The sequence below is a fragment of the Pleurodeles waltl genome, chromosome 4_1 (assembly GCF_031143425.1).
Source record: "Pleurodeles waltl isolate 20211129_DDA chromosome 4_1, aPleWal1.hap1.20221129, whole genome shotgun sequence".
NCBI classification, from domain to species: domain Eukaryota; kingdom Metazoa; phylum Chordata; class Amphibia; order Caudata; family Salamandridae; genus Pleurodeles; species Pleurodeles waltl.
The window spans coordinates 947,562,418-947,850,775 of NC_090442.1; positions in this window are offsets into that span (position 1 = coordinate 947,562,418).

Sequence of the window (288,358 nt, forward strand, 5' to 3'; positions counted from 1 at the left end):
CTTGTGTGTGTATTTCAAATTGTCCAATGTGGTTGTGTTTTGTATATGTGTTTGTATTTTGAGCGCGGCAGTGTGTACCACCAATGGAATACCGCAGTTGAAAGACTGCTGTGTAGATTCGTGGGTCGTGATAGTGTGGGCGTATTCCTGTTGGGGTGATGGTGGAGGTTTTGTTATCGCCAGTTTATCACTGACCTTTGGTGTGGCGGACTTGTGTGGGTGTCTGGATTTTGGCGGATTCCGGCCTGTGGGTCGTAATAGCTGTAGCGGAATTCCGCCGCCGCAGTGGTGTGTTGGCAGTCTTCTGCACGGCGGTAAGCGGGATTTACCACCAATGTTGTTATGAAGGCCTAAGTCTTGATTCAGCTTCCACTTCCCGTTGATGTAGATTGATGTTCAGTGAGTCCAGCTTTTTTTGGCCTATAACGTTTGGGATTGGTGTGACTTCTTTGTCCTTGCATTGTATTAACTCCACATTTGAGCATGGTTTGTTTGGCCCCTTATGGTTTTGTAGAGTGGGGCCCCTCATTTGAGAGAATAATGGGAATGATTTACTTGCCTTTCGGATACATTTTTTGTTGTTAATGGGGTCATAGGGCAGTGACGTACCATTACTTATCTCCAGATTTAAAGATGGGCTTGACTTAATAGTGGGAGGGCCCGTAGAGACACCCCCTATTTTATTTCTTGCTTTTTGCAGTTTTTTCTTTTGTCTTTTTGTACGTGACTTTTCTAAGCATAGCAGATGCCCCACAGATTTCGGGGGAAGTGTATTTGTTTGAAACTCAGGCTGACATCTTTCCTCGTTCTCAGGAGATTTTGATGAGTGTGCATTTCCCTTTGGTGCTCCTTCCTGAGCGCATCCTTATTCTTCAGGGGATTCTATTTCCTTGTCAGTCATTTCCACAGGGCAGCCATAGGCTCCGTTGCCCATATTTCTATTGTTGTTGGCCTCCTCTTTTTGCCTTAGTGACTCTTCGGCTGAAATTTCACACCCTCTTTTCATATTAAGGTTTTCTTTGAGGTTAATTATCATTGAATTTAGTGCTTCTGGGAGTGAGGCCAGCTTGTTGATTATGGGCTCACAAGTTCAATCAGTTATTGTCATTTCTGCAGGGTTCTGAGCTCGCTTTATCAAATTGTTTAAGTTTGCCAGTTCGGTCCCTGATACTGATTTAGCCATAGCATTGAGTAAGCCCACCTGGACATCCACTTTAGAGGACTGATAGGACAGGGCATCCAGGGTTAGTTGCGAGGTTTTGAAGAAGATATCCCAAACAGCATTTTGATTCAGTTGTTTTTGTGTGTTTTGTGAAGGTGATATTTTTGTTTTTAATGTGGTAGAAGCGTTTGGGAATCTGTATTCAGGGGCAGAAGTATCCAGTTGAGTTCCTAAGATTGCAGCTTGCTCTTCATTTGGATTTTTCCCCATATCTTGGAGGAAGGGCCCGTTAGAGGTGTGTATGGTGGAACTCAGATCCACTTGTAGATGAGAAAGATTTAATTCTGGTGATACTGTGTTTTTATGGTCCTCCAAGGTGTGGATAGTTTCTGGAGGGTGATTCCCTTCCTCCACTTTACCCGCCTCTTGTGGCCTCAAGGCAGGTAGACTTATTGTGGAGTACTTGGCTTCTTTAATAATTAAGTTTACCTCAAAGGGAAGTTGAAAACCTGTTTGTGAAAAGTCAGTTAGATTTTCCAGAGATGGAAAGTTGGAAGTATTGGCGATGGCGATGATGATGGGAGGTTCAGTATTTCTAGGTCACTGATTGACCCCCAGGCATTTTCTTTATGATTGTCATCTGTTAATATTTTGGTGTTACCGAGGGCAGTTTTTTCAGACATCCCCTCCTCCTTAAGCTCGCTTTTGTCACCTTGCTCATATAACAAGCTGCTTTCACTTTTTATAGGGGAAATTGGACGAGGTAGAATCATGGAGCCATTAGGTAAGAAACAAATTGCATCCACAGGTTCCTTCAGGAAGTCAATTTTGTGGGGGGTGTTCGCCGTTTTTTTAAATCTTTGAAAGAAGGTGGTTATAGAGGAAATCAAGGGCTGATTTTTTGACTTCATATTTGCTTCACATTTTGACATTGAAGGTGGAGAGGCGTGTTTATTAAGCTTCTTACTTCTTTTTGCTTGAGGCTGAAAGGTCCTTTCTTTTCCTGATCGCATCTTCGCCATCTGTAAGTTTCCCTTACAATTTTCTTATTTACTTCTTTCTTGCCTGATGAAGGGCCGCCACACCTCAATTTGAGGGACACAAGCACACGTGGTTCCCTCGAATGTTGCCCTAATTGCTGCTGGTTCTTGTTGAGGTCGCTGAAGGTCTGGGCCTGCTGAGACAGCTGGGGTTTCCTCTGGGACTTCCAGAACCCTCTGACTGTGGATGCGCCACCTCAACTCTACTATTGAGGGGCACAAACACGCGCAGAGTTCCTCGATCTATTCCTGGATTCTGATGGGCCCAAATGGAGAACTGCTATCGATCTGAATGGCCCTTGAGCACTAGATGTTTTTCGAGAATTGTGTTGGTTTGTAGTTCATTTGTGGCTTGAAGTTTTGGTGTTTTAGCGGCTTTTTCTAGGTCATACTATGGCGAATATGGTGAGTGAAACAATTTTGCCGCCACAAGCCGCACCCAACCCTGGCTGGGCCACTTCTGTGGTGGCCAGGACTCACCCGACCTTTTCTTCACAACCCTGCCGCTTGCGTAGTGTGGTAGTATAATAGTTCAGGTAGGCTGTATGGTGGATTGTGTGGCAGTAAGGTGATGATTCAGGATTTTTTTGGCAGGGAACTAGGAAGGGGAGGGGGGGTCCAGAGCAGCACTAATGCTCATACCCAGATTTGCCATGAGGTACAAGTTACTGGTAACAGGAGTAGAGTGAAGGCAACAGCGTTGGTGCCTTATCAGTTTTTATTGCCCAGGTGGGTCACCTCGTGCATAAACCACTAAACAATTTAAGTGTAAGTTTTTTTTTTTTCCCTTTTTTCTTTTAAACCTTCAGGAACCACTACGCCCGCTTGCTAGTCTCATTCCTCTTTTTCCTGGCTCCTCGATTCCTCAGTGGTATATCCGCTACCAGCCGCCTTCTGGGTGCTTCCTGGTTGCACCACAACCCGTGGGACCCCCCCGGGCCACTGCCCTCCCCTTCTCACCAATTTCGCCAGTACTGTGCTTTCAGAATCAGGTGCAGTGTAGGTGTTTTGGTGCTGGGGGTTTGTTTTGACCCGCTTCTGCCTCTGCCCCATCCACTGGAGTTGCGCCATACAGCTGAGGTAGACATGAGAGACCGGGAGTGCAAGTGTGAGCTGAGGCTGCTCCTGCTCTCTCCACGGACATAAACACCGATGCGCGTTAGCTGCAGCAACACAAAGGAAGGACAAATCCGCCACAAAGCAAAGTGTAGTTGGCTTCTCCCTGATTGGCATATTTGATTTACATTTCAATCACCAGCAAAGTGCACTAGAGATGCCCAGGGCTTGTAAATCAAATGCTACTAGTGGGCCTGCAGCACTGGTGGTGCCACCCACATGAGTGGCCCTGTAAACATGGCTCCGACCTGCCACTGCAGTGCCTGTGTGTGCAGTTTTAAGCTGCCAATGCGACCTGGCCAGTGTACCCACTTGCCAGGCCTAAACCTTACCTTTTTCTACATGTAAGGTACCCCTAAGGTAGACCCTAGGTAGCCCCTTGGGCAGGGCTTAGTGTATGTTAATGGTGGGACATGTACTGGTGTGTTTTACATGTCCTAACAGTGAAATACTGCTAAACTCAGCTTTCACTGTTGCACGGCCTATCTCCCTCATAGGTTAACATTGGGGCTGCCCTTAAATGATATTTAAGCTCAGAGTCCCTTTGGGGGCAGGTGGAAATATGGAGTTTGATGTCTCTGAACTCACCATTTAAAAATACATCTTTTGATAAATTTGTTTTTTAAATTGTCAGTTTGAAAATACCACTTTTAGAAAGTTGGTGTTTTCTTGCTTAAACCATTCTGCGGCTCTGCTTGTTTGTGAATTCCCTGTCTGGGTCAGGCTGACAGTTGGGCTGGTGTGAATTCCCTCTAGAAGGTGAGACAAAGGGAGCTGGGGAGTAGCCTGCATATCCTGATGGGACATCTGAGTTAGCGTGAAGGGAGGAGTGGGCAGTTACACCTGGATGGGCTGTGCCTGCCCTCACACAATGCAGTCTCCAAACCCCTGGGGTGAGCCTGGAGTCTGGCCTGGGCAAGGCAGGATTTTGTGAGCAACAGAGACTTTCCTTTGAAGTTTGCTAACTTCAAAGGCAGAAAGGGGTATAAGTATTGGACCCAAAACCTCTGAAGATCCTATTTTGTCAAGGATTCAAGAGGAATCTCTGCCAAGGAAAAGAGCAGAAGAGCTGAGTAGAAGTGCTGTGCCTGCCTTTGACTCTGCTTTGTTGGGCTATCCTGCAGTTGATGCTTCTTCCTGAGAAAGGGGACATAGACTATACTTTGTTGTGCATTCATCTCCACGGGCTTGGGTTGACCTTGCCTGACTTGCTAGTCTAAGGGCCATCAAAGACTTCTCTCTGCCAGCACCTGGACTATCTAGTGAGACTCCTGCCTTGCCAAGTGGCACCCCATCAGATCCCTGGGTCTTGAAAGGTGAAGCTGGTGGAAAAGGACTGAAATCCACGCAAACACTGCTGTGCAGGGAAATTTTCAACGCACCCTCCGCAATGCGGCTAATAAAGGACGCACCGCCAGCTTTGCAGCTAAAATCGATGCTCCACCTACATTGCAGCTGGGAGATCACTGCAACGCCGCTGGAGAAATGACACACAACACCCGCTTACGAAGGCTGATAATGACTCAAACCCCAGGCAGCATGGTTTTATGACACTGTGCGACCGGATTTCAAAGCAACATTGCTGGGCGTCAAAATCAATGCAAAGCCTGCCCAGACCCGAGGTGCCCATCTGGGAATCGATTCATCGCTCTCATGCAGGAGAGAAGAAACGAGGCCTGCCGACCCGACCAGAGAAGGAACGACGCACAGTCTCTCTTGCAAGTGAGAAATCGACGCATCGCTGGGCTTTTTCGACACACGCTCGCCTCTGCGGCTTTATTTTTTACACAAACCAGGTACTTTTGTGTAACAACAGCATTGTCACTGTGTTCTAAGGATCAAGACTCTTATTCTTTTTAAATTCATAACTTGACTTATGTATGTTGATTTTTTGTCATTTTGGTCTTGTTTGATTTAGGTGAAAATTACCTATTTTTGTAAGATGGTGTGGTGTCCATTTGTTAGTTTTTTCACTGTATTACTGTGTGTGTTGGTACAAATACTTTACACATTGCTTCTGAGGTTAAGCCTTTCTGCTCGTGCCAAGCTGCCCATTTCTAACTCCTCGTTAGGGTCATTATTTAATGTTTGGGTCAGACCAGGCGTTAGGGTGCAGGTAGGCCCATTTCCATGGTGAAACACCATGGAATGGGCACAAAGATGCCCACCCCAAGCCCAAGGAACACCACCACCCACACCACAGGGACACTACAGAAGGGGGACCCCATCCCAGGTAAATTGAGGTAAGTTTATATAATTTTGTTTTTAATACTATCGGGGAGCCCTTACATGGTGCCCCCTGCCTGGCACAGGGTATGTTCTGCTTGCCCAGGGAACACTAGTCCCCTGTGGTAGGCATTGTGGTGGTGGTAATGACTTCTGTCTGCACTTAGACTGGAGTCATTTTTGACTGCTTGTGCATCATAAAATGACGCTCTGCTGGTTGGCAGCATATTTTTTGCCGCGAATCAGTCTAGCGTCATTTCTGATCCACTAGCGTCATTTTCCCTAATACCATGGCTGACCGGCTACCATCTTTTTTTAGGCACTAGCCATTTCTTAGAGCCATCTTGTACCATTTAGTAAATATGGTGCTAAGACAGCTCTAAGAAATGTCATTAGCCGGCATTAAGAAAAATGACGCAAAACTGCACTCGCTCAGTTTTGCGTCACTTTTCATAAATATGCCCCTATTGTGCTCCTAAATGAATAAAATAAAAGTATGCACAGCATCAATTTGCAGTTCAAACTCTTCTTTCTAAGCATGGAGGGTCAACCAGGCTGTTCTCTGGACCTCCCTGTACAGTGCTGTCATGGGAGGTGGGTCCAAGAATGTAGCTGAAAGAACAATACTAGAATGTCCTAGGCCCTAAGCCCCACAACAGTGGTCCTTCCAGTACTTGGGTTGAATCTCCTACCCTGGATGTAAACACCAAATGTGCTGCAGCCCATGGTGGTGTCTCTCTAAATTTGGACCCACGCTGTATTACAAAGCTGGGCTCAGGACACACATAATTATGAATGTACCTTTGGAGTGCCCACTCACAAATGATCTTTGATTCTTCAATGGTGAATAGGTCACACACTGAACTAGTCTCTCAGGTACCTTGGAATTTATAATAAAATGGAGCAGAGAAAAGGATTAGGGTTGTGTTAAGGTGTTGAGAAGAAGGCCCATATTAACCACAAAATGCCTGAATTACTCTTACTGTAATTCCTGTTTGGTATGATATGTTTGTGGAGTTCTCTACCCTGGGTCTCCACATGTGCAAGGAAACCCCATGCATACAGAGGAGATATTCTGCATGCAGGAGTGAGAGTCCAGCATGTAAAGAAAACTCACCTTAAGTAATAGAATCATGAAACTATTTACAGGTATTCTTTGTGCACTTTATGAATGCTTGAAAAGTAAGAATTTTACTTTGTTCAAAAATGTCTGAGAATGTGATAGTCTGTAGTTAAGTGTTGTTAATGAGAAGTGTTTGAATGTTATAGAAAATTAAGATAGAATTAATTTTTAGCTAGAGAATAGCATGTTTGTTGATATGATCTTAATTGAACAGATTGGTCTTAAGATGGAATACATTAACAGTGTGTTGGTACACCAGCAGTCATCACTGAGAAAATGATGTTCACCCACAGAAATGAAGCAACTCATTAGCATGGGGAGAAAAAACAATAATTAACAAGCCAATCTCACACACCTTATTACTCTGACCCGTATTATGGACCCAGCCACAGGTACATTGATGTAGGAGGATCATGATCTATATGTGAGCTCTATCACATCATGATGTTCTACAACACACAAAAGACTATCTTGTACACAGTGTCTGGGGAGAAGATTTGAATTATGACTTCCAGATCCCAAAAGTACATTCAATAATGTCGTGTAAAAATGTGCTGCCCTTTGTATGCCTATTGAAGGGTTGGATGTCAGTAGAGTGTAGGGATATAGGGAGGATTAGAATATCCGGCACCACCTGCAACAAAGGAATGTGAATTTTAAAAGGCGACCTATTTTCAATATGTAATACACAATTCTTACATAAAGCAGTGGGTGTCAGGGTAATGCACACATTGTTCTGTAGTGAATAATCAGTATGGCTAAGATACCATCCACTGATGCACATGTAGGCCCAGAGTGAAGTGTTGTTACTTACCAATGAGCCACATGTCATTGAATTCCCCAGCAATCAAGTGGCATTCAGCCCCTGAAAATATGCAGGACTCTCTCCTTATTTTTCATTGATATCGCTCCTACACAGTGGCAACAACTTACTAATAAATCTCTCATTGTCATCCCAGCAATCTGTCATTGTGGTTTTTGATCGTCCCTTCTCCATGATGTCACATTTTCACTAGGACACCACCATATTTGTTTACTTTGAGTCTATTCTTCTCTTCCTTATAAGACCTGGACTGTATGAATGTTGCTGCCACAGTGTCACCCTGTTTTCCAGCTCTGGAACTACCTTATAGTTTTGCACTGCTGCTATCATAAAAAGCATAAAAAGCAGGAACAAGACCTCAGATTAGCTCTTATTCTTAGAAGCCTTGGCAAGCATGAAAGGGAAACACATAGGGGGTCATTACAACATTGGCGGTAAAAGCTGCTTACCGCCGTGCAGAAGACCGCCAATACACCGCTGCGGAAATCCGCCACATGATGACCCACATCTCGGAATCTGACAAAAATCAGACACCCACACAAGTCCGCCACACCAAAGGTCAGTGATAAACTGGCGAAAATAAAACCTCCACCGTCACGCCAACAGAAACACGCCCATGCTATCACGACCCACGAATCTACGCAGAGGTCTTTCAACCGAGGTATTCCATTGGCGGTACACACCGCCGCGCTCAAAATACACACACATCTCCAAAACACCGCCACATTGGACAATTCGAATTACACACCAGATACTCTTACAAACACCACTCCCACACACCCAATACAATATAAAACACACACCCACATCACCCACAAACCACTACGACCAAAAATTATTGACGAAGGCCAGAGAGAGAGCATATAATAGACAACCCCACCACACAGAGGCACACAACACCATCACCCACACAACATCCACGCACAAAACACCACACACCACTACACATCACCACACTCATCACCACATACACCACCCCACACATCACCTACACCACCCCATGGCACGGCAAAGACACCCCAGGTTCTCCGAGGAGGAGCTCAGGGTCATGGTGGACGAAATCGTACCGGTAGACCCACAGCTATTTGGATCACAGGTGCAGCACACCTCCATAGCTAGGAAGCTGGAGCTATGGCGAAGAATAGTCGACAGTGTCAACGTAGTGGGACAGCACCCAAGAAATTGGGACGACATCAGGAAGAGGTGGAACGACCTACGGGGGAAGGTGCATTCCATGGTCTCCAGGCACAACATCGCGGTACAGGGGACTGGCAGCGGACCCCCACCTCTTCCCCCACAACTAACAACATGGGAGGAGCAGGTCTTGACCATTATGCATCCTGAGGGCCTCGGAGGACTCGGTGGAGGAATGGACACTGGTAAGTCAAATCTTAACTATCATATCACCCACCCTACCTGCATGCTATCACACACCCCCACCCTCACTCCCTCCCCTATCACTCCAACTCCTCACTAATGTACTAATCACACAAACCACCCATCCCAACACCAAGCCCTGCATGACACAACAAAGCATGGACACCCCTCAATAAAGAATGCCCACTGCACATACCCATAACACCCCTCCAACCATCATCACACAAGCTCCCACACAGGAATGCTAGCACTGGGGTACACGCTCACCCACCCATTGCACACCATGACACACACACATGCAATAATCATGCTTTTACACCCCTGCAGGACCACTACCTAACATCACCAGACAGGAGGGTCCGGACATCTCTACCCCATCCACAGAAGAGGCCCACAGTGATGACAGCAGCTCTGGCCAACTGGATCCGGATGACCAGCCCGGACCATTGTGAGCCTCGGGACAGTCGGTTCCCCTCGCACAGCCCAACACAGACCTTCCACCCTCTGGAAACACCAGCACAGCACCCATCCAGCGGGCCCATACCTCCGTCCCCAGGACACGTCAATCAGGTGTGTGTCCACCACTACAGGGAACCCAGGATAACCCACCACCACAACAACAGGGACCTTGGGACAGTGGTAGTGGGCACACGGTCCAGGGGACGGAGGCACAGGAACACAGGGGAACTGGGAGGGCTGCTGTGCGACAGGGGGCGGACAGGCCAAGGGAACCCACTCTCCACGAGGCCCTCTCCTCCATCATGGGAGCATACCACCACTCCCAGGAGACGATGGCTACGGTCCTGGCCAAGTTTCAGGAGACCCAGCGCCTGCAGGAGGAACAGTATTTGGGCTTCAGGCAGGAACTCAGAACCATCAGCTCCGCCCTGGGCACCATCGTAGGGGTGCTGAAGGACATACAGAACACCATGAGGGACACCGTGGCACTCCGAGTGGCCCCTGACACTAGCATGGACGATGAACTGCCCACCACCTCCGCCGGCGCTAGTGGACAGGACGCCCCGCCACAGGACCACCACACCAGCACCCCACCCCCTGCAGACAGAAAACCACCCTGCAAGCAGTCCCTGAGATCCAGGAACAGGACAGAGCACAATGGCAAGACCCCCGCCAAGAAATAAGACCACCCTGATTGTCATCCCACTGTCCCACTTTGTAACCATGTCCACATTGGAACTGCCCAAGCTCCACTTCCTATGCCCATATGGGCAGTGCACCTGTGAGACTAATAGACTGGACTCTGCCATGGACATTCCTCCACCATCACCCCTCACCATTTTACCACCCCCTCCAATAATTAGCACTTCAATAAACACCCTTGAAGCACAAAACAATCTGGAGTCAGTCTGTGATTTAGAAAATGTGTATTAGCCATGACAGTGACAAAATCCGTTCTCAATAGTAATGTCAACATACCTATGTCACACATCACAAGTCCATGAACGACGCAAGCAGATGACACACGTTGGTAACCACACCTGTGAAACCGTAATGGAAATGTACAACTCAGTTTCCATATACTGGTTGAAATTGACAGACAGGATAGAGGTAGAAGTGTGAAAGTACTTGTAGTAGTCAAGAAAGTGTTCTCACCTGTGTGTCACTGGAAATATTGCCGTATGACTGAGTCCCTGTTGTCAATGTCTTCTTCCCCTGCTTCCTCCTCATCACTGTCCACAGGCTCCACAACACCGTCATCTGGACCATCCTCCTGCAGAAAAGGCACCTGGCGTCGCAAAGCAAGATTGTGAAGCATACAGCAGGCGATGATGATCTGGCACACCTTCCTTGGTGAGTAGAATAGGGAACCACCTGTCATATGGAGGCACCTGAACCTGGCCTTCGATCACCCTCCTAGTCCGCCCATGGGCCTCATTGTAGCGTTCGTCTGCCCTGGTCCTGGGATTCCTCACTGGGGTCAATAGCCATGACAGGTTGGGGTAACCAGAGTCCCCTAATAGCCACACACATTGCCTCTGGAGTTGACCCATCACATAAGGGATGCTGCTATTACGCAGGATGTAGGCGTCATGCGCAGAGCCAGGGAACATAGCATTTACCTGGGAGATGTACTGGTCTGCCAAACATACAATCTGTACATTCATCGAATGATAACTCTTCCGGTTCCTGTACACCTGTTCACTCCTGTGGGGGGGGACCAAAGCTACGTGGGTCCCATCATGGCACCTATGATGTTGGGGATATGTCCAAGGGCATAGAAGTCACCTTTAACAGTAGCCAAATCCTCCACCTGAGGGAAAACGATGTAGCTCCGCATGTGTTTCAGCAGGGCAGACAACACTCTGGACAACACGTTGGAAAAGATAGGCTGGGACATCCCCATTTGAAATTACCCACTTGCAAGGAAATGGAGCACTGATAGCACCTGCACTTGAGGGGGGATTCCTGTGGGATGGCGGATTGCTGACATCAGGTCTGGCTCCAACTGGGTACACAGTTCATGGATTGCGGCATGGTCAAACCTGTAGGTGATGATTAAATGTTGCTCCTCCATTGTCAACAGGTCCACCAGTGGTCGGTACACCGGAGGATTCCGCCATCTCCTCACATGTCCCAGCTGACGGTGCCTAGGAAGGACAAAAGCGACCACAGAGTCAAGCTACTCAGTGGTATGTACTACACAGAACACGAAACATAATCCAAAAGGTTCTCTGTAAGTGTGTTGAGTCCAGGCCTAGCTATGTGTGACGCAGTTGAAAATGAAGCCATGTGGGCCCCTGAAATGGCGGCTGCCTGACCTCTACACTGGGACAATTGGATGTGAGGTAACTGCACTGGCGTTGTACACCGTCCCAGTAGGCGGTCGAAGACCGCGGCGCAATGCTGCATTGGTTAACATTGGACCCTATGGGTCCCAGGAGCCAATGACGAAGTGCGCCGGCCGTGATGATACGCACCGCCGCGGACGTCACCGCAGCGGACGTGACTGCCATTTTCTATCTGTTGAATCACTCGATACCTGATCTTCGACAGGAGAGGACCTATACTGCAAGTGCTGCTGTGACCTCGGTCTGGAAGAGACAATGGCACGTGCGTCTGGGGAAAGGGCCCCTGCCTTCACTGCACAGGAGTTGGAGAAGCTCGTGGACGGGGTCCTCCCCCAATACACGCTACTCTACAGTCCTCCAGACCAACAGGTGAGTACATAGGGTGCAAGTTGTATGGGCTATGCCTGGGTGGAGAGGGCTGGTTGTAAGAAGGAAGGGGGCAGAGTTCTGTGAGCATGAAGGACTGTGAATGCATGTGCCACATGGCAAGGGCAGGGATGTGGCCTACTCACTTCGACGGTGCAGTTCGTAATGACTTCTCTTCTTCCCCTGTACATGTCATGTAGGTCAGCGCCACCAGAAGAAGGATATTTGGCGTGCCATCGCCAAGGAAGGCCGGACCCTGGGGGTCCACCAGAGACGGAGCACCCACTGCCGGAAAAGATGGGAAGACATTCACCGCTGGAGCAAAAAGACGGCGGAGGCTCAGCTGGGATGGCCTCCCAACATGGGAAGGGTGCCCGCCGCACCATGACCCCCCTGATGTTCCGGATCCTGGCGGTGGCCTACCCTGAGTTGGATGGGCGCTTGAGGGCATGACAGCAGACACAAGGGGGTGAGTCAAACATCATTCTGCTGACATTGCGCGCAGGGATCTGGGTGGGGGAGGAGGGCTGTGGGTTTCCCTAGGCCAGGGTGAGTTCCGTAGGCTAGGCCCCTCCGTAATGAATGCCATGTGCCACTCCACCCCACCTCTGTAGAGTGCCAAGTACAGGTATACATGCCCCTGTGTCATCTATGTGTGCAGATGTCCATCATAACCATGTAGGCCATATCCCAGGAACTGCATCTGTAGAGCCCAACAGCGTGGCGTAGTGCAGGGGGCTGCTGTGTCTGTATTGTCTGCCAACGGTAGAGGTAAGCCATGCACTCAACCTGTCTTTCTTCTGTCGTCCCCCCCCCTTTTTGTGTTCTCCCTGTTCTTTTGTGCGTCAGCATCATCAGGCGGAGGTACAGTGGCACCGGAGCACGAGGGGGCTGCATCCCACATGGCCATGGAGGGCCACACCACGGACTCTGAATACACCAGTGGGACGGAGGGCGAGGGGAGCTTCACGTCGGTCACCGGATCAGCAACCAGCGACACAGACTCGTCCTCCGATGGGAGCTCACCTCTGCTGCCCTCAGTGAGGAGGCCATTGACCTCCTCAGGTCACTCACTGTTGGGCAGTCTACCATTGTGAATGCCATCCAGGGTGTATAAAGGGAGTTGCAACACACTAATGCATTCCTGGAGGGCATTCATTCTGGTCAGGCTGCCCATCATCGAACCCTGCAATCTCTGGCCTCAGCACTGATGGCAGCCGTTGTCCCTGTCTCTAGCCTCCCCCCTCCAACTTCCTCCACCCAGACCCATTCCCCTGTACCTCTGTCTATCCCAAGCACACCATCAGACCAGCCTGCACACACGTCAACACACAAGGGAAGCTCAGGCAAACATAGGCACCACACATCCCACAGGCACTCACACAAGCATCACCCACATACAGACACAGCAACATCCACTGCCTCCACTGTGTCCCCCTCCTCGTCATCTCCCTCCTCCCTCCCAGTCTCGTCTACACTCACACCTGCATGCACTACCACTACAGCCACTAGGACTCGCACCAGAACTCCCACCACCACACCCCGCTCACCTGCACTCACCACCCCCACTACCATTTACACGTCCCCTGTGTCCTCTCTCAGTGTGTCTGTGACACCCCCTCCCAAAGTACACAAACGCGGGCACACACACACCCAACATCCATCCACCTCACGACAGCCTCCAGAACATGCACCTGCACCCAAATCATCAAAAGTTACACCTCCTACAACCATCTCCTCTTCCTCCACTCCCAGACCCCCTCCAGCTACCCATCCCAGTGTTCGTCAGAAACTTTTCCTGAGCAACTTTGACCTCTTGACCACCACTCCCCCCCTCCAATTCATAGGTCCTGTACTAGCACCTCAGCCAAAAAAACTCCGGTACCAGTGGTGCCTGTTAGAGGTATGTGGAGTGCACCGGGCACCAGGGCAGCCAGTGTGACATGGAGCCAAAGCACAGCCAGTCCCCCCCCTGTGAAGCACCACAGGTTGAACAGTGCCCGACGGGATAGGGGGAAGACTCCAGCCGGCAAAGCCGCTCACAAGGGTCCCGGGGGGAGTGTCGACTCAGCTGTGACTCCTTCCAAGGTGGGGAAGGGGAAGAAGAAAGCGCCAAAGTCTGGGAAGAGCAGCACGGCGGAGAAGGCCGTCATCATCCCCGCTGCCCAAGAGGCCACCGCCAGCCCGATCGTCACTGGCCAGGACGCCACCGCCAGAGACAGTGCCCAGGAGGGCAGTCCTATCGTCAGTGGTCAGGAGACCACCGCCAGAGTCAGTGCCCAGGAGGGCAGTCCCATCGTCGCAGTCCCATCTTCAGTGGTCAGGAGACCACCGCCAGAGTCAGTGCCCAGGAGGGCAGTCCCATCATCAGTGGTCAGGAGACCACCGCCAGAGTCAGTGCCCAGGAGGGCAGTCCCATCGTCAGTGGTCAGGAGGCAGTCCCATCGTCAGTGGTCAGGAGACCACCGCCAGAGTCAGTGCCCAGGAGGGCAGTCCCATCGTCACTGGTCAGGAGACCACCGCCAGAGTCAGTGCCCAGGAGGGCTCCGGCAGCCACAGCCCCACTGGGCAATGAAGGACCGCTGCACAGGTCAGAGACAGCAAAGTCAAGCGCAGCTGAACAGGGCAAGCATTGTGAACAGGGCAAAGACTGCCATGGCAAGCTCCGCTGAACAAGGCAAAGACCGCCATGGTAAGCACCACTCAACAGATCAGAAACTGCAAAGTCAAGCACTGCTGAACAGGGCAAAGACTGCTGAACAGGTCAGAAACTGCAAAGTCAAGCACCGCTGAACAGGGCAAAAACCGCCATGGCAAGCACCGCTGAACAGGGCAAAGACCGCCATGGCACGCACCGCTGAACAGGTCAGAGACAGCAAAGTCAAGCACCGCTGAACAGGGCAAGCACCGCTGAACAGGGCAAAGACCACCATGGCAAGCACCGCTGAACAGGGCAAAGACCGCTGAACAGGGCAAAGATCGCCATGGCAAGCACCGCTGAACAGGGCAAGCACCGCCAAGTCAAGCACCGGTAGCCCATGTGCAGCAGGGGCAGTGACGGAACTGGGACCGTCACAGGGAGAGTGATGCACTCTGGGCACCAGTCCCCCTCCAGAACCAGTGGAGAACAGCATCCACTACCTCAGTCCTTAACAGGATGAAGCACTCTGGGCACCAGTCCCCCTCCAGAACCAGTGGAGACATGCATCCACTACCTCAGTCCTTAACATGATGAAGCACTCTGGGCATCAGTCCCCCTCCAGAACCAGTGGAGACATGCATCCACTACCTCAGTCCTTGACAGGATGAAGCACTCTGGGCACCAGTCCCCCTCCAGAACCAGTGGAGAACAGCATCCACTACCTCAGTCCTTCACAGGATGAAGCACTCTGGGCACCAGTCCCCCTCCAGAACCAGTGGAGACATGCATCCACTACCTCAGTCCTTGACAGGGTGAAGCACTCTGGGCACCAGTCCCCCTCCAGAACCAGTGGAGAACAGCATCCACTATCTCAGTCCTTAACAGGATGAAGCACTCTGGGCACGATGCCCCCTCCAGAACCAGTGGAGTTTCACATCCACTACCTCAGTCCATAACAGGATGAAGCAATCTGGGCACCAGTCCCCCTCCAGAACCAGTGGAGACATGCATCCACTACCTCAGTCCTTAACAGGATGAAGCACTCTGGGCACCATTCCCCCTCCAGAACCAGTGGAGACTGTCATCCACTTGAGAGACTGTGGCTTTGGACTCCCCCGAATGGTACAGTGGGCAAACCACCCACTGAAAAGACTTGTGAGACTGTGGCTTTGCACTCCCCAGGATGGTACAGTGGGCAAACCACCCACTGAAAAGACTTGTGAGACTGTGGCTTTGCACTCCCCAGGATAAAGCAGTGGGCAAACCACCCACTGAAAAGACTTGTGAGACTGTGGCTTTGCACTCCCCAGGATAAAACAGTGGGCAAACCACCCACTGAAAAGACTTGTGAGACTGTGGCTTTGCACTCCCCAGGATAAAGCAGTGGGCAAACCACCCACTGAAAAGACTTGTGAGACTGTGGCTTTGCACTCCCCAGGATGGTACAGTGGGCAAACAACCCACTGTAGAGACTTGAGAGACTGTGGCTTTGCACTCCCCAGGATACATCAATGGGCATGGAGCCCCGTCGTGGATCTGGCGTGGTGCTGTCATCCTGCTGAGGTGCCCCCACGTCCCTTCCCCCTGAGGTGTCTGTTTTATTTCGATCTGATGCCCCAGCAGTGTTCTCTCCATTTCTGGTCAGGTATCTGATGTGGGCCTCGCCCATGCATTTTGGGCCCAGTGGTCCACGGACATTGAATGGTGCATACCTGCACTACTAATTGTGATGTATATTTTGTTGAATATGTATATATATCTGTATATATTTCCTTACTGTATTTTGATATATTACAATGGTTGAACTCATTTCCTTTTGTCTTTGCATTCTTCCGGGGAGGTTGGGGGTTGTTACTGTGATGTTTGGATATGCATTGGTGTGTGTGTTGTAGTGGGTGAGGGTCGGGTTGGGGGTGGGGGTGTTGCGTGTGTGTGTCCCTGACTTTTGCCTCTCCCCTCCCCTATGTCGTAGGTGCAGTACTCACCGTTGTCTTTGGCGCCGGCGTTGCTGATGATCGTAGAGGAGCAGGAAGACTATCGCAGGGAGTATTTGGAGTTCCGGCTCCATGGTGCCCTCCTTCCTCGTGGAGTGTGTTAAGGTGAGCGTTTTCCCATTGAAATGGCTGTTTCCATCGTGTTTTTATCCACAGTGAATCTGCCCCAGAAAAGGTGGCGGATTGGTAGGTTGTGATACTGTGGGCGGTACTTTGTCTCCCGTCTGTCTGTTGGTGGTGACCGCCACGCTGCTTGTCTGTACCGCCATGGCAGTCGGAGTGTTAAAGTGGCTGTCTTTGTTGGCGGTTTCCGCCACGGTCATAATTCCCTTTTTTTTCCTGCCGCCCTGTTTGCGGTCTTACCGCTGCTTTAACAGCGTCCGCCAGGGTTGTAATGACCCCCATAATCTGTAGTTCCAGAGAAGGCAACTAAAATAAATCTAATAATCAGTAACCTCTGTGGAAATGGTCTCAACCTAATGAGACTGTGTGAGAACTGTAACACATGCATGCAGAAAAGTCTATGTTTATACTGCAGCTGGAGGCAAACTGATTTCAAGAAGAATGTGTCAGAAGCTTCAAACAGGGGACTGAGCTGTGAAACCTATAAAAACAATTAACTTAGAGAGAACATAGGAGCAGGAAAGACAATTTCCAAATCTTTGGAGTTCAGGTGATAGAAGAAGGAGATGACAGACACAGATGTTAAAAAAACATTCTATCTAATCTTATGGCAATTGACTTTTTCAAAGAGCACACAAAATGAGGCACAGATAGAAGACTATCACAGATCTCTCCAGACAAGTATTAATGTGCCTTCTGTGCCATCTGCAAGCTAGGCTATTTCTTCAGTGTGCTAAACAACATGGCACATATGTCTACTAGAGTGAAAAGCTTTTGTTCACTGCAGATCTTTCATACAACATTCATGCACTGGAGGAGAATGTTTTTGTCTCTTTGACTTCTTCTTATGCAGAAGGAGATCAGATATAGACAGTTGGATTCAACAACAATGTTGATAAAGATAGATGGAACAACAAGAGTGCAATGATTTGCAAGATCTAGAAGGTTTCTTGGCAACATTTGTCATTTCCCCGATGGACACAGCATCACCGTCCTATGAAAACAATGCTCCAGTTTTGTTCCCAATATCTAACACTTCAGCAAGTGCTCATGCTGCTTTCAAATAAATGACTGATTGAAACAAACAGCCCTCACCCTAAATAAATCACAAGGTAGGAAATCCTGAGATAGGATGATAAATCATGAACCCTTCTTCAAGCCTGGCCACCCTAGGATTGCCCCACAGATACAATACATTCATTTCCAATATTATTGGCTTAGTATCCTTGTAATTATATATTGGGATGTGTGTGAGGTAAACATTTTTAAATCAGTATTCGGTTGTGCATTTTATGTGTCTGAAGTGTGAAAACTATCCTTATTTTAGTATTTGTACATTAAAACGTTCTGAAAGTCATTTTTGCATGCTAAGTATTCATGGTAAACGTCGTGGCTAATCAAGGCTAGTCAATGAACAGAATTGATCATTTTAAATATGTGAACAATCATATTCAGATTAAAGTCGATCCTATTTTGGCAAATATTCAGTATGTGGGAGCACATTTAACATGTTATTATGGGGGTATTCAATTGGAATGAAATCTCAGTGGATGACTTCCCCATAAACAATAATTTGGAGTCAATCTCCCATGCTATAATTGCAGTTTTACTGGCTAGCTCTGGTTGTTTGTTGCCATATTGGATTAAGGTAACAAGTCCCTATAATTATGATAGTAATGCAAGAGTTTTTTAAAGGAGAAATATTTGAGCAAAAACAAGTTATATGTGTTTAGGGTATTTACTTGAGGATAATAGCCACAATACTTTCTGTGTACAATCATAATAAATCATTGTAAATTCAGATATGTAATGTTAATTCCAAGAGAAAGATATTTTCACACAGACATGAATATGTGCATGTTGTATTGAACACATAGAAACAACCCTTGATTCTTTGTATTTGCTTTGCTACAGTGGCACATTTTGTGCAAACATTTAAGAACATCCATGCAATGTTTTTTTTTTGTGCTATTTCAATACATTAAATTTTTTTGTAAAACACACTCGGATGTGATCTCAGTCTGTCCTAAGATCTGTCTTCTAAAACGGATTGTTTATAGTTAGCGATCTGAGATGGTTGCAATGGGGATTAGGTTATAGATTTAGTGAGATAGGCTCTTTTTGTGTTCAGGTATAAACTAACACCTTGTCAATGTTGGATTACTACTTTAGCCAATTGTGCATTTCAGCATCCTTACTGGGTCCAAGTTTGACAGTATCAATGTGCAGCATGAGTTCCTATTCTCATTTTCTATCCTAAATTCTTGAGTGCCTCCATGAAATAGTAGGGAGGAATGTTTGTGCCCGCAAAAATGCAAAAGCCCAGTTATTATCTTTCATTTGGCATATTGTTCTGTTAGTGGTAGTGTTGAATCATATTTGTTATGTTAACATTCTTGAACTCCCAACATAGAGCTTTTGCATGGGCATTGTATGATATAAATTACATAAGTGCTGTTGCAATGTATCCCTTTCTTGAAATTGATTTCATTTATTGAGTTGATTTTGAATGTTTAAAGTTTATTTTGACATATTTAGTATATGGAGCATGTTGACATATAGAAACTAGTTGGTTTATTTGGAAGGCTTGTTGTAGTTTTTCTTTGACCTGTAAGTCTTGCCTGACATAGGCCCGCATCACGACCCTGGTGGTGCGAAGACCACCAGGACAGCTATGGCAGTGTCACCGCCGACGGGCCAGTGGTGAGTACCACCAAATTAGGAGTTTGGCCAAAGCCAAACCGCTTAGCCTCCATCCATCCCACCACATTACTGCATTTCACCGGGCTGGAGGTGAGCAGCTTCAGCATGGCGGACAGTGTGATACCGCTAGTGGTATCACGAGGCGGGAGACCGCCAGCATTTTTCTGCTGATCGCACCTCCAAGCAAAGCTGGTGGTCCTGTACCCTGATGACAGGAATAAGCATTCCTATTGCCAGGATACACTTGCACACATATCCACTTACCCGAACACATGAACTCACAAACTCACACACACAAATGAACACACCCTATTCGCCCGGGCACTTGCGTCATACACCCCCATTCACACTAACATACCTACACAAACACCGCACTCATGCACACATTCACTCCCCACTATCCCCTCCCCAGCGCATAAATACATTCACTCCCCCCTCCCGCAGCACATACATACATTCAGTCACACATACAGACCTGCTGCCACATTGAGGTAACAAAAACATTTCCCAATGAAATGTCCCATACACACAATTCTCTCTAATTAATAATACATGATGACAATAACCACTGAGGGTCTTTTTCTCTTGTCAACATGGCCTATAATTCTTCTAGTATCAGGATATGCTTTTTGCACATATAGGACACAAAGTTTACCCTAGGATAAAAGGAGTACCCACTATATTTTAAACTCAGTCACATACTCAGAACAATTAATTTGAAAACTAGTCCTTTTCGTCAAAACCTTCTTTTACCAAGAGGCTCCTGAGTTCTCTAAGACCCACATCTTGAATGAATAATTGAATAACTAGTGACTTTCCTTAACTAATCTCTTTTATGTCTGGGAATTGCCTTATTTCTACCTTTATGAAATGCATAGACAGCACTCAGAAATGCCATTCATTTTAGATACACCTTTGAAGTTCTTAGAAACTATGTTGATTTATTTCACTCAAACATTCATCACTTAGGGGGTCATTCCAACCTTGGCGGTAAAAGGCGCTTACCGCCGTGCAGAAGACCACCAGAACACTGCCGCGGCCGCAGTAAACCGCCACGGTCATTCTGACGCACAACAGGCAAACCGCCAAAATACAGATATCCACAAAAGTCCGCCACACCAAAGGGCAGCGAGAAACTGGCGATGACCAAACCTCCACCATCACGCCAACAGAAATACGCCCATGCCATCACGACCCACGAATCCACGCGGCGGTCTTTCAACCGCGGTATTCTATTGCCGGTACACACCGCCGCGCTCAAAATACACACACTTCTACAAAACACAGCCACATTGGACAATTACAAATACACACACCTGATACACATACACACTCCACTCCCACACACCCATTACAATATAAAACACACACCCACATCACCCACAAACCTCCACTCCAACAGAATCGTGAACACGCACATAGAAAAGAGATCCGAGCACCCAGACGCCCATTTTACTCTCACCCAGCAATATTACCACGCACTTCACACAACACAACAATACACATCACCACACTTAGCACCACACAATCCACCCCACACATCACCCACACCACCCCATGGCACCGCAAAGACACCCCAAGTTTTCTGAGGATGAACTCAGGGTCTTGGTGGAGGAAATTGTACGGGTAGAGCCACAGCTCTTCGGGACACAGGAGCAGCACACCACCTTTGCCAGGAAGATGGAGCTATGGAGCAGAATAGTCGATAGGGTCAAAGCTGTGGGACAGCACCCAAGAAATAGGGACGACATCAGGAAGAGGTGGAACGACCTACGGGGGAAGGTGCGTTCAATGGTATCCAGGCACAACATCGCGGTGCAGCGGACTGGCGGCGGACCCCCACCTCCTCCACCAGAATTTACAACATGGGAGGAGCAGGTCTTGGCGCTCCTGCATCCTGAGGGCCTCGCAGGAGTATCTGGAGGAATGGACTCTGGTAAGTCTCATCTTCACTACTTCATCCCCCCCACCCCACCAGCATGCCAACTCATACCCTCACCCTCACCCCCATCACACCTACTCCTTGCAAATGTCTCACCATCACAACCCACCCATCCCAACCCCAAACCCAGCATGCAACCACAAAGCATGGACACCCATCACCAAAGCATGCCCACTGCACATACCCACCCCCCCCAAACCACCGTCACTACAGCCCCCACACGAGAATGCCAGCACTGGGGTACACGGGCACCCACCCATTGCACGCTATGGCACACACAGATGCAATAACCATACTTTTATGCCCCTGCAGGACCCGAACGCCACGTCACCGCGCAGGAGGGTCCACAAATGTCCACTCCACCCCCAGAAGAGGCCCACAGTGATGACAGCACCTCTGTCGACCTGGATCTAGATGACCAGCCGGGCCCATCGGGGACCTCGGGACAGTCGGTTCCCCTCACCCAGTCACAGGCCTCCACAGACCTTCCCCCCTCTGGAAACACCAGCACAGCACCCACCCAGCGGGCCCATACCTCTGTCCCCAGGACACGTCAATCAGTGGTGTGTCCACCACTACAGGGCACCCAGGCTAACCCACCACCCCAACAACAACAGGGACCTGGGGGCAGTGGTAGTGGGAACACGGTCCAGGGGACAGAGGCCCAGGGAAACAGGGGAACTGGGAGGGCTGCTGTGCGACGGGGGGGGACAGGCCCAGGGAACCCACTCTCCACGAGGCCCTCTCCTCCATCATGGGAGCCTACCATCATTCCCAGGAGACGATGGCGACGGTACTGGCCAGGTTTCAGGAGATCCAGCTCCTGCAGGAGGAACAGTATTTGGGCTTCAGGGAGGAACTACGAACCATCAGTTCCGCCCTGGGCACCATCGTAGGGGCTCTGAATCAGGTAGTCACCACATTGCGGGACGCTGTGGCACCACAAAGGGCCCCTCACACTAGCATGGACCAAGAACTGCCTACCACCTCTGCCGGCGCTAGTGGACAGGAGGCCCCGCCACAGGACCAACAGGCCTACAGCACCCCACCCCCTGCAGAAGGAGAACCACCCCGCAAGTGGGCCCTGAGATCCAGGAAGAAGACAGAGTAAGATGCCAAGACCCCCGCCAGGAAAGGATACCTCCCTGATTGTCATCCCACTGTCCCACATTGTCACCCTGTCCATCCTTAAACTGCCCCTGCTCGACTTTCTACAGGCATCTGGACAATGCACCTGTGATATAAGTAGTCTGGACTCTGCCATGGACATTCCTCCACCATCACCCCTCACCGATTTGCAACCACCCACCAATATAGAGCACTGTAATAAACACAGTTATTGCACAAAACAATCAGGAGTCTGGCTGTGATTTTGAACAAATGTATTAGACATGACCGTGCCAAAATGCTCATTTACATTGTGATGACAAAATACCACTGTCACACAGCTGTAGTCCATGGGGAAACAAAGCAGATGTCACGCAGTGGGGCCCACAGCTCTGAAATCGGAAGGGAAAGTCACAACTCAGTTACCACACACTGGGGGAAAAGGTCAGACAGTAGAGAGGTAGTAGTCTTTAAGTAAATGTAATGTGCCGGTGTGGATTCTTACCTGTGTGTCATTGAAAATACTGCTGTATCACTGTGTTCCTGTTCTCTATGTTGTCCTCTTCGGCTTCCTCGTCTTCACTCTCCACAGGCTCCACAGCTGCCACAACACCACCATCTGGACCATCCTCCTGCAGAAAAGGCACCTGGCGTCGCAAAGCCAGGTTGTGAAGCATACAGCAGGCCACGATGATCTGGCACACCTTCTTTGGTGAGTAGAATAGGGATCCACCTGTCATATGGAGGCACCTGAACGTGGCCTTCAGGAGGACAAAGGTTCGCTCGATCACCCTCCTAGTCCGCCCATGTGCCTCATTGTACTGTTCCTCTGCCCTTGTCCTGGAATTCCTCACTGGGGTCAGTAGCCATGACAGGTTGGGGTAACCAGAGTCACCAATTAGCCACACACGGTGCCTCTGAAGTTGACCCATCACGTAAGGGATGCTGCTATTCCGCATGATGTACGCGTCATTCACTGACCCAGGGAACTTGGCATTAACATGGGAGATGTACTGGTCAGCCAAACACACCATCTGTACATTCATCGAATGATAACTCTTCCTGTTCCTGTACACCTGTTCACTCCTGCTGGGGGGGACCAAAGCAACATGTGTCCCATCAATGGCACCTATGATGTTGGGGATATGTCCAAGGGCATAGAAATCACCCTTCACTGTAGGCAAATCCCCCACCTCAGGGAAAACGATGTAGCTCCGCATGTGTTTCAGCAGGGCAGACAACACTCTGGACAACACCTTGGAAAACATAGGCTGGGACATCCCTGATGCTATGGCCACAGTTGTTTGAAATGACCCACTTGCCAAGAAATGGAGTACTGACAGAACCTGCACTTGAGGGGGGATTCCTGTGGGTTGGCGAATTGGTGACATCAGGTCTGCCTCCAGCTGGGCACACAGTTCCTGAATAGTGGCTCGGTCAAGCCTGTATGTCAGTATGACATGTCTGTGCTCCATTGTCGACAGGTCCACCAGTGGTCTGTACACCGGAGGATGCCTCCATCTCCTCGCATGTCCCAGCGGACAGTGCCTATAAAAGACAACAGCGAACACAGAGTCAATCAACACACAGGTACGTAACCACAGCTTGCACAGAACACGATTCCCAGTGCATTGAATGGCTTGTATGAGTTTTGATGCAAGGCCTAGGTATGTGTGACGCAGTAGAAAGTAAGCCATGTAGGCCCTTGAAATGGCGGCCGCCTGACCTGTGAAGTGCGACAATGGGATGTGAGGTAAATACGCTGGCGTGGCACACAGTGGCGGTAGGCGGTCGAAGACCGCGGCGCAAAGCAGCATTGGTTAACATTGAACCCTATGGGTCTCAGGAGCCAATGACGATGTGCGCCAGCGGTCGCGGTATGCACCGCCGCGGTACGCACCGCCACGGGCGTGACCGCCATTTTCTATCTGCTTAATCACTCGATACCTGATCTTCGACAGGAGAGGACCTACACTGCAAGTGCTGCTGTGACCTCGGTCTGGAAGAGACAATGGCTCATGCGACTGGGGAAAGGGCCCCTGCCTTCACTGCTCAGGAATTGGAGAAACTTGTGGATGGGGTCCTCCCCCAGTATGCGCTACTCTACGGTCCTCCAGACCAACAGGTAAGTACACTGGGACCATGCTTTGTGGGCAATGCCTGTGTTGAGTGGGGTGGAAGAAAGATGGTGGGGAGGGGAGCGATTGAGGCATGCATCAAACGACGGATGAGAGCATGTGCCACATGGCAAGGGTGGGGATGGTGGGCCACTCAGATCGAGCATGCAGAAGGTGATGAATATTTTTCTCCCCCCGTACATGTCACATGGGTCAGCGCCCACCAGAAGATCGATATTTGGCGTGCCATTGCCAAGGACGTCCGGACCCTGGGGGTCCACCACAGACGGGGCACCCACTGCCGGAAGAGATGGGAGGACATCCGCCGCTGGAGCAGGAAGACGGCGGAGGCTCAGCTGGGGATGGCCTCCCAACGTGGGAGGGGTGCCAGTCGGACTTTGACCCCCCTGATGTCCCGGATCCTGGCGGTGGCCTACCCCGATTTGTTGGGCACGTGAGGACATCACAGCAGACACAAAGGGGTGAGTACACTCTAATCCTGGTGACTTTGCGCTCAGTGGAAGTGTCTGGGTGGGGGAGGAGGGCTGTGGGTATCCCTAGGCCAGGGCGATTTCTGTAGGCTAGGCCCCTCTGTAAGGCATGGCCCTGTGCCCCCGCCCCCACCTCTGTAGGGTGCCAAGTACAGCTATTCATGGCCCTGTGTCATCAATGTGTGCAGATGTCGCCCATAGGCTTGTAGGCCATGTCCCACGGATTGAGTAGTCGACCCCAAGTGCGCGGCGTAGTGCAGGGGGCTTCTGTGTCTGTCCTGTCCGCCAACGGTGTCGCCAATGCATGCACTCAACATGTCTTTATTCCCCCCCCCCTTTTTTGTGGTCTTCCTGTTCATGTGTGCATTAGCATCATCAGGCGGAGGAGTACGAGGGAGCTGCATCCCACATGGCCATGGAGGGCCGTGCAACGGACTCGGAATTCACCAGTGGGACGGAGGGCGAGGGGAGCTCCACAGCGGGGACTCGTGCAGATATCAGTGACAGCGACTCGTCCTCTGAAGGGAGCTCCCTTGTGGTGGCGGCAACATCTGCGCCCCGCAACAACAGGTACAGCCGCCACCCTGCGCACCAGCACCGCCCTCCCAGCAGCCCCTCAGCGTTTGCCCCGTGCCCGCTCACCCAGGAAGGTGGGTGTAGGAGGCTGGACTGGCTTGTAGTGAGTACCAAGGGGTACTTGCACCTTGCACCAGGCCCAGTTATCCCTTATTAGTGTATAGGGTGTCTAGCAGCTTAGGCTGATAGATAATGGTAGCTTAGCAAAGCAGCTCAGGCTGAACTAGGAGACGTGTGAAGCTACTACAGTACCACTTAGTGTCATATGCACAATATCATAAGAAAACACAATACACAGTTATACTAAAAATAAAGGTACTTTATTTTTATGACAATATGCCAAAGTATCTTAGAGTGTACCCTCAGTGAGAGGATAGGAAATATACACAAGATATATATACACAATAGCAAAAATATGCAGTATAGTCTTAGAAAACAGTGCAAACAATGTATAGTTACAATAGGATGCAATGGGGAAACATAGGGATAGGGGCAACACAAACCATATACTCTAGAAGTGGAATGCGAACCACGAATGGACCCCAAACCTATGTGACCTTGTAGAGGGTCGCTGGGACTATTAGAAAATAGTGAGAGTTAGAAAAATAACCCTCCCCAAGACCCTGAAAAGTGAGTGCAAAGTGCACCAAAGTTCCCCTAAGGACAAAATAGTCGTGTTAGAGGGAGAATGCAAGGAAAACACAAATCAGCAATGCAACAACGATGGATTCCTGTCTGAAGGTACCTGTGGAACAAGGGGACCAAGTCCAAAAGTCACAAGCAGCTCGGAGATGGGCAGATGCCCAAGAAATGCCAGCAGTTGGTGCAAAGAAGCTCTTACTAGGCTGAAGAACTGTGAATACTGCAGGAACGACAAGGGCTAGAGACTTCCCCTTTGGAGGATGGATCCACCACGCCTTGGAGAGTCGTGCAGAAGTGTTTTCCCGCTGGATGGACGCCAACAAGCCTTGCTACACGCAAATCGTGCGTTTGGCGTTTTTGGACGCTGCTGGGGCCCAGGAGGGACCAGGAGGTCGCAAGTTGGACCTGCTGAGAGAGGGGACGTCGAGCAAGACAAAGAGCCCTCACTGAAGCAGGTAGCACCCGGAGAAGTGCCAGAAACAGGCACTACGAGGATGCGTGAAACGGTGCTCGCCGAAGTTGCACAAAGGAGTCCCACGTCGCCGGAGACCAACTTAGAAAGTCGTGCAATGCAGGTTAGAGTGCCGTGGACCCAGGCTTGGCTGTGCACACAGGATTTCCGCCGGAAGTGCACAGGGGCCGGAGAAGCTTGCAAAGTCACGGTTCCCAGCAATGCAGCCCAGCGAGGTGAGGCAAGGACTTACCTCCACCAAACTTGGGCTGAAGAGTCACTGGACTGTGGGGGTCACTTGGACGGTGTCGCTGGATTCGAGGGACCTCGCTCGTCGTGCTGAGAGGAGACCCAAGGGACTGGAGATGCAGCTTTTTGGTGCCTGCGGTTGCAGGGGGAAGATTCCGTCAACCCACGGGAGATTTCTTCGGAGCTTCTGGTGCAGAGAGGAGGCAGACTACCCCCACAGCATGCACAAGCAGGAAAACAGTCGAGAAGGCGGCAGGATCAGCGTTACAGAGTTGCAGTAGTCGTCTTTGCTACTATGTTGCAGGTTTGCAGGCTTCCAGCACGGTCAGCGGTCGATTCCTTATCAGAAGGTGAAGAGGGAGATGCAGAGGAACTCGGCTGAGCTCATGCATTCGTTATCTAAAGTTTCCCCAGAGACAGAGACCCTAAATAGCCAGAAAAGAGGGTTTGGCTACCTAGGAGAGAGGAAAGGCTACTAACACCTGAAGGAGCCTATCACAAGGAGTCTCTGACGTCACCTGGTGGCACTGGCCACTCAGAGCAGTCCAGTGTGCCAGCAGCACCTCTGTTTCCAAGATGGCAGAGGTCTGGAGCACACTGGAGGAGCTCTGGACACCTCCCAGGGGAGGTGCAGGTCAGGGGAGTGGTCACTCCCCTTTCCTTTGTCCAGTTTCGCGCCAGAGCAGGGGCTAAGGGGTCCCTGAACCGGTGTAGACTGGCTTATGCAGAATTGGGCACATCTGTGCCCAACAAAGCATTTCCAGAGGCTGGGGGAGGCTACTCCTCCCCTGCCTTCACACCATTTTCCAAAGGGAGAGGGTGTCACACCCTCTCTCAGAGGAAGTTCTTTGTTCTGCCATCCTGGGCCAGGCCTGGCTGGACCCCAGGAGGGCAGCTGCCTGTCTGAGGGGTTGGCAGCAGCAGCAGCTGCAGAGAAACCCCAGGAAGGGCAGTCTGGCAGTACCAGGGTCTGTGCTACAGACCACTGGGATCATGGAATTGTACCAACAATGCCAGGATGTCATAGAGGGGGCAATTCCATGATCATAGACATGTTACATGGCCATATTCGGAGTTACCATGGTGAAGCTACATATAGGTAGTGACCTATATGTAGTGCACGCGTGTAATGGTGTCCCCGCACTCACAAAGTTCAGTGAATTGGCTCTGAACAATGTGGGGGCACCTTGGCTAGTGCCAGGGTGCCCTCACACTAAGTAACTTTGCACCTAACCTTTACCAGGTAAAGGTTAGACATATAGGTGACTTATAAGTTACTTAAGTGCAGTGTAAAATGGCTGTGAAATAACGTGGACGTTATTTCACTCAGGCTGCAGTGGCAGGCCTGTGTAAGAATTGTCAGAGCTCCCTATGGGTGGCAAAAGAAATGCTGCAGCCCATAGGGATCTCCTGGAACCCCAATACCCTGGGTACCTCAGTACCATATACTAGGGAATTATAAGGGTGTTCCAGTAAGCCAATCAAAATTGGTAAAAATGGTCACTAGCCTGTTAGTGACAATTTGAAAGTAATGAGAGAGCATAACCACTGAGGTTCTGGTTAGCAGAGCCTCAGTGAGACAGTTAGGCACCACACAGGGAACATATACATGCACACCTATGAGCACTGGGGCCCTGTGTGACAGGGTCCCAGTGACACATACATATAGGCCACAAACCTATGAGCACTGGGGTCCTGACCAGCAGGATCCCAGTGACACATAACAACCATACTGAAAACATGGTGTTTTCACTATGAGCACTGAGGCCTGGCTATCAGGATCCCAGTGAGACAGTGAAAACAGTGACAAACACCCTGACATACACTCACAAACAGGCCAAAAGTGGGGGTAACAAGGCTAGAAAGAGGCTACCTTCTCACACAACCCCCCCCAAACGAAGGACAATAAGGCTAACCTTGGCCAGTTGAGACTTTATTGTCTAAGTGGTGATAAGTAGAGATTAGCTCTGCAATAGACTGGTTACTCCCTTTATCATCCACTATATGGTTACTTCCCTGTGGGGATGTAAACCACCCTGTTTGAAGTTTTTTAGCTAAGCAACAATGTGAAGATGTATTTTCAGAGTTTCTATCAGTAAGTTTTAGGTTAGAGCAGTGGGAATTGTCCACTGAACCTATTTGTAGTGATGGAAATGCCAGACAGGGATGCTGTCTCAGAAAAGCCATAGCTGGGCAAAAACTTTGTCCATCTGGCTGGAAGAGAGAACAGGGATGCTGTTTCTCTTGAGTTGGAGCAGGGCAGGGATGCTGTCCTATGAGCTCCACACTAGGGCAGGGATGCTGTCCTAAGTGTTGTGAGGTAGTGCAGGGTTTCTGCACTAAAGTTTCTCTGGGAGGGTTGGAGGGATGCTCCATGTTAACTAAAATGGTGCTGTTTTTCTCACCAATGTTAGTTATCCCACAGAGAGGTACTTCCACCTCAGGGAGTCCAGCTTTGCCAGCTGATGATTCCCTTGGAACAGGTGCCACCCCAGGAGAGGTTTCTCCCACCACAGGAATAGTATCCTGAATGGTAGGGTGGTTAGGGGATACTGTGATACCCTTTTTACCTGTTGATGGAGAGGGATCCTGAGTTTTCAGGCCTTCTCTCCTTTGCTTTTTCATTTCACTTGAAATGAGAGGGAACAATTCCTCAGGGATGCCCAGCATGGCTGCATGGGCATAAAACTCTACATCAGCCCAACCTGAGGCCTCTAGGTCATTACCTAAGAGACAGTCTACAGGTAAGCTAGGTGATACCACCACCTGCTTAGGGCCAGTAACTCCACCCCAACTAAACTGAATTATAGCTAAGGGAAGAAACTTAGTGGAGTTATGGACATCAATAATCTTATACTGTTGTCCAATGATGTGTTGTTCAGGAGGCACTAGGTTTTCAGTCACCAAAGTGAAACTGGCACCTGTGTCCCTGTAGGCCAAGGCCTCAACACCATTTATTGAAACTGTCTGCCTGTACTTATCCATTGTAAGGGGACAAGCAGCCAGTGTGGCAAGGCCAATGCCACTAGGTGTGACAGAAACTGTCTTGGGACTGATTACATCAGTTTCCACTATGGACCCATAAGTGAACCCAACTACACCCTTTGCTTGACTGTTGCCAGCAGTCCCACCACTAGTACCACTACTGCTAGGGGCACTAGAGCTTGATGTATTAGTGGTGGTAGGCTCAGGGGGTTTACCTGGACAGGACTTATCCCCTGGCCTATGGCCTCTGTTTTTACACACAAAGCACCAAGGCTTTTTAATGTGTGCAGGTTGGGAAGAAGAGGAATAATTTGTTTTATCCCCACCCTCTGAAGAGTGTTTAAGATTTGAAGTGGGATCTTTGGTTTTACCCTTATCCCCATGCTTATCTTGAGATTTTTCACCATCTTTCTTCTTATTGCCATCTTTGTCACCCCCTGTATGAACTTTTCTGTTCACCCTTGTTCTGACCCATTTGTCTGCCTTCTTTCCCAATTCTTGGGGAGAGGTCAGATCAGAGTCTACCAGGTACTGGTGCAACAAATCAGACACACAATTATTAAGTATATGCTCTCTCAGGATTGTGTTATACAGGCTTTCATAATCAGTAACTTTACTGCCATGTAACCACCCCTCCAAGGCCTTCACTGCCTGGTCAATGAAATCAACCCAGTCTTGTGAAGACTCCTTTTTGGTCTCTCTGAACTTTATCCTGTACTGTTCAGTGGTTAAGCCATAACCATCCAGGAGTGCATTCTTAAGAACTTGGAAATTATTGGCATCATTTTCTTTCACTGTAAGGAGCCTATCCCTACCTTTTCCACTAAATGATAGCCATAGGATAGCAGCCCACTGCTTTTGAGGGACATCCTGTACAGCACAGGCCCTCTCAAGTGCAGCAAACCACTTGTTAATGTCATCCCCCTCCTTATAAGGGGGAACTATCTTGTGCAGATTCCTGGAATCATGCTCTTTTGCAGGATGACTATGGGGAATACTGCTGCTGCCACCATGGGTATCTAAACCCAACTTCTGTCTTTCCCTCTCTATTTCTAAAGACTGTCTATCCAAATCCAGCTGTTGCTTCTTGAGCTTCAGTCTGGTTTGTTCCACTCTCAATCTATTGAGCTCCCTTTCTAACAATCTGTCATCAGGGTGGGTGGGAGGGACATTTCTAGATACAGAGGTATGATGGGAATGAACAGAAGGAGACCTGTCCCTTACCAAGGGCACCCTAACAGCTTGGCTACCAGCATAATGTGAGAGCACATCATCAGTATGATGTGATTCAACCTCTGTACCAACTATGCTAGACTGTCTAGTAATGGGCAGGCTGAGAAGTTTCTTTCCTGAACCTTTTCCTGGGGGAGTCCCTGGATCAGATTGAGAACCATTAGCTACTTTTTCTACAGATTGGGCACTTATGGCCTTATCCTGTACTCTAAGCATATTAATTAACAGTTCTAAGGAAGGATTCTTCCCTACAGTCAACCCTCTCTCTATGCAGAGACTCCTTGCTCCTTTCCAGCTAAGGTGATCATATGCAAGTTTGGACAGTTCAACTTTTTGGCCTGTGCCAGACATTTTTAGAGAGAGTTAAAGTGATAGATAAAGAGAAAAAAGTTTTCAGAACTTTTTGGAAAGACAGAAAAAAAACTTTTTAAACTTTTAAGAACTTTTTGAAAGTTTAGAAGTACTTTTCAGCACTTAGAAAAGAGTGAAAAGAGGAAATGCAAAACTTTTTGGCTATGTGTATATACACTGACCTTGTTTTGTATATTTTTCTCTTATGAAAAGTACAATGACAAGAGTGGTAAGTAGTCTCAAAGCACTTATCCCACCACTGCACAACCAATGTAGGAGGCTGGACTGGCTTGTAGTGAGTACCAAGGGGTACTTGCACCTTGCACCAGGCCCAGTTATCCCTTATTAGTGTATAGGGTGTCTAGCAGCTTAGGCTGATAGATAATGGTAGCTTAGCAAAGCAGCTCAGGCTGAACTAGGAGACGTGTGAAGCTACTACAGTACCACTTAGTGTCATATGCACAATATCATAAGAAAACACAATACACAGTTATACTAAAAATAAAGGTACTTTATTTTTATGACAATATGCCAAAGTATCTTAGAGTGTACCCTCAGTGAGAGGATAGGAAATATACACAAGATATATATACACAATAGCAAAAATATGCAGTATAGTCTTAGAAAACAGTGCAAACAATGTATAGTTACAATAGGATGCAATGGGGAAACATAGGGATAGGGGCAACACAAACCATATACTCTAGAAGTGGAATGCGAACCACGAATGGACCCCAAACCTATGTGACCTTGTAGAGGGTCGCTGGGACTATTAGAAAATAGTGAGAGTTAGAAAAATAACCCTCCCCAAGACCCTGAAAAGTGAGTGCAAAGTGCACCAAAGTTCCCCTAAGGACAAAATAGTCGTGTTAGAGGGAGAATGCAAGGAAAACACAAATCAGCAATGCAACAACGATGGATTCCTGTCTGAAGGTACCTGTGGAACAAGGGGACCAAGTCCAAAAGTCACAAGCAGCTCGGAGATGGGCAGATGCCCAAGAAATGCCAGCGGTTGGTGCAAAGAAGCTCTTACTAGGCGGAAGAACTGTGAATACTGCAGGAACGACAAGGGCTAGAGACTTCCCCTTTGGAGGATGGATCCCCCACGCCTTGGAGAGTCGTGCAGAAGTGTTTTCCCGCTGGATGGACGCCAACAAGCCTTGCTACACGCAAATCGTGCGTTTGGCGTTTTTGGACGCTGCTGGGGCCCAGGAGGGACCAGGAGGTAGCACCCGGAGAAGTGCCAGAAACAGGCACTACGAGGATGCGTGAAACGGTGCTCGCCGAAGTTGCACAAAGGAGTCCCACGTCGCCGGAGACCAACTTAGAAAGTCGTGCAATGCAGGTTAGAGTGCCGTGGACCCAGGCTTGGCTGTGCACACAGGATTTCCGCCGGAAGTGCACAGGGGCCGGAGAAGCTTGCAAAGTCGCGGTTCCCAGCAATGCAGCCCAGCGAGGTGAGGCAAGGACTTACCTCCACCAAACTTGGGCTGAAGAGTCACTGGACTGTGGGGGTCACTTGGACGGTGTCGCTGGATTCGAGGGACCTCGCTCGTCGTGCTGAGAGGAGACCCAAGGGACCGGAGATGCAGCTTTTTGGTGCCTGCGGTTGCAGGGGGAAGATTCCGTCGACCCACGGGAGATTTCTTCGGAGCTTCTGGTGCAGAGAGGAGGCAGACTACCCCCACAGCATGCACAAGCAGGAAAACAGTCGAGAAGGCGGCAGGATCAGCGTTACAGAGTTGCAGTAGTCGTCTTTGCTACTATGTTGCAGGTTTGCAGGCTTCCGGCGCGGTCAGCGGTCGATTCCTTATCAGAAGGTGAAGAGGGAGATGCAGAGGAACTCGGCTGAGCTCATGCATTCGTTATCTAAAGTTTCCCCAGAGACAGAGACCCTAAATAGCCAGAAAAGAGGGTTTGGCTACCTAGGAGAGAGGAAAGGCTACTAACACCTGAAGGAGCCTATCACAAGAAGTCTCTGACGTCACCTGGTGGCACTGGCCACTCAGAGCAGTCCAGTGTGCCAGCAGCACCTCTGTTTCCAAGATGGCAGAGGTCTGGAGCACACTGGAGGAGCTCTGGACACCTCCCAGGGGAGGTGCAGGTCAGGGGAGTGGTCACTCCCCTTTCCTTTGTCCAGTTTCGCGCCAGAGCAGGGGCTAAGGGGTCCCTGAACCGGTGTAGACTGGCTTATGCAGAATTGGGCACATCTGTGCCCAACAAAGCATTTCCAGAGGCTGGGGGAGGCTACTCCTCCCCTGCCTTCACACCATTTTCCAAAGGGAGAGGGTGTCACACCCTCTCTCAGAGGAAGTTCTTTGTTCTGCCATCCTGGGCCAGGCCTGGCTGGACCCCAGGAGGGCAGCTGCCTGTCTGAGGGGTTGGCAGCAGCAGCAGCTGCAGAGAAACCCCAGGAAGGGCAGTCTGGCAGTACCAGGGTCTGTGCTACAGACCACTGGGATCATGGAATTGTACCAACAATGCCAGGATGTCATAGAGGGGGCAATTCCATGATCATAGACATGTTACATGGCCATATTCGGAGTTACCATGGTGAAGCTACATATAGGTAGTGACCTATATGTAGTGCACGCGTGTAATGGTGTCCCCGCACTCACAAAGTTCAGTGAATTGGCTCTGAACAATGTGGGGGCACCTTGGCTAGTGCCAGGGTGCCCTCACACTAAGTAACTTTGCACCTAACCTTTACCAGGTAAAGGTTAGACATATAGGTGACTTATAAGTTACTTAAGTGCAGTGTAAAATGGCTGTGAAATAACGTGGACGTTATTTCACTCAGGCTGCAGTGGCAGGCCTGTGTAAGAATTGTCAGAGCTCCCTATGGGTGGCAAAAGAAATGCTGCAGCCCATAGGGATCTCCTGGAACCCCAATACCCTGGGTACCTCAGTACCATATACAAGGGAATTATAAGGGTGTTCCAGTAAGCCAATCAAAATTGGTAAAAATGGTCACTAGCCTGTTAGTGACAATTTGAAAGTAATGAGAGAGCATAACCACTGAGGTTCTGGTTAGCAGAGCCTCAGTGAGACAGTTAGGCACCACACAGGGAACATATACATGCACACCTATGAGCACTGGGGCCCTGTGTGACAGGGTCCCAGTGACACATACATATAGGCCACAAACCTATGAGCACTGGGGTCCTGACCAGCAGGATCCCAGTGACACATAACAACCATACTGAAAACATGGTGTTTTCACTATGAGCACTGAGGCCTGGCTATCAGGATCCCAGTGAGACAGTGAAAACAGTGACAAACACCCTGACATACACTCACAAACAGGCCAAAAGTGGGGGTAACAAGGCTAGAAAGAGGCTACCTTCTCACAGTGGGCATCTCCTTCGCCCCAGGCACCTCAGGCCCTGCCCCAGTCACCCCTGCTGATCTCAGTGAGGAGGTCATTGACCTCCTGAGGACGCTCACTGTTGGGCAGTCTACCATTTTGAATGCCATCCAGGGTGTCGAAAGAGAGGTGCACCAGAGTAATGCGTACCTGGAGGGCATTCATTCTGGTCAGGCTGCCCTTCAGCGATCGTTCAACACTCTGGCCTCAGCAGTGATGGCAGCCATTGTCCCTGTCTCTAGCCTCCCCCCTCCAACTTCCTCCACCCATAACCTATCACCTGTACCTCTGCCTATCCCAGACACACCATCAGACCAGCCTACACACACCTCAACACCCAAGGGAAGCTCAGCCAGACATAAGCACCACACATCACACAGGCATTCACACAAGCAACATCCACATACAGATATAACAACACCCACTGCCTCCACTGTGTCCCCCTCCTCCTTGTCTCCCTCCTCCCTCCCTGTCACGTCTCCACTCACACCTGCATGCACAACATCTTCAGCCATTACCTCCATCACCAGCACACACACCAGAACCGCCGCACACGTGCAGTCACCACCCCCACTGCCATTTACACGTCCCCTGTGTCCTCTTCCAGTGTGTCTGTCACCCCCTCTTCCAAGATACACAAACGCAGGCAGCCACCCACCCAACAGCCATCCACCTCACGACAGCCTCCAGCCCAAGCACCTGCACCCAAAGACACCAGACTTAAAACTCCTACAACCACAACCTCTTCCTCCACTCCCATACCCACTACACCTACCCGTCTCACTGTTCCTAAAATGTTTTTCCTGTCCAAACTTAACCTATTTCCAACAACTCCCCCACCCCGTCCATGTCATAGGACTCCAGTCAGCACCTCAGCCACCACAAAACCGGGACCTGTCATGACAGTCTGCCATGGACTGTGGAGTCCCCCACCCTAAAGGGCAGCCAGTTCAGTACGGAGCCAAAGCACGGCCAGCCCACCCCCGTAGAAACATCCGAAGATGGGCAGTGGCCGGCGCAAGAGGGTTAAAACACCAGGGACTAAAATCCCTACCATGGCTCCGGCAGGAAGCGTTGGGCCAGCTGGCACACCGCCCAAAGTGGTGAAGGGCCACAGGCGATCAGGGAAGGCTGGGAAGGGCAGCACGCCCGACAAGACCGCCATCAGCCCAGCTGGCCAGGAGGGCCCCGCCAGCCCCATCCCAGGTGGGCAGGAGGACACCAACAGGCCCGGTACTGCTGCCCAGGAGGGCCCGCCAGCCCCATCCTAGGTGGGCAGGAGGACACCTACAGGCCCGGTACTGCAGCCCAGGAGGGCCCCGCCAGCCACACGACAGATGGGCAGGAAGGCCCCGCCAGCCACAGCTCAGGTGGCAAATGACCTCCACGCCATGGCCAGAGCTGCTGAACTGGGCCCTTCATCTCAAGTACCGCTGAACTGGGCACCGCCGTCTCAAGAACCGCTGAACTGGGCCCTTCATCTCAAGCACCCCTGAACTGGGCCCTTCATCTCAAGTACCGCTGAACTGGGCACCGCCGTCTCAAGCACCGCTCAACTGGGCACCGCCGTCTCAAGCACCGCTGAACTGGGCCCTTCATCTCAAGCACTGCTGAACTGGGCACCGCCGTCTCAAGCACCGCTGAACTGGGCACCGCCGTCTCAAGCACCGCTGAACTGGGCCCTTCATCTCAAGTACCGCTGAACTGGGCACCGCCGTCTCAAGCACCGCTGAACTGGGCCCTTCATCTCAAGCACCGCTGAACTGGGCACCGCCGTCTCAAGCACCGCTGAACTGGGCACCGCCGTCTCAAGCTCCGCTGAACTGGGCACCGCTGTCTCAAGCACCGCTGAACTGGGCCCTTCATCTCAAGTACCGCTGAACTGGGCACCGCCGTCTCAAGCACCGCTGAACTGGGCCCTTCATCTCAAGCACCGCTGAACTGGGCACCGCCGTCTCAAGCAGCGCTGAACTGGGCCCTTCATCTCAAGTACCGCTGAACTGGGCACCGTTAAAGGTAAAGAAAAAGGCAGAGAGCAATCTAGTGGGTCGGGAAATGACGTGGTGAAGTAAGTGGGGCTGGAGCAAGGAATGGGGTAGTTTTTAGTAGGTGGATTAAGGGCTTTCATGGTAGTTTTTTAGGGGCGGAGGTGGGAGGTTGGGGAAGTTTATTTGTTAGAGCTTAAGGAGGGTAGGGGGTTGTGGGAGTTTATTTTGAAGGGGTTGGTAGTTTATTTTTTAGGGGCAGGGATGGTTGTGCAGAGAAGTTTTTTTTTTAGGAGCGGGGAAGGTTTAAGCAAGGGCAGGAGGAGAGGAGAAAGGATCGGGAAAGGACGCAGTGAGGCAGGGTTTGGAAAGGTAGATTTTTAGGGGTTGGGTGGCTTAAGTGCTTAGTGTGGGTGGGGGCTTGGGGTAATTTATTTTTTAGGGGTAGGGGTGGAGGTTGGGGAAGTTTATTTTTTAGGACTTCTGGTGAGTGAGGGTCGGGTAGTTTATTTTTTAGGGGTGGGTAGAGGAAATTATAGTTCATTTCTTTGGGATGGGGAAGGTTTAAGGAAGGCCGGGAGGAGAGGAGAGGAGGAAGGATCATGAGAGGATGCGGTGAGGTAAGTGGGACTGGGGCAATTTTGGGGAGTAGTTTTAGCTGTCAGGTGGATTTAGGGCTTAGGGTGGGTGGGGGGTTCAGGGTAGTTTATTTTCTAGGGCTTAGGGTGAGTGGGGGGTCAGAGTACTTTACTTATTAGAGGATGGGGGAATGTTTTATGCTTGGGTGGGTGGGGGTGTAGGGAAAGTTTATTTTTTAGGGGTGGGTTGGGGGAGTTGGGGTAGTTTCGTTTTTAGGGGCAGGGGTGATGGGGCAATAGTGTAATTTTTATGACGCTATAAATGTACTCTGCAAGAGTAGCGCCAAAATATTGGCGCTACCCCTGCAGAGTACGTAGGTGCCCATTCTAAAGAATGGAAGCCTCCTTTTAATGCCTGCTCATAGATTTCCTTGCACCATTTTACTGGTTCCACTCACGGGGGAATGCCCCCTTTGCATGCATTATTCCTGGCGCAGGCATAGTGTAGCGCAAAGGGATACAGAGTGGCGCAATGCATGCATTGTGCCACTTTGTAAATACGGCGCAGGGATTTTGGCCAGGATGGGACACATTAATGTAAAAATAAATGACATTAATGTGGTGCAAGGTGGAGCTGGGGCCTATAAATATGCCCATAAAATTCTCCTTTTTCTATAAATAATGTATAAGGGTAGACTTTCCAAGTTCCGAGGCACTACTTTATTCCCATATCTTTAACCAACAGTGATGTCAGGACCTGGCCACTACATCACTCAACAAGGTTGAAAAGTGTCATTTGCTCACTTGTGCTCAAGAACCATGTCGAGTTCATAACATGACATTCCTCACACAATAATATGTACCTATTGAATTTGGCGTACCAGACAAGATGAGATGAAAAGGAGGCCCTCTCCCATGAGTTCAAAAAGGAGTTTGAAAGGGTGAAGTCAGGTTTTGTCTTCAAAGTGGTCGTGAGAAGAGGCATAGGACCTACCTTTATGACCATGACACAATGACTATACTGCAACCCGGTGGCCATTGCAAAATGTTTTTTTCTGAGACATTTGTCAAGAATAAAGGGACCAGACAGGGATGCCCCTGGTCTCCTCTACTGTTTGTACTTGCTCGAAAAACACTAGTCATAGCCATCAATCATTCACAAGATATTGTAGGTATTGATACTCGAGTAGCTAAAAGAAAGATTAAGCTACACGCTGCTACCCTCATGAAGGTTCTAGCACATTTTTCTATATTTAAAGGCTACAAAATCATCGGGACCACAATGTAGACCTTACCTGTGACATTGCTAACAACAGCTCGCTCCATGGACGGCCTCCGATTCCAGTGGGCGCAGATCAAAACTAAACATCTGGGCATTCTGGTGAGCAATAACTTACAAGCAATGTCCAGAGATAATATGGTAGTTTAATTGAGCAAATTGAGAAGCAATCTGGAAAAAGCTGCAGCACTTTATGTGGGGGTGAATTTAGACAAGTAAAATGGTGGTTACTCCACATTGTAATTATGTTTTCGGCTTGCTGCCAATCCCAGTGCCCACAGTGCAACGTTGGTGCATTTATCATCAAATTCAAGATTATGTAGGCCAGAGAGCATCGCCGAAGCTGGGCCGGGCAAAACCGCAGACAGACACAAAATGCAGTGGTTTGCACCACACTATCACATTAAATGTACCACATGGATGAACGTCAGTCACAGCTGACCTACCATTTTCTCTAGAATTGGAAGCCCCTGAGTGGGTTATGCTATAGAACCCCCAACAAGGAAGGCTAAACATGTGAACAGTCATTTAAAGAATGAACTTCACTAAAGAGGCTAGAGAAAATCAAGCATTGGCAAGATCCCTAAAGAAGGGTATATCTAGACAGAAAATTATAAAATACATGCCTTCATACATCGTCAAGCACATCTTTGGAACAATACAGCAATTCAATTAGCTGGGGAGGTAATTTACTGACCAAAATGGGTGTGCAGTGGCATCCTCTCACTTGGCCATATTCTTTCAGATGAGGCCTTTAAAGCTTTTGTGGATTTATGTGCAGAATTCCATTTAGGCTTGAATCAGTTTTCGCATTATCTGCAACTGAAAATTTACCACACTAGTAGGCTGAGTAATGGCTCACATGCAGTGCATAAATCTACTTTGCATAACTACATATAAATCGGGAAAAATACAGGAAATTAGTTTTAGGCTTACATTAAGATTTAATAGACATGCTGTATTCCAAATCACCCCAGAAACACCTTAGAAACAAATGGCATCCCCAACTTCGAAAGTCTTACACTAATACGGAGTGGTATTAGGCACTACATGAACATAACGCTTGTGAGGCTCAGTTCAAATGTAGCTTTTTTTAAATATCAGGATTAGACCTGGTCTCCATATAAGCTTCACAGGGTGAAAACCATATCCAATGCAAAGTGTTGGGTATGTGACTAACCTAGAGAAGATAGGGTACGTATTCTGTGATGTTCAAAGTTGCAAATGTATTGGAACTCTGTCTGGCATGACTGCAGAGTTTGAGTGACTTTAGAAATGGTACGGAAGGTGCTGCTGGAATCACTAGCTGTTGGACCGTGTATCCTTGCCGTGGTCTACCTTAACTGTTTACCTCTACTTCCCAGGTTGATGCTGTGTGCTGGACTCTGTTTTTGCTGTTTTTTGTTACTCTGGGTACTTGAACACTGCTGACTAGTCCAAGTTCTCCCTATTGGAAATTGTATGTGTAATTGGCTTTCCCTTAATTGGCATATTTGATTTACTAGTAACTCCCTAGTAAAGTGCACTAGAGGTGTCTAGGGCCTGCAAATCAAATACTACTAGTGGGGCTGCAGCACTGATTGTGCCACCCACATGATTAGGTCTGAAAACATGGTTCAGACCTGCCACTGCTGTGTCTGTGTGTGCAGTTTTTAAACTGCCATTTCGACCTGACAAGTGTACACATTTGCCAGGCTCAAACCTTGTTTTTTTACATGTGAGGCACCCCTAAGGTTGGCCTAGGTAGCCCCATGGGCATAGTGCAGTGTATGTTAATGGTAGGACATGTGCTGGTGTGTTTTTACATGTCCCAACAGTGAAATACTGCCAAATCCGTTTTTCACTGTTGCAAGGCCTATCTCTCTCATAGGTTAACATGGGGACTGCCTTTAAATATCCTTAAAGTGCACTTTCCCTTTGAGAGCTGATAGAAATGTGAAGTTTGGGGTCTCCATACTCACAATTTAAAAAAAACATCTTTAGTGAAGTTGTTTTTTAGCATTTTCTTGCTTAAACCATTCTGTGACTCTGCCTGTTCATGGATTCCTTGTCTGGGTCAGACTGACATTTGGGTTGTTTGTGCATCTCCACTAGTCAGTGACACAAAGGGTGCGGGGTGTAACCTATATATCCTGATGGGCTAGCTGGGCTGGGCTGGAGGGAGGAGTGGTCACTTACACCTGAGAGCTTTGTGCCTGCCCTTACACAAAACAGTCTTAAACCCCCTTGTGTGTGCTGGGGCCAGTCCTGGGCAAGACAGGAACTTGTGAACAACAAAGACTTTCCTTTGAAGTTTGACTACTTCAAAAGAAGAAAGGTGTATAAGTAGTGGACCCAAACCCCCAGATTTTCAGATTACTTCTGGACTCAAGAGGAACCTCTACAAAGGAGAAGGGCTGAAGATCTGGAGGAGGAACACCGACCATTTGCCTGTGACTGTGCTTTGCAGGGTTGGTCTGCAGTTGCTGCTTTTGCCCTGAAGATGACAAAGCCTAGAATTTGTGGTATATTCCTTCTTGTGAAGTTTCTCAAAGGCCTCAAAGGGCTTGGACTGAGCTTGCTCCCTGTTCTGAAGTCTCAGGACCATCAAAGTCTTCCTCTACCAGCACCTTGACTCTCTGCTGAGACTCCTGTTAAGTGGTACCTAATCCAGCCCCTTGGCCCTTGACAGGAGAAGCTGGTAAAAAAACAAGAAGAACCAAGTGCACAGACTTTGGCCAACTCCCGACTGACACAGCTGCCGGATTCTGCACAGCCGTCTACAACCAAAGCCGTAGTTCTTGCTGGAGTGTGATGACCCTGCAGGCCCCACAACCTTGCTAATGTCCACAACTCCATGAAGTCCTGAAGTGCCGGGTCACCAACTTCCATGACCGCTGGATATCGACCCCGGAGGAAGTGCGTGGATCCAACATTCTCATCTATGCCACCTCACATCCACAGCAAGGACCTGACGCCTTGCACCGACACCTCCGCTCCTTTGTTCCGTAGCACCGGAACTGATGCCACACTGGATCCAGCGACACCTCGATCCCTGACTCTGAGCACCGACTTGTTTCCTCATTTTCACAAGGTACTGTACCTGGGGTCCGTGCAACTCCGTGACCGGCACCCTTAGGCCCATATTTATACTTTTTGACGTACAACTGCGCCAACGCAGTTGTGCGTCAAAAATTTTACCGCCGACTAACGCCATTCCAACGCGCCATACGGGCGCCTTATTTATGGAATGATGTTAGCCGGCGCTGCGGACTGGTGTGCGTAAAAAAAAATTACTCACACCAGGCAGGGCCGGCGTATGGGAAAATGGGGTTTGTGCGTCAATAAATGGGTCAGGTCAGGTCTGAGGCAAAATTCAGGCCTCAAACCGGATTTGCGCCATTTTTTTTTACGCCCAACCTCCATTGACATGACTCCTGTCTTAGCAAAGACAGGTGTCATGCCCCCTTGCCCAATGGCCATGCCCAGGGGACTTATGTCCCCTGGGCATGGTCATTGGGCATAGTGGCATGTAGGGGGGCCCAAATCAGGCTCCCCTATGCCACAAAACAAATCTGAAAAAAATACTTACCCGAACTTACCTTTACTTCCCTGGGATGGGTCCCTCCATCCTTTGGTGTCCTCCTGGGGTGGGCAAGGGTGGCAGGGGGTGTCCCTGGGGGCAGGGGAGGGCACCTCTGGGCTCCTTCCGAGCCCACAGGTCCCTTAACGCCTGCCCTGACCCAGGCGTTAAAAAACGGCACCCATCAGGCTGTGCGTCGTTTTTTTAAGGCCCACCCCCTCCTGTGCGTCAAAATGACGTCAGAGTATAAATATGGGGCACAGGCCTTAAAGTCATTTTTTGGAAGGGAACGCCTACGCATATAATTAACGCAAGGCTGGTTCCCCCTTCCAAAAAATGACGCACATGGTGGAATTTTGACGCCTGCGGGGTCGGACGTCAAAGTATAAAATATCAAAGTATAAATATGGGGCAGGGTTTGCGCCGATTGTGCACATTCGGCGCAAACAGAGTATAAATATGCCCCTTAGTGTCAGATTGTTGGGAACTAATCCGTCACTACACAGTGATATCACCAAAGCATTTGTGTTTCTAAGTGCTATATTGAAGTTTAAATCATAACTTGACTTGGTATGGTGAATTTTTTGTTTTCGTCTTGTTTGACTCAGATAAATATTGGGTATTTTTCTAACCTGGTGCTGAGTCCTTTTGTGGTGTTTTCACTGTGTTACTGCGTGTGTTTGGTACAAATGCTTTACACACTGCTTTTGAGATATGCTTGACTGCTTGTGCCAAGCTACTAAGGGGGTGAGCAGGGTTGGTTTTAGGGGTGTAACTCCTGTACCCTGACTAGAGTGAGGGCCCCTGCTTGGACAGAGTGCATACTGACTGCCAACCAGAGACCCCATTTCTAACACTAACAATTAAAAAAATGGCTGCACTCAACACTAATGGTTGATAAATGCTGTATACTGAGATACTAGAAGATGGGCTTATCAGACATGACAGGATGTCTTGTATCCATCATAGTAATGGCTTCATATGAACATATGAATTATAAATGGAACAAGCAGCTCCAAGTTTTTGAGGAGGTATGAGGGGTGTACATGAAATTCACAGCACTGTGAATGCCATACAGATAGGCATTTGTCTGCTGCACCCCTGATGCTAGCCCCTCGATGGCATTGAAAATGTTTTTCTGCCCTACAGAGATAGTTCTCAGGAGGTCAATAGCCTCCTCTGTGAGGGCAGCAGGGTTGACTGGGGAAGGGGAGGAGGTGCCTGGGGCGACGGAGACACCCACCTTTCTGGGTGAGCAGGCTCGGGAAAATAAGTGGGGAGCAGAAGTGAGGGCGGTGATGGAATGGGGGGCCGGAAGATGTCACTGTACTGGTGTGGCCACTAGGGTCTGCCACCCCCGGGAGACCCCATCGGAGGAGGTCTCAGAGTCACTAACTCCTGTTGTAGTTGCCTCCCCCGTGAAACTCCCCTCGCCCTCCCACCCACTGGTCCCCTGGGAGTTGGATGTCTCTGCCTCTGAGGATCTGTGGGCCGCTGCTTCCCCACTTGCCCGTGCCTCAGCTCCCTCGCCAGATGTTGCTGCTGTACCAAACAAACACAAGAGAACAGGGATGGGGAGACAAAACAGGAGAGACACTTGTAAATAGTTGAATGGAGGTAGATAATGGCCAGACATATACCCACCAAGAAGACACCCCCAACAGGCAGCCCCGTTCAATATGCCCATTGCCATGCCCCTGACTACTGACCAGAATGCTGCTCTGCACCCATCCCCTGGACTACCTAAGGAGGCTACATGTGGGAGACCTGACAAAGACACCCCTACACCCTTTTGGGACCATAAAGTTGATGGACACCAGTCAGAGTGCCTGCCTCTAAGCAGCATGAATCCTAATGCACACACAGACATCCTTCCAGACTGAAGTTTGTAAAATGAGTACTCACCCCCTTGTGACTTCTGTGCAGCCTTCAAGCGCCCATCCAGGTCTGGGTACACCACCGCCAAGATACGCCGCATGGAGGGGGGTCAGTGCCCGAAGTGCACCCCTTCCATGTTGGTAGGACTTGCACAGTTGGGCTTCACAGATTTTATGCGCCCAGCACCGCAGGTCCTCCCACCTCTTTCTGCAGTGTGTGCTCCACAGGTTGTAGACCCCCAGGGTCCGCACCCCCTTGGCGATGGCATGCCAAAGTGCCCTCTTCTGGTGGGCGCTGACCTAAAAGGGTGACACAGATATGGAACACAGAGGTCATGCATTTGCAAGAAAGGTACAGCTTGCTAATTGTCTACTATGGGACGGACAGTACTCTCAGACTTACAGGCCATACGCACGCAGCATGCCATGCACCACGGCCCATGCAGGCGCAGAGGTGCACACATATGTCCATTCAACACCATCCATTACACCCAAACAGTGCCCCCCAAACGATGACTCACCTGTACCTCTGGCCGTCCGTGCAGTTTTGCGTAAACTGTAAACTTTGCACTTGTATAACGCACTACTCACCCGTTAGGGTCTCAAGGCGCTGTACTCATACTGCTATGGAACCCCTCCTGGCTTTTCCCTGTGAGGTGCCCACTCTTGGGCACCCCCAGGGTGAAGCCAGGCATCCAAGCGCTGTTGGGGCCGTTGTGGAGATTAAGCAAGCTATTGCCCAGAGTTGCAGAGTGGGACCCATTAATTAGATTAGGCACCGAGGCGAGAATTATCTGGTCCAAGGGAATTGAGCCCAAGACCTGCCGAAGCAGGACTTGAGCCCTGGTCTTGAGCCAGATCTCTGCTTCAGGGTCTGCCACTAACCTCTCCAGTTCCTCCTTGGTGAAGGCCGAGGCCCTTTCCCATGCAACATGAGCCACATCCATTGCGAGAGGCAGGACACAGCAGTACACACAGTGGAGCACCTGTCCGCACGAGAACAGGGAGTCAAGTGAATAATCGACTACGAAATCACGTACGTTCCACTGCAGTGTGCACGGTCACTGCCGGCGGCGATCATGATACGCCAGGATTCCCCATTGGCATCCATGTTAACCAATGACAGTGCGAACGGCGGTAAACACCGCCTTACGCTGTGACATCAACCGCTAGCAGTATGAGGTCACTTCCACAACAAAAGGGCTGGATTACAGTGGGAAGACATTTTGGGCCTCATTCCGACCCTGGCGGTCATGGACCGCCAGGGCCGGGGACGGAGGAAGCACCGCCAACAGGCTGGCGGTGCTTCTGGGGCAATTCTGACCGCGGCGGTAAAGCCGCGGTCAGAAAAGGGGAACCAGCGGTTTCCCGCCGGTTTTCCCCTGCCCCAGGGAATCCTCCACGGCGGCGCTGCAAGCAGCGCCGCCATGGGGATTCCGACCCCCTTCCCGCCAGCCTGTTCCTGGTGGTTTACACTGCCAGGAAGAGGCTGGCGGGAACGGGTGTCGTGGGGCCCCTGGGGGCCCCTGCAGTGCCCACGCCACTGGCATGGGCACTGCAGGGGCCCCCTAACAGGGCCCCATTCAGATTTTCAGTGTCTGCAAAGCAGACACTGAAAATCGCGACAGGTGCCACTGCACCCGTCGCACACCAGCAACTCCGCCGGCTCCATTCGGAGCCGGCTTCATCGTTGCTGGGGCTTTCCCGCTGGGCGGGCATGCAGCCTTTTGGCGGTCGCCCGCCCGCTCAGCGGGAAAGTCAGAATGACCGCCGCGGAATGACCCCCTTTAACAGTAACTACGCATCTATAAATAAAACTTTGCACAATGCAGGCCCTACTACCACATGAAGCACCTTAGCATGTATCCATTCTGTAATATACCACACATGAAATACTCTGTTCCCTCATTGTGTTGTACATGTATATCTGTCAGGAAGCAGTTAATGTTGAGTCACTACAATGAACTATGCAGTGCACAAATGATGAAATGTGTGCCTATGTATGTGTCTTCATCACACCTTTTTGAAACCCCTCGTAGGTACCGACCCTTGTGGCGAGGAAGGGCACCATCGGTGTACAGACCACTTGTGGATATGAGGATACATGGTGGAGCGTCAGATCATAATCAATTACAGACTCACATGTGCAACAATTCAGGAACTTTGTGCTTCTGGATCCTGCACTAACTCTGGGAAATCGTAATCAGCATGCCATCCTTACTGAAGTGCAGGTGCTCTTCGCACTCCATTTCCTAGCCACGGGCTCATTTCAAGTGACAGTGGGCATGGGTGCTGGAATTTCACAGCCAATGTTCAGCATGGTACTGACAAGATTTCTGAATGCATTTGTATGACACCTGCAGTCTTATGTGAGGTTTCCCCAAAGTACTGACCTCCCTTCCATCAAGTCGGAATTCTATGCCTTTGCCAACATACCCTAAATTATAGGTGCCATCGTTGGTACCCACATACCGATCATCCCCCCAAGAGTGAGTGAACAGGTGTACAGAAACAGAAAGAACTTTCACTCCATGAACATCCAATTGGTATGTACTGCAGACTAGTACATCTCACATGTGAATGCCATGTTCCCAGGTTCAGTCCATGATTCCTTTGTGCTGAGGAACAGTAGTGTGCCACAGAGGATGGAACAACTCCAAGAGGACAGAGGGTGGATCATAGGTAAGTGTGCCTGTCACTAACTGACACATAGCAGACAGCCAGGCTGTCTGACTAAAGGGCATAACAATGACGACTCTGTATTGCACCTTTTTCTAGGTGATTCTGGCTAACCAAACTTGCGTTGGATCCTGACACCAGTGAGGAATCCCAGGACGGATGCAGAGAGGAATTACAATGAAGCCCATGGACGTACTAGGAGGGTGATAGAGCGAACTATAGGTCTCCTGAAGGCTAGATTTCGTTGCCTAGATATCTCTGGGGGTTCCCTGGCCTATGGGCCTGAAAAGATGTGTAGAATAGTGGTGGCCTGATGCATGCTGCACAACGTGGCTGTGAGACATTCTTGTCAACACCAGAGCAGTACGCGCTCTATTGGCGACAAAAATGCAAAAACCCAGCACTCTCAAAACAACGTAATTTATGCATTGTGCTGATATGTTGTGGTTTAACCTTTTGCATTGCAGAGTTCAATCCTGAGTGTGTTAGGGTGTGCCCCCTTTCCATGGTCTTCCAGAGACTTTCCCTGCAACATACCAGGGCGTGGTTCTGGGCTGAGCCAAGACTCTATAAAAGAGAGTCAGCCCAAATCCCAGTGCTCACTATTCAGAGGTACCGGTGCAGAGCAGCAGCTTCTTCCTGAGCTCCTGTCCGGCGGCCTATTTGGATCTTCCAGTCTTCTGCCCTCATCCTTCATTGGTGGTCATTGTTCCAGGCGGTAAGACGGTGGTTGGACATTTTCCAACACCGTTATTGAGAATTTTCATATTCTTTGTTTTAATTCTTAAATGAATAACAGATTACTTGCGCGCTGCCATTTTGTGACATTTATATGGTGGTTTGCAGATAAGCAGGACGCGCGATTTATTCCATAAAGGTTTGACTTCGTTATTCATTACGCGCTGCCATTTCTTGACATTTACGTGGTGGCTTAAGAATCAGCAAGACGCACAATTCGTTTTATGGTGTTTGGACATTGTTGTCCATTGCGCGCTGATATTTCTTGACATTTACATGATGTTTTACGAGTTGGCAAGACGCGCAACTCGTTTCATGAGCATTTAACTTTGTTGTTCATTGCGCGCTACCATTTCTTGACATTTACATGGTGGCTTAAGAATCGGCAAAAGAAGCGCGATTTGTTTCATTGTACTTTGATCTTGTTACTTATTGTGAGCTGTTAATCCTTGACATTTATATCGTGTTTTACGAATCGGCAAGACGCGCGATTCGATTAATGAGGATTTGACTTTGATATTCATTGCATGTTACCATTTCTTGGTATTTTACATGGTAACACTCGAATTGGCAAGACGCACGATTCTCTCCTCGAGTTGAATTCATGTTGTTTATTGTATGCCACTATTCTAAGATATTTAATATGTAATATTAGAGTTGACAAGTTGTGTGATTAGTTTCCTGAATCCTTATTGTGTTATTCATGGTGCACAATCCTTTTATGGTGTTTACTATATATATATATATATATATATATATATATATATATATATATATATCTGCAATATTCGCAATTTGTGTTGAAACATTTTAAGAGTACACAGAAGGCCATAGTTTCTAAATGCAATATCGTATGGTCCTAGTATACATTCTCAAAACAGGGTTTATATGACTGGTTTAAAATTTAGTCAGAATGTTTTTTCTGATTCTCATGTGAAGGAAAGTACTTGAATAAGAAAGTTTTCAGTTAATTCATCTTGATTCCCCTACAGGTATCCGGCCATCTTGAAACTTAGTAATTTTAAACTTAACTCTTAGATTGTTCATGTTTTCAGAGTGACTAGGTTTAGAATCATAGTTTAGTATTGATTTTAGGCGATATCATTTTCATATTGTGTGTTCTAACCTTTTTCTTCCTAAAGGTCTCCTTCCCAGCTGTTCCCTTCCTAATCCCCTCTTCCCCTCTTGAACTCTCTCAGTCTCTGTGATTTATCTATCAGAGTCTTGGAGCTGTTCAGTTGTGGACGTGTTGGGAACGTGCACAGACCCTGAGGATCTGGTGACTCTGACAATTCTATCCCCCTCTTAGAGGTGGAGGGTGCTGTATGTCCTGAACAGCTACCTCTGAGAGGTGAGGAGAGTGATGGTGATGATAAGGAAGGGGAAGATGTCAATTCCAGGACCCAACTGATACAACTCTACTTCCAGTGACTATGTGGCACTTGGGCCTGACATTGGGGTTTGTGACACATACTGGCAGTGTGCTCAGTCATATGGGGGATTGATAATGGTAGGTGAAACATGGTCCACTTCTGCATTGTACAGATCAACATTTTCTGCATTTAAGTATTGCCAACATTTAGGCACACAGGACTCCCTTCATGCACAGATTTGACAATAAAGTAGTTATCAGCCAGTTGCATCCATACTTCACTTTGTTCACAATTTAACACAGGGGACAGTGTTACAGGTGTGATATATGTTTTATTGGTTGATGTGAGGGAATAGTGCTATTTACAGTGATGGCAAGTTGTAAGGGGTGGGTGTCCTCAAGAACCACATGGTGGCAGCCTTGTTGGTACTAATGATGGGTCCATCTTTTCATACATTAGTTCATATTGCCTCTTAGCAATGTGTGGTGGCTGATCTAGTGGGATGGTTGCTGTGCAGATTTTTGCTGACTTACTTCTTGAAGGGGGCTTTGTTCTTTGCTGGGGTTCCAGTGCCATATCTTGGCCTGAGGGCCTGTTTGGGCACCTGCTGTTGATCTTCAGGGGATGACATGGTAGGCCCTTGGGTTTCCTGTGAGGGTAGTTCCTGGGATGTTTCTGCTGATGGTGGATTCTCATGGTGGGGGTCCGGTGCTGTAATTGGGGCCTCTTGTCCTGTGTGGGTGTCAGACTGGTTTTGGACCAGCTACAGCAGTGCTCCTGCTATGGTGGCCATTGTGGTGTTGTGCTGTTTGCACTGCTCCATGGCCTGTTGGTGGTGTTCCTGATGCATCCTCTGACTGTGCTCCAGGGTGAACACAACCTGTGCCAACCTGTCATGGGTATGCTGGTAGGCCCCCAATACCCCTGATATAATGTCCTGGGCTGCTGCATCCATCCTGTGGCCTCCCCCCTGTCCCCCTGCCACCCTTGTACTTGCCCTAGCTCCCTGTGCCTGTGTCACCTGCTCAGGTCTGGCAGTACCACTTGTACTGGGGCCCTTACCTTCCTGCAGGTTGGGAGTGGGAGACTGTGGCCTCTGTACCTGTGTTCCACCAGTCTGTGGCCTGGATAAACTGGTGTGGGGATGCTTGCCCTGGGCTGCTGGTCTTGACTGGGTGGCAGGGGTGACAGTGGTTTTCTGGGTGGGGCTGCTGCATGGTGAGAGTCAAGGACTGTGTGAGGGGCCTCCCTGCTCATCAGTGTCCAGGGATCCTTCACCAGAGTCCTGTGAGGTGCTGCTGTCTCCCTGGGGGGCAGTGGCACTCCTTGTCCCATGGCACTCCTTGTTGCATAGGTGGTGGTGCCTGTTGGGGGACATAGACATGTCTGTTACAGCTGCATGAACGTTTGAGGTGAACAGGACTGGGATATTTTGTGCTGGGGTTACTTTCAGTGGCCTTACAGGGGGCCTTTGTGAGGTTGACACTGCATTTAGCGTTGACTGTTGGGTTGCTTTGTGGTTGGGGGTGTTGTTCTATTGTGGGTACTTGCAGGGGTAGGTGACTGTACACAGGGGGATGGATGTGGGTTTGTGGTCATGCAGGGGGTGGTGGTTTTAGTGGCTGATGCCTGGGTGGGGTGTTGGTCCTGGTGGGTGGGATGGGTGGTGCATGCATTACAGGTATGGTGTATACGGGGTATATGTTGATGACTTACCCAAGTGCATTCCTCCAGTGAGTCGGTCAGGGTGCAGGATGGGCAGTACCTTTTCCTCTCAGTCTGTGTAATCTGGTGGTGGTCCTCCCCCAGTCTTCTGCACTGCGATGTGGTGCCTTGATGCCATGCCCCTGACCTTCCCCCGCAGGTCATTCCATCTCTTCTGGATGTCGTCCCTGGTGCGTGGATGGTGTCCCACTGCATTGACCCTGTTTACAATGGTCTGCCATAGCTCCAGCTTCCTTGCAATGGGTGTGTGCTGCACCTCGGCCCCAAATATTTGTGGCTCCACCTTCAGGATCTCGTCCACCATGGTCCTTAACTCCCTTGCGGTGAAGCGTGGATGTTTGGGGGGTGACATGGTGAGTGTGGTGAATGGTGTCGGGCTGGGAACGTGGTGAGGGTGCTCTTCTGTGGGTCGTGTGCGTCTCCTGTATGCTGGCATTCGATGTCTGCCTCTGGTGCTCTCCGTCTTCTTGTCCTGGTTTCCTTGCAAAGGATTGTGGAGTATGTCTGGGGGTGTTTTATGGGGTTATGGATCTGTGTCAGGTGTGTGGGTTACACGCTTAATCAATGTGTGCACTTCTTGCTGTTTAGTCCACTTGCCGCCCATGGCGGTCGGAGCCGCCAATGGTCGTTCACCCTCCACTGTCCACCGAGGTGATTTGTGCATCATTATTTGGAAGGTGGGATGTGGGTGTGATTGGTGGTGGCAGGGTGGTACAAAATTGGGTTTTTAATATGTAGGATGTGAGCGTCTCCTTACTTGGAACCAATCACCCTATTGTAACAGTTGACTTTCTCAGGGTAGCAAAGCAGAGCAGTCCAAGGCCTGCTCTGGGGAGGTGGGGTAGGTTAGCGATAACAATAGCAATATTCAATAAATGATTGTACAGTGAGTGCTTTTTGTTTGAAAGTACACTCATTACACGCACACTACTAAATACTTTGCATTAATTTCCATATATATATATATATATATATATATATATATATATATATGTATGTATGTACATATATATTATATATGTATGTGTATATATAAGTATAGATGTGTGAATGTATATATATATATAGCTTAATCTATCTATCTATCTATCTATCTATCTATCTATCTATCTATCTATCTAAATGTGTATATATATATATATATATATATATATATATATATATACATATATTACATATATATATGTATATATATATATACATACACATCTACACTATGGTGCACGCAGTGGTGCCCCTATTCCTTAAATACAGTGCATCCTTGTGTTTCAAAAGTGGTACAGCGCTGTGTAGCAAATTTGCTGCTGCATCGAGGTGCGCCACTTTTGAAAAAATCAGGGCCTCATTGTGCAACATGCCCTATGAAACTTGCACAGGTGGCCCAAAAACAACACTTACACACCTCCATGCACCATTGTGAATGGGCACAAAAGTGAACATATACAACATATGGGGCATGTCTGTGGTCATCATTTGTGCTGCTGTAGAAGTAGCTACCATTTCACCATGTAACAAGGTTGCAGGTGTTGTGGGAATGGTTGGCATTGTGCATAAAGGCCTAGCTTCACACGTAAGAACAGGCACAAGTGGCATCAATGTTGCACTTCGGGCACAATGTCACTAGCCTGTAATGCAACAGTACCATCATACAAATAGTTGCCAAAGTGGATACAAGCTGCCCATTCCCCTCATTCCACATTAACAAACTCTCAAAAGGCATGCATTGATCCACAATGTACATCCTGACACCAACAAATCCCTATGGCAGATATGCTGTAGACAAAGAAATGTCCCTAATGTAGAAAGGGATGAGCTAATGGGGCTGACAATCCATAAAGCTTGCATTGTGACACCCAATTAGCACATGTGTGGGGCCTGTTAAAGGCAGATGACAAAGTTACACAAGCAATGTAACCAATGGACCCCCCTGTGCTATGCTGCACTAGTGCCATCATTCATGGTGCCAATGCAGTAAAGCACCAAAATAATGACAACACTCATTACACTACTGTGGGAATGTCCACCATGGTGAATAGGAATGTAAATGATGTGCTACCATGGTGTCAGTGTCTGGGGTAAGGGACCTGCAAGAAAGATGGTGGTGTGGGATCAATGCACAAAATACTTTGAAAGGTTGCCCCATGTGTGATACACAATTAATACATGATAAACAACTAGAACATAGGGGCTGTAACATGTCACTGAGCTACCAGTAGCGAGTAAATGATGAGCCATGTCAACAGCCACTACAGTCATAGATTGATGTTTCAATATCCCATTGCTGAAGATGATGCCTTACCTCCTGCCGACCTCCCTGTCTTGGATTATACAGATGACATGGTTGACCAGCTGCTGACCATCAGTAAAGAGTCTCTCCAGGATGCCTAGGTTCCTCCCAGACACCACCTCCAGTTGCAGTGAGGACACACAGATTTGCGGAGTCTCAACATGAAACATCCAACTACCAATACACAGCAGCAACCAGTCCTGCCACAGCCCTGGACTCTGAGGACCCATACATCAGCTTTCATAGGACAGTAGTAGGAATTCAGCGGCAGGTGTCCAAACAGGTGTGGGTGGGAATGGAGACCATTGCAGGCACCTAGAGGGAGTGCAGCGGTGTCTTAGTTTAAAAAAGGACAACTAGGTTGAGTTGCCATCAGAGACACCCACTCCCCGCTTCGTGGATTCCAGCAGTCCCTAGCTGACATAGCTGCTGTCATGAGCCAGAGGCTTCAACAATTGCCCTCCCAAAGTGGTAGCAGCATGATAGATAACAGGCTTGGGGCTATACAAGATGCCCTGGAGTCCATACAGCGGGAAGTGTCCTCCCTTAGGGAAAAATGGCTAAATACCACTGTGACGTAACTGAGGTGTTGAGAAATTAGCAGTTCCTTCTTGCTGCAGTGATGCCTTATGAGTACCCACAAATGGCAGCTGCTGGGACCTTTGATTCCACATCTCTATCCCCTGATGTGTGTGTGGCCCCCTCAACTTCAACATCAGCACCACCTCTGGCACAGGAGGCACCACACACATCAGAGGATGAAGATATAGAAGGAACAACGTTCACACGTGAAACCACCCGGTAGCTTCAGTCTGTGCCACATGGACAGTATCTCCTAAGCTCTGTGCTTAAGATCATGCCAGTGTTTTGAGAGCTGGCAATGTTCCCTCTTCACTCAACCATTGTTGACTTATCTGCCATAGAGTGTCATTACCTCAATTTGTACCTATTGTCGATTTGGGCACCTCCTCACTAATGCATACTTCTCCTACCCACGTCTCATGACATGTCCCTCACCCTAGGAATCTGAATGTACATCAATAGGCTCAGGATCTCTCATGGGGTGAGTGAGCTGGACATTGTACTGCATTGGAGAATAAACTTGCACATGTAAATTAATCTCCACATTCACATAAAACATGCCATCTTTTACTGTGATCCATCAGCTCATCTAAATATATACATTGTGTAAAGCTATGTCAATGAGAACAGAACATAATTTAATGTGTGGCTTACTGTCAGACACAAAGCCACACACTAGGACTCTAAAATGAAAAAGGTAACTTACAGTGTTGTGGACTACAAACAACTTACATAGCCTAAAAAACATGTATTGAACGGATATTCATGCAAGTTGACATGCCATGTGTTAGAAATGGGGTATTTGGTTGGCAGTCAGGTTACCCCCTGTCCAAGCAAGGACCCTCACTCTAGTCAGTGTAAGTCACACTCAATCCAAATTATCCTGTGCCCATCCTCTGGTAGCTTGGCACTGAGCAGTCAGGCTTAACTTAGAAGGCAATGTGTAAAGTAGTTGTGCAAAAAAATCATACAATAACACGATATAGCACCACAAAAATACACCACACAGTGTTTAGAAAAATATATAATATTTATCTGGATATTTTCAGGTCAAAACGATCAAAGATGCTACAGGTAAGTGTAGAGATATCACTGAAGAGTGATATTAAGGGGGTCATTACAACATTGGTGGTAAAAGGCGCTTACCGCCGTGCAGAAGACCGCCAATACACCGCAGCGGAATTCCACCACAGCTATTATGACACACATCTCGAAATTCAGACACCCACACAAGTCCGCTACACCAAAGGTCAGTGATAAACTGGCGATAACAAAACCTCCACCTCCACCTCCACGCCAACAGAAACACTCCCATGCTATTACGACCCACGAATCCACGCGGCGGTCTTTCAACCGCGGTATCCCATTGGCGGTACACACCGTTGCGCTCAAAATACACACACATCTCGCAAAATAAAACACACACCCACATCACCCACAAACCCCTGCGACCAAAAATGTATCACGAAGGCCAGAGACACAGCACAGATCAGACAATCCCACCACACAGAGGCACACAACACCATCACCAACACAACATCCACGCACAAAACACCACACACCACGACACATCACCACACACATCAACACTCACACCACCCCACACATCACACACACCACCCCATGGCACGCCAAAGACACCCCCGCTTTTCCGAGGAGGCGCTCAGGGTCATGGTGGAGGAAATTGTCCGGGGAGAGCCACAGCTATTTGGCTCACAGGTACAGCACACATCAATAGCCAGGAAGATGGAGCTATGGCGAAGAATAGTGGACAGGGTCAACGTTGTGGGACAGCACCCAAGAAATAGGGAGGACATCAGGAAGAGGTGGAACGACCTACGGGGGAAGGTGCGTTCAACGGTCTCCAGGCACAACATCGCAGTTCAGCGGACTGGCGGCGGACCCCCACCTCCTCCCCCACAACTAACAACATGGGAGGAGCAAGTCTTGACCATCATGCATCCAGAGGGCCTCGGAAGAGTCGGTGGAGGATGGGACACTGGTAAGTCAAATCTTAACTAACATATCCCCCACCCTGCATGCTATCACAAACCCCCACCCTTACACCCTCCCCTATCACCCCAAATCCTCACTAATGTACTAATAACACAAACTACACTTCCCAACACCAAGCCCTGCATGACACAACGAAGCATGGACACCTATCACCTAAGCATGCCCACTGCACACACCCAGAACAACCCCCTAACCATCATCACACAAGCCCCCACACAGGAATGCTAGCACTGGGGTACACGGTCACCCACCCATTGAACACCATGACACACACACATGCAATAATCATGCTCTTATGCCCCTGCAGGAACACGAAGGACCGTCACCACACCAGAGCGTCCAGACAACACCACTCCACCCCCAGAAGAGGCCCACAGTGACGATAGCAGATCTGCCCTACTGGAGCCTGATGACCAGGCCGGACCATCGTGGGCCTCAGGACAGTCGGTTCCCCTCGCACAGGCACAGCCCAACACTGACCTTCCATCCTCTGGTAACACCAGCACAGCACCTACCCAGCGGGCCCAAACCTCCCTACCCAGGACAGGTCAATCAGCGGTGTGTCCACCACTACAGGGAACCCAGGCTAACCCATCACCCCGACAACAAAAGGGACCTGGGGGCAGTGGTAGTGGGCACACGGTCCAGGGGACGGAGGCACAGGAACACAGGGGAACTGGGAGGGCTGCTGTGCGACAGGGGGCAGACAGGCCAAGGGAACCCACTCTCCACGAGGCCCTCTCCTCCATCATGGGAGCATACCACCACTCCCAGGAGACGATGGCCACGGTCCTGGTCAAGTTTCAGGAGACCCAGCGCCTCCAGGCAGACCAGTATTTGGGGTTCAGGGAGGAGCTCAGGACCATCAGCTCCACCCTGGGCACCATCGTAAGGGTGCTGAAGGACATACAGCAGACCCTGAGGGACACCGTGGTACTCCAAGGGGCCCCTGACACTAGCCAGGACGATGAACTGCCCACCACCTCCGCCGGCGCTAGTGGACAGGACGCCCCGCCACAGGACCACCACACCAGCACCCCACCCCCTGCAGACGGACAACCACCCTGCAAGCGGTCCCTGAGATCCAGGAACAGGACAGAGCAAGATGGCAAGACCCCCGCCAGGAAATGAGACCACCCTGATTGTCCCCCCACTGCCCCACTTTGTTACCCTGTCCATACTTGAACTGCCCCAGCTCCTCTTCCTATGCCCAGATGGGCAGTGCACCTGTGAGACTAATAGACTGGACTCTGCCAAGGACATTCCTCCGCCATCATACATCACCATGTAACAACCCCCTCCCAATTCTGAGCACTGCAATAAACACCCTTGAAATACAAAACAATCTGGAGTCAGTCTATGATTTGTTAAAATGTAATATCAATGACAGTGTGAAAACGCGTTGTGAGATGTAAAAGCAACATACCAATGTCACACATCAAAAGTCCTTGAAGGATGCAAGTAGATGACACACGTTGGTAACCACACCTGTGAAACCGTAATGTAAAGAAACAACTCAATTACCAAATAATCCCAAGTAATTACACACAGGATAGAGGAAGACGTGTGACAGTGAATGTAATGTAAAATCTGAAAATGTTCTCACCTGTGTGTCACTGGAAATATTGCTGTATGACTGACTCCCTGTTGTCGTTGTCTTGTTCCTCAGCTTCCTCCTCATCACTGTCCCCAGGCTCCACAGGCTCCACAGCTGCCGCAACACCGTCATCTGGACCATCCTCCTGCAGAAAAGGCACCTGGCGTCGTAAAGCCAAATTATGAAGCATCGAGCAGGCGATGATGATCTGGCACACCTTCTTCGGTGAGTAGAATAGGGAACCACCTGCCAAATGGAGGCACCTGAACCTGGCCTTGAGGAGGCCGAAGGTGCGTTCGATCACCCTCCTAGTCCGCCCATGGGCCTCATTGTAGCGTTCCTCTGCCATGGTCCTGGGATTCCTTACTGGGGTCAGTAGCCAGGAAAGATTGGGGTAACCAGAGTCCCCTAATAGCCATACACGGTGTCTCTGGAGTTGACCCATCATATCAGGGATGCTGCTATTCCGCAGGATGTACGCGTCATGCACAGAGCCATGGAACATAGCATTAACCTGGGAGATGTACTGGTCTGCCAAACATACCATCTGTACATTCATAGAATGATAACTCTTCCTGTTTCTGTACACCTGTTCACTCCTGTGGGGGGGGACCAGAGCTACATGGGTCCCATCAATGGCACCTATGACGTTGGGGATATGTCCAAGGGCATAGAAGTCACCTTTAACTGTAGGCAAATCCTCTACCTCAGGGAAAATGATGTATCTCCTTACGTGTTTCAGCAGGGCAGACAACACTCTGGACAAGACGTTGGAAAACATAGGCTGGGACATCCCTGATGCCATGGCCACTGTTGTCTGAAAAGAGCCCCTTGCAAGGAAATGGAGCACTGACAGCACCTGCACGTCAGGGGGAATTCCAGTGGGATGGCGGATTGGTGACATCAGGTCTGGCTCCAACTGGGTACATAGTTCCTGGATTGTGGCACGGTCAAACCTGTAGGTGACGATGACATGTCGCTCTTCCATTGTCAACAGGTCCACCAGCGGTCGGTACACCAGAGGATTCCGCCATCTTCTCCCATGTCCCAGCTGACGGCGCCTATGAAGGACAAGAGAGACGATAAAGTCAATTTTCATCCAGGTATGTACCCACAGTTACACAGAACACAACACCACACACAAAACCCTTCCTGTATCTGTGTTGAGTGTAGGCCTAGCTATGTGTGACGCAGAATCAAATGAAGCCATGTGGGCCCCTGAAATGGCAGCTGCCTGACCTCTGCACTTGGACAATGGGATTGTGGGGTAACTGCGCTGGCGTTGCACACCGTCGCAGTAGGCGGTTGTAGACCGCGGCGCAATGCTGCATTGGTTCACATAGGACCCTATGTGTCCCAGGAGCCAATGAACAGGTGGGCCTGCGGTGATGATACGCACCACCGCGGACGTCACCGCCGCGGACGTCACTGCCATTTTCTATCTGTTCAATCACTAGATACCTGACCTTCGACAGGAGAGGACCTACACTGCAAGTGCTGCTGTGACCTCGGTCTGGAAGCGACGATGGCTGCTGCGTCTGGGGAAAGGGCCCCTGCCTTCACTGCTCAGGAGTTGGAGAAACTGGTACACGGGGTCCTCCCCCAGTACACGCTACTCTACGGTCCTCCAGACCAACAGGTTAGTACACAGGGTGCACGTTGTATGGGCTAGGCCTGGGTGGAGAGGGCTGGATGGAAGAGGAAAGGGGGCAGAGTTCAGGGAACATTAATGCATGTCAATGAATGGGCCACATGGCTAGAGTAGGGAGGGGGGCCACTCACATCGACGGTGCAGTTGGTAATGACTTCTCTTCTTCCCTTGTGCATGTCATGTAGGTCAGCGCCCACCAGAAGAGGGACATTTGGTGTGCCATCGCCAAGGACGTCCGGACCCTGGGGGCCCACCAGAGACGGAGCACCCACTGCCGTAAAAGATGGGAGGACATTCGCCGCTGCAGCAAGAAGACGGCGGAGGCTCAGCTGGGGATGGCCTCCCAATGTGGGACGGGTGCCCGTAGCACTATGACCCCCCTGATGTTCCGGATCCTGGCGGTGGCCTACCCGGAGTTGGATGGGCGCTTGAGGACATCACAGCAGACACAAGGGGGTGAGTACAACCTCATTCTGCGGACTTTGCACGCAGTAGAGGTGTCTGGGTGGGGGAGGAGGGCTGTGGGCGTACCTAGGCCAGCCACAAATGCGTAGACTAGGCCCCTCTGTAATGCAGCCCATGTGGCACTCTACCCCACCTCAGTACAGTGCCAAGTACAGGTATAGTTGCCCCTGTGGCATCCATGTGTGCAGATGTCCACCATAGCGATGTAGGCCATATCCCAGGAATTGCATATGCAGAGGCCAGGAGCACGGCGTAATGGAGGGGGCTGCTGTGTCTGTCTTGTCCGCCAACGGTAGCGGTATGCCATGCACTCAACCTATTCTTCTTCTGTCTCCCCCCCCCTTTTTGTGCTCTCCCTGTTCTTTTGTGCATCAGCATCATCAGGCGGAGGTACAGTGGCACCGGAGCACGAGGGAGCTGCATCGCACATGGCCATGGAGGGCCACACCACGGACTCAGAATGCACCAGTGGGACGGAGGGCGAGGGGAGCTTCACGTCGGCCACCGGATCACCAAGCAGCGAGACACGGGCTCGTCCGCCGATGGGGGCTCCCTTGTGGTGGCGGCACCATCTGTTCGCCCCACTTCTACAGGTACAGCCGCCACCTCCCCTACCAGCACCGCCCTCCCACCAGCCCCTCAGCGTTCGCCCCATGCCCGCTCACCCAGGAGGGTGGGCATCACCTTCGCCCCAGGCACCTCAGGCCTTGCCCCAGTCACCCCTGCTGCCCTCAGTGAGGAGGCCATTGATCTCCTCAGGTCACTCACTGTTGGGCAGTCTACCATTGTGAATGCCATCCAGGGTGTAGAACGAGAGTTGCAACACTGTAATGCATTCCTGGAGGGCATTCATTCTGGTCAGGCTGTCCTTCAGCGAACCCTGCAATCTCTGGCCTCAGCACTGATGGCAGCCATTGTCCCTGTGTCTAGCGTCCCCACTCCAACCACCTCCACCCAGACCCAATCCCCTGTACCCCAGCCCATCCCAAGCACACCTACAGACCAGCATGCACACAAGTCAGCACACACAAGTAGCTCAAGCAAACATAGGCACCACACAACCCACAGGCCCTCAGGCAAGCATCACACACATACAGACACAGCAACATCCACTGCCTCCACTGTGTCCCCCTCCTCCTCTTCTCCCTCCTCCCTCCCAGTCTCGTCTACACACACACCTGCATGCACCACATCTACAGGCACCAGGAATCGCACCAAGACACCCAACACCACAAGCCGCTCACCTGCACTCACCACCTCCACTGCCATTTACACGTCCCCTGTGTCCTCTCCCAGTGTGTCTGTGACGCCCCCTTCCAAAGTACACAAACGCGGGCACCCACACACCCAATATCCATCCACCTCACAACAGCCTCCAGTACCTGCACCTGCACCCAAAACACCTAAAGTGACACCTCCTACAACCACCTCCTCTTCCTCCACTCCCAGACCCCCTCCAACTACCCATTGCAGTGTTCGTCAGAAACTGTCCCTGTGTAAAGTTGACCTTTTTGACCCCACCCCCCCTCCAATTCATCAGTCCCGTCGTAGCACCTCAGCCAAAAAGCCTCCAATACCAGTGGTGCCTGTTCAAGGTATGTGGAGTGCACCGGCCACCAGGGCAGGCAGTATGACCCGGAGCCAAGGCACTGGCAACCCACCCCCTGTAAAGGCTCTGAAACTGGAAAGTGGACGACGGGACCGTGTGAAGACTCCTGGTGGGAAAACAACTCACAGAGGTCCAAGGGGATTGGAGAGTCAGCTGTGACTCCACCAAAGGTGGGGAAGGGCCAAAGGAAGTCTGCCCATCCTGTTATGAGTCTCACGGCGGAGAAGGGCGGCATCATTCCCGGCGGTCGAGACGCCACCGCCAGCACCGTCGTCACTGGTCAGGAGACCACCGCCGGAGTCAGTGCCCAGGAGAGCCCAAGTATCGTCACTGGTCAGGAGACCACCGCCCAAGTCATTGCCCAGGAGGGCCCAAGTATAGTCACTGGTCAGGAGACTACCGCCACCGCCGGAGTCAGTGCCCAGGAGGGCCCAAGTATCGTCACTGGTCAGGAGACCACCACCGGAGTCAGTGCCCAGGAGGGCCCAAGTATTGTCACTGGTCAGGAGACCACCGCCCAAGTCATTGCCCAGGAGGGCCCAAGTATCGTCACTGGTCAGGGGACCACCGCCGGAGTCATTGCCCAGGAGGGCCCAAGTATTGTCACTGGTCAGGAGACAACCGCCGGAGTCATTGCCCAGGAGGGCCCAAGTATCGTCACTGGTCAGGAGACAACCGCCGGAGTCAGTGCCCAGGAGGGCTCAAGTATCGTCACTGGTCAGGAGACAACCGCCGGAGTCAGTACCCAGGAGGGCTCAAGTATCGTCACTGGTCAGGAGACAACCGCCGGAGTCAGTGCCCAGGAGGGACCCGGCTGCCACAGCCCCAGTGCGCTATGAGGGAACATCATGCCACACACCAATGCCCAGTCTGGGTATCATCATGCCACACACCAATGCCCAGTCCATGGAACGTCATGCCACACACCAATGCCCAGTCTAGGGATCATCATGCCACACATCAATGCCCGTTCCAGAGACCGCCATGGCAAAGCACCGCTGAACAGTCCAGAGACCGCCATGGCAAAGCACCGCTGAACAGTCCAGAGACCGCCATGGCAAAGCACCGCTAAACAGTCCAGAACCACCATGGCAAAGCACCGCTGAACAGTCCAGAGACCGCCATGGCAAAGCACAGCTGAACAGTCCAGAGACCGCGATGGCAAAGCACCGCTGAACAGTCCAGAGACCGCCATGGCAAAGCACCGCTGAACAGTCCAGAGACCGCCATGGCAAAGCACCGCTGAACAGTCCAGAGACCACCAGGGCAAAGCACCGCTGAACAGTGCAGTACCGCCATGGCAAAGCACCGCTGAACAGTCCAGAGACCGCCATGGCAAAGCACCGCTGAACAGGGCAAGCACCGCCATGGCAAAGCACCGCTGAACAGGGCAAGCACCGGGTAAGAATGTAAAGACCGCCACATTAAGCATCCTTATCCCATGTGCATCTGGGACAGTGACGGGACAGGAACTTTCACGGGGAGACTGATCCAGTCTGGCAACCAGTCCCCCTCCAGAGCCACTGGCGGATGTTATCTACTTGAGAGACTGTGGCTTTGCACTCCCCAAGATATGGCAGTGGGCAACCCACCCACTGTAGAGACTTGAGAGACTGTGGCTTTGCACTCCTCAGGATGGTACAGTGGGCAACCCACCCAGTGTAGAGACTTGAGAGACTGTGGCTTTGCACTCCCCAGGATACATCAATGGGCATGGAGCCCCGTCGTGGATCTGGCTTTGCAGTCATCCGGCTGAGGTGCCCCCCCTTCCCTTCCCCCTGAGGTGCCTGTAGTATTTCTATCTGATGCCCCAGTAGTGTTCTCTCCGATTGAGGACAGGTATCTTTTGTGGGCCTTGCCCATGCTTTTTTGGACTAGTGGTGCACGGACATTGCTATGTGCATATCTGCACTACTTCTCGTAATGTATATATTTCTGGCTGATTTTCTTATATATCTGTATATTTTTGACAGACATGTATATTGATACATTACAATGTTTGAACAGATTTAGCTTTGTCTTTGCACTCTTCCTGTGGGATTGTGGGTTGTTACTGTGATTTTTTTGGATGCATTAGTGTATATGTGAGGGTGGGGGTGGGAGTGTTTCGTGGGTGTCCCCCTAACTTTTGCCTCCCCCCTCCCCCATGTCGTAGGTGCTGTACTCACCGTTGTCTTTGGCCGCGCCGTTGTTGGTCTTCGTAGATCAGTAGGAATACAAGGGGCGGAAGAATGTGTAATTCAGGCTCCATGGAGTCCTCGTTCCTCGTGGGATGTGTTGAGGTGAGCGTTTTCCCATTGCAATAACTGTTTCCGCTGTGTTTTTATCCACGGTGAATCCGCCCCGGAAAAGGTGGCGGATTGGCGGGTTGTGATACTATGAGCGGTACATTGTCTTCCGCTTGTCTGTTGGCGGTGACCGCTGCGCTGCTTGTCTGTACCGCTGTGGCGGGCGGTGTGTTAAAGTGGCTGTCTTTGTTGGCGGTTTCCGCCAGGGTCATAATTCCCTTTTTTTGTCCGCCGGCCTGTTTGCGGTATTGCCGCACCTTTAACACCGTCCGCCAGGGTTGTAATGACCACCTAAGTGTCTTAAGTCTTTTTAAAGCAAACAAAGTCTCTTTTAAGCACAAAGTACCTGGTTTGCGTGAAAAATATTTCACAATGGGCCACAAAGGAGGAGAAGTGTGGAAACAAAAGAGGTGTGCATCGATTTCTCGGGCCGCACACGGTGTGCGTCGTTTAGTTTCCATACAGGGATGGCTGTGCGTCGATTTCCGGTGCTCGGTCGTGGATCCTCTTCAGGTTGCAGGGTTTTCAGATGCCCCGGGGTCTGTGCATGGAATCCTGGGCTTGTGAAGCGAAGTCACAAGCGCTGGGTCATTCTTGTTTGGCGTGCAGTGAATTTCTCACCGTGGGGCAGGCTGTGCATCGGTTTTAGCAAGTTGTGCATCAAATTTTCTCCCCACAAGGAGTCCAGTTGCAAGAGAGAAGTATTTTTGGTCCTGAGACTTCAGGAAACAGGAGGCAAGCTCTATCCAAGCCCTTGGAGAGCACTTCTTCACCACAGCCAGGGAGCAGCAAGGCAGCAGGGCAACAGCAAGGCAGCAGTCCTTCACAGAAAGCAGTCAGGTGAGTCCTTTGGTCAGCCAGGCAATTCTTCTTGGCAGGATGCAGGTTCTGGTTACAAGTTTGTTCTCCAGGAAGTGTCTGGGTTGGAAGGGGCAGAGGCCCTGTTTATATACCCAAATGTGCCTTTGAAGTGGGGGAGACTTCAAAGAGTGGCTTAGAAGTGCACCAGGTCCCCATTCAGTTCAATCCAGTCTGCCAGGGTCCCAGTACGGGGTGTGGCAGTCCTTTGTGTGAGAGCAGGTCCTCCACCCTCCCAGCCCAGGAAGACCCATTCAATATGCAGATGTATGCAAGTGAGGGTGAGTATCCTGTATTTGGGGTGTGTCTGAGTGAATGCACAATGAGCTGTCAACTAAACCCAGCCAGACGTGGATTGTAAGGCACAGAAAGATTTAAGTGCAGAGAAATGCTCACTCTCTAAAAGTGGCATTTCTAAAATAGTAATATTAAATCCAACTTCACCGGTCAGCAGGATTTGATATCACCATTCTGGCCATACTAAATATGACCTTCCTACTCCTTTCAGATCAGCATCTACCACTCAAACAATATATGAGGACAGCCCCAATATTAGCCAATGAAGGGAGCAGGCCTCACAGCAGTGTAAAAACAAATTGGGGAGTTTTACACTACCAGGACATGTAAACTACATAGGTACATGTCCTGCCTTTTGCCTACACAGCACCCTGCCCTATGGGTTATCTAGGGCTTTCCTTAGGGGTGTCGTATATGTAGGAAAAGGGGAGTTTTAGGTTTGGCAAGTATTTTTAAATGCCAAGTCGAATTGGCAGTGAAACTGCACACAAAGGCCTTGCAATGGCAGGCCTGAGACAAGATTAAGGGGCTACTTAAGTGGGTGGAACAACCAGTGCTGCAGGCCCACTAGTAGCATTTAATCTACAGGCCCTGGGCACTTATAGTGCACAGTACTAGGGACTTACACGTAAATTAAATAGTCCAATTGGGTATGATCCGATGTTACCATGTTTAAAGGAAGAGAGCATATGCACTTTCGCACTGGTTAGCAGTGGTAAAGTGTGCAGAGTATAAAAACCAGCAAAAACAGTGTCCAAAAAGTGGAGGGAGGCAGGCTAAAAGTTAGGGGTGACCACCTTAAGGCTGTAAGGTCTAACATGTGTCCCCCCAGCTGAAAGTGGGGAGAGCTACCCAACCTCCTGGGAGCTCTCATCGTTAAGGTGGAAGTATCTGGAGAAACCATCAGTGTTGGCGTGGTCAGTCCCTTGGTGATGCTCCACCGTAAACTCCATCACCTGTAGGGAAATGGACCACCTCAAAAGTTTTGGATTCTCACCCCTCATCTGCATGAGCCATCTGAGGGGCCTGTGGTCTGTCTGAACCCAGAAGTGAGTCCCAAACAGGTAGGGGCTTAACTTCTCCAGTTCCCAGACCACAGCAAATGCTTCTCTCTCAATAGCACTCCACCTCTGTTCCTGTGGTAATAGCCTTCTACTAATAAAGGCTACTGGTTGGTCTGAGCCCTCCTCATTTAGCTGTGCTAGAACAGCCCCCATGCCATGCTCTGAAGTGTCTGTCTGCACAATAAATTCCTGGGAGTAGTCAGGGGCCTTAAGCACAGGGGCAGTGCACATGGCTTTCTTCAGAGAATCAAAGGCTTTCTTACAAGCCTCTGTCCAATTCACCAACCTAGTTTGTTTCTTGGAAGTGAGTTCTGTCAAGGGTGACACAATGGTACCATAGCCCTTGACGAATCTGAGGTAGTATCCAGTGAGGCCTAAAAAGGCTCTCACTTCAGTCTGTGTTCTAGGTGGTTACCAGGCCTTGAAAGTTTCAATCTTGGCCTGGTGTGGCTACTAGGTGTCCCAAGTACACCACAGAACCCTTCCCAATCTGGCACTTACTAGCCTTGATGGTCAGACCCTCCTGTTGCAGAGCCTGAAGAAACTCCTTGAGGTAGAGCCGGTGTTCCTCCCAGCTGGAACTGTGGACAGCTATGTCATCCAGGTAGGCTGCACAGTAGGCATCCTTGCCATCTAGGACCCCATTAACCAACTATTGGAAGGTAGCGGGGGCATTTTTCAACCCAAATGGCATCACCTGAAACTGGTAATGGCCATCATGTGTAGGAAATGCTGATCTCTCGGGGGATGGGGTGAGCATCAGTCCGTGTGACTGAGTTGAGACCCCGGTAGTCCACACAGAACCCGAGTTATGGCTTCACACTGGGGGCAGCAGCCTTAGGAACCAGCACCACAGGGCTGGCCCAGGGACTACTGCATTTCTCAATAATCCCTAAAGTCAACATCTGGGAGACCTCCTCCTTGATGCTGGCCTTCACCTATCTGATAACCTGTAAATTTTGTTCTTCACAGGGGGACTGTCACCCGTGTCAATATCAGGAACACATACGTGGGTCAGTCCAGGAGTAAGGGCGAACAGGGAGGAGAACTACTCTAACAGCTCATAACAGTCTCCTCTTTGGTTTAGAGTCAGGGAGTCAGAGAGAATGACACCCTTCACTGACACATCACTTTCTTTGGCAGCGAGGAGGTCGGGGAAAGGTTCACTCTCCTCTTCCATGCCCTTATTCGTGACCAGGAGCATACTGATCTCAGACCTCTCAAAGTGAGGTTTGGGCCGGTTGTGATGGAGGACCCTTAGGGGGTACCCAGGGGTCTTGAGGTCAACTAGGTAAGTGGCATCGCCTTGACGCTCCTTGATCTCAAAGGGGTCAGACCAGCGGTCCAGAAGAGCCCTGGGCTCTACTGGCTCCATCACCCAAATTTGTCTTCAGATGAGAACTCAACCAGAGTGGTCTTCCGGTCATACCACTCCTTCATCACCTCTTAACTGGCCTCGAGGGTACTCTTAGCCTGCTTCCAGAAGCGTTGGGTTTGGTTGCAGGGGGCCAGCATGTAGCTGACCACATCCTGGGGAGGTGTCTTGGGAGCTGTCTCCCAGCCCTCTTTAACAATGCTTAGAGGTCCCCTGACAGGGTGACCATAAAAAAGGTCAAAGGGGCTGAACCCCACCCCGTTCTAGGGCACCTCTCTGTAAGCAAACAACAGGCATGGTAAGAGGATGGCCCACTCACGCCTCATGGCTTCAGTCAGGACATTAATCATACCCTTCAGGGTCTTGTTGAATCTCTCAACAAGCCCATTGGATTGAGGATGATAAGGGACGGAAACCGGTAGGTCATCCCACACTCATCCCACATGGACTTCATGTACGCAGATATGAAATTTGTGCCCCTGTCAGACACAACCTCCTTAGGGAATCCCACACTGGTAAATATTCCCAACAGGGCTCTGATCACTACCGGTGCAGTCACTGTTCTCAGAGGGATTGCCTCCGGATAGCGGGTGGCATGGTCCACCAAAACCAGGATAAACCTGTTGCCCAAGGCAGTTTTGGGGTCCAAGGGACCAACACTGTCGATGCCCACCCTTTCAAAGGGGGTGGCAATGATGGGGAGTGTGAGCAGGGGAGCCTTAAGCTTTTTCCCTGTCTCCCACTAGCCTGGCAGGTGGGACAAGCTCTGCAGAAATTAGCTGAGGCTAACCTCATTCTGGGCCAATGGAGCTGGGTGACAAGCCTGTTAAAGGTCTTGTCTTGGCCTAGATGTCCTGCCAGGGGAATGTCGTGACCATACCCAGTAGGAAGGCCCGGTAACACTCGGGTACCACCAGCACATGTGCAGCCCCAGGACCTGGAACCTTAGGCTCAATATAAAGGAGATCATTCTCCCAGTAAATATGGTGAGTCCCAGAGGCGTCACCTGCTGCTTGGGCTGTGGCCTGTCTCCTCAGACGCTCAAGGGTAGGGCATTCCTTCTGCACCTTGCAGAATTCTGCCCTGGTTGGCCCACCCTCTACTTGTCAGCCAGCAAGTTCTGGTAGGTTACCCAGGTGTGGCATGTGGGCGGGCTAGGGTCTACTTAAGGGACCCAGCCCAGCTCCACGTGCTCACTATTCAGAGGTCCCGGTGCAGAGCAGCAGCATTTTCCTGAACTCCTGTTCCTGAGGCCTACTTAGGAATTTACCTGGTCCTGTCCTCATTATTTCGCTGATCTTCAAGCAGGGCGGTAAGGCGGATGTCGGGGTAATCCCTCGACTCCGTTTCCAGAAACTTTGGAGTTTTGGCCTTGTGATTTACAGTGTGCGCGATAATTTCGAGGCGTTTGAATCTTGATGGTTGAATCGGCAACAGTGTGCGTGATTCATTCTTGGCAATTAACCCTTGCAGTTCGGATCGGAGGAGTGCACGATAATTTCGAGGCATTTCAATCTTGATGGTTGAATCGGCAACAGTTTGCGCAATTCATTCTTGGCATTTAACCTTTTGCAGTTTGGATTGGCAGAGTGCGCGATCCTTTTGATGCATTTGAATCTTGAAGTTTGAATCAGCAACAGTATGCACAATTCATTCTTGGCAATTAATCTCTGCATTTCAGATCAGCACAGCGTGCGATCATTCCAGTCTGGCATTAAGGTACGTAATAGTTTGTGGGCAATTGAATCTTGAAAATCAGATCAAACAGAGTGTGATCTTTCTAGAACAAAAAACAGTTTAGCCAGTTTGCCTATTCTACAGTATCATTCATGAATCCTATAGCAGTTAATTCTTTGGGAACAAATGTACTCATTGATTATTGTTATGACGTAATTGCTATTCTAAGGACTAACTTGAGAGAGTTCAATGTTCAGAGTATATGATTATAAAAAGGTCACTTATTGAAAAGTTCTTGATCTCTCATGTTATTAGAGCATAGATAATTAAAACAAATTTCATGAAGATTAATGTGAATAACCTTGATATTGTCTTCTTAACTCTTGCTTTCACAGGTCTCCTTCCCCGCTGTTCCCAACATAAAACCCCATCCCCACTTGGCCATTCTTTAACTCTGTGCTATGTTAGCCAGTAGAGTTTGGAGCTGCCAAGATGTGGACATATTGGGAACAGGCACAAACCCGAGGATCCGGTCTCGCTCACAACAGGCATGGCAGGACTCACAGCTACTTTCAGAGTACCAGAGACACCCCCACCACTCAAAGGGAACCAGAGCCACCGGTAGGTGACTCTCGCGATTGTCAGCGACTATGACCTGGTGGAAAGTATCTGGGACTATCTGCTCTGATGACACCAGCTGACTCTTGAAAGTAGTCATACTGGCTCCTGTGTCACGCAGAGCCTCCATCCTTTGCCCATCAATGGTGATCCACTGCCTATACTTTGAAGTATTTTCTGGCATGTAGGCTTTAGGCACCATCTCTATTTCTCCCAGGGACACTAGGGAAACCTCTGCTTGCTCCCCAAAGCTAACTGGACTGTCCCACCCGAGCGCTACACTAGCCAACCCAGGTGGCTGTCCAGTGGTGGAGTGTGCCCTCTTGAGGCACTGGGAGTCGCCCTTAGAGTGTCCATGCTGGTAGCACTCTATGTCGTGCTGCGACACGCGGCATGAGCCGAGCACTCGGCTCGGGCCGCGGCACCCGGCGGTGGTAAGCGCCGCGCCCCCAGCCTCTCCTGTGTAACACGAGGCCCCAAATTGGGCATGGGGCCTCGCTTCGCTTCTGGCGCCGCGCGCCCCCATTGATTATTAGCGTTTTCCCCACTTACCTTCCATTATGTTCCTTTTCTCTTGCTGTCGCCCTCTTTTTTTTCTCCCTTTTTTATGTTTTTCCTTTTTCCCATCATTCCCCTCTCTTCCCAGCATACCTTGGTTCCCTGCTCACTATGGTGCCTTGTCTATTGCCTTCTGTGTATTGTTCCCTATCCAATATGGTGTCCTTTTACTTCCTGACGGTCGTTTCCTGTTCTGTGGGTATTTAAGGGCTGTGATTATTTTTCTTATTGCGCTGCAACACTTCCTTTTGTATGGTGGTCTTCGCTCCTTCTCCTTTGCATCAGATATTGATTCTGCTTTTTGTTCCAGTTTTTTCCTGTTCCTTTTTGTTCTCGTGTTCTGAAATGATTGATCTTTTTTCTCTTATTTCAAGAGGTCCTTTTTGAGTTTTTTTCCCCTTTTTAGTTTTTTTTTCCCTCTGGCACTCCTTCTGAAGGACACGGACTGCCCTTGGCGTACCCATCGCCTGCAGCACTGTGGCTACCAGAAAGAGTCACCCCTATCTGGGCCAAGGCAGAACCTACAAGAACAAGAACCTTGTCACATGTTCAGCAGACTCCAGGCACAAGCAACAAATAAGTCATGACAGATTGCAGCTCCAAATAAACCTGACTTCTTCAAGCAGAAGGGATGATACAGTAGCAGCAGCTGCAGACTCTGACCAGTCCCTTCTGGCAACCATTCAGCAACAGGCCGAGGAACTGCAACAATTACGAAACAAGAATGCTGCCTTACGACAAGCTTTGGCCTTCTGCAGTACGGACGTTGCTACCGTTTCCACAGCAACACCTCTGTTTTTTGGGGAACCAACTAAGCTGCTAGAGTTGTTGGATGCGTTGACTGTTTACTTTGCTTTCAGACCCACACAATTTTCTCACGACAAGACAAAAGTGGGTTATCTCATCAGTGCCCTATCCGGTCCTGCCTTGGCCTAGGTGACTCCAATTGTAGCCTCCAATGACCCGGTGTTGTCTGATTATCCAGCCTTTGTGAATTGTTTCAAACAAATGTTTGGCCGCCCAGGATTAGAGGCCTCTGCTTCAGAAGCACTCTGTGATATCCAACAAGGCTCTCAAGATGTCCTTCAATACATAACACGCTTTAGACAACTGGCTGCCGAAACAACATGGATGGAGCGTACTTTGGTTACCCTTTTTCGTAGAGGGCTACGAGAGGAGATTAAAGACGAATTAGTGCACTCTACCCGAGTAGAAGATCTTCGTGGTCTGATGGATTTATCTCTTTCCATCGAATACCATCTCCAAGAATGACGTTTGGAGAAAAGATGAAATAGAGGACCTTCTCAGTCAAGCACCTCACCTGTCTTTGTGCACCGTCCGGAGGAACCTCGACCTCCCTTAAGAGAAATCGAGGGTGAACCTATGCAGGTGGATACCTCTTGTGGCCCACTTTCATTCAGTGAACGTGAAGAAAGACGGAAAAAAGGATTGTGTCTGTATTGTGGTGCTGCTGGTCATATGCTCGATACATGCCCAGTTCGTCCTCTAAAGCCATCGGGAAACACTACTTCCCGTCCTCTGTAAGAAGGGAGGGGATGGGATCATCTGCAATACCTTCCATCAGTTCTTTCAAGGGCAATGCCACCAATTTGTTCATGTTACCTGTGACCCTGCAGTTACCTGATTGTCATGAAGAAAAGACACTGGCCCTACTGGATTGTGCAACTAGTGGCATTTATATGATATGCCCTGGGCTACAACAAAATTAAAACCAACACGGCCTAAGGATGTCCCAGAACAGGTACACACTGTAGATGGGTCCTTAATATCCTCTGGTGCAGTTGATACTACTACCCCGATTCTAAGTCTACAATTTGGGAACCACCAGGAACAATTCTCCTTTGACTGAATATCTTCTCCCAATCATTCTATAATTCTAGGGATTACATGGTTCAAAAGACATAATCCTTATGTAAATTGGGAAACCAAGACTATTTCTTTGTCCACTCAGTTTTGTCACGAGCATTGTTATGCCTCAGACACTTACTGGTCACCCAAGAAAATGATACTCTCTGAATCTACTACAGGTTGTTTCATAAATACAGTCCAGGGAGTCCCTGACCACTATTTGGACTTTCAAGATGTATTCCAAAAACCATCCAGGCCCGTTTTGCCCCCACATCGAGATTATGATTGTGCAATCCCCCTGGATACCGGGGCGATTGTTCCCCTTTGGGAGAATGTATTCTCTCACTGAAGCTGAAAGAGAAGTTCTCAAACACTACCTCCAAGAAAATCTTCACAGTGGTCTTATTGTACCATCTTCATCCCCGACGGGGGCTCCCCTATTTTTTGTACCCAAGAAAACTAAAGATCTTTGCCCCTGTTTGGACTTTCGTGGTTTAAAGAAAATCACTATAAAGGATAGTTATTGATTACCTCTTATCAAAGATATTCTGGAAGCGGTCAGAGGGGCACAACGGTTTACCAAATTAGATCTTCGTGGGCCTACCACCTTTTGCGCATCAAGAAAGGAGATGAGTGGAAGACTGCTTTTCGAACTCCATTTGGGCATTATGAATACAGAGTTATGCCTTTTGGCCTAACTAATGCCCCCTCAATATTCCAAAGATTTATGGACTCTGTGTTCTCTGATTTGTTGAACCATACAGTTGTGATATACTTGGACAATATTCTTATATATTCTAGACGTCCTGAGCTTCATTCTACACACGTTAAACAAGTTCTACAAATACTCAGGCAACATCAACTCTACTGTAAACCAGAGAAATGTGAGTTTGATAAAACCGAAGTCAAAAATTTAGGCTATCACATCACTCCCACTGGAATATCTATGGATCCGGAAAAGGTTCAAGTCATCCTAGACTGGCCTTCCCCATCATCTATCAAGGAAACCCAATGTTTTCTAGGGCTGGCCAACTTCTATTGTCAATTTATCTTGGACTTTGCGGAACAGACCAGTCAAATTACTCAAACACTAAAAAAGGAGAATCTACAAAATGGATTTATCTGGACAGAAGCATCTGAAGCAGCTTTTCAAAACCTAAAAAAGGCCTTCACTCGAGCACCGATACTGAGACATCCAGACACCAACAAACAATTTGTTGTTGTTACTGACGCGTCCGAAAGAGCCAATCGGCGCAGTACTACTACAACAACAAGATGATGATGATTTAGAACATCCAGTTTTTTATCTGTCCCATGTTCTCTCTGTGTCTGAACAACATTATTTGGTACTGGAAAGGGAATTTATTAGCCCTTAAAGATGAATGCCAGGAGTGGAGACAATTCCTTATGGGTTCCACAGAACCTTTTGAAGTGAGAACGGACCATCAGAATCTGCAATGTTTACGTAACTTTCATTGCCAGAACAGTTGTCAGGCTCGTTGGGCCTTTTTCTTTAATCAGTACAACTTCTATGTCACCTATATTCCCGGATCCCAAAATATTCTGGCCGATGCCCTGTCTCGCCATTATCCTGATCTCTTCCCAGCATACCTTGGTTCCCTTCTCGATATGGTGCCTTGTCTACTGCCTTCTGTGTATTGTTCCCTATCCGATATGGTGTCCTTTTACTTCCTGACGGTTGTTTCCTGTTCTGTGGGTATTTAAGGGCTGTGATTCTTTTTCTTCTTGCACTGCAACACTTCCTTTTGGATAGTGGTCTTCGCTCCTTCTCCTTTGCATCAGATACTGATTCCGCTTTTTGTTCCAGTTTTTTCCTGTTCCTTTTTGGTCTCGTGTTCTGAAATTATTGATCTTTTTGCTCTTATTTCAGGAGGTCCTTTTTGAGTTTTTTTCCCCTTTTTAGTTTCTTTTTCCCTCTGGCACTCCTTCTGAAGGACACAGACTGCCCTTGGCATTCCCATCGCCTGCAGCACCGTGGCTACCAGAAAGAGTCGCCCCTATCGTGGCCAAGGCAAAACCTACAAGAACAAGAACCTCGTCCACGTTCAGCAGACTCCAGGCACAAGCAACGAGTAAGTCGTGACACTCTAAGCATTTGGGGATGAATTTCCCTAGTGTTTTATCAAAAACCTTAGCTTCTTTGTAAACCTAGAAGAGGAATGGTGTCTACCCCAACAGAAATTCTTTTGGGGGCCTTTTGAGAACTCCTTTTTTTAAAGTTTTTCTCCCCCTTCTTTCTTCTGTTGGAACCCTGACCACCTTTATGGGAGTCCCCCCAGATGTCTTTTTGGACACTCTGCTGCTAACCCAGAGGTCCACCTCCTCATCAAGCTTCCTGGGGCCAGTCAGCTTACTATCTACCAAGTGCTGGTGCAACTCTGTAAAATAAATATTGAGTAGATGCTCTCTCAGAATCAAGTCATATAACCCTTTATAATCATCTACTTTGCTGCCCCGCACCCATCCATTAAGTGCCTTCGTGAAAGATTCAAAGAAATCTACCCATGTTTGTGTGGACTGTTTGGTGCTGTCCCTGAACCTCTGATGGTATTTCTCAGGGGTCAGCCCAAACTTGGCAAGTAAAATGGCTTTCTGAAGTGGGTATGTGTTTTGATCCTTTGGGTCCAGTGTGAGAAGTGTGTCCCTCCTGAGTGCTGGCACATAACTCCACATAGCTGTACCCCATTACCCTTCAGGAACCTCATGAGCCCTTAGTGCAACTTCATAAGCAGCTAGCCATTTATCTATGTCATCTCCCACCACAAAACTGGGCACCACATTTTTGGGTATACAAACCTTCTTCTTTTCTCCAGCAGGTCCTGCCTGTATGCTGCCACCATTACTGCTGGACTCAGACTGTTTCGCCTTGATCTCCAGCTCCTTGAGACTCAGTTTATGAGCCAATCGTTTTTTCTCAGCCAAGGCTCTCTCAGCTGCAGCTTCAGCTCTTTCAGCTTCAATCTGTTTGGCTGCTCTTTCAGCCTCAGCTTGCTTGGCTTCTCTCTCTGCTCTCCTTTCCTTCTGTTTAGCTTCAACGTTTAGCCTTGCCATTTGCAACTGAAACTCTCTCTCTTCTCTCCTTTCCCCTGCGGTCAGGCCTTGTTCAGAGACACTGCTCCCTGGTTTGGTAGGGGGCACAGTTGCAGTGGTAACATCCACTGATGGCAAAAAAAACTATGGGGAGCCATCTTCTGGCTCCTCCTCCTTCGCATACTCCTCTGAATGGGCTTCTGCCCAGGCCCTTGGCGCCTTTTGAAATTCCTCCTTTCTGGAGGCACCTTGGGTGGGTACTCCAATATCCGTACAGAACCCTTTCAGCTGTTTGACAGTGTATCTCTCCAAAAGGGCCAGGTCAAAATCTCCTGCTTGAGACCCAGCCTGAGACATGTTGAGTGAGGATTTTGGTCAAAACATTAACAGGAAAAGCAAAATTGTGAAAAAAGAAAACAATCAGGTCGACCTTCAACTGTGGGTAGGTAGTGAAATACTTAGCTACTGTATGTCACTGCACAGATACAAGTCCTATCCTCATCACTGATCACCAATGTTAGAAATGGGGTCTTTGGTTGGCAGTCAGGTTACCCTCTGTCCAAGCAAGGACCCTTACTCTAGTCAGGGTAAGTCACACACAATCCAAATTATCCTGTGCCCACCCTCTGGTAGATTGGCACTGAGCAGTCAGGCTTAACTTAGAAGGCAATGTGTAAAGTATTTGTGCAATAAATCATACAATAACACAATATAGCACCACAAAATACACCACACGGTGTTTAGAAAAATATATAATATTTATCTGGATATTTTCAGGTCAAAACAATCAAAGATGCAATAAATAAATGTAGAGATATCACTGAAAAGTGATATAAAGGGGGTCATTAAAACCCTGTTTGGAGGAAGCACCGCCAACAGGCTGGCGGTGCTTCCAGGGGCATTACGACCGCGGCGGAAGCGCCGCGGTCGCACAGCCGGAACCAGTGTTTTCCCACCACATTGGTCCAGACGGTTTAAATCCCCCAGGGCAGCGCTGCCCAGGGGATTACTTGTGCCCCTCTTGCCAGCCTTTTCATGGCGGTAAGAACCACCATGAAAAGGCTGACGGAAAGGGGAGTCGTGGGGCAACTAGGGGCCCCTGCACTGCCCATGCCAGTTGCATGGGCAGTGCAGTGGCCCCCTGCCACGGCCCCATGGAGCTTTTCACTGTCTGCTATGCAGACAGCGAAAAGCGCGTTGGGTGCAACTGCACCCGTCGCACAGCCGCAACACCTCCGCCTCCATTTGGAGCCAGCTCCCGTGTTGCGGCAAAGGTTGTACTGAGGGCCAAAGTGTCCTAAGTCTTTTTAAAGCAAACAAAGTCTCTTTTAAGCACAAAGTACCTGGTTCGCATGAAAAAGTATCCACAATGGGCTGCAGAGGAGGAGAAGCGTGGAAACAAAGGAGGTGTGCATCGATTTCTCGGGCCACACACGGTGATGCATCGTTTAATTTCCACGCAGGAACGACTGTGCGTCAATTTCCAGCGCTCAGTCGGTGATCCTCTTCGGGTTGCGGGGTTTTCAGAAGCCCCGTGTCTGTGCGTGGAGTCCTGGGCTTGTCGAGAGAAGTCACAAGTGCTGAGTCGTTCCGGTTCGGAGTACAGTGAATTTCTCACCTCGGGAAGGCTGTGCATCAGACCACAAATAGTGGCTTAGAAGTGCACCAGGTCCCCTTTCAGCTTAATCCTGTCTGCCAGGGTCCAAGTAGGGGGTGTGGCAGTCCTTTGTGTGAGAGCAGGCCCTCCACCCTCCCAGCCTAGGAAGACCCATTCAAAATGCAGATGTATGCAAGTGAGGCTGAGTATCCTGTGTTTGGTGTGTGTCTAAGTGAATGCACAAGGGGCTGTCAACTAAACCCAGACAGGCATGGATTGTAAGGCACAGAAAGATTTAAGTGCAGAGAAATGCTCACTTTCTAAAAGTGACATTTCTAAAATAGTAATATTAAATCCAACTTCACCAGTCAGCAGGATTTTATATCACAATTCTGGCCATACATAATATGACCTTCCTACTCCGTTCAGATCATCATCTACCATTCAAACAATGTATGAGGTCAGCCCCAATGTTAGCCTATGAAGGGAGCAGGCCTCACAGCAGTGTAAAAATGAATTGGGTAGTTTTACACTACCAGGACATGCAAACTACATAGGTGCATGTCCTGCCGTTGCCTACACAGCACCCTGCCCTATGGGTTACCTAGGGCATACTGTAGGGGTGTCTTATATGTAGAAAAAGGGGAGTTTTAGGCTTGGCAAGTACTTTTAAATGCCAAGTCATATTGGCAGTAAAACTGCACACACAGGCCTTGCAATGGCAGCCTGAGACAAGGTTAAGGGGCTACTTAAGTGGGTGGCACAACCAGTGCTGCAGGCCCAATAGTAATCTACAGGGCCTGGGCACATATAGTGCACAGTACTAGGGACTTATAAATACATTAAATAGTCCAATTGGGTATGATCTGATGTTACAATGTTTAAAGGGAGAGAGGATATGCACTTTAGAACTGGTTAGCAGTGGTAAAGTGAGTCTAAAAACCAGCAAAAACAGTGTCCAAAAAGTGGACGGAGGCAGGCAAAAAGTTAGGGGTGACCACCCTAAGGCTGTCAGGTCTAACACCATGCATGGGTCACAACTCAGGTGTCTGGAATTTTCCCTGATGAAAGCACTAGTACAACAAATATGTGTGGAACAGAAAAGGCAACATTGATTAGTGACAGGCAGATGTCAGTGTGCCAGGATAAATACCACAAATAGGGTGAAGTAAAATGTGCTAGTCTTTATAAGAGTAATTGTGACAGACCTCAGCGATGACAGTTGATGTTCCAGTCTTACCTGTGAAAGATGTTGTATACATACACAATGTGATCATCAGGAACTGGGGATGACAAATGTTTTGAGTAGCTGTTGTCATATTGCAGTCAATCAGACAGCTCCTTCATCATAGGGGATACACATGTAAATCAATGCACACATTAGAACACCCAGACACTCAATCATCATGGAAACATAATTGTCTACAACTAAGAGGATTTATTTGTACTTAAAAACAGCACCTTATAAAAACCTAAACTAAACACTATTCTATATTAAGCTAACCTATACTAACGTATCTAAACTTATCCCTACAGCTATCTATCCTAACCTAAACTTATCTTATACATGTAATGCCACAAACTAAGCATTGTTACCCCACCCCCTTAAGAAACAAGATACGAGTAGGACAGCATAAACTAAAGCTACACATATACTAACTTAACCTATATCCTAAACAAATATGTCCCTCATTACAACCCTGGCGGTCGGTGATAAAGTGGCGGTAATACCTTCGGTAAAAAAAATGGAATTATGACCACGGCAGAAAACTGCCAACACAGACAGCCACTTTAACACACCAACCGCCACGGCGGTAGCAACAAGCACCGTGGCGGAAACAGCCAACAGCCCGGTGGAAGACAATGTTCCGCCCACTGTATTACGAGACACCAATCTGCCACCTTTGCCGGGGTGGTACCAATGCCATCAAAAGCACAGTGTAAACAGTAGACAGAAGGGAACCAACTCACCTCTGGAGACTCAAGGAAGAACCACGATGCCATGGAGCCTGAACTACAGGCGTTACCCATGCTGATCTACCTCCTCCTACACCAGGAATACCAATGGCGGCGAAGATGACCACAGTGAGTACCGCTCCTAGCACACAGGGGAAGGGGAGAAAAAAGAGAGTGACACACATATGCAACACGCAACACCACCACCCCCAACAACATACAAACAAACAGATGCAGTAACATCACATATCCACCCCATACCCCTCAGAAATAATGAAAGGACAAAATGCAGTGATTAAAGTGAGTGTAATAAGATAAAATTCTAGAAATATGGCCTCAAATTTCAAAACAGTATTTACAGATATACAAATGGAAGGACACTGCCCAATCCATAATGTCCGTTTGCCACAGGGCCATATCACATAGGCCGGGCCCCATTTGACTCCTGCCTCAATACGGAGAGAACACTGCTGGAGCATCAGCTCATAAATACACAGGCATCTCAGGGGGAAGAGGTAGGAGGGGACCTCAGCTGGAAGATGGTACAACTCCACTGCTGCTGGAGGGGGCAACATACCCATTACTCCTGGGGTGTGCAAAGCCACAGTCTCTCTAGTGGGTGGTTTGCCCACTGCTTGGTCCTGGGGAGTTCAAGGCCACAGTCTCTCTAGTGGGTGGTTTGCCCAATGCTTGGTCCTGGGGAGTGCAAAGCCACAGTCTCTCTAGTGGGTGGTTTGCCCACTGCTTGGTCCTCGGGAGTGCATAGCCACAGTCTCTCTAGTGGGTGGTTTGCTCACTGCTTGGTCCTGGGAATGCAAAGCCACAGTCTCTCTAGTGGATGCCTTCTTCCACTGGTTCTGGAGGGGGCTTTGTGCCCAGTGTGCTTCATCCTGGCAAGGAGGGGGTGAGTGAATGCCTTCTTCCACTGGTTCTGGAGGGAGCTTTGTGCCCAGTGTGCTTCATCCTGGCAAGGAGGGGGTGAGTGGATGCCTTCTTCCACTGGCTCTGAAGGGGGCTTTGTGCCCAGTGTGCTTCATCCTGGCAAGGGGGGGGGGGTGAGTGGATGCCTTCTCTGGCTGGTTCTGGAGGGGGCTTTGTGCCCAGTGTGCTTCATCCTGGCAAGGATGGGGTGAATGGATACCTTCTTCCACTGGTTCTGGAGGGGGCGTTATGCCCTGCGATGCAGCACTCGGGGAGTGCAAGGTCTCAGTCCCTCACCTGGGGGTCAGACCCATGAGATTTGCAGTGGGCAGGATGCATGACACTCCATGGAGGCAGGACCACAGTCCATCCGCTGGTGGCGACGGCTGGACAGTGGTGGTAGTGCCGGTGCTGGCGGCGGTGCTGTCAGTGGTGTGGGGAGGCTCCAGCCCTTCCTCTGCAGCCTCGGACAGCTGCCCACTGGGGCTGATGCTGCTGGTAGTGGTGCAGGTGGTGGTGCAGGTGGCGGTGCAGTTGGTGGTGCTGGCGGCGGTGCTGGCAGTGGTGGGGGAGGCCCAGCCCTTCCCCTGCTCCTCGGACGGCTGCCCACTGGGGCTGCTGCTGCTGGCAGTGGTGCTGGTGGCGATTGAAGTGGCCGGTCTGATGGCAGTGCAGGTGGTGGTGCTGGCAGTGGTGCTGGTGACGGTGCTGGCAGTGGTGGGGGGAGGCTCCAGCCCTTCCTCTGCAGCTTCAGACGGCTGAAGTGCTATGGCTGGTGTTGTGTGCTCAGCCTCAGCTCCATCACCAGGCCTCCTATCCATCCTGCCGACAGTGGCCAGGCCTTTTTCATTGCCCTTGGAAGCTGGTGGTCCCTTCTTGCCCTTGGTAGCTGGGGGTCCCTTCTTGCCATTGCCAGCTGGGGGTGCCTCCTTGCCCTTGGTAGCTGGTGGTGCCTCCTTTCCCTTGGTAATTGGTGGTCCCTTCTTGCCCTTGGCAGATGGTGGTGCCTCCTTGCCCTTGGTAGCTGGTGGACCCTTCTTGCCCTTGGCAGCTGGTGCAGGCACACTGGCAGTGTTGACGGGTGTCTCCTTGTAGCCTCTCACACCTGCAGTAGCTGCCAAAACCACAGTGGCTGTGGACTGGGTGGCCGAGGTGCTGGCCTGGGTTCTGCCCACCCTGTCTCGAAGTGAAGGACGGGGGGGAGGGGCAGGGAAGAGGTCAAGGGTGGAGAGGAAAAGCTTTTTAGGGGCACGGGGGCGGGAAAAGGGTGAAGGTTTGGGAGTGGAGGAAGAGGGAGTGGTGGTGGTTGGTGGTGTCTGTCTGCTGTGTTTGGGTGCAGGTGCATGGGCTGGATGCTGTTGTGAGGTGGATGGCTGTTGGGTGTCTGAGTGCTTGCGTTTGGGTACTTTGGGAAGAGGGGGCACAGACACAGTGGGAGAGGACACAGAGGACGTGTGCATGGATGTGGGGGAGGTGACTGCCATTGAGGGGCGTGTAGTGATAGGCGTGATGGTGATGGAGGCAGTGGGTGTGGATGTAGTGCATGCAGGTGTAATGTAGACGCTACTAGAAGGGAGATGGACAAAGAGGAGGAGGGGGACACAGTGGAGGCAGTGGATGTTGGTGTGTCTGCATCTGGATGGTGTTTGTGTGAGTGCCTGTGTGATGAAGTGCAGTACTTGTGTTTGTCTGAGCCACTCTTGTGTGTTGTCTTGGGTGCATGCTGGTCTTGTGGTGTGCTTGGGATAGGCTGGAGTTGAGGGAAATGGGACTGGATAGAGGAATTTGGAGGGGAGAGACTAGAGACAGGAACAATTGCTGCCATTAGGGAGGAGGCCAGAGCCTGGAATGATGTGTGTTGGGCCACCAAGCCAGAGTGAATGCCCTCCAGGAATGCATTTGTTTGTTGTAAATCCCCTGCCAGCCTCTTGATGGCATTCACTATGGTTGACTGCCCAACAGAGATTGATCGCAGGAGGTCAATAGACTCCTCACTCAGAGCAACAAGGCTGACTGGGGCAGGGCCTGAGGTGCCTGGGGCGAAGGAGATGCCCACCCTCCTGGGTGAGCGGGCACGGGAAAAAGGCTGAGGGGCTGCAGGGAGGGCGGTGCTGGTACGGGGTGGCAGCTGTACCTGTTGTTGGGGTGGCCACAGAGGTGTCCACCACCACCAGGGAGCTTCCATTGGAGGAGGTCTCACTGACAGAACTGTTCCCTCCAGACTGTGCTGTGGTGCTCCTTTCCTCCTCCATCCAACTGGTGCCCTCACCATCAGTGGATTAAGCCTTATGGGCGATGTGGGATGCAGCTCCCTCCGTCGCCTGTGCCTCTGCTCCTCCACCAGATGATGCTAATGCACAGAAGGACAGGGTGACAGAACAAAAAGGGGGGGAAGAGACAGAGGATCCACTTGGTTAATGCCAGCAACAACACCACTGTTGGGGTACACAACACACAGGGAACAGCCTTATGCATTCGGCAATGCATTATCAGTTACAATGCCAGTCACCAGGCCATGGAGAATAATGCCTAATGCCAATAGCAGCATACCTGAGACCCACAGAACCCTGCCCAGTAGTAGATGCCCACTAGCATGTTTGGGGCTGGAGTGCATCAGACCCTGCCCAACATGGAACCTACCCTGCAATGTTCGACCTGGCCTAGGGGCACCCACAGGCCCACATCCCCCACCCAGATAACAACCCAACACATGCAATTTGCTGAATTGGAAACTGTACTCACCCCCTTGTGGCTGCTGTAATGCCCTCAAGCGCCCATCCAACATCGGATAGGCCACAGCCAGTATGCAGAACATCAGGGCGGTCAGGGTTCGATGGGCACCCCTTCCTCACTGGGAGGCCATCCCTAGCTGGGCCTCCGCTGTCTTCCTTGCCCAGAGTCGCAGGTCCTCCCACTGTTTGCAGCAGTGGGTGCTCCGCCTGCTGTAGACCCCCAGGGCCCACACATCCTTGGTGATGGCATGCCATATACCCTTTTTCTGATGGGGGCTATCCTGCACGGAAATAAACATAGAAAAATGTATCAGCCATACTGTCTGGCCTGTTACACTCATATCTTTCCCCTCCCCTTACGCACATATATTGACCACCATACATGCAGCACTCTGCCCACGACCCCTCAACCACCCCCTTTACACGAGGCCTTCACACACAGCACTTCATGCATTCATGCCCCATGCATCGTGCTCACAGTGTACTCACCTGTTGGTCTGAAGGCCCTTAAAGCAATAGGTACTGGGGTAGGACCCCATCCACCAGCCTCTCCAACTCCTCTGAAGTGAAGGCTGGGGCCCTTTCCCCAGAGACTCGAGCCATGGTCACTTCCAGACACAGGTCTCAGCAGCACTTGTAATGTAGGTCCTGTCCTGTAGAAAGCCAGGTAGCAAGTGAGTGAACAGATAGAAAATGGCAGTCTTGTCTGCAGCGGTGCGTACTGTCACCACCGGTGTACATCAGCATTGCCTACTGCACCGTATACGGCCCAATGATAACCAATGAGGAGTTCACGGCGGTCCTCGACCACCTCCTGCAACGGCGCACTACGTCAGCAGAATTACCTCATTTCCACCTGTCCCTCCACGCATGACAGGTCTTCACCATTTCAGGGGGGAGGCAGGCCATGACACATAACAGCCTCACAGCAAACATAAGCGCATTTATGGACTACACGTAAACATACTGTTTCTGTCACAACATGCAATGCATTTTACTCTGAGGATTTGTTTGAATATGACCAGCTGCTCACTGTTTTGCCCCCTTGATTACAACCGCTGAGGATGATTTGGAGATGGAGACATACCTCCGTGTACAGACCCCTGGTGGACTTGGCAACAATGGAGGACAGGCACATTATCCTCACCTACAGACTTGACAGGGCCACAATCACAGAGCTGTGTGCACAATTGGAGCCAGAACTGATCTCAGCTATCCGTCAGCCCACTGGGATCGCCCCTCTTGTGCAAGTCCTATCAGTGCTACATTTCTTGGCAACTGGCTCCTTCCAAGTGATGGTGTCCATGGCAGCAGGAATGTCACAGCCAATGTTCTCAATAGTCCTGACCAGAGTGGTGTCTGCCCTGGTGAAACACATGCGCAGCTACATCATTTTCCCCCAGGTGGAGGATTTGGCCACAGTGAAGGCTGATTTCTATGCAATTGGACATATCCCCAACATCACTGGAGCAATTGATGGTACACATATTGCCTTTGTCTACCCACGGAGAAATTAACAGGTGTTCAGAAATTGAAAGAGCTTTCACTTGATGAATGTGCAGATAGTGTGCCTGGCAGACCAGTACATCTCCCATTTAAGTTCAAAGTATCCTGGCTCTGTACATGATGCCTATATCCTGAGGAATAGCAGCATCCCATATGTGATGGCTCCACTCCAGAGGCACCGGGTATGGCTAATATGTGAGCCCATGGTCCCCACCTAGTGTATGTTGGTATATGGGTATGGGGTTGGCCATAAGGGTGAGTGTGTGGCTAACAGGTATCCCTCAATATTTGCAGGTGACTGTGATTACCCCAACCTCTCATGGCTACTGACCCCAGTGAGGAATGCCAGGACAAGGGCAGAGGAACGTTTCCTTGAGGCACATGGGCGAACAAGGAGAATTATTGAGCGCACCTTTGGCCTCCTGAAGGCCAGGTTCAGGTGCCTCCATCTGACAGGTGGATCCCTGTGCTACTCACCAAAGAAGGTTGCCAGATTATCGTGGTATGTTGCATGTTGCAAGTCCTTGCCTTGAGAAGCCAAGTGCCTTTTCTGCAGGAGGATGAGGCTGGAGATGGCTTGTGGCAGCGATAAAACCTGTGGACAGTGAAGAAGAGGAGCCAGAGGATGAGGATGTTGACAACAGAACAACTATCATACAACAGTACTTCCAGTGACACACAGGTAAGACTCTGTAACTACACCTTCCATTGCTGTTTTGTGTGGTGAATGTTCTCTGGCAGGCTGCTGTTACCACTACTATGGCTATTTACTTTACCCTTTGATATGTCTATTCACAGATATTGGTGCCCTAATCTGGCTCCTGGTGTATTGACTGCAGCCCATTACAGGTCAAAGCTATGTATACATAACTGTACAGTCTAATGGCAATGTCTATAGATTGTTAAACAAATACATCCTTAAATCATTTGACATACTCCATACTTGTATTTTTTCAAAGGGTGTTTATTTCATTGCTGAGAAGTAAATGGGGATGTGCAATGGGCTTGGGTGCTGGTGGAGGAAAGTCTAGGATAGAGTCCAGTCTATTGGTATCACAGGTGCATTGTCCAACGGGGGCATAGGAAGGGGAGCAATGGCAGTTCAAGGTGGACAGGGTAACAGAGTCGGACACAAGGGTGACAATCAGGAGATTCTTATTTCCTGGTGGGGGTCTTGGCAATGGTTTCTGGCTTCTGCCTGGATCGCAGGGACCGTTTGCGTGGTGATTCTCCTTCTGCAGGGGGTTGGGTGCTGGTGGCCTGTTGTTCCTGTGACGGGGCCTCCTGTCCACTAGCGTTGGCAGAGGTGGAGGGCTGTTCATCGGTGTAGCTAGTGTCAGGGGCCCATTGGTATGCCACTGCCTCCCTCATGGTGTTGGCCATGTCTGCCAGCACCCCAGCAATGGTGACCAGGGTGGTGTTTATGTCCTTCAAGTCCTCCCTGATCCCCAGGTACTGTCCCTCCTGCAGCCGCTGGGTCTCCTGCAACTTGGCCAGTATCTGGCCCATCGTCTCCTGGGAATGGTGGTATGCTCCCAGGATCCCTGCAAGTGCCTCGTGGAGAGTCGTTTCCATGGGCATGTCCTCCCCCTGTGGCACAGCAGTCCTCCCAGCTTCCCTGTTGTCCTGTGCCTGTGTCCACTGAACCATGCACCCACTGCCACTGACCCCAGGTCTTTGATTATCCTGTGTTTGTGGGGTGTCCTGGGGTCCCTGTGGTGGTGGACACACTTCTGATTGACGTGTCCTGGGGACAGTGGTATGGGCCCGCTGGGTGGGTGCTGTGGTGGTGTTTCCTGAGGGGGAGGGTCGGTGGTGGTATGGGACTGTGGCTGGGTAACCGACTGTCCGTGGTCCCTGATGGGCCAGGTTGGTCATCCTGATCTAGGTGTGCAGAGCTGCTGTCATCACTGTGGGCCTCTTCTGGGGGGGGGGGGACTGGATGTTGCTGTACCTCCTCTCCGTGGACGTTGTGTGGGGGACCTGTGGGGATGTAAATGCAGTGTTATTGTTTTTGCGTGTGACATCTTGTGCATGGGTATGTTGCCCTCTATGGTTGATATTGCAAGGGCAGATTAGCTGGTGGAGTGATGGGGTGAGGGTAGGGGTGGGGGTTTGTGATGTTTCCTGATGTCTTCCCTTATTCTGGGGTGCTGTCCCACGGAATTGAACCTGTCCACGATCCTCCCCCATAGCTCCATCTTCCTTGCAATGGATGTCTGCTACACCTGTGATCCGAATAGCTGTGGTTCTACCCGGATGATTTCCTCCACCATGACCCTTAGCTCCTCCTCAGAGAACCTGGGGTGTTGTTGTGGTGCCATGGGTGTAGTGTGAGTGGTGTGTGTGAGGGTGTGTGGGGTGATGTGTTGGGGTGTGTGCTGTGAGGTGCATGGATGGTGCATGGGTGATGGTGTTCTGTGGCACTGGTTCTGTGGGTGCTCTTGGTGTGTCTGTCTCTCAGTTGTGAAAATATTTGAATCGTAAAGGGTTGTGGATAATGTTGGTTTGTGTTTTATAGTGGTGTGGTGTGTGTATGTGTGTCAGGTGTGTGTAGTTTGAATTGTCCAATGTAGTGTTGTTTTGCATGTGTGTGTGTATTTTGAGTGCTGTAGTATGTGCTGCCAATGGTTTACCGCGGTTGAATGTCCGCTGCGGTGATTTGTGGGTCATAATGCTGTGGGGGTAGTTCTGTTGGCGTAACGGTGTGGGTTTAGATACCACCAGTTTATCACTGAGCTTTGGGCTGGCAAACTTGTGTGTGTGTGAGTATAGTGACGGATTTCTATGTGTGGTTCAGAATACGGGTAGAGGTTTACCGCCGCGGTCACAGTATGTTGGCTTCAGCCAGCATGGCAGTAGGCGGCACTTACCGCCAATGTCATAATGAGGGCCTATATATTTTTTGTACATTTTTTTGTTATGGATTTTTTTTAACATAGATCCCCATACATATCCCCCTCCACTCCCCAAAACAAAAACTAAAACTAAAACTCACCCCGAACTATACTTACTCTATCCTACAACTTACCCAATCTATGCTGTCTAACCTATTACTATCCCCCTGAAACCCACTAAAACTAAATACAAAATAGAACAGAAGGGAAGGAACTGGGAGCCTGTGCATATCCTAGATTACAGCTTCTTCAGCTTCTTTTTACAGTACTTTAGGAGTTTGAAATTGCAAGCATTGTCCCGCTCCAGTCTCTCCACCCTGACCATAATAGCTGCCATGTTTCTCCTCTGCGCTTCAATGAGTGAAAACCTTTCAGCCTTTATAGTTGTGAATGTGAAAGTATTTCTGGAGATACGCAAATCATAATTTTCTTTGTTTTTTGGAAAGCATGATATGTGAAAAGCATATTTAATTCTTTAAGATTTTCTAAGTCATGATCAAAGATTTATGTTATGAATGCGTAGATGTTACAGGATTGATATTCTGAGTATAATCATAGTCCAAAGCTCTTGCCATCTCTTGGTTCTGAGGTCGTAGTTTATTCTTGTTCCATGATGATCAAAGTCTAAAGCTCTTGCCATCTCTTGGTTCACTGGCTTCTTCATAACTCTGTGCTGTAATAGCTTTCGGAGTTGGTGATGCTGGAAGGTGGGCCTTGTGTTCAGCAACGTGCCGATGCAGAGGAAAGGATACTGTGACAACACGTGATGTGACCAAGCTCACTCACAATTATCATGATGGGTAGATCATGTAGGTTAATCTGCACATATCTTGTTTGCTACAATCGTAGACATCTCCCACATGCATCTGGAGCAGAGCTGAAATCTCAATGTGTACGCAAATGACCTTTGCCCAGCACAATGATCCTCCTTGTACGGCTGCTGCCTTACTTCATTTCAGAAGAGGAGTGAGACACCGGGGGTGCAAGTGTTACCTTTATAAGCCCCCTAGAGACCTCAAAACATGTACATCATTTGTATCATGTCCTGAGTAAATTGAACTGTAATGTTACACAGTGCTGTAACATGTGCTGTAACAAATATGTTGGCAACAGGCATACTAATCAGATAAACAGCACCTCTGACACATATCTGGATTGACATCACTGTGTATGTGGCAATTCTTTCCTTTTGCTAACACTGACAATATCATAGCAGCACACGTTGGCACTTGTGCAGCAATCTACTTAATCTCAGTTGATGTCATTTTATTGGTCACACATGCCATTTTGCCATTGCATTGCACACATCATACCCTTTCACACAAAACCCTGGAATGACACATGTGACGCAGTAGGTGACATTTACTGGCTGCATTGGGGTCTTCAAACTGGGACACCTCTCCAGTTGGAGAGGGTGGAGGTCCACCTGCAAGACATGACAGGAACACATAGCTAGCTCAAAGCAAAGCATTTATGAGCATGGACAACTGTTACACATTCAACTTGTTTAGCTGAGTAAGCAAGTCAACTTTGTGTTAGGAATGAACACCTGCCAATCATTACATTTCTGTCTGTAAGACAAATGGCCAGATCTTAGAGGCCCTGCTCCCACCAGAGGGTCACATTCCATGGTGCTCCTATGGTGCTTTTCACTGCACCATAGGTATAAGGTGCTGTTATGCCACTTTTTGAAGCGTAAAGCCTTTGTGTACATATGGGGCAGCATGACACAGTATTCAACGTCAGAGGGGCATGCAATGGTTATTGCAGTGGCCATCCGATTGTAAAGCCCATACTTTTGATGCTGCCCCAGATTTACAAGACATTAGGGGTCATTATGAACCCGGCGGTCGCAGACCGCCCCGCCGGCAGTGGCTGTAGTACCGCCAACAGACTGGCAGTGAAAACCGCTATATTATGTCCGTGGCACATTCGCCACGGTCATACCACTGGTCCCGCCAGGCGGCAGCCTGGTGGTCGTAATCCGCCAGGGCAGCACTGCAAGCAGCGCTGCCCTGAGGTTTATGATTCCCATTCCGCCAGCCTGCCCATGGCAGTAAACACCGCCATGGAAAGGCTGGCGGTAAGGGGGCTTGGGGTGCCTCTGGGTGCCCCTGCACTGCCCATTCACTTGGCATGGCCAGTGCAGGGGCCCCCAGGTACAGCCCCATCGTGCATTTTACTGCCCGAATTATGGGCAGTGAAATGCGCGACTGGTGCTACTGCACCCGCTGCACATCAACATTGCCGCCGGCCCGTTTACAAGCTGGCTTCAATGTTGTTGTGACTTTTCCACTGGGCCAGCAGGCGGAAGTGCTGTTTCCGTCTGCTGGGCCAGCGGAAATGTCATAGTCAGGTGCCAAACATACCACCAGCATTGGCGGTATTTTGGTGCCCATGGCATCGGCGGTCTTTTACAAAGACCGCTGATGTCATAATGACCCCATTGTACTTACTGCCAGCGCTAAAAGAGCAACAACACCGCAGCGATACCTTCCTGCACATAGACACTATTCCCAACACAGACGCACTTGCACTGTGGTCCAAGAATGCCTGCGTTGGTGCTGGCTGCTGAGTTATGTGCCAGTGCTGGCTCAGATGTAGGCCTATCCCATACTGTGTTTCAAATCCAGTGCAGCGCAGTGCTGCTGATGTTGGCACAGCACTGTGCTGCACCTGTTTCTCACATATGTGGCTCACAGTTATCACACAAGAACATGCACAGATTTGGGTGGCAGACGTATGTACAGGTTTCAGATACATATTTTTAACAGTATGGAGGGATAAGATACTTTCCATTGGCTAAAGCTTTGACTCTTGTAGTTGATCTATGTCAAGAAGCAGACACCCACTCAGATGTTTGCCAGTTTTCAATCCCAGAGCACAACATATACTTCCATCATGTGTGCAATATGTAACATATGGCACACCATGGCGGATGTCAGGACACTGATGTTGGCAACCCTGTCAGTATGGTTGCACTTGGCATGTTTAGCAACATACATGAATATGCTACACATGCAAAATGGAAATTGGCTTTTTGGTGACTGTCAGGTAAGCAACCAGCCTTAGGCAGGAAAAAAGTAGCCTCCACTAAAGGAACAGTGTAACCAAATTTATGTTGAGGCTATATTTTTTGGTTGCCACCTACAGCAGGAATACAGCAGGAATATGGCAGGAATACACAGCTTGCATTCCTCAGGCCTGGTTCTGCTGTCATGTGGCACCAGCCTTTGATACTGGCACAATGTGTGCACTTGTCAAAAATGTACATATGGTTAGGTAGCAGTTGCCTCCATTGGTAATATAACCTTCAAAAAAATCATGAGGCAATCACTCCTTCTTACATTCGTGCAACGGTCATGTCACTCTGCACATACATGAATCGGGGCCCACACACACCCACGACTGACAATACTCTTGTGTCATGTTTCCCATCACTTTGACATTACTTACCCCATTTACACAGTTATAATGACATTGATGGACATGTAATTTTGTGCATGGGAAACATGCACCCGTGCACCACTGCACATGTGTGTCTGAGATTTGACACTTTATGATGTACATGTGATACACAATGTACACAAAGAGGAATGTGCAATTTGTCTGCAACCGGTGCATTAGCTCTGTTGAATGCCAATTAGTTTAGACACTAAACTTCCTGTCCTGACTCTTGACAAAACATGCTGCAGCAAACATTATGTCCTCCTGTCATGCACATGCAAATGAGGATGTAGCAATGCAAAAGGGGAACTTACCAACTGGTCCAACAATCCGAATCACCAGGTGATGTCAAGATCTCCCTCTCCTACAATTAGGTCTGTTCACTGGTGTTTCAGTTAGTGGTCTGTCTCCACAACACCAAAGATCCTCTGTAGGTGGTAAAGCACCTTTCCCCACCATGCTTCTGTGTCTCCGTTGGATATTCCTTGATGACCTGGCCACCAATATTCAACCTCATGGGGAGGTAATGCTTCACCAACCAGATGAACCCTCCCAGTTCATCTCCACTCATGTGTTGAGCTCTCCCCTTCTCAAACATATTGCACTTTCCCTTCACTGCAAATATGCTACCACCAACAATAATGTAACACTACCCCACCTAACCCCAAATACCCCAACAGACTACCCTTCCCCTGTTGTGTAGGCTCTCGTTATTCTAATGAGACTACTGGGTTTCGAGTGGCAGAAACGCGGTGTGGGAGACTAAGTCATATCCACTGCAGGTGATACCTGTCACTCCAATTTGGGTTTTGCTCCTGCTAACTAGCAATGCCTCATATCTACCCAAGGGCAGGGATGATTGGGCAGCTGAGCGCATGACATAACTGGTTTCTCAGGGAAGCTGTGGTCACTAAGGTCTCATTTGTTTCTCTCAGTTACATTAGCCTCATTTATACATAATGACAAACAGAGGCAGTATATGTTTCAATAAGATTTTAATGAAGTGACTGCATTTTAGATAACAAAGCGTGAGCTGCAATAACCAGGATGACGCAACATAATAGGATTAAAAATGTGACTAGGAGAGTAAAGCATAGAAATAACGCTACCATGTTGTCACTAAAGTCAATTGACCGATTCCTACCTAGGCTATAATAGAACACAGAGTGTTAAGCTCTAATTCTGCCCTTCAGGTTCTTCTGGGAAGACATTATCCCCCATACCTGAGCAAAGGCCTGAAGTTGGCATTAGCAGCTGTATCGAAGCATTCGGCAATCAGCATACAGTTGTGGTTCTCTGGCTGGAATCGCCCTCTAACGTATAAAGGACAGGAAAGTGCTTGTATAATAAAACAGCTGGTATTCTCTGAAACTGTCGCTACATAAGGATGTGTGTTTTCTACAAATGTCGGAGACTAAACTTATACCTTCGACAACCTATCTTTCTACAGCTTTGAAAGAAGCACAGAGTGAGCAAGAATGTCTTGTTTGAGAACATAGTGCTGGCCTAGGCAAAAACAGTTAGATAGAAGAAAATAAAACAAGACCATAAAAGTGACTACTTGTAAAATAATAAAGTGCAGCTGTATAAAACATTTCTAGATGAAAGTGCACAGCGGAGGCCTAGTATGCTAAAATAATAGGCATAAAGCTTATAGCTAAAATGGCTACGCAACACTCTCCCCTTGTTGGTTGAAGGTGGTTCAAAGCCTACTACTTAAACTCGATTTAAGATAAATATGTAAAAGTGTCAATAATGACAAGTTAAAAGGACACATGAGCATATAAAAGGACAATTTAAAACTATTAACATGTGGCACAAAAGGGACCAAATTTCAAGAGTCAAAGTTATTTTTTAAATTCCCAATCGATTCCGGGACAATAGAGGACAGGAAATCTTCCACTTTGGCAGGTGTTAAAGTTGGAAAAGCATCACCGAGAAGGACCAAAGAGTATTCGTGTTCCATAGCCTGAGCTTCAGCCAAGACGGCAGTCCGTGGTGTGTCCATAGATGAGTTAAGGGCCACATCCTCGAGGAAGGGCAAATCATAATTAGCTTCCCGTAACAAATGCGTAGAAAGACAAGCTTCCAGTGCATGTTCAAAAGTGCATCAGCGGCACCGAAACACGGGCTGCACGCAATGTAAAACCGGTATGAATGACAGTGACCAGTCACACTCCAATTGCTCCAGGAGTGTTGCTCCAAAATAGTGCATCATGCGTTCCTGACACAGCTGCGCTGATGGGAGCACTTTCATTCTTTCTGGTTGCAGAGGGACAGCCATTGCGCATGAAAAATAGCAACAGCAAAACCCCAACAATTATAGCCAACGTTATTGGAAATTCCCCAAAAATAAAATAAAACACAAAATTGAGTGAATGGCTGATGGTATCAAACCGAATATGGAGGAAGTGTGAATGAAACCAAAACCAACAGGCTTAAAATTGTGATTCCAGTAGTACTGGATGTGTTAAATATCCATCCCACGAGTTCACCAAAGTGTCTCGGTAACTTTGTACTTAAAAGGGACTGTATCTCTGCTGACGACCTTGCCACCTGAAGTGCATAGGTCTTGAGCGCAGAAGTAAGAGCCACATGTTTTTGAAACAATAAAGCCTTGAGTCTGCTCAACTTGTCAAAATTCACATTAGCAGTAACAATATGAGGCCAAATGTCAACTGCCTCTTTTACTTTTGTGGGAGCAAAAAGTACGTTCCCGCAGTATGTAATGATCTTAGAGACCGAAACAACATAAACTATTCCGGCTCGCATCCCTCAACAGTCTTTACCATTGAGGAGGACATAGCTGCTGTTTGAAAGCACCTGGAACGTAGGTCTCATTAAGTGGACTGGAACTCCCTTCAGATAACAAGCCAAGTTTGCTGCAGATGCGTTACACGCCCCATGCAAGGACAGCTGTTTACAAACCATCGAATGGCTGACTGAAGTCTCACATTTACTACCTCTAAGAAAGACTTCTTTCATGCCACTGAGATATTTGTAGGAGAAGGAAGCTCCCACACCTCATGAATGTAACTATTTTCCATTCTTTCATATCTGCCCACAAGAATGTGTTTTAAACAGGAGGTGAATTGTAGTGTGGAAATAGGCAGATTAATGACCCTGTGTATTAACCATTCAGCAGATAGTGTTTTAGCCACAGTAAAAGGCAACCTTTCTAATTTCTCGATGTTTAGCATAACATAACTCTCTTCTTTCTCAGCCATTAGTTGTTGTTTTCGCGTTAAATTAAAGGAAGAAAATATTTCCCTTGCGCTGACATGTTGCCAGGGAACGCGACCCACCTTTAGTGTTTGAAGTGTCCATCCCAACTGCATAATGGCCTTAGTTGACTCTATCTATGATCTAAGGAAGACATATCTGTTTGTTTAATGTCAATTGCAGCAGAAACAATATTGTTTAAAGTAAATATCCAGTGGGCCAGGGTATTAATCCTATTCTCCACAACAGCTAATGCCTTTTTCAAATTTTCCTGGTCTATTTGCATTAACTGGGCAGCAGCTTCTTGTTGGGAAAGTTTCCAAATTTCATCGCATATTTCATATAGGAAGTTTTTTCTACATTGTTTTCTGGGACCTAACAGGAAGTCCTGTAAGTTGGTGTTATTAGACAGGAGACTGAGGTGTTCTCTAACATCTAGGGAGGAAGTCTTTACCCATTGCTGGCATAGTTTCCCTACACTATATGTTGTTACTATACTTGCATGGTCGGATAGTGAGGGTCCAGCCTACTTAATCTAAAACCCCTGAGGAGTTAATAAAACATTTATGACACCCTTTGGCATCTATTAGCTACAATAACCACCCACCAAGATGTGTCAGTGAAACATTAAATGTACCATTCTGGACCCATTCATCGAGCTGATCTTCAGTTGCATTTATACATTTTTGCCATTTGTAAAATTTTGCAGGGGCAGGTATACTGGGTGTGTTCAATTCTTTAATCTTTGCTAAGCCTAAACAACTCGTTTGTTGTACAGTCTCATTTAAGAATATAATTTGAATAGGTATTAGGCATGCTCTAAATAAAGCTTCCTTCCCCCTTATTTGCCAATGTCTAGTTTCCCACACACTTTTTAAGTCAATCGACTTCAGCCAATATTCATAGCCTTCTATAGTCAACCGGGAAACAAAGGAATCTGAATATATACATTTCGTATTTGTCAACAATATGGGTATGTTTTCTGTAAGTGGCAATTTAAAATAATATGACTCCGAATTTTTTACATCATACCCAGAAAATGATGTAAACTTTTCAGCATAAATTTTAGTACTCCCTTGTGGGGGAGTCAGAGATTGTTCTCATTGGGTATAATTAAAAACAGTATTTGGGCTGCTTGCTCTGTGGATGAAATGGTGCCCATAATAATTGTAGCAAAACATATCACCATACTTCTCTTTAGATTGATAAACATCTTTGTTTTCAAATACAGTATAATACTGCAACTCAGTCATCATGGAATCAACTGTTTTCACATCCCAATTATCAGAAACAATGCCAGGTGTTATTACAGTATATGATTCATTGAAAGTTTGAATACATATGGTATTTGAATGACCTCCGTAGGGCTGTATATATCAAATATTACTTTATCACAAACAATCCCATCAGAAATTGGAATAGCGGAAATGTTCACAAAGGACAAGTCTCTGCGGACCTCGTGCGAAAAATAATGTGGTTTTAGGACCTCATCCACCAGTTTAACTGTTGATTTTTCAGGAATAAAATGGCCATATATTAACAAAAAGAAAGTGATGACAAACCCAATCCAAAGCAGGAAAGGTAATACAGTCAAGAAAAGCCACAGATGTCCATGTAAAAATGAAATAAGTTACTTTAAGCCAGTTTATCAGCTTACATGCTTTTGACAGTTTAAGAGTCAAAGAGGCGAATTAGTCTAAGACGTCATTATTGATGTTGGCAAAATATCCAGAAGCAGTTCATGCAAAAACTGGAGCCGAGTTAATTCGTGGAGTCGGTGTTTCCCATGGTGGCACAGAGTAAATAGCACCATCCGTCTGTGTCGAAGTGGTATCAAATCGACCAATTATTTCCGTATTATTAGTTGTGAGTGGAACCAATGCAAGATCATTTTCCACCCTCCCCAAGTTCGGAGAGGTATCAGTGTTGCTGCTTACAACTTGTAGAGGAACTTCTTGACCAGTAGTGAGAGGGATTCGGGAACTACTGGTTGTTCCTGTTGGGTACGGCTGTTCAGGATCGGCCACATGGTGTAGTTTGACATTGTCAAAAGAGACAAATCGATTTTTTTTGGCACCTGCCAACGGTGGTAGAATAACAGCTCTGGTACCGTGAATTCCCAAGACTGGGACTGGTGCACAATAAGAAGGACCACATTCCTTTTTCACAGCAACCTTTTCATGTACAAGATCCCCCACTCTAGGAATCCAGCTGGTAGACATTACAGGTACATCCTTAATTCCTGTTGAGACAGCACTGGCAGAAGAAATGTTGTCAAGGAACTGTTATAATTCCTGTAAAACAGTGACACGTTAATTTATGTCAAAAGATGTTTCTGTCACCTCCACGCCAGGACCATCAAGATCTGGAACGTACATTTGAGTCCCAAACAGGCACTCAAATGACGTACGACCCCTCAGGGACCTTCTAGGCAGATTATTAAGTGCTCTCTGGACTCCATACAGGTGATTAAGCCAACTACGACCCGTACCTAAGACTGTGGCTGTTAAGGATTGGTTTAAATCACAGTTTAATCGCTCTACGACACTATTTCCCTCTGGATGAAATGGAGATGAGTACTAGAGTTGGACCCCCAATTAAGCCATGGTGTCCCTGAAAGCCCCTGAGGCGAAAGCAAGGCCCTGGTCTGAGTGGAAAGCTGAAACTGCATATGCACAGATAATTATTTGCAAATCTTTAATAACAGTCCGCGCGTCAGCCGAGCATTGTGGCCACACCCATAGAAATCTGGAGCAGGAGCCAACAGCAACTAGAATGTATTTGTATGCACTATCCGGTGTTAGGGGATCGCAATGATTCAAGTACACACATTCTGAAGGTTTGTTGGAAATTAGGAGGGGGGTCTGCAGTGGAAACTTTAACTTGTTGGGAGATGTCGCAACAAAGGACATACTGCTTGGTCTCCTTGTAGAGGCCTGGCCACCAATAGCAGGCTTGTAAGATAGATATTGTAGCCGCCACACCAGCATGGGCAGATGCCACGCCTTCATGTGCTGCTTCAATCAATTCTGGTCTTATATCTTTGTTGGGAATATCTCGCACCCCTACGTCTGGTATTTTAACCTCAGGGTTCAGGCAGCCTCCGATTTGGAAGGAATATTTAGCAGGAAATGTTTTTGGATAGGGCGTACCATCAGCTGTAGCTTTCACGGCAGCCCATATGTCTTCATCTGGTTTCATACTTAAACGTGTTACTGTAGCAACAGCAGCTGTAGCTACTGCTGACTTTGTGGCTTCATCAGCCAGTGTATTTCCAGCCATGTGTATTCCAACACACTGGTGTCCAAGTGTATGTACAACATGGACATTCGGTAGCGTTTCCTTCAGATCCGCTACTTTCCCTCACAGAAGTCTGTGTTTAATGGTGTTGCCTTTGGAATCTCTGAACCCATTCTGCTTCCAGTAATGCAGGTATTTATTGAAGGACTAGACACAATAATACGAATCACAAACAATCAGCGTTGGCTGTGTAGGATCCGTATGTTCCAGTGCCATCACCAGAGCTTTTAGCTCTGCCAATTGTGCTGTGCAATCCCCTAAGGGTTGCGTAAATGTATGTAGGGGACAAAATGTATTGTCCTCCATATAGCCGCTTACGACTGCGCAAGCAGCAGAATATTGAAGCTTTGTGCCAATTGCAGGTTGTGCAGAGCCATCGGTGTACATGACTCCATGATATTGTTCAATAGGCAATGTGTTCGCTGGAACCGGGTATTCTAGTTCGTACTGCAAAAGTTCCTGAGTTTGTAACTTTTGGTCAAAAATGGAGTCTACATCAGTGGCTGTCAAAGACGTGGCCCATTGTATCCATAGTGGATGCAATGCTTTTGCGTCAGGAACGCTGGCTTTTGTGACAGCCTCTAGGGCTGGGATTGGGGAAATTACAATTATGCATTTGCCCTGGGTTAGAGGTATTTCTTTAATGACAGCCATCTGAACAGAAGTGAAACATTTTTCAGTGGGAGCAAGCGTTGTTCTACTGCTGTGATTTGTATGCAATCGCGACGGTCTCCCCCTCATTAAATGTCACATAGGTGAAACCGATGGCACCAGCAATAACTCTGATGAGCAAATGTGTTTTAATGTTCCTTGTGTGTAAATTTTGTGCTGCAAGCGTGTCTGTCTGCAGGTCTCGAAGAATGAGAGTGTGTTCGACTGTCCTAAATTTACTTGAAAAATCAGGATGTATTAAGTCGTATAATTGTTTTGTACGTATAGCATAATCTGGAATGTAAATTCTGCCAAAATTTAGGAAATTTGAGTTTTTTAATCGTATTTGGAGATTGTAATTGTGCACACTTTTCAAAAAATTGTGGCGGTAGGCTCTTTCCTTCACTCAATAGCTCATATACCAAAAACAGGACGCTAAGGAAGGCTAATTTTTTTTTTTTTTATTGAATTTGTAGCCAAATTCAGCAAATCGCACAACAATGCGGGCTGCCCATCTTAAATGTTGAAGTAATCCATCATCCGTAAAATAGATATCATCTAAGTAGGACAATGCTTCATGGTCAATGTCGTGCAAAATTGCAGTCACACGAGCTGAGAACAGTCCTGGGCTGTTCTTTTACCCCTGAGGTAAACAACAGAATTTGTCCTGAGAGTCTAGTGCACTGAAACTTGTTAAGTCTCTACTCTCAGGCTCTATATTCTGGCAGAAGAAACCGTTGTAAATGTCCAGTGTTGTTTTGTATTTTTTACGCACTATGTTGTTCAGCAATACTGTGGCATGTGAGTTTTGTATAGCATATGTGCGTGTATGACTGTTTAAATGACTGTAGTCTAAGGCTATTCTGTATGAATGGTCTGGTTTAGCGACTGGGAATAAAGGATTATTCATTGGGGAGACACAGGGTTCAATTACGCACTGGTACTCTAGTTGTGTGAGTATTTCTCTCACGGGTGCTTTTGCATCATGTTTTATTGTATATTGTGGTTGAGGTAGGGGTTGATTTTTAATAGGTATTACGTGTTAGGGGGATTCTTTATCCCATTCTACATGACTGCGATATAACGTGGGTGCCTGCGCCAGTTCCCAATTGATGGGGTAGGCTTCAGCGAGTTCCTCTGGAACAAGAGGTGAGAAAGAAGGTTTAATAACATCTTCCCCAAATGGGCAGGTACGAACAAATTCTGGAGGCCAATCTTGTTCGGTCAACAAAACATCATATATATTCACTACGCGATCCCAAAAGATTGCGTCTATTATGTGTTCAATGTCCCTTTCTAACTGTAGTGTTACTTTATACACCCTATCAGGTGTGGAGACACGCATGTCCGCAGTTTCTACTTGTAGAAAGTCATCAGTTGCTTTCACCTCCAGATGCTCTAGAAGACTCAGGCGAACTACTGTGACCTCTGGTGCACTGTCTAACTGCGCTAATGCCCACTTCCTGTTCTTCAAGAGGACCCTCTTCTTGAGTGGCATGTAGAACTGCGACTGCTGCCACTTTTTTCTTTTTTGAATTGGGGTTTTTGTTGAGGAGGTTTCTCTTCCTTTTTAACAGAAATCTCCGATGAGTGTTGTGATTCCTGTCTCGGTTTCACGTACTCTGTTCTTCGCTCTGATAGCCCACCTCCCTCACTGCGTTTTTCCGATGAGTCCTTAAGGGAACAAGATTGGCATATATCAGTATATTGATATCTATCCAGCATTTTTATATTATGTCTCTTTCTGAGATTATGGGGGTTATTCTAACTTTGGAGGAGTGTTAATCCGTCCCAAAAGTGACGGTAAAGTGACGGATATACCACCAGCTGTATTACGAGTTCCATAGGATATAATGGACTCGTAATACGGCTGGTGGTAAATCCGTCACTTTTCCGTCACTTTTGGGACGGATTAACACCTCCTCCAAAGTTAGAATAACCCCCTATGTCTCTTCTGTGAGGTTTTATTACGCGGAGATTCTCCCCTTTCTTTTTTAGGAGTTTGTTGTTTTTTATCCCAGCGTTTCTTGTTACCCTCAGGAGCTTGCTTGGAAAAATCTTTATTTGATTTACCTTGAAATTGTGATTTTGTTGGTCTGGCCCCTAGACTATCTCGACCAATACTAGAACAGGTCTCTGCGATAATCTTTGGCAGCTCACGTTCTTATTCCTGTTGAGGAACATCCCCGAGCCGCATGCGTACTGCTAGTGCGACTGCTTCCCCTTGAAGGTTACTTAAAATGATTGAGTGTACTGTGGCAAAATTGCCCATGAATTGCGTCCCCAAATCTAGGGCCGGGGCAGCCCTGTATTCATCTTGAATTTGTTTCAACACTTCCGTCAAGTTGGCAAGTGTCGGTGTACCGTTTGCGGTAGTGTAGAGCACGGCAAACACTGTGCCCCATGTATTACAGTTATCTACTGTGGAGACCATACCAAATGGCAAGCACATTGTTAAAATCAAATGTTTATCCTGAGGTCCCATATGGGTAAATATTGCTTCCAGAGCGTTTATTTTTTGAGCTAGCCAAAACAGAGTTTCCTCTTGTTTGGCGGGTACTTTACCCATGATTGAATGTACAGTTGCAGGGTTAATACCTGGCGTTAATGCATGTGTTTGCGCTGGAGCAGCATGTGCTGGATTTGTATTCAACGTTTGCATTAGAAACTGTACTAATCGTCTATATATTGCCGTCAGTTTAGTATATAAGCGATGGACTTCAGCTACTGCTAAGTTCGCTACCGCAGGGTGAGGTGTATAGGTGGCGTCATTACTTAGAGGTCCTAACCTAACTGGCAATATCATGTGGGATAGGGCGCCATCAAGCAAATTATTATGTTCTTGATAAGATAAAGGTATTTCTAAATATGCATATGCCCTATATTGTCCAGGTATGTTTGCAAGTTTATAGTGATGAAATGTATTCGTGTTCCCATCAACTGCTGGGAGTCTAACCCAAGTATAGAAAAGTTATGTTCTATAAACTGCATCAGCAGCAATAACAAATGTGGCTGGACCCCCCATAGGCCGTTTGCCAGTAAATGCGTAGTCAGGGGTTGTCTCATATTAACTGCAAATGGTACCTGCTGCGGATTCGCCATAGTAGATGGTAGATTTGTTCAGAGAAGGCACACCAAATAGGGATTTTCCTTTTGTAGTTCAACCTTGAACAACCTCCAGCTTCAGATAGGATAGGCTACTTAGCTGAGGTTGAAATCCTCAATACCACGGACATCTCCGAATATAGTACTGAGGTGTCATTATATAATGAGACAGAGATACTCAAGAAGCCCAAAAATTTGAGCCTGACCAAATGTTGGCAGTGCCATGTTGCGTAGGCTTTCATTATTCTAACGAGACAACTGGGTTTCGAGTGGCAGAATCGCCTGCGGTGTGGGAGACTGAGTCCGATCAACTGCAGGTGATACCTGTCACTCCAATTTGGGTTTTGCTCCGGCTAACTAGCAGTGCCTCATCTCTACCAAAGGGCAGGGATGATTGGGCAGCCGAATGCACAACATAACTGGTTTCTCAGGGAAGCCATGGTCACTCAGATCTCATCCGTTCTTCTCAGTTACATTAGCCTCATATATACATAATGACAAACAGAGGCAGTATATGTTTCAATAAGATTTTAATGAATAAGATAACAAAGCATGAGCTGCATTAACCAGGATGACACAACATAATAAGATTAAAATTATGACTAGGAGAGTAAAGCATAGAAATAACACTACCATGTTGTCACTAAAGTAAATTGACTAATTCCTACCTAGGCTATAATAGAGCACAGCGTGTTAAGCTCTAATTCTGCCCTTCAGGTTCCCTTGGGAAAACATCATTCCCGCACACCTGAGCAAAGGCCTGAAGTCTGTAGTAGCAGCTGTAGCGAAGCATTCGTCAATCAGCATACAGTCGTGGTTCTCTGGCTGGAATCTTCCTCTAACGTGTAAAGGACAGGGAAGTGTTTTTATAATAAAACAGCTGGTATTCTGAGAAACTGTCTCTACGTAAGGATGTGTATTTTTTACGGGTGTTGGAGACTAAACTTATACCACTTGTATCATCAACCTATCTTTCTACAGCCTTGAAAGAAGCACAGAGTGAGCAAGAATGTCTTGTTTGAGAACATAGGCCCTCATTACGAACATGGTGGTTTGTGCCAAACCGCCATATTGGGAACATGGTAAGGGCTGCCATCGGCAGCCCTCACCCACCGCCAGGCTCCCGCCGTCAGGCAGCCTGGCGGTGAGTTGAAACACTATCACGAGGGTAGCGGCGCTACCCTGCAGATAATGTTTCATGTCACTCCAGCCTTTTCTTTGCGGGATATCCCGCCAGGAAAAGGCTGGCGGAGGGGGTGCCCCGGGGCAGTGCAGGGGCCCAGTGCAGAGCCCTGTTGCGCAGGTCACCTGCCGCACAGAGGCATTGACGGTGGCAAAATGTTTCCGCCCGCCGGCCCACAGAAATGTTCATAATGTGGCCGGCGGGGTTCTGGGGTCGCTGGCGGTTAGTGTTTTGACTGCCAGCAGGAATACGGCGGTTGTGTACCGCCGTGTTCATAATGACCACCATAGTGCTGAGGTACTGGGTTTTTCAGAACCGGTACTGATCCGGTAACCCAGTGGTGCCAGGGTACACCCAAAGACCTCGGGTACTTTCCTGATTCAGACCACAGAAACTCAGAGTCTTCTAGGTGAAGTCAAAGATCGAATTTATTGGCTGCAACCAAGTAACAAGCGTCCTAGAAGTACAACAGCACGGTTTGTATGTTCTCAGGAGACTGTGTTTCAATGCAAAGTCAGGTTTCCTTATATACAGTTTTTTAAGCTTCAGGCAAACATTCTTGACATTTTGGTTGGTCATTCACATGTTTTCATTACAAAGGAAAAAACAGTGTCATGATGAAACCTCATATTTCATGTCATCCAACCCATAATAAATTACCCGGCAAGGCCTAGTATTTTACATCAGATAAGTGTGGACCCCCAATAAAAACGGGCACCTCCCCCTCGTAAAGTAAGAAGAAGAAAAGAGCAGGTGCAGGTGTGAGCAAGATTAAGCAGGGTGTGTGAGCGATAATAAGGGTTTTATGGCATGGTGTGCCTTGATGCTATCTGATTCGGCCACTGGGAGAGGGACTGACCAAACAGGTTTGGCCTGAGGCAATGGTTCCAGCTTGCCCAGGTCAGAGAAAAGTCAATCAAGGTGTACGTGTCCTTGGAATCAAATCTGACTGTATTATAAGCCTATGTGAGGGCAACTTTTAAAAATGGCTGCCGTGTATAAAATGGGAGCCACGAGTGCAGGACGAAAATGGCGATTTCGAGGTGAAAACGCTGCTGGAATTGAGCGAAAATGCTCATGCTTAGTGTACTAGTCATTATCGGTCTTTTGATACTAAAATCGAACTGCTGTGGCAAAGTAAATTACATGGGTCCAGAATTTTTAGAACCACAGTGCTGTTCTAGGCGAAAACAGTTAGATGGAAGAAAATAAAACAAGACCGTAAAAGTGACTACTTGTAAAATAATAAGGCGAAGCTGTATAAAACATGTCTAAGTGAAAGTGCACAATGGCAGGCCTAGTATGCTGAAATAACATGCATAAAGCTTATAGACAAAATGGCTACGCAACATTCCAAGGTAAACAGCAGACAAATCAAATACTATGACAGGACAATAACACTACATAAAACTTACAAAAATGACAAAGTTGACAGGACAGCAACAGGACACAGCAAAAAACTCTGAAAAAACACCACTTCTCAAACAGCACCAGCTTCACACAACCTCTCAAACAGCACCAGCTCCACACAACCTCTCACAATCACAGACAAAAGAATGTAAAGTAAAAGTGAAAGTGAAATCACTGTAACACGTTTGCAGAAAGGAAGTCCTGTTTCATCACTTCCTGGGCATGCACATCTGTTTTTCTGATATGCGTAGTTTTTATTGACGTGTGACAGTCATGCATGGTTTTATTTCCATGAAGGCTGACAAGGCCTGTTGACTTGCGATTGGTGTGCAGGGACCAGGTGCCATTTTCTTGATTTGCAATGTATGGAGAATTGCCGTTTGCGTCAAAATTCTTTAGATGCATGACGGAAATGCATGGATTTTGTAGGAGAGGCAGACAGTGCACCCAGATTCACATTGCTTGTTACAGGGGCTATACATCTATGTAGTCAGTATGTTATGACAATGTGTGTGAATGTGCATTCATATATGTAACGTAACATCGGAATGTGTCACAATATGTTTGCATATGTGTGTGATACTGATACCGTTTACAAATATGTTAGTAGACTTTTTCAACATACAAGTTACCACATGTGTATGGGGAGAGTGCATGTGTGATGTAACACATAGTTGTGGGTCTACAACATTGTCATGTCTGAATTCCAAATCTACATTTGACAGCGCTTTAGATATGATGGGCAATGTCCAATACATGTTCATGCATATGATACCCTTGACAAATCATGCACATAGGATGCTGTGGACTATGGCTTGGTTGATTTCACATACCCAGAGCAATGTGAGTGTTTGGATGTCCACACTGGGGTGTTTTGTACAGTTCAGCGTTCATGATGCAATGTTATATGTGTAACATATGGTCCCCAATGCATATATGATGCAGGAGATGGTGTACTGACATGTATAAATGACGGTCGGTATGTGACGTGTGTGTGGAAAGATATGTTTTGTGTAATATGTGTAATGAATGCCAAAGCTGTGTGTTCATGGGATATGACACCTCCCATATCTATTTTCCAGCATGGACATATGTTGGCCATTGTTTCAGGGCTGTGTATTCATATCTGTGCAACCTATGTTTCCCTATGTGGGAAGGTCATATAAGTTTATATATTATCATGTGATACATATACATTTTCATTAGTGGAAAGTTGACCTTTGTGCATACTCCAATATACAATACTAAGACTGAGCCATTGAAGTGGTACATGTGTGCAGAGAAGTCAGACATATGTGTGAAAGGCACACACTTGGTACAGCCAATCAACCAAAGCATGATTGTTTTGACTGTTATATACAATGGCATACAACTGTATTGCAGTGTTTCTGTCAGGCAATAATGGCGCTCTAGTCATCATTACTCCTGTGGCACTTTGTGTGCCCACACAGTACCATAGTTGCATGTATTGACGCAGGTTGACGGTGCTTCACTCATCTCAGTCCACTGTGCTGAGTCAATGTAGCATCAGCAGGGGAGTTGGGGGTGTAGGTCGGGGATCTATGTTCATAATTATTGCTCTTCAGCAGCACATTCCACAGTCCCCTGCAGTCAGACACCTGCACAAATGTGATCCCATGGCCTAGCATGTTTGGTTTCCTTTGGGGTACTTGATGTAAGGCTTGCCCTATCATGTACAGGGGACTGGATGCTTGTTCGTGTAGGAGATATCTCATCATTTGGCATGGTTTGACCCAAATTGTTATACTTTGTTTGGATTTTCTATATCATGCTTAGGGCAATTATATATTGTGTAACTTGCTTATGTTTTCTGAACCAGGGGACAGATAATGTCATCTGTCACTGCCTCATGTCACAATGTTATGTGATGGGCAAGTGCATAGTTGTTGTTGTTGTTGTCAACATGAATGGGTTATGTACTGACCTAGACATCCTCTGTGAATATATGTCTGGTGATCACATGGTCATATTGTTGTGTCGTACAGTCAGTATTGGTCTATGTATGTTCCTTCTCCAACATTAATAGCATATCTTGCTTGGAATGGATTTGGTCCTACATTGCAGGCATTCTTTAGGCTGCTTACCCTTTGTACACATCTTGTACTGTAACACAGTCCAATCATACATAGGCAGAATGCTACATGAGACTTGTGTACTTTGCAGATGAACACATCTTCTTCTACTGGCTAAGAGATAGTATTCCTCCCATTCCCAGGTTTTGATAGATTATATGACTTCCACACACCCATGACAGTACACCAGCTACAGCACTTGTGCATTGTCAGAGTGTCCTCCCCATGTTGTATATCCAAGTGTCAAGGGAGTCTCTCAGTTGTTCTATCACATCCTTTGGTGTACATGGGCATGCACTCACATCTGTATTCCACAGTCTATGTCACTTTCACCATGAGTGTATCTTGTTAGTATGTGGAATCCTCTCAGCTATGATTATGTGAACTGCCACATGCAACATTTCTATCTTCTTCTTCACCCATACTATTTTGGATGCATCTGTCACATGTTTGGACATTGCTCGACTTACATACATGCACATCCCAAACAGAATTGGCAGTGGGAGACCTGGACATTTTAGGGTTTTGGTCCCAGTATGTCATTTTCTCTTGGTCAGACATGTGAGTGTCACTGAGAGGTGTGTTTTCATATGTCATGTGTGATAGTGTCATAAAGACTTTACTGGGTTACCTTGCAGACACAAACCAACCATTGTATGTAACTGCTAACCCTTTCCTACCTAGGCCATACACCAGTACAGCAGTCTTCACATGTATTTCCAGATTAGCTGCAGGCATATGTCAAGACAACACAATTGTGTGACATGTGTCTAAGGATTTACATTGGAAGTGCTGCAGACTGTGCTTACATTCTAGCCACACATTCATGTGGTGGTGGATTTTCAATTTTAATGATCATTCCTGGCTATGGTGCATATGTGTGGAGAGTGGAGCAGCGCCCATTGCTGCTCTACTTGTCTTGCAGCCCTTAGCGCACTCCACAGCCAACATGTGCATGCTATGTTTGAGAGACAGCACATCATGCGACAGGGCTGGGGCCAATAGCGCTCACAGTACGTAATTCCATTGATATACTGTGCAGGGTTAGGGCCAAACTTTGGCCCTAACCCTAACCAGTACATAATGGTTCATTGATACCAATGGTGATCCCCCTTGTCACACCTTCTCAATGTAGGCATTGCTGCTACCTGTCTGAGATGTGACACAGTATAGTTACTTAGGGGCATATTTATACTCCGTTTGCGCCGAAATTGCGTCGTTTTTTTTGACGCAATTTCGACGCAAAACTAACGCCAACTAACGCCATATTTATACTATGGCGTTAGAGGCGAATAGCGCCAAAGTTCCCGGAATGTGCGTCATTTTTTAGCGTGAACCCCTTCCTTGCGTTAATGATATGCAAGGGAGGCGTTCCCGTCTAAAAAATGACTCCCAGGCCTTTACGTGGTATTTATACTCCCGGGCAAAAGAGACGCCCGGGAGTGGGCGTGGCTAAAAACGGCGCATTTGCGCCGCTTTTTAACGCCTGGGTCAGGCATGGCGTTAAGGGACAAGTGGGCTCAAAATGAGCCCACAGTGCCCTCCCCTGCCCCCAGGGACCCCCCCTGCCACCCTTGCCCACCCCAGGAGGACACCCAAGGCTGGAGGGACCCACCCCAGGGACATTCAGGTAAGTTCAGGTAAGTATTTTTTTTTTTTTTTTTAATAATTTTTTTTGGCATAGGGGGGCCTGATTTGTGCCCCCCTACATGCCACTATGCCCAATGACCATGCCCAGGGGACAGAAGTCCCCTGGGCATGGCCATTGGGCAAGGGGGCATGACTCCTATCTTTACAATGATAGGAGTCATGTTGATGGGGGATGGGCGTCGAAAATAAATGGCGCAAGTCGGGTTAAGACGATTTTTTCGACGTAACCTGACTTGCCCCATTTTAAGACGCCCATACGCCATTTTCCCCCTACGCCGGCGCTGTCTGGTCTACGTGGTTTTTTCCCACGCAAACCAGGCAGCGCCGGTCTGATTGCGCCGTCTAACGCCATTCCATAAATACGGCGCCCGCATGGCGCTTCAGAATGGCGTTAGACGGCGCAAAACTTTTTGACGCTAAACTGCGTTAGCGCAGTTTAGCGTCAAAAAGTATAAATATGGGCCTTAGTTTCAAGTACACCGTTTAGAAACACACACTACCACATGTATGCCTCCCTTGCATACATCTTGCCTGGTGTATGCATGATGTTGTGCAAGGGGTTGGAATTTGTGCATTACATATATTACACCACTTGGTATTTCTGTTGCATGGATCTAGGCCTTAGAGAGCCACAAGAGTGTGAGTAATGTGATGCTGATGTGCGGCATGGAGGTGCCAGATCCTCTTAAATCACAACCTATGTTTCAACATTCTTTGCAACTGTTGTGTTTTTTCCTGCTCTCAGTGGTATGGGTAACATATCAATGGTATTAGAAGCACATAATGAGTACGCCACGGAAAATCTGGTGCAAAGTTATTTTCATGGTGATATTTACAGGGTGAATTTAGCAGTACAGTGTCTAGGTGAAGAAGTTCAGTACAATTTGTTGTCTCCTGCAAACTCCTGCAACAGTGTTTTGTTGTTCATCCTCCAGCTGTGCTACACCTTTGTCATCCTCCTCCTCCTTGGAGACATCTTACCACGGGGTATTTGTCTGAATGCAAATGTTATGCAAGATGGCACATACAAGGATTATCTTACATACACGTGATGGTGAATACAACTGGCTTCCTCCTGTCAGAGCCAGGCACCTGAACCTTGACTTCAGGAGCCCAAATGTCCTCTCCACCACATTTGGTATCCTTATGTGGCCTTCATTGTATGCCCGCTCTTCCTCTGGTGTCGGGTTGCCAAAAGAGATCATCACCCAATGCTGGATGCCGTAACCTTGGTCGGCTGCAAAGGAATGTGAGAACATGTGTCAGTCATGCATGTTTGTGGGTTCCTATGTGCGAGGCAGATGTTAGTTTTATATGGAGTGGTGACTCAGACTTGCATCTGGTATTGTGAGTGTTCCTGTTTGGTCGGATGGTTGCATTTGTGTGTGGTGGTGGACATTACTATCATGGGCTGTGCCTCAGGGACCTGGTGATTGTCTAATTATTTCTGGACTAACGGTTCGACCAGGCCAAATATGTGTTCTGTTGAATGTTGTGCATGAAATGGTCAGGTATGTGACAGTACTCCTACAGAGTCCATCAAAGGCATTCATTATCTTGACACTATTGCACCTACTCTGCACCATGGTGCACCGTATATTATATACCGCACCCACATAGTGGCAGAAGGATGCAGCAAAGAGGCACAATTACAGTGGTGTTGCTGTCTGTGCTGTATCACTTTCCTGACATGTGGCCCTCAGTCTCATCACTCTAGACTTGCGGATGAGTGATATTCTAGGACTTTGAACCTATTTTGTCTGTTGTGTGCTATGACACAGGTGTTGTGCCCTGTGTATAACAGGTGAATCCCACCCCTTTTCCTTTTGAAAAGCTCCCTTGCACAAAGTGTTGTTGCCAATTGCTGGCTGGCATACGCATATGCATGTGGATCATGGGCATAGAGTGGCAAGGTTGTATGGTATGTACTGTGATGTATGCATGTCTTTTCAGACGCATGTGCGACAGGAGAGGGAATGATGTGTTTTTCTGTAATGCCCTGCATCGTATGACCAGTCCTGCTAAGTCCCATATCTGCTCATTCACATGCATCTCTGGCTTCTACCAGTATATTGTCAGCAGTCCAGCTGCCACAGTCCCCTGTAGGCACCCTGGTATCAAGTTAGAGAGTTGTGGAATTACCGTGTGTGATTGTAGGTGTGCTGTGAGGTGTCCATCCCTACACATGGTCTTTCATGGCTGGTGACGTTGTATTCCTGTGTGTGTGGCACAATGCATCAGACAGGTGAAGGTGACACAATGGGTACTTCTGGTATGGTTTGGTGATAAGTAGTTGGTGATGGCAACACTTGGATGGCATGTGATATTGGTGCCAGCGGTGGCTTCTACACCATGATAAAGGTGGGGTTGTGCCTATATGAGACTTACTTTACATTGACATGGCCAGTGCCATTCACATAGCTGAGCTATATCTTGTTAGGTGTTATGTGTGAGGGATCTGTATTTAGTTTTCAACCTGTGGACACTTGTAGTGGTTTGGGCCCAGCTTCTGTATACAAAGGGGACATAGGTCCACCTGTCTTTCATGTGGTGTGTCAGTCAGGATGTGCCTGTATTATGTGCGTATGGGTGTATGTGTGTGTGCTGTTCAATGAATGAAGAGTAGTGTGGCATGTAGCATATGTGTTGTTGTCTGTACATCTGTGTTCCCCTGTCCATGTGTGTTTAGTGTGGTGCATGTATTGTTTGTCCTACAAGTTTGGTGTGATGTTTGTCTAATAATTGGTATGGTGGCTTACCTACGAGTAGCTCATTGCCATATTGTCCATCCTGGAACTGCTCTTTGATGGTGGAGTGTCGGAATATGTAGGCATCATGGACACTGCCTGGATATTTGCCTGGGATGTTTGTGAAGAGCGTATGGTTGTCCACAATGGCCTACATATTTATGAAATGGGTGTGTTTGAAGTTCCTGTGGGGGTCTTCCATTGCAGTGGGTGGCACAAGTTGGACATGGGTGCAGTTCATTGTACCCAGCACATACGTCAACCCAGCAATTTGGTAGAAACCTTGCTTGGTCTCCTGCTGCAGTTGCTGGGTGTTGGTGAACCCGATGTGGTCGGTGTGAGGCAGATGATTTTGACCAGAGCCTTTGGAAGGTAGGTTGAGAAGGATGGCTGGGAGTTACCACCCTCTTGTGTCCTAGTTGTCTGGAACGATCCTGAAGCCAACATATGGAGGACAGCCAGGAGTTTGGTCATAGGTGGAAAAGTTGCTGGAACTTCGACCCTTGCAGTGGTGTCTGGCACAATATGGGGCAGCAGGCATACAAACAACTCCCACTTCAGATGGTAGAGTCTGATGACATCTTGTTTCCTGAGTGCAAGGATAGTTGTGCGCTGTCTAAATATCATCTCTCGTCGTCTGCACTGCCTTTGTGGCTGCTGTGGTGGTGTTTTGGGTTGCTGCGGTGGTGCTGGTGGGACCTTTTGTTGTCGCTGTTGTCTACAGAGTGTGCCGAGTTGGAGCAATAACATCCATGTTGTCATGGGATTGCCAATGCTCCTTCTGTGTGTTTTCCTTATGTAATAGTGTGTGGGCCTCATTTTAACGCATGGTCGGACCAAGCGTAAAATTTTGATGCTAATCGGACTTAGTGTCATTTTTTTGGACCAATACCTTATCATGCATCGTTTTTGCATTGCACAGCAAATAGGGTGCTAGAGAGCTACCGTCATTTTTTGGAAGGGAACGCCTACCCTTCATATCATTGTTTCAAAATGATGCAAGGTGGGGTGGCGCTCACAAAAAATACCTCTAACTCAGGCCTAGCAACAAAATATGAATATATGGTGCTCGGTTAGTGCCACTTTTGCATCAGAAATAATGCTGCAAAGGCAGCACTAAGTTTTCTTATATATGGGCCTATGTTTCTCAGTTAAATATCTTGCGAAAAATGTCCACAACTACCCAAATACATCTATATAAGTAAAACACTATGTAAAAATATGTTCCTATTTGAACTTACGGCTCTGCAGTTATAGTTCATAAAAATAAAATTATGATTTAATAAAATGACTGAAAAGGAGACAGACCCACCAGTGAAAAAAATGATTTTGCTTCTTGAACATATTAAAAGCAGAAATGGTTATGTCTTATTTGTGCCACTCGAAGTGAACTTTAAACCTACACTATTCTACTGCCTTCAATAGAATCAACAGTAATCGCCAATGGCAAAAGTTAAAGAACTGTGATTAGATTAGACATTTTCCCACTTCTTGATTGAACTACACAATGAGGCCTGCGTTTAAGTGAAATTAACAAATGGGACTGGTATAACTCCAGGAAATTCAGCATTTAAAATAAGGTTGCATTCTATTTTCGTAGGTTGCTGACCTGCTGAAATATGCAGGGCTTCCTACTGAAATTAGCAGAAAATAAGATCAGTCACTTGGCATATGCAGATGATGGTATTTTCCCAAATACCCTACGAGGTCTCAAATACTAGCTTAATCATCGTAATTCATATAACAAAAGCAACTGCTTAATGGTTAACTTAGCAAAGAACAAGGGGCCAGATGTAGGAAACTAGCAAATTGCGACTCGCAAATTGCAAGTCGCAATTTGCTATGCAGAAAGGTTCTGCGAGTCGCTATGGGGTCGCAAAGACCCACCTCATTAATATTAATGAGGTGGGTCGCAATTTGCGCCTCCATAGCGACTCTGGGCACTCACGGGGATGGAGACCTGCTGGGAACAGCAGACCTCCATGTCCGTGACTGCTTTTAAATAAAGCAGTTTTTTTTTTCCAAGTGTAGCCCGTTTTCCTTAAAGGAAAACGAGCTGCACTTAGAAAAAAAAAACTAAACCTTTAGTTTCGGATTTTTTCAGGGCAGGTAGTGGTCCCTTGGACCACTGCCTGCTCTGAAAAAATAATTTTGGGTCCAGTCACAAAGGGGAAGGGGTCCCATGGGGACCCCTTCCCGTTTGCGAGTGGGTTACCATCCACTTCAAGTGGATGGTAACTGCAACTCCATTTGCGACCGCGTACGCGGTCGCAAATGGAATTGCATACCACTGCGACTCGCAAATAGGAAGGGAACACCCCTTCCTATTTGCGACTCGGAAATGCATTTTGCGAGTCGGTTCCGACTCGCAAAATGCATTTCTGCATAGCAAACATGCATTTGCGAGTCGCAAACATGCATTTGCGAGTCGCAAACAGTTTGCTGCATCTGGCCCAAGATAACGTAATTTGGAAAATTTGTTAAAAGTACCAACTGGGGAATAGCTAATTTCAAAACAGAACAAGTAAAATTCTACCCTTATCTTGGAGTATTTATAGATAAACATTTGAAGTGGATGGAACACTTTAACCTTATAAAATTGAGAACTAAATGTAATGATGTTACTACTGTCCTAAAGATACAGAGGAGGTGTAGTCTGCCACGCGGTTACTGCTACTAACACAAGAGTGACAGTAGTGCTACTTTATGAATTTTCAATCTTCCAATCAAAAGCCATTTAGGAACAAGATTTAGGTGACACAATGTATATATTAGGGGTATGCATATTCGGTCGCAACGACGACGGTGCATACATACCGCCAATAGGAATTTCCGCCCACCTGATTAAGACACAAGCAGGCCTTCAGTTTGGCCTCAATGAAAGCTTCCCTGTCTCCACTGTGGCTAAACTTTTCCAATGACTAAGGGACACCAGAGCAATGACTAAGGGGGTCATTCTAACCCTGGGGGTCGGCGACCGCCAGGGCTAAAATGACAGAAGCACCGCCAACAGGCTGGCGGTGCTTCCTTGGCCATTCTGAACGCGGGAAAGCCAGAATGGCCGCTGCGGTCATTCGGCGGTTCCCGCTTGGCGGGCGGCGACCGCCGCCCGCCAATGTAGGAATGAGCCCCTAAATGTCCGTCCACCCAATTTGGATGGGCAGACATGTAGTCATTTTTTACTGGTTCTTACCTCAAGGTAAAACCTGGCAGTAAGGAACGGTAAAATCGTAATAATGTTTCCCCTGCCATGGAAATTATATTTATTATATTTATTATTTTCAAAAAAGAAAATCACATTTCAAGATTCTCTTTTTGAAAAGAAAAATGAAAATCTCTGTGCTGCAGGGCTGGGTCCTGCTAATTAATGCACCCCCTTTGCAAAGTGAAATGCTTTGACAGTAAGTGCCATCATGGAGGTTCCTGGCAATGCTTTTATAAATGACTGCTTGCCTGGTGGTCATTTATAAATCAGATGGGTGCTCTTTCCATTAGGGCAACAGAGTAATGCAACAGAGTAATGAACTCCACTGCCCTGGTGGACCCACGGGCCGAAACACCTCTATCTGAGATCAACAACTCCGCATTTTTGTACCAGTTTAGAACTGGGTTTGACATCACTATAGAACATTGAATAACATGGCTGCATACAATTATCTGCGTGGTTGCAAGATGGTAGCATGAAAACACTTTAAAAAAGTTTATCTGAAATACATCTCAGTAATCCAGACAATCGAACCTCAATAGAAAGAAAGACGTCTTCAATTATAACCAGGTATAGTTATTGCAAGATTCCGTGAGAAAACGAAACGAAAACAAATAATTGGAGGCAGAATAAGACACATTTCTGATTTAGCGATCTACAGCTATTCTCTGTCTGCATGAAAACATGACTACTGATTCACAAATTTTAAACTGTAAACAGACAGAATTTTTTAACTCAAATCTTGACTCAAGTGTAAAGACCATAGGTTTAATTTTGTATACTATACATACCAATCTTCCAGTCTGAGGGTAGTAAAACAATTGATGTATCTTCTTTGAAACAACTTGAGTGAAAGCTTGGACCACAGAATTTGAATTTTCCCTAAACTGTTTATCTACGACTGTGTTTTAGAGCGCCAAAGAAAAGAACTGTCAGAAACAATGGCCCTGATTTAAAATGGCCCAGTGCCTCCTTGTGCCACATTACCATCTTTTTTTTTTACGCTAATGTGATCCAACGAGGCCAAATGTGCAGCACCATATTTACAAATTGGTGCAATGTAAACATTGCGCCACTTTGTAGTCCCTTGTGTCACATTATGCCTGTGCCAGCGATAATGTATGCAAGGCGGGCAACCCCTCGTTAGGGTGGCCAAAAAAATGGGGCAAAGAAATCTAAAAGTTTTCTTAGCGCCATTTGTTTAGGCATTTTTAACGCCTGCACAGAACAGGCGTTAAAAGGAGGCACACCTTTGGTTACAATGGGCCCCTATGTACTGTTCAGGGTTAGAACTCTGAAAAATACTTCAAAAGCATTAAAAAATCTGGCACTATTGCCCCCTACCAGGCGCCATGGTGCACCGTATTTTAGATACAGGTACACACATGAGGGCAGTAGTGGGGCGCTAAGGGGCACAAGAAAAGTGCCGCTGCTCTGGTTGCAGCACCACTTTTCTTAAATCTTCCCCACAGTTTTATACTGCTTTCAGGGACAATCGCATGGTTTTATTGCATGCCTAATGAAATTCTTGGCCACTACTTATCTACTTTGAAAATAAGCCTTCCAGTGCTTTTTTTTTTTAACTTCTTCTAAGTAAACAACAGACTATACACTGATTGCTACACGTATTATGATTGATGTAATGTAAATTCTATTCAATAAGCACTTTTATAAATATAAAGTGAACTTTAGAAGACACTTTGCTATTGAAACGAGGGGCGTAATATAGGGCCCTGAAGCTCCATCGATGTAATGAGGTCCACTTCCTCCAGAGTCGCTGCTTTCAAACTAAATTCAATATCTGTGAGATTCTGTAGTCTTGGGGTCCACTCACCCGTTAGGCATCGGGCTTCATCAATTTGCCGACTCCACAGATTGAAACCCGCCCTAGACAAAAAATAGTTGAAAAAGTATACACATATTTTACATATTTTATATATTTTACATATTTTACAGACAAAATGGTGCCAAAAGACACATATCAAAATAAAAAAATTCGAACAAACGACCGTACGTTCACACCCAGCAGGGACACCGACTAGGACCGAGCATAGTTTTAATTACCTGAGCTTAGATGGTTCCCTATTATTGACCTTCACATAGTTTGCAGAGTTAGATGCTTTCACTTGCCCAAGCACAGATTTTCCGTGTACTTGAACTTTTATTTCAATAAAGCACAACCAAAATAAAATCGTGAAAACGTTGGGAATGCAATACTGAATGCATAGCAAGAGCCCGAGTTTTCACACAAAGGTCAAAGCCTTACAATTTTGTGAAACTTGAATGTATTTCATAATTTTGGGCAAAAATACAAGATGGGTGTAAGAAAAAAAAATGCAATTTTGCATCCTCGAAGTCTTAACCACACACTGCCGCGGTAGACATTATTTGCATTTACAATGAAACCCATACCTGGAAGACAAGTGAAACGGATAATTAAACAAATAAACGCAGCTTTCGGCCCACGGGACGTCTGTCTCTAATTAAAAAAACACGTGTAATCAGCTAGGTGCTTTAATTACCGTTTTGTTGCACGCCTCCCGATCCTAAATTAATGCCCCACTTCACTTCGGATTGTTTTGGATTATACCATTAGTTAAAACTAATTAGAAGAGGCCTTGATAGTCGGCAGTTTTTGACCTTCAACAACACTGTTCTCAAAAAATCTGGAAAGCACGATTCCGTCTTCCTACCTTTCTAAGAGCAAGACAATTTAGATTTTAACTCGACCAATGTAACGTGATATATATTTTGGACATAAGGGAGTGTCAGTGTGATGTAATACCACTCTTATCGACTTTCCATTGATTTGTGTAGTGCAAAAATTTATGCTCAAAAGTTCACAAATAATGTAAATCAAGAAGGAATGTTTTTGTGGTAATATTGCCCAGGGTCTGGATTTATACTGGTTGTTAATGGCCCTCAACTTGAGTTTTAGACTTGATCCACTATAACAAGAAAAAGGCCAGTTAATGACTGGTTGTAGGAGGCTGGACTGGCTTGTAGTGAGTACCAAGGGGTACTTGCACCTTGCACCAGGCCCAGTTATCCCTTATTAGTGTATAGGGTGTCTAGCAGCTTAGGCTGATAGATAATGGTAGCTTAGCAGAGCAGCTTAGGCTGAACTAGGAGACGTGTGAAGCTACTACAGTACCACTTAGTGTCATATGCACAATATCATAAGAAAACACAATACACAGTTATACTAAAAATAAAGGTACTTTATTTTTATGACAATATGCCAAAGTATCTTAGAGTGTACCCTCAGTGAGAGGATAGGAAATATACACAAGATATATATACACAATAGCAAGAATATGCAGTATAGTCTTAGAAAACAGTGCAAACAATGTATAGTTACAATAGGATGCAATGGGGAAACATAGAGATAGGGGCAACACAAACCATATACTCCAAAAGTGGAATGCGAACCACGAATGGACCCCAAACCTATGTGACTTTGTAGAGGACTATTAGAAAATAGTGAGAGTTAGAAAAATAACCCTCCCCAAGACCCTGAAAAGTGAGTGCAAAGTGCACTAAAGTTCCCCTAAGGACAAAATAGTCGTGTTAGAGGGAAAATGCAAGGAAAACACAAATCAGCAATGCAACAACGATGGATTCCTGACTGAGGGTACCTGTGGAACAAGGGGACCAAGTCCAAAAGTCACAAGCAACTCGGAGATGGGCAGATGCCCAAGAAATGCCAGCGGTTGGTGCAAAGAAGCTCTTACTAGGCTGAAGAAATGTGAATACTGCAGGAACGACAAGGGCTAGAGACTTCCCCTTTGGAGGATGGATCCCCCACGCCTTGGAGAGTCGTGCAGAAGTGTTTTCCCGCCGGATGGACGCCAACAAGCCTTGCTACACGCAAATCGTGCGTTTGGCGTTTTTGGACGCTGCTGGGGCCCAGGAGGGACCAGGAGGTCGCAAATTGGACCTGCAGAGAGAGGGGACGTCGAGCAAGACAAAGAGCTCTCACTGAAGCAGGTAGCACCCGGAGAAGTGCCAGAAACTAGCACTACGAGGATGCGTGAAACGGTGCTCGCCGAAGTTGCACAAAGGAGTCCCACGTCGCCGGAGACCAACTTAGAAAGTCGTGCAATGCAGGTTAGAGTGCCGTGGACCCAGGCTTGGCTGTGCACAAAGGATTTCCGCCGGAAGTGCACAGGGGCCGGAGTAGCTTGCAAAGTCGTGGTTCCCAGCAATGCAGCCCAGCGAGGTGAGGCAAGGACTTACCTCCACCAAACTTGGGCTGAAGAGTCACTGGACTGTGGGGGTCACTTGGACGGTGTCACTGGATTCGAGGGACCTCGCTCGTCGTGCTGAGAGGAGACCCAAGGGACCGGTAATGCAGCTTTTTGGTGCCTGCGGTTGCAGGGGGAAGATTCCGTCGACCCACGGGAGATTTCTTCGGAGCTTCTGGTGCAGAGAGGAGGCAGACTACCCCCACAGCATGCACAAGCAGGAAAACAGTCGAGAAGGCGGCAGGATCAGCGTTACAGAGTTGCAGTAGTCGTCTTTGCTACTATGTTGCAGGTTTGCAGGCTTCCAGCGCGGTCAGCGGTCGATTCCTTATCAGAAGGTGAAGAGGGAGATGCAGAGGAACTCGGCTGAGCTCATGCATTCGTTATCTAAAGTTTCCCCAGAGACAGAGACCCTAAATAGCCAGAAAAGAGGGTTTGGCTACCTAGGAGAGAGGAAAGGCTACTAACACCTGAAGGAGCCTATCACCAGGAGTCTCTGACATCACCTGGTGGCACTGGCCACTCAGAGCAGTCCAGTGTGCCAGCAGCACCTCTGTTTCCAAGATGGCAGAGGTCTGGAGCACACTGGAGGAGCTCTGGACACCTCCCAGGGGAGGTGCAGGTCAGGGGAGTGGTCACTCCCCTTTCCTTTGTCCAGTTTCGCGCCAGAGCAGGGGCTAAGGGGTCCCTGAACCGGTGTAGACTGGCTTATGCAGAATTGGGCACATCTGTGCCCAACAAAGCATTTCCAGAGGCTGGGGGAGGCTACTCCTCCCCTGCCTTCACACCATTTTCCAAAGGGAGAGGGTGTCACACCCTCTCTCAGAGGAAGTTCTTTGTTCTGCCATCCTGGGCCAGGCCTGGCTGGACCCCAGGAGGGCAGCTGCCTGTCTGAGGGGTTGGCAGCAGCAGCAGCTGCAGTGAAACCCCAGGAAGGGCAGTCTGGCAGTACCAGGGTCTGTGCTACAGACCACTGGGATCATGGAATTGTACCAACAATGCCAGGATGGCATAGAGGGGGCAATTCCATGATCATAGACATGTTACATGGCCATATTCGGAGTTACCATGGTGAAGCTACATATAGGTAGTGACCTATATGTAGTGCACGCGTGTAATGGTGTCCCCGCACTCACAAAGTTCAGTGAATTGGCTCTGAACAATGTGGGGGCACCTTGGCTAGTGCCAGGGTGCCCTCACACTAAGTAACTTTGCACCTAACCTTTACCAGGTAAAGGTTAGACATATAGGTGACTTATAAGTTACTTAAGTGCAGTGTAAAATGGCTGTGAAATAACGTGGATGTTATTTCACTCAGGCTGCAGTGGCAGGCCTGTGTAAGAATTGTCAGAGCTCCCTATGGGTGGCAAAAGAAATGCTGCAGCCCATAGGGATCTCCTGGAACCCCAATACCCTGGGTACCTCAGTACCATATACTAGGGAATTATAAGGGTGTTCCAGTAAGCCAATGTAAATTGGTAAAAGTGGTCACTAGCCTGTTAGTGACAATTTAGAAAGAAATGAGAGAGCATAACCACTGAGTTTCTGATTAGCAGAGCCTCAGTGAGACAGTTAGTCACTACACAGGTAACACATTCAGGCACACTTATAAGCACTGGGGCCCTGGGTTACCAGGGTCCCAGTGACACATACAACTAAAACAACATATATACAGTGAAAAATGGGGGTAACATGCCAGGCAAGATGGTACTTTCCTACACAACCCCCCCCCAAACGAAGGACAATAAGACTAGCCATTACCTGATGAGTCTTCATTGTCTAAGTGGAAATATCTGGAGAGTCCATCTGCATTGGAGTGGCTACTCCCAGGTCTATGTTCCACTGTATAGTCCATTCCCTGTAGGGATATGGACCACCTCAACAATTTAGGATTTTCACCTTTCATTTGTTTTAGCCAAAGTAGAGGTTTGTGGTCTGTCTGAACAATGAAGTGAGTGCCAAACAGGTATGGCCTCAACTTCTTCAGAGCCCAGACCACAGCAAAGGCCTCCCTCTCAATGGCAGACCAACGCTTTTCTCTAGGGGTCAACCTCCTACTAATAAAAGCAACAGGTTGATCCTGGCCCTCAGAATTAAGTTGTGATAGGACTGCCCCTACTCCTAATTCAGATGCATCAGTTTGGACATAGAATTTTTTAGAGTAACAAGGGCTTTTCAGGACAGGTGCAGAGCACATGGCCTGCTTCAGCTCCTCAAAAGCTTTCTGACAGCTTGCTGTCCATAATACCTTTTTAGGCATTTTCTTGGATGTGAGGTCATTAAGAGGGGCTGCAATGGAGCCATAGTTCTTAATGAACCTCCTGTAATACCCAGTGAGGCCTAGGAAGGCTCTCACCTGAGTCTGAGTGGTAGGGGGAACCCAATCAATAATAGTTTGGATTTTCCCCTGAAGTGGTGCAATCTGTTCCCCACCAACAAGGTGTCCCAGATAAACCACCTTACCCTGCCCTATCTGGCACTTTGAAGCCTTGATAGTGAGGCCTGCCTTTTGCAGGGCCTCCAAAACTTTCCAAAGGTGGACCAGGTGATCATCCCAGCTGGAGCTAAAGACAGCTATATCATCCAAATATGCTGCACTGAAAGCTTCCAGCCCTTGCAGGACTGTGTTCACCAACCTCTGAAAAGTGGCAGGTGCATTTTTCAAACCAAAAGGCATTACAGTAAACTGGTAATGTCCTCCAATGGTAGAAAATGCAGTCTTAGGTTTAGCATCTTCTGACAATTTGATCTGCCAATACCCTGCAGTCAAATCAAAAGTGCTTAGATACTTGGCAGATGCCAGTGTATCTATGAGCTCATCTGCCCTGGGTATAGGGTGAGCATCAGTTTTGGTTACCAAGTTGAGACCTCTATAGTCTACACAAAACCTCATTTCCTTCTTTCCATCTTTAGAATTGGGTTTTGGTACCAGTACCACAGGAGAAGCCCATGGACTGTCAGAGTGCTCAACCACTCCTAGTTCCAACATTTTCTGAACTTCTTGCTTTATGCAGTCCCTGACATGGTCAGGCTGCCTATAGATCTTACTTTTGACAGGTAAACTGTCTCCAGTATCTATAGTGTGCTCACACCAAGAAGTGGTGCCTGGCACAATGGAGAAGAGTTCTGAAAATTGTCCTAGGAGATTTATGCAATTATCTTTCTGCTCAGCAGTAAGACAATCAGCCAAAACTACACCTTCCACAAGAGCATCTTGTTCTGTGGAAGAGAAGAGATCAGGTAGAGGATCACTGTCTTCTTCCTGTCCCTCATCAGTTGCCATGAGCAGGGTGAGATCAGCCCTGTCATAGTAGGGTTTCAGGCGGTTGACATGGAGCACCCTAAGGGGACTCCTGGCAGTGCCTAAGTCAACCAAGTAGATGACTTCACCCTTCTTTTCAACAATTGTGTGGGGTCCACTCCATTTATCTTGGAGTGCTCTTGGGGCCACAGGCTCCAAGACCCACACTTTCTGCCCTGGTTGGTACTGAACCAAAACAGCCTTCTGATCATGCCATTGCTTCTGGAGCTCTTGGCTGGCCTGAAGGTTTTTACTGGCCTTTTTCATGTACTCAGCCATCCTTGATCTGAGGGCAAGTACATAATCCACAATATCCTGCTTAGGAGCTTTTAAAGGTTGTTCCCAACCCTCCTTTACAAGTGTGAGTGGACCCCTAACAGGGTGTCCAAAAAGAAGTTCAAATGGGCTGAAGCCCACTCCTTTCTGGGGTACCTCCCTGTAGGCAAAAAGGAGGCATGGTAGAAGGATATCCCATCTCCTGCGGAGTTTTTCAGGGAGTCCCATAATCATGCCTTTGAGAGTTTTATTAAATCTCTCCACCAGTCCATTTGTTTGTGGATGATAGGGTGTTGTGAACTTGTACGTTACACCACACTCCTTCCACATGGCCTTTAAGTATGCAGACATGAAATTGCTTCCTCTGTCTGATACTACTTCCTTTGGGAAGCCCACCCTGGAAAATATTCCCAGGAGGGCCTTTGCCACTGCAGGAGCTGTAGTGGTCCTTAAAGGAATAGCTTCAGGATATCTTGTGGCATGGTCCACTACCACCAAGATAAACCTATTGCCTGAAGCAGTAGGAGGGTCAAGGGGGCCAACTATGTCAACCCCTACCCTTTCAAAGGGAACCCCAACCACAGGCAGTGGGATAAGGGGTGCCTTTGGAGTGCCACCTGTCTTGCCACTGGCTTGACAGGTTTCACAGGACTTACAAAATTCCTTTGTGTCCTCAGACATCCTAGACCAATGAAACAATGGTACCAATCTGTCCCAAGTTTTCATTTGACCCAGGTGCCCAGCTAAGGGAATGTCATGTGCCAGTGTTAGGAGGAACTTTCTGTACTCCTGAGGAATCACTAATCTCCTGGTAGCTCCAGGTTTAGGATCCCTATGCTCAGTGTACAAGAGGTTGTCCTCCCAGTAAACTCTGTGAGAGTCACTGACATCCCCATTAGCCTGTTTGACAGCTTGCTGTCTGAGACCCTCTAATGTGGGACAGGTTTGCTGTGCCACACTCAGCTCCTCCCTGGCAGGCCCCCCTTCACCCAAAAGCTCAGCAGTATCTGCTTCCAGCTCCTCTGGTGTAGGTTCTGCACAGGGAGGGAATTCTTCTTCCTCAGAAGTAGAATCCACTGTAGAGGGAGGGATAGTAGGAAGTGGTTTGCTTCTACTAGCCCTAGCTTTAGGGAGCACTTGGTCCATTGTTCCAGGATCCAAGCTTCCCTGTCCTTTTTGCTTTTTGGCCTGAGCCCTTGTCAAAGCAAAAATATGCCCTGGGATGCCCAGCATTGCTGCATGGGCCTCCAACTCCACATCTGACCAAGCTGATGTCTCCAAATCATTCCCTAATAGACAGTCTACAGGTAAATCTGAAGCTACCACAACTTTCTTTGGACCAGTTACCCCCCCCCAGTTGAGATTTACAACAGCCATGGGGTGGCTTTGTGTTATGTTGTGAGCATCGGTTACTTGGTACTGGTGTCCAAGTATGTGTTGTTCAGGGTGCACCAGTTTCTCAATCACCATTGTGACACTGGCACCTGTGTCCCTGTAGGCCTGGACCTCAACACCATTTATTAGGGTTAGTTGCTTGTACTTCTCCAAGTTATGGGGGCAAGCAACCAAAGTGGCTAAATCAATAGCCCCTTCAGAGACTAAAGTAGCCTCTGTGGTCTCCCTAATCAGACCAACCCCAACTAAATTACCAAAAGTGAGCCCAGCTACTCCCTTGGATTGGCTATTAGTAGGTTTGCTCCCACCACCACTGCTATTAGTAGGGACACTAGGTGTAGCAGTAGGGGTTGTAGTGGTAGGAGCTGTGGTGCCTTTCTTTGGACAACTGGGATCTGTTGTCCAATGGCCTTTTATTTTACATAAATAGCACCATGGTTTCTTTTCCTTGTTCTGATTAAAGGAGGATTTGGGCCCTCCACCCCCACCAGAGTGTTTTTGTGGGCCTGATGAAGACTCATTTTTAGATTTGTCCCCACCCTTGTCAGAAGACTTACCATCCTTCTTTTTGTTGCCATCTTTGTCACCCCCTGTATGAACTTTTCTGTTCACTCTTGTTCTGACCCATTTGTCTGCCTTCTTTCCCAATTCTTGGGGAGAGGTCAGATCAGAGTCCACCAAGTACTGGTGCAACAAATCAGACACACAATTATTAAGAATATGCTCTCTCAGGATTAAGTTATACAGGCTGTCATAATCAGTAACTTTACTGCCATGTAACCACCCCTCCAAGGCCTTCACTGAATGGTCAATGAAATCAACCCAGTCTTGTGAAGACTCCTTTTTGGTCTCTCTGAACTTTATCCTGTACTGTTCAGTGGTTAAGCCATAACCATCCAGGAGTGCATTCTTAAGAACTTGGAAATTATTGGCATCATTTTCTTTCACTGTAAGGAGCCTATCCCTACCTTTTCCACTAAATGATAGCCATAGGATAGCAGCCCACTGCTTTTGAGGGACATCCTGTACAGCACAGGCCCTCTCAAGTGCAGCAAACCACTTGTTAATGTCATCCCCCTCCTTATAAGGGGGAACTATCTTGTGCAGATTCCTGGAATCATGCTCTTTTGCAGGATGACTATGGGGAATACTGCTGCTGCCACCATGGGTATCTAAACCCAACTTCTGTCTTTCCCTCTCTATTTCTAAAGACTGTCCATCCAAATCCAGCTGTTGCTTCTTGAGCTTCAGTCTGGTTTGTTCCACTCTCAATCTATTGAGCTCCCTTTCTAACAATCTGTCATCAGGGTGGGTGGGAGGGACATTTCTAGATACAGAGGTATGATGGGAATGAACAGAAGGAGACCTGTCCCTTACAGAGGGCACCCTAACAGCTTGGCTATCAGCATAATGTGAGAGCACATCATCAGTATGATGTGATTCAACCTCTGTACCAACTATGCTAGACTGTCTAGTAATGGGCAGGCTGAGGAGTTTCTTTCCTGAACCTTTTCCTGGGGGAGTCCCTGGATCAGATTGAGAACCATTAGCTACTTTTTCTACAGATTGGGCACTTATGGCCTTATCCTGTACTCTAAGCATATTAATTAACAGTTCTAAGGAAGGATTCTTCCCTACACTCAAACCTCTCTCTATGCAGAGACTCCTTGCTCCTTTCCAGCTAAGGTGATCATATGCAAGTTTGGACAGTTCAACATTTTTTCCTGTGCCAGACATTTTTTTAGAGAGAGTTAAAGTGATAGAAAAAGAGAAAAAAAGTTTTCAGAACTTTTTGGAAAGACAGAAAAAAACTTTTTAAACTTTTAAGAACTTTTTGAAAGTTTAGGAGTACTTTTCAGCACTTAGAAAAGAGTGAAAAGAGGAAATGCAAAACTTTTTGGCTATGTGTATATACACTGACCTTGTTTTGTATATTTTTCTCTTATGAAAAGTACAATGACAAGAGTGGTAAGTAGTCTCAAGCACTTATCCCACCACTGCACAACCAATGTAGGAGGCTGGACTGGCTTGTAGTGAGTACCAAGGGGTACTTGCACCTTGCACCAGGCCCAGTTATCCCTTATTAGTGTATAGGGTGTCTAGCAGCTTAGGCTGATAGATAATGGTAGCTTAGCAGAGCAGCTTAGGCTGAACTAGGAGACGTGTGAAGCTACTACAGTACCACTTAGTGTCATATGCACAATATCATAAGAAAACACAATACACAGTTATACTAAAAATAAAGGTACTTTATTTTTATGACAATATGCCAAAGTATCTTAGAGTGTACCCTCAGTGAGAGGATAGGAAATATACACAAGATATATATACACAATAGCAAGAATATGCAGTATAGTCTTAGAAAACAGTGCAAACAATGTATAGTTACAATAGGATGCAATGGGGAAACATAGAGATAGGGGCAACACAAACCATATACTCCAAAAGTGGAATGCGAACCACAAATGGACCCCAAACCTATGTGACTTTGTAGAGGGTCGCTGGGACTATTAGAAAATAGTGAGAGTTAGAAAAATAACCCTCCCCAAGACCCTGAAAAGTGAGTGCAAAGTGCACTAAAGTTCCCCTAAGGACAAAATAGTCGTGTTAGAGGGAAAATGCAAGGAAAACACAAATCAGCAATGCAACAACGATGGATTCCTGACTGAGGGTACCTGTGGAACAAGGGGACCAAGTCCAAAAGTCACAAGCAACTCGGAGATGGGCAGATGCCCAAGAAATGCCAGCGGTTGGTGCAAAGAAGCTCTTACTAGGCTGAAGAACTGTGAATACTGCAGGAACGACAAGGGCTAGAGACTTCCCCTTTGGAGGATAGATCCCCCACGCCTTGGAGAGTCGTGCAGAAGTGTTTTCCCGCCGGATGGACGCCAACAAGCCTTGCTACACGCAAATCGTGCGTTTGGCGTTTTTGGACGCTGCTGGGGCCCAGGAGGGACCAGGAGGTCGCAAATTGGACCTGCAGAGAGACGGGACGTCGAGCAAGACAAAGAGCCCTCACTGAAGCAGGTAGCACCCGGAGAAGTGCCAGAAACCGGCACTACGAGGATGCGTGAAACGGTGCTCGCCGAAGTTGCACAAAGGAGTCCCACGTCGCCGGAGACCAACTTAGAAAGTCGTGCAATGCAGGTTAGAGTGCCGTGGACCCAGGCTTGGCTGTGCACGAAGGATTTCCGCCGGAAGTGCACAGGGGCCGGAGTAGCTTGCAAAGTCGCGGTTCCCAGCAATGCAGCCCAGCGAGGTGAGGCAAGGACTTACCTCCACCAAACTTGGGCTGAAGAGTCACTGGACTGTGCGGGTCACTTGGACGGTGTCGCTGGATTCGAGGGACCTCGCTCGTCGTGCTGAGAGGAGACCCAAGGGACTGGTAATGCAGCTTTTTGGTGCCTGCGGTTGCAGGGGGAAGATTCCGTCGACCCACCGGAGATTTCTTCGGAGCTTCTGGTGCAGAGAGGAGGCAGACTACCCCCACAGCATGCACAAGCAGGAAAACAGTCGAGAAGGCGGCAGGATCAGCGTTACAGAGTTGCAGTAGTCGTCTTTGCTACTATGTTGCAGGTTTGCAGGCTTCCAGCGCGTTCAGCGGTCGATTCCTTATCAGAAGGTGAAGAGGGAGATGCAGAGGAACTCGGCTGAGCTCATGCATTCGTTATCTAAAGTTTCCCCAGAGACAGAGACCCTAAATAGCCAGAAAAGAGGGTTTGGCTACCTAGGAGAGAGGAAAGGCTACTAACACCTGAAGGAGCCTATCACCAGGAGTCTCTGACGTCACCTGGTGGCACTGGCCACTCAGAGCAGTCCAGTGTGCCAGCAGCACCTCTGTTTCCAAGATGGCAGAGGTCTGGAGCACACTGGAGGAGCTCTGGACACCTCCCAGGGGAGGTGCAGGTCAGGGGAGTGGTCACTCCCCTTTCCTTTGTCCAGTTTCGCGCCAGAGCAGGGGCTAAGGGGTCCCTGAACCGGTGTAGACTGGCTTATGCAGAATTGGGCACATCTGTGCCCAACAAAGCATTTCCAGAGGCTGGGGGAGGCTACTCCTCCCCTGCCTTCACACCATTTTCCAAAGGGAGAGGGTGTCACACCCTCTCTCAGAGGAAGTTCTTTGTTCTGCCATCCTGGGCCAGGCCTGGCTGGACCCCAGGAGGGCAGCTGCCTGTCTGAGGGGTTGGCAGCAGCAGCAGCTGCAGTGAAACCCCAGGAAGGGCAGTCTGGCAGTACCAGGGTCTGTGCTACAGACCACTGGGATCATGGAATTGTACCAACAATGCCAGGATGGCATAGAGGGGGCAATTCCATGATCATAGACATGTTACATGGCCATATTCGGAGTTACCATGGTAAAGCTACATATAGGTAGTGACCTATATGTAGTGCACGCGTGTAATGGTGTCCCCGCACTCACAAAGTTCAGTGAATTGGCTCTGAACAATGTTGGGGCACCTTGGCTAGTGCCAGGGTGCCCTCACACTAAGTAACTTTGCACCTAACCTTTACCAGGTAAAGGTTAGACATATAGGTGACTTATAAGTTACTTAAGTGCAGTGTAAAATGGCTGTGAAATAACGTGGACGTTATTTCACTCAGGCTGCAGTGGCAGGCCTGTGTAAGAATTGTCAGAGCTCCCTATGGGTGGCAAAAGAAATGCTGCAGCCCATAGGGATCTCCTGGAACCCCAATACCCTGGGTACCTCAGTACCATATACTAGGGAATTATAAGGGTGTTCCAGTAAGCCAATGTAAATTGGTAAAAGTGGTCACTAGCCTGTTAGTGACAATTTAGAAAGAAATGAGAGAGCATAACCACTGAGGTTCTGATTAGCAGAGCCTCAGTGAGACAGTTAGTCACTACACAGGTAACACATTCAGGCACACTTATGAGCACTGGGGCCCTGGGTTACCAGGGTCCCAGTGACACATACAACTAAAACAACATATATACAGTGAAAAATGGGGGTAACATGCCAGGCAAGATGGTACTTTCCTACACTGGTGTAGCCAAATGAGGGAGGTCTATAAGACTTTCAGAAGATACCACCCCTGTGCTGAGGGGGTCTCAAGGAGCTAGGGTGCCCCCCGTACCACGGGGGCTGTGGAGGCTATTGTTACGCCAGTCTATTGATTACCGGTGAACTGTAAGGTCATATGTTTCCATATGATACATCAGCGCATGCTGAAATTCAGTATGTGATCTCCTGGAGTGGAAGTTTACATAGATGAGTAGATGACACTCTGTTTTTCACATTATTACCCTATAGAAATAAAGTCATATATCCTTTCTGCTTCTCACATTATTACCCTACGTAAATGGAGTCCTACATCCGTTGTGAGATAAGCATGTTGATTTGTGGGGAGAAGTACGTTACAACTTTTCAAGGAAAGGCAAGTAATAGCACATCATTAATGCTTGCAAGAAAACCCTAGGACCCCATTTACGAGGCCCTAGCAGCACACTGCATCACCGGAGCATCATTTCTTTTATGTTCTGGTGGAGCAGTGCGCCAGCCCATATTTACAAGGTCACGCACAACCACCTTACGTGGCTTTTCATGGCCTTGTAAATATGGACCCCTTTCACGCATAACACTGCGTGAACAGGGCATTCCATGGCTGTTGCTTTAGGTGTTCCCACACAACACCCATGGCACCCAGAGGAATCTGACGCATTCCCAGATTTACAAGTCTGGGAATGCGTCAGATTCCTATGCCACCTCAGGGGTGGGGTAAGAATGACGCAATGGGGGAAAATATATCTTATTCCTCCCCGTTTTTTTCTCTTTAAATGTGTGCTGCCTTCTGCAGGACACTTTGAAGGAGGAAAACACCTCTTGTGATTGTTTTTGTTCAGGAAGGTGACCCTTTCTGTACAAAAACAATGATCCCTACAATGCAGTCATCCTTCCACCATGGTGCAAGGGTGCCTGCATTGGCGCATGGCAGCAATTTGTGCACCAGAGCAGGAGGAGAGGACAAAAATGCACTGTGTCTTGTAGATATGGCCCATTTCTGTCCTTTCCATGTGGTGCAGCAAGGCCCCAGGTCTTGAAATGAGGCCCTCAAGCCGTTCCAAATATGATTTCAATTTTTTCCAACGTCTGTCTTGGAAAAACTGATTCCTAGTAAACTGAAGACCATCAATATCAATGTCTTAACATTCACATTTAGGGTGGGATGAAAGAGACGGAAGTGTGGTCTTAAGGGTCCTTACAGTAAGGGAGATCAGTCAGCATTGTTCATTGTGACCCTCATAATCTTCAGCCAAACGGAAGTTGGTGGCAGTGCTTGTATGCTACATTGGGACCTCCTTTGAAATTTTCCATGTCAGTAGCTTGGCGCACCAGCACTAATTATTGCTTTTAACTGTAAAGCATGAATTTTCATGATGCTGTTCTCGGTTTGCCGCTCCATATGTGCATTGCCTAGGTACACTTTTTAAGGACAGCGCCTTTGAGTGCATAAATGCATGTAATGATCTGGAAGCTTCGCCTCCTGCGTTGCTGTGAATACCGTGGACAGTGGCAGTGCACTTCTCCGTCAGTACTGAAAGGTAATTGAAAGTAACAGCTAAAGTCCCGAAAGTGTCAGTTACTGTCCTGGACATCAGTGTTTACTCGCTTAGCTGGTAAATGTGGGAGGACATTTGGCTAATGGTGACAATAATTTTCTGTATTCCATATACATAGGAATAATTTGATTCACTCGGGGTTTTGACTCTCCATTCAGCAACAAATATTTGGCCTCTGATTTTGACAAACCAGAGGCAAAATGGTTGAAAAGTGAAAGCCAATTGCAGATGAAAATCGTGGTGATACAGATCCAATGTCACATTAGGACTACTGGTGACAACTCCCCATTGACAGCTGTTCACCTAAATGAGCAGCAAGATCACCGACTCCCATTTACAGTGTCTTTATAATATAGCAGTCTATTATTGACTTGGAGGATGTCAGGTGTTCTGTTGATGGTTTAAGTGGCACCGCCAGCTCTGTTCTACTCATGTAGGTCAGTGACAGTCGACTCATGTGAGGGTTTGGTAGACTGCGCCTTCTGGGATGACTTGTGAATTCTACATGCTGATAAATTCATTTGTCCAGTGAAGACGCTTAAATAATGCTTCCAGGGCCACTCTGATACAAAACAGAGTGAAAGACAACAGTAATGTCGTTCTACTTAGCCAATTTATTCACTCAAGTCGCCTCTACTCCTACAGCCAAGGCCACTGCAATTATGTGATTCGGCAGCCGTGGCATTTTCACATAATTATGGATTTACTTCATTTTCTATTTAATTAATCGTCTGCTGCATAATCTGCATATTTTAGCAAAAAAAACTGCTCCGTGCACAAACAGAACAAAAGTTACTCAAAACGTGGTGACGTGGTGTCGCTAGCAGGGGAAGGCCCTTGGCAAAGGTTAACTGGTCATCTTTCACTTGCTTTGTCCTGTATTTGGTTGTTAAACTGGTAATAATACATTGAAATCTTTACTCAGACCATATTAACATATGTAAAAAAATACAAAATAATGAAGTAATAGTATGAACAAATATGCCGCAGAATTTGGTGCTCCCCTGCAGCATAATGGCAGTGGCACTGACGAGTACCACAAGAGTAATATCGCGGTTTAGGAAACTTTGAAAAAGGACGAACAACCAGCATCACTTCTGGAAATCCCTCCACCAAAGTACAAAACAGTCACATGATTGACAGGATGAAAACTCCACCATTAATCTGAAAATATTTTATATATCTCAAGAGAACGCCTAGATGGAATTCAATGACTGCACTTCTGTCCTCTCATGCCTGAGTGCCTTTCAAGCACTGCCCTACTGTCCCGACTTACTCGGCTACAAGCGCTGCCCATAAACCCATAAGGTCTGGGAATGAATGCTACGACTAAACACTGTCACGCTTAGGTATTATTCAAACTGTACATACAGAGTATTCTTGGCTAATAACTAGCTGCATTTAAAGCTGTCATCAAAAACTCATACATCAGAGCACCATAATGCTTTTTAGTAATTCTTTATCATGTTTATTAAAAAAAGATAATTATACAGAACATTCGCTACCATATCAATCTCCATAAAAACGTGTGCAGTGACCCAAGTGAACAATGAACCACAAACAAAATGTAATAAAAAAAATTCATGTGTGTTTCTTGTGGTAAACAATGTTGAGTCCTTAGAGATAGCCCAGTAGCCCCATCAAGGCTGCAAGTTGTTCATGCTTGTTTATTATATATGTCAATTGCATTTTCACCTAGAAAGAATAGCCTGGTCTCAGGAAGACAGAAAGGATCGGGGGAACATCTGGAAACAAATGGATGAGGTGCTCTAAATGGCTAATAATGTGAAGTAGTTGTTAATATTACATTGCAGCTGAAGTGTAAAGACAGCCATAGTTTATATTATGAAATGAATAGCCCTGTGAGAGAAAAGAAATGATTGCATGCTCAGAGGCAAATGGCAAGCCTCTGAAAGTAATTTCACAAATAGAAGTCATATGTATATCCAAAATGTAACCAAAATACAACTTTTAACACAGGAGCCTTCTCTTACCCCTTGAGAAACCAGATTATGTATCCCCCCAGATTTTGGAGGGTGGGGGACACGGGGATGATGGTGGGGGGGACAAGGGGACACAATAATTTCCCCTCTCACAGCTATTATTCAGAGGGCCATTAGTTTACAAAAGCGCTACTTATGATAGCCCTGTACCGACCATCCTCCAATCTGATGGTAACAGAATGAAGGTGAGTCCGGAGGCCCCCTGCGCTCTCTGCCCTTTTGTTTGTCCTGTTCACAGCTGTGGGCATTAAGGGTGCTCATAAGAACAAAGGGCACGAGGAGGAGAAAAGAGTTTTGGATGATTACTGTCTGCATCACCTGCCGCCTTGAAGAGGAACACTGCAGGATGCCTTCAAGAGGAGCTGCAGGACAATGAGGAAGATCTAAAGAGTAAACAGAGTCCCACTCACACTGATGCACCCAGGCTAAAAAGGAGACTCTCTGAAACACATTATTTGTATTTGCCTAAGATCACACCAGTTGGTGAAACAGTGAAGTCGAGATTAAGGCCAGATTATACCTTTTCACACAACAATTTAGCTATTAGAAGGGTATATTTTTTCTAACATTTATGTTTAATGTTTTGTTTTCTAGGTATTGAAGGGCTTGATTACAACGTGGCTAACAGGGAGAAGCCATATTTCATTTTGGGCCGTTATGCCTAGCGTTATTATTTATGTTGTTGTTATCGTTACATACTTCAGCATATTGAAGTATATTATCTTTTCTCTATCTTTTCTTCACTCTACTCTGAAACAATCTACCCTATGCCACTGCACCCTACACCACTTTTCTCCACTCTGTGCTACTCTACGCCACTACAATCTATGCTGTACCACTCCACTCTACACCACGCCACTGCAATCTATGCTATTCTACTCTAACCATTGTACACTACACCCCTGCACTCTGCCAGTGCACTCCTCACCACTTTACTCAAAACCAATGCACTCTATGCCACTGCACTCTATGCCAATCTACTCTGCACCACAGCACTCTATTCCACTGCTTTCAATGCCACTGTACTCTGCGCCACAGCACTCTATGCCACTGCACTCTATGCCACTCTACAATACACCACTGTACTCTGCGACCCTCTAATCTGCAACATTGCACTTTCTGCCACTGAACTCCACGCCACTCTACTCTGCACCACTGCACTCAATGCTACTGTGCTCTGTCCCACTGCACTCTTTTCTGCATCACTGCACTCTAATCTACTCTACACCACTCCACTGTAGGGCACTTCACTCTACTTTGAAATCATCTCCTCTATGCCACTGGCATCTACGCAGCTCTACTCTATGCTATGCCAGTCTAATCTATCCTGCACCACGCCAATGTACCCTGCGCCGCTCCAATCTGCTCTGCTCTATGCTACTGCACTCTACATTACTACGCTCCACTCTGCAACAATCTACTCTTCACCACTATATTGTACTCTGCAGCAATCCACTCTATGTCACGGCACTCTATGCAACTCTATTCTACTCTGCACCACTGTACTCTAAGCCACTCTTCTCTACTCTGCATCACTCTACATCACTGCACTCTACACCATTGCATTCTATGCCAGTGGTTCCCAACCCGTGGTCCGGGGACCCCTGAGGGTCCGCGAAGCCTTCTCAGGGGGTCCGCGACCGCTTAGAAAATGAAAAAATATTAACAAATATTGATAAATTAGGTCCTCAGCTTCCAGTAATGACTCAGGCGGGGGTGATGATTCAGTGGGGGTCCCTGGGTTCCATTAATGTTAAAGTGGGGGTCGACAGAAATCAAAAGGTTGGGAACCACTGTTCTATGCCACTCTACTCTACACCACTGCACTCTGCCACTGAACTATACTCCTCTCTACTCTGCACCACAGCACTCTACTCTACACCGCTCAACTACATGCCACTCTACGGCACTCTACACCAGTGTACTATATGCCACTACACTATATGCCACTCTAATCTGCATCACTGCACTCCACCACTCCATTCTACCATGCAACGCATCACTCTATGACACAGCACTCTGAACCACTGCAATCTATGCTGTGCCATTCCACTCTGCTCCTCTCTACTCTTCACCACTCTACGCCACTGAACTGTACGCTAAACCAGTGCAGTATTTGCCAATGTACTCTACACCACTTTACTCAAAACCAATGCACTCTATACCACTACACTCTATACAATCTACTTTGCACCACTGTACTCTATGCCACTTCACTCTAGACCACCCAACTCCAATCTATGACACTTCACTCTGACATTACACTCCATGATACTAGACTCTGACACTCTATTCCATTAAACTCTAACACTTTCTTTTTTGTAACTCCCTACACAACTCCCTATACGCCACTCCATTCCACTTTACTCCACTCTATGCCACTCCACACCAGTCTATGCCACTTCAATCTACAATACTCTACTCAATGCCACTGCACAATCCTCTATGCCACTCCACTATACAACAATGTACTATGTTAACTGTTACACTCTAACCAACTTTCTCTATGCCACTTCACATTACTTTCCTTTATTCTACTCCAGTTCACTCTTCCTTATGCCGTTCCACTCTACGACTCCACTCTATGACACTCTATTACACTGTGACACTACTCCACTCTACTACTACTTTATGGCATTGGCGTTCGATTAGAGATTCAGATCTCCATTGATTGCCTTCTCACCCATATGAGACGTGAGTCAGATGTATCATCGCCGTTTTGGTTACAAGCACTCTGTAACCCTTTTAACTAAAGCTTAAGGAAGGCTTAGGATGATCCTGATTCTTGTCTAGGGGATCAAAATATGGTCAGCCAAAGTACCTTGACTTGAATTTGTGATATTGTACATAAGTTGGTATAAGCATAGGTACTTTGAGCTAATGACTTCTTGATTCACTATTTGAGTCATTCATGTAAAAGTCGGTGTAGAAAAGCTTGTAAATCATTATTGTGGATGCTAACCTTGTAGGAAAGTAGTCTCTTTCTAGCTTGGTTACCCCCACATTTGGCCTGTTTGCCAGTGTGTTTGAGTGTGTCTACTGGGATCCTGCTAATCAGGACCCCAGTAGTTATGCTCTCTCCCTTAAATTATGGTTGTTGCATACTGGTAACCCAGTATTTCACCCAAAATTGGCATACTGGTGGCACCTTAATAGTCCCTAGTATATGGTACTTAGGTACCCAGGGCATTGGGGTTCCAGGAGATCCCTATGGGCTGCAGCATTTCTTTTGCCACCTATAGAGAGCCCATGCAAAGGCTTCTGCAGGACTTCCATTGCAGCCTGCGTGAAAAGGTGCATGCACCCTTTCAATGCCAGTTACACTGCACCAGGTCAATTATAAGTCACCCCTATAGCAGGCCCTCCAGCCCTGAGGGCAGGGTGCAGAGTAACTGTGTGCGAGGGCACCCCTGCACTAGCTGAGGTGGCCCCACGACCTCCAGGACCATTTTCCCAGACTTCCTGAGTGTGGGGATGCCATTTTACACATGTACTTGAAATAGGTCACTACCTATTCCCAGCTACATAATGGTAACTCCAAACATAGGTATGTTTCGTATCAAACATGTTGGAATCATACCCCAAGGCTTTTGCAAGCATTGGTTGTATGATTTCATGCACTCTGGGTGCTCCTTAGAGGACCCCCAGTATTGCCATTCCAGCCTTTTGAGGTTTTCCAGGCAGGCCCAGCTGCTGCCACCTCTCAGACAGGCTTCTGCCCTCCTGTTGCTTGAGAGGCTCAAGCCCATGAAGGCAGAACAAAGGATTTCCTTTGGGAGAGGGGTGTTACACCCTCTCCCTTTGGAAACAGGAGTTACAGGCTTGGGAGGGGTAGCTTCCTTCCCCAGGCCATTGGAAATGCTTTGAAGGGCACATTTGGTGCCCTCCTTGCATAATCCAGTCTACACCAGTTCAGGTACCCCCAGTCCCTGCTCTGGCATGAAACTGGACAAAGGAAAGGGGAGTGACCACTCCCCTGTCCATTACCACCTCAGGTGTGGTGCTCAGTGCTCCTCCAGAGGGTCCCTGTGTTTTGCCGTCTTGGATTCCAAGTTGGCAGCGAACTCTGGGAGCATCTGAGTGGCCAGTGCCAGAAGGTGGTGTCAGACCCATCCCCTGATAGGTGCTTACCTGTTTAGCTGACCAATCCCCCTTTCAGGGCTATTTAGGGTCTCTCCTTTGGGAGGTTCTTCAGATTCGGATTGCAAGACTCCGGCAGGAATCCTCTGCACCCTTTACTTCACTTTCTCACTGAAGAAACTACATCTGGACCATCCGGGAACTCCACAAACTGCAACAACGAAGCAAAGACGACTTCTGCAACATTGCATCTTCAGCTCTTGCCAGCAAATGCAACTGTTTCCCAGTCGTGCATCCTCAGAGGACAGCCTGTCTTCAGCCTGCACCAGAAGAATGAACGAATCTCCCTTGGAGTGAAGGAGTCACTCCCCTGCTTCAGCAGGCACCTCTCTGCAATGACGACCATCTGCTTGGGTCCCCTCTCCTGTCGAGTTGCATGGATCCTACATCACGGGTGGTGGACTGAAGTGGTCCCGATGGTCCTGGCGTCCTACTGTCCAACTTTGGTGGAGGTAGGAGCTTGCCTTCACACACAAGACAGTAACCCTGTTCACCACGTGTTTTTCAGTTGCCAAGGCTTGTTGGCATCCTTCTATGAAATTCTTTGTGCACAATGTAACTCCGGCCCCCAGCACTCCTTCCTGCAATGCACAGCTTCCTGAGTGGTTCTCTGGCGGTGTGGGATCCTTTGGTTTTGTGCTGCGTGGGCCTCCTTTTGCAACTCCTTTGTCCCAGTGCTGGAGGACTCCTGTGTGCACTGGCTGGTCTTCTGTGGGCTCTCTGAGTTACTGAGAGCCCCCTCTGAGTCCTCCTCCTGGGTAGAGTCCACCAGGTCCCTCCTGGTCCCATGCAGTGCCATTTTCCGCTAACCGTGAGCTTTGCATGTGCCAAGGCTTGTTGGCGGAATCCAGCAACGCAAACCAGACTGCAATCATCCATCCGGTGTGGGATATCATCTGCACCAACTAGGAACCCACATCCATCTTCTTGGGTGCAGTACTGACTGTTGTTCTTCACCAGTGGTTCTTCTTTTGCACCTTGATTCGGGTTAGCAGGGGCTCCTGTCCTCCCTGGACTCTTCTGTGCTTCTTGGACCTAGTCCCATTCTTCCACAGGTCTTTAGGTCCAGGAATCCATCCTTGGTGTCCTGAAGTATCTTCTGGTTCTTGCATTATCTTCTTTCTCGTGTTCTTGTGTGTTCTAGGAAAGTTACTGTGATTTACTCCTGCCGTCCTGGGCTCTGAGGTGGGTTCTATTACTTACCTTTGGTGTTTTCTAATACTCCCAGCGCCCCTCTACACACCACACTTGCCTAGGTGGGAAACCGACATTTGCATTCTACTTTCTTAGTACATGGATTGTGTTTCCCCTGGGCCATTTCTAACCACTGTGATTTTCACTAATTGCACTGTTTTCTAACTGTTTTTATTGCTATTGCTGCATACTAGTGTATACAATTGGTGTATTACTTACCTCCTAAGGGAGTATAGTCTCTATGTTGTTTTTGGCATTTGTGTCACTAAAATAAAGTACCTTTTTTTTTGTAACACTGAGTATTTTCTTTCATGTGTGTGAGTGCTGTGTGACTACAGTGGTATTGCATGTCTCCTAGATAAGCCTTGGCTACAGCTACCTCTAGAGAGCCTGGCTTCTAGACACTGCCTACATTTCACTAATAAGGGATAACTGTACCTGGTATAAGGTGTAAGTACCATAGGTACCCAATACAAACCAGGCCAGCCTCCTCTGAACCACTGTACTATGTAGGTTACTTTTTACATTTTTCTTGTAATTGGTGACATTGGGTAATCCAGATAACTTGTGTAATGCCCGAATACCAGTTTTTCTCGATTTCCCCTGTTGATGTTTTCCCACTACATTTGATCTTTTATATTTTGATTGAATAAATGCATGAAACATTCCATTTGCATACTACTTTAATATCATTGTTTATGGGAGTGGTGTTGCGTTTTATTCAAGGGACCACTGTTCCTTTAAAGTTAGTTTACTGCTCCATTCTAGGATACTCTACTTACTCCATGACACTACGCCACACCAGTCGATGACACACCATTCTCCTTTATGCCATTAACTTTGAGCCATGCTGAATAGTAGTCTCACTAGTGTACAGCATGGCTAAAACACATTGGCAAAGGCAATAGAACTTGCATAGGCAAGATCTATTGGCTTTGCCAATGCTTGTTTATAAGGTATGAACTTCAATGTGACTTGCAATATCCTTATGTACGCAAGGGGTATTTTACCCCATATAATACATGGTGACACCCAGTGCTTGAAATGGAAAAAATAAAGTGCAGGTACTCTGTGCCAGAGTACCTGCTTGTTTCTGAGAAGTGCCGGTACTCTCCAATTAAAAGTATTACGTTTTTCTTGAGATGTGCCGGTACTCTCTCTCTCAAAATAAAAAAGTGCCGGTACTCAGTACCGGACAGTACCGGCCCATTTAAAGCACTGGTTACACCACCAACTTTCCCACAAACCACTTAAAACCTTAGTGCGTAGCTTCTGTCATTCGAAGCTATTAAAGTAGAGCAGAAGAAAAAAAAGCAACAGTCCATTTTTTGCTTTAAACAGCTGCATTAATTATGCTTTGTGACCTGATCTGCCTTTTACCTTGGCTACTAGCTCTGGCAGAAGGCATTGTAATGTCAGAACTTGACTGTAATAACCCTATCATAGTCATTTTCTGATGTCTTTCTTTATAATCAGTGAATGTCTTTTCTTTATACGCAGTGACGTGGTGCATCGCAAACAGCTGATTCTAAATAAGTTAGTGACTGCAGTTTATACAGAGATTAAAGAATCCATGTTTATATAGCCTGTAACTCCAAGAGCGTCTTCAGTTGAAATGCTTCTAGTTATGACTGATGTGGAGCTGAGCTGCCCAAGATCACACACAGGAGTAGAAGTGTTATTAGAACTATGGTTTCCGAGCACAGTTTACAACTCTTGTACCTAATCGCTTTTGATATCTCCAGTGCGGTTCCAATTGGCATGAGGCGGATGGCATGGTGGGTGTGGGGCGCAAAGGGTATGTTCTTCCTTTTTACCCTCCTACCTTTATTTGTCTGGTGCATGAAGATGCAAGGTTAATCAAAATGTTATTTTCACATTTGAGCTAATCACTTTGTGAATGTAAATAACAATTAAAGATACTTTCAGGCTGTGAAAACATGCCTTCCTTTCTCCCTATTTCACTTCCAATATATATGATTGTGTAAATTCATCGGAGCCTGCAGTTCGTAAACAACGAGAGATTTGTATAGGGTTGATTGAAAGTTCCCAAGCCTGTCCCTGTCCCCCCCAGAAATGTATTGTCTCCTACACCCCTGGGAAACCTTCACTGTCCAAATCAATTGAACGCACATTGATGTCAGGTGAAAGCGAGGCTTGGAATGTGCTGCGCGGTCCAGCTGCCCCTGATTGGTGGGAGCCCATAAGACACAAAGAAGACTTCTGAGCCAAGGGTGGAAATGGAGGAAGGCGAAAACAGTGTTACACAATCAATCATGAACAATGAAAAATTAAAACCATCATCTTAGATAAATAAATTAGAGAAGGCAACTCAAAGGACAAGTGCAGTCAGGGAAACAGATCAGAAACATCCAAGTGGAAAGAAAACCAATCAAGTCCATAGTACACTATCATAAATAATATACAGAGGCTTCAGTGTTAAATAAAGAGACTAGTCCACGCCATTCTCCATCAGTGTTCAAACCTTTGTTGGTAAAGTCACAGCGTATTATCCATCTGCATTCCAGTTCCTGCAGAATGAGGGTAATATTTCCTCTTCTCTGTGGTACCTGTGCCACCTCAAGTACTTGCCATCTTATGTCATTGGGTGAGTGGACAGGCTCAATGAAATGGGATACCAGAGGCGCTGAGGTCACGCCACATCAAGTCCTATTTTTATGGTGGCCAATGCAAATTGTAGTTTGCAACGTGATCTGATCTATGTAGATTAGCAGGCATGGACACCATGTACAATACACGATAGATGTGTTGCAATTTTAGAAATGTCTGAGCTCCACTTTGCTGCTGCATATAAATGTATTTTTATTGTTTGTGAATTGGCATACCAACAGTCTCAACATTTATAATGTCTCTTAATAGAAGGCAGCCCCCCAATGCCCTATACTGTTTTGCAGCAAGACTGATTGCCCTGTACAGAATGTAGTAAATAATATTTAATACATTTACCCCTTTTGTACCACAACAGTAGTAGTTCAAATGTGCAGTTTATGTTTTGTACAATGCGCTAATGTTTCTTAAAAAATGCTACAATCTTGTGGGGACTAAATATGGTGACACACACCAACTGTTGGTCATTCTTTTTAAGTTTTGTCTCCAATAACTCATCTCAATTGCAATATCAAGATCTTTTTAGCACAGTTCTGACAATGTTTCCGGGATAGCCTCTATCCTGTAGTCTCTTCTGGAGTATAAGCTCTTCCCTAAAGTATTCAAACTGATGCATACAATTATGACGTAAATTTAGGAATTTGCCATACGGGAGGCAAACTCTAAAAACCAGTGGATGAAAGCTATGGTATGCTAACAATGTTTTTATGTCAGTGGGTTTTCTGTATATCTGTATAAACATCTTACCAATTGCCCTTCCTCATTTCTAATCACAAAATTCAAAAAAGGGAATTAGTTGGTTGTCCCAGTGGCCATTGAACTGGAATTTAGAGTCTGTCTGTTTGAGGTATAGAATAAATTATTCAAGTCTTGACGCAGCGTGTTTCTCGACCATAAAACATGAATGATGTACCTTTTCCCGCATCTGATGGAAGGTTTAAAGGGATTAAAATTATCTAGTACAAACTGGTTTTCGAATGATTCAAGATAAATATTCACCAGATTTGGAGCAGAAACCGCTGCCATAGAAGTGCCACCCCACTGTTGGTAAAAATAAATATCATATTTAAAGTAATTAGAGGTCAAAGCAATGGTCAAAGCTTCCGTAAGCAATTCAGTTGTGACAGCAACTGATCTGAAACATGCTTTAAGAATCAACTTCATAATAAGGATACTTTCATGTTGTGGTATTTTGGTATATAGTGAAGTTATGTCAAGGGTCACCAATAATTTAGTGTGTGAGTCAAATGTCATGCTGTCTATCAAATCGATTATTTAAGAGACCTCGCTTGATGCAATTCAAGGACTGCACCATGGATGACAGTCATTCGTCTATTTGTCAATGCCATCCCTCTCAGGACTTCAATCAAGCGACAAAGAATCAGTATAATTAATCTCCAGTTCTAATATAACTTAGAAAGATCCAAAGGAACTTACACAAATAAATTGTACTGCAACAGCCCCGTTTACACTAGTTAAGGAAAAGATCCATATTTTCCTAGCATACGGAATAGAACTATTGAACAGCATAATCATCTCTCTCCCTTGCTGAGCAAAATGTCAAAGTTTCTAAACAGGAACAAAACTGTGAATGGAACAAATACGTCGATCCTGAAAGGTACTCAGGACAAAAACACCCTATTAATGATTTAGGAGATATCTCTATTGCATGTCATAGATAGGGTGGAATAACGTGTATAATGCAAAAAAAACAATCAGCATGCATAGCTGAGTTATATAATGCTGACTGGGAATGGCTTCGATGGTTTCTGTCCACAAGCAGCCAAAATAAGAGTTAAGTACTAAATTTGGGATCCACAATACAGATAGCATAAAAAATGACAAATGGTACAACAAGTCATTTCAGAGATCCCATCGTGACACATCTCAGTAAGTAATACAGCTAAACGGCAAGAACAGCAGGGTAACAGTAATGATAGGCAGCACAAGGGGTCCTCAAAGGAAGGAAGCAGCGGAGGGGAAGAAATGGAATGGAGAAGCTGTGGGCGATTGACTAGGACGTCCTGCAACTAGACAATAGCTACGGAGCGGTTGCCAAACGTTCTTAAGGTCGGAGTGGGGGTTGGAGTGTGGCATACAGTTCACTGGTGGTATCACAGAAGACCAGGCTGTCGAGCCAAGCCTTGGTGGTGGGATAATGTCTAGCGCCCCTGATAGAAATAGGGTTTTCTGGTTGGCAAGGGTATGCACGTAAGCCAGGTAGAAACCACCCATTCTAGTAAGGGCAATGGAGTTACAAGTCCAAGATAACCCCTGCTCAACCCCTTGGTAGCTTGGCACAAGCAGTCAGGTCTATGCTAGAGGCAATGTGTAAAGCGTTTGCACAACACACACAACACACGTGACCCACTATCCACACCACAAAGGAAGCACAACAAGTTATATAAAAATAAACTGTATTGTACACAACATAATTATTAGATCAAAAACAACATGTCAGTAATATCCTGCTACCCAAGCAGTTGTCAGAAATTTACACAATAGTTACTCTGCCGAACCAGCCGTAGTTACACAGGTTACTTATTATTCACATTCAGTAGTCAGGAGTCACATTACTAAACAAATGCACTTATCATAGAAATATCATAAATGGCCATATCAGGAATATTATAAAACATATGGCAAGTCATGAAAACATATCAGCTTAGCATGTGCATAAAAGGAAAATCAGCAAACATATATGGTACATCATCTGAGAACCAGGAAAACACATAAGTCTACAATGTCCATATCAGGAACGTTTAGAATGCAATGTTTCTGTATTGATCATGGCAAGGCACTTCCAGTGCCAGGAAGGAAACAAAGGGGGCCTCTGCGCTCCACTGCGCAAAGTGGGGGCCTTGCGATAATTTTGGGGGTTGGGGGTGGCACGCACCCCCCTCCTGCTTTTATAACAGGCCCCTCCTGGGGTCCGCAATTTCTGAGGGCTGCAATTGGTCCTCCAGAGGGGAGGGGCAATGCCAGCACAACACTATGGGACAATGGTAGGAGCCTCACCCGACTCTCGCGTGGGCCCCAAAACACCAAAGAAGGACCACGCGGTGTGGGGAGCCTCTGGCGAGGCTTCCACCCTGCCTGCGTCCTTCTGAAACAACTTGGGGCTCCAATGGGGCAGGTGGAGCCTCCAATGAGGCTTCCTTCCCCCCTGCCTCTACACAACAACAGCGAGGTGCTCCGGTGGGGCGGGGAGCCTCCAATGAGACTTCCTTCCCTGTCCGTCTCCATCAGCTTCAAAAAGGTCTGCCTGGGCCGCAGCAGTGAGCAGGCACCAAAGTAGGTGCCTGCTTGTGCCCCAGGGGCGCTCATCGGAGCGCGCTTCACCCCGGGGGCACGGTAGGAGCACGCTTGCTCCGGTTTGGATTTGAGTAGGGCCCTGGGGATCCCAGGGGCAGAGTGACTCTGGCACGCTCACAAAACAAAGCCTGGTCTCGGTGGTGAATCTCTTTTCTCACTGATGGACTTTTCCAAGCGCTGGGGATAATTTGACGAGCCTGGGTCGCGGCGGTGATTTCCACTGCAATGCGCTGTGAGGCCATCAAACAGTGCGCTCCCAGAGCACTGGGGAACATGAAGAGAAGCGCTCTCTTAAGCGCTTCAACAAAGGATGGCAGGGGTCAGGGGCAACAGCACCCAGCCCCCGGGGAACAACAGCAGAATGGAGCACAGGGCAGCAGGGCCCAGCATCAGGCCAGCACAAGGTGGATGCAGGCAGTAGACAGTTCCTCAAAGTGACCAAGCAGGTCACAGGTCAGCACAGCAGCAGCAGTCCATGGCGGTTCCTGGTGAGTCCTTCTAGCAGCATTCTGTGTCCAGTTCCAAAATGTCTCTGCCAAGGAAGACTATTCAGTATGCAGATGCACCTCTATGACACCTCCACCCTCCCTGTGTACAGGCTGTCTGAAAAGTATGCACAAAGCCCAACTGTCACTCTGCCCAGACGTGGATAGGAGTCAAGCTGCAAAACACCAGAGTCATAAGCACAGAGAAATGCTCATTTTCCAGAAGTGGCATTTCTGTAATAATAATAAAAAATCCACCTACACCAGTAAGTAGCATTTCTCCCTACCATTACAACCATACCAGACATGCCTACGTTACCCCCTCCATAAATCAGACAGTACCCTCTATACATAAGGGAGGTAATTTCCAATTGAATCCTATGAGAATGCAGCACTCACAGCAGTGAGAAACCAAAATAGGCTGTTTGTCACTACCAGAAAGGCCACGCTGCCGGCACATTTCCTGCCTTCTCCATACATAGCACCTTGCCCATAGGGGCTATCTAGGGCCTACATTAGGGGTGACTTACATGTAGTAAAAGGGGAGTTCTGGGCCTGGCAAGTCAATTCAGAGGCCAAGTCCCTTTGGCCGAAACTGCACATGCAGGCCCTGTGCTAGCAGGCCTGAGACAGGTTTCAAAGGCTACTTCAGTGGGTGACGAAAGCAGTGCTGCAAGCCCACTAGTAGCATTTAATTTACAGGCCCTGTGTATAGCGATACCACTGAACAAGGGACTTAAAGGTAAATTAAATATGCCAATTATGTATAAGCCAATCATACCAACTTTAGAAGGGAGAGCACCTGCACTTTAGCACTGAAGTGCTCAGAGTCCTAGGGCCAACAGCGAGAGGTCAGAAAAAATAGGAGAAAGGAGGCAAAACGTCAGGGGATGAACCTGCCAAAAGGGACAGGTCCAACATCCCCAGTGTAGGGCTATTTAACTTACAGCTGGCAGTAGTGCAAAGGCAGTGAAACAATGCACTGTCTTGGGAATGTCTTGCACATATCCCAGCAAGGCTACTACAGGATCAGGATAAGGGTTACTTTCATTTGGGACATGGGCGAGAAATGGCATGAAAATAGGAGGCAATGTGGGTGCATGTCCAGGAAAGGTGGGCAAAGTCAGCCTTCAAAGTCTGGCATCTGGATAAGTGGAGGATTTCATGGGATTAGGCACGCCAGGAAGATGGGTGTAGCATAAGCTCTAGGCAGAAGTTTGTAGTGCAGAAGTTTGTGGAGAGAATTGTGAGCAGTAGGCTGACCACATTTTGTCAGTGAGTGAGTACCCTAAATCAGCTTGCCAGAAGCAACCTGGCCTCCCAATTGCAGGAAGAAAGCAGAGCAGTACAAGTGTAATAGAGCTTGGAAACCAGTCATCGTCTGACTTTGTCAGCAACCAATGAGGTCAACAGAGAGAAGTCAGTTGGGGCTAAAGGATCGGAGGGTATGACAGCATGAGGTGCACTCTGGATGTGCCTCATCTCATAATAAAACAGTCCATCTGAGCAGCCACAGGGAGGTGGGCCTCATCAGTTATGTCTATCATGTGAGCGGTAGGGAATATGTCCCCAAAGGTATGAAGTTTATGTAATTTGAGAGTCTGTTGTATTAGTAATTCCCTAGTAATGGGCAGCCAGGAGTTAGATGTTAATGGTAATGATGGTAACAGTCATAATACCCCAACTGGTAGTGGAGATTGGATGGATGTCCGCCTGGTCAAGTGGGAGTTCAGTGAGGAGTAGGGAAGCAAGAGGAGTAGAGGGGTCCAGGTCGATCTCTGGCTTTGTGTACAGGATCAGGTGGGCATACTGGCATTTCGCTACCAAATAATATAATTACATGTGAGGGACGCCAAAACCACAACGTTCAAACAGCAACATCAATGCATCCCAACTAATGTGAGGGCGCCAACCGTCCCTGATACATTTATGGAGAAGACTGTGCAATGTGGAAAAGAACGAACTGGTAAGTGGGATTGGTATATTTGGAAATAAATATAGACAATGGGGAAGTATGATGATCTTTACTATGACAATGCGGCTGGCCATGGAGAGAGGGAGCTGGATCCAGTAAGCTATCTGTGAGATTGGTTTATCTATGGCTGGGCCATCATAATTGAGTCTGAATACTTGCTCTTTGCCCCGGTGGAGCATGACGCCCAAGTATCTGATGGATCCCGGTCACCAGTTCAAATTTCACAGTGGAAAGGGGTAGTGGAGTCAGTGAGAGGGAACAGGTGTGACTTGAGCTAATTAATATGGAGACAGGAAAAAGACCCAAAGAGGGTCATTTTGCAGATAATAGGTGGGACATTGGGAAGAAGGATGGCGTACAAAAAGCAGAATGTCATCAGCATATAAGGAGAGAAATAACAGACCAGCATTAAATTGCAGTCCGTGTTCCAAATGTTTTTCCCGGAGATGTCGGACCAGTGGGTCTATTGCAATGATGAAAAGAAGAGGGGATAGTGGAAAATCTTGTCTAGTACCCCCCTTTACTGCCAAAAGGGCTGTTAAGGAGCTGTTAGCTCTAATTTGAGCTGGGAGTATAATAACATGATCAATGAGATAAAGTTATGTGGCTTGCCCAGCTTACATAGTGCAGCATGCAAAAAAGACCATTCCGATGAATTGAAGACCTTCTTGGTATCAAGTAAGGCTACAGCCCAGGGGTGTCAGGAGAGATTTGGTTGAGGACTGAGAAGACAGTGCCTAGATTCAGTGGTGTGGAGCGGAAGGGGACAAAGCCCGACTGGACTGGCGGGATAATCTGCTCCATGAGGAAAGAAAGGTGAGATAATTTTGGCCAAAATCGTATTATCGAATTTTAGAAGTGATAGAGGCTGGTAGGAACCACAATGACAGAGATATTTACCAGGTTTGAGAAGTGGAGTAATGACCATTTTACAATGCTGAGGGAAGAGTCCTTGTCTCAAACGAACCTCCGTACATGGCCAGATGGTGAGAAGCAAGGAGGTGTTTGAAATGTTTGTAAAATATAGCAGTAAATCCGTCCAGTCTAGGGGCTTTAGGAACATCCAGTGGGTCAATGCCCTGAATGAACTCCTCACAGGTTATGGGTTGGGCGAGAAATTGTTGAGGAGCCCTAGTGAGCTATACCATGGCCACCTTCTCTAGATATGAGGATGTTAGTATAGTCGCCTGTTAGCCAAGTAGAGTATAACCAGCAGCGACTCCTCTGCTAAGGCGGAAGACCGTTGCCCCACTGCTTTGTGCACTGAAGAAAAAGGAAAAAATAAAAGGATAATAACACAACATTATTATCATTTTATTTGTCCCCAGGAGCCAGGTTAGGGTGGGGCAAGGATGGGCTGGGGTGCAGGAGGATGAATGGAGCACACAATAAGTGCGCATGACCATTTGGTCAGCCATGGTGGGCCAGCCAAACGGTTGTGCGCACTTAGCATTTATCCACCTGGCTGTATTGCACAGCTGGGTGGAGAAAATGCCCAGGCTCCCACTCCCTGTCTGAGCACCGAACCAGGCTGCTCAGACCAGTCATGACACTGCTCGGGCTCGGGGGTACAGCCATAACCTAGCCTGTGTAAGCCCAGGACGTTCACCCTCCTCATAATGACTGACTCTTCCATATTTCCCCAGAAAGTGGACTTTGTGCTCTGCCAAGTCGCAATATTCAGCGAGGAGAAGAGGTGCATTGTGTGGGTGGTGGGGTGCTGTGCTGTTGCATTGTGACTCTATCCAACTCTGCTAAGTCTGTGTACACACGGGACAGGCTAGTACAGATATTGCGCAACACCCCAGCTTGTTTGGATATGCACACACTCTGGATATATGCCTTAAATGCTTCCAACAGTGGAGCTTGGAATGAGACAGAGCCAGCATTGAGGGCAAAGTGTTCGGCTATGCATGTAGTGCTATAGTGAGGAATTGCCAGTGTTTTTCCAGGCCACCTCTGTCCGACATTCTAAATGACAAGGACACAGGGGCATGATTGGATAACTTGCGGACAAGATGGAAGATGTTGCTTAGCCAAGGGGATAATGTTGAGGAGATCAACCAATAGTCAATGCGGGACCATGTGTCTCGGGATGTGGAGTGGTGTGTGTAAGCCGGGGTAGAGGCATGTAGAAAGCCCCGGGGCCACAAAGAAGAAATATTCTTTATAGCTCACAAATAACTTGCAATGACCTAGGCTTGTTTGTAGGTGTCAGTGCAGTGGAATCCAGCTGTGGATCCAACAGTAGGTTACAATCGCCTCCAGACAGAATGCGATCATACTCCATTTGGCCCACAAGTGTCATGAGTGTGTGGAAAAATTCTGGTGTATCTACATTAGTAGCATATGTGTTTACCAACAGCACCCTATGACCAGCTAGAGTCCCTGTTATCAGAACGTATTTGCCATTGTTGTCCAGAAGGGAAGATGTGGGTTGAAATGGAAGACTTTTGTTTATTAAAATACTGACTCCTTGGGAATATGTACGGTAACAGGAAAAATAATGATGTGGTCCCCATGTGGAGGAAACCGTGTGGGATTCCCCTGGTGAAAAGTGGGTCTCTTGCAGGAGGGCTACCTTCACATTATGCAACACACCTTTACATTGTGTTTGGTACGTGTTTACCCTTGTGATGGTCATTAAGACCTCAGATGTTCCAAGAAAGAAATGGACACTATTGTCGTAGTTTGGACTCTTGCTCTGGGCAAGACTGCTGGTTCAAGGATGAGAGTACTTATGTTTGTAGGTGACTATGCCTATCCTACAACAAGTTGCAACTGTAGTCCCAACCCTTCTGGATCACTAGCAGTACCTCACCAATAACCCGAACAGTTAAAGGTGATTTGTGGCAGCCTTTCTGCATGGATATCTCATGGAGTGTCGTGGTTAAGTGGAGATTACCCCTTTCTCACAGATACATTATGTCTGAACCAAACACAGGCAATAACAAAGATGCAGTAGCGTTTCAATAGTTTTTATTTAATACAATCTGCAATCTGCGGTATATCACATGGGCTGCAATGATTAGGATAATGAACAGTGCAAGAAATAGAATTGTAAAGACAACAGTCATGATTAGGAAGATCCCCACCATCTTGCAACAACATGGAGAGACATAGGTGATTATTACAACCCTGGCAGACGATGTTAAAGTGGAGGTAAGACCGCCAACAGGCCGGCGGTAAAAAAATTGCAATTACGACCGTGGCGGAAACCGCCAACAAAGACAGCCACTTTAACACTCCGACAGCCATGGTGGTACAAACAAACAGTGCGGCGGTCACCGCCAACAGACAGGCTGGAGACAATGTACTGCCCACAGTATCACAACCCACCAATCCGCCACCTTTTCCAGGGCGGATTCACCGCGGATAAAAACACAGCGGAAACAGGAATTCCGAAGGGAAAACGCTCACCTCTACACACCCCACGAGGAACAAGGACACCATGGACCCGGAACTCCAAATTCTACCTGCGATAGTCTTCCTGCTCCTCTACCAGGAGCACGAACGCCAGCAGCGAAGACCACGGTGAGTACTGCACCTACGACACAGGGGAGGGGGGAGGGAAAAAACAGACACACACACACACGCAACATGCAACACCCCCACCCTCACCCACTACAACACACACACTAATGCATATTAATACATCACAGTTACACCCCCCAGCCCCCCTGGAAGAATGCAAAGACAATAGAAAATGAGTGTAACCATTGTAATATATGAAAAGCAAGTAGGCAAAAATATATACATACACCATTTACAAAATATATACCAAGCATAGTAGTCCAGGTAGTGCTCCAATTAAGTCCGTGGAACACTGGGCCCACACGGTATGGGCGAGGCCCACACAAGATCCCCGACCATGACAGAGAGAACACTGCAGGGGCATCAGAGAGCAAATAAACAGGCACCTCAGGGGGAGGGGAAGGGGGGGCACCTCAGCCGGTTGTGTGCACGACGCCAAACCCACGAGGGGGCCACATGTCCACTGTTCCATCCTGGGGAGTGCAAAGCCACAGTCTCTCAAGTCTCTACAGTGGGTGGGTTGCCCACTGTACAATCCTGGGGAGTGCAAAGCCACAGTCTCTCAAGTCTCTTCAGTGGGTGGGTTGCCCACTGTTTCATCCTGGGGAGTGCAAAGCCACAGTCTCTCAAGTCTCTACAGTGGGTGGGTTGCCCACTGTACAATCCTGGGGAGTGCAAAGCCACAGTCTCACAAGTCTCTACAGTGGGTGGGTTGCCCACTGTTCCATCCTGGGGAGTGCAAAGCCACAGTCTCTCAAGTCTCAACAGTGGGTGGGTTGCCCACTGTACAATCCTGGGGAGTGCAAAGCCACAGTCTCTCAAGTCTCTACAGTGGGTGGGTTGCCCACTGTACAATCCTGGGGAGTGCAAAGCCCCAGTCTCTCAAGTCTCTACAGTGGGTTGGTTGCCCACTGTACAATCCTGGGGAGTGCAAAGCCACAGTCTCTCAAGTCTCTACAGTGGGTGGGTTGCCCACTGTGCAATCCTGGGGAGTGCAAAGTCACAGTCTCTCAAGTGGATAACAGTCTCCACTGGTTCTGGAGGGGGCATGGTGCCCAGAATGCTTCATCCTGCTAAGGATAGAGATAGTGGATGGATCTCTCCACTGGTTCTGGAGCGGGCTTTGGACCAGATGTAGGAAGCCTTTTGCGCCTCGCAAACGGCGACAAATGCAGTTTGCGAGGCGCAAAAGGCTGAACGCGATGCAGAGTCACATTTTGCGAGTCGGTACCGACTAGCAAAATGTGATTCCGACTCGCAAATAGGAAGGCGTGTTCCCTTCTTATTTGCGACCACATTGCGATGTTGAGTTGCTTTGTGACTGCGAAAGCGGTCGCAAACCAACTCGCAGTTACCATCCACTTGAAGTGGATGGTAACTCATTCGCAAAAGGGAATGTCCTGGGCAGGTGGGCTGCTGCTGGCGGTGGCCTCCTGGGCAGCTGGGCTGGTGCTGGCGGTGGCCTCCTGGGCAGCGGGGATGATGGCGGTCTTCTCCACCGTGCTGTTCTTCTCAGACTTGCCGGGTTTCTTGTGGCCCTTCCCCACCTTGGAAGGTGTCACAGCTGACTCCACACTCCCACCGGGACCCCTGGGAGTGGCTTTGGTGGCTGGAGTCTTCCCCCTCTCCCGCCGTGCACTGGCCAGCTTCTGATGCTTCACAGGTGGGGGACTGTCTGTGCTGTGGCTCTGTGCCACACTGGCTGCCCTGGTGGCCGGTACACTCCAGATTCCGGTGACTACAGGCACCACTGGTCCCGGAGATGTTGTGGCTGAGGTGCTAGTTCGGGACCTATAAGATGGACAGGGTGGAGGAGGTGTGGGAAAGAGGTCAAGGTTGGACAGGAAAAGTTTTTTTGACACACTGGGACGGGTAGCTGGAGGGGGTTTGGGAGTGGAGGAAGAGGTTGTGGTTGTAGGAGGTGTTCGTTTGGTGACTTTGGGTGAAGGTGCATGCGCTGGAGGCTGTCGTGAGGAGGATGGCTGTTGGGTGGGTGTGTGCCGGCGTTTGTGTATCTTCGGAGGGGGCGTCACAGACACAATGGGAGAGGACACAGGGGACGTGTGAATGGTAGTGGGGGTGGTGACTGCACGTGAGCGGGGTGTGGAGGTAGGTGTGCTGGAGAGGGACATAGTGGCTGTAGAGGTAGTGCATGCAGGTGTGAGTGTAGACAAGACAGGGAGGGAGGAGGAAGACGAGGAGGAGGGGGACACAGTGGAGGCAGTGGATGTTGGTGTGTCTGCATGTGTGTGATGCTTGCGTGAGTGTCTGTTGGATGTGTGGTGCTTATGTTTGCCTGAGCTTCCTTTGTGTGTTGATGTGTGTGCATGCTGGTCTGTAGGTGTGCTTGGGATAGGCTGAGGAACAGGGGATTGGGTCGGGTGGAGGAAGTTGGAGGGGGGAGGCTAGAGACAGGGACAATGGCTGCCATCAGTGCTGAGGCCAGAGTCTAAAAAGCTCGCTGAAGGGCCGCCTGACCAGAATGAATGCCCTTCAGGAATGCATTAGTTGCAACTGCCTTTCTACACCCTGGATGGCATTCAAAATGTTAGACTGCCCAACAGTGAGGGACCTGAGGAGGTCAATGACATCCACACTGAGGGCAGCAGGGGTGACTGGGGCAGGGCCTGAGGTGACTGGGGTGAAGGTGATGTCCACCCTCCAGGGTGAGCGGGCATGGGGCGAAGGCTGAGGGGCTGCTGGGAGGGCGGTACTGGAAGGGGGGTGGCGGCTGTACCTGTAGATGGGAGTGGCACAGATGTTGCCACCACCACAAGGGAGCTCCCATCAGAGGATGAGTCTGTGTCACTGGTCTCAGCTCCTGACCCCCGCCGTGGAGCTCTGCTCGCCCTCCGTCCCACTGGTGAATTCCGAGTCCGTAGTGTGGCCTTCCATGGCCAAGTGGGATGCAGCCCCCTGGTGCTCCGGTGCCACTGCTCCTCCGCCTGATGATGCTAATGCACACAAGAACAGGGAGACCACAAAAAGGGGGGGACAGAAGAAAGACATGTTGAGTGCATGCATTACCGCTACCCTCGGCGGACACGACAGACACAGAAACCCCCTGCACTACTCCGCACTCTTGGGCTCCACTGTTCAATTCCTGGGAAATGGCCTACAAGGCTATGGACGACATCTGCACACATAGATGACACAGGGGCATGACTAGGTGTAGTTGTCACTCTACAGAGGTGGGGTGGGGTGCCACATGGCCTGCCTTACGGAGGGACCTTGCCTACGGAACTTGCCCTGGCCTAGAGAAACCCACAGCCCAACTCCCCCACCCAGACACCTCCACTGAGCACAAAATCAGCAGAATGCGAGTGTACTCACCCCCTTGTGTCTGCTGTGATGACCTCAAGCGCCCATCCAACTCCGGGTACGCCACCGCCAGGATCCTGAACATCAGGGGGGTCATGGTGCGACGGGCAGCCCTCCCACGTTGGGAGGCCATCCCCAGCTGAGCCTCTGCCGTCTTCTTGCTCCAGCGGCGAATGTCCTCCAATCTTTTCCGGCCGTGGGTGCTCTGTCTGTGGTAGACCCCCAGGGTCCGGACGTCCTTGGCGATGGCACGCCAAATATGTTTTTCCTGGTGGGCGCTGACCTACATGATTTGTACAGGGGGAAGAGAAACTTATTACCAACTGCACAGTCAAAGTGATTTGCCCCCATCCCTACCCTTGCCATGTGGCACATGCACTCACTGTCGTTTCATGCACGCCGCACTCTCCCCCCTTCCTTCTTACATCCACCCCTCTCCACACAGGCATAGCCCATACAGCATGCTCCCAGTGTACTTACCTGTTTGTGTGGAGGACCGTAGAGTAGCGTGTACTGGGGGAGGACCCCGTCCACGAGTTTCTCCAACTTCTCCTATGTGAAGGCAGGGGCCCTTTCCCCAGACACTCGAGCCATTGTCTCTTCCAGACCGAGGTCACAGCAGCACTTGCAGTGTAGGTCCTCTCTTGTCGAAGATCAGGTATTGAGTGATTGAACAGAGAGAAAATGGCGGTCACACCCGCGGTGGTGCTTACCGTCACCGCCGGCGTACATTGTCATTGGCTCCTGGGACCCATAGGGTCCAATGTTAACCAATGCAGCATTGCCCCACGATCTTCGACCACATACCGCGACGGTGTACAACGCCAGCGCAGTTACCTCACATCCCATTGTCCCACTTTAGACATCAGGCAGCCACCATTTCAGGGGCCCACATGGCTTCATTTTCAACTGCGTCTCACATACCTACGCCTAGACTCAACACACATACAGGCCACTTTTTGAGTATGAATGGTGTTCTGTGTAAGCTGTGGGTACGTACCTCTGAGTTGATTGACTCTGTGCTCGCTGTTGTCCTTCATAGGCACCGTCCGCTGGGACATGTGAGGAGATGGCGGCATCCTCCGGTGTACCGACCGTTGGTGGACCTATCGAGAATGGAGTAAAGACATGTCATAATCACATAGAGGCTTGACCGTGCCACAATCCAGGAACTGTGTACCCAGTTGGAGCCAGACCTGATGTCAGCTATCCGCCATCCCACAGGAATCCCCCCTCTAGTGCAGGTGCTGTCAGATCTCCATTTCCTTGCAAGTGGGTCATTTCAAACAACAGTGGCCATAGCATCAGGGATGTCCCAGCCTATGTTTTCCAACGTGTTGTCCAGAGTGTTGTCTGCTCTGCTGAAACACATGCGGAGCTACATCCTTTTCCCTCAGGTGGAGGATTTGCCCACAGTGAATGGTGACTTCTATGCCCTGGGACATATCCCCAACATCATAGGTGCCATTGATGGGACCCATGTGGCTTTGGTCCCCCCCCACAGGAGTGAACAGGTGTACAGAAACCGGAAGAGTTATCATTCCATGAATGCACAGATGGTATGTTTGGCAGACCAGTACATCTCCCATGTGAATGCCATGTTCCCTGGCTCAGTGCATGACGCTTACATCCTGCGGAATAGCAGCATCCCTTTTGTGATGGGTTAACTCCAGAGGCACTGTGTGTGGCTATTAGGTGAGCACCTGGAAGCTAGTCAGTAGGAATGGTTGTCTGGGTCTGGGGATATCCCTCCAGGTTAGTGTGTGTCTAACAGTTGTCCCTCACCATTTGCAGGTGACTCTGGTTACCCCAACCTGTCATGGCTACTAACCCCAGTGAGGAATCCCAGGACAAGGGCAGAGGAACGCTACAATGAGGCACATGGGTGAACTAGGAGGGTGATCGAGCGGACCTTCGGCCTCCTGAAAGCCAGGTTCAGGTGCCTCCATATGACAGGTGGATCCCTATTCTACTCACCAAAAAAGGTGTGCCAGATCATCGTGGCCTGCTGTATGCTTCACAACTTGGCTTTGCGACAACAGGTGCCCTTTCTGCAGGAGGATGGTCCAGATGGCGGTGTTGTTGCAGCTGTGGAGCCTGTGGACAGTGAAGACGAGGAAGCAGAGGAAGAAGAAATGGACAACAGGGACTCAGTGATCCAGCAATATTTCCAGTGAGACACAGGTAAGAATACAGACCTGCCTACTTCATGTACTTAAACACTACTACCTCTCTACTGTCTGTCGTTTTCACCCAGTGTATGGTCACTGAGTTGTCACTTTCCCTTACGATTTCACAGATGTGGGTCCCACTGTGTGACATCTGCTTTGTTTCCTCATGGACTAGTGCTGTGTGACATAGGTATGTTGACATTACCAAGGAAAAAGCTTTTTGCCACAGTTATTGCTAATACAGTATTCCGAAATCACAGACAGACTCCAGATTTTTGGGTGCTTTAAGGGTGTTTATTTAAGTGCTCAATATTTGAGGGGGTTGTAAAATGGTGAGGGGTGATGGCGGAGGAATGTCCATGGCAGAGTCCAGTCTATTAGTCTCACAGGTGCATTGCCCAAATGGGCATAGGAAGTGGAGCTAGGGCAGTTTCAGGATGGACAGGGTGACAAAGTGGGACAGTAGGATGACAATCAGGGTGGTCTTATTTCTTGGCGGGGGTCTTGGCATCGTTCTCTGTCTTTGTCCTGGATCTCAGGGACCGTTTGCGAGGTGGTTTTCCCTCTGCAGGGGGTGGGGTGCTGGTGTGGAGGTCCTGTGGCGGTGCCTCCTGTCCACTAGCGCCGGCAGAGGTGGTAGGCAGTTCATCGTCCAGGCTGTGTCATGGGCCCCTTGTAGTGCCACAGTGTCCCTCCTGGTGTTGAGTACTTCCTTCAGCACCCCTATGATGTTGCCCAGGGTGGAGTTGATGGTTCTGAGTTCCTCCCTGAAGCCCATATATTGTTCCTCCTGCAGGCGCTGGGTCTCGTGAAACTTGGCCAGTACCGTTGCTATCGTCTCCTGGGAGTGGTGGTAGGCTCCCACGATGGAGGAGAGGGCCTCGTGGAGAGTGGGTTCCCTGGGCCTGTCCGCCCCCTGTCACACAGCAGTCCTCCCAGTTCCCCTGTGTTCCTGGGCCTCTGTCCCCTGGACCGTATGCCCACTACCACTGCCCCAGGTCCCTGTTGTTGTTGGGGTGGTGGGTTAGCCTGGGTTCCCTGTAGTGGTGGACACACTGCTGATTGACATGTCCTGGGGACGGAGGTATGGGCCTGCTGGGTGGGTGCTGTGCTGGTGTTTCCAGAGGGGGTAAGGTCTGTAGTGGCCTGCGACTGGGTGTGGGGAACCGACTGTCCCGAGGTCCCCGATGGGCCGGGCTGGTCATCTAGATCCACTTGGACAGAGGTGCTGTCATCACTGTGGGCCTCTTCTGTTGGTGGTGTGGACATGTGTGGACCCTCCTGTCAGGTGACGTTGGGTAGGGGTCCTGCAGAGGTATAAAGGCATGATTATTGCATCTGTGTGTGTCAAGGTGTTCAATGGGTGGGTGACCGTGTACCCCAGTGCTAGCATTCCTGTGTGGGACCTTGTGTGATGATGGTTTGGGGGGTGTATGGGTATGTGCAGTGGGCATGCTTTAGTGATGGGTGTCCATGCTTTGGTGTTGCATGCAGGGCTTGGAGTTGGGATGGGTGGTTTGTGATAGTGGGACATTTGTGAGGAGTAGGAGTGATGGGGGTGAGTGTGAGGGTGGGGGTATGTGCTGGCATGCAGGTAGGGTGGGGGATGTAATAGTAAAGCTTTGACTTACCAGAGTCCATTCCTCCACCTACTCCTGCGAGGCCCTCAGGATGCAGAATCGCCAAGACCTGCTCCTCCCATGTTGTTAGTTGTGGGGGAGGAGGTGGTGGTCCGCCGCCAGTACGCTGAACCGACAGGTGGTGTCTTAGGACCACGGAACGCACCTTCCCCCGTAGGTCGTTCCACCTCTTCCTGATGTTCTCCCAATTTCTTGGGTGTTGTCCCACTGCGTTGACCCTGTCCACTATTCTTCTCCATAGCTCCATCTTCCTTGCAATGGAGGTGTGCTGCACCTGTGATCCTAGTGGCTGTGGCTCTTCCCGGACGATTTCCTCCACCATGACCCTGAGCTCCTCCTCCGAGAACCTGGGGTGTCTTTGCCGTGCCATGGGGTGGTGTAGGTGATGTGTGGGGTGGTGTGTGGGGAGATAAGTGTGCTGATATGTAGTGGGGTGTTGTGTGAGGTGCGTGGAAGTTCTGTGGGTGATGGTGTTGTGTGCCTGTGGATGCTAGTGTTGATGATGGTGGTGTCTCTCTCTGGCTTTCGTTCGTGTTTTTTGGTCGTAAGGGTTTGTGGGTGATGTGGGTGTGTATTTTATATTGTATTGGGTGTGTAGGAGTTGTGTGTGTATGTGTATCAGGTGTGTGTATTTCGAATTGTCCAATGTGGCTGTGTTTTGTAGGAGTGTGTGTATGTTGAGCGCAGCGGTGTGTACCGCCAATGGAATACCGCGGTTGAAAGACCGCCGCGTAGATTCGTGGGTCGTGATGGTGTGGGCGTATTCCTGTTGGCGTGATGGTGTAGGTTTTGTTTTCGCCAGTTTAACACTGACCTTTGGTGTGGCGGACTTGTGTGGGTGTTTGAATTTTGGCGGATTCCGAACTGTGGGTCATAATAGCTGTGGCGGAATTCCGTGGCCGCGGCGGAGTGTCTGCGGTCTTCTGCACAGCGGTAAGCGGCTTTTACCGCCAATGTCATAATGAGGGCCATAGAGTGGATAATATATCCTAGCACCCTATCCTAATAGGCCTATCCTTCTACCTAGAGGAGAGCTGGGTATGTTAAACCTAATCTGCCAATGCCATGTACCTATTATCCATGTGAGTATTATCAAGAATACTGCATCAAAATTATGCATTAATTTCATCCCCAAATCTAGGGCAGGTGCTGCCCCACGCTCATTCTATATTGGCCTTAACACTTCTGGTAAATTGGCAAGTGTCGGGGTACCATGTGTGGTAGTATATATTGCAGCGAAGACTGTACCCCGTGTGGCACAGTCATCCACCGAGGGAACCATCCCAAAGGGCAAGCACATTGTTAGAATTCTATGTTTCTCCTGTGGTCCCGTATGGGGCAACACAGCTTCCAGCTGATTTGTTTTCTGGGCTAACCAGTAAGGTTTTTTTTCCCCGCTCTGTGGGTACTTTACCCATAATAGTATGCATTGTTTGTGAATAAATCCCAATAGCCAATTGGTATCCAGCAGGTACTGGTGGTGCTGGACGCGCTGGTGTTGTGTTCAAAGTCCGCATTACGAACTGAACAAGCCGTCTATAAAATGTTACTATTTCATTATATAAGTTTTGCAGCTCTGCTGCTTGCAAGTTGTGTATACACGGATGAGGTGTGTATGTGGCAAACATTGGCCACGTTGGTCCATCATTACCTAAAGGACCTAATCTCACTTGTATTACATGTGGTAGGGCACCTTCAAACCAGTTCTGATGCTCTTGATATGTGAGCGGTATTTCATGATAATGGTATGCTTGGTACGTTTGCAATTCTATATGTGTGAAATGTGATTGACCTGTGGTCTTCCTCATGAAAGGTGACCCAGGAGTAGAATGTTTCTGTTGGGTAAGCTTCATTATCTTCTACTATGAAAGTGACATCCACGCCCTCTTCTGCTAAGCCATGTGCCACTAGATGTAATGTTAATGCTTGTCTAGCATTCTCAGGAATGTCTATGGCGTTAGCCATATTGTAAAATGGGTGACGCGATGGAGCACAAAGTGGGGAGTAAAGTCCTTTTTAAGAGTTCGTGCTTGAACAACCTACAGCCTAATTAGGTGTTCCCTGTTCAGCTGAGGACCACTGACGTCTCTGTATAATGATACTTAGGGTACCTGTTGTCTGTTAGACAGTGATAGTCGGGGGTATCCATAAAGTAATACCTAAACACCATCGTTGGTGGCACCATGTCGTAGTTTGGACTCTTGCTCTGGGCAAGACTACTGGTTCAAGGATGACAGTACTTATGTTTGTAGGCGACTATGCCTATCCTACAACAAGTTGCAACTGTAGTCCCAACCCTTCCGGCTCACTGGCACTACCTCACCACTAACCCGAACAGTTTAAGGTGATTTGTGGCAGCCTTTTTGCATGGACTCAGAAGAATGACATCTCAGGGAGTGTCGTGGTTCATCTGAGATTACCCCTTTCTCACAGATACATTATGTCTCAACCAAACACAGGCAATAACGAAGATGCAGTAGCATTTCAATAGTTTTTATTTAATACAATCTGCAATCTGCGGTAAATCACATGGGCTGCAATGATTAGGATAATGAACAGTGCAAGAAATAGAATTGTAAAGACAAGAGTCATGATTAGGAAGACCCCCACCATCTTGCAATATCATGGAAAGATATAGGCCCTCATTACAACTCTGGCGGTCGGTGATAAAGCGGCAATAATACAGTCAACAGGCCAGCGGAAAAAAAAAGGAATCACCACCAAGGCGGAAACCGCCAACAGAGACAGCCACTTTACCACTCCGACCGCCACGGCGATAGAAACAAACACCACGGCGGTAACAGCCAACAGCCAGGTTGAAGACAATGTACCACCCACAGTATTACAGGGCACCAATCCACCAGCTTTTCCGGGGCGGTACCAACGCCAACAAAAGCACAGCGGAAACAGTACTTGGAATGGAAACCACTCACCTCTCGACACTCTACGAGGAACAAGGACGCCATGGAGCCCGAGTTACAGGTGTTACCAATGTTGGTTTACCTCATCTTCTACCAGGAACATCAAAGACAGCGGCGACGACCATGATGAGTACTGCACCTAGCACACAGGGGAGGGGGGAGGAAAAAGAGAGCGACACACACAGGCAACACCCCCACCCTCACCCTCACCCCCAACACCATACACACAAATACATGCATCAGCATTACATAAACACACCGTAACCCTCTGGAAGAACGCAAGGACCAAATGAAATGATTGTAACGTGTGAAATCATCGAAAATCCAGATAGGCCAGCATAACTGTTAAAGATCAGTATATACAAATATATACAGCAACTACAAAAGTCTGGATACTGTTCCATTCAATGTCCGTGGACCAGTGGTCCCAAAATGCATGGGCGAAGCCCACACATGACACCTGCCTCAAAACGGATAGAACACTGCTGGGGCATCAGGTAAAAAAAAAACAGGCACCTCAGGGGGAAGGGGAGGGGGTGCACCTCAGCCGGATGATGGGACGATGCCACTGCTCCACAAGGGGGCTCCATGCCCACTGCTTGGTCCTGGGGAGTGCAAAGCCACAGTCTCACAAGTCTCTCAAGTGGGTGGTTTGCCCACTGATTGGTCCTGGGGAGTACAAAGCCACAGTCTCTCAAGTCTCTCAAGTGGGTGGTTTGCCTACTGATTGGTCCTGAGGAGTGCAATGCCACAGTCTCTCTAGTGGATGTGGTCTCCACTGGTTCTGGAGTGGGCTTTGTGCCCAGAGTGCTTCATCCTGCCAAGGATAGGGGTAGTGGATGCTTTTCTCCCCTGGTTCTGGAGGGGGCTTTGTGCCCAGAGTGCTTCATCCTGCCAAGGACTGGGGTAGTGGATGCTTTTCTCCACTGGTTCTGGAGGGGGCTTTGTGCCCAGAGTGCTTCATCCTGCCAAGGACTGGGGTAGTGGATGCTTTTCTCCTCTGGTTCTGGAGGGGGCTTTGTGCCCAGAGTGCTTCATCCTGCCAAGGACTGGGGTAGTGGATGCTTTTCTCCACTGGTTCGGGATGGAGCTTTGTGCCCAGAGTGCTGCACATGGGGTGTGGCAGTTCCGATTCCCTCACCTGGGTGTCTGAGCCACGAGATTTCCTGGGAACAGGTAGCATGATACTCCATGGAGACGGAGACACACTCCACCCTGCGACGACTTAGCCTGCCAACTGCTGGTACTGCCAGTGCTGGTTGTGGTGCCTCATGTAGTGTGTGCACGGTCCAGGACATCTCCTGCAGCCTCAGAGGGCTGCCCACTGGGGATTATGCTGGGGACTGTAGCAGAGGCAGAAGACATGCAGGTGGCGGTGCAGGTGGCAGTGGTTGTGGCGGTGGCCACAGCCGTACAGGTTGCTGTTCTGTTTTGAAGAAGGGGTGACACCAGTCCTTCACCCGGAGGCTCCGTGCTCTGAGCTGACTTCCCTTTGGCCTTGTGTCCCTTCCTCACCTTGGAAGTCGGCTGGAGGCTGTTGTGAGGTGGATGGCTGTTGAGTGGGTGGTTGCCTGCATTTGTGTACTTTGGGAGGAGGGCTCACAGACACACTGGGAGAGGACACAGGGGACGTGTGAATGGTAGTGGGGGTGGTGATTGCACGTGAGCAGTGTGTGGTGATCGGTGTGCTAGTGATGGAGGTAGTGGCTGAGGATGTAGTGCATGCAGGTGTGAGTGGAGACGAGGCTGGGAGGGAGGAGGAGGAAGTGGAGGAGGGGGACACAGTGGAGGCAGTGGATGTTGGTGTGTCTGCATGGGTATGGTGCTTGTGTGAGGGCCTGTGGGATGTGTGGTGCTCATGTTTGCCTGAGCCACTTTTGTGTGTTGATGAGTGTGGATGCTGGTCTGATGGTGTGCTTGGGATAGGCTGAGATAGAGGGGATTGGGTCTGGGTAGTGGAAGTTGGAGGGGGAGGCTGGACACAGAGACAATGGCTGCCATCAGTGCTGAGGACAGAGCCTGAAATGCTCTCAGTTGGGCTGCCACGCCAGAATGAATGCCCTCCAGGTATACATTTGTTTGCTGCAACTGCCTATCGACAACCAGGATGGCATTCAAAATGGTTGATTGCCCAACAGTGAGGGATCTCAGGAGGTCAATAGCCTCCTCACTGAGGGCAGCAGGGCTGACTGGGGCAGGGCCTGAGGTGCCTGGGGTGAAGGAGATGCCCACCCTCCTGGGTGAGCGGGTATGGGAAACACACTGAGGGGCTGCTGGGAGGGCGGTGCGGTAGGGGGGTGGTGGCTGTACCTCTTGTTGCGGTGCCTGCCACCGCAAGGGAGTTCCCATCAGAGGAGGAGTCGCTGTCGCTGGTGTCTCCTCCTGTCTTCGTTGGGGAGCTCCCCTCGCCCTCCGTCCCACTAGTGCCTTCAGATTCCGTACATTCACCCTCCTGGGCATTGTGGGTTGCAGCTCCCTCCTGCTCCGGTGCCAATGCTCCTCTGCCCGATGATGCTAATGCACACAAGGACAAGGTGACAAAACAAAAAGGAGGGTAAAGACAGAGGAGACACATGGTCAATGCCTGCAACAACACGACCGTTGGTGGACACAACACACAGGGAGCAGCCCTATGCACTAGGCCATGCACTAACAGTTCAGGGGAAAATCACATGCCCATGGAGGACTGTGCCTAAGCCCATTTGATGCACACCTGGAACCCACAGGAGCCTGACTAGGTGTAGATGGCCACTACCACTTTTGGTTTTGGAGTGCCACAGAGCCTGCCTAACAATGGATCTACCCTGGCACGTTTGCCCTGGCCTAGGGGAACCCACAGCCCACTTCCCTCACCCAGACACTTTATACAGTGTGCAGAGTCAGCTGAATGAGACTGTACTCACCCCCTTGTGGCTGCTGTGATGCCCTCAAGCACCCATCTAACTCAGGATATGCCACCGCCAGGATCCGGTACATCAGGGGGGTCATGGTGCGATGGGCACCCCTTCCACATTGGGAGGCCATCCCCAGCAGGCCCTCCGTCATCTTCTTGGTCCAGCAGCGAAGGTCCGCCCATCATTTGAGTCAGTGGGTGCTCCTTCTATGGTAGGCCTCCAGGGTCCGCACTTCCTTGGCGATGGCACGCCAAATACCCTTCTTCTGGTGGGTGCTAACCTAGAGGAAAAGTGAAGTAAGAATGGATTTTACTCCCCCGTCCGGTTCTTCTTACTCATTGGCCACAACTTCCCACCCTGGCCCAGAAACACATACACTGACCATCCTCACATGCTGGCTTCAGCCCACCCCCGTATCTTCCATCAACCCCACTCCATACATTCATGTCCCATCCATCATGCTCACAGTGTACTCACTTTTTTGTCTGGAGGACCGTAGAGTAGCATGTACTGGGGGAGGACACCAGCCACCAGGTTGTCCAACTCCTCCGCGGTGAAGGCAGGGGCCCTTTCCCCAGACACTGTAGCCATTGTCGCTTCCAGACTCAGGTCACAGCAGCAATTGCAGTGTAGGTCCTCTCTTGTTTAAGGTCAGGTATCAAGTGAGTGAACAGATAGAAAATGGCGGTTACGTCCGCGGCAGTGTGCACCATCACCGCCGGCGTACAAAGTCATTGGCTCCTGGAACCCACAGGGCCCAATGATAACCAATGCTAAATTGCGCCGCAGTCTTCGTCCGCCTACCACGACGCTGCACAACGCTGGCGCAGTTACCTCATTTCCCCTTGTCCCTCCTTACAGGTCAGGCAGCTGCCATTTCAGGGGGCCACATGGCAGGGCAACTAACTGCGTCACAGCACTTTTGGCCAGGAATAAGGACAGACAGCGCCACACACCGATTATATCACAATTGTTCAAAACACCCTTGTGCAAGCTATGTGGTGTATGACCCTCTGCTCACCCTTCTCCTCATAGGGCACGTCCGCTGGGGCAGATGATGGGATGGCGTGATCCTCGAGTATACAGACCCCTGGTGGACCTGTTGACAATGGAAGACAGACACATCATTATCACCTACAGACTTGATCGTGCCACAATCCATGAACTGTGTACCCAGTTGGAGCCAGACCTGATGTCAGCTATCCGCCATCCCACAGGAATCCCCCCTAGTGCAGGTCCTGTCAGTACTCCATTTCCTGGTCAGTGGGTCCTTTCAAACAACAGTGGCCATGGCATCAGGGATGTCACAGCCAATGTTCTCTAACGTGTTGTCCAGAGTGTTGTCTGCCCTCCTGAAACACATGTGCAGCTACATCGTTTTCCCTCAGGCGGAGGATTTGCCCACAGTGAAAAGTGACTTCTATGCCCTGGGACATATCCCCAACATCATTGGTGCAATTGATGGTACACATGTGGCATTTGTCCCACCCCGCAGGAATGAACAGGTGTACAGAAACTGCAAAAGCTAACATTCCATGAATGTGCAGATGGTTGTTTTTGGCAGACCAGAACATCTCCCATGTGAATGCCAAGTATTCTGGCTCAGTGCATGATCCTTACATTTTGAGGAATAGCAGCATCCCTTATGTGATGGGGCAACTCGAGAGGCACCGTGTGTGGCTAATAGGTGAGGCCAAGGTCTCCAAACAGTTTAAATAGGTGTCTGTGTATGGGAGAGTCCCTACGGGTTGGTGTGTGTCTAACAGTTGTCCCTCGATATTTGCAGGAGACTCTGGTTACCCCAACCTGTCATGGCTACCGACCCCTGTGAGGAATCCCAGGACAAGGCCAGAGGAGCGCTACAATGAGGCACATGGGTGAACTAGGAGGATAATAGAACAGACGTTCGGCCTCCTGAAGGCCAGGTTCCGGTGCCTCCATCTGACAGATGGCTCCCTATACTACTCACCGAAGAAGGTGTGCCAGATCATCGTGGCATGCTGTATGTTGCACAACCTGCCTTTGCAATACCAGGTGCCTTTTCTGCAGGAGGATGGGCCTGATGATGGTCTTGTGGCAGCTGTGGAGCCTGTGGACAGTGAGGAAGAGGAGGCAGAAGAAGAAGATATAGACAACCGAAACAACATCATCATGCAATACTTCCAGTGAGACACAGGTGAGAGACTGGCACTTCTCCTCTCATATCAGACTACAGTAGGATATTGCATGATTCTGCCTTTTTACCTCTGTGTATGGACACTGACAGTTCACTTTGGCTTTCCATTTCACAGATCTGGGTACCAGTTTCTGCCTTCTGCTATGTTTACTGCTGCCCAACAACTGTCGAACATTGGTATGTGAAAATGAACATTGACATTGCTATTTTTCAGAGAGTTTGTAATAACACAATTGTGAAAGTCGAACTGACTCAAGATCGTTTTGTGATTCAGGGTGTTTATTTAAGTGCTATTCAGTGGAGGTGTATGTGCAATGGGCTGGGGTGATGGTGGAGGAATGTCCCTGGTGGAGTCCAGTCTATTGGTATCACAGATGCATTTTGCAAGGGGGCATAGGAGGTGGAGTAATGGCAGTTCAAGGTTGTCAGGGTGACATAGTGGGACAGAAGGCTGACAATCAGGAGAGTCTTATTTCCTGGCGGGGGTCTTGGCAATGTTCTCTGTCTTGTTCCTGGATCTCAGGGATTGTTTGTGGGCTGGTTCCCCTTCTGCAGGGGGTTGGGTGCTAGTGGCCATTTGGTCCTGTGGCGGGACCTCCTGTCCACTAGCACCGGTGGAGGTGGAGGGCTGTTCATCGTTCAGGCTAGTGTCAGGGGCCCGTTGGTGTGCCACTGTGTCCCTCATGGTGTTGGCCATCTCTGCCAGCACCACTGCAATGGTGTTAATGGACTTCAAGTCCTCCCTGATCCCCAGGTACTGTTCTTCCTGCAGCCGCTGGGTCTCCTGAAACTTGGTCAGTACCGTGCCCATGGTCTCCTGGGAATGATTGTATGCTCCCATGATGTTGGAGAGTGCCTCGTGGAGAGTGTGTTCCCTGGGCCTGTCCTCCCCCTGTCACACAGCAGTCCTCCCAGCTTCCCTGTTATCCGGTGCCTCTGTCCTCTGAACCAGGTGCCCACTGCCACTTACCCCAGGTCCCTGATTGTCTTGGGTTAGTGGGGTTGCCTGGGGTCCCTGTAGTGGTGGACACACTGCTGATTGATGTATCCTGGGGACAGAGGGATGGGCCCGCTGGGTGGGTGCTGTGGTGGTGTTTCCTGAGGGGGGAGGTTAAGTAGTGGTTTGTGACTGTGGCAGGGGAACCGACTGTCCAGAGGTCCCTGATGGGCCGGGCTGGTCATCTTGATCCAGGCGTGCAGAGCTGCTGTTGTCACTGTGGCCCTCTTCTGTGGGGGGACTGGATATGTCTGGCACCTCCTATCCACTGATGTTGGGTAGGGGTCCTGTTGGGGTGTAAATGCATAGTTAGTGTATCTGTGTGTGCCATCTTGTGCAATGGGTGAGTTACCCTCTACACCTGTGCTTGCCGTATTGTCTTTGCCCTTGTGTGATTGGTGATTTTGGGGCCTGGGTGAGTATCTCTACTGGACATGCTTTGGTGATGGGTGTCCATGCATTGGTGTTACATGCAGGGGTTGGTTTTGGGATGTGTGGATTGTGATAGTGGCGTATCTGTGGGGGGTTTGGGTGATGGGTGTGAGGGTTGGGTTAGGAGTTTGTGATAGCATGCAGGTAGGGCGGGGGGTATATTATTTAAGATTTGACTTACCAGAGTACAGTCCTCCTGCTACTCCTGCGATTCTCTCAGGATGCATGATCGCCAAGACCTGCTCCTCCCATGTTGTTAGTTGAGGGGGAGGAGGTGGGGGTCCACTGCCAGTCCTCTGTACGGCTACCTGGTGTCTGGATACCACAGAATGCACCTTCCCCCATAGGTCGTTCCACCTCTTCCTGATGTCATCCCATGTTCTTGGATGCTGTCCCACTGCGTTGACCCTGTCGACAATTCTCCGCCATAGCTCGATCTTCCTAGCAATGGACGTCTGCTGCGCCTGTGATCCGAATAGCTGTGGCTCTACCCAGATGATTTCCTCCACCATGACCCTGAGCTCCTCCTCAGAAAACCTGGGGTGTCTTTGATGTGCCATAATGTGGTGTGGGTGATGTGTTGTTGTGCTGTGTGATGTGTTGTGTTGGTGTGTGTTCTTTGAGGTGCGTGGATGTTGTATGAGTGATCGTGTTGAATGCCTGTGGATGCTGGTGTTCTGTTTCCTATTCTCTCTCTCTCTGCTTCTTCCCAAAAAATAGTTTGAAGGGGTTGTGGGTAATGTGGGTGTGCGTTTTGTAGTGGTCTGTGGGTGTGGTGTGTGTATGTGTATCAAGTGTGTGTATTTTGAATTGTCCAATGTGGTTGTGTTTTGTAAATGTGTTTGTATTTTGAGCGTGGCGTTGTGTACCACCAATGGATTATCACGGTTGAATGACCGCGCGTTGATTCGTGGGTCGTGATACTGTGGGCGTATTTCTGTTGCCGTGATGGTGTGGGTTTTGCTATCGCCAGTGTATCACTGACCTTTGGTGTGGCGGACTTGTGTACGTGTCTGTATTGTGGCGGATTACGAGATGTGGGACGTAATACCTGTAGCAGATTTCTGCCGCGGCCACGGTATCTTGACGCCCGTCAGCACGGCTGTAAGCGGGATTTACCGCTAGGGTTGTAATGGGGGCCATAGTGTATAATATGTCCTAGTACCCTATCCTAAAAGGCCTATCCTTCTACCTAGAGGAGAGCTGGGTATGTTAAACCTAATCTGCCAATGTCATGTCCCTGGAAGGAGCCCTCAACCCTCGTTACCTTGGATTGAGGTCTCGTGCTCAGACTCCGAAGGAATGCGAAGTCTGCGTCAGTGTCAAGGCAACGTGCAGCATAGATAGCAGCGATGGTATCTGGTCGCATTCCCTCTGATTATCTGTCTAAAGTGTGATGTATTTATACAATCTACTTGGACCCCTGACGTAGGTTGGTACCAAACAATAGATAACACAGCATGCTTGGGACGGTAATTCCTAATGTGAACACCTACAGTTTGTTTGTCTTTGTTACATGAGTTGACGCCTTAGCACGGTGGCACTGATAACATAAAGCTAAACAAAATGGCCTAACCATAAACAAGGCAGCCATCTAAGAAGAATTATTTTAATTAATGAGCTGAGACAGAGCAAGCTAAGTAGGTTAAAATTCACTAGGTGACGGGGGCACGAGTCTGCAAGCCAAAGGCTAAACTAACTCCTGTTATCCCATTAATCCAAGCTAGGATTCACTACCCTATTATCTTGCTGTGTGGGCCTTAGGGAACAGTTGCATTGAAAAAGAACAGTTTAAATACACCTAGAATTGTAACAATCAAGTAGAGGTCAATTGAAAATAAAACAGACCCTAAACCCTCATCCCACCACCCTCCACCCATATCAGGCAGAAACTAGCCTGTCAATTCTGAATGAGAAAAACCCCAAAATAACAAGAGAAAAAAAGTCTTCCTAGTGGCACTACCTCTGCACACCGGGCCCAGGCATACCAGTGATATGACAAAACTCTATGAATGGACCAAGGAACAGTATGTAGAGACAATATCTAGGGTAACTGATGTGGTTTGAGAGAAACACAGATAGATGCAGTCAACTGGTCAAGCTATCAGTATTATTGGTCTCGGAGTCATTCTGGAGAGAACAGTTCAGCGCTGGTAGTGGATTGAGTGTCTGGTGGAGAGTGCTCAGGAGTCACATGCCATGGGGAGGATCCAGTCTTTGCATATTGTTTGCAAAAGGTCAGCATGTCTGCAGGTGTGTCAAAAAAGTGGGTCTTACCGTGGTAATTGACCCACAGTCGAACCGGATATAACATGTCATATCAGAGGTCCAGGCCTCGCAGCACAGCCTTGGCCTCTGTGAATTTGCAGCGGGGCTCCTAGAATCCCCATAGTGAAGCCGGGGAATATAAAAATGGTAGATTCTTGCCATTGTGGGGGGCCTTGTTCTGTCGGCGAGTCAGAGCGCAACATCTCGATCACGAAAATTGAGGAGTCTGGCTATTATCAGACTTGGGTTGGTGCCTGGAGGGGTGGGGCCCCAAGGACCGATGGGCCCGTTCTACCAGAAAGGTGGCAGTAAAGCTTTGGTGGTCAAACAGGTCAGACAGTAGGCATTCCACGAAGAGGCTGAGATCTCAGGTGTCTGTGGATTTTGCCATCCCAAGTATACAGAGATTGTTACTATGATCCCAGGCCTCCATATCCTCATTCTTGATACCCATTGTTTTAAGAAGACGTTCCAGATTGTCCAAACATCTGATCACTGTAGTAGCACAGTCCTCCACCCTATGCCCCTCCAATCTGGTCTGCTAGCAGTCGAGCCTCTCCCTCATATGGTCAAGATGGCTGACCAGGGTATTGAACCTGGTATTGATAATGCAGAACCTAGTATGGAGCTCAGCTATAATGGCATCTGTGCCAGTAAGCTGGGCACTGTCAGGGTCTGCGGTGGCCTTCAGTTCCATTGAAGAAGTGGGGTCAGGTGCATCCGTAGGTTTGATCTTCGCAAATTGCAGCTTACTCTGTCAGGAATCGCTGTGAACCATGGTCAGAAACCAAGTAGGCTCATGGCTGCTGTGGAAGGCAGGGTTGATAGGGGAGCTGGTATAGGAGGGGGCTCTCGCTGTGATGTATGGTGCTTAGCAAATGAAGCAAAAAGGTAATGGTGAGTATATCAGGCACTTGGAATGGTATGGAGGAAGGAGACCAGAGGGAACGCAGTTCTCAGTGACAATAGAAAGAAGTACCATTCCCCAACACATGCAATTGCACACAAAAAAAAAATAGGCAGGAGGATAGGGCCTCTAGGTGCCAGGCTCAATGCCTCGAGCTGTCTCAAGCAGAATGTGAACATGGTCTCAGGTCCAGGAGTGCAGGTCTTTTAATGCACAACCAGGGCAGGTGTAACATCAATCACAGGTCCTGGTGGCAAATCAACAATCAGCAGGTTGAGCAATAAGTTCAATAACGTGCAGTAGGAGTCAATGTGGTTGCTCAGCGGTGCAGCAGTAGGGAAAGGGAACTGTCCCCGGGGGCGATCAGTAAGTGGTAGAGCAGGGCACAGAAAAGGCATCTGCTAGGCAGTGAGAAACAAGGGCCATACACTCTTTTATGTTTTATGTTCATTATGTACTCTTTTAAATGAAAAGAGAGGTTTCTGTATTCCTAGTGCGTACAGTATTTTCCAATTTTTGGAACATTTAAAAAACAACACAATCCCCACGGGTCTGTAAGTTAGGAATATACCAGTCATTTTTGTCTTAGATAAGACATAGGCCCTGATTATGAACATGGCAGTCCGTTCCGCGCCACCAGCGGTGGTGGTAGAAACCCCCAACAGAGGAGCGGGCCGGACAGCCAAATAATGAACCAAGTGAAAGTCAGGCATCCCACACACCACCCACTGCCAGCAGAAGAGTGCCAACAACAACGGCAGAGTCTGCCCACAGGCTGTCGGAAAGGCCCAACCCGCCCATCAAATTATGAACCACCATTCCGCTGCCAGTTCCGGGGCGGGAACCACCGCCACACAAAGCCTGGTGGAAATGAACCAAATATAAGGAAACACTCACCAGAGTCTCGCAGAACGTGCCGCGGCAGACATGGATAGAAAGCGGCAGATCATGCCAGCCCTGCTCCTTGCCTTATACCTCCACGACTGAGACCGCCAACGAAGACGATGACGGTAAGTACCGCAACCTACTGAACAAGGGAAGAAAGGGCACAGTCACATACCCACCCACTCCACCCACCCTGCAACGCCCTCCCAACCCTTCACAGCAGCACAACCCATACACCCCACAGCAAGAGGTACTTACCCGACAAAAGGTTATTCCAACTTGCCATAGTAAATACAAATGCCCCACACCCATAAAAAATTAAACAAAAGACCAGGGTTCAACAGCGTGCCGCCGAAACACAGGCGACACAGAAACTTTAATATGAAGCTCACAGAGCCAAAGTGTCTAAACAGGGCCAAAGGCCAGTCCATATGGCGACAATTGCCACAGGCCACAAAGGGCCCAACCTGACTCCCACAAGTGCATGGTACTCCACCTAATGGGGCAACATATGGGCATCCAGGCACCTCATGGAAGGGGGGCAGGGGGTGGTGGGGGTTGGGATTTTCAACAGGGGTGGGCCTTTGACTTTCATCTGGAAGGTGGAGGGGGGTGGGCATGTCCATTGAAGGGTGTGGGGACTGTTTGGATCGGGTGGAGCTAGATGGCCTTTTTCTTATCTGGGGAAGGGGCAAGGGAATGTGAAGGGCGGACAGGGGTGGACTGTGATGTGGAAGGAGTTGAAAGGGCAAGGAGGTGAGCACATTTGGGGACAAGACTAGGGGGCCAGTGGGTTGGAAGAGGTCAGCACGGGAGAGGAAAGATTTCTTCAGAGTGATTGGGGTGGGCATGGATGAGGGTGTGGGAGTAGAGGCAGAGGGTGTGTTTTTATGTGGTTTAGGGTTGCATGTAGTGAGTGCTGGTGACTGGTCAGTATGCTGTGGTGTGGTGGATGTCTGATGGGTGGGTGTCTTGGTGCATTTGTGTGTTTTGGGACAAGGGGGGGCACACAGTTGGAGAAGACAGACAACTAGTGTGTATGTATGTTGTGTGGGTGTCTGCAAGTCTGGTGAGTGTGCTGAATGTGTCAACTACAGTAGTGGTGGTGAGTGCAGGTGTGGTGTATGGGGTGCATGTATGTATGTCTGCTATTGTGGTGAGTGCAGGAAGAGTAACAGCAACAGTGAGTGAAGGTGCAGTGCATGAGGGTGTGGATGTAGAGGGGACAGACAGGGAAGCGGAAGAGGTGGGCACACTTGGGGGAGTGGATGTTTTTGTGTGTGCAGGTGTCTGTCGGCTGTGTGAATGCTTGTGGTGGGAGGTGTGGTGCTTGTGTTTTGAACTGTGTTTCTTGTGTGTTGATGTGCTTGACTGGGTGTCTGAATGTGTGCCTTGGACAGGTGAAGGGAGTGGGGTGCTGGAAGGGGTAGAGGAGGTTGGAGGGGGGACGGAATAGGCAGGGAAACTGGATGCTGTCTGAGAGGAGGCCAGAGCCTGTAAAGATCTCTGTAGGGCAGATAGGCATTTGTCTGCTTCACCTCTGATGCTAGCCCCTGGATGGCATTGACGATGGTTTCTCTGCCCTACAGAGATGGTTCTCAGGAGGTCAATAGCCTTCTCTGTGAGGGCAGCCGGGCTGACTGGGGCAGGGGAGTAGGTGCCTGGGGCGAAGGAGATGACCACCTTTCTGGGTGGGTGGGCACGGGCAACTCGGTGGGGAGCAGAAGGGAGGGCGGTGATGGAATGGGGGGTGGCAGAAGATGTCACGGTGGTGCTGTGGCCACTAGGGTCCGCCACCACTGGGGAGCCCCCATCGGAGGAGGTCTCGGAGTCACTACCTCCTGTGGTAGTAGCCTCCCCCATGGAACTCCCCTCGCCCACCCACCCACTGGTCCCCTGGGAGTCGGTTGTCTCTGCCTCCAAGGATCCGTGGGCCGCTGCCTCCCCACGTGCCGGTGCCTCAGCTCCCTCACCTGATGTTGATGCTGTACCAAACCAACACTAGAGAACAGGGATGGGGAGACAAAACAGGAGAGACACTTGTAAATAGCTGAATGCAGGTACATAATCGCCAGACATACACCCACCAAGAAGACACACCCAACAGGCAGCACGGTTCACTATGCCCATGCCCCTGACTACTGACCAGAATACTGCTCTACACCCATCCCCTGAAATACCTAAGGAGCCAACGTATGTGAAACCTGACAAAGACACTCCTACACCCTTTGGGGACCATAAAGTAGATGGACACCAGTCAAAGTACCTGCCTCTAAGCAACATGAACCCTAATGCACACCCAGACATCCTTCCAGACTGATGTATGTGAAATGAGTACTCACCCCCTTGTGACTGCTGTGCAGCTTTCAAGCGCCCATCCAGGTCTGGGTATGCCACCCCCAGGATCCGTCGCATGAGGGGGGTCAGTGCCCGACAGGCATCCCTTCCGCGTTGGAAGGACTTCCCCAGCTGGGCTTCACTGATCTTACGTGCCCAGCTCTGCAGGTCCTCCCACCTCTTCCTCCAGTGGGTTCTCCGCCGGTTGTAGACCCCCAATGTCCGCACCTCCTTGGCGATGGCATGCAATGTGCCCACTTCTGGTGGGCGGTGACCTAAGAGGGTGACACAGAAATGGAACACAGAAGTCAGGCAATTGCACAATAGGAACAGCTGGCTAATCGTCAACTATGGGACGGACAGTACTCTCAGACATACAGGACAGTCGCATGCAGCATGCCATGCACCATGACCCATGCAGGCTCAGAGGTGCACACATATATGCAATCAACACCATCCTTTACACACACACACAGGCCCATATTTATACTTTTTAACGCAAAACTGCGCCAACGCAGTTTTGCGTCAAAAAAATTAGCGCCGGCTAACGCCATTCTGAAGCGCCATGCGGGCACCGTATTTATTGAATGACGTTAGCCGGCGTTAGCCGCCGGCGCCGTCTGGTGTGCGTTAAAAAAAACGACGTACACCAGTCAGCGCCGGCGTAGGTCAATATGGAGCTTGGGCGTCAAGAAATGGGGCAAGTCAGGTTGAGGCAATTTTTTCGCCTCAACCCGATTTGCGCCATTTTTTTTCACTCCCAACCCCCATAGAGTCATGCCCCCTTGCCCAATGGCCATGCCCAGGGGACTTCTGTCCCCTGGGCATGGTCATTGGGCATAGTGGCATGTAGGGGGGCACAAATCAGGCCCCCCTATGCCACAATTTTTTTAAAAAAAAAACACTTACCTGAACTTACCTTAATGTCTCTGGGATGGGTCCCTCCAGCCTTGGGTGTCCTCCTGGGGTGGGCATGGGTGACAGGGGGTGTCCCTGTGGGCATGGGGGGCACCTCTGGGCTCCTTCAGAGCCCACAGGTCCCTTAACGCCTGCCTTTTGCAGGCGCTAAAAAACGTCGCAAAAGCGGGCGTACGTCATTTTTTTGGACCCGCCCACTCCCGGGCGTGGTTATTGCCCAGGAGTATAAATCCGACGCACATGCCTCGGAGTCGATTTTTTAGATGGGAACGCCTACCTTGCATATAATTAACGCAAAGTAGGTGTCCACGCTAAAAAATTACGCTAACTCCATGGACTTTGGCGCTAGACGCGTCTAACGCCAAAGTATAAATATGGAGTTAGTTTTGCGTCGAAATTGCGTCAAAAAAACGACGCAATTTCGGCGCAAACGGAGTATAAATATGCCCCACAGTGCCCCCAAAACCCAGACTCACCTGTACCTCTGGCACGAGATCAGGGAGTCAAGTGATCAAACGATGACGAACACGCGTACGTTTGGCGGCGGTGTGGTCCGTCACCGCCGGCGGTGATCATTATACGCCAGGATTTCCCATTGTCATCCATATTAACCAATGAGGGTGAGATCAGTGGAAAACACTGCCTTACGCTATGACGTCAACCGCTAGCGGTATGAGGTCACTTCCACAACGAAAGGGCAGATTTACAGTGGGCAGACATTTTGCCATGACCTACACATCTAGAATTAATTGCTACTCACAATGCAGCTAGGCCTCTGTCCATTCAGTATTGTAGCACACATGAAATACTCTGTTCCCTCCTTGTGATGTACATGTGTATCTGTCAGGTAGCATTTATTGTAGAGACAATACAATGAACAATGCAGTGCACAAATGATGAAAAGTGTGCCTACATATGTGTCTTCAACACTCCTTTTTGTAACCCCTCGTAGGTACCGACCCTTGTGGCGAGGAAGGGCACCATCGGTGTACAGACCACTTGTGGATATGAGGACCATGGTGGAGAGTCAGATTATAAACACTTAAAGACTCACACATGCAAGAATTCAGGACCTTTATGCATTACTGGATCCTGCACTAACTCCGGGAAATCGTAATCAGCATGCCATTCCAACTGAAGTGCAGGTGCTCTCCACACTCCATTTACTGGCCACGGGCTCATTTCAAGTGACAGCGGGCATGGGTGCTGGTTTTTCACAGCCAATGTTCTGCCAGGTACTAACAATATTTCTAAGTGCATTTGACGGATATCTGCAGTCCTATGTGAGGTTCCCCCAAAGTACTTACCTACCTGCCATCAAGTCTGAATTCTATGCCTTTGCCAACATACCCCATGTCATAGGTGCCATCGATGGCACCCACATACCGATCATCCCCCCAAGAGTGGGTGAACAGGTGTACAGAAAATAGAAAGAACTTTCACTCCATGAACATCCAATTGGTATGTACTGCAGACCAGTACATCTCACATGTGAATGCCATGTTTCCAGGTTCAGTCCATGATTACTTCGTGTTGAGGAAAAGTAGCGTGCCACTGAAGATGGAACAGCTACAAGAGGACAGAGGGTTGATCATAGGTAAGTGTGCCTGTCACTAACTGACACATTGCAGAAAACCATCCTGTCTGACTAAGGGGCATAAAAATAACGACTCTGTATTGCACCATTTTCTAGGTGATTCTGGCTATCCAAACTTGCGTTGGGTCCTGACACCAGTGAGGAATCCCAGGACGGATGCAGAGAGGAATTACAATGAGGCCCATGTACGTACTAGGAGGGTAATAGAGCGAACTATGGTGGTAATTACAACCCTGGCGGAAGGTGTTAAAGAGGCGGTAAGACCGCCAACAGGCCGGCAGTAAAAAAATTGGAATTACGACCGTGGCGGAAACCGCCAACAAAGACAGCCACTTTAACACTCCGACCGCCACAGCTGTACAGACAAATAGCTTGGCGGTCACCGCCAACAGACAGGTGGAAGTCAATGTACCGCCCACAGTATCACAACCTACCAATCCGCCACCTTTTCCGGGGCGGATTAACCGCAGACAAAAACACAGCAGAAACAGGACTTCGAAGGGAAAACGCTCACCTCTACACACCCCACGATGAATCCGGACGCCATGGAACCAGAGCTGCACATTTTCCCAGCACTCATCTTCTTGCTCCTCTACCAGGAGCACGAATGCCGGCGGCGAAGACAACGGTGAGTTCTGTACCTACGACACAGGGGAGGGGGGAGGGAAAAAACAGTCCAGGTAGTGCTCCAATGAAGTCCGTGGAACACTGGGCCCACACAGTATGGGCGAGGCCCACACAAGATCCCCGACCCTGACGGAGAGAACACTGCAGGGGCATCAGAGAGCAAGAAAACAGGCACCTCAGGGGGAGGGAAAGGGGGGGAACCTCAGCCGGTTGAGTGCACGACACCAAATCCACGAGGGGGCCACATGCCCACTGCTCCATCCTGGGGAGTGCAAAGCCACAGTCTCTCAAGTCTCTATATTGGGTGGGTTGCCCACTGTTCCATCCTGGGGAGTGCAAAGCCACAGTCTCTCAAGTCTCTACAGTGGGTGGCTTGCCCACTGTTCCATCCTGGGGAGTGCAAAGCCACAGTCTCTCAAGTCTCTACAGTGGGTGGCTTACCACTGCTACATCCTGGGGCGTGCAAAGCCACGATCTCTCAAGTCTCTACAGTGGGTGGCTTGCCCACTGTTCCATCCTGGGGAGTGCAAAGCCACAGGGCCTCATTATGACCCTGGCGGGCGGCGGAGGCCGCCCGCCAGGATCGCGCCCTCCAAATTACCGCGCCGCGGTCAAAAGACCGCGGCGGGTATTACGAGTTTTCCCCTGGGCTGGCGGGCGGTTCCAGTTAAACGACGAGGATGCCGGCTCGTAATCGAGCCGGCGGAGTGGGAAGGTGCGACGGGTGCTACTGCACCCGTCGCGTATTTCACTGTCTGCAAGGCAGACAGTGAAATACATTTTGGGGCCCTCTTACGGGGGCCCCTGCCATGCCCATGCCATTGGCATGGGCACGGCAGGGGCCCCCAGGGGCCCCACGACCCCCCCTACCGCCATCCTGTTCATGGCGGCTTTCCCGCCATGAACTGGATGGCGGTAGGGGGGGTCAGAATCCTCATGGCTGCGGAGCGCGCTCCGCAGCCATGGAGGATTCCAATGAGCAGCGGAAAGTCAGCGGGAGACCGCTGACTTTCCGCTTCTGACCGCGGCTGAACTGCCGCGGTCAGAATGCTCATTGGAGCACCGCCAGCCTGTCGGCGGTGCTCCCGTGGTCGGTGGCCCTGGCGGCCACCGGCCGCCAGGGTCAGAATGACCCTCACAGTCTCTAAAGTCTGTACAGTGGGAGGGTTGCCAACTGCTGCATCCTGGGGAGTGCAAAGCCACAGTCTCTCAAGTGGATAACAGTCTCCACTGGTTCTGGAGGGGGCCTGGTGCCCAGAGTGACTCATCCTGCTAAGGACAGAGGTAGTGGGTGTGATACTCCACTGGTTCTGGAGGGGGCCTGGTGCCCAGAGTGCTTCATCCTGCTCATGACTGACTCAGTAGCATCAGTGCCCTTGGCGCTCATGGCCCAGCGGTGCTTGTGGCGGTGGTGCCCTGTTCAGCGGTGCTTAAGGCAGCGGTTCCCTGTTTAGCGGTGCTTGAGGCTGTGGTGCCCTATTCAGTGGTGCTTGGAACGGCGGTGCCCTGTTCAGCGGTGCTTGAGGCAGCAGTGCCCTGTTCAGCGGTGCTTGAGGCGGCAGTGCCCTGTTCAGCGGTGCTTAAGGCGGCGGTGCCCTGTTCAGCGGTGCTTGAGGTGGCAGTGCCCTGTTCAGCAGTGCTTCAGGTGGCGGTGCCCTGTTCAGCAGTGCTTGAGGCGGTGGTGCCCTGTTTAGCGGTGCTTGAGGCGGCGGGCTCCTTTGCAGTGACTCAGCTGCTGGCGGTCTTCTCTGTCCCAGCGGGGCTTGTGCCGGCGGTCCTCTCTAGCCCAGCGGGGCTTGTGCTGGAGGTCCTCTCTGTCCCAGCGGGGCTTGTACTGGCAGTCCTCTCTGTCCCAGCGGGGCTTGTGCTGGCGGTCCTCTCTGGCCCAGCGGGGCTTGTGCTGGCGGTCCTCTCTGTCCCAGCGGGGAGGATGGTGGTGGCTTCCTGGGCAGCGGGGATGATGGTGGTGGCCTCCTGGGCAGTGGGGATGATGGCGGTCTCCTCCGCCGTGCTGCTCTTCCCAGACTTGCCGGGTTTCTTGTGGCCCTTCCCCACCTTTGAAGGTGTTGCAGCTGACTCCATACTCCCATCGGGACCCCTGGAAGCGGCTTTGGTGGCTGGAGTCTTCCTCCTCTCCCGTAGGGCACTGGCCAACTTCTGATGGTTGACAGGTGGGGGACTGTCTGTGCTGTGGCTCCGTGCCACACTGGCTGCCCTGGTGGCCGGTGCACTGCAGATTCCGGTGACTACAGGCACCACTGGTCCCGGAGATGTTGTGGCTGAGGTGCTAGGTTGGGACCTGGAGAGTCGGGACCTAGGATACCGATGGGGTGGGGGAGGTGTGGGAAAGAGGTCAAGGTTGGACAGGAAAAGTTTTTGGGAGACTCTGGGACGGGTAGCTGGAGGGGGTTTGGGAGTGGAGGAAGAGGTTGTGGCTGTAGGAGGTGTTCGTTTGGTGACTTTGGGTGAAGGTGCATGTGCTGGAGGCTGCCGTGAGGTGGATGGCTGTTGGGTGGGTGTGTGCCTGTGTTTGTGTATCTTGGGAGGTGGCGTCACAGACACACTGGGAGAGGACACAGGGGACGTGTGGATGGTAGTGGGGGTGGTGACTGCACGTGAGCGGGGTGTGGTGGTGTGTGGGCTGTTGATAGCAGTAGTGGCTGTAGATGTAGTGCATGCAGGTGTGAGTGTAGACAAGACTGGGGGGGAGGAGGGAGACGAGGAGGAGAGGGACACAGTGGAGGCAGTGGATGTTGGTGTGTCTGCATGTGTGTGATGCTTGCGTGAGTGCCTGTGGGATGTGTGGTGCTTATGTCTGCCTGAGCTTCCCTTGTGTGTTGAGGTGTGTGCGTGCTGGTCTGAAGGTGTGCTTGGGATAGGCTGGGTTACAGGGGATTGGGTCTGGGTGGAGGAAGTTGGAGGGGGGAGGCTAGAGACGGGGACAATGGCTGACATCAGTGCTGAGGCCAGAGTCTGAAAAGCTCGCTGAAGGGCCGCCTGACCAGAATGAATGGCCTCCAGGAATGCATTTGTTTGATGCAACTGCCTTTCTACACCCTGGATGGCATTCAAAATGGTAGACTGCCCAACAGTGAGGGACCTGAAGAGGTCAATGGCCTCCTCACTGAGGGCTGCAAGGGTGATTTGGGCAGGGCATGAGGTGCCTGGGGCGAAGGTGATGCCCACCCTCCTGGGTAAGCAGGCACGGGGCAAAGGCTGATGGGCTGCTGGGAGGGCGGTGCTGGTAGGGGGAGTGGCGGCTGTACCTGTAGATGCGGGGGGCACAGATGTTGAGTGCATGCATTACCGCTACCGTTGGCGGACACAACAGACACAGAAGCCCCCTGCACTACGTCGTGCTCTTGGGCTCCACTGTGCAATCCTTGGGACATGGCCTACAAGGCTATGGACGACATCTGCACACATGGATGACACAGGGGCATGACTAGGTGTACTTGGCACTCTACAGAGGTGGGGTGGAGTGCCACATGGCCGCCCTTACGGAGGGACCTTGCCTACTAAACTCGCCTTGGCCTAGGGAAACCCACAGCCCACCTCCCCCACCCAGACACCTCCACTGCGCACTAAATCAGCAGGATGAGAGTGTACTCACCTCCTTGTGGCTGCTGTGATGCCCTCAAGCGTTCTCCAACTCCGGGTACGCCACCGCCAGGATCCTGAACATCGGGGGAGTCATTGTGCGATGTCACCCCTCCCACCTTGGGAGGCGATCCCCAGCTGAGTCTCTGCCGTTTTCTTGCTCCAGCGGCGACTGTCCTCCCATCTTTTCTGGCAGTGGGTGCTCCGTCTGTGGTAGACCCCCAGGGTCCGGACGTCCTTGGAGATGGCACGCCAAATATCTTTTTTCTGGTGGGCGCTGATCTATATGATTTGTCCATGGGGAGGAGAAACTTATTACCAACTGCACCGTCACAGTCATTGGCCCCCATCCCTACCCTTGGCATGTGGCACATGCACTCACCGTCATTTCATGCACGCTGCACTCTCCCCCCTCCCTTCTTACATCCACCCCTCTCCACACAGGCATAGCCCATACAGCATGCTCCCAGTGCACTTACCTGTTTATCTGGAGGACCGTAGAGTAGCGTGTACAGGGGGAGGACCCCATCCACCAGTTTCTCCAACTCCTCTGATGTGAAGGCAGGGGCCCATTCCCCAGACACTCGAGCCATTGTCTCTTCCAGACCGAGGTCACAGCAGCACTTGCAGTGTAGGTCCTCTCCTGTCGAAGATCAGGTATCGAGTGATTGAACAGATAGAAAATGGCGGTCACGTCCGCGGCGGTGCATACCGTCACCGCCGGCGTACATCGTCATTGGCTCCTGGTACCCATAGGGTCCAATGTTAACCAATGCAGCATTGCTCCGCGGTCTTCGACCGCCTACCTCAGTGGTGTACAACGCCAGCGCTGTTACCTCACATCCCATTGTCCCACTTTAGAGGTCAGGCAGCCGCCATTTCAGGGGCCCACATGACTTTATTTGTAACTGCGTCACACATACCTAGGCCTGGACTCTACACAAATACAGGCCACTTTTCGGATTATGAATCGTGTTCTGTGTAAGCTGTGGGTACGTATCTCTGAGTTGGTTGACTCTGTGCTCGCTGTTGTCCTTCATAGGCACTGTCTGCTGGGACATGTGAGGAGATGGCGGTATCCTCCGGTGTACAGACTGCTGGTGGACCTATCGACAATGGAGGAAAGACATGTGATCATCACATACAGGCTTGACCGTGCCACAATCCTGGAACTGTGTACCCAGCTGGAGCCAGACCTGATGTCAGCTATCCAACATCCCACAGGAATCCCCCCTGAAGTGCAGGTGCTGTCAGTGCTCCATTTCTTGCAAGTGGGTCATTTCAAACAACTGTGGCCATTGCATCAGGGATGTCCCAGCCTATGTTTTCCAACGTGTTGTCCAGAGTGTTGTCTGCCCTGCTGAAACACATGCGGATCTACATCGTTTTCCCTCAGGTAGAGGATTTGCCAACAGTGAAAGGTGATTTCTATGCCCTGGGACATATCCCCAACATCATAGGTGCCATTGATGGGACACATGTGGCTTTCGTCCCCCCCACAGGAGTGAACAGGTGTACAGAAACCGGAAGAGTTATCATTCCATGAATGTGCAGATGGTATGTTTGGCCGACCAGTACATCTCCCATGTTAATGCCAAGTTCCCTGACTCAGTGCATGACGCCTACATCCTGCGGAATAGCAGCATCCCTTATGTGATGGGTCCACTCCAGAGGCACTGTGTGTGGCTATTAGGTGAGCACCAGGAAGTCAGTGGGAATGGTTGTCTGGGTATATCCCTACAGGTTAGTGTGTGTCTAACAGTTGTCCCTCGCCATTTGCAGGTGACTCTGGTTACCCCAACCTGTCATGGCTACTGACCACAGTGAGGAATCCCAGGACAAAGGCAGAGGAACGCTACAATGAGGCCCATGGGTGAACACAGCAGATAATCGAGCGGACCTTCGGCCTCCTGAAGGCCAGGTTCCGGTGACTCCATATGACAGGTGGATCCCTATTCTACTCACCAAAGAAGGTGTGCCAGATCATAGTGGCCTGCTGTATGCTTCACAACTTAGCTTTTCGACGACAGGCGCCTTTTCTGCAGGAGGATGGTCCAGATGGTGGTGTTGTTGCAGCTGTGGAGCCTGTGGACAGTGAAGACGAGGAAGCAGAAGAAGAGGACATCGACAACAGGGACTCGGTGATCCTGCAATATTTCCAGTGAGACACAGGTAAGAATACAAACCTGCTTACTACATGTATTTAACATTACTACCTCTCCACTGCCTGTCGTTTTCACCCAGTGTATGGTCACTGAGTTGTCACTTTCTCTAACGATTTCACAGATGTGGATCCCACTGTGTGACATCTGCTTTGATTCCTCATGGACTAGAGCTGTGTGACATAGGTATGTTGACATTACAAATGTAAGAGCTGTTTGCCACAGTCATAGATAATACACTAATTCGAAATCACAGACTGACTCCAGATTGTTTTGTGCTTCAAGGGTGTTTATTTAAGTGCTCAATTTTGGAGGGAGGTGCAAAGTGGGGAGGGGTGATGGTGGAGGTATGTCCATGGCAGAGTCCAGTCTATTGGTCTCACAGGTGCATTGCCCAAATGGGCATAGGAAGTGGAGCTAGGGCAGTTTGAGGATGGACTGGGTGACAAAGTGGGACAAAAAGATTACATTCAGGGTGGTCTCATTTCTTGGCGGGGGTCTTGGCATCGTTCTCTGTCTTTGTCCTGGATCTCAGGGACCATTTGCGGGGTGGTTCTCCCTCTGCAGGCGGTGGGGTGCTGGTGTGGTGGTCCTGTGGCGGTGCCTCCTGTCCACTAGTGCCGGAGTAGTTGGTGGGCAGTTCATCGTCCAGGCTAGTGTCAGGGGCCCCTTGTTGTGCCACAGTGTCCCTCGTGGTGTTGAGTACTTCCTTCAGCACCCCTACGATGGTGCCCAGGGTGGAATTGATGGCTCTGAGTTCCTCCCTGAACCCCAAATACTGCAGGCGCTGGGTCTGCTGAAACTTGGCCAGTACCGTTGCCATCATCTCCTGGGAGTGGTGGTAGGCTCCCATGATGTTGGAGAGGGCCTCGTGGAGAGTGGGTTCCCTTGGCCTGCCCTCACCCTGTCGTACAGCAGCCCTCCCAGTTCCCCTGTGTTCCTGGGCCGCCGTCCCCTGGACCGTGTGCCCACTACCACTGCCCCCAGGTCCCTGTTGTTGTTGGGGTGGTGGGTTAGCCTGGGTTCCCTGTAGTGGTGGACACACTGCTGCTTGACGTGTCCTGGGGACAGAGTTATGGGCCCGCTGGGTGGGTGCTGTGCTGGTGTTTCCAGAGGGGGGAAGCTCTGTAGTGGCCTGTGACTGTGTGATGGGAACCGACTGTCCCGAGGTCCCCGATGGGCCGGGCTGGTCATCTAGATCCAGTCGGACAGAGCTGCTGTCATCACTGTGGGCCTCTTCTTTTGGTGGTGTGGATATGTCTGGACCCTGCTGTGTGGTGACGTTGGGTAGGGGTCCTGCAGGGGTGTAAAAGCATGATTATTGCATCTGTGTGTGCCATGGTGTGCAATGGGTGGTTGCCCCCGAGTGCTTTGATTCCTGTTTGGGACCTTGTGTGAGGATGGTTTAGGGGGGTGTATGGGTTTGTACAGTGGGCATGCTTTGGTGTTGGTTGTCCATGCTTTGTTGTTGCATGCATGGCTTGGTGTTGGGATGTGTGGTTTGTGATATTGGGACATTTGTGAGGAGTTGGAGTGATGGGGGTGAGGGTGAGGGTGGGGGTATGTGATGGCATGCAGGTTGGGTGGGGGATGAAATAGTGAGAGATTTGACTTACCAGAGTCCATACCTACATCTATTCCTGCGAGGCCCTCAGGATGCAGAATCACCAAGACCTGCTCCTCCCATGTTGTTAGTTCTGGGGGAGGAGGTGGGGGTCCGCCGCCAGTCCGCTGAACCGCATGGTGGTGTCTTGAGACCACGGAACACACCTTCCCCCGTAGGTCGTTCCACCTCTTCCTGATGTCATCCCTATTTCTTGGGTGCTGTCCCACTGCGTTGACCCTGTCCACTATTCTTCGCCATAGCTCCATCTTCCTAGCAATGGAGGTGTGCTGCACCTTGAATCCGAATAGCTAGTGGCTCTACCCAGACGATTTCCTCCACCACGACCCTGAGCTCATCCTCCGAGAACCTGGGGTGTCTTTGCCGTGCCATGGGGTGGTGTGGGTGATGTGTGGGGTGGTTTGTGTGGTGATAAGTGTGCTGATATGTAGTGGTGTGTAGTGTGAGGTGTGTGGAAGTTATGTGGGTGATGGTGTTGTGTGCCTGTGGATGCTAGTTTGTGATTGGTGGTGTCTCTCTCTGGCCTTCTCTTGGTGATTCTGGTCATAGGGGTTTGTGGGTGATGTGGGTGTGTGTTTTATATAGTATTGGGTGTGTGGGAGTGGTATGTGTAAGTGTATCAGGTGTGTGTATTTCGATTTGTCTAATGCTGCTGTGTTTTGTAAATGTGTGTGTATTTTGAACGCGGCGGTGTGTACCGCCAATGGAATACCGCGGTTGAAAGACCGCTGCATGGATTCGTGTGTCGTGATAGTGTGGGCGTATTTCTGTTGCCGTGACGATGGAGGTTTTGTTTTTGCCAGTTTATCACTGACCTTTGGTGTGGCGGACTTGTGTGGGTGTCTGAATTTTGGCGGATTCCGTGCTGTGGGTCATAATAGCTGTGGCGGATTTCTGCGGGCGCGGCGGTGTGTTGGCGGTGTTCTGCACGGTGGTAAGCGGCTTTTACCGACAATATTGTAATGACCGCCTATATGTCTCCTGAAGGCTAGATTTCATTGTCTACATATCTCTGGGGGTTCCCTGGCCTATGGGCCTGAAAAGGTGTGTAGAATAGTGGTGGCCTGCTGCATGCTGCACAAAGTGGCAGTGAGACATTCAATCCCCCTCTTGGAGGTGGAGGGTGCTGTAGGTCCTGATCAGCTACCTCAGAGAGGTGAGGAGAGTGATGGTGATGATAAGGAAGGGGAAGATGTCAGTTCCAGGAACCAACTGATACAACTCTACCTCCAGTAACTGTGTGGGACTTAGCCCTGTCACTGGGGTTTGTGACTAATACTGTCAAGGTGCTCAGTCATATGGGGGGGGTTTGGTAAGGATAGGTGAAACATGGCCCACTTCTGCATGGTACTGACTGAAAATATATGCATCTCCTCCTTGCCACCATTTAGGCACACAGGACTCCCTTCATGCAAAGATTCAACAATAAAGTTGTTCTCTCCCAGTTGCATCCATACTTCACTTTGTTCACAATTTAACACAGGGGACAGTGTTACAGGTGTAAAATGTGTTTTATTGGTTGACGTAAGTGAATAGTGCTATTTACAGTGATGGCAAGTCGTAAGGGGAGGGTCCTCAAGACCAAGATGGTGGCAGCCTTGTTGGTAGTATTGATGGGTCCATCTTGTCTAACAGTACTTCATATTGCCTCTCAGCAATGTGTGGTTGGTGATTGGGTAGGATGGTTGCTGTGCATTTTGTTGCAGACGTACTTATTGGAGGGGGGCTTGTTCTTAGTTGCGGTTCTAGTGCCATATCTTGGCCTGAGGGTCCGTTTGGGCACCTGCTGTTTATCTTCATGGGATGACATGGTAGGCCCTTGTGTTTCCTGTGAGGGTAGTTCCTGGGATGTTTCTGCTGCTGGGGTCATCTGATGCTGGTTGTCCGGTGCTGTTGTGGGGGCCTCTGGTTTTTGACCAGCTGCAGCAGTGCTCCTGCTATGGTGGCCATTGTGGGATTGCACTCTTTCCACTGCTCCATGGCCTGTTGGTGGTGTTCCCCCTGCATCCTCTGACTGTGTTCCAGGGTGGATACAATCTGTTCCAACCTGTCATGGGTATGTTGGTACGCCCCCAATACCTCTGATATCACGTCCTAGGCTGCTGCATCCATCCTGTGGCCTACGCCCTGGCCCACTGCCACTCTTGCACTTGACCTAGCCCCCTGTGCCTGTGTCCCCTGCACAGGTCTGGCAGTACCACTTGTACTGGGGCCCTCGCTATCCTGCATGTTGGGAGTGGGAGACTGTGGCCTCTGTACCTGTGTTCCACCAGTCTGTGGCCTGGGTCCACTGGTGTAGGGATGCCTGCCCTGGGCTGCTGGTCTTGACTGGTTGGTAGGGGTGACAGTGGTTTTCTGGGTGGGGCTGCTGCATGGTGAGAGTCCAGGACTGTGTGAGGGACTTGCCTGCTCACCAGTGTCCAGGGATCCTTCACCAGTGTCCTGTGAGGTGCCTTTAATATTTGTGGCTCCACCTTCAAAATCTCGTTCACCATGGTCCTTAACTCCGTTTCGGTGAAGCGTGGATGTTGGGGGGGGGGAACAGTTTGAGGGTGGTGAATGGTTTTGGGCTGGGAACGAGGTGAGGGTGCTCTTCTGAGGGTCGGTGTGCGTCTCCTGTATGCTGGCGTTTGCTGTCTTCCTCTGGTGCTCTCCGTCTTCTTGTCCTGGTTTCATTGCAAAGGATTGTGGGGTGTGTCTGGGGGCGTTTTATGTGGTTCTGGATGTGTGTCAGGTGTGTGTGTCATACACCTATCCAATGTGTGCACTTCTTGCTGTTGAGTCCACTTTCCGCCCGTGGCGGTCGCAGCCGCCAATGGTCGTCCGGCCTCCACTGTCCGCCGAGGTGATTTGTGCATCATTATTTGGAGGGTGGGATGTGGGTGTGCTTGGCGGCGGCGGGGTGGGGAGGTCTGGGATTCCCACTGACAGAGTCATGGCAGGGAGTGGTGGTCTGGTGATTTTTGGCAGGGTTGGGATTTTTGTTCATTATATGGTAGGTTTCCATTCACCGCCAACGGGGGATTCTGTTCACCACCGCCATGGCGGTCGGCGGTCTTTCCTGCCATGTTCATAATGACCGCCATATTTACTACATTTTAGTGGAGTGGGTATGAAATGTTCTCGGAACTGGCTGGCACTTGCTATAGAAACAGCTTTGAGAATAAGTGAAGCAGAACTTAAAGAAATTGAGTTGCTAGAACTAGAAATTTGCTCAGGATCAAACAATTCAAGATGTTAAAAAACGATTGGAAGAAGCAAACAAAACCATATCTGACTTCAAAACAAGTACGGTTAATCACAAAACAACAAAAATGGCTAGAGCCCTTCTTTGAAGGAAGATATTTATAAATTCAATAACCCGAGCAATTCGAATTTACAATTTACAATTTCAAACAAGATCACAATGAAGATTTATCACTTTTCAGATACATCTTCTGACTCTGAGCAAGAACATACGATAGGGTCAAGCTCTAGACCACAATACTCTATAACTCAACCTTTTTTCAACAGAGGGGGACGCAGAGGAAGAGGTGGTGGCCCAAGAGGGAGATCTCAGTACCAAGAACAGGGAAGGGGTCACTTTTTAGAACAAGCAGAGTTTCAAACAGAAAAGAACGTATAAAAGATTGACAATATGAGCAATCAGGTTGAGGATAGTATTCCTATATATAATCTGTCCAATTACGAACTTTTAGATACAGAGTGAACTTGACACACTGAATAATAAAAATTCTTCAAGCAGAACTGCACAAATGAAGAAAAGACGGCTATTGATAAATTATCTCAATATGAGAATATCATCATTAAAACAGACAAGGGAGGTGGAATTGTAGTATGGGCCAAACAAAAGTACAAAGTTGAAGTAATGCGACAACTTAGGGCCTGATTACAACTTTGGAGGAAGGTGTCAATCCGTCCCAAATGTGACGGATATACCACCAGCCGTATTACGAGTCCATTATATCCTATGGAACTTGTAATACGGCTGGTGGTATATCCGTCACATTTGGGACGGATTAACACCTCCTCCAAAGTTGTAATCAGGCCCTTAGTGTTAGAAATGGGGTTTCTGGTTGGCTAGGGTATGCACCTCAGCCAGGCCGAACCTACCCACTCTAGTCAGGGCAAGGGAGTTACACGTCTAAGATAACCCTTGCTCACCCCCTTGGTACCTTGGCACGAGCAGTCAGGCCTATCCCAGAGGGAATGTGTAAAGCGTTTTCACAACACACACAACACACGTGATGCAAAATGTACACCACAAAGTAAACACAACACGGAGCTATGTAAAAATAAACTGTATTGCACAAAACATAATTAGACCAACATTACACGTAAATAATACCCTGCTATCTTAGCAGTTGTCAGAATGTTACACAAGTTACTAAAACTCTGCAAGAATACGCAGTTGTCACATTAGAACGCGTAAGTACTCAGGATTCTGCAACATAAGCAGTAGTCAGGAATTACAGTAAAAGTCCTATGCACTTGCAAGGAAAATACCCATAGAAGGAATATTAGAGAACATATTACAAGACAAAAAAATACATATCGGCTAGACATTCCCATGAAAGTAACATTAGCACATATATGCAAGGTCATGAAAAACATACATCCCTAATGCCCGTAGCAAGAACACTGGGAAAACATATGTATGCCAAGAGAGTACCTGTTTCTGGGAAAAAAGGCACTCTTAGTGCCTGGGAGGTGAGTATGGGGGCCCCCGGCGCTCCTAGGTCCAAAAACGGGGGCCACGCAGTTCTCTTGGGAGTGAGGGGTCGGAATGGGGGATGGGCCCCTCTAGGGACCCATGATCCTCTAATGTCCCTCTCCGAAAAGGGGGGCCCAAATGCCACCAAAGATTCAAGCAGTGGGGGGCAATCACGCCCCTAGGGCAGTGACCGGGAGAAAACTCCCTTGTCCTGCTTAGTGGGGGGCAGCCGCCCTTGTGCGCAGTGAGGCTGCCACAAGGAAGAAAAGGAAGCAGGGGCCTCCGATGAGGCTTCCCACCTGCTACCTAATGCCGCCGCACCCGGTCTGGTGCGCGAGCCGTGTTCTAGCCCAACCGGGGTAGCACTCTGTCCTCTGGCACCGTCAGAAAAGATCCAGGCGCAGATCTAGAAGAACAGGAAGCCTGGACCACCAAGCTCTCCGGCGTACGGTGTCTGGACAGAAAGCCAGGGTCAGATGGTGCAGCCCGATACCTCCTGGCCACAGCCCTATGAACCGCCGAGGAAGATACCGGCTTCTTCCAAACCTCCAATACCGGATCAAGCAAAGCCTCGTTGAATGGTAAAAGAGGCTCTGCTGCAGTGGAGGCCGGATGTAGGACCTCAGTTAACAAATTCTGTTTCGCCTCCGCTACCGGCAAAGGCAGTTCGGGGAAGTTAGCTGCCTTTCTTACTACAGCGTGAAAAGTGGCTGCCTCCTCAGTATACTCCCCTGGAGATGACAAGTCCCACTCAGGGGAAGTATCCAGCCCACTAGCTGTATCCAGTCCATGAAGACCCTCGCCAGAATCCTCAATTTCTCCTTCCTCCAAGACCCGTTGGTATTCCTGTTCCTCCAAGAGACGGAGAGCACGTCTCCTAGAATGTAGCCTTTCTTCAATATGCGGCGTCGACATGGCATCTGCCGAATTCGAGGAACAACGCCGATCACCGGATCCATCCGACGCCATGTCCGGCGCCACAAGAAGCTTCGACGCCGAGCTCGGAGCCGGATGAAGAGAGGTTCGTCTCGGAGTCTCAGATGGTCCTGTCGGGGTCACTGGCCGAAACCCCGAAGTCGACGGGATGGAAACCTCCGGGGCCGAAACCTCTGGAGCCACCGGAGCGGACACCGGAGCCGACACCGGCGACGAGCCCACATTCCCCAGGGGGAGAAAGGGCATGAAGGGTGCTGGCCGTAGCAGCGCCGGAGCACCCAAGGTGAAAGCCAATGGCCCTGAAGGACCGGTCGGAGCACCGCCTGGAGCCATATGCTGGAAGATGGTAAACATCGCATTCAGAAATGCAGAATTATCGGCTCCAGGGGCAGGAAAAGCCGGATACTGGGGTACCTGGATTGAAGGCGACCCCGACGCCAGCCTCGACGTCTGCGACGCCAGAGAGAACACCTGAGGCTGCGTCACTTCAATCACTGAAGATGTCTGCCCAGGCGAAGTCGGCGAGACCTCTCCTTGCTGGAATGGCGCATGAATCCCTACGGCGCCGGGAGTCTCGATGACGCCGATGAGACCTCGGCGAGGAGGACTTCCTATGATGTTTCTTCTCCTTCCTTTTTGACTTCGCCATGAAGAGCTTGGCTTCTCGCTCTTTTAGGGCTTTCAGATTCATGTGTTGACATGAATCACATGTTGCGACGTCGTGGTCGGAGGTCGGAGCTTAAGCACCATAAGCAGTCCGAATGTGGGTCAGTAACGGACATCTTGCCCACACACTCCCGACAGGGCTTGAAACCAGACTTCCTCTGAGACATAGTAACCTCAGAGAAAAACACGATGCAGAAAAACACACTGTAACTTCGAAAGCAACAGTAGCTCCCTCGAAGATAACCGTTTTGAACGCACGGAAAAAAGGGAACTGACGTCGGCACGTCGGCGAGGACCTCTTATTGCCTGTATGACATCAGACGCCGTTGCGTGGGCAAATGTGACGTCCTCGTCGACGTGCAGAAGCTAGGAAGAAGATTTCCGTCGAATGCTGGCGCCGTGGGAGTATTCATTAGGTGAGGAATCCACAGGTAGTTGTATCCATCAGAAGCGGATTATTCGAACGGACACAGGAGCACAGAACAAATGCCGATGGTTGAAGCAAGAGGCTGCTTAACGAGATGAAAGCAATTTAGTGATACTATACGCGGCGCTTCAAAACAAATGTAAAATGTAATTAATAAAAAATTTAACCGTATTCATGTATAAATATGTGATGAGACACAGAGTATGATAAAATTATGGCAACATTTCTAGCCATCTGATGGCAATCTTATGAATAACGGGCTAATTGAGAAGGTTAGTCGAGCTGTCAAAATTCTCGTGAAAGAGATAACGATCATTTGGATACAAGTAAAAGGTCAGCCAAGAAGCATGTGCATGATTAAAATAAATAAAATTAAATAAGGAGTATAAAAAGAATAGAGGGTACACGAAAAGAGGGGGAATACGAGACATTGGAGCACAATGCATGTGTTCACTGGGTGGTAAGTATAGTGTATAAAAAGAGTAGTACCACAATAAACTACTAATAGAACACAGATAAATAAGCGTGCATGTTAGTGAGTCCCTTGGACATGGACGAGGAAGGAATCATGATTATATGTGTTTTAGAGGTAATTGTAAACAGGGTTTGTGATGACCTTGGTGGCAATGTCAGCTATGGCTCTCAGCTAATTAGAATTGGAGAGTAATATATTGCAAAATTGCATATATAGGCACTGTTTTTGATGTCCTGAGGAGGCCAGAAGTTGAAAAGCCGAAATGCGTTGACTATCTACCTGAGGAGTGCTGTGGGAATTGTGAAATAAAGGAGATGATGAAAACGGGATAGTACTGCATATAACCATCAGGAACTAACATCCTAGGAAAGGCAGTACTGAATATCACTACCTCATTTACAAAACTAAACACCTGGAAAAGGTTTAGCAGTGGATACATTTAAGAACTGTTGATTGGAAACTGCCTGTGCATAAGAATTCCCAGAATTTTAAATGCCAAGTGGCATATGTATTATGGATAGAGATGTTCACAGTTATATGTGTAAATGTTTGTATATATTGTTTGTAAATAAGATCTGTGTTCCGTTTTATGTTTATGTTAATTATACAAATCAAGAGAGCGAGACAAAGAGAGACAAATACAAAAGAATAAAAAGAAGGAAAAGAAGTCAATTCTTCCAGTGACTAAATGATAATTTCACTGTGATACGAAAGAGTATATATATAAATATATATATATATATATATATATATATATATATATATATTAACCCCCGCTGTATAGTTGTATTTGTTGTATCGTTATATGGCCCATATACAGCAGGGTTATAAGGGCTCCCGTAGGTGGTATAGCTGGTGGCTCACTAGGGCTTGTAAATAAGCCCCTGGGTTTCCTGAAACAGCATCTTACCACTTCCACACACAGGCACTTAGAAAGGAGTCGAAAACAATGGACAAAATTATGCCAATCATTCTCCTGGTGCATAAAGCCCTACACAAGGGGTGTCTCTATAAGCATGTTAAAAAAATATTAATGTCACATTTGACAGAGTGAACAGAAGACTCTGTGGCAGAAACTATCTGATTTGGGCATTCCATCAATACTGTTTTTTGCAATTCACATACAGACCCTTGGGTAAGGATGAATACTGGACTTAAGAAGGGCTGTAGCCTTGTACCATTAGTATTCAAACTTTACAGACTCGACTTCACTATGACTTCAGCAAATACACAAATATCCTCCTCTAAATTAACTACAATTCACATCCGTGCCCTACATTATGCAGATGATACATTGTTATCAGATCACACCCCAGTTGGACTACAAAGGGCTTTAAAAAGCCTCCAAAGCTACAATAAAGCAGATGACTGTCAAATACACTTTAATAACTGTATTGGAGTTTACACTTGGAAGATTTGCGGAGAAAAGGTTTTATCTACTGACTCTAATCTGTACTGAGGAATGTAGCATGATCGGAAATTAAGCCATAAAGTTTAACTTTTGGATGTTCATGACTTGGCAATTTAAACTAAGGAAACAATGCTATAACTCGCACAGTCCAACTGGTCCCTCAGTTCTAGATCTTCTTAAGATAAAACAGATGCCCTCAATCACCTATGACTCACTGACATAAGGAGAATATATAAACCAAGTAATAGAAAAGAAATTCTAATCTGTCATCGGTATGTCTATGGTCTACCAGACAGCGTTCCTACTAGTCATTATGTACTTGAATTTGGTTTAATATATCTTGTAAGTATGGCTAACGTCAGAATCTCAAGTACTGTCTAAGACTGAAGAACTCAATGGATGGATCATTAAAATATCTAACCAGGAGAGAGTATTGCCAGCATCTAAACTTGTATATGACCAATAGGATTACTCATTACCAGAGTTTTAAACTTTATGGGGCTGAAGAACAATTCTGATAAACATCCACAATATAGTGAACTTAAGTCATAGTCAAATACCCTGCTATAGGGCTGTCGTATTGTAAAAATCTTGAAGATTTTTCCAAGTTGTCATGGTGGTCATTTCCTACAGCTACTTACACCTCGTGTGTTCCACAGCATTAACTGATCATGAACCTAAAATATTAACTTAGAACCAAGTTTATGAAGCTCATGTTGTGTGTTAGTTCTCTTGCTACAGTTAAATAAGTGTTGTGTCTGATATGTGACAGGGTATGTAAATGCTATAGATGTGGTTATTAGTTAGAATCGTGGGTGAACTTTATTTATATGTCCTCATTTCTAATGACTTTGTGCAGAAAACCACTGGCGCCCTGCTTCATTAGACTGGGTGTCGGGACGATTGCTCAAATTCATGTTTGGCCTCAAAGGGACTGGAGGACTGTGGACAATATATTGCTGTCTGCACAGTCTAGGAACAAACTGCGATTAACATTAAGGACACCAGTACCCATATTGCCCATACTCAAGTAGTAGAGCTGAAACTGTACTCAATAAAACAACAGGCTTGTTTAGTATATGGCATTTGAAAGAGAGCTCTGCTCTGGGGTGAGGATTAGCAGTATGTTTTACTAATCGCAATACATGTTTAGCTTGTGTTGAAGCATGAGTAACTGCTTTTTTATCATTTGATCTATGAAGCATTGTGGGCCTTATTTTAAATGTATATTGTATGGCAATGGCCCCTCCTGCAAAAAAAAGAAACCACAAACTATGATAATGGTCAGCTAATGATCAGCGTTTTATGCGCTAGTAGGTTAATAAAATTAAGTAAAAACCCCCAGGCTACAAAATTGTAAATCGCACAAGTTTTAATGATGTTAGTGAGATATAATTAAGTACTGCATCTAATAAGTGTGCCAGTGTGTTTTTATAAAAGACATGTTTTAAAACAGTATTCATGTTAATACAAATTTCATGATGTAGCACAATTTATACTATTTATGCTTCGTTTTAAGGAAGTTTGGCAGTTGTCCTTCAATGGAGAGATCATAACTAGTGTCTGTTCTCCTAAATATCTAGATGTATGAATATATGAATGGGGTCTCTTTCACCAGCATCACCTCAAGGAGCTTTGGAGCCTTGGACAAGACACATCTTGGGGTCCCCTGTTCTGAACAAGTTTGAATTTTATTATACATTTTCTGCTGGTTCAAGAGTGGTCCTGAACATGTTGAATTATAGATATATTTTCAGAAATGGAGGAAAGTGTCTTGCCTGTGGCCCCAAAAATTCTTAGAATGACATGGGTTATGGAGAGGCAAAGTGGGAGGTAGAGGCAGGCAAAGAGAGGGAGAGAAGATGAGGTATAGAAATATAAAGGTGGTATAGAGGGGAATTACTTTTCCAGAGAGAGCTCTTGGACTTTTGGTCTGGGACATATTTAATTTCACTGGCGTAATTTGTATAATGTTGGGAATATCATATTATGCTTGTAACACGAAATTCTCAAAATGATGCCTCTATACCACTTAGTTTAGTTACCTGCCATTCATGGCACACATTTACTGCGAAAGAAGCAATTCTCAGTACAAATTTACAGTAAACTCTTGTGAAAAGCAAATTACTCAAAGTTTTCATACCCCTACTTGGAATGTGGTTGCACTGGCTATTTGCTTATCCTTACAACATCTCTGGCTCCAAGATCCACCTCCTCGAGGACTTTTGATATGGTACAGCTCACCAGAGAGGTTCTAGCCACCCCCTAGAGTCACTTTTTTAACCAATATGTGGAAAATTTTAAGTGGTCCTAACCTATATAGTCTCCGCCAATGGCTACATTTGGCACAGAGTAATCTGTTCAATTGTTAATTTTTTCCTATCACAATCAATCTTACAAGCTCAGATCAGACTATAAATCAGTTTGTTGGATTTGATGCTTGCTGTTAAATATTGCACAATATGTAGCTGGTATCAGTTAAAAATGCACAAGAATATAGTTTGAAAGCCATCTTACAGCAAGGGTTGAGCTTGCTTTGGATAGAAGGATAACTCATTGCTTAGATTGCAGGTGGGACTCATTTTTGAGTACTAACAATTATTTTTCCTCAATAGCTTATGATCCAGTGAAAGAGAGAGAACAAAACAAAAGGAAGAAGAAGGAGGAGGAAAAAAAAACGAAAGCAATGACAATGGAGGAAAGCAGGGATAACAAAGAACCTGCAGTAGTATGATAAAAAGGTGGTTGGTGGTGCATTAAAGAGGCTGTGGGTAGAATCCAGGCTATGCAGCCTTCAATAGTACCTGCTACAATCTTCTGAGAAAAATGCTAGGTCCTGACACTTATACTTTTACAAATTAAGCACAGGGTACACTTTGGCATCAGGTGCTAATTGACCTGGGCATGGCCTATTTATGGAACATATGACTGCCTTATATCTCCTTCAGACAAAACATCAAACAATTAGCATAGACTTCCCGTGTTTCACTGTCTGGAAGCAATACACAACCTACAACAGTAGAGCCATTAACAGTCATGTGACCTAGGGCACTGACAGAAAGGCACAGTTGGTTAGGACAGAAAAATACACATTTCTAAAGATTTTATTTTTTTAAATCGTAACCTAAATTTAGACCTTACCATTTAGAATAATTTAAAATTAAACATAATTTGAGTGTAGCAGCACCTCTCTATCTGCTCCCAATCTGAAGTTAGCATGTGTTATATGTAATATGGTAACTGGGGGTGGGTGTATCTGACATAATATTCTCTACAGTAATTACAGCAAATATACTAGTAATCATGTTTAATTACGTGAGAAGCTTAATCCAGTATTTAACACTATTTTCGTAGTGCAAAATGCACCCTTGCATCCAAAATGGGCCTGAGGATGTATTTTGCGCTCAGAAAACAGCACTAAATGTTACAGGACATGAAAAGCAGAAGCAGAAACCAGCAGCAACTCTCTGTCTCCTAGATCGTTGTTCTTGTGCTTTTGCGGTACGATTTTTGACCCAAATGGCTCAATTCCAAAAGCTAGCATAATCGCATGATTTGACATCATAAGAGTAATGTGTAATTACTGAAATTGCTCCAATCACTTCAGCATAATCAAAATTTTGCTCAGCCCTGTAGGTAACCTAGTGTTAGTTTATGGGAGAGCTAGGACTTACAACAGTGAAATTAGTCTTTCACTGTTACAACATATGAAGCTTAAACAGACATGTCTTACTGTTAAAATACCCTAAAACAACACTATAGGGTGCAGTAGCAGGCCTAAGTCATGATTTGTAGTGCTACTTAGTGGGTGGCACAATCATTGCTGCTGCCCGCTTGTAGCATTTAATTTACAGACCCTGGGTACATGAAGTACAGGGGACTTACAAGTGAATTACATATGCAAATTAGGTGTAGGCTTATATTACCATTCTTTAAGGCGAGAGCACAAGCACCTCAGCACTGGTTGGGATGGGTAAAGTGCAAGTAGTAATTATACCAGCAAAGACGAGTTCAGCAAAAATCAGTGAGTGAAAGCAAAATGAATGGGGAATACATGCCAATAATGTCAGGTCAAACAAGGGTTTTTTAAATGGTGGTGGAAATTTCCCCAAGCTAGATACCTTTACCCAATTTTAGGGTGACACATAACCTCTCCACCCCACCCAATCTCTCCTGCACATTATTCTGGAAATGAGTGCTGTAAAATGGTCTGTTGAAACACCTAATCTGTGACCATAAGCTCTGCCCTTAACTGCCAGAAGTGCCTGGTCTCTTCCCTCCCAAATGCCAAAATGCTGACTCTCTTGTGATTGGCTCCAGATGTCTAGCTGCCCTCCTATTTTGTGTAGTTAAGCCTTCCGAAGTCCTGGCTTAGTGAGAAAAGTAATCAACAATTGCAGATTCTAATCCCATACTCTTCTTTCCCATAACAGACTTAGGGCATGATTTAGATCTTGATGGTATTACCGCCAATCCATGGCAGCGGCGGTTCGAAGTACACCATCAAGTTGACAGTGCTCCGACTGCTGTATTTAGATGTATGACTGTTCAACTGCCATACACTTTGACGGAGTGTACTGTGTTGCACTAGCTGCATCCCACAGCCGACACAATGGACTCCAATGCTGGCTAGGATTACTTTGTCACTGTCCGGATTGCAGCATTGTGCCGACCATATTTAGATAACACAGTCATGCTGGCTGGGTACCAGCGGCGGTCCCATAACAGCGGGAGTCTGTCACAGGTCCCGTTCAGCATTGTATTATGACTGTGGCTATTGGATGGATGCTATGGACTCCATCTAAGACCATAATTATTTGCCATTCCACTGCTGACCACCTATCTGAGGAAAACCTTGCCACTCAACAGCCAGATAATTCTCTTTTTTCAATTCCCCCTCTGTTTTGTTCATTATTTCTGTTTGTCATTATTTTTCAAATCACTTTAGGGGCAACAGTACAAATATTTGTTTTGATCCCTGTGGCAGGGAGGCGGAACGCACATTTCACAGAGGGAGAACTGATGGTCATGGTGGATGATATTGTTAAATTAGAGCCGTAATTGTTTGGAGCACAAGTACAATATACTATCATATCTCAGAAAAAGAAAAAGCAAAAGCAAATGCAAATGTGGGACAGAATAGTCAACAGAGTGAATGCTGTATCTAACAATCTGCGCACATAGGGGAAATTAAGGGGAGGTGGATCGAGCTGCAGGGGAGAGTCCGTCCCCTGCCCTCCAAGCATCACCTGGAGCCCCAGAACACTGGTGGTGGTTCTCCAAGCCCCCACTATAACTCTTTCCCTGCTAGGACAAGCTCTTGCAGGACCTACATTCTGAAGGCTTGACAGGAATCCTTGGTGGAGCAGAGACTGGTAGGTTACCCCTATGTATATCGCACTAATCACAAATGGAGTCCTGAACCTTAACTTAGCTGTTCAGTATGTTTCTGGACCTCTACCAAAACATATTTTATAAACTTCAGTTTAAAAAATATCTTGTGTTATCCAAATGAGTAGCCTCATGGTTGTTTCTCCCTGTTGAACAATGAACAATATATATATCGTCAGAGTGTGTGTTGTTCTCCATGAATCACCCCTTGCATTTGCCTAGTCCCTTGCTATATCTCAATGAATGTTGTTGTACTTCAAAAAACAGGTTCCAAACTCCATCCATATGCACATGAAGGTATAGTGCTTGTAATTGATATTGTAACCTATTCACATTACACACATGTGTGTGTTCACCGTGCAAATGTGTTTATTTCACTGTGGCAATTTATATAGGTATGTGTCACTCACTTTTTCACAGGCATTGGAAGTAGTGTTTGAAAATGACTGCAACTATCATGCTGCCCTGCTTTTGTCTCTGCATAACAATACTGCAATGTGACGTAGCTCAACATCCCTTTCCTTCCACATATGCACAAAACTCAAAGCTTTTTGTAGTTGTGATTCACCATTTCATGGTATGTATTAAAATTTAATTTGTGTGTTGATCAAGTATGTTGTCACCATGTTGTTACTCCATTGAATTGATGCACTTGCATGCATAATTCACAGTTTGTGTATTCAAAGGTTTCCAATCATGTTCTGTGGCATGCTGAATATACGTAATATTGATACATTGATACACAATTTACCTTGCAGTGTTCATGTGATGACTAATGCCATTTTCTACAATAAGTTGTACCATGGTATGTTTTTGAGGCTGCTAGGCCTTGAAATGGCTCAGCTCTCAAATTTCCTCTCTACTGTGTTGAGTTGCATGTCGGTACATGTGATGTACACTTTCTAAATAACATTTTACATTCAGGACATCTCTCCATCATTATTACCGAAGTTTGCATCTGTGTACATTAACCTGCATGAAACAAAAGTAAAAAATCCCATAAAGGCCTATTTCTATTAGTTTTAGGTTGCTTCATTTGTAGTTGAAGACACATTTGAGGTACAATACCGACCTTTAAGGTCATTGTTTGTATTTCATATTAGGACCAACACCCAGTCCAGTGGACCAACATCTGCAACCGAAGATGCCTCCACTCTAGGCCAGGATCAAGCCTTCAGTGAATATACCACTCCTACAAGTCTGGAGGATTCTGACATGCCTGTTCTATCTGGTCTGTCTGGACAGGCAAGCCCCAGCACTTGGCCCACACCTACACCTCCCACCCCACCTGCTATAACAGCTCAGCCTATGGATAAATCTACTTCCTGTGTCCAGAGGAATACAAATCCAATCTTGCACCCCCCAGTCCTGGCTACTGATGAGCGACCACCACCACCACCACCACCTCCAGTAGTGTCAGGACCTGGTGGGTTGGGCCACACTCCCTCAAGGGCAAAGCGTAGTGGGGGTAGGGGTCATGGGAGGGAAGCAGTGAGTCAGCAAAGTGAGACCACTGGCATCATTGCCACCTAGACCACCATTGACAAAGTTTTGGAAACACTACAACAGTCCTCAGTCTTGATGGGCTAGGATCTAACAGAGATCCGGGGCCTTGCGCAGGTGCAGAGGGAACACATTCTTGAGCTGAAGGATCACAACTCCAATTTGTGCTCCTTGACTGGGGTGGTGTTTGACATTTATTATCACATGTGCAGGGCTTTTCCTGTGCCAACTTTCCCTCTCTGTGGTCCTTCAACATCAGCACAAAATACACCTTCCTCAGCCACAGGCAGGGAGGCCCAGTCACAACAGGAAACTGCCCCAAGTATCCCAGTCCCTCCACCTGTGCACCCCCCAGGAAGGGACACTCATCTGGATCACCCGGAGAGGATGGAAAGACCTCCACCACCTCCTACAACAGATGCTGAACATAATTTCCTTCAGTGTGTGTCTACCATTCACTCTATGGACTATTTCATAGACACATTTACCTTTTTCGAGGATAGTTGTATTTTGTACATTGGACTCCAAACTATTTTTGCTCAATAAACATAGTTTCATCCACCATGATGGACTTTAGTTTTTTATTCTTGTTCCTTTTTATTTTGGTTTCAAAGATATTGCACTCATTTATTTGTTCAAACCAAACGCTCATAAAACAAAGTCAAAGGCTGGTATTGTATGTATTGTGGTAATACCTTTTCTATGTCTTCTGTACACCATCATTTTTTTCAACCTGTCAAACAATGATTTTAAAACAAATAAGAGATATTGGCTTGGTAATGTGTTCCCCTTTAAAAAAATATGGATAAAGAAACAATGAAATCACAATGTACTTGTGTCATATATTTGTAGGTAACACGTCTGCGACATAATCAAATATGCTTTTTAGAAAGCATGCAGAAACCAAGCACTCTGTGCCATTTAGAAGTTGACAGTACAGAACCCTGACACCATGGAAAAAATGGAATCTTTCATAAAACCAAATTAAATAGGCAATCTACTACTGATTTATGACCTCAGCTGGAACCCTCACAATAGGAATCCTACATCAATAACACCAATAGTCTACATCATGACAATAACAAAAATCAAGGCCACATGACCATTTCAGGAAACCGTGGCAGTATCTGGGGCAATGTGACAACCGCCATTCAGTGGTGTGCTAAAAAAGAGTTCTTTCAACTATGAGGAGATACATCAAGAGTTTCCTACACTGAACTCAAATTGAAGATTTAGCCAGTGTGAAGGGAGACCAGTATGCTATGATTTGACATATACATGTGGTTAGGGCAAGTTAAGCAGCACATAATGCCTTGTTGGCAACATCTACCAGAAAACAGGTCTGATACAATCTCAAGAACTTTCATTCAATCACAGTGCATGTTGTACTTTCCAACTGCAACATATCACTGCAAATGTCACAACATTCAAATGTCCGAATGAAGATGACATGGTGAAGGATACTTAAAAAGAATTGCAAGGGCAAATAATTGATTTCACATATTAAATTCTATGCAAATGATAAGTTAGAAGGACCCATATACTTAGCATAAGCAAAGTTAATCTACATCAATAAACATAGTAGTCAATGTATAGAAACTTTAGTCTACAAATATCTTTGCCTTGGACTTTTGTAACCTGACCGATCCTACCAAATTTCCATCCTAGAGTGATGTGTTCCATATGTCACCAGTTATACTGATATTGGAGGTTACAAAATATGGGGGGACACTTACACTCCGGTGAAGAAGTGGTCAATATCATCTTGACCTAGGTCAATTCCTTCTTCTTCACTACTGGCATCTACAATAGGCATTTTAACATCCTCACCCAAGGATCTTCAAGGACTACATCCTTTGTGATGATTGGGATGTTCCGTTGCTGGGTGATGTTGTGCAGCATGCAGCAGGCAACTGTGAATTGACACACCTCGTAGGGTGAGTAGAGGAGGGCTTCACGGGTATTGTCCAGAAACCTAAATCTGGTCTTCAGGAGCCAAAAAGCCTGCTCCACTGGCCTTCTCTAGGCCTCATTGAAGCAGACTTACCCTGGCTTTGTTGGATTCCTCAGCAGTGCCGACAACCATGTCAGTTGGGATACTCTGAGTCTCCTACATGGAGGCAAAAAATTGATAGATTCAAATCATATCAAGCCATTCCACATTCCTAAACTAGGATTAAAGCAAATTATCCTCAAGTTATATTGTACTTATTAACAAGCTGTCTAAGGACCCAAGTTGTGACATTTGCAGGGGTATGGTGTTGTTCTGTAGTACAAAGAAATCATGTGTTGGAAAGCAGGTACACACACTTGATATGTATACATTGGTAAGCTTTCAAATTGCACTTTGATGGAATGGAAAATCTTCTGAATGTGGTAGACCAGTTCCCTGGCATGTGTTGGTACCAAGGCAATATGTGTGCCATCAATTGCACCAATCACATGTGGCAGGTCATCTAAATCATAAAATTATCCATTTGTCCTGGACAAATCTTGAGCTCTTGGAAACTGGATTGTTCTGCTGATGTGTCTCATTATTGAAGCAAGGACTTCTTGTAGCACCCCACTGAATGCTGGCTGTGCCATGCCTCCAGATACTTCCAGAGTGCATTGAAAACCTCAAGTGGCCACAAAATGCCATGAGCTTTACTATTGATGTTGATGCTGTTGTACTCTTATTGTGTGGGAGAAGATCAGGCTCCGACTGCCGACACAAATCCAGTATAGTTTGCCAATTTAATCAGAATCTTTTTTATTATGGACCTTTCCTCTATGGTGGCAAGGTCTAGAAATGGTCTGAAAACTTGAGGACGTCTTCTTCTACCCATCCCTGGGTTCATATGTCTGCATGTAAATAAAACAAACGATCACTTTAATTTGATAATCAACACACATCTTATGTCTTGGTTAGATCAGTGATTCTACTCTGTCACATATGTACACATAATTTTAAAACATTTTTGCAACTTTAAATCCCTTTATTTTTACAAATAATGTGTAAATAATACATTTGAAATGTGCAATTTATTTACAGTTACAGTCAACAGAAGCATGGCATACAACACAGCACTATCGATGTCAAACATAGTAATGGTTCACTTTTCAATGTGTTATAATTTGACAAACACAGTGTTGTACGTATCTGAGATTAATGCACAAAGTAGCCACTATTTTAAGTGTTGGTGATGCAGGAGCTGTTTCACGTCCTAAAATGGTGGGTGCTTGACCTTGCCACCAGGACATCTGACATTGACTGTGAAGTAGGTGTAACATTCCATGATGTCACTGCCATAGGCTAATGTGTGTGACGGCTATGCATGAAAGCCAATGGCTGAGTCCATCTCTGTTGTTGAGTGGGTATGCCGTGTACTTGTGTGCAGCATATGGATCACTTTTCTCCTAGCACTGTAGCCAAAACCACTTCCTTGACTTTTGCTCCTGTTACCAGCTTCTGGGAGCCAGGATGACAGGCAAAGCAGGTGACAGGGCATCTGCCTTCTCCCCTGAGGAATTGGAGCTACTCACCAGGGAGGTCCTGTCCCCGTACAGTTAGCTGTATGGGAACCCAGAGGAACAGGTACATGTTTGAGAGGGAATTGTTTGTCAAAGTAACTTGTTCCTCCCTTGAACACAGGATAATTTGTCCCTTTATGTTCATGGGTGAAGTACTGCCATTGGAGTGTAGTGATTTAGCTAGATACAGAATGTTATTTGACAATGTTATAAATGTCTGGATATTGAAATGAAAAGTCACCCAAAAAAATAAGCTGAATTTCAGTTCATGTTCATGTTACTCACAATTATAGATTTTATTAGACAAACAGCAGTCCCCTTACTTCCAGTGGCCAGTAAACACTGTATCACTAGTGTAAGTGAAAAAATATCGCCCATGTCGGAATTAGTGAAATGTAAAGTGCAAGAAGAATTGTAATAGGGTCTAACCATGGAGGACACTGTTCTCCAATGTTATAATATAAAGTACTTTAGAAGCGATATGCTCTTTATCCGGTATTTTTCACAGAATTGGCTTTGTTTTGCCTGATTTTTATCATCTTTTCCTTGGGTTGCGCTTTCTCACTTTGTGCATTCTTCTTTCTCCTAGGTCTTCTGGTTCCTTCAGTCGCCACTGACCGCGGGCTCCAGGAGTAAAGGAAACAAGAAGGACGGGGTCAAGTGTTTTTTTTTGTATTTCCTTTGTTTTCTTTATTGGGGTATATATGGGTGAGGAGTTCCTTATGTGCTTCCGGACATGCTCTGGTGTTACTAGGTCTGTGCTTATCACTTATGGTTCTCAGTCTACAACTCCGCCCCATGAAGCACCTCAGTGGCAGGACTCCCTGTGCATTAGTATTCCCCAGGAGGTATTTTTGCTTGCACCTCTTTGCCTAGTCCAGTGTGTCCTGGACCCTCCCCGTCTTTCCTCCTTCCTCCTCTGACCCCTACCCTCCTTAACATTGGCCCCAGATGACCGCACAAGTATTCATGTACATGGTCAAGCCATGACCCTCCTGAGACACAGCGGGCCCCTTCACGTCAACCGGATCACTCTGTGTCGGCTTGTTCCTCCTCTGCTACTCCTTTGTCTCCCTGCCTGGTCTCCTTCATTGTGTTGGCCTCAGGATCCCGATCATCTCTCCTTTTGTTGGCCTCCTCCCTCTCCTCTGCATCTCGTCGTCCCGCTCCACTTTCCACCTCCGTGTCCTCTCTTCCTCCAGCAATGTCGGCACGCCCCATTAGACGTGCGGGCAGGTCTCTCTTGTTCATCCCCCTGGGGCACCAGAGGGACAGTTCAGGGCTCTTCTGCCCGCGTCTGCCCTCTTCCTGTGGAGGCTCCCTGCCACAAGAATCTTCAACATTGTGGAGCTGTCTGATGCTGTTCTGTCAAGTGAAATTACATCCCATATTTTGCAATAAGAGAATCTGTATGTTTAAACATGTCACAGTGCCACATATGGGGAAAGGTATTTCCTGTGCTGCAAGTCCAAATGACACAGACTCACAATCATCCATATAAGTATATCCCTTTACTACACACACTTGTTCATATTCACCCAAAATTATTCTCTTATCGACACATGGCAGCCCTTCCATACTGTCCTTAATCACGGCATGTGATGTAAACCATAGTATCTGGCTCTTAGAAGATTAGGCATTAATGCTGGGGTTATGTGCAAACAATATAGAGGTTGTTTGGCCTTTAGTAGCTCACAATTATTTGGACTAATCAGGAGTAGTTCTCACTACAGGAAAGGTTTCCTAACCCCTGGTCTAAATGATGTGTGTGGCCTGGACTGATGAAATGAGGAGATGGAAAGTGTTGAGGGGACTCAACAGATCACTGCAAAATAGTATTTTGTAGGAAATTTTAAATGACTCTTGTGGTCCATAAGTGGCACAGCCTGCATTGTAGGAAGAGGTGGGTGGACCTTCAACTCTGGAACAGAAAGTCAGCTGAAGTCCAGCTCAGCCAATACTCCCAATAAGGCAAGCGCATTTACCACACTTTGACCTCCCCTCCCTGCAATTACCTGCATCCTTGTGGTGGCCTACCTGGAGCAAGATGGTAAGTTGAGGGCCCAACAGCAGCATCAAGGGAGTGAGTTATTGTTTGGAGCTATATTTTTTTTAAACTTTTTTAGTTACAGAAATGTTGTATGGCATCAACATTACAGTTGATACGCCTTCAATTCACACCAGGAGTTCTAAATGTGTAAGTTTATCTGATGGTATCTGATGCTGTGTTTGGTGTTTTGATTTGTGCTGAAGGTTGCTGCATACTAGCATGGCATCCTAAGCACTTATGATACAGTTGATGTTTCTGAGTTTGCATTGGTAAGTTGGTCCAGTGACCAAATGATAATGAGCATCTGGAAACATGTCCAATGGCATTATCCCCTATCTGAAATATGTTAGAGATTAATCCATCATTGAGTCAGAGGGACTATCTGTTCCAGGTAAAAGGGCAAGGAGGAGCCCTGCACTGTTGCCTATACCTGCCTTTACTTAAAAGTGCTTCTTGGGTCCCACGGCACGGGCTGCACCCATGCAAAGCCCATGCCAAGGGCAGGCCCATCTGCGCACATCCACAGCAAACAAGGCTAGGCTGGGCCACGGCTTTTGGTTTTGTTTTCCTATAAGATGACTTCAGGATTTGTAAGGTAGGTGCCTCCTTCCTTGCTTGTCTGTCACCCTTTTTGATGGACTGTCTTGGAACACCTGAGGAAGTTTGGTGGTGTATTACGCCCCATTGCAGCCCAAAAAATGGTAGTGGGTCATTAGCAAGCTCCAATATCCATTTCTGACTTGTGGGAAAATAAAGGTTAGCAGCTAAAAGGAAGGGATTCGGGGGTTTCTGCCTCGATCAAGGCGTGCCTTACTACAGCTATGGGTGCAATTTCTTTGGACCTGAACCTGGTTGAAAACAGCATAGACATGGGTCAAAAGCTAATTACAGATCCCCTTTTGCCCATAAAAGGCTCTCTAGATCAATTATCCCTCGTAAAGCCTTCTACTCATCATGTCACTAAAATAAATGAAATTAATGTTATCAACAATGCAGAAATGACATAGGCGTAAACATAAAAATCCTGGTATAAAGCCATGTATCGTTGCTGGGTGAAACAAGCACTACTAAATCTTTGGGACATGGAATACCGAGTGCATACAATATAAGAAACAGTAATACACATCCATCTAAAGGAAAGCGTGGAGAAAAGCAAAGTCACCAGCCACAGTCTCAGGCAAATGATACCCAGAATTTATCAAACCCCTGTTTAGAGAATGATACAACACCTTTAACTGCTGGTTAGCTCTCCCAAACTACAATCTCAATAACAAATGAGGATTTGCCATCAATAGCCCACATGTTTACAATTCTTCAGGTGGGTTTGCATTTTCTGGTGGGAAAAGTGGAAGATCTTCTGGAGTTTTTTAAGCACACACTGGTGACATATCCTAAATCATTGACATTGTACTCTCTAAGCCAGCAATACCTGGGAACCTATCATATGAAGCCTTGATGCGAGCACAGAATGAAATGTTGTGCAAAGTAATGAATAACAAAGTCTTGCACAGAAGGACAATGGATAAGAACAATAATAGATCATGACTAAAATGAAGCCTCGCTAAAATAATAAAGGGTATAAAATTCCAAGTTACTCTGTGAAGGGTCACAGACCTCAGACCTAATCTAAAAAATAAGAAAAATATGTGTGAATATGTACCTAATGACTAACCTCACAACACCCTCCAAATTGTTGATTCAAGAGTGCTGTGGTCTAAAAATAAAACCCTACACTTAGACCCCCATTATGACTTTGGTGGGCGACGGAGGTCGCCTGCCAAAGTCATCCCGCCATCAGGCCACACGGGCGGCCTGAACCCCACAGCCCTAATTTGAGTTCCCCGCCGGGCCAGCGGGCGGAAACAGGGTTTATGGCCGCCGGCCCAGCAGGGGAACTGGACCTTAACATTGCAGCCGGCACCTAATGGTGCCTGCTGCAATGTAGCGTTGCGGCAGGTGCAGCAGAAACAGTGGTGCATTCCACTGCCCATAATTCGGGCAGCAGAATGAGTGACAGGGCTGTGCCTGGGGACCCCTGCACTGCCCATGCCAAGTCAAAAGGCCTCCAGGGGCCTCCGAGTCCCCACACCGCCATGGACTTGCTGGTGAATGGGAACTCATAATCCCCAGGGCAGCACTGCTTGCAGCGCTGCCCTGGCAGATTACAACCACCGGGACTGCCAGGCTGCAGGCTGGCGGCAGCCTGACTGTTTCGGTGGCTCCACCACAGTCATAATGTGGTGGTCAGACTGCCATGACCATGGCGGTCTGACCGCCACAGTGACCCTGACGATCTGGTGACCGCCAGAGTCATGATGACCCCCTTAATGTTGTTATAAACTAATTAAAAACATTCTAAAAATATACATTAATGGAAATAAAAATGTCTACATTGACAAGTCAGGATTACCAAGAGTGAGACAAGTTATGAAAAAGGACAATTTAGAACTTTAGAATTGGTGCAAAGGGCCACCAAAAATGGAAAGCCAAATATCAGATCATTGACTAGATCATGATCCTGTAAAATAATCCCAGTGGTTTGAAAAGTAAATGAATTTAGAAAGGACACCACTTCGGTAATTGACAAGTTAACCAGTTTGGTCAATAAGAAGGTGAGGGAGCACTCATGTTCCTGTGCTTCAGCCAGTGGTTTGGCCAAAGCAGCAGCATCTAGAGAAATGCCAGTTGCAATAGCATCTTGCTCCACTTGATCCACACATGGTGGCTCATAGGAAGCTTCTCTTAGCAATCTCAATCTCAATGTGCACATCTGGTGATGAGTCCTCATCGGGAACAACAACTGACCTGAGTCCAAAGAAGGTATGCACTCCATAGCAAGACACATTTCTGGTACATGTTTGAATTGGAACCATTGACAACCAGAGACTGGCTCCTTACAGTTAAAGACTGGTCTGAATGACAAAGACCAGTCAGACTCCAGTTCTTCCAGGAGTGGTGCTCTCAATACTGCATCATGTGTTCATGACACAGTTGGGCTGGTGGAAGCAGCACAGTCCTTCTTGTTGTGGTGGGGCAGCTATTGCAAAGAAGGAAATAGCAACAGCAATATACCACCAATCAAAGCCAAAGTCACAGGGAATCCCCCAAAGACACTCAAAAATTCGGAGTGTATGGCTGAAGGTATACTGCTAAATATTGATTGAAGGGTGCTGACAAACCCAGAGTCAATAGCCTTAAAAAGTTCACAATCTCTGCGGCGTGAGAACGCATTAAATATGAAACCAATCAATTCACCAAAATGTATTTAAAAGGGACTGTATCTCTGCAGATGACCTTGCCACTTGAAAATCATAAGTCTCGCAGTTGGAAGTCAGCACCATGTGTTTTTCACAAAAAAAGAGCACCTTTTATCTCTTGCGTCGAGGGGAAGCATGTTACCGCAACAAGTCACAATTTTAGAGACTGAAATGACATAAGCAATTCCGGCCCACATTTCATAACAGTTCTCCCCATTCAGGAGGATATAGTGGCCATTTGATAGCACCTGGAAAGCTGGGTGAATCAAAGGGACAGGAACCCCATTCAGATGATAGGCAAAGTTCACAACTGCAACACTGCATGCTTTGTGTAAAGACAACTGTTTACAAATTATCAAATGACTTACAGAAGTCACGCATTAACTGCTGCTAAGAAAGACCTCATTCATTCTATTCAAACATTTGTACTCAAAGGGCAGCTCCCACACCTTATGGATATAACTGTCTCCTTGTTTCTCAAATCTGCTTATGGGAATGCATTTTAAACACAAGGTGAATTGTAGTGTTGAAATGGGCGATTTGGTAACCACGTGTATCAACCAAACCACAGATGATATTTAAATTAAATGCTGCAAATAGGTCACATGAGCTGACATGCTGCCAGAGTACGCAGTCACTTTTCAGAACTTGTAACGTCCAACCTAACTGCATAATGAACCTGAGGGTCCATTTTGTATGAAAAGACATATCAGTTTGCATGATGTCCATTGCAGAAGAAACAATGTTATTTAAAGTGTAATGTGGTTGGACCAAGTGTTCATATCTTTATTTACATTGGCTACAGATTTTCAGATATTTTCCTGGTCTATTTGCTTTAACCAGGCAGCAGCTTCCTTTTGTAATGATTTCCAAATTTCATTATATATTGCAAACAGGGAGCGCTTTGTGCATGATCATGGTGACCTAGCAAATAATCTTGTAAATTCATGTTTTCGGATAGGAGACTAAGGTGTTCTTTGACAGCTGCTAGTGTGAATGTTTTCCACCAATGTTTATATAATTTCCCCACGCTATAATTGGTAACACTACCCGAGTGATTGTGAGACAAGAAACAGAGGTCAGGTCTATTCCTTCTAAAACCCCCTATAGAATTTACAAAACATGAGTGACAACTATTTGTGTCCACTAGTCACAATAACCACCAGTCTGCACCCATCCATTGAGCTGTTCTTTCATGACATCTAAAATCTTTTGCCATTTATCAAATTTTGCTGGGGACAGGATACTGGGCACATTCATTTCCTCAACTTTCTTTCATGCTAAACAACTTGTTTGTTGCACTGTTTCATTTAAAAATATAATTTTTAATGGAATGAGACATGCTCTAAACAAAGCTTCCCACCCTTGTATTTGCCAAATCTATTTCCCCACATAAACTTTAAGTCTATTAACCCCTTCGCTGCCAGGCCTTTTGCCCCTCCTGTGCCAAGCCCTTTTCGGCTATTTGGGACAGTTTGTGCTTAGGCCCTCATAACTTTTTGTTCACATAAGCTACCCACGCCAAATTTGCGTCCTTGTTTTCCAACATCCTAGGAATTCTAGAGGTACCCAGACTTTGTGGGTTCCCCAGAAGGAGGCCAAGAAATTAGCCAAAATACAGTGAATATTTCATTTTTCTCAAATAAATGGGAAAAGGGGCTGCAGAAGTAGGCTTGTGTTTTTTTCCCTGAAAATGGCATCAACAAAGGGTTTGCGGTGCTAAAATCACCAGCTTCCCAGCTTTCAGTAACAGGCAGACTTGAATCAGAAAACCCAATTTTTCAACACAATTTTTGCATTTTACTGGGACATACCCCATTTTTATGATTTTTTGTGCTTTCAGCCTCCTTCCAGTCAGTGACAGAAATGGGCGTGAAACCAATGCTGGATCCCAGAACCCTAAACATTTCTGAAAAGTTGACAAAAGTCTGAATTGAACAAGGGGTAATGTGTGTAGATCCTACAAGGGTTTCCTACAGAAAATAACAACTGAAAAATTGAGGTGAAAAAAACAGCAATTTTTCTCTACGTTTAACTTTTTCCTGCAATGTCAGATTTTTTAAAGCAATATACCATTACGTCTGCTGGACTCTTCTGGTTGCAGGGATATATAGGGCTTGTAGGTTCATCAAGAACGCTAGGTACCCAGAGACAATAAATGAGCTGCACCCTGCAGTGGGTTTTCATTCTATACTGGGTATACAGCAATTTATTTGCTGAAATATAAAGAGTGAAAAATAGCTATCAAGAAAACCTTTGTATTTCCAAAATGGGCACAGGATAAGGTGTTGAGAAGCAGTGGTTATTTGCACATCTCTGAATTCCGGGGTGCCCATACTAGCATGTGAATTACAGGGCATTTCTCAAATAGACATCTTTTTTACACTTAAATTTGGAAGGAAAAAATGTAGAGAAAGACAAGGGGCAATAACACTTGTTTTGCTATACTATGTTCCCCCAAGTCTCCCGATAAAAATAATACCTCACTTGTGTGGGTAGGCCTAGCGCCCGCGACAGGAAATGCCCCAAAACACAACGTGGACACATCCCATTTTTTGACAGAAAACAGAGGTGTTTTTTGCAAAGTGCCTACCTTTAGATTTTGGCCTCTAGGTCAGCTGGCACCTAGGGAAACCTACCAAACCTGTGCATTTTTTTAAACTAGAGACCTAGGGAAATCCAAGATGGGGTGACTTGTGGGGCTCTGACCAGGTTCTGTTACCCAGAATCCATTGCAAACCTCAAAATTTGGCTAAAAAAACACATTTTCCTCATATTTCGGTGACAGAAAGTTCTGGAATCTGAGAGGAGCAACTAATTTCCTTCCACCCAGCGTTCCCCCAAGTCTCCTTATAAAAATGATACCTCACTTGTGTGGGTAGGCCTAGCGCCCGCGACAGGAAATGCCCCGAAACACAACGTGGACAATCCCATTTTTTGACAGAAAACAGAGGTGTTTTTTGCAAAGTGCCTAACTGTAGATTTTGGCCTCTAGCTCAGCTGGCACCTAGGGAAACCTACCAAACCTGTGCATTTTTTAAAACTAGAGACCTAAGGGAATCTAAGATGGGATGACTTGTGGGGTTCTGAACAGGTTCTGTTACCCAGAATCCTTTGCAAACCTCTGAAGTTGGCTAAAAAAACACATTTTCCTCATATTTCGGTGACAGAAAGTTCTGGAATCTGAGAGGAGCCACAAATTTCCTTCCACCCAGCGTTCCCCCAAGTCTCCCGATAAAAATGATACCTCACTTGTGTGGGTAGGCCTATCACCCGTGACAGGAAACGCCAGGAAACACAACGTGGACAATCCCATTTTTTGAAAGAAAACAGAGGAGTTTTTTGCAAAGTGCCTAACTGTAGATTTTGGCCTCTAGCTCAGCCGGCACATAGGGAAACCTACCAAACCTGTGCATGTTTTAAAACTAGAGACCTAAGGGAATCCAAGATGGGGTGACTTGTGGGGCTCTGACCAGGTTCTGTTACCCAGAATCCTTTGCAAACCTCAAAATTTGGCTAAAGAAACACATTTTCCTCACATTTCGGTGACAGAAAGTTCTGAATCTGAGAGGATCCACAAATTTCCTTCTACCCAGCGCTCCCCCAAGTCTCCCGATAAAAATGATACCTCACTTGTGTGGGTGAGCCAGGTGCCTGCACCAGAATAAGGCCAAAAACCTGTAGAGATACAGGGGATAGCACAGGGAGTTGATAAGGACATATTCTTCTTTTATACATCTTTCGCTGACTCTGATTTGGGGACCCACACAAGTGAGGTGTCATTTTACTTGGGAGACTGAGGGGAAGGCTGGGGAGTAGGAATTTTGTGCTGAAGCTGTGATCGTACAAATGAAAGTCAGGAAAATATGCTTTTTTAAGCAAATTTTGAGGTTTGCAGAGGAGTCTGGGTAAGAAAATGTTGGGGGATCCACGCAATCCACACCTCCCTGGACTCCTTGGGGTGTCTAGTTTTAAAAAATGTCTGGGTTTGGTAGGTTTCCCTAGATGAAGGCCGCACCCAGGACCAAAAACATAGGTGCCCCCTCCCCCCCAAACACAGGTAGTTTTGTAATATATCATTTTGATGTGTCCGCATACGTCTGTGATGTGCCAAACAATAAAATTGTGAAAAGAAACGCACTTAGGTCATGTGAAAAAGACCCCTCACCCAGCAACCAAGTTGGTGGCATGCTTCATCATCGGGGTCCCACCCAAGGCACCTAGCGTGTCACAGGTGTGCTGCGACGCCTGATTACAGCGGGGAGGTTTTGTCATTTTTACCACACATACTGGTTGGATTTGGCACGAGGGTGAGTGATGGTTCAGTGGATCACATTTTATTAACAAGAGATTTCACAAAAATGAAATGCACTGTTAATAACTGATAGGCCAAAAAGACAGAACCAATGACTCACAGCTCGTGAGCTGTAAAGCCACGGCAAGGCACCAACCGCTTTACAGTCACACACCTTTCATACATGACATGCACAAGACCATTCACGCTGCGAGCTGTAAAGCCACGGCAAGGCACCAACCGCTTTACAGTCACACACCTTTCATACATGACATGCACAAGACCAATCACGCTTCCAGCCACGGGCCCAGCACATTACAACACCCACACCGACAGACAGCGCCACTCAAGGGCCCATCACTTACATACACCCAAATTCCTGATACAACAATCATACCAGCTGATGGGAGTGTGTGGACTGGTGTTTCGCTGGCAGTGTGTTGCAGTAGCCAACAGCAAGTCAATATGTACACCCTCAGCCAAGCCCTACTCCACACACAATGGCATCACTTTTTTATTGTTTGTTTTTTTAAACAAAGAAACCCCTAACTAATTAGAAATAATTATAAAACTACAAACACAAAAGCTCTAACTAAGTACATGACAGAAATGCTAACCATGAAACTGAACACATGAAAATACAAAACAGACATGCGTTTACACTCATGGTTGTTCCCAGTAATTCTTCTGAGTGTGGTAATTCTTAAAACAACCACCCACACACAGCCCAGGCTTTGAAGGACAATCTGGGCAGTACATTCGAGTCTCCCTCCGGATACCTCTTCGAAAACACAGTCTACATTTCTTAGCTGGAAAGTCTTTTTTGGGGGTGGGAGGAATATGCTCAGCATAGTGGCGATCTTTCAATCTAGCCACATCCTCCACCTCTGCTCCTCTAGGAACTCTGGCCTGTTCCACCACAATAAGACTCTCTATCACTGACACCTGAAATTTGACTCTGGAGACGTATCCTTAAACACAATAAAAGCATTAAAAGTTGCTAAGTGGAAGAGGTGAATTGCTAACTTCTTCCACCAAACGTAAGACTTACGAATAGCAGTATAAGGTGCCAATCTTTGATAAACTCTATCTACACCTCCCATGTGCTTATTATAATCTAAAATGCACACAGGTTTGCGCACTTCAGCAACCTGGCCCCAAACAGTCACGGGGGAAGTACTCTCATCATGGATGGTACTTAGCATGTAGACATCCCTCCTGTCTGAAAACTTCAATGGTAGCAGCTTATCATTCCGCAAGGCACTGCACTGTCCCCTCTGAAGTTTTTTACAGACAAGCTCCCTTGGATAGCCTTTCCAGTTACAACGAATTGTGCCACAAGCAACAGTGTCCACTCTAAACAATTCCTTGAACAACTGCACTCCAGTGTAAAAGTTATCTACATACCTTTGTTGAACAGTCGTCTACCAAGTTCCCACACAATTTTCGCAGTAACTCCAAAAGTGGGAGGACATTCAGGGGGGTCAATACTGGAATCCCTACCAGTGTAGACACAGAAATTATACACATATCCTGTACTACTTTCAGACAGCATATAGAATTTAATTCCACATCGTGCCCTCTTGCTAGGAATGTACTGCCTAAAAACCAAACGACCCTTGAAGAGGACCAAAGACTTGTACACAGCAATTTCTTTGCCTGGAACATAGACCTCTGAAAACCGATCTACAAAATGATCAAGGACAGGTCTAATCTTAAAAAGACGGTCATAATTAGGGTGATCTCATGGCAAGGCTAATGCATTGTCAATAAAATGCAGTATCCTAAGAAGAAGCAAATACCAATTACGACTCATTGTTGCAGGAAATATAGCTGTTGCCATCAAGGGACTAGTAGACCAATAAGAAGCCAGTGATGGCTTCCTTATCAACCCCATCAAAAGAGTCAAACCTAAAAACCTTTTCATCTCCTCCAAATTTGTGGGAATCCACTGGGCAGCTCTAGAGTGCGGCCTAAGTCTAGCAGCGTTGTCCCTCAAATACTGGTCCGCATACAAATTAGTCTGCTCAACAATCTCTTCCAAAAACACATCATCTACAAATAACTCAAAGAAATTGACAGGCAAAAAGTTCTCAGTGTATAGCCAACTGGGAAACAAATGAATCTGAATAAATCAAATTGTTGTCAGTTAACATGATACTCTGTAACTTCGTAAGAGGCAATTTAAAATATTATGACTCAGCTTTTTTAAAATCATGCTCAGTAAAATATATAAACTGTTCCAAAAAAGTTTTAGGTCCTCCCATTGGTGGAGTTGGACAGTGTTCCCATTGCATATAATTAAAAACAATTCTCGGGGCACTAGCTCTATGTATAAAGTGATGCCAATAATGATGGTAACAGAACATTTTACCATTGTTGGCAGTTGTTTGGTAAATGGATTCACTTTCAAATACAATGTAATATACAAGCTCAGAAAGCATAAAATCAACTGTTATCACATCCCAATCATCAGAAGAAACCCCCTGTGTTATTAAATCATTCATTGCAACTTTTATACACATATGGAATTTGAATCTCTTCTGTGGGCCCATGTATGTTAAAAGGTACTTTAGCCCAAATAATCCTATCAGGAATTAGAATAGCTGAAATGTTCAGTGGGGACAATTCTCTTATTGAGAAGACAGGTACGGTTTTAATACCTCACTCACCAGTTGGCCAGCAGATTGTTCAGGAATAAAGGGCCAGATGTACGAAAAAAGCAATTTGCGACTTGCAAATTGCGAGTCCCTGCGACTCGCAATTTGCAACTCGCAAATTGCTATGCAGTACGGTGTCTCAGACACCGACTGCAACTCGCAATGGGGTCGCAATGACCCACCTCATGAATATTCATGAGGTGGGTCGCAAATTGCGGCCCCATTGCGAGTATAGGCACTCGCAAACATGGAGGCCTGCTGTCGTCAGCAGACCTCCATGTTTGCGACCTGCTTTTCAATAAAGCAGGTTTTTTTTTTTTAAAGTGTAGCCCGTTTTCCCTAAGGGAAAACGAGCTGCACTTTAAAAAAATCCGAAACCTTTAGTTTCGGTTTTGCAGGGCAGGGAGTCGTCCCTTGGACCACTCCCTGCCCTGAAAAATTAATATCTGGTCCAGTCACAAAGGGGAAGGGGTCCCATGGGGACCCCTTCCCGTTTGCGACTGGGTTACCATCCACTTCAAGTGGATGGTAACTGCGAGTCCAATGGAATTGCATACCAGTGCGAGTCGCTAATAGGAAGGGAACACCCCTTCCTATTAGCGAGTCTGAAATGCATTTTGCGAGTCGGATCCGACTCGCAAAATGCATTTCTGCATAGCAAACCCACGTTTGCGAGTCGCAAACGGCGATTTTCGCCGTTTGCGACTCGCAAACGGGTTGCTACATCTGGCCCATAATGACCACACCATGTATCAGTAAGAAGAAAACAATAACAAAACCAATTCAAAGAAAGAAGGCAAGCAAAGTTAGCAATATTCACAAACAATTCCAAGGGCAAATCAAATAGTTAGTATTAATCCATTTGACTAGCTTACGTGATCTTGATAAAGATGCAGAAGGAAATGCTGAACAGTTTGAAAAAGAATCGTTGAGTTTGGCAAAATATCCAGAAGAATTTTTGCTAATACTGGATCTGGTGCTGGTGGAAGAGAGCTGGCAGATGTATCCCTTAGTGGTTCATAGTAAACGATTCCATCTGTTTGTGTAGAACTGGATAAAAAATATTCAGTACTCTGGACATCTCTTGTTGATAGTGTAGAGACAGCTACAAATGAAAGATCATTTTCCACCCTAGGCTTGGGGATGTCTCATAATTTGTTATTAAATCTTGGAGACGTTTATCCTGACTGGCAGTGAGAATGGGTCCAGGAACTGCTCAGGATTCCTCTGGGGCTACTGTGTGGGGCTGGCCACATGGTGTAACTTGACATTGTCAATGGATAAAAAGTGGTTTTCTCTGGAACTGGACAACAGTGGTAGTATGGCAGTTCTGATACAGTGTATCCCCAGGACTGGAAACAATGCTGTGCTATATATGATGGGCCAAATTCTTTCTTTACAGCAATCTTTTCACACACTAGATCCCCAACCTTTGGAATCCAGCCAGTTGCTGTTTTTGGTGAGTCCCTCATTCCCAAGGCGGCAGCAGATGCTCATGACTTCTCACCACAGAACTGTTGTAATTCCTGGAAGAGAGTGACATGTTCATTCATGTCAAATGTTGTGTCTGTTGCCACAGCATCAGGGCCAACAAGATCTGGGACATACATGGGTATCCAAAAAGGACCTCATATAAGGTATGTCCTCCCAGGGACCCTCTGGGCAGATCATTAAGTGTTCTCTCAACTTCAAACAGGTGTGTTAGACCTGACAGCCTTAGGGTGGTCAGCCCCCAACGTTTTGCCTGCATCCCTCCACATTTCTGACACTGTTTTTAGGACTCTGCACACTTTACCATTGCTATCCAGTGCTAACGTGCATATCTTCTCTCCCTTAAACATGATAACATTGGTTCATCCCCAATTGCCATATTTGATTTACTTATAAGTCCCTATTAAATTGTGCTACATGTGCCCAGGGCCTGTAAATTAAATGCTACTAGTAGGCCTGCAGCACTGATTGTGCCACCCACATAATTAGCCCCTTAACCATGTCTCAGGCCTGCTTTTGCAAGGCCTGTATGTGCATTTTCACTGACACTTCGACTTGCCATTTAAATGTACTTGCCAAGCCTTAAACTCCACTTTGTCTACATATAAGCCACCCCTAAGGTAGGCCCTAGGAAACCGATACTGCAGGGTGCTATGTAGGTAAAAGACAGCACATGTACATATGTGCTTTATATGTCCTGGTATTGAAAGACTCCTAAGTTCATTTTCCACTACTGTGAGGCCTGCTCTTTTCATAGACTAGCATAGGAACTGCTATCATAGACTTTTGAGCGGTCGATTCTGATCTAAAAGGAGTAACTAGGTCATATTTAGTATGGCCAGAATGGGAATAGAAAAGCCTGCTTATTGGTGAGGTTAGATTTAATATTACTGTTTTAGAAATGCCACTTCTAAAAAGTGAGAATTTACCTGCACTTTAAACCATCTGTGCCTTACAGTCTGTCTCCAATCAACGTCTGCTCTATGCTGGTTGACAGCTCTCTTGTCCATTTCACCCAGACACCCACACACACAGGACACATCTGCATTCATCTGCATATTGAATGGCTCTTCCTGGGCTAGAAGGAGGGAGGGCCTGACACTTACAGTTTAAAGGCCAGTGGCATGCCCTCACACAATGGACTGATAAACCCCCTCTGGGGCCCTGGCAGACAGGACTGAAATGAAAGGGGAACTTGTGCACTTCAAAACTATTATTTGAAGTCCCCTTCACTTCAAAAGGTATTTCTGGGTATTTAAACTGGGTCTCTGACCCCACCAAATCTGATACTTCTGTATCTGCACCTGCATCCTGTCAGAGGAGCTATCTGGCTGCCTAAACGACTTATCTGGATTGCTTTGCTGAGAGGGACTGCTGCCCTGCTGTTGCCCTGCTGTCCTGTTGGCTCTGACTTTGCTGGAAGGACTCTGCCTTCCCCAAAAGTGCTCTCCAAGGGCTTGGATTGAGCTTGCCTCCTGTTTCTGAAGTCTCAGGGCCAAGAAAGACTTCACCTCTTCAAGAAATTTCTAGTGCGTTGAAAATCGACGCAACATCTGCAGAAATCAATGCAAAACCTGCATTGCAGCTGAGCAATTGCCGCACAGCTGACCGGTGCGATGCAGCCCCGACTTCCCGACTAGAAATTCAACGAAGCACCTACTTTGCAGCGGAAAATTCGACCCATCGCCTACCAGATCAATGCAGCACCTGTTCCTTCTTCCAGCGCATCAAGGATTTTTAAAACATGGTCCCTGGGCATCAAAATATTCCTGCATCGCAGTGAGGAACCAAGATTGCGCACAGAAAAACGACACAAAGCCCTTGCAGTGAAGAAAAATATGACAGATCGTCTGTGCCGCATTAGAAAATCTGACGCAACACCTTATTTTTCCACACATCTCATCCTCTGTGGTCTCCGTGCTCATTATTCTTGATGCATACCAGGTACTGTGTTTAACAAAGAGGCAACTGGTTATTCCTAAAGATTAAGGCTCTTTTTAACCTTTTAGAAGTGATATTTCCACTTGTGCTTATTGGATCTTTGTCGTTTAACCTTATTTTATTCAGATACAAATTATCTATTTTTCTAAACCTGTGTGGTGTATTTTTGTGGTGTTTTCACTGTGTTACTGCATGATTTATTGAATAAATGTATTGCACAAAAACACATTTCCTTCTAAGTTAAGCCTGATTGCTCAGTGGGATGACACAGGATAATTTGGATTGTGTTGTGACTAACTCTGTCTAGGATTGTGGTCCCTATTTGGACAAGGGTGTATACCTCTGCCAACTAGAGACCCCATTTTTAACAAGGTGGTAAAGCCAACTATGACTTGTACTAGTGGTCTTGCAGTTAAGGACTGCTTTAAACCACAGTTTTTCTACTCCATCTCCAAATTTCCCTTGGGATGATAGTGTGATGAAAAATGGAGTTTGACCCCCATCGTAGCCATGGTGTCCATGAATGCTCTTGAGGTGAAGGTAGGGCCATGGTCGGAATGGAATCCCAGAACTGTTTATGTACAGATGAAGAATTGCAAGTCTTTCATAACAGTTCAAGCATCAGCTGATCGTTGTCGCCATACCCATTGGAATCTGAGCAAGAATCAACAGCGTCAGGTATTGGGGCACAGCAATGGTCAAGGTACATACACTGTAAAGGTTTGTTGGAAATTAGGAGGTGGGTTTGTGGTGGGCATTTTGTAGTGGATCCTCTTATTTGTTGACAGATGTCACAGCAAAGGACATACTGTCTACTCTGTTTTTATAGACCCAGCCACCAGTAGCGTTTTTGCAATAGTGAAATGGTAGACACCACACCTGAATGGGCAGATACAAATTCCTCATGTGGGGATTTGATTAATTCTTGTCTTTGGTTGGGGATCACATGATCACCTATGTCTGTTACGCTGACAAAAGCAATATTTTGGGCACTTAAATGGTATGAATATTCAGCGGAATTTGATTTAGGTAAGGGCTTGCCATAAGCAGAAGCTTTCACAGCAGCCAAAGTCTCATCATCCAATCTCATCTTGGAATGAGACATTTATCAACTGCAGACTATGCTGCTCCATCAGCCAGGGTATTACCAATAATGTGTGTTCCTGCACGCTGGTGGCCCATGATGTGTACAACATGGGTATTTGGTAGCGTCTCTTTTAGATTGGCTATGTTCCCCCACAGGAGCCTGTGTTTAATGGTGTTACCTTTTAAGTATCGAATACCATTCTGTCACCAGTAATGTAGGTATTTATTGAAGGACTGGACACAATAGTGCGAATCACACACTAAGAGTGTTCCTAATTCAGGATATGTATGTTCTAGTGCCATCAGGAGAGTCTTAAGCTGGTGTGTAGTCACCTAGGGTCTGTGTGTATGTGTTCTGAGGGTGAAACTGGCAATCCTTGATTCTGTCACACCCTGGTACTCAGGTTGTGTGAGTATTTCTCTCACAGGTGTTTTAGCTTCATGATTAATTGGATATTGTGGTTGTGGTAATGGTGAATATCTTACTGGTATTATGAGGTGGGTGAATCCTTATCCCAACCTACATGGTTACGATGCAGCATGGGGGCTTGTGCCAAAGCACAAACTACCACGTAGGCTCCTCCTAGTTCCTAGTAACAAGAGGTGAGAAAGAAGGCATTACAACCTTTTCACCGAACCAAAGATTGCGAGCCAATTCTGGTGACCAATCTTTTTGTGCCAATAGGATATCATAGCACAATGTCAACTTTTACCAAAATACTAATTGTGCACTCAATGTCTCCTTCAAGTTGCAATTTCAATTTATAAGCTCTGTCAGGAGGGGAGATGCACATGTCTGCATTTTCAACTTATAAATAGTCATAAGTTGGTGTCACATCCAGAAGCTCTTGAATATTCTAGTGAACTATTGTGAACTCTGCCACACTGGCTAGCAGAGTTAGTGCTGAGTTCCTGTTCTTAATTAAAGCTCTAATCATGTGTTGCATTTCAGGCCAAAATAGCTGCCACCTTTTTCTTTTTGAACTGTGCTTCCTGTTGGGGAGATTTCTCTTCCTTTATAGTGGAAGTTTCAGTTGAGCGTTGTAAATATTTTCTTTGTTTCACATACTCATTTCTCACTGCTCTTGTCCAGTGAGCCCTTGAAGGAACGAGATTGGCCTGTGTCAATATATTTGCATCTATCAGGAGTTTTCAAAGTTTCTCTATTTCTAGGGTTATCACATGTTTCTGTGGTCTCCGGAAGCAGAGATTCTCCTCTTGTTTAACATTATCTTTACCTTGTTTTTGTTTATCCCAGCTTTTTTTAGAACCCTCAGTCACTTGCTTGGTAGAATCCTTATTGGATTTACCTTGTAGTTGGGGTTTACTAGGTTTGGCCCCCAGATTAACCCAACCTAAACTACTATAGGTCTCGGTGAAAGTTTTTACCAATTATTGAGTACACTGTTGCAGGGTTGATTCCTGCTGTTGCCACATGTGGTTCCCCTGGAGCATCTGTTGCTGGGATTGTATTTACTATCTGCATTATGAATTGAATTAAGCATTTGTATATTTTGCCAAAATTAGTGTCTAGGTGGCGTATTTCTGCTACTACCATTGTATCTACTTGTGGATGTGGTGAATACGCAGATAATTCTGGCCATGTTGGTGCGTCATTACTTAGGGGACCTAATCTTACATTCTGTTGGATGTGTGGTAGGGCACCATCAAGTCAATTCTGGTGTTCTTGATAAGAAAGAAAATGTCTAAACATGCATATAGTCTGTATTGTGCAGGTGCATTTGCTGAAGTGTAATGATGAAATGTATGTGTGTACCTATCTGCTGCTGGAAAGGTGGCCCATGCGTAAAAGATTTCTGTACTGTAAGCTGCGTGTGCCTCAACCATGAAGGTTTCTTCTCATCCCTCCTCTGTGAGGTCATTTTGCAATGAGTACAGTGTGAGGGCGAGTCTCATATTAGCTGCCATTGCAACCTTATTGTGGTTTGCTATTATAACAAGTGTGATAATGTGATACCTTGTACAGAGACAGAAACACCAAATGAGGAGAATCCTTTTAGAAGGTCCAGCCGAAAGTAGGTACTACCTACTTAGCTGAAGAGGATGCCCCTAATCCCACAGACGTGTCCGTATAGGGTAATTAGGGTGTCTATATATGTAGTGAGACAGACATACTTGGGAGATCAGTAAAATCAGTGCCTAACGAACGCTGGTGGCACCATGTTGTGAGACTTTCGCCAAAATGACAAGACTGCTGAGTTTTGGGAGGCAACACCACCAAATATGGGGGACTGAGTCCAATACCAAAATGTGTGGCTGCTGTCGGCCGAACCCTTTTGGCTAGCTAGCAGTGTCTCGCAGATACCGTAGGTAAAAGTGATTTGTGACAGCCCATCGTATGACACTCTTAGGCTCCTCTAGGAAGACATGGTGGCAACAGATCATGCCCCGTTCTCTCAGTTACACAAGTGTCATACATGTAATGAAAAGCAGAACCATATCTTGGCTCAATAGGATTTATTGATTTATTTATCTCTGTAAAAAGGCATCAAGTGTGATTATGAGGATGATGAAACCAGACACTATTACAGCGATAACCAAGGAAGTGAAACATAGAAACAGTTTACCATATTTGTCACAATAGTATTACCAATCTCCTACAAACATTACTAAGATTCCTACATGAGAGCAAGTAGCAGTGAAAGCCCTGATCTGCTCATCCAGTCTTGGGAGTGTAGCATGAGCCCTATACCTGTGCTCAAGGTAAAGGAGAGGTCAGTTAGTCTGCTGAAAATCCTCTTCCGCAACAGACGAGAAAGCACAAAGTTTCTGCTGAAACTGCAAAGGCAATGGGCAGCATAAAATGGCAATCTGGCTGGACTATCCCCTCTAATGATCCTAACACAGCCTGATTTTTTATAATAAATACTGTGTTATTCTAGGAAAGGCCCTAATATGACAACACGTCACTTTCTGTGTTAGGAAGATACTGTACTCTCTGAGCCAGCAATGAGTGGGAATCGATCATATGTAGCCTTGAAGCAAGCACAGAAAGAAATGATGTGTAAAGCAACGCATAACAAGCTCCTGTAGAGAAGGACAATGGATAAGAATAATAAAACATCACAACTAAAATGATGCCTTTCTAAAATTATAAAAGAAATAAAATGCCAAGTGAGTCGATGAAGGATCACATGCCTCAGACCTAAACTAAAAAAAAGCAAAATAAGTGTGAGAATGTGCCTAATGACTAACCTCACAACAGATGTTGTTTTCAAATTCTCATTAATAGGTTTTAAAGTTGGCTTAGTCCACAGTGTTTAATAGATATTTAAATGTTTAGTTACACAACCTGTAGGAATTATAGATAATCTTGAGTCTGGTAATCAGGACCAAATGGAGACTGACATAACTGTGTATCTCTCATATTTTAATATTGCTAAATGCTTTTATTGTGGAAACAAGGTTTATGGAATTATAGATGATAAGAGAGAGCACATCAGTCACTTTATGCATTTGGCACATGAAGAAGTCCTGACACGTGTAATTTTGACATAATTTGTCATATACATTAGACATTTGTTGTCCTAGCTCAGAGGTAAGGGTAGTGTCATTGATATCGGATGATCTGGTCCCCAAGATGAAGAAATAAAAGGTGTATCCCTTACCTTTTAGTGACAATTATCTTAGTATTGTTAGCTTTGCCCTTTCACTGCATTTTAGTTTCACCCATAGAAACATTTTCCCTATAATTTATATCTCAAAAAGGGGTTCAATAGAAAATGGCATTACGTTGACCTAAACAAAGTTTTTATCGATCTTGTTAGCAATAAGGAGAAAGAAATAATGTGTTGTCTCTCAGAAAACGGTGCTCCGGATAGCCTTCAATACAGCTTTCTTGAGATATGTCAATCAGTGTCTGGGATGTTAGCCATAGATAAACCACAGAAAGGCAACCCAGCCCAGTCATGGTTCAAATCAGAATGCACAGAGACATGTAAAGCTCCTAAGAAGGCTACTAAAATGGTCCCACAAAACCTAGTCTGGGTGGGGAACCCAGAAAAATGTATAAACAAGCTATCTTAAAAAGAAAGGTAGAAGTCAGACAAAGCCTGAGAGAACTTAGAGGACACTGCTCGCTCAAAAGAAAATAAGGCTTTCTGGGAGATCAATGAATGACCTTCCGTTTCTAAAAGATCTTTTACATGCATAGAATGCCATGTGTTAAAACAGGAATGGGTCAAGCGTTTTAGCAAAAATGTTTAGCAGTGAGAACCTGAAACAAAAGCACATGTTTTCAGAACATTGCCTTGTTTCATCCTCTTGCAGATGTTTTGAAAGCTAATTTAAGCTCTGCAGCAGGGACGGCCCCAGGTCCTGACAGCGTCCCTGTAGATCTTTTCATAGATAAGCTCGATTTATGGGGTCCTTTCATTACAAATGTCTTAAGAGCTTCAATTAAAGAGTGTTCATTGAATCGTCAAAGGATGTGGTAACAGTCCTCATTTTTAAGAAAGTGGACAGGAATATTACAGGAAAATATCGACTCCTATCATTTTTGGATTCCTCTGTAAAACTGCTTGGCAGCATGATCCTAGCAAAATTGGAAGCCTGGGCAGAAAAAAAAACTTTTTTCAGAAGTCCAATATGATTTTCGTCCCCGATTGGGCACCACTGAACAAGCCCTAAATCTGTCCCTGATATTGGGTAACTAAGTCAAGGCCAGAATAGAAGCCATGCATTTGGCTTTCATGGACTTCTCCTGTGTCTTTGACTCAGTGGATAGAAGCAAACTGGGGAACAAAATGGGGCTGCCTGGGGTTGACCTCTCCTTATTGGATTTTCTAAAAAGCTTTCATTGGGATACTTGTGCAAGCGTTCAATACACCCAGACTGGTGAATATATATCCTCCATTGAAGTCACATATGGGGTAAAACAGGGATGTGCATTACCTCCTTTTTTATTTCTGTTTTAAATAAATGCTTTAGACACCTTTTTAAGGTCTTGTACTCCCGATATCCCTAAATTTGGTGACCGGTCAGTCCCTGTTCTTTTAGATGCAGATGACGTAATTTTAATTGCATGCACAGCGAATGGCCTACAAGCACTTTTAGATGGTTTCAATAATTTTATGCAGGGGCTGCTTCTGAAGATTAATTATAACAAAAATATTTATTCTGACTAATTCTCTAAAAATCCTCACTCTAGAAGTTTTTTTTATTAATAAGACTATAATCATGAAGGCAGCAATTTTTGAATATTTGGCTATCATGTTCGATGCTAGCATGAAGTGGGAGAGACTACTAACACAGATGCCCAAGAAAATTATGGAAGCTACATTTAGGTTTGCTAAAACATTAGGACAAAACCCCCCTAAAGAAATAGTCATACTTTATAAAAGCAAATGTCTCTCATCTGGTACTTATGGGGCCAGAGTGTGGGGCCATACCGCTGTGAACACTCTCTAGATTGTGGAAAATAAATTCCTAAATAAGCTGTTTGTGACCTCAAGAACCTCACCAGTTTTATCTCACATCAGGAATTTGGTGTGGGTTACTTGGAAGATATAGTGGGATTGGCTCCTATCCTGCTTTGACTTAAAAGTTTGGGTTACACCTGAAATAGGCCTCATGTGCAAAATATTTGAGGATTGTTTGAAACAAAGCCATATGCTATCTATTCCTTGGCTCAAGTATGTTAAGATCACTTTGCAGGACGTAGGTCTGAGTAGATTCTGTGACAGGCCCACTGACATTAATTCTATAAAACGCTACTCAAAGAAAGGTTTAATGCACAAAAAGAAAATGTCAGGATAGCAAATTATTCTAAGAGGGTTACAGTTCAATTATATGTGCTACTTTCAACTAATCAAGAAATGGAGCCTTACCAAATTGGAACAAGGGATCCTGTATCAAGATTCTACAATTCTATCTTATGCAGTTCAGATTCATTCTGATCCATTGTTTGGTGGCCTTCCCCATCACAGGAACCTGGTTTGACTTTTTACCAGTTACTCGTGTGATGGTAAATCCTCACAAACAACAAAGCAGTTTATGCGCTTTTACACATCATATTGTTCTTTTAAAAAAGTGTCCTACATCCCACATTCCGTGGTAAAACCTTTAAGATACATCGAGTGCCTTCTTTTTTTGAGCATCTTGAATCTCTGCCAATGTATTTGTCAGTATTGAACTTTATTGTGTCCACCTTAAAAATAAGAAAGAAATATGCGCTATGAATATTGACTTAGGATTGATCAGGCCTTGACTATATTGCTGTAGAATGGCTATTCATGTTTGTATGAATTTTGTAAATTGAATATTAGATGTTTTACTACAACATTTGAGATATTTTGGTTTAAGCACTGTTTTTGCATTATCATTTTTAGATAGCTAAAAATATATTATGAAATGTACTATGCTATCTTTTGTGCTTTTATGGATTGTTTTTACCAATTAAAGATTTTGACTGTCGGACTGACTGACTGAAACATGTTAGAAATATGTTTTCATGGCAAGATTCAAGTCAGTTCTTGTAAACAGTAGACGATTGGCATGAAGCCTTAGTCTTTCACAAATGTGCATGTAAGTCAGTCTGTTTCAACCAACATGAATTTTTAAGTCAAACTGTATTGATTGAAACAGACAGAAATGTGTCCACATTGGCTACAGAGCTTCACACACCACAAGCAACATTTTAGCGTCCTTAGTTATGTCCAGATGAGAACTCAATGATGGTATGAAATGTGATACATAAAGGAACATTTGCAGGTGGAAGGTTGCATCACATAGATGTTGGAGTATCCCCTCTTGTAATGTCAAAAGTGGGTTAGTAATATATTAAGGCATATGTATTTACTCATGCTGTTGAAGTGATTTTTATTCCACCACAAAAATATTTTAGTAACTATCATCAACAGCATAGGCCTGTACATTGTTCATATTGTATTGCAAAGCTAGTTTAGTACAGAATATACTTTAGTTACTTGAAGTAAGTGTTACCAATGTGAAATGGTGTGACAAAGGAAACAGGCTTTCAGTTCACAAAGATTTTGGTACAACATTGCAGTATTTGTGGTCACACATTCATATCTATGTACATTTTGGTGAATGTACATGATGAAGACTATTTGACCTTGTAAACACACTGTACAGCTGTATTTCTGGTTACTGTGAGTTTTGAGGGCATATGTTCAGTATTCTAAACAGCAAAGCAATCACAAGCCTGAAACTGTTCATGCTAAGAAATAACAGTGGAGAAGAGACACGAGTATACATGATATAGGAGTTAGCATGGGGAATTTCAAGACCGTGAACAAATGGTTTCTGGATTTTCTTTCTACATGCATGAGATACTGATGATAATGCATCTACATTTGGGAGTCTTGAATCTGGTTACATATGCAGGCTTGGCAAATGTTTTGTGAGCAAAGTTGATGTTATATTCTACTTACACAAATATATTCACATTATTAACTCTGTGTTTTCAGCATTGTCTGGGCAAAGTGAAGGTGACATTGGCCATGTTGGTGGGGATGAAGCTTGGCATATGGTCCCGGTGCAGACACTACTGACACCGAGACACCCAGTGCCATGGAGGGTGAGGGGACTGGCATGGAGGCCATGAGCAATTCAGCATCATCTTCAGAGGCCTCCAAAGGAGACCATTCTCTAGTGGTGACAGACCCTACTGCCAAATTACCACCTGTATTGTTGTCTACCACCCAAGCTCCAATCCCTACCTCCCTCTTGCCCCCTCACTTGGCCGTACCCTCCCCTCTAAATGGGAGATGTCACTTTCATTGCAGATACCTCTCTCCTCCTCTGTGTCCCAGGCTGCGCTCAGTGAGAAGGCTAGTGAGCTACTTCAAAGTATTGCTATAGCCCAGACTGCACTACTGAATCCTATCCTGGGGTTTAGTAGCCAGATGACACACATGCTAGCTTACCTGGATGGCTTACATAGGTCATTTCAAGGTTTGGCCTCCCCATTGACCGCCTCCTACCCATCCAACCTTGTGCACCAACTCGTACTCCTTCCCCATCCCAAACCCTATTCCCAGCCCTATCCAAAGTATACAAACTCCTTTGCATGAGCCCACTCCAATGTACACAAGCAGCATGCCCACACAAACACCTGAGGAAACACAGGTGCATACACAAACATACAGACACCACAGCCTTCACTACACATACCCACAGACACCACTCACACCACCACATTCACATGCACAGCCACCACCACCACACCTGCAGACACCACACCCATCAGCACACAAAGATACATACCTACCACCGCCACACCTGCAGAAACCATACTCACAAGCTCACAAACATGCACACCTTCCCCCACCATACCCACTGACACCACTCCCACCTGCACACAAACATCCCAACAACTACGACTATACCCAGAGACATCACAGCCACCACCCGTAGGAGGCTGGCCTGGCTTATAGTGGATACCTTGTGGTACTTACACCTTGTCCCAGGTCCAGTTATCCCTTATTAGTAGTAAGTGTTCTAGCAGCTTAGGCTGATAGAGGTAGCTATAGCAGAGCAGCTTAGGCTGAACTAGGAGCCATGCATATCTCCTACTATACCACCTATATCACTTAGCACTATATCATAAGAAAACACAATACTAATTACAAAAAATAAAGGTACTTTATTTTAGTGACAATATGCCAAAAGTATCTCAGAGGACATACTCCCTTAGGAGGTAAGTAATATACACAAAAAATACACACACAACCAAAATCAGGTAAGTAAACAGTTAGAAAAGTAGTGCAAACACTGTAGAACACAATAGAATGAAACAGTAGAAAATAGGCCAAGGGGCAACACAAACCATATACTCCAAAAGTGGAATGCGAACCACGAATGGACCCCAGGCCTAGTGTGGCGTGTAGAGGGTCGCTGGGAGTGTAAGAAAACACTAAGGATGTCTAAGATACCCCACCCCAAGACCCTGAAAAGTAGGAGCAAAGTTACCTTACTACCCCAGAAAGACAGTAAAGTCGAGATAGGGATTCTGCAAGGACAATAACTGGCTGCAAAGCACTGAAGACGGATTCCTGGACCTGAGGACCTGCAAAGGAAGGGGACCAAGTCCAATAGTCACGCAAGTGTCCGGAAGGGGCAGGAGCCCACTAAACCCCGGATGAAGGTGCAAAAGGGCTGCCTCGGGGTGGAAGAAGCCAAAGATTCTGCAACAACGGAAGGTGCCAGGAACTTCTCCTTTGGTCAGAAGATGTCCCACAGCGTGCTGGAAGATGCAGAGCTGTTTCCACGCAAAAAGACTGCAAACAAGCCTTGCTAGCTGCAAGAGTTACGGTTTTAGGGCCCAGGAAGGATCAGGAGGTCGCCCCTTGGAGGAGGAGACAGAGGGGGTGCTCAGGAACACGGGGAGCCCATGCAGAAGCAGGCAGCTCCCGCAGAAGAACCTGAAGAGGCATTCAGAAGATCTGAGCATGACAGTCGACTCAGCACAACAACAGAGGGTCCCACAAAGTCGGAGTCCAACTCAGCAAGTTGGGCAATGCAGGACAGAGTGCTGGGCTAGGCTGTGCATGAAGGAAATCTTGCAAAAGTGCACAGAAGCCTGAGCAGCTGCAGTTCACGCAGTACACAGGATTACTGTCTGGCGTGGGGAGGCAAGGATTCACCTCCACCAACTTTGGACAGAAGGGCTACTGGCCTGTAGGGGACACTTGGATCCAGCTCCTGTGTTCCAGGGACCACACTCGTCAGGATGAGAGGGGACCCAGAGGACCGGTGATGCAGAAGTTTGATGCCTGCGTTAGCAGGGGGAAGATTCCGTTGACCCACAGGAGATTTCTTCTTGGCTTCCAGTGCAGGGTGAAGGCAGACAGCCCTCAGAGCATGCACCACCAGGAAACAGATGAGAAAGCCGGCAGGATGAGGTGCTTCAATGTTGCTGGTAGTCTTCTTGCTACTTTGTTGTGGTTTTGCAGGCGTCCTGGAGCAGTCAGCAGTCGATCCTTGGCAGAAGTCGAAGAGAGAAGTGCAGAGGAACTCTGGTTAGCTCTTGCACAGGACAGACCCTAAATAGCCCTCAGAGGAGGATTGGCTACTGAGAAAGGTAAGCATCTATCAGGAGGAGGGGTCTCTGACATCACCTGCTGGCACTGGCCACTCAGAGGTGTCCATTGTGACCTCACACCTCTGCATCCAAGATGGCAGAGGTCTGAGACACACTGGAGGAGCTCTGGGCAACACCCCTGGGAGGTGCTGGTCAGGAGAGTGGTCACTCCCATTTCCTTTGTCCAGTTTCGTGCCAGAGCAGGGCTGGGGGGATCTCTGAGCCAGTGTAGACTGGCTTATGCAAGGAGGGCACCATCTGTGCCCTTCAAAACATTTCTAGAGGCCAGGAGAGGCTACTCCTCTCAGGCCTTTCACACCTATTTCCAAAGGGAGAGGGTGTAGCACCCTCTCTCAGAGGAAATCCTTTGTTCTGCCTTCCTGGGACTGGGCTGCCCAGGCCCCAGGGGGGCAGAAACCTGTCTGAGGGTTGGCAGCAGCGGTAGCTGCAGGGAAAACCCCAGAAAGTTAGTTTGGCAGTACCCGGACTCCATGCTGGAGACCCGGGGATGCATGGAATTGTCCCTCCAATACCAGATTGGTATTGGGGTGACAATTGCATATTCCTAGACATGTTACATGGCCATGTTCGGAGTTACTATGGTGACGCTACATATAGGTATTGACCTATATGTGGTGCACGCATGTAATGGTGTTCCCGCACTCACAAAGTCCGGGGAATTTGCCCTGAACAATGTGGGGGCACCTTGGCTAGTGCCAGGGTGCCCTCACACTAAGTAAGTTTGCACCTAACCTTCACTAAGTGAAGGTTAGACATATAGGTGACTTATAAGTTACTTAAGTGCAGTGTAAAATGGCTGTGAAATAACGTGGACGTTATTTCACTCAGGCTGCAGTGGAAGTCCTGTGTAAGAATTGTCTGAGCTCTCTATGGGTGGCAAAAGAAATGCTGCAGTCCATAGGGATCTCCTGGAACCCCAATACCCTGGGAACCTAAGAACCATATACTAGGAAATTATAAGGGTGTTCCAGTGTGCCAATCAGAATTGGTAAAATTAGTCACTAGCCTGCAGTGACAATTGTCAAAGCAAAGAGAGCATAAACACTGAGGTTCTGGATAGCAGAGCCTCAGTGATACAGTTAGGCACTACACAGGAAACACATACAGGACACACTTTATGAGCACTGGGGTCTTGGCTAGCAGGATCCCAGTGACACAAGCAAAAACAAACATATATACAGTAAAAATGGGGGTAAGATGCCAGGCAAGATGGTACTTTCCTACACCACCACACAAACATCCACAACCATCATCACATACAAATGCACAAGCACTCCCCTGGCACCACAACCACATACATCACCTCCACAACACACCCAGCCACACACGCAAACACATACATTGAACATTACACACACTGTTCACAAACTCTCACCCTCATCCAAACAACATACAACAGACACTCACAAAGAAACCCAAACCCTCTGTTGAAAGTTCATTAAGGTCCTAATAGATTCCAGTTCCTGGGGAGGTTGTAATTGGTAGTGTAAGTAGGAGGCAAGCTGCGGGCATGCAACCCAGAATTAGGCCTCTTGAAAAGAAGCTTTTTGAGATGACATTTCTTGTCAGAACAATATATATTGAGAGAGGCTTCTCAATTTGTGATAAACGATTGATTTTCCTTACAATGCCTTTGCCCTGGCATTATATTGGTAATTGTTACAAATTGTTTGCTGTTAATGTAATTTCTGCTTATGTGTGTACCATGCATTTACCTTCATTTCTGACAGTGACAAGCACAGCTTTTATTTTTCAGAGATTTTTTAGATGCATACATTTGTGTTGTACATTTGTGATCAACATGTTATTTTTGGTGCAAGCATTCATCATATTGCTGGGAACTTACACCAAATGTGCATGTTTCTCTTATTTTGCCTGGAGAATGCATGTGTGTTTATTTTCACATGCTTTGTTACTAATATACATGCATTATACGCTTTAGAATAAAAACACATCTAATGTTTGACATATTACACAGACCAAGGGGGCATCTGCCCTTCATACATCTCTAACAGATTTGGAGTTTCAAGCTAACATTGGTTGTACATTCTGTGTACACTCACTTGTAGCACTGTTTAGTGTAATTGCTACTTTATATTGGGTTTATGTAGTTCAAATTAGTTTATGTACCAGTTATGGTAGTTTTGGGTGAATTTTTTAACACACTTGCATGGACACTTTTTGGTTTGGGATTGATGTGACTTTTTGTGTAGGTGTCCATTGCCCTGAAGACAGTTAGCACAAGATTGGTGGGTGTTACTAATACATTGAGGTTTGTGTTTTCATTTGTTTCAAACAACAACATTACAGGCATATGCAGTGCACATCACTGTACTAATGGTTGCAAGGATTTTTTTTTTTAAATGCCCGAGTTCACTGCTAATGTACACCGACAATTCTGAGGATGACAGCTGATACAGTGACTTACCATCTGTTCCAGAGCTGACGGGGTTGATTTTCATCTTGGTCCAGAGGCATCAGCAATGGCAGTACTTGTATGACCTGGTTCATCATTGGCAGGAAATGAGGAAACGTAGAAAAAAGGTACGCTTTGTTCTTTTTTCCCTCCCAATCCTCCAACCCATTTGTGGAGGTTTAGCTGCCACAGTTACGTAGGTGGGATGACACATCATGATTGGCTCTGCGGAAAAAGTGCTGCTGCTATAAACTTTTGCCTATGGGACGATCAACGCTTGTGGAGATTTATGGCCATGACGGCAGTTCATCTGCAGTTTTTTATCTATGGGCCCGCGAACATCTATATAGAGCGGGTGGACCACCAAGACGGAGGACAAGAAATCTGATGGAAAATCAACGTCAGGACCATTATGACCAAGATCTAAATCAGGCCCTTAATTATTAGCAAGTAGCCCAATTCAGTGGCAAGGTCTTGAATCTAATTAGGAGCTGAGTCAACGAAAAATAATGAATTTTGAAGTGTGACAAGGGGTGCAGATAGAAATTAAGGACAGATCGGAATTCTGTATCCTGATTCACCACAGGAATGGTGAGTCATGCTCCTTTCTATGCTTAACTGTGACAAGATTGCATTTTTGCAGATTGTTTCTGTACTGGACAGACCACGACCACTACCCATACCAGTGAAGCATGATAGATGTACCTGCTTTCATTATTAATACCCTTTCATTTTCTTTGGCTCTGTCACAACCAATCCATAATGGGTCCCTTCTTCAACAGGCTGCCTTTGCACAGACACCTGTTAAGTTACAGGTTAGCCATACAAAATCCCCTTTACTTGGCACAACTGAGTCGGAGGAGGGGGTAAAGAGAAGTTTCTACTGAGAATATAGGATACAATCTCCCTAGTTGCATACTACTTAAACAGCTATCCTATAGCCCTACCTATCTCCAGACTGAGCAGATGTACTGAAAACTCTTTATCAGAAATTATTGATTAATTATTTTTAAGATCCGTCACCAATTCTATTAGTGGGAGAGCCTCTAACTCTAGCTGCGTAGCAGCTGAACTTATTTTAAAAAGCAGGCAGTGATGGTTTGCACTTCCAATCCTTTATAGCAGATCTTACAGTGCTTGATACTCAGATAGTGAGACTCAGGGTGGAGCCCATTTCTCAAAGAAAACATATTCCTATAGATTCTTTCACACAGAGAACACACAGAAATTATCAGGCTGTATTTCCTCAGGTATGGAGAAGATTTGTATGAAGAAACATGAGTAATGACTGCTAGATAATACTAAAGCAGGATCAATGATTTATTTATTATGTGAAACCATATGATGGAGTTTCTATCTCTACCATCACGAGATGGGCTAAGGTGGTGATGCAGGAACCTGGTGTGGATACGACTTTTCAAAGCTCATTTGTTGTGAGGTTCTGTGATGAGTATGGTATATTTTTCAGCAGGAAGGTTAGAAGATATTTTTAAAGTATTTGATTGGCTTAGTATTTAATGTTACAGTATAATACTATAGTATTTTAAGCCTATGAAGCATGTGTCACACTATGCTTTGGAAAGCTCTGTGCATTCATAATGGCAGTCTCCTGCCTTGTCATGAAACAGTGAATCTCCAAACTTTGGTTTGGTGGTGGAGATATTTCATTAAAGACAATGAGGCTAGAATTAACCTTTTCTATTTGCCGAGTTGAGGTTGCATTGGGGAGAAGTTGTTGTTGTGACTGGCAGTAATACTTTGATAGACTAGCTTTTTTGTAAAATGACAGGTATTTATTATGGATTTGCCTCCTTCCTCCTATTTATCCTTACCTGTTTTTGTTGGCTTTGGAATTCTGAGCACTTTACCACTGCTAACCAGTCCTAAAGTGGAAATGCTCTCTGTGTGAATTGTACCATTGATTGGTTTATCCATGATTGGCATATTTGATTTACTAGTAAGTCCCTAGTAAAGTGCACTAGAGGTGCCCAGGGCCTGTAAATCAAATGCTACTAGTGGGCCTGTAGCACTGGTTGTGCCACCCACATAAGTAGCCCTGTAATCATGTCTCAGACCTGCCATTGCAGTGTCTGTGTGTGCAGTTTTAAACTGTAAATTTGACTTGGCAAGTGTACCCACTTGACAGGCCTAACCCTTCCCTGTTCCTACATATAAGACACCCCCAAGGTAGGCCCTAGGTAGCCCCATGGGCAGAGTGCAGTGTATGGTTAAGGTAGGACCTATACTAATGTGTTCTATATGTCCTGACAGTGAAATTCTGCCAAATTTGGTTTTCACTGATGCAAAGCCTATCTCTCTCATGGGTTAACCTGGGGGCTGCCTTAAAAACATGATTAAAGCGTAGCTTTCCTTTGGGAGCAGATAGACATGTGGAGTTTGGGACCTCTGAACTCACAATTTAAAAATACACCTTTTAGTAAAGTTGATTTTGAGACTGTGGGGGTCATTCTGAACCTGGCGGCTGGTGGCCGCCAGGGCCACCGACCACGGGAGCACCGCCAACAGGCTGGCGGTGCTCCCACGAGCATTCTGACCGCGGCGGTTCAGCCGCGGTCAGAAGCGGCAAGTCGGCGGGCTCCCGCCGACTTACCGCTGATCGGGGAATCCTTCATGGCGGCGGAGCGCGCTCCGCCGCCATGAGGATTCTGACAGCCCCTACCGCCATCCTGTTCATGGCGGGAAACCCGCCATGAACAGGATGGCGGTAGGGGGTGCCGCGGGGCCCCTGGGGGCCCCTGCCGTGCCCATGCCAATGGCATGGGCACGGCAGGGGCCCCCGTAAGAGGGCCCCGCAAAGTATTTCAGTGTCTGCCATGCAGACACTGAAATACGCGACGGGTGCAAACTGCACCCGTCGCACCCCTGCAACTACGCCGGCTCAATTCTGAGCCGGCGTCCTCGTTGCAGTGGCATTTCCTCTGGGCCGGCGGGCGCTCTTTTGGAGAGCGCCCGCCGGCCCAGAGGAAATGTTAGAATGGCCGCTGCGGTCTTGTGACCGCGGTGCGGTCATTTGGCGGCGGAACCTTGGCGGACGGCCTCCGCCGTCCGCCAAGGTTAAAATCAGGCCCTGTGTGTTTGAAAATGCCACTTTTAAAAAGTGGGCATTTTCTTGCTTAAACAATTCTTGTGACTCTGCCTGTTTGTGGATTCTCTATCTGGGTTAGTTTAACAGTTTGGCTGTTGGCACCTCTTTCCAGACAGTGACACAAAGGGGGCTGGAGTATAGCCAACAAATTCTGATGAGCCATCTGTGCCATCTGTGCTAGGAGGGAGGGGAAGAGTGGTCACTCGCACCTGAAAGAGCTGTGCCTGCCCTCACACAATGCAGACTCCAACACCCTGGTGTGTGTCTGAGGCCTTGTCTGGGCTAGGCAGGATTTCACAAACAAGTGAGACTTTTCCTTTGAAGTAAGCCTTCTTCAAAGGCCAAAATGGGTATAAGAAGAGCACCCAAAACCACAGACTTTAGACACTTCTTGGGGTAGACACTCTACCTCACAGACACGTCTGGACAAGAAACCTGCTGGTGAAGAATCCCTGAACCAGACCTGCCAAAAGGAACTGCCTGGCTGCCCAAAAGGACTCACTTGGACTGCTTTTCTAACAATGACTGCTGCCTTGCTGTTGCCCTGCTGCCTTGGTGCTCCCTGGCTGTGCTGAGAAGTGTTCTCCAAGGGCTTGGATAGAGCTTGCCTCCTGTTCCCTGAAGTCTCAGGACCAAAAAGACTTCACTCCTGCAACTGGACTCCTTGTGCAGTGAAAATGTGATGCACAGTCTGCTAAAAACAACGCACAGCCTGCCCGCGGTGAGAAATTCACAGCATGCCAAACCGGAAGGATGCAGCCTGACTTTGCAAGGAGAAGATCGATGCAGCGCCTGCTGTGCTGGAGAAATTTCCACGCAACGGCCACTGGATCGACGCAGCGCTTGTGACTTTGCTCCGCAAGCCCAGGATTACACGCACAGACTCTGGGGCACCAGAAAACCTCGCAACCCAAAGAGGAACCAAATCCGGGCACCAGAAATCGGCGCAAAGCCTTCCCCTGCGTGAAAAATAACGATGCAAGTCGGTGTACGAAGGGGTGAATCCGACGCACACCTCCCTGTTTTGAACGCGAACCAGGTACTTTGTGCTTGCAAGAGACCTTTATTGTTTTTAAGAGACATTTAGTTGTTTTGCAAAGACCTAAGACACTTTGGGGGTCATTCTGACCCCGGCGGGCGGCGGTTGCCGCCCACCTGGCGGGAACCGCCATTTGGCCGCACCGCGGTCAAAAGACCGCTGGTGCCATTTCAACTTTCCCGCTGGGCCGGCGGGAAAGAGGCCTGCAACACTAAAGCCTTCTCCGAATGGAGCCGGCGGTGTTGCAGGTGTGCGACGGGTGCAGTTGCACCCGTCACGCTTTTCACTGTCTGCTAGGCAGACAGTGAAAAGCAGGCTGGGGCCCTGTTAGGGGGCCCCTGCACTGCCCATGCCAGTGGCATGGGCAGTGCAGGGGCCCCCAGGGGCCCCTAGACACCCGTTACCGCCAGCCTCTTCCTGGCGGTGTAAACCGCCAGAAACAGGCTGGCGGTAAGGGGGTCAGAATCCCCATGGCGGCGCTGCTTGCAGCGCCGCCATGGCGGATTCGCCCAGCCGGGGACACCGGACCCGGTTTTCTGACCGTGGAATGGGCAGGGAAGCACCACCAGCCTGTTGGCGGTGCTTCCGTCATCCGCGGCCGCCAGGGTCGGAATGACCCCCTTTATATAACTTTTACAGTGATATCTCAACATCTACTTATTGCATTTTAATCGTTTTGACCAGCATTTATCCAGATAAATATTATCTGTTTTTCTAAACACTGTGTGGTGTATTTTTGTCGTGCTATATGGTGTTATTGTATGATTTATCACACAAATACTTTACACATTGCCTTCTAAGTTAAGACTGACTGCTCAGTGCCAAGCTACCAGAGGGTGAGCCCTGGATAATTTGGATTGTGTGTGACTTACCCTGACTAGAGTGAGGGTCCCTGCTTGGACAGGGGGTAACCTGACTGCCAACCAAAGACCCCATTTCTAACAATTTTGATATCAAATTTCAAAGAATTCATAACAAACCATTTGGGGGGAAGAATTACATGCATAAATGAGGGTTTAATGTATTTCCAGGATTTGAGTTTTTTGCAGCATCCACAGATGAAGAAGTTGGAGGTCAGCTTCAGATAAAGGTCTGTATTTCAATTCTTTATTAACTTAGTCGTTACGGGGTAAAAAATACAGGACAGTAAACAACAAGATGTGAACCTTACAGAATAAGAGTAGAAAACGTTAATGAAGTTGGGAAGGGAAAACTCTAAAGGGGTTGGGAGAAGTCCTTCTCAAAGGGAAACAAGGATGAAGGCAATGGCACCCATGAGCCCCTTCAGATTTTTAAAAATGAGAGTTCATGCTGAGGAAAGCTCCACATAATTTTGCCAGGAAACAAAACCAGCAGCGATTCTTGTTATAATCAGACAGGAGAGTATCCCAGTCATCCTCCAGAAATTGTGTGTTGAAACATGTTTTCAACTAAGCACATAGGCCCTCATTATGACATTGGCGGTAAATGCCGCTTACTGTTGTGGTGATAGCCGCCAACATACCGACGCAGTGGCAGATATCCATTCGCCATATTATGAGACACATACACCAATGCGACAGAATACAGCCACATACACAAATCTGCCAGACCAAAGGTCAGCAGTAAAGTGTTAGTACCAACACCCATACCGTTACACCAACAAAACAATGCCCACCACGTTATGACCTACGAATCACCATGGCGGACATTCAACGGCAGTAAAACATTGGCAGTACACACTGGTGCACTCAGAATGAACACCCAAATACAAAATAACACTACATTGGCCAAAACAGAAATCACACACATGACACTCATATGCACACCACACCCACCCACTCACAGCACCATAGACCACACACCCACATTACCCACAGCTCTTTATGAACACCAATTATTGCCACCAGTCTGAAAACAAGACCACTGAGACAACTACACACACATACCACAAACACTCACATCCATCACACACCCCATATCCCCACACATTACTCAACACCCTCCCACCAACACACACCACAAAATACCCATGTCCCCACTAAGGCACCCCCATTTAACTGAGGTCATGGTGGAGGAAATAGTCAGGATAGAGCCACAGCTGTTTGGAGCACAGGTACAGCAAATATCCATTGCCAGGAAGATGGAGCTATGGTGGAAAATCATGAACAGGGTTAACGCTATGGGACAGCTTCCAAGAACAAGGGAGTATATCAGAAGAGGTGGAACAACGTACAGGCAAGGTACGTTATGTGGCAGCAGGGCACCAGCTCGCCATACGGAGGACTGACGGTGGACCCCCACCTCCTCCCTCAAAGCTCACTGCATTGGAGGAGCAAGTCTTGGCAATACTGCATCCTGAGGGACTCACTGGAGTTTCCGGAGGACTGGACACTGGTGAGTCAATATTTACTACTTATCACCCCCATACCTGCATGCCATCACACCCCCTCACCCTCACTCCCATCACTCCACTACATCCCACACACTGCACCTGCACATATGACTAACCCCAATGCCTAGCCATGCATGATATACCATTGCATTGACAGCCATCCCATGCCTGCATGTACACCCATCACAAAAGCATGCACATCATGGAGAACTAACAAGCCCACAATACATCACCACACACATAAAGGTGGCACGGCAACAGCAACGATAGAGGGGAAGCCAGGGATGTACAATTGTCACGAACATGAGGCATAATACATCACTTATATCCCCACAGGTGCACCAGCCAATCTCAGCGGAGAGGGGGTGCCACATCTAGCCAGTCCCCCAACAGAAGATGCCCACAGTGATGACAGTAACTCCGGACTTCAGGATCTGGATGAACTACCGGGACCACTGGTCAGTCGGACACCCCAGCCCACTCACAGTCCACCACAGAGCCACCTCCATCAGTCTCCAACACCACAGCACCCACCCAACGTCCCCACATATCTGTACCCAGGACACATCAATCATCAGTGTGCTCACCTGTACATGGACCCCAGTCTATACCTCACCCACAAGACAATCAGGGTCCTGGGGTCAGTGGCAATGGGGGGACCGTTCAGGGAACAGAGGCACAGGGGTATAGGGACACTGGGAGGATCGCTGTGCGCCAGGGGGAGGACAGGCCCAGGGAACCAACTCTCCAGGAGTCACTCACTAATGTCCTGGGGCTTACAGACAATCCCAGGACAAGATGGGCCAGATCCTTAGCAACATGCAGGAGAACAACTGGCTGTAGGAGGAACACCATCTGGAGATCAGGGAGGATTTGCAGGCCCTCAACACCACAATGATCTCCATAGCAGGGGAGCTGGCAGACATGGCCAACATCATGAAGGAATGGACAGCACACCAACGGCCCCTACCATTAGCAAGCCTACTGTCCAGCCCTCCACGTCTGCTGCAGCTAGTGGGAAGGAGGCCCCGCCACAGGACCCACGGGCCACCAGCACCCCTCCCCCTGCAGAAGGTGAACCACCCCACACACGTTCATTGCGACCCAAAGAGAAGGCACAGACACTTGCCAAGACCAAGACCACTGCCAGGAAATAAGAACCTTCTTAATGTCCCCCTTGTGTCCTACCCTGTCACCTTGTCCTGAACTTCTTTTGCTCCCCTTCTTATGGCCATTGGACACTGGACCTGTGGTACTAACATAATGGAACCACACCCTGGACTTTCCTCTACCATCACCCGATTCCATTGTACTTTCCCGTCAATTATTTGCACTACAATAAATACCCTTGAACACAATTTGACTGATATTGTTTAATGTGATGAAAATGTGCATTTATGGAAACAGTCACATCATGTGCAAATGCTCTGAAAACTGTGATAGCATACAATTAATGACAGGTAGCAAAATGAGAAACCATTGGTGACAGTAAGTAGAGATGCAAAGGAAGTGAATGCCATCCTGCCACAGCCACACAGATAAAACAATAGTCAGAGGAATAGTCAGTTACACTGTCTCGCCTGTGTGTCATTGGAAGTATTGACGTTTAACTGATGTTCTGTTGTCCACATCCTTATCCTCACAGTCCGCAGGGTCCACTGCTGCCACTTGGGCATTTCCTTTCTCCTCCTCCTGCAGATAAGGCACATGTCATCTGAGGGCCAGGTTGTGCAACATGCAGTGTGCCACTACTATCTGGCAGACCTTCTTGGGTGAATTGCATAGGGATCTACCTGTCAGATGCAGGCGTCTGAACCTGGCCTTAAGGAGGCCGAAGGTCCTTTCGATTATCCTCCTGGTTAGCCCATGTGCATCATTGTAATGATTCTCAGCCCCTGTCCTGGCATTCCTCACAGTGGTCAGGAGCCACAATAGGTTTGGGTAGCCTGAGTCACCTGCAAGTATTGAGGGACAAACATTAGCCTTACACAATGGTATGGGGTTAACACCAGAAGGCATACACTGACATACATTTGGTGGGCACTCAGGCTCACCTATTAGCCACACTCTGTGCCTCTGTAGTTGTGCCATCAGCTGTGGGATGCTGCTATTCCTCAGAACAGAGGTGTCATGTACCGACCCAGGATACTTGGCAGTGACGTGGGAGATGTACCGGTCCGCCAGGCACACAATTTGCACATTGAGTGAGTGGAAACTCTTCCGATTCCTGAACACCTGTGCTTTCTGGTGTGTGTGTGTGTGGGGGGGGCAAACACAATATGTGTTCCGTCAATTGCCCCAACAATATTTGGTGTATGTCCCATTGCATGGAATCCTGCCTTCACAGTTGCCATGTCTTCCACATGGGTGAAAGCGATGTAGCTGCACATGTGTTTGACCAAGGCAGACAGAACCCTTGCCAGCACGATTGAGAACATTGGCTGTGACATTTCTGCTGCCAAGCCCACTGTCACTTGTAAAGAACTAGTTTCCAGGAAATGGAGCACTGATAGGACTTGCACAAGAAGAGGAATCCCAGTGGGATGATGGATAGCTGATATCAGATCAGGCTCCATTTGGGCACACAGGTCTGTGATTGTGGCCCTGTCCAGTCTATGGGTGAGTATTATGTGCCTCTCCTCCAGTGTAGCCAAGTCCACAAGGGGTCTGTACATGGGGACTTGTCTCCTCCTCCTATTCATCCGCAGTGGTAGGTATCTAAGGAACACAAGAGTGAGTAGGCTGTCACAATTTGAACATTGGAACCACCACCTCAGTGTACATAGAGCATTAATGTGATGGGACAGTGGGAATGGCAATGTATGTGCAATCATCAGCAATGACGCAGTTATGGATTATCTGAATGTTGTCCACCACCATTGAATTGCGACCGCCTGGCCTGTATGTAGGGATAGTATGGAAGTGAGGTAACTCTGCCGATGCTTGGCATCGTGGCAGAAGGCGGTCTTGCACCGCCCGCTCAATTCCTCGTTGGCTAATATGGGGCTCTATGGAGTACAGTGGCCAATGGAGATAAGCTGCGGCGGTGACGATGTACACCGCTGCGGACATGACCGCCATTTTCTATCTAAATCCTCACTTGATTCCTGACTTTCCACAGGACAACACCTACACTGCCTGTGCTGCTGTGACATGTGTCTCAAACCTACCATGGCCCGTGTGACCGGGGAAACGGCCCCTGCCTTCACTTCAGAGGAGGTGGAGTGTTTGGTGGAATGGGTCCTACCCCAGTATGGACTGCTGTGTGAGCTGTGTACACCTTGGTCACGATACATGTACCAAGGTTGCATGGAGATGTGTGCACAAGCATCGTGTAATTTGTGGGGTGGTATGTCTGTTGGTAGTGTACATGGTGGGTACCGGGTTATATGAATATCAATGGAGATGGGAATGGGATTTGTGGCCATATATGTGACAGGCTGGAATGGATGTGTAATGGTGTCCTTCGGTCTGTATTACCTCTGCAGGTCAGCGCCTATCAGAAGAAGTCATTTTGGTGTGCCATTGACAAGGACGTGCGGACCCTGGGGGTCTACAGCAGCCAGAGCACCCACTTTTGGAAAAGGTGGGAGGACCTGAGATGCTGGGCACGGAAGACCGCGGAGGCCCAGCTGGGGATGGCCTCCCAATGAGGAAGGGGTGCCCTTCGGAACCTGACCCCGCTGATGGCCCGCATACTGATGGTGGCCTACCCAGAGCTGGATGGCCGCTTGAGGGTATCACAGCAGTCACAAGGGGGTGAGTACAGTGGGCGTAACTACAGTCATTGGTAGGTGGCCTGGGATCCAGGTGGTGGTTGTGAGTCAGAGGGTGCCCCTTAATGCCAGGTCAGACATTGCAGCATGACCCAGCTCAAGGGTAATGGGAGTATAGCAAATTCAGGAAACCTAGCTAGGTTGTATTCCATGTCAGACAGGGCTTAGTGGGTCACAGGAGGGGTGCTGTTGGCAGTGTCTGGCCCTCATCTTGCTGTGGCACCTAGCCAATTGATTTCCAGTGTGGTGAATAGTGCTCAATCCTGAACCCTGTGTGTGATGGTAATGTGTATGGCAATTGTGGTGTTGGTGCTGTAATTGACCTAGTGTTCCCTTTCTCTTGCCCCCAATTTTTTCTTCGGTCATCCTGTCCATGTGTGCATTAGTATCATCTCGTGGAAGAGTAGGGGCACCAGTGACTGAGGGAGCTGCATCCCACAGGACCCAGGAGGCAGAGTCCACTGACGCTGAGTGAACAGAGGGCGAGGGGAGCACCACGGCGGAGACAAGAGGTGACAACACTGACTCTGATTCCTCCTCCAATGGGAACTCCCTGGTGGTGGCAGACACCTCTGGGATCACCCTAGCTCTAGGTAAAGCTGCCACCCCATACCATTTCCTCCAGGAACTGTTGTACAAGGAGCCCCCTCCAAAAGCAGTGGGCAGGTTCCTCACTTCAGAGACTGTGACCTTGCGCTCCCCAGCATTGGGAAATGGGCATACGCCCCCTCCAAAAGCAGTGGGCGAGTTCCCCACTTCACACACTGTGACCTTGCACTCCCCAGCATTGGGAAATGGGCATGGAGCCCTCCACACAAGGGGGCGAGTTCCCCACTTTAGAGACTATGACCTTGCACTCCCCAGCATCGGAAAATGGGCATGGATCTCCCTCCAGAACCAGTGGGCGCATTCCTCACTTCAGCTTAATGCCCTCCACCCCTGGTCCTCCTGAGGTGCCTGCCCACTTCTAACATGTTACCCCTGCACAGTTTGTTGCGATGAATGTCAGGATGAAGTTGGGGCTTGGACACTGCCCTGTGGCCATGTGGGCCTTTTGTACTTTGTACTGGGCATTGGTCCTTTCTGGACAATGGTTTATGTATAATATTTGTCACTTCGGTACTAATGGTGGTTGTTGTCATGTGAATACATCTTCAATTCTGCCTTACTGTTGGCCTTGCATTATTATGATGTGTGTCCTCTGACACTGTTTTTCATCTGCAGCTGGTTGTGTGTATGGTGTGTGTTGTGCGTGTGTGGGGCACTCTCCTTTTCCTCCCTCCCTTGTGTGCTAGTCGGATGTACCCACTGTTGTCGTCTTTGTCGGCATTGGTGTTCCAGGTGGAGCAGAAAAGCATCAGGAAGACCTGCAGTTCTGGTTTCATGGCAGCTTTGATCTTCTCTATGTCTCTAAGGGTGAGCCTTTGCTCTTCTGTGTTGTGTTCCCGCCAGGATTTTGATGGCATTGGTACCGCCCCGGAAATCGTGGCGGTGTACTGTGTCATAATATGGTGGGCAGTACCTTGTCTTCTTCCTGGCTGTTGATGGCTGCTGCCGTAGTCAGTGGTGTTTACACCTTAGTGTTATGTGTGGTACATTGGCTGACTATGGAAGTTATCACCCCCATGGTCATAATTTGGCGGCAATTACCGCCAGCCTGTTGGTGGTATTACAGCCACTTTATCACTCACCGCCAATGTCATAATGATCACCATACTATTCTTGATGTATGAGAGGAGCAGCAGTGGTCAATCAGTGTAGCACAAAATTCTGTGATAACTCCTCCAAAGTTTTTCAAGGTATTGATGTATTTAGCAGTGGGGGAGTTGGGTAGGTCAATGTGCGTTCTTCCCAGGATGAGAGACAAGGCATGGGACAGGTGATTATACTTCCATAGCTGGAAGTGTTTGGTGTCAAATTTTTGTTGCAAGTCAGGAAATGTCTTTAGAGCCCTTGGAGACCAGGTCATCGACACAACAAATGTTGTGTGCAATCCATCTGGACCAGTGAATTTCTTCCCAATATGGTAATGACTGCATTGCTCCATATTGATGCTTTAGAATGAAAACAGCTCAGAACATGTATCATTCCATGGGCCCGATTCCATAAGTATTGAGAGGTGTGGACAATGTTGGCCACAGAGGCCAACCCCCTCTTCATGGAGGAGTGGAGTTCATCCAACCCCCTCTTCATGGAGGAGTGGAGTTCATCTCCCTTCAGTCTCTGTTTATGCAAATTCCAAATGAATTGAGAAATAGATCACAGAACAATCCAGAGGCAGGATGTGGTATGAAAATGGGCAGTATACTGAAAATGTAGGTGACTTTGGCAATTACAGTCATCTTGATGACTTGAACTCTTGCGCACATGGACAGGTTCAGAGCAGACCAGCCACAAATTCATACTCAATACAATCTATTATCAGTTAAATATTGTCTGAGGCTATATCTCACAGGCCCCAGTTGATGTGCACTGTTAGAAAATAGGTCTCTGGCTGGAAGAGGTATGCATCCTGACCAAGCAGGAACCACAATCATTGTCAGGATAAGTCAGATACACACCATGAAATAACCTGTGCTCAGCCTCTGGTAGCTTGGCACAAAGCAGGAAGGCTTAACCTAAGAGGCAATGTGTAAAATATTTATATAACAATTCAAACAGTAAAACTGTGAAGACACCACACAAAAAACACCTGGCTAGAAATATAGATCTTAGTTTTATGAGTAAAACAAGACAAAAAGACAAAAATCCAATAAGTAGAAGTAAAGGTATGAATTTTTAAAGATTACAATGCCATATAGGGCGCAAAGCAAATACAAGTGCTAACTGGGGCTATCTGGTCACACTAGACCAGGTGAAATCCAAACGTTCAGGCCAACCAAGATGGTTCATGGGTTGGATACAGTCCCAGATAAATCCCACTAAGGTGTTACCTTTTCAAAGTTGAGCCAAGAGTACCATTAGCTGGGAAGGTTCCTGAAAGCAAGGAGATGGTCTCTGGCAGTGGTCGGTGGGTGTGAAGATTTGGTGGGGAGTCAGGGACTGGAAGACTGTAGCCTTGCTGTCGGGAGCGACAATGCTTGCTGTGCAGAGATATGAACTTGCAGCAGCCTGAGCTGATTCCTCTTGCAAATTATGCTGTTCCGGTACGAGCAGGCTCATTTGTGTTCATAAAGAGCCCAAAAGCTTGATTTCAAGAGCCACAAAACCATTTTCAGGGACCCAGGATTGGAGAGACTAATTGTAAGGTTCAACAGATGGTTGAAGATGGGACCTGGAGCTGTAACAGGTGAGCTGAAAAGTCCTTTGTGTCCCTGAGACTTCAGAAGAACAGGAGGCAAGCCACCAAGCACTTTGGCCCATATTTATACTTTTTTAGCGACGTAAACGCGGCGCTAAAAAAGTATAAATATGGGCCTCTGTGTCACTCGGGTTCTGAGGTGGAGAGATTAAGGTCCAGTCCTTCTCAATACCAGGAAAGGAGGGCAGCAGGCATCAGGCCAGCACAGTGGAGCAGTAGTCCAGCAGAATGACAGTCATTTCTGCAGCACTGCAGTCCTTCTTCCCGACAGAGTATCCAGAGGTCTGGAAGTGTACTGATTTGGTGGTGTCTGAGGTCCACTTCTTATACTCAGTTGTGCCTTTAAAGTAGGGGAGACATCAAAGAGTTGCCCTTCCTGCCATGGCTCCAGACTCACTACAAGGGCGTATGCAGCCCTTTGTGGGGGACAGGCACAGATTATTCAGGTGTGTTTGCTCCTTCCTCTGACCCTGCCCAGGAAGGTCATTCACATTGTTGATGGCCTATAAGACACACCTAACTTCCCTTTGCACGTGGCTATCTGGAGGGAATGCACAAATCCCAGCTGTCACCCATCCCAGATGTGTATTCAGAGACAGGAAGAAGTCACAGAATGATAAAGTGAGAAAATGACAACTTTCTAAAAGTGGCATTTTCAGAATTACAAATCCCACACAACAGCCATAGATTTTGATGCACTTCCAGATTTACAATAACTTGTAAACACAGGAATAAGCCAAAAAGATCTGCCTCCCAGGAGAGACATAATAAGGAAAAATATGTTGATTTCTCCTAATTATTACTTCTTTCTAAGTGTGCTGCCTTCTGCGTTGGTGCTAGTCTGCCAAAAGGGCATAAGCACAGGAGGAGATGACAGGAATGTACCGTATTGGATAAACACAGCACCTTCCTATCGTTTCCCTGTGACGTAGAACAGCTCAGCAAGATAACGTGCTGCGCTGCCCTGACCCACCAAGCCCATAAATACGGGTCTGAGGGTCAGATGTACGAAGCATTTTCCACATCACAAACGGCGAATCCGGCTGTTTGGGACAGGGAAAATGCTTTTTGGGATGTACAGACCCATTTTTGTAATTCGGTAATCTATTTACCAAATCGCAAAAAGGGATTGCGAGTCACAATTAGGAAGGGGCGTTCCCTTCCTAATTGCGAGTCACAGTCCTATGTATGATTGTTTTGTGACCGCAAATGCTGTCGCAAAAAAATCGCAGTTAGCACCAGTTTCAAACTGGTGCTAACCCATTCGCAAACAGGAAGGTGTCCCCGTGGGACCCCTTCCCCTTTATGAATGGCAGCCAAAATATTTTTTCATTTTTTGTTTTTGAAATGCATCTCGTTTTCCTTTAAGGAAAACAGGCTGCATTTAAAATAACAAAACTAAAAAAACTGCTTTATTTAAAAGCAGTCACAGACATAGTGGTCTGCTGTCTCCAGCATGACACCGTCCCTGTGAGGGCAGCCATTCCCAATGGAGTCACAAATTGCGACCTCCCTCATGAATATTCAAGAGGGAGGTCATTTGCGAACCCATTGGGAATCACAAACACTGTCATTAACACTGTTGTACATTACGTTTTGAGACTCTCAAATTGCGATGGCTATGACTCGCAATTTGCGAGTCGCAAAACCTGACGTTCGAACATGTGGCCCTGAGTTCTTTCAGGTGCTGCAGAGTAGTGAATACAGGACGTTATGCAGAATGCTAGACCTCTTGTTTTGTCAAATGAGTTTGAACATCGGAAACATAAGGAAGATAACCCAAACGAATATTTATTAATGATAAAGAAAATGCTGATCCGGAAAAGGAAAAAAAAAGTCTAACCAGAAACGATATCCAAAGATCTGATCCCCACAGCGAAGTTAAGCACATCAATGAATTAGGCAAATTAAACAGTTGTGGACTACTCGACAAGACCTGTGTTATTACTTTTTATATTTTGTGCATTTTACTTTCTGAAGATAACCTCAACTGCTTGCAACACTTGATCCGAAAAATTATCTGACAAGATGAACAGAAGGGGGCTTGCAGCCTCAACCATGTCAAGGAAACAGACGAGGTATTTTTTAATTTTCCACCAAGAAGAATGTGCAACCTTTTCGTTTGTGCCTTTGCTACTGTAATATAGACACTTAACTTCCTGTAATCCTGTGAGAACGTTTCATTTTTCCACAGCTAAGTGCAGTTCAAACAAGAGAAGGCCTCTGAAGGAACTGAAAGACTTTGAGTAAAAAAACAGATGAAAAGAGTTTCAAAATGAAATTGATCACCTTTGTAAAAGAATACTAGGTATATTTTATAATACACGTACATATGCATTCTACATAAAATCAGCACTAAGAATAATAGCAGTAAGCCACTTTAAAATAGGAATATAACAAAGTCGTACATTCCCTGGTGTTTTTCTTCCAGTTAGGAAATGTCTTTGAGCTCAAAAACCAAACATTCTTCCCCTGCTCTCAGTATCGGAACAGCATGCTATTGCCAAGGAGATCGGTCAGTGTTTTGCAACTGCAAGCCTGGCAGGGGTACGTATAGCCTTCCTTTGTGGGATACGATAAATATCCCGCAGAGCCCAGCTGTTCACTGGCTGTAATTGCAAAACCAACACAGCCAAAAAGACGTTTGCATTTGAAATTGACTTCGAGCAGACAACCTCACTCAGACTGACCTTTTTACTTTCCGTGTTCCCTTCAATATGTAATTAGCTCATAACATTTTCACACTATCATAATAAATTGCTTATACATAATCAATTTAAAAAAGACCATGCAAGTCAGGTTGGTGAATAAAATAACAGACGTCTACAACAAAATCAATAAATATGTCCATGTTTCTGTAAACACCACTAGCAATCTGCTCTCATCTAAATATCATGAACAGAGTTCAAATACACTCTTGAAAAGCAGCGTTTATTGGTGCTTGTCCAATGAGGCACAAAGGCGCTGCAATCCCGCATCTGAAATCATTTAAAACCAGCTGCATTGAAGACAGGCATACTGAAATCAGTCTATGTATGATGACGTTGTGTATGGGAAGCCGCTCATGTCAAAATTACAGCTCCCCATATAGGACACCTCCTGAAATGCATAGTGTGCTGCAAAATAAAAATGACACACACCAGAATGAATGTACTATGTGTCAAAATAATTATGATACCTGGCAGAGTGAATCTGAATTGAACCAAAACAAATATGAAACCTGGCAGAGTGAATATGCTACTTAGTGATTAAAATGAATAACACACACACCAAATTGAATAAGAAATCCACTGAGATATATATCAGTCATACTCAAATTAATATGGCCCTCACTGTAAAAATAAAAGAATACAATATTCATCAAAAAGAATCGGACATTCCGTGAAATGATTGACATATGCCAAGAGGAATATAACATACATTGAAATGAATATGACAGATTGAAATGAATATAAGGTACTGAAATGAATATATCATATTCTGAAAAGAAAGTAATAGTCATCAAAAATAATATAATGTATACTGAAATGAACATTAAACATGTTGCAATGAATTTGAATCGTGTTGAAATGAATATTACCCAGATGGCAAGGAATATGAGATGATTGAAAATAATTTAATATGTCTTGTGTTGAAATTAATGTAACCCCATTGATTTGAATCTGACATGCCTTCAAATAAGTATGACCAAAGATTAAATACTCATGACATTTGTTAAAATAAATATGGCACGCCTTGAAATTGACATGACAGATATTCAAATTAATATGATACATGTTAAAATTGATAAGTTGCAGCTTAACATTTATATGACAGGTGTTAATTAGAATACGGCGTCCGTTGAAATAAAAATAACATTGATTGAAAGGAATATAAAACATGTTAAAATGAATATGACATGAATTGAAATGAGTATGACCTTCATTGAAATGAATTTGGCATGTTTTTAAATTAAAACGAGTAATGTTAAAATGATCATTACATTGATCACAATGAATATGGCTTGCATTGAAAGTAATATGATATACATTGGGATGATTATGCGATCTACTGCAATGGATATGATTCATGTTAAAATTAAGATGTGTTAATATGAAAGAAGCATCTATTGGAAGGAATATGACACATGCTAAGATGAATATGACATGCATTGAAACGAATATGAGCTCTACTGAAATGAAGTCAACATGTCTTAAACTGAATATGACCAATTCTGAAATTGAAATGAAACTTGTAAAAATGAAAATGTTTTGTTTTCAAATTGATATGATACACAGCAAAGTAATTATTGTATATATTGAAATGAATATGGTCTATGTTAGAATGGCTATGTCTCGTGTAAAAATTATTATGACAGGCGTAAAGGTGAATTTGACATCCATTGAAATGAATGGCATTCATTGAATGGACTATAACACATGCTAAGATCGATATAAGCCACTTTGAAATGAATATGACAACTGGTGAAATTAATATTGCCCACATCAAAATTAATATGACATTTTGTAACATGAATGTGACACTTTTTGAAATGAACATGAAACTGTGAGATAAATGTAGCATGCTTTGAACTAAATTAAGCATATATCGAAATGAACAGAAGCCATGCTTAAATGAATATGACCGCTGTTTAAATATATATGGCTTGCACTGACCTTATGTTGATTTGCTTTAAAATTATTATTACATATTAAATGTAATATGACATATTCTCAAAGGGTATGATATGTACTAACATGAATTAGATGAAATGAATACACCACACAACAGAATATAAAACAAGGAACCAGCCTTTACCATGCATCCATTACATGCATCCATTTACAATGCAGGTAAGTATTTCTACATTTGGCACACAGTACTTTATCACACAGGTATTTTTCTAAATAACACACTTTTTAATGTGCGCGTAGAGGTAAATGGATGTGTTAGAAATGGGGTCTCTAGTTGGCAGTGGTTTGCACCCTACAAGTACATGTAGGGACCCTCACTATAGTCAGGGTAAGGCAGTCACACAGCTAAGATAACTCCTGCTCACAGCCTTGGTAGCTTGGCATGAGCAGTCAGGCTTATCTCAGAGACAATGTGTAAAGTATTTTTACACGCACACAGAGTAACACAGTGAAAACACCACAAAAGTACTCCACACCAGTTTAGAAAAATAGCCAATATTTATCTGAAGAAAGCAAGACCAAAACGACAATAAATCCAACAAGCACAAGCAAAGATAAAAAATTTCAAAGATTAAGAGCCTTATTACAAGTTTGGCAATCTGACCACTATCTGCTTGGCTGTTGGACCACCGTATTTTGATGCTGGCAGTCCCATAGAGGAAAGACCGCTGATGTCCCACCGGCACCACCAGGCCGCGCAGACCACCGCGGTGGCGAGGTCGGCCAAACAAGCCGACGCAGCCAGTGCTTCTGTTGGAAACATTATGATATTGCCTACCACCAACGTGACCGTGGCAATCCTGCCACCACATCCCAGGAGGTGGAAACTGAGGAACTAAAGGAAGCAACTCACCTACAGGCCGTGTTACATGTCCTGTCCCGCCATGGAGCCCATCACACACGTCCTGCAGCAGGTGCTGCTCATCGATGGACTGACACAGCCCCCACATTGCAACACAATGGAAGGTCAATGGGATGCACAATAGATTTTGAAACAAATATCCAAAGCTCACAATGCAAACAATACCTGCAGAATAGGGATGGCAGCATTAGGAGCATTCATGGAAGGAGGCTGCTCTGGGACACATTTCACTGTGCACATGCCCTTTAAAATGCATTTGCACAGGAACTGGCCCTTCATGTATCTCTGGGACAAACAATGTTTGAGCAAAGTGACATGCCTATCTGCCAAATGTGTAAGTGCAAGTCAAGAAAGTACACACAACAGCAACATCATGGGCCATACATCTAGATGAAGTAGCTGTAAGGTACAAACATCAAAATGGACACAGCGTCAGTCAAATACAAAGGAAGCTACCACAATTGAACACCCTCCATGTGTGGACAAACAAAACTCTACCTCCGACACTTGAGACAAAAGTACAATCCATATTAGGGTGACAAATCTAACACCATACATGCTGACATTGGCCAACACAAGATGAAATACTTACCCTAGCAAACATAACACAATGCAATGAAACCCCAACTGGATCAATACCCACTTATCCATACAGTAAACATCAACCCTTGTCTTAGGTGACCAGCACTGCCCACTAAGTCAGATATTGCAAACAAGAGCAACTGGATCAGCAATCAGGGTGAAACACACACAACTGTAGCCATACAGCACAAGTGATTCAGGAATATCATAAAGGTAGAAAAGTAATGGCAGGGCAAATGTGCACCCAACAAAATAACAGCTTGGGTTTATTCAATTCAAATGCTGAAAAGCGAAGGCCATTGGCCACTCTATATGAGTCCATGCACATTACTGTGCCCAACCTAGACTCCAATCGCAGCCAGGGACCCACCACAGGATGGGGTATCAAGTGGCAGGCAGGCACCTCAGAGCTCATCCTTATGTGTTGTGTGGTCAGATTTGGGATGGGTGGGCTTGGGAGGGGGGCTTTTTCTTCAGGGGGTGGATGTCTTCCTGTAAGGGGGGGGGCATGTGGGTGCTTGCAGGGGAACAGGTGTAACAGGGGAGGACCTGGATGTCAAAGGGATGGGTTGGGCTGTAGGTGGGGGCCTTTTGGGTTTGGGAGGGGGTTTGGAGGTAACAGGGGAAAGGGCAAGGTCGAAAAGAATACTCTTCTTTGGAAAACAGGTAGGGTCATGAGAAGGGGTTGGGGATTTGAAGGTTGATGGAGTGGTGGGCTTGTCTGTGGGTGTTGATGCCTTGGGTGTGTGCATGTGTGAGATATGCTTGTGTTTGGGTGGTGCCTATTGTGTATGTGTGTGTGGGCATTTGTGTGTTTTAAGGAGGCTGGCAGGTGGAGGTGCTGGGTGATGACAGGGTGGTGGATGTGTGTGTGTCTGTTGGGGTGGTGTCTGTGGGAATGGTGGATGTGGTGGATGTCTCTGTGGGTGTTGTGGTGGTCTCTGGGGGCATGGTGTCTAAGGAGTGAGGGTCCGTGGGTTGTGAGCTGTTGTCTGGGTGTATGGTGGGCGTGGTTGATGTGTAACTGGGTGTTGTGGTGGTGTCTGTGGGTTAGGTGGATGTGGTGTGTGGATAGGTGGAGGTGTCTGTTGAAATGGTGGCTGATGTGGTGTCTGTGGGTGAATGCAGAGTGCCTGCATGCCGGTGTGTCTTGCTGTGTTTGTATCAATGTTTGCTGCTTGTGTGTGTTGAGGTAGGTGCATGCGGATGTGTCTGTGTGCTTGGGACCATTAGGGGAAAAGGGAATTCGGATTGGTAAGAGAGAGGTGGTGGGAGGGAGGATTGGGGGGTGGATGACTATCATCAGCGAGGAGGCCAGAGCCTGAAAAGATCTCTGTAGGCCAGACATGTCACTATGAATGCCTTCTAGGAAAGCATTTGACTGCTGAAGTTGGCCTGCCAGCCCATGGATGGCATTCACAATGGCAATCTGCTCCACAGAGATATTTCTCAGGAGGTTAATAGTCTGGTGCTGCGGTGGCTGGGGCAAAGGAGACGCCAACCCTCTTGGGTGAGTGGGCATGGCCAACTGGGTGGAAAGCAACAGGGAGGGTGGTGATAGAACTGGGGGTGGCGGACACGGATGGTACAGGAGCAGGTCCTGATGGGTTCCGCACCACTTGGGAGTGGCCACTGGAGGTAGAATATGAAGATGACGAGGTCGATCCTGTGTCCTCTGTGGCACTGCCCTCACCCTTTGGGCCACTGGATCCCTCTGTGTCCTTAGTGTCATGACTGGAGGCACTGTGGCCAGAAGTTTCCCCACTTAGTTGAACCCTGTCTCCTTCACTTGCCTGGGATGATGTTGCAAATGCAAAGGGGAAAAGGGTCACCACATGTTAATGATCACATTTGAACAACAGCTGTGATTAGCAAACATTACCATGAAGTCAAGTAGGCCCCAGAAACAAACTACATCAAAGTGGCTCCTACATGTACATTACCATATGTATGCATGCCACATGAAGTGTCAACAGTTGCTCACAGGGAAAACAGGATCTCAGACAACTCCAATTGCATGGGTGAAGTTGTGCAATCTCAGTAACCATTGAACAAGTAGGAGACCATATCACATTCAATGCTTTGCCTTTTGGAGCAAACCTGTTGTCATACAATAGTAGGCCAATGCCAGGTTCATTCCAACAGATCCCACACAAGGTCATGTAGACATCTCTTTGTCACATATACAATACCCCAAAAATAAGAAATGATGGTCCAAATTCCTGCCATGTTGCTGACAGCAGTACAGTATCCTGAAGAAGGTGACCTGGAAGTACTCATGTCACACTGGAAACATATCAACAATGCACACTTCACCATGTGTAAATTGTCCTAATGGAGTCATGGAGGTAAGTACTAATGTTGCTCAGATATACTACATATTTGGCATGGAAATGTATACTGTAAACAAAATGTGCAAATTGTCAGGGAGATGTGTCTCTAAAATCCACAACACAATGAATCAGCTAGCCCCAGGGACATCTAGATTACTACTTGGCATCCTTTACCATGACATAGTCTGATTGCATCAGTAGATGCCATTAATCCTTTGTATGTTGTAGAGGCCCAGGGATTTGCAAGTACTTGTAGAAGGTCCCTGACATGTTACCCTATGGGATGCTACACCACTGTCTCAATGTTGGTCCCACAAACCCAGATGTCAATGAATTAATGGTTGTGATTCCAAAATAACTGCAAGTCACTCCATGATGCATGCCAACAGTCAGGTAACAAATCTTCCCAATTTCACATGTGCAGTGCACTTTGCCACATGATGCCACATCAATGGCATAAAAATGGATATTGTGAGTAAAAACTCTAGTCCTATCTGTCATGTACCTCAAAGCTACTGGAGCCAAATGGCCTGCAATGAAGGGTGATGGTATGTGTCAGCCAACAATCAATCGTGACACACTCCTGTCTGTGGCACCACATGAAATGTAGCCCCATTGCATATGTCCAATTCCAAAGACAAGCTGGCATGCAAATATATGTGAGGGAATACAGAAGTCATCCCCTGAACACAGGTAAATGATGCATGAAACAACAGTGTACACATTTTATCAAAAGTGAACGGGACACATGCTAACAGGAATTTTGGCAACAGTGATAGGCCACAAATCATGTCAATGGACATTACCCACTTACCAAAGGAAAGTTTTGATCTGTAGCTACACCCAAAGAACAATGTATGCTCTATCACATGTATGATGGCCACCTTCACATGACAGACAGTAGTGAGGCACCAGCACTCGTCACACACTGAAAACAAGTGGCCTCTGGGGAGCAGATGCTAATTTACTCAATTGGCCAGACATATGGCTGAGGACAGTGATCCACCACTTTTTTTTCTTTGGGCTGTAACACTGAGGAGTAATGGTCTGTTGTGTATGATTTAGACCCACTACCACAACAAACCTTACTTGATTGATCACTGTACACAGCTTTGTTTTGTCCCTGGAGAGCAATTTTTTATGGATTGTACTCAGTTGTGTCCCAGGTCCCTGGGCTAATAGGCAGGGCACATAGGTATTCACCAAATTACATAGCTACACAAACAGTTACTCACCTTGTGTGTCACACATGGCCCATCCTCAGTCATCAGGAGGAGATTTCAGAACCTAACACATCAACTTGGTTATGTGACAGGCAGGAATATGCCCTGTACTCACCCCATTGTGGCTGCTGTGCTCCTCTCAAACGCCCATCAAGGTCTGGGTATGCCACTGCCAGAATGCATGCCCTTTGGGGGTTCATGCTCCAACGTGCGCCCCGCCCATGGTGGGAGGACAGCCCAGGCTGGACCTCCGCGATCTTCCGTGCCCAGAGTCTTAGGTCCTCCCACCTCTTGCAACAGTGTGTTCTCTGCCGGCTACGGACCCCCAGGGTCTGCATCTTCTGGGTGATGGCTCTCCAAATTTCCTTCTTCTGATGGGTGTTTACCTGTGTGGATGCAATAGACAAATCAAGCGATTACAAACATAAGTTTTTGTCCAAATGGTTGTGTCACACACATGTTAGAAACACCAAGCATAAACTGGGCAAATTGTCAACATACCACAAGTGTGAAGCACACATGAAAATAAGTACAGGGACATTACTACACACTTTTGGATTCATCTGTACACTAATCCACTACCCTGCTCAAGGTCTACAATGACTAAGCAAGCCTACTAACATTAGGTAGACCCTGCTCCAGCAACATGTACTGTGATGTGAGCCACAATGAAACACCACATTCCAATGTGGTTTCTGAAGGGTAAACTCCTTAGGCCTGACTGGACAAACACATTTACACTCTGCAAAATTGAATCAATGCACACAGTCCCTACAGACAACTACCATAGTACAGACTTCACCCATACACTTGCGTGACAATGAAAGGGCTGGTCTGGTGGGTACGGAAAGTGTCTTCCCTGTGCATGTATGGACATGTGGCCTACCACATGCAGACTCATTCGGCATCAATAACCGAGGACGGTTTGGATTTGCTAAGTCTCCTGTTAAGGACCGGGACATAAGTGCAACAATGAGTCACTCACTTCACGATTGTAGCACCTGACATTGCTCACACACAATCAGTACAGATGTGACTTAGCAACTAGTCAGGCCTTCTCTTGTTGCAGTTTTGACATCAGCTGGGGTACAGTGCTGGGAAAGTGTGAGTGTATTTGGACAAGTGACCAGTGGGCTGGTGTTTGGAGTTACTGGAACCGGGCCTATTGTGCTTTGCAGTCAGATCACTCTTGTTAATGAAACAGTGCCTCCTGGAAGTTGCAGTCAGGTCACTCCCTCCACTACACACAGTTGACAAATGGTATCCTTCCAGGTGATAACACTTCAATTGAGAGTTCACAAACAGGGGTCTTTGGGCAAGTGACCACTGGGCTGGTGTTTGGAGTTACTGAAACAATGCCTCCAAGGAGTTGCAGTCCAATCACTCCCTCTACTATACACACTTGACAAATTGGATCCTCCCAAGTGAGTACACCTCAATTGAGAGTTCACAAACAAGGGTATTTGGACAAGTGACCACTGGGCTGGTGTTTAGAGTTACTGGAACAGTGCATACTGGGAGTTGCAGTCAGGTCATTCTATCTACTCCCCAACACTTGACAAATGTTTGGTATAACATATCTGTATGTAGGCTGCATTTAGGTTTGAGCATAAGTTTTCATTTTGGGACATACCATAAACCTGGAATGTGTTTTTGTTATTGTGAGATTTCCTCACAACATTCTGACATAAGACATGTGATAGGCCTTGGTAGCTCTGATATTGGATCCAGTAATACAGATTGACAGTGTTACAACTCGGATACTCTAGGTATTGAATTTTGTTAAGGGACACGAACAAGACAGTGACAACAGCTAAGCTGTGAGCATGCATAACATTGCAGTTTTGTGACATTATTTGTGTTGCGACTTGCCAGAATCCACTCCCCCAGTTATTCCTGTTAAGCCGTGAGGATGCAGAATGGCCAAAACCTTCCCCTCCTAGGGAAAGAGTCTTAACAGGGCACTGTGAGGGCCACTGCCAGTCTTCATTGCCTCCTGCTGCTGCCTAGTGACCAGAGAAACAACCTTGTCCCTGATGTTTTTCAATCTCTTCCTAATCTCCTCCATTGTGCACAGGATGGTGTCTACAGCAATCACTCCGTCAACTATCCTGTCCCACATTTTATATTCCCTACTGAGAGGAGTGTGCTGGACTTAGGCTCCAAAGAACTGTGGCTCTACTCTAATGATCCACCATGACTCTCAACTCATCCTCTGAACATCATGGTTTCTTGGCCTGTGACATGCCTGGAAATTAAATGGGGGGTGACAGTGACTAAGTAAACAAGACAGGTGAATATGGGGAAAAAAATAGACGATGTGTGTGAAAGGTGTAAAATGGGATGGGGGAAAAGGGCTGACTAATGACAAAAAAATGAGAAAATGATGTGTGGTCTGTCTTGCTGTGCTGCAGTGGCAGTGCAAAGGATTGTGGTCTGTGAAGGAGTGTGTTTTATAGTGTCCTTTGCAGGTGTATCCACTTGGCCAATGTGATTCAGCTGTGTTGTTCTGAATTCATCCAGTGTGCACTTGTCTGTTACTTTGCTGAACGTGGACCGCTGTGGTTGACCGCCACCGCAACTGTGAGTTTGCAGTAGGCTTGGTGTTTGGCCATGGTGCTGATGGCACTGGAGGTCAGACTGCTGAAATCCAAGCTGCCCCGCCACTAGCGGTCTACCTTTTTTGCTTGGTGGATGATTATCCTGCCTGTATGAATCATATTATGGTGGTCTGTGGACCACCAGCGCAGCGGTCTTTCTGGTACTGCCACCATGGCAGTCTGGCGGCCCGCCCACCAAACTCGTAATCAGGCCCTAAATATTAGTATGGCACTTAGAAACACAATAGCTCCAACTGGGGCTATCACGACGTCTTGACGGAGTCATTCCCAACAGTCCGACGCCACTCGCGTGAGAGTATGGCTGGTCACGGAGTCGCACGGACCCCAGGTACAGTACCTTGGAAAATGAGGAAACAAAAACTTTGCACAGAGTCAGGGAGGTGAGGCGTCACTGAAGTCAGTGTGGTGTTGGTTCCTTACTCCTACTGGGAAAGGGAGGCGTCAGTTCCTTACGGTTGAAGAGGAGGTGATGCGGCATCGGTGGCGAGACATCAGTTCCTTTCGACAAGATAGGGTCAATGAATCCAGCAGGTCAAGACACAAGGTGTCAACTTCGCGGTGTCGCAATCGCACCATCCGGCCACAGGTGCTGCGGTGGAGTCAGAGTTGGGTGTCACGAGCGTCAGTGACACTGCACTCGGGACTCACGCTGTGGTGGGACTTCGCAGGCACTGCAGCGATGCCGGGCCTGTGGCATCGGTCTCACTCAGTGGAGACCATGGCTCGGGTCTAGACAGCTGCACAGAGTCAGACAGTGGCACCTATTGCGAAGTGGCTCTGGAGTCAATGTACATGGTTTCTTCTTGGTTGCACCAGAACTCACTCCCAAGTGCCCTTGAACTGGATTTGGCACCACTTGGTAAGTCAGGACTCTCAGCAAGAGAGCCCAGGTGCTGGCAGATGAAGTCTTTGATGTCCCTGAGACTTCTTAACAGGTGGCAAGTTCAGTCCAAACCCTTAGGGAACCTTTGGAAGCAGGATGTAGAAAGCAAAGTCCAGTTCTTTCACTCCCAGGACAGAAGCAGCAAGCAGCATACATTTGTGGGGTCAAAGCTCCAGTACGTATACCCATTTCTAGCCTTTGAAGTAGGAACATTTAAAAGAGACATCTTTCTAGTGCACAAGACCCTGCTATTCCTGCCCTGGCCCCAGACACACTCCAGGAGGTTGGAGACTACTTTGTATATGGACAGGCACAGACTATTCAGGTGCAAGTGTCAGCTCCGCCCACCACTCTAGCTCAGGAAGACCCATCAGGCTATGCATGGCACACCCCAGATCCCTTTATGTGGCTGTTTAGAGTGAACTCACAAACAGCCCAACTGTCATCCTGACCCAGATGTGTATTCCACAGCTAGGCAGAGACACAGAATGGTTAAGCAATAAAATGCCCACTTTCTAAAAGTGGTATTTTCAAATTTGCAATTTAAAAACCAACTTCACCAAAAAATGTATTTTTGATAAGTGAGTTCAGAGACCCAAACTCCACATCTCTATCTGCTCCCAATGGGAAATTACACTTAGAAGATATTTCATAGCAATCCCCATGTTACCGTATGGGAGATACAGGCCTTGCAATAGTGAAAACCGAAATTAGCAGTATTTCACTGTCAGGACATGTAACACACAGCAGCACATGTCCTACCTTTTTAATACACTGCACATTGCAAATGGGGCTGCCTTGAGCCTACCTTAGGGGTGACTTACCTGTAGTAAAAGGGAAGGTTTTGGCCTGACAAGTAGGTGCACTTGCCAGGTTCAAATGGCAGTTTAAAACTACCCACTCAGACACTGCAGTAGCAGGTCTGGGCATGTTTACAGGTCTACTCATGTGCGTGACACAATCAGTGCTGCAGGCCCACCAGTAGCATTTGATTTACAGGCCATGATGTCATATTCATGTCAAAGTGGTTCATAATCATCTTATCTTGTGTCATATTGCTTTCAATGAATGTCATATTCATTTTAATTGATGCCATATTCCCCTTAACACCTGACATAATATTTGTAACATGGATCATATCCATTTCAACATTGGGCCCATTCGATATATGTAATATCCATTTCGGTGTGTATCATATTAATTTCAAAACATAACATATTTATGTTGACAAGTTTCATTTTTATTTTAGCATTGATCATATTCAGTTTAGGATATGTTGAGTTAATTTGAAGGGGCTCATATTCATTCAAATGCATGTCATATTCATCTTAGCATGTGCCATATTCCTTTTAATGGAGGTCTCATTCATATTAACACATCATATTGAATTTAACACAAATCATACCCATTACAACACATATCATAATCATGTCAATGCGTATCATATTTCTTTCAATGCAAATCATATTCACTTTGGTAAATGGAATGTTCATTGCACATTATATTCTTTTCAGAATAATACATTTTAATTGCAGTACCTTATATTCATTTCAATCTGTCATATTCATTCTAATGTAAGTCAGATTCCTCTTGGCATATGTCAGTCATTTCAAGAAATGTCACATTCTTTTTGATGAATATTCTGTTTATTTCAGTGATTGCTTTATTGTTTACAGTGTGGGACATATTTATTTCAGTATGATTGATATATATTTCAGTATATCTCTTATTCAATTCGGAGTGTGAGTTATTCATATGAATAACTAAGTAGAATATTCACTCTGCCAGGTTTCATAATTGTTTTGGTTCAAGTCAGATTCACTCTGCCAGGTATCATATTTATATTGAGACTTAGTACATTTATTCTGGCCTGTGTCATATTAATTTCGCAGCACGCTATGTATTTCAGGAGGTGTCCTATATGGGGAGCTGTAATTTTGACATGAACGGCTTCCCATAATTGTGCTCCTTTGCTATTGTAAGAGGTAAGAAACCAACAAGATCGAAAACAAAATAAGGTACATCTAGCCATGAGAAATTGCAAGCTCTTGACATAGTATTGCTCCAAGATATTAACAATGAATCTCCACCAACCTTCTCTCTGACAATGGTGAGAATGCTGAACAGAGGTAATCAGCCATGCGCACTCCAGGGGTAAAAGGGAGTAGGGCTCTGGTTATAGATCCAGTGGCTCGATCTTAATGCGATTCTCATCAATCATCTCACTGTTTGAATTAGGTTCAAGATCTTCACCCATGCAAACTCTTGGCAAACATGAATAAAAAATTATTAAATATGTTTACATGCTAGTATAGCTTCTCTTACCCTTCTGTTTTAGCTTACCTGACTCTCCCATGAAGGGGCAGTTGACAGCCATGGAGAGTTCCAGGAACCCTCCCAGAGTATCACCAGTAGCAGACACTTATGCAGAAGGCCTAACACAGGTATAAGTCATCAGCAAGGGAACAAATTGTTCAATCAAAAAGTTTTAGTAGGAGAATGTGAAACCAGTAAAAAGGGAAGAAAACCAAAGCAACCATGTATTGGCATGCCAAAGGTGAATATGCAAATGAATTGGCTGCAGGAATCACTACAACCAATGAAGTTTCAAGGCAAATTCTTCTGCTATGCTGACCCCATATAATCTAACCAAGAAGCATCTGCTGGCTCTGCCTGTTCTTCTGTTGGTCATTCCCCGCTCATGACCTGGAAATGCCTTCTCTCGGACTGACTCCCCAATCTATACAGGACCAACTGCCACCTCTCCATTCACCCAATGAGCGTGTAAGTTGTACTTTTGTGCTCCTCTGACTAGTCTACTATACGTCTACTTTTTTGATTCCTTGTCCTCTCCCAGCCTTTCGGGCCATGTTCCTAGCATGAATCTAGCATTTATTTCCCATAATTGTTTGGGAAGAGTGGTTCTTTGTAGATACCTTTTAGTTGTATCATAAGTACATCAGTGGTTCCCATAGATCATTACCAGTTTTGGGAACACCAAGCTCAATTCTACAGCACAGAAATACTGGAATGTGAAATTGAATGCCGGCTTGTGTTGAGTCTTTGGGTAAAATGAAAACCTGGTCCCCATTAATCCCCCCACCCAATCACCATCACGGGAGAAGTACTGGAGGTTGCCACTGCCTAAAACCATTCTATAGCTTAAAACAGGCTACCTACTCCTCACCTCCGGACCCACAGTGATCAGTTCATTTGGTCCAGAGTGAGACTGGGAAAAGTAATGTGCATGCATTTGTTTAGAAAATAAAATTGGTAAAAGCGTTCACCTATTTTATTCTACATCCCAGGCAAAATAATAATTCTAGCACAAAGATGTTGTCACAAACCAACTTGTAATCAGGCCTAAAATGTTCTACTCGGAGGTTTCAAAGCAGAAGTGACAGAAGTGGGTGAATTATCAGCATATCACAGCATATTACAACAGCAATCCATGAGCAGCTGCAGCTCCCTTGTGATACACAACCACCCAATTGTTACAGTATAAAGACATGTATGGAAATGCCCTGGTGACATGATCACAGTTCTCCCCAACGTTCGTGCTGGATTTTATTGCTGGTGTATAGACTCTTAACACTGGGGCACTGTCATCCAATGCCCAACATATGTGCTCTGACCCCTAAAAATATGAGGATTTGCCTAATCAGTGATTGACATTTTTTATTTGTTTAGTATATGTTTATCTATGTATCTACTGTATGTAAGTTAAGTGTCCCTAGTGGACTGTAGGACCTGTTTTGCCACCACTAACGTGACAAGGTAAAGCATGTCTTCAGTCCTGTCCCTCTAGCCTTAGTGTGCAGTTTTAAAACAACAAACTCGCCCAGCCTTCCTTTTTTGCTACTTATAAGTCACCTCTAAGTTAGTTCCTAAGGGCTACATGTACTTAACATTTTGCACATAGCAAACAGCGAATCGGGCAGTTTGCGACATGCAAAATGCACTGTGGTATGTTCAAACCCATTTTTGCAATTAGGTAAACTATTCACCGAATCGCAAAAAGGGATTGAGAGTCGCAATTAGGAAGGGGTGTTCCCTTGCTAATTGCGAGTCGCAGTCCCATGTATGATTGTTTTGTGACCGCAAATGCGGTTGCAAAACAATTGCAGTTAGCACCAGTGTCACACTGGTGCTAACCCATTTGCAAACGGGAAGGGGTCCCCATAGGACCCCTTCCCGTTTGTGAATGGCAGTAAGAACATTTTTCCAGAGCAGACAGTGGTCCGTAGGAAAACGTTTCATTTTTTGTTTTTGAAATGCATCTCATTTTCCTTTATTTAAAAGCCGTCAAAGACATGGACGTCTGCTGTCTCCAGCAGGCCGCCATCCCTTTGAGGGTGGCCATTCCCAAGGGGGTTGCAAATTGTGACCATATCTCATGAATATTCATGAGGTAGGGCATTTGCAACCCCCTTGCGAATTACGAACAGTGTCAATGACACTGTTCAACAAAAGGTTTTGCGACTCGCAAATTGTGAGTCACAAATAAATTCTTTCGTACATGTACCCCTAAATGTCTATAGAGCATGGTCTATGGTATATAAAAGGTAAGACTTGAAAACTTAAGTTGTCCTGTCCTGGCAGTGAAAATAGTTTTTCACTGTGGCAAGGCTGACTCTCCCATCGAAAGCACTGGGTTATATTATAACAATTTAAAAGTAATACCTTCAGTTTGGGATCAGTTAGAACATTGGTTCATTAACTCAAATTATTAGGAGTTTAAAATCTAATCTGCTGGTAAAGTCTGATTTTAAATTACTACTTTAAGAATGGCACATTTAGAAAGTTGGCATTGTTCCACCAAAAGCCTCTGATAGCCCTGTTAGAGATAATCCCCAACTGTCTCCTAGCAGCGTGCTAGGCGGTGTAAATGGTCTCCAGGAAAGGGAATAAAGGAGCTTTGGCTGAGATGAGGTGTGACCTCCTTCTGACAGGATGGCCTGAGGAATATGTCACCCAACTGCACAAGCGTCAAAGGGACACCCCCTTTTATAGGCAGATGTAACACACAATTAGGCCTGCCCCCGATATTGTCCAAATACCTAGAATGGCACAAATCCCAGTGGGGAAAAACTTACAAATGGTTTTGTAAGGGCAGTTCCCAATTCCCATGACACACCTCAGGGGTGGGCTCAGCGCTCTACTCAGGGGATGACAGGTTATGCCATGTTGGATTTTGGCAGATCAGAGCACTGTGGGATTGTTTAGAGCAAATCCCTCAGGAAATTATGTTGAAGTGGGTAGGGCTGCCCCAGGAAACATTTAGTCAGGGAGTCACCTATTGTAACTTGTGGAAAGAAATCTCAACGGCCTGACCTGATCTCACTGAAACCCAGAATAGAAGAATTGACTCCAAGAGCTTGTTGGCTAGTCTCCTGTTATGCACTGGGACACAAAATGCTGTTAGAATCCCATCTTCGAGGAGAGTCCAACTGACCAATTCCAACTGGACTTGTGCCGGACCCTGTTGGTGGCTTCCCCTGTAGCAAGTGCTGAACCCCAAGTGGGGCTCCTCCTGCCTAAACCTAAAAGCTAGGACTTAGAATAATTTTCAATGATTTTTGCCAAAAGAACCTAGCCGAGTTGCAGCCGCCGGGGGTGCACTGCAGGTCCGTCCCAACTTGCTGGTTTGCCCTGCTGAAAGGATCATGACTTCCAAAAAGGTTTTATAGTCTAAAAGTAGAAATCTTAACCGGGTGAAGCCTTCAAAAGAATCCTCTGGTCAGGCTCTTCCATGGGAGCGAATTTCTAATTTCTACTGCTATACGCAGCAGTTCATATCACAGTCTTCCTGCTTCCTGCTTCTAAGTGCACAAATGATAGTTGTTACTGCAATTAAATTGAATATTACTTGTTACCATCCTCAGAAGGATAAACGACTGAGCTTCTCCTGCCGTGTTCAAAATTGTGACCTGTGATCATATGAAGTGGCATCAATGAGCATAGAACATATCATAGCGTCTGTTTAGTTTAGCATTGCAGTTACTGTATACTGATTTATATTTCTTTCTTTTCCACTCACCCATTCCATTGAACTACTATATGACAAACACATGAATACCAAAAACAAAGCATTAAAAAGAACCTATTTAGGCCCATACATATATGCATGAAGGTGTTCTTAAGTCAGATATATGTGTTATGTGTGCTCCTGCCTATGTTCCCTTTTTTAAACACATGTGAATAATATCTCGCAGTATCGTTTTCCTTTAAAGTTATTAAAAATAAATTGCTCTTAAGTATTATAACCACTGTAAATATTTGGTGTTCTTTTCTTAACGTACGTATTGTTATCAAGTATACTTGTAACTGATTTGTTGCTTGAATTGCAAATGAATCTGAAAACATAATATTGCTCTGAAATGTTGGTAAATATATATTTTTTGACAGGAATAGAAATTCTTGTTTGCTGAAAGAGACAGCAGCATCTATTTGAGGCATATGTATTAATTAGTTTTCCCATGTTTCGAAGATGTTTAAATGGCACGGGGATCAGGGGCGAGAGCAGCAGGAAAACCCAAATTTAACAGCCGAAAATAGTGCATTAACAATTACCGATGGGCATTAACATATTTTATTAAATGTGCAATATTGTGTGGATACATGGCGCTGTATTTTAACAGTCATATACTAGTTTTAAATTAGTTTATGTGTGTTTTAATGACAGTAGTCTTTTTTGTTTTTTATCTTTTTGGACGGATTTGGTTTGATTAATTAACTGATTGCAAAGACCGATACAAAAACGTGATAAGACACTATGGGCTATTGCATGAAATAAAGATTTAAGACAACATAGTGAACTGAAAGACTGATTCATTAAATGTAATATCATCCAACTCTCAGCACTAATAAGGGGCGGGTGTTGAGGGGTGGAGGGGGGACTGGGGGTACATTTAATTATTAAAAAAACAGTTTAAAACGTACCTTCTCCGCCGCTGCACCGCTCCTCTTGCTCCTGTTGCTGCAGACAGGCACAGGCTCCCATCCTGCCCTGTGGCTGATCTTGACACTGCTCAGAGCAGCATCAGGATTGGCTGGGAGCACCCAGCCAGTGTGCTACTAGGCAGACTGGGAGCCTGTGCAGGCTCTCTCCAGCCTGGCAACTGTGTTGCTGGGTTGGAGAGAGCCTACTGCGCTGTTGTGTTTGGCCGGCCCAAGACGGCTGGCCAAACACACATGTGCTCTGAGGGGGAGTGCTGTTCACTGCTAGTCACGCCCGTGGCCCGCTCCTTTCAGAACGAAAGGATGATAAATAAAGTTTATTATCCTTTCGTTCAGAAAGATTTGCAGTTTCCGCTGCTGGCCACCTCAACTGAGGAGCCGCCCCTGATATCATCAGTCCCACAGAGGAAATTATGCTCTTTTAAAATTGCAGGTCTGTATTAAAATGTTTTTTTATAGGGATTCTTTGCTGGTTAAAAAATGAAACACAAACTGCATGTGTTAATAAAATGTGCTCTGCTCATAATATAACCCCCTATGTTATTTCATCACTAGGTGATTATATTAGATATTTAACTGTGACAACGTGAATTAATACTTATAGTGGAAGGTAGTCCACCATAAGTAATGAGGTCACTAACTTTTGAGGTCCAGTTTAAGGTTTCAGTAATTTTAACTTGAGCTGAAACCCTCGTAGCTATGCAATAGAAAAAAAATTGCTTAAGCTAAGAAAGTGTGTAAACCATTTATAAGAGCTGAAACAGTTAAAAAATGGAAATTAAAAAACACAATAAAAATCTCACTCCAATTTAGAAAAAAAAGGTAATGTACAAAATGTCATAACAACAAAAATCCAATAATGGGAGTGGATATAAATTTGTAAAGATGTGAAGAAAAATTGCACCAAAAAGCTCTAACAGTAGTCAATGTTTGAGGTAGACCAGGACCTAGGTGTGATTTCATGCTGATTGCGATGGAGTATGAGTCAGATGCATCATCCATGTTCGACCGAGGTAAAGGTTTCACTTTTGAATGTGATCTAAGATATAGGATACATGTTCAACAAGGTCTTGGTGAAGGTATTGATTTTGGTGAGACCAACTCAGAGTAGGAGAAATTCAAATTTCCACCCTGTGAAGTCCTCTCACTGCTAGTTTCACCCGGTCATATTTTCTATTTTTGGACTTAGGGTTTGATTTAGATATTAGTGGACTGGTTACTCTGTCACAATGGTGAAGGATATCCCATCCACCAATATGTAAATTAGGCCTTTGGTCTCTTTTTCAGAGTTTTTAGTCTTAGCTGGGAAATGCTGCAGACATTATCCAAAGGGGGCTCCAGGAGGCCAGATACCTTCTCAGTGAGGTCTTGCTAAATCAGATTTGCATTCGTAGCAGGGGAAACCAGTTTCTTCATGGTAGCGGCAACATACCTTAGGAGAGTTGGCTTAGTAGGTTTGACCTGTTCCTACCAGGTTTTCAGGGATGTTAGGAGAAGGCAAGTTAGACCCAGTCAAGGGTTCCAGGACTTCAGGAGCAGCCCTCACTTGTCAAGACTCACTCCAGGAGAGGTCACTTACAGGGTCGAGGTCGGGTCCATTTGGTACTGGCCATCTGGCCATTTCAGAAAAAGACATCTTACATCTTTTTGTGGCCTTGTAGCTTACATAGGATGTTAGCTAACTGACCTTTGGAGTCCACTTGTGTACAAGTGGGAGCAGATCCAGCCATTCTGATCCATCACAAGTATCAAACAGCAGATGCAGTCCCTCTTCTTTTCTTCCACAGCTTCAGTAGAGTTCTGAAAACAGTACCTTTGGATACCATATTTATGTCTGGCACTAGCTTTCGGGGGGTGGGGGTGACTCCTGGCAGCTCGCTAAGAAATAGGGAAAAGGTTTCCCTGGTTAACATGACACACTTTGGCAGCAGTTCATGTGTTCCCTAATGTAACCATCACCACAGAGCTCCTCACTCACTAAATCAAAAAATGGAGAAACCCTGGTGCATAGTCTGTGTGTTCACCCAGATGTGTTGACAGGGTAATGAGCAATCTCCTCCTCCTTGGTCATTCCAAGCCAGACATCTGCTTGTTACAGAGGGGACCCCTTTGACGTAAATTAAGGTTGTGTGCACTGCCTAACTGGTCTTCCTGCCAGAGAAACAAAACACATCCCCATACCCAGGCCTTAATCTCTGCTCTGAGGGCAGTTTTCACATCTCTTCAGCACTCTTCTCCAGTTGGTGGACAGTTGTAGGCTAACTCAGATTAGCCTCCAGGAGCTTCACACCGGAAAAAAGTATCTTTCCAAACATCCCTTTCCTTAGTAGCTATTACAAATCAGACTTCACCACTGACTTGGGGTTTTAATACATTTTTAAAAGGAAGGTTGTTGCCTGTCAATAGGGTTTATTTTGAGAGGTTGAGCAGCACGGTTAAACTGCAACTGTCAGTCAGCAGCAGCAGGAATGGAGTCATCAGTGGATGGCACAGAAGTGCTGTCGTCCATAAGTGACATTTAACTTTCCATGCCAAGGGTGGATGTTGGGCACAATATACTATTAACCTACAGCCCAATTAAATATGCTAATTAGAGGCCATATTACAGAATATGGTGCACTGTCTTTGTTTGCAGAGGACACACCTTTCAAAAGGTGTGTCCAGCGCAAATAAAGGGAGTATGTCATTTTATATGTAAGGCTCTCCCCTCAGGACAGCCGTGAACTTGAGCTGCCCTGTGGGCAGCTCATTTAAGGGAAATATGGAGTAGCTTTTTAAAAGCTGCTCTGTGTCTCTCTGTGCAGGCAGCCCCCATGCCTGCACTCTTAAGACCGATTAGAGATTCCCTTGCAGGCTAGTGCAGTGAGTGACTGCTCCTGCCTGCAAGGGGATGTCTGAGGGCTCCATAGGACCCCTATTCTCCCCTCAGAGGGCTGCCTTTAGTATGTGAACTGTAAGTGCCCCACTTATTTGTGGTGCACTTTTAATGCGCCTTCTAGAGGCATGTTTGCCTTTGCGCCCACGTTTGTAATACAGCACAAGCACAGAGGCATAGTGATTCATCATTTGAATGGGGCCACAACCCCATGCAAATGAGGGAACACCCTCCAATGATAGCGCTGGAATCATATGTGTGCCAGGGCTATCTGTATTACAGAAAGGGCCAAACAAGCTTTTTCAGCCTCTCCTATAATACCAAGGTTCCTCTGGGACATGCAAAGTGGGTGCACATGCCTGTTGCACTCCCAGGGCACTTCGATAATATGACCCCAGGTGTTATCCAATTCACCATGTTTTGGGATCACAGCACATGCACCGGGGCATGGTTAGGCATGTCCCAGTGCACAGAAACAACACTACAGAATCAGTCCACAAAAAATGAGAGGAACACACAAAAAGAGGAACTTCTGACATGATCCACATTTGTCCCTAAAGTGCAGAAAGTACCTATGCGCCTTTTTTGACAATACTGCATTGCTTTCTATGCATAGCTCTGTCCATTCAGCTAATTACCATGAAACTACAGCCATTACTCAATTTTTTCAAAACTGATGGTTTGAAGTTAATGCTTATGTCCTATTCAGCACAATCGTGTCAGAAATTGTTGCATAGTGCAGGCCGGAAATGGGATCATAATCCAGCCAGTGGTGTTTGAGCAGCATATTACTGATATTGCAGGGATGGTTTCTAGCGAATGTAAGAATCATTAATTTTATTGCATTAGCATAATAAAAGGACTATGGCCCTGTTAAAAATGGGGTCTTTGGTTGACAGTCAGTTTACCCCCTGTTCAAGCAACGACCCTCACTCTAGTCAGGGTAAAAGAGAATCACCCTCAGCTAACCCCTGCTTACCCCCTTGGTAGCTTGGCACAGCAGTAGGCTTAACTTCAGAGTGCTAGGTGTAATGTATTTGTACCAACACATGACACAACACCAGTTTAGAAACATAGGACATATTTATCTAAACAAAACAAGTCCGAAATGACAAAAATCCGACAAACACAAGTCAAGTTATGAATTTTTAAAGATTAAACTCAAAAATAGTGCTTAGAAACACAAAATGCTTCGATGAGTTGTTAACACAGCGTCATGACGGAGTCGTTCCCCACAAGCCGACAACAGCGGCGCAGGACATGGAGTCGCGTAGACCCCCAAGTACAGTACCTTTGGTGAAGAGCGAAAACAAGTCGATGCGCGAAGTCGGGGATCGCAGCATCTTTGCGAAACGTTGAATCCGCGCACTTCGAGCGGCGTCAGTCACGATGTGGTGCAGCTACTTCCACGGAGTCGCGGACTTCAGCAGGGCTGCAGCGGCGTCGGGCCTGCGAATGTCGTCACGTTCCAGAGAAGATCACGGAGTCGGTTGCTGGTGGCGTCACCGGATTCAGCAGCAGCGTCGGTCCGAAGTCGTCCGAAGTCGATTTCCTTGGATTTCTCCCAGCTTTCCTTTCAAGGGCCCAGGGACTGGATAGGGCACCACTTGTCAGAGCAGGAGTCTCTCCAGAGACTCCAGGTGCTGGCAGAGAGAAGTCTTTGCTGTCCCTGAGTCTTCAAACAACAGGAGGAAAGCTCTAAATCAAGCCTTTGGAGATTTCTTCACAAGATGGAAGTCACACAAAGTCCAGTCTTTGCCCTCTTACTCTGGCAGAAGCAGCAACTGCAGGATAGCTCCACAAAGCACTGTCACAGGCAAGGCAGATCTTCTTCCTCAGCTGTTCGGCTCTTCTCCAGGCAGAGGTTCCTCTTGTTTGCAGAAGTGTCCTGAAGTCTATGGTTTTGGGTACCCTTCTTATCCCCAATTTCTCCTTTGAAGTAGGAATACTTCAAAGAAAAGTGAAATGCTTCCTTGCCCAGGCCAGGCCCCAGACACTCACCAGGGCGTTGGAGACTGCATTGTGTGAGGACAGGCACAGCCCTTTCAGGTGTAAGTGACCACTTCTCCCCTCCCTCCTAGCACAGATGGCTCATCAGAAAATGCAGACTACACCCCAGCTCCTTTTGCGTCACTGTCTAGTTCTAGTGTGAGGAGCAACCATCCCAACTGTCAAACTGACCCAGACAGGGAATCCACAAACAGGCAGAGTCAGAGAAATGGTATAAGCAAGAAAATGCTCACTTTCTAAAAGGGGCATTTTCAAAAGCACAATCTTACAATCAACTTTACTAAAAGATGTATTTTTAAATTGTGAGCTCAGAGACCCCAAACTCCACATGTCCATCCGCTCCCAAAGGGAATCCACACTTTAATCATATTTAAAGGTAGCCCCCATGTGAACCTATGAGAGGGACAGGCCTTGCAACAGTGAAAAACGAATTTAGCAATATTTCACTGTCAGGACATTTAAAACACATAACTATGGGGGTCATTCTGACCCTGGCGGCCGGTGGCCGCAAGGGCCACCGACCACGGGAGCACCGCCAACCGGCTGGCGGTGCTCCAACGAGCATTCTGACCGCGGCGGTTCAGCCGCGGTCAGAAGCGGAAAGTCAGCGGTCTCCCGCTGACTTTCCGCTGCTCGTTTGAATCCTCCATGGCTGCGGAGCGCGCTCCGCAGCCATGAGGATTCTGACCCCCCCTACCGCCATCCTGTTCATGGCGGGAAAGCCGCCATGAACAGGATGGCGGTAGGGGGGGTCGCGGGGCCCCTGGGGGCCCCTGCCGTGCCCATGCCAATGGCATGGGCACGGCAGGGGCCCCCGTAAGAGGGCCCCGCAAAGTATTTCAGTGTCTGCCTTGCAGACACTGAAATACGCGACGGGTGCCACTGCACCCGTCGCACCTTCCCACTCCGCCGGCTCGATTACGAGCCGGCATCCTCGTGGGAAGGGAGTTTTTCCCTGGGCTGGCGGGCGGTCTTTTGGAGACCGCCCGCCAGCCCAGGGAAAAACTCATAATACCCTCCGCGGTCTTCTGACCGCGGAGCGGTATAATGGGGGCGGAATTCTGGCGGGCGGCCTCCGTCGCCCGCCAGAATCAGAATCACCCCCTATATGTCCTACTTTAACCATACACTGCACCCTGCCCTTGGGGCTACCCAGGGCCTACCTTCAGAAAGTGAAGGTTTGGGCCTGGCAAGTTGGTACACTTGTCAAGTCGAATTTACAGTTAAAACTGCACACACAGATACTGCAGTGGCAGGTCTGATACATGATTACAGAGCTACTCATGTGGGTGGCAAAACCAGTGCTGCAGGCCCACTAGTAGCATTTGATTTACAAGCCCTGGCACCTCTAGTGCACTTTACTAGGGACTTACTAGTAAACCAAATATGCCAATCATGGATAAGCCAATTACATACACATTTTGTAAAGGAGCACTTGCACTTTAGCACTAGCTAACAGCGGTAAAGTGCCCAGAGTAACAAAAACAGCAAAATCAGAGTCCAGCACACATCAACAACCTGGGGAACAGAGGCAAAAAATTAAGGGAGACCACGCCAAGGATGAAAAGTCTAACAGGCCTTCATTACAACCCTGGCGGTCGGTGTTAAAGCAGCGGTAATACAGCCAACAGGCCATCGGTAAAAAAATGGGGTAATGACCACGGCGGAAACCACCAACACAGACATCCACTTTAACACTCTGACCGCCATGGCGGTAGCAACAAACACCGCAGCAGTCACCGCCAACAGACAGGTGGGAGAGAATGTACCGCCCACCCCATTACAACCCACCAATCCACCAGATTTTTCAGGGCGGTACCAACGCCATCAAAAGCACAGCGGAAACAACACAGAAGAGAAACCACTCACCTTCCGACACTCAACGAAGAAACAGGACGCCATGGAGCCCAAGTTACAGGTCCTGCCCATGATGGTCTACCTCCTCATACACGAGGAATATCAAAAGCGGCGGTGATGACCACGGTGAGTACTGCACCTAGCACACAGGGGAGGGGAAAAGGAAAAAGAGAGTGACACACACGCAACTCGCAACACCCCCACCCTCACCCACAACACCATACACACAAACACATGCAACAACAGTACATTTACACCCCGTTACCCTCTGGAAGAACGCAAGGACAAAAGGAATTGAGTGAAATAAGTGATATTTTATAAATAGGCAGATATACGTAACAAATAGCAAGGCAGTATATACAAATATTTAGAATATGTACAGAAGGCTGTCCATTGTCCTTTCCAAATGTCCGTGGCCCACTGGGCCAAAAGTCATGGGCCAAGCCCACACTTGACATCAGGTTGAAAACACACAGGCACCTCCGGGGGATGGGGAAGGGGGGGAGCACCTCAGCCGAAAGAAGGAATAACGCCACTGCTCCTCGAGGGGGCTCCATGCCAACTTCCTGGTCCTGGGAGTGCAAAGCCACAGTCTCTCAAGTCTCTCAAGTGGGTGGGTTGCCCACTGCTTGGTCCTGGGAAATGCAAAACCCTAGTCTCTCAAGTGTCTCAAGTGGGTGGGTTGCCCACTGATTGGCCTGGGGAGTGTAAAGCCACAGTCTCTCAAGTCTCTCAAGAGGGTGGGTTGCCCACTGCTTCATCCTGGGGAGTGCAAAGCCACAGTCTCTCAAGTCTCTCAAGTGGGTGGGTTGGCCACTGCTTGGTCCTGGGGAGTGCAAAGCCACAGTCTCTCAAGTCTCTCAAGTGGGTGGGTTCCCCACTGCTTGGTCCTGGGGATTGCAAAGCCACAGTCTTCCAAGTCTCTCAAGTGGGTGGGTTGCCCACTGCTTGGTCCTGGGAGTGCAAGGCCACAGTCTCTCAAGTGGATGGCTTCTCCACTGGTTCTGGAGGGGGCTTGGTGCCCAGTGTTCTTCATCCTGCCAAGGATTGGGTGAGTGGATGCATATCTCCACTGGTTCTGGAGGGGGCTTTGTGCCCAGTGTGCTTCATCCTGCCAAGGACTGGGTGAGTGGATGCATATCTCCACTGATTCTGGAGGGGGCTTTGTGCCCAGTGTGCTTCATCCTGCCAAGGAGGGGATGAGTGGATGCATATCCCCACTGGTTCTGGAGGGGGCTTTGTGCCCAGTGATGCCGCACTTGGGGTGTGGCAGTTCACATTCTCTCACCTGGGTATCTGAGGCACGAGATTTGCAGGGACGAGGTAGCATAATACTCCATGGAGGAAGGGCCAGACTCCATCCTGCGGTGACTAAGGCTGCAAACTGGTGGTAGTGTCGGTGCTGGTAGGGGTGCTGCCAGTGGTGGTGGGAGGCTCCAGGCCGTCTCCTGCAGCCTCGGACAGAAGCACACTGGGGCTGCTGCCGCTGGTAGTGGTCCTACTGTCAGCGGTGCAGGTGGTGGTGCTTGCAGTTGTGCTTGCGGCGGGGATGCTGGTGGTGCTGCCCGTGGTGCAGGTGCCGGTGCTGCAAAGGTGGTGGAGGGAGGCACCAGCCTCTCTCCTGCAGCCTCGGACGGCTGCCCACTAGGGATGCTGCTGCTGACAATAGTGGTGGCAGCGGCGGGCAGGTGGCGGTGCAGGTGACGGTGCTTGCGGCGGGGATGCTGGCGGTGCTGGCCAGGGAACAGGTGGCAGGGCTGTCGGTTCTGATGGTGGCCACCAGGCCCTCACCTGGAGCCTCCGAGGCCTGAAGTGCCTTGGCTTTTCTGCCGCTTCCTCACCTTGGCAGATGCTGCTGAGACCTTGGCTCTGGCTGCTAGAGTTTTGGAGGAGCACCTTGCTGGGTTGTGCTCCTCGCCCTTGCTGCATGTTGTACCCTTCTTCATCTTGGCAGGTGGCGGAATGGATTGGTCCTTTGAAGGGGTCAGTGGCACACTGCCTGGCCTGACGGGTGCCCCATTTGATGGGAGTTACAGGTACCACAGCGGATGCAGACTTAGTGGCTGAGATGCTGGCCTGGGATCTGGAGACCCTGGCCCGATAGGAAGGGTGGGGGAAGGGGAGGCTTAGGGAACAGGTCAATGTTTGCCAGGAAAAGTTTTTTAGACACACTGGGATGGGAAGATGGAGAAGGTTTGGGAGTGGAGGACGAGGGAGTGGTTGTAGGAGGTGTCTGTCTGTTGAGTTTGGGTGAAGGTGCATGGGCTGGATGCTGTTGTGAGGTGGATGGCTGTTGGGTGGGTGTTTGCGTTTGTGTACTTTGGGAGGAGGGGTGACAGACATACTGGGAGAGGACACAGGGGACGTGTGCATGGTTGTGGGGGAGGTGACTGCTCATTTGGGCCGTGTTGTGATGGGCGTGCTGGTGATGGAGGTAGTGGATGAAGATGTAGTGCATGCAGGTGTGAGTGTAGGCACTACTGAGAGGGAGGTGGATGATGAGGAGAAGGGGGACACAGTGGAGGCAGTGGATGTTGGTGTGTTTGCATGGGTATGGTGCTTGTGTGAGTGCCTGTGAGATGAAGTGTGGTGCTTATGTTTGCCTGAGACACTTTTATGTGGTGATTTGGGTGAATGCTGGTCTGCAGGTGTGCTTGGGATAGGCTGGAGTTGAGGGGATTGGGTCTGGGTAGAGGAAGTTGGAGGGGGGAGGCTAGAGACAGGGACAAGGGATGCCATCATTGTGAAGACCAGATCCTGAAATGCTCTATGTTGGGCCGCCACACCAGAGTGAATGCCCTCCAGGTATGCATTTGTTTGTTGCAAATGCCCTGCTACACCCTGGATGGCATTCAGTATGGTTGACTACCCAAGAGAGAGGGATCTCAGGAGGTCAATAGCCTCCTCACTGATGGCATCAGGGCTGACTGGGGCAGGGCCTGAGGTTCCTGGGCCAAAGGAGATGCCCAGCCTCCTGGGTGAGTGGGCACAGGAAACACTCACAAGGGCCAGGACACGGGCAGATGAACGTTACAATGAGGCACATGGGTGTACAAGGAGGATCAGTGAAAGGAACTTCGGCCTCCTGAAGGCCAGGTTCTGGTGCCTCTATCTGACAGGTGGATCCCTGTACTACTCACCCAAGAAGGTGTTCCAGATCATCATTGCATGTAGAACAACCTGGCCTTGAGACGCCAGGTGCCTTTTCTGCAGGAGGATGTGCCTGGAGATGGTCTAGTGGCAGCAGTAGAGCCGGTGGACAGTGAGGAAGAGGAAGCAGAGGTGGACAACAGAACAAATATAACACATCAGTACTTCCAGTGACCCACAGGTAAGACACTGTAACTCCACTTTACATTTCAGTTATCTGTTCGACATTGTACAAGGCAGCCACTGACAGTTCCCTTTGGAATCTCTATTTTGAGATCTCTGTGCCCCACTCTGGCTCGTGCTATGTGTACTGCTACTCACCAAAGGTCATCCTAAAGTATATTTCACTGTACATTTGCATTGCAATGCTTTGATAATGTTGTACTAATACATGTGTGACTCATTAGTCAGACTCCAGATTGGTATTTGTTCCAAGGGTGTTTATTTAGGTGCTCAGAAGTATAGGGGGATGTTCAAGGGGCTGAGGCAATGGTGGAGGAAAGTCCAGGGTAGAGTCCAGTCTCTTGGTATCACAGGTGCATTGTCAAATGGGGCATAGGAAGGGGAGCAATGGCAGTTCAAGGTGGACAGGGTAACAGAGTGGGACAGAAGGTGAACATCAGGAGAGTCCTATTTCCTGGCGGTGGTCTTGGTAATGTTCTCTGGCTTCTGCCTGGATCGCAGGGACCGTTTGCAGGGTGGTTCTCCTTCTGCAGGGGGTGGGGTGCTGGTGTCCTGCTGTTCCAGTGGCGGGTACTCCTGTCCACTGGCACCAGCAGAGGTGGAAGGCTGTTCCTCGATTTGGCTAGTGTCAGGCACCCGTTGTTGTGCCATTGCCTCTCTCATGGTCTTGCCCATGTCAGCCAGCACCCCTGCAATGGTGACCAGGATGGTGTATATTTTTGTTAGGTCCTCCCTGATCCCCAGGTACTGTCCCTCCTGCACTGCAGCCGCTGAGTCTCCTGCAACCTGGCCAGTATCTGGCCCATCATCTCCTGGGAATGGTGGTATGCTCCCAGGTGTTGGAGAGTGCCTTCTGGAGAGTCCGTTCCCTGGGCCTGTCCTCCCCCTGTCACACAGCAGTCCTCCCAGCTTCCCTGTAGTCCTGTGCCTCTGTCCCCTGAACCGTGTGTCCACTGCCACTGACCCCAGCTCCCTGATTGTCTTAGGTTTGTGGGGTTGCCTGGGGACCCCGGTAGTGGTGGACACACTGCTGGTTGACATGTCCTGGGGACAGTGGCATGGGCCCGCTGGGTGGGTGCTGTGCTGGTGTTTCCTGAGAGGGGAGGCTCTGTGGTGGGTTGGGACTGTAGCAGGGGAACCGACTGTCCGGAGGTTCCGGATGGGCCAGGTTGGTCATCCTGAGCCAGGCATTCAGAGCTGCCGTCATCACTGTTGGCCTCTTTAGGTGGGGGACTGGATGTGGCTGGCACCTCCTCTCCGGTGACGAGGAATATGGGTCCTGTGGGAATGCAAATGCATTGTTAATGTGTCTGCGTGTGCCATCTTGTGCATGGGTGAGTTTCCCTGTATGATTGTGATTTCGCTGTCAGCTTGGCTTTGTGTGAGTGGTGATTTTGTGGGCTGGGTGAGTCTCTCTACTGGGCATGCTGTGGTGATGGGTGTCCATGCAGGTCTGTGATGGGTGTCCATGCATTGTTGTTGCATGCAGGGCTTGGTATTGGGATGGGTGGGTTGCGATGGAGGGGTATATGTGAGGTGGTGGAGTGATGGGGTGAGGTTAGGGGAATGAGTTTGTGATGGCATGCAGGTAGGGTGGGGTGATTTGACTTACCAGAATCCAGTCCTACTGCAATTCCTGCGAGGCCCTCAGGATGCATGATCACCAAGACTTGCTCCTCCCATGTAGTTAGTTGTGGGGAAGGAGGTGGTGGTCCACCACCAGTCCTCTGTACTACTACCTGGTGTCTTGCAACCACAGAACACACCTTCCCCCGTAGTTTGTTCCACCTCTTCCTGATGTCATCCCTGGTTCTTTGGTGCTGTCCCACGGCGTTGACCCTATCCACGATTCTCCGCAATAGCTCCATCTTCCTTGCAATGGACGTCTGCTGCACCTGTGATCCGAATAGCTGTGGCTCTAATCGGATGATTTCCTCCACCATGACCCTTAGCTCCTCCTCAGAAAACCTGGGGTGTCTTTGGGGTGCCATGGACGTGGTGTGTGTGATATGTGTGAGGATGTGTGGGGTAATGTATGGGGTGATGTGTTGGGGTGTATGTTGTGATGTGTGTGAATGGTATAAGGGTGATGGTGTTTTGTGGCTCTGATTGAGTGGGTGCTCCTGGATCTCCTGCTCCTGCTTCTTATCTCCTCTCTGTCTCTTCCTCCTCGCTCCCCCTCTGCAATCTTCTTCTGTGTTCTTCTGTTCTTCCCTTCTGTTCTTCTGTTCTTCCCTTCTGTTCTTCTGTGTTCTTCCGGTCTTCTGTGTTCTTCTTCTCTGTTCTTCTCTGTGCTTCTGTGTTCTTCTTCTCGGTTCTTCTGTGTTCTTCTGTGTTCTTCTGTGTTCTTCTGTGTTCTTCTCTGTTCTTCTCTGTTCTTCTCTGTTCTTCTGCTCTTCCGATCTTCTGTTCTTCTGTCTTCTGCTCTTCCTGTCTTCTGCTCTTCCGGTCTTCTGTTCTTCTGTCTTCTGTTCTTCTGTCTTCTGTTCTTCTGTCTTCTGTTCTCCTGTCTTCGGCTCTTCTACCTCCTCCGTCTTCTTCCCCCGAGCCTGCCCTCCTGCTCCTTCCTCATCCCCCTCCCTCACTCGCCTCCCCCTCTCTCACCCCTAGCTAACCCGTTCGCTATCTACCTCCCTCACTCCTCCTATCTTCCTATCTCTCTAGCTCCCTATCTCACTATCTAACTCCCCCACTCTCCACCTCCTCCTACCTACCTATCTGTCTATCTATCTATTTCCCTATCTATCGACTTCTCTATCTATTTTCTCTATCTATTTCTCTATCTCTCCCCCCCTCCCGCCACCCCCTCTACTACCTATCTCCCTATCCTCTCACTCTACCTCTCTCCCTCACCCACCTCTACAACCCCCCCTCCCCTATCTTCACAACCCTACTCCTATCTCTCTCCCTAATCTCCAAACCTCCTAACACTCACCCTCCTCCACCCTAAACCCCCTCCCCCAGCTCCTCTCACTCTACCTGTCCCCCCCCTCCCTCGCGCTTTCCCGCCGCGACCTCCTGCACGCCCCCGCCCCCCAGCTCCCATTCGCCCCCAGCTGACCCCTCCCCCCCCCTCCTACCTCTTATGGCGGCCGCTGCGCGACAGTGGTAGCGACCCTTGACCCAAGGGTAGGTCGCTCCCCCTGCCGCTGCAGCTCCTCCAAGTTCCCGAGTTCCTGTGTTCCTGAGACCCACCTAACTGTAAGTACCCCCCTCCTCCCAGCCCCTCGCCCTGCCCCGCGCCACTCACCTTCTCTCCTGCTCCTGCTTCTTATCTCCTCTCTGTCTCTTCCTCCTCGCTCCCCCTCTGCAATCTTCTTCTGTGTTCTTCTGTTCTTCCCTTCTGTTCTTCTGTTCTTCCCTTCTGTTCTTCTGTGTTCTTCCGGTCTTCTGTGTTCTTCTTCTCTGTTCTTCTCTGTGCTTCTGTGTTCTTCTTCTCGGTTCTTCTGTGTTCTTCTGTGTTCTTCTCTGTTCTTCTCTGTTCTTCTCTGTTCTTCTGCTCTTCCGATCTTCTGTTCTTCTGTCTTCTGCTCTTCCGGTCTTCTGCTCTTCCGGTCTTCTGTTCTTCTGTCTTCTGTTCTTCTGTCTTCTGTTCTTCTGTCTTCTGTTCTTCTGTCTTCTGTTCTCCTGTCTTCGGCTCTTCTACCTCCTCCGTCTTCTTCCCCCGAGCCTGCCCTCCTGCTCCTTCCTCATCCCCCTCCCTCACTCGCCTCCCCCTCTCTCACCCCTAGCTAACCCGTTCGCTATCTACCTCCCTCACTCCTCCTATCTTCCTATCTCTCTAGCTCCCTATCTCACTATCTAACTCCCCCACTCTCCACCTCCTCCTACCTACCTATCTGTCTATCTATCTATTTCCCTATCTATCGACTTCTCTATCTATCTATTTCCCTATCTATCGACTTCTCTATCTATTTTCTCTATCTATTTCTCTATCTCTCCCCCCCTCCCGCCACCCCCTCTACTACCTATCTCCCTATCCTCTCACTCTACCTCTCTCCCTCACCCACCTCTACAACCCCCCCTCCCCTATCTTCACAACCCTACTCCTATCTCTCTCCCTAATCTCCAAACCTCCTAACACTCACCCTCCTCCACCCTAAACCCCCTCCCCCAGCTCCTCTCACTCTACCTGTCCCCCCCCCTCCCTCGCGCTTTCCCGCCGCGACCTCCTGCACGCCCCCGCCCCCCAGCTCCCATTCGCCCCCAGCTGACCCCTCCCCCCCCCTCCTACCTCTTATGGCGGCCGCTGCGCGACAGTGGTAGCGACCCTTGACCCAAGGGTAGGTCGCTCCCCCTGCCGCTGCAGCTCCTCCAAGTTCCCGAGTTCCTGTGTTCCTGAGACCCACCTAACTGTAAGTACCCCCCTCCTCCCAGCCCCTCGCCCTGCCCCGCGCCACTCACCTTCTCTCCTGCTCCTGCTTCTTATCTCCTCTCTGTCTCTTCCTCCTCGCTCCCCCTCTGCAATCTTCTTCTGTGTTCTTCTGTTCTTCCCTTCTGTTCTTCTGTTCTTCCCTTCTGTTCTTCTGTGTTCTTCCGGTCTTCTGTGTTCTTCTTCTCTGTTCTTCTCTGTGCTTCTGTGTTCTTCTTCTCGGTTCTTCTGTGTTCTTCTGTGTTCTTCTGTGTTCTTCTCTGTTCTTCTCTGTTCTTCTGCTCTTCCGATCTTCTGTTCTTCTGTCTTCTGCTCTTCCTGTCTTCTGCTCTTCCGGTCTTCTGTTCTTCTGTCTTCTGTTCTTCTGTCTTCTGTTCTTCTGTCTTCTGTTCTCCTGTCTTCGGCTCTTCTACCTCCTCCGTCTTCTTCCCCCGAGCCTGCCCTCCTGCTCCTTCCTCATCCCCCTCCCTCACTCGCCTCCCCCTCTCTCACCCCTAGCTAACCCGTTCGCTATCTACCTCCCTCACTCCTCCTATCTTCCTATCTCTCTAGCTCCCTATCTCACTATCTAACTCCCCCACTCTCCACCTCCTCCTACCTACCTATCTGTCTATCTATCTATTTCCCTATCTATCGACTTCTCTATCTATTTTCTCTATCTATTTCTCTATCTCTCCCCCCCTCCCGCCACCCCCTCTACTACCTATCTCCCTATCCTCTCACTCTACCTCTCTCCCTCACCCACCTCTACAACCCCCCCTCCCCTATCTTCACAACCCTACTCCTATCTCTCTCCCTAATCTCCAAACCTCCTAACACTCACCCTCCTCCACCCTAAACCCCCTCCCCCAGCTCCTCTCACTCTACCTGTCCCCCCCCCTCCCTCGCGCTTTCCCGCCGCGACCTCCTGCACGCCCCCGCCCCCCAGCTCCCATTCGCCCCCAGCTGACCCCTCCCCCCCCCCCTCCTACCTCTTATGGCGGCCGCTGCGCGACAGTGGTAGCGACCCTTGACCCAAGGGTAGGTCGCTCCCCCTGCCGCTGCAGCTCCTCCAAGTTCCCGAGTTCCTGTGTTCCTGAGACCCACCTAACTGTAAGTACCCCCCTCCTCCCAGCCCCTCGCCCTGCCCCGCGCCACTCACCTTCTCTCCTGCTCCTGCTTCTTATCTCCTCTCTGTCTCTTCCTCCTCGCTCCCCCTCTGCAATCTTCTTCTGTGTTCTTCTGTTCTTCCCTTCTGTTCTTCTGTTCTTCCCTTCTGTTCTTCTGTGTTCTTCCGGTCTTCTGTGTTCTTCTTCTCTGTTCTTCTCTGTGCTTCTGTGTTCTTCTTCTGTGTTCTTCTGTGTTCTTCTCTGTTCTTCTCTGTTCTTCTCTGTTCTTCTCTGTTCTTCTGCTCTTCCGATCTTCTGTTCTTCTGTCTTCTGCTCTTCCTGTCTTCTGCTCTTCCGGTCTTCTGTTCTTCTGTCTTCTGTTCTTCTGTCTTCTGTTCTTCTGTCTTCTGTTCTCCTGTCTTCGGCTCTTCTACCTCCTCCGTCTTCTTCCCCCGAGCCTGCCCTCCTGCTCCTTCCTCATCCCCCTCCCTCACTCGCCTCCCCCTCTCTCACCCCTAGCTAACCCGTTCGCTATCTACCTCCCTCACTCCTCCTATCTTCCTATCTCTCTAGCTCCCTATCTCACTATCTAACTCCCCCACTCTCCACCTCCTCCTACCTACCTATCTGTCTATCTATCTATTTCCCTATCTATCGACTTCTCTATCTATTTTCTCTATCTATTTCTCTATCTCTCCCCCCCTCCCGCCACCCCCTCTACTACCTATCTCCCTATCCTCTCACTCTACCTCTCTCCCTCACCCACCTCTACAACCCCCCCTCCCCTATCTTCACAACCCTACTCCTATCTCTCTCCCTAATCTCCAAACCTCCTAACACTCACCCTCCTCCACCCTAAACCCCCTCCCCCAGCTCCTCTCACTCTACCTGTCCCCCCCCTCCCTCGCGCTTTCCCGCCGCGACCTCCTGCACGCCCCCGCCCCCCAGCTCCCATTCGCCCCCAGCTGACCCCTCCCCCCCCTCCTACCTCTTATGGCGGCGGCTGCGCGACAGTGGTAGCGACCCTTGACCCAAGGGTAGGTCGCTCCCCCTGCCGCTGCAGCTCCTCCAAGTTCCCGAGTTCCTGTGTTCCTGAGACCCACCTAACTGTAAGTACCCCCCTCCTCCCAGCCCCTCGCCCTGCCCCGCGCCACTCACCTTCTCTCCTGCTCCTGCTTCTTTTCCTCCTCTCTGTCTCTTCCTCCTCGCTCCCCCTCTGCAATCTTCTTCTGTGTTCTTCTGTTCTTCCCTTCTGTTCTTCTGTTCTTCCCCTCTGTTCTTCTGTGTTCTTCCGGTCTTCTGTGTTCTTCTTCTCTGTTCTTCTCTGTGCTTCTGTGTTCTTCTTCTCGGTTCTTCTGTGTTCTTCTGTGTTCTTCTGTGTTCTTCTCTGTTCTTCTCTGTTCTTCTCTGTTCTTCTCTGTTCTTCTGCTCTTCCGATCTTCTGTTCTTCTGTCTTCTGCTCTTCCTGTCTTCTGCTCTTCCGGTCTTCTGTTCTTCTGTCTTCTGTTCTTCTGTCTTCTGTTCTTCTGTCTTCTGTTCTCCTGTCTTCGGCTCTTCTACCTCCTCCGTCTTCTTCCCCCGAGCCTGCCCTCCTGCTCCTTCCTCATCCCCCTCCCTCACTCGCCTCCCCCTCTCTCACCCCTAGCTAACCCGTTCGCTATCTACCTCCCTCACTCCTCCTATCTTCCTATCTCTCTAGCTCCCTATCTCACTATCTAACTCCCCCACTCTCCACCTCCTCCTACCTACCTATCTGTCTATCTATCTATTTCCATATCTATCGACTTCTCTATCTATTTTCTCTATCTATTTCTCTATCTCTCCCCCCCTCCCGCCACCCCCTCTACTACCTATCTCCCTATCCTCTCACTCTACCTCTCTCCCTCACCCACCTCTACAACCCCCCTCCCCTATCTTCACAACCCTACTCCTATCTCTCTCCCTAATCTCCAAACCTCCTAACACTCACCCTCCTCCACCCTAAACCCCCTCCCCCAGCTCCTCTCACTCTACCTGTCCCCCCCCCTCCCTCGCGCTTTCCCGCCGCGACCTCCTGCACGCCCCCGCCCCCCAGCTCCCATTCGCCCCCAGCTGACCCCTCCCCCCCCCTCCTACCTCTTATGGCGGCCGCTGCGCGACAGTGGTAGCGACCCTTGACCCAAGGGTAGGTCGCTCCCCCTGCTGCTGCAGCTCCTCCAAGTTCCCGAGTTCCTGTGTTCCTGAGACCCACCTAACTGTAAGTACCCCCCTCCTCCCAGCCCCTCGCCCTGCCCCGCGCCACTCACCTTCTCTCCTGCTCCTGCTTCTTATCTCCTCTCTGTCTCTTCCTCCTCGCTCCCCCTCTGCAATCTTCTTCTGTGTTCTTCTGTTCTTCCCTTCTGTTCTTCTGTTCTTCCCTTCTGTTCTTCTGTGTTCTTCCGGTCTTCTGTGTTCTTCTTCTCTGTTCTTCTCTGTGCTTCTGTGTTCTTCTTCTCGGTTCTTCTGTGTTCTTCTGTGTTCTTCTCTGTTCTTCTCTGTTCTTCTCTGTTCTTCTGCTCTTCCGATCTTCTGTTCTTCTGTCTTCTGCTCTTCCGGTCTTCTGCTCTTCCGGTCTTCTGTTCTTCTGTCTTCTGTTCTTCTGTCTTCTGTTCTTCTGTCTTCTGTTCTCCTGTCTTCGGCTCTTCTACCTCCTCCGTCTTCTTCCCCCGAGCCTGCCCTCCTGCTCCTTCCTCATCCCCCTCCCTCACTCGCCTCCCCCTCTCTCACCCCTAGCTAACCCGTTCGCTATCTACCTCCCTCACTCCTCCTATCTTCCTATCTCTCTAGCTCCCTATCTCACTATCTAACTCCCCCACTCTCCACCTCCTCCTACCTACCTATCTGTCTATCTATCTATTTCCCTATCTATCGACTTCTCTATCTATTTTCTCTATCTATTTCTCTATCTCTCCCCCCCTCCCGCCACCCCCTCTACTACCTATCTCCCTATCCTCTCACTCTACCTCTCTCCCTCACCCACCTCTACAACCCCCCCTCCCCTATCTTCACAACCCTACTCCTATCTCTCTCCCTAATCTCCAAACCTCCTAACACTCACCCTCCTCCACCCTAAACCCCCTCCCCCAGCTCCTCTCACTCTACCTGTCCCCCCCCCTCCCTCTCGCTTTCCCGCCGCGACCTCCTGCACGCCCCCGCCCCCCAGCTCCCATTCGCCCCCAGCTGACCCCTCCCCCCCCCTCCTACCTCTTATGGCGGCCGCTGCGCGTCCGCGCAGCGGGCGCGCGCAGCGGGCACGCCGCTGGCGCGCCGGAGGCGCACCAGAGGCAAGCCCGTCTGCGCCCGTCCGCGCCTGGCCCGCGCCCAGCGCCACGACCCCTGGTCCCCAGCTCCCCCAAGCCCCGCTGATCCGCTACGACCCCACCACCCTCCACGCCCTCAACCCAGGGCGCTCCAAAACCTGCTTCCTAGCTCACCCCAAACGCACCCATGGACCCTTCGCCTGCAACTCCTGCAAACGCATCTTCCACCACGCAACTACCACGACCACAAGCCCACGCGCCATCAACCACCTCAAGTGCATCCTGGTCAACGCTCGTTCCGTCCACAAGCACGCCGTTGAACTTTGGGACCTCCTGGACTCCACAGCCCCGGACGTCGCCTTCATCACGGAGACATGGATGAACGCCTCCTCTGCTCCAGACATCGCTACCCGCCATCCCCGAAGGCTACAAGATCTCCAGAAAAGACCGCACCAACCAAGTAGGAGGAGGTGTCGCCATCATCTTCAAAGACTCCATCAGCGTCACCACCTCCACCGAAGACCCCCCCCTCGCCGCTGAACACCTGCATTTTCAGATTCGCACCGACCCAAGGACCACCCTCAGAGGATCCCTCGTCTACCGTCCTCCCGGACCTCGCGCCTCTTTCAGCGACGCCATCGCCGACTTCATCTCCCCGCACGCCCTCGCCTCACCGGACTACATCCTCCTAGGCGACCTCAACTTCCATCTGGAACAAAACAACGACCCCAACACCACCACCCTGCTCGACAACCTCGCCAACCTCGGCCTCAAACAACTGGTGAACACCGCCACCCACATCGCCGGACACACGCTCGACCCTATCTTCTCCGCCAGCAAACACGTCTTCTTCAGCCACACCTCTGCCCTACACTGGACCGACCACAGCTGCGTCCACTTCACATTCCGACGCGAGACCTCCCACCTCCGCACTCAACCCATCCCTCGTCGACAGTGGAACAAGATCCCTGAAGAGCAACTCTTCTCCGCTCTCGCCGCCAACCAACCCACCCTCACCACCGACCCCAACGACGCAGCTTTCAACCTCACAAACTGGATCTCCAACTGCGCTGACAACCTTGCTCCCCTCAAACGCACGCATCGACAGACCAACACCAAAAAACCTCTCTGGTTCTCTGACACCCTCAAAGAATCAAAGAAAACTTGTCGTGCCCTTGAGAAGGCCTGGCGCAAGGACCACACCGCTGACAACATGACCGCCCTCAAGAACGCTACACGCGAACACCACCACCTGATCCGCACTGCCAAAAGGAACTTTTTCACCGACAGACTAGACAAAAACAGCCACAACAGCAGAGAACTCTTCAGCATCGTCAAAGAGTTCTCCAACCCCAGCGCCAGCGCCAACGCCGTCACGCCCTCACAGGATTTGTGCGAATCCCTCGCCACTTTCTTCCATCGCAAGATCAGCGACCTCCACGACAGCTTCGGACACCAGACCCAACCATACACCACTGAACCCGCTTCCCCGGACATCACCCTCAACAACTGGACCCACATCAACACGGAAGAAACCAAATCCATCATGAACTCTATCCACTCCGGCGCCCCTTCGGACCCCTGCCCGCACTTCATCTTTAACAAAGCCGACGACATCATCGCCCCGCACCTCCAGACCGTCATCAACTCTTCTTTTTCTTCTGCTACCTTCCCCGAATGCTGGAAGCACGCTGAAGTCAACGCCCTACTAAAGAAACCTACGGCTGACCCAAGCGACCTGAAAAACTTCAGCCCCATCTCTCTCCTACCTTTCCCAGCCAAGGTAATAGAAAAGACCGTCAACAAACAGCTGACCACCTTCCTGGAAGACAACAACCTGCTCGACCCTTCACAAACCGGATTCCGAACCAACCACAGCACGGAAACCGCCCTCATCTCAGTCACAGACGACATCAGAACCCTGATGGACAACGGTGAAACAGTCGCCCTCATTCTCCTCGACCTCTCGGCTGCCTTTGACACCGTCTGTCACCGCACCCTAATCACCCGCCTACGCTCCACCGGGATCCAAGGCCAGGCCCTGGACTGGATCGCCTCCTTCCTCGCTAACCGCTCCCAAAGAGTTTACCTCCCTCCGTTTCGCTCAGAACCCACCAAGATCATCTGCGGCGTACCTCAAGGCTCATCGCTCAGCCCGACACTCTTCAATGTCTACATGAGCCCCCTCGCCAACATCGTACGCAAGCACGACATCATCATCACCTCCTACGCCGACGACACCCAACTTGTACTCTCCCTCACCAAGGACCCCGCCAGCGCCAAGACCAACCTACAAGAGGGTATGAAGGACGTCGCAGATTGGATGAGGCTCAGCCGCCTAAAGCTGAACTCTGAAAAAACGGAAGTCCTCATCCTCGGCAACACCCCGTCCGCCTGGGACGACTCCTGGTGGCCCACGGCCCTCGGCACCGCACCGACCCCCGCAGACCACGCCCGCAACCTCGGCTTCATCTTGGACCCTCTTCTCACCATGACCAAGCAAGTCAACGCCGTGTCCTCCGCCTGCTTCCTCACTCTCCGCATGCTCCGCAAGATCTTCCGCTGGATCCCCGCCGACACCAGAAAAACCGTGACCCACGCCCTTGTCACGAGTCGCCTGGACTACGGCAATACCCTCTACGCCGGGACCACCGCCAAACTCCAAAACCGCCTGCAACGCATCCAAAACGCCTCGGCCCGCCTCATCCTCGACGTACCCCGCAACAGCCACATCTCCGCACACCTGAGACACCTGCATTGGCTCCCAGTCAGCAAAAGGATCACCTTCCGTCATCTCACCCACGCACACAAAGCCCTCCACAACAAGGGACCGGAATACCTCAACAGACGCCTCAGCTTCTACGTCCCCACCCGCCCCCTCCGCTCCGCTGGCCTCGCACTTGCTGCCGTCCCTCGCACCCGCCGCTCCACGGCGGGTGGGAGATCTTTCTCCTTCCTGGCGGCCAAGACCTGGAACTCCCTCCCCACCAGCCTCAGGACCACCCAGGACCACTCCGCTTTCCGGAGACTCCTAAAGACTTGGCTGTTTGAGCAGCGATAACCCCCCCTTTCCCCCCTAGCGCCTTGAGACCCGCACGGGTGAGTAGCGCGCTTTATAAATGTTAATGATTTGATTTGATTTGATTTGATTTGATTTGATTTGATTGTCTCTCTCTGCTTGATGTCTATTTTTTCGCTGTAAGGGGTTGTGATTAATGTGGGTGGGTGTTTTATAGTGGTGTGAGTGTGTGGGTGTGGTGTGTGTATGTGTGTCAGGTGTGTGTAGTTTGAATTGTCCAATGTGGTGTGGTTTTGTATGTGTGTGTGTATTTTGAGCGCAGCGGTGTGTACCGCCAATGGTTTACTGCATTTAAAAGACCGCCGCAGGGGTTCATGGGTCGTGATACTGTGGGCTTGTTCCTGTTGGTGTACGGTGTGGGTTTTGCTATCACCAGTTTATCACTGACATTTGGGCTGGCGGACTTGTGTGGGTGTCTGTATAGTTGCGGAATTCTCAGTGTGGGTCATAATACCTGTGACAGAATACCGCCACAGTCACAGTATGTTGGCGGCCCTCAGCACAGCGGTAGGTGCCATTTACCACCAGAGTTGTAATGAGGGCCTATGTCTAGTCTTAGTAAGGTAGACTTTAGTTAGGCTTAAATATATGTTTAAATTGAGCAAAAAGCTGCTTTCTTATTACAATGAATCTCCATTAAATCACAAGCACCACTCAGCAACACCAAACATGTATTGCAGTTATCCCCTGTATACCAAGTCTCACAAATAAAACTGGCAAATTTGCTTTTTCTGTGTGGTCACCCTAGATGTTTTGCCTTCTTTTGGACCCTATTTTTGCATGCTGTATGTCTCTGTGCACTTACCCTTGCTAAACAGTGGTATATTACTTGTGTTTTCCTTCTATGTGCTATGCATGGGAAATCCCCATTTAGGCTTTTTAACTTCCCTATGAGCCAACTTCAAAAGGTGCCTAAAGCACATCTATGCTATAGAAGGGTACAAGTCATATGTGGGCTGCCGTTTGTATTTACACCTCCTAAATATATGTCAGAATATACATGTACAAGGGGCACCAGCGTATTTTTGCTGGGCTACATTTAAGTTTACTAAAGTGACAAATGGCAGATACAAATAAATTTGCTATATAGAAAAGGGTCACTTTTATATATTCATAAATCATTCCTAAAGTGTGCCTTGTAAGCCCACAGGGCAGGGTGATAATTAAAACATGACACACTGCATGTTAGAGTTTGTGTGCCCTCACAGTGAACTAAACGCCAGTAGTATTTCACTGTTCAAGCCTTGCAGGCCTTTTCAAATGTTAGTTTAGATGGGAACAAAATCATTATTTCATGTATCAACTTAGTAAAAGGCTACAAAATGCTTCAAAGTTGTTTCCCACTTAACTATTAAAAACAAAAATTAAATGTGAAGTCAGATGTCTGAAAACTTAAACAGAAAAATTAATTTGATACAAATGTACATTAGACTGCATAAGCCAGACTTGCTTAAAACATGTTCTGGTGTTAAGCACAACTCCAGAGCTGGAATGAACCTCCTTTAATGAGAGAATTGACAGCCTTAGGTTAGATGAGAATGGCCTGCCTCAGAGCCCCGGAAAGGTCATTGGGTGCTAATTGCTGATCACATATCATGGATTGACTACTGGGAGTGCACAGGAACAGTTGGCAGAACAAAGGACAGTTATAGCACTTCCTCATTTGACCTGAAGATGCCAAGGAATACTTCTCCTGATCATTCCTGCGAACCTTCCAGGCAGTCAGGTGCTAATCACTGTAGGAGGGTGTTAAACCTGGCATCCTTAGTGTGGTGTCTTTTTGCCTCTGCTTCCCATGTTTTGACTGTGTGCTGGACTCTGTTTGTGCTGTTTTTGGTATTCTGGGCACTTTACCAGTGATGACCAGTGCTACAATGCAAGTACTCCTGTGTAAATTGTATGTGTAATTGGCTTTTCCACGATTGGCATATTTGATTTACCAGTAAATCCTTAGTAAAGTGCACTACAGGTGCCCAGGGCTTCTAAATCAAATGCTGCTAATGGGCCTGTAACACTGGCTGTGCCACCCACATGAGTAGCCCTGTAAACATGGCTTAGACCTGCCACAGTAGTGTCTGTGTGTGCATTTTTAAACTGACAATTCAACTTGGAAAGTGTACCCACTTTCCAGGCCTAAACCTTCCCTTCTTATACATGTAAGACACCCCTATGGTAGGCCCAAGGTAGCCCCATGGTCAGGGTGTACTGATGTGTTTTATATGTCCTAGTGGTGAAATACTGCTAAATTCGGTTTTCACTGTTGCAAGGCCTGTCTCTCTCATGGGTTAACATTGGGGATGCCTTTCAATATCTTTTCAGCGCAGTTTCCCTTCCTTTGATAACAGGTAGAAATGTGGAGTTTGATGTCTGAACTCACAATTTAAAAATATATATTTTAGTGAAGTTGTTTTCTAAACTGTCTGGTTGAAAATGTCACTTTTAGAAAGTCAGCATTTTCTTGCTTAAACCATTCTGTGACTCTACCTGTTTGTGAATTCCCTGTCTGGGTCAGACCTACAGTTGGGCTGTTTGTGAATCTCCTCTAGACAGTGACACAAAGGGAACTGGGATGTAGCCTGCATATCCTGATGAGCCATCTGGGCTAGAGTGAAGGGAGGAGTGGTCACTTACACCTGAATGGGCTGTGCCTGCCCTCAGACAATGCAGTCTCCAACCCCCTGGGGTGTGTCTGGTGTCAGCCTGGGCAAGGCAGGGTTCCGTAAACAACAGAGACTTTTCTTTAAAGTTGGGCAACTTCAAAGGCAGAAAGGGGTTTAGGTATTGAAGCTAAAACCCCCAGACTTCAGATCACTTCTAGATTCATTAGGAATCTGCCAAGGAGAAAAGCTGAAGAGCTAAGAAGAAGTGCTGCCCCTGCCCGTGACTGTTGGGCTATCCTGCAGTTGCTGCTTCTGCCAGTGTAAGGGGACAAAGACTGAAATTTATTGTGCCCTCCTGCTTGAGGTGCATCTACAAGGGCTTGGACTGAGCTTGCCTCCTGTTTTGACTTCTCAGAGCCATTGAAGACTTCCTCTGCCAGAACCTAGACTCTCTGCTGAAACTCCTGTTTGGCCAAGTGCTGCCCCATCCAGTCCCTGGGTCGTTGAAAGGTGAAGTTGACAGAACAAGGACTGCAAGCCACGAACAGACCACCATGCGTGGACATTTTCGACCCACCACCTGCAATGTGGCTAAAAAACAAATCGCCACCCACTTTGCGGCTAACATCGACGCTCCACCTGCATCGCGGCTGGGAGATCAGCGCATCTCGGCTGGAGAAATAACGCAACACCAGCTTGCAGCTGCTGATAATGATGCAAACCTCATGCAGTGCGGTTTTCCAACACTGTGCGACCGGATTTCACACGCATCATTGCTGGGTGTCAAAGTCATTGTGAACCTGCGTGGATCCGCGGTGCCCTGTCTGGAAATCGATGCATCACTCTCATGAGAGGGAGAAAAACAATGCATCACCTACCTGACCAGAGAAGACAAGATGCATGGCCTCACTTGCGAGTAGGGAATCTACGCATTGCTGACTTTTCCGACGCACGCTTGGCCTGGCCGCTT